General features: G+C 45.7%; 12 protein-coding genes and 4 long non-coding RNA genes across 24 annotated transcripts; 6 read left to right on the plus strand and 10 right to left on the minus strand.

Moving 5' to 3' along the window:
- Positions 1-3,718: 3,718 nt before the first annotated feature.
- Positions 3,719-11,722, minus strand: LOC135401350 (CCAAT/enhancer-binding protein zeta-like). The gene is made up of 17 exons (XM_064633721.1): positions 11,437-11,722; positions 11,265-11,376; positions 10,587-10,778; positions 10,460-10,527; positions 9,988-10,194; positions 8,271-8,468; positions 7,799-8,068; positions 7,523-7,702; positions 7,110-7,277; positions 6,286-6,632; positions 5,564-5,749; positions 4,972-5,137; positions 4,649-4,859; positions 4,386-4,461; positions 4,268-4,304; positions 4,059-4,140; positions 3,719-3,981 (listed from the first exon to the last, which is right to left on the minus strand). The coding sequence occupies exons 1-17, from the start codon at positions 11,632-11,634 to the stop codon at positions 3,842-3,844; spliced, it is 2,838 nt and encodes a 945-aa protein (XP_064489791.1). The 5' UTR covers positions 11,635-11,722; the 3' UTR covers positions 3,719-3,841.
- A 259-nt stretch (positions 11,723-11,981) lies between these two features.
- Positions 11,982-14,324, plus strand: LOC135401353 (copper chaperone for superoxide dismutase-like). Of its 2 annotated transcripts, none has more exons than XM_064633723.1 (6): positions 11,982-12,192; positions 12,323-12,527; positions 12,605-12,788; positions 12,853-12,901; positions 13,006-13,198; positions 14,134-14,324. In XM_064633723.1, the coding sequence occupies exons 1-6, from the start codon at positions 12,157-12,159 to the stop codon at positions 14,298-14,300; spliced, it is 834 nt and encodes a 277-aa protein (XP_064489793.1). In that variant the 5' UTR covers positions 11,982-12,156; the 3' UTR covers positions 14,301-14,324. The 2 variants fall into 2 exon arrangements, with proteins under 2 accessions (XP_064489793.1, XP_064489794.1); XM_064633724.1 differs by having other exon boundaries at positions 11,986-12,192; positions 13,038-13,198.
- Positions 13,960-16,045, minus strand: LOC135401354 (uncharacterized). Its single transcript, XR_010424789.1, has 3 exons — positions 15,941-16,045; positions 15,097-15,339; positions 13,960-14,479 (listed from the first exon to the last, which is right to left on the minus strand). It is a non-coding gene; the product is annotated as an uncharacterized LOC135401354 (long non-coding RNA).
- Positions 16,046-18,553: 2,508 nt separating this feature from the next.
- Positions 18,554-41,189, plus strand: LOC135401351 (MFS-type transporter SLC18B1-like). Its single transcript, XM_064633722.1, has 13 exons — positions 18,554-18,952; positions 25,145-25,240; positions 26,618-26,691; positions 29,939-30,086; positions 30,178-30,246; positions 33,060-33,147; positions 33,262-33,401; positions 34,608-34,706; positions 35,509-35,600; positions 36,388-36,483; positions 38,593-38,667; positions 38,869-38,962; positions 39,044-41,189. Exons 1-13 carry the CDS (start codon positions 18,734-18,736, stop codon positions 39,260-39,262), a joined length of 1,509 nt encoding a protein of 502 aa, XP_064489792.1. The 5' UTR covers positions 18,554-18,733; the 3' UTR covers positions 39,263-41,189.
- A 656-nt stretch (positions 41,190-41,845) lies between these two features.
- LOC135399984 (MFS-type transporter SLC18B1-like) lies at positions 41,846-56,728 on the plus strand. Its single transcript, XM_064631723.1, has 13 exons — positions 41,846-42,128; positions 45,814-45,909; positions 47,550-47,623; positions 48,826-48,973; positions 49,057-49,125; positions 51,127-51,214; positions 51,317-51,456; positions 52,743-52,841; positions 52,996-53,087; positions 53,918-54,013; positions 54,229-54,303; positions 55,950-56,043; positions 56,132-56,728. The coding sequence occupies exons 1-13, from the start codon at positions 41,898-41,900 to the stop codon at positions 56,330-56,332; spliced, it is 1,503 nt and encodes a 500-aa protein (XP_064487793.1). The 5' UTR covers positions 41,846-41,897; the 3' UTR covers positions 56,333-56,728.
- Positions 56,729-59,608: 2,880 nt separating this feature from the next.
- On the plus strand, positions 59,609-68,115 carry LOC135401355 (fibroblast growth factor receptor substrate 3-like). The gene is made up of 3 exons (XM_064633725.1): positions 59,609-59,768; positions 63,630-64,002; positions 64,086-68,115. The coding sequence occupies exons 2-3, from the start codon at positions 63,694-63,696 to the stop codon at positions 64,842-64,844; spliced, it is 1,068 nt and encodes a 355-aa protein (XP_064489795.1). The 5' UTR covers positions 59,609-59,768; positions 63,630-63,693; the 3' UTR covers positions 64,845-68,115.
- Positions 68,116-68,951: 836 nt separating this feature from the next.
- LOC135401356 (small subunit processome component 20 homolog) lies at positions 68,952-94,096 on the minus strand. The gene is made up of 61 exons (XM_064633726.1): positions 93,954-94,096; positions 93,666-93,813; positions 93,538-93,599; positions 93,406-93,476; positions 93,114-93,302; positions 92,868-92,952; positions 91,737-91,796; positions 91,522-91,599; positions 90,950-91,105; positions 90,706-90,855; positions 90,493-90,627; positions 90,305-90,382; positions 89,550-89,707; positions 89,299-89,439; positions 88,465-88,659; positions 88,227-88,377; positions 88,057-88,122; positions 87,777-87,926; positions 87,517-87,667; positions 87,211-87,433; positions 86,789-87,127; positions 86,402-86,492; positions 86,244-86,329; positions 86,037-86,162; positions 85,808-85,977; positions 85,168-85,246; positions 84,886-85,081; positions 84,720-84,797; positions 84,550-84,629; positions 83,881-84,122; positions 83,350-83,479; positions 82,717-82,807; positions 82,530-82,603; positions 82,083-82,206; positions 81,829-81,987; positions 81,591-81,749; positions 81,358-81,495; positions 79,701-79,978; positions 79,474-79,628; positions 78,806-78,918; positions 78,606-78,745; positions 78,328-78,484; positions 77,754-77,852; positions 77,512-77,679; positions 77,222-77,382; positions 76,348-76,498; positions 76,050-76,166; positions 75,672-75,842; positions 75,449-75,580; positions 75,050-75,160; positions 74,822-74,971; positions 74,412-74,531; positions 74,261-74,323; positions 72,614-72,745; positions 71,932-72,064; positions 71,532-71,695; positions 71,065-71,136; positions 70,806-70,967; positions 70,183-70,309; positions 69,256-69,401; positions 68,952-69,180 (listed from the first exon to the last, which is right to left on the minus strand). Exons 1-61 carry the CDS (start codon positions 93,996-93,998, stop codon positions 69,058-69,060), a joined length of 8,199 nt encoding a protein of 2,732 aa, XP_064489796.1. The 5' UTR covers positions 93,999-94,096; the 3' UTR covers positions 68,952-69,057.
- A 217-nt stretch (positions 94,097-94,313) lies between these two features.
- On the minus strand, positions 94,314-97,951 carry LOC135401357 (uncharacterized). Its single transcript, XM_064633727.1, has 7 exons — positions 97,552-97,951; positions 96,462-96,646; positions 96,195-96,374; positions 95,026-95,089; positions 94,842-94,945; positions 94,576-94,670; positions 94,314-94,495 (listed from the first exon to the last, which is right to left on the minus strand). The coding sequence occupies exons 1-7, from the start codon at positions 97,885-97,887 to the stop codon at positions 94,419-94,421; spliced, it is 1,041 nt and encodes a 346-aa protein (XP_064489797.1). The 5' UTR covers positions 97,888-97,951; the 3' UTR covers positions 94,314-94,418.
- Positions 97,952-99,739: 1,788 nt separating this feature from the next.
- LOC135401358 (helix-loop-helix protein 6-like) lies at positions 99,740-103,478 on the plus strand. Its single transcript, XM_064633728.1, has 3 exons — positions 99,740-99,917; positions 100,903-101,128; positions 102,175-103,478. Exons 1-3 carry the CDS (start codon positions 99,856-99,858, stop codon positions 102,466-102,468), a joined length of 582 nt encoding a protein of 193 aa, XP_064489798.1. The 5' UTR covers positions 99,740-99,855; the 3' UTR covers positions 102,469-103,478.
- A 2,015-nt stretch (positions 103,479-105,493) lies between these two features.
- Positions 105,494-108,732, minus strand: LOC135399985 (3-oxoacyl-[acyl-carrier-protein] reductase FabG-like). 3 transcript variants are annotated; one of them, XM_064631725.1, is made up of 10 exons: positions 108,593-108,732; positions 108,027-108,093; positions 107,831-107,970; positions 107,239-107,331; positions 107,006-107,091; positions 106,844-106,937; positions 106,707-106,776; positions 106,569-106,605; positions 105,843-105,906; positions 105,494-105,752 (listed from the first exon to the last, which is right to left on the minus strand). In XM_064631725.1, the coding sequence occupies exons 2-10, from the start codon at positions 108,073-108,075 to the stop codon at positions 105,594-105,596; spliced, it is 792 nt and encodes a 263-aa protein (XP_064487795.1). In that variant the 5' UTR covers positions 108,076-108,093; positions 108,593-108,732; the 3' UTR covers positions 105,494-105,593. The 3 variants fall into 3 exon arrangements, with proteins under 3 accessions (XP_064487795.1, XP_064487794.1, XP_064487796.1); XM_064631724.1 differs by having other exon boundaries at positions 108,521-108,732; XM_064631726.1 differs by lacking the exon at positions 108,593-108,732 and adding an exon at positions 108,239-108,257.
- Positions 108,733-109,174: 442 nt separating this feature from the next.
- On the minus strand, positions 109,175-220,958 carry LOC135401359 (cyclic AMP response element-binding protein A-like). 3 transcript variants are annotated; one of them, XM_064633729.1, is made up of 12 exons: positions 220,713-220,958; positions 165,499-165,618; positions 126,836-127,025; positions 118,417-118,701; positions 117,485-117,813; positions 116,178-116,321; positions 116,026-116,084; positions 115,870-115,938; positions 115,698-115,791; positions 114,702-114,756; positions 114,428-114,603; positions 109,175-112,193 (listed from the first exon to the last, which is right to left on the minus strand). In XM_064633729.1, the coding sequence occupies exons 1-10, from the start codon at positions 220,797-220,799 to the stop codon at positions 114,712-114,714; spliced, it is 1,422 nt and encodes a 473-aa protein (XP_064489799.1). In that variant the 5' UTR covers positions 220,800-220,958; the 3' UTR covers positions 109,175-112,193; positions 114,428-114,603; positions 114,702-114,711. The 3 variants fall into 3 exon arrangements, with proteins under 3 accessions (XP_064489799.1, XP_064489800.1, XP_064489801.1); XM_064633730.1 differs by lacking the exon at positions 165,499-165,618 and having other exon boundaries at positions 220,713-220,955; XM_064633731.1 differs by lacking the exons at positions 165,499-165,618; positions 220,713-220,958 and adding an exon at positions 145,250-145,431.
- On the minus strand, positions 157,093-157,497 carry LOC135401361 (uncharacterized). The gene is made up of 2 exons (XR_010424794.1): positions 157,352-157,497; positions 157,093-157,230 (listed from the first exon to the last, which is right to left on the minus strand). It is a non-coding gene; the product is annotated as an uncharacterized LOC135401361 (long non-coding RNA).
- Positions 163,776-164,440, plus strand: LOC135401360 (uncharacterized). Its single transcript, XR_010424792.1, has 2 exons — positions 163,776-163,944; positions 164,373-164,440. It is a non-coding gene; the product is annotated as an uncharacterized LOC135401360 (long non-coding RNA).
- A 5,813-nt stretch (positions 220,959-226,771) lies between the features above and the next one.
- Positions 226,772-229,554, minus strand: LOC135399987 (tectonic-3-like). Its single transcript, XM_064631727.1, has 2 exons — positions 228,789-229,554; positions 226,772-228,139 (listed from the first exon to the last, which is right to left on the minus strand). The coding sequence occupies exons 1-2, from the start codon at positions 229,450-229,452 to the stop codon at positions 226,965-226,967; spliced, it is 1,839 nt and encodes a 612-aa protein (XP_064487797.1). The 5' UTR covers positions 229,453-229,554; the 3' UTR covers positions 226,772-226,964.
- Positions 229,555-229,560: 6 nt separating this feature from the next.
- Positions 229,561-230,762, minus strand: LOC135399988 (B9 domain-containing protein 2-like). The gene is made up of 3 exons (XM_064631728.1): positions 230,596-230,762; positions 230,133-230,258; positions 229,561-229,901 (listed from the first exon to the last, which is right to left on the minus strand). The coding sequence occupies exons 1-3, from the start codon at positions 230,681-230,683 to the stop codon at positions 229,585-229,587; spliced, it is 531 nt and encodes a 176-aa protein (XP_064487798.1). The 5' UTR covers positions 230,684-230,762; the 3' UTR covers positions 229,561-229,584.
- A 1,202-nt stretch (positions 230,763-231,964) lies between these two features.
- Positions 231,965-257,797, minus strand: LOC135401362 (uncharacterized). Of its 4 annotated transcripts, none has more exons than XR_010424797.1 (5): positions 257,541-257,797; positions 235,990-236,100; positions 234,011-234,130; positions 233,365-233,495; positions 231,965-232,593 (listed from the first exon to the last, which is right to left on the minus strand). It is a non-coding gene; the product is annotated as an uncharacterized LOC135401362 (long non-coding RNA). The 4 variants fall into 4 exon arrangements; XR_010424798.1 differs by having other exon boundaries at positions 236,018-236,100; positions 257,541-257,796; XR_010424796.1 differs by having other exon boundaries at positions 236,013-236,100; positions 257,541-257,796.
- Between the last annotated feature and the right edge of the window lie 4,139 nt (positions 257,798-261,936).

A 261,936-nucleotide genomic window follows, 5' to 3' on the forward strand; every position in this document is an offset into this window, starting at 1 on the left:
TGCGGCATTATTGCACGATGTATGCTTGACGAGTTCCCCTTAAGGATGGACCGAACCAATGGGTGACGACGATGTTCGTTACCAAGCGGTTGTAGTGGCGTAGGGATTCCTGAATCCTAAGTATTGAGAAAGGTGGTTCCCGCGCTTCTACCAAAGCTGTGACATCCGACGTGGCTCGAGGAACACCTAGGCACAATTTCACGCTCATTACTAGGACACTTTGTAGGTCTGACTCAGATGTCGGGTAGGCACCGTTAAGGACAGGCGCATGGTATGCCAACATCTGTCGGACAAGGGAAGAATGTAGACCGGCCACAGATCGGCAAGAACTTCCCCAGCGGGATCCTGAGAGAAACCGCCCGATATTTATGCGTGCTGCTGCGCTCTCTTTGATGTTCAAGCCTTCTGCATTGCAGGTAAGATTACGGTCGAATATGATTCCAAGGAAACGATGGTGAGTAACCCTATGGAGGGGACGTCCGTGCAGGCTGAGCTGAAACTTCGATTATGCTTTCGTGTGAAAGGTAAGGAGACGCTGTGAGGCGCTGTGTGTAAGGAGAGGAGTGAGGAAGTTAACAGTGATGTCGAGGGAGTCCCGCAATCTTCTCTGGAGCGCCGGCCATTGTCTTTCAGAGCACCACAGACATCTGTCGTCAGCATACAAGCTTACGTGCACACCGCGTGGCGACACCGAAGGAAGAGCAACCAAACCTAAATTGAAAAGCATTGGACTGAGCACACTTCCTTGGGGGACACTAGCTGTGAAGTGCGGCCTTGTCGTCCCGTCCTCTATGCGCATGAACACATGAAAGGCTCGACCTTTAACATGGTGCACATAGTTCCTTTTATATGCGCGTTGCTGGCGGTGTCGTATGCTCGTTTTATATCGAGGGACATAGCCACCGTGAGGCGGCCATTCACACATTCCTCTTCTATGGGAGACACCAAGTCAAGCACGCTGTCCATAGTACAACGGAAGGCGCGGAAGCCGGACATTGTTTGTCGTAGAAGGTGGTTGGTCTCGAGGAACCAATTCATGCGCGCTAGAACATGACGCTCCATGACTTTAGTTTACACAAACAGCTTTTCAAACTGATAAGACGAAAAGATTCCAAGGCCCTGGGTGTTTTGCCAGCTTTCAGCACAGGGATGACTCGTGAGACCTTCCAAGGCTCCGGAGCCGACCCACTATTTCAGGAGGAGTTGATTAGCTAAATTAAAACACCCGCCGAAGGGCCCAGGTTTGCGACTGCCTGGTAAGAGATGCCATCAGGTCCCTGAACTGAGTGTCCCCGAGATCAAGATATCGCAGCTGAAAGCTCCTCTGTGGTAAAGTCAGCTTTTATGGGTTCATCGGCTGAGAGTATAAGATCTGTGGAAAAGTCATCAAAAGTTGCTACTGACAGCCGATATGCCTCCGTAGATACGGCTCCTGATGGTCTTGTGAGAAGGCTACAAAAGGCGTTTCCAACAGCAGATTCGCACGTTCCCTGGTGAAGCGACAAGTCCTTAAAAAGGGCTGAAGAGGCTTACTGGAGAGCTTTGGCCTTTCACCACACGCAAAATCGGTCCATTAGGTGTTTGAGGAGAGAGGCTCGCACAAAACGAGCGCCAGCAGTCAGTCATTCCTGACGGCGACGTACGAGGTTTCCACGGTTCATGGGGCGCATTCCTTGCCATTTGGTACCTTCGCGAGTTCGCCTCTGCTCCGCCTTCGAGGCTGTTGAATGGTCAAAGGCGTGTCCATAGTCACGTCGCATATTCGCGGAGTTCGCGTTGACTTCGCAAGGTGAGCGTTAAAGAGGGTTCCCTGCTAGCCTGTGCGCGTGATCGTCGGTGTTGGGGAAGGAGATTGAAGGACGAAACTGCGGCACGCATGGCGCTGAGATACGCGCGCACGGCAACTTGCGAGTCCCAAAACGGCGTTTTTTATTTTTTATTTCTTCTCCGGGTGTTCCGCTGTGGCGCTGGATGCCTTGAGTGATGTTCCAGGGTAACGAACACGCGCTTTCCATTACCGCTGGAAAAACGCGGGGTTGGCTTTGCAAATTAGTGAGATCAATTTAAAAAATTCAATTTATTGCAGTTGAAAATTGCCAACCATGGCACTAGCAGTCAGTTCTACCGTGCTGAAGCGAAGCCACGGGTTGAGAAGTTCCTCAACACATCCGACCCTCCGGGACATCACGGAATCGCCGATCAGTACTCATGTCGAGGAGCACCATCTTCTCTACATTTGGTAAACGGTACACCGAACAACTCCGTCCGATGAACAATTCGGCTCACAACCATCCCACACAAGAACACCTACGAACAGGGGCGGATCTATGGGGGGGGGGGGGGGGGTCAGGACATCCTGACCCCCGCCTCAATCTGAGCCTTCACACAGTGTTTAACTGACCTAGATCGTGTATCTACCATGCTGACAAAGGCTGAACCCCCCTCTCAGAAAAATCCTCGGTCCGCCCCTTGCCTACGAACCACTCCGGAAGCCATCGCTCGATGTACGGCGCCTGTTCCTCCAAGGACTCGCTAAGCGGTGACGCTCCACACTTGATCAACGACCAGTAATTTCACGGCGTCGCTCCCGCCTCACACAATTCGCAACACGCCACGGTCACCTTCTCAGCGTCATGCCGCCTCACCATTCGCGACGGTCCTCCTCAGGCATGCACCAGCGGCACCTCCCTGAGCCGCATGCTCAGGCACCGGTCGCGCTACGCCGCTGTCGGCCGCACCACATTCATCGCAAATGCTGCCGATCCAGGAACTCGGACCACGCTTCCTTCCCACATGGCCTTCCCCATTGGTCCTCATCTTTGGCAAGCCAGTGGTCAACTATTCATTGACAAACACGGGCACCGGGTCCTCTGTCCCATCGGAGATCACAGGGACAACACAGTGAGTTCCGTTCCTGGCCTCCACTTGCTTCGCGAGATGGTTCTCCCCGGCACTTCCTTGGCGACAACCGGAGCTCATGGCTCACGTACCTGTCGCGGTGTTGTCGCACTCTCGCCCACGCCGCTCCAGCACTTCACTGGAACCCACCCGATTAACATCGCCCTCGCCCATGCGATCATGCAGCTGCCATAACCACACGCCGTGCGCCCAGGCGTTCATGTGTCGTCCTCAATCTCCACCTCGCGGTTTCGACACTGGCCTCAACCGCAAGCACCACTCAGAGCCTCGGGAAAGGGGGGGGGGGTGATGTAGCGGCCCGTGGACGACGGCGGCGGCGCGCGCGATGGCACCAGCCAGTCAGTTCTATCTGTGACGTCCTAGAGTAGAGCCACGGGTTGAGCTCCCCAGTGCATCCGTCCCTCCGGGGCATTCCATCACCGTCGACCAGGGCCATCTCCTCTACAAACTTTTAACGAGCCATAAAGTCGGTATGAATTACGCAGCAGCCAGAGGTTGTAGTCAGAGGCGAAGACTCACATTTTTCCCCACATTCATAATCCAAATAGCTAAGGACGCTTTGAGTACCAGCAGCGCATCCGTGAGAGTTTGAAGGGCTGAGATGTGGCAGTCACCAAAAAAGTCAGAGGGCGACAGGAATCAAACTCGCCCAAAACCCAACAAAGCCCAAACCCCAGAACCCAAACCGAACCTTAAAAAAATAACGGTTCCGATACCTGCAAGGGCCTGCTACTACTATGCTGGGAGAAATTTTGTACCTTCTACAGATCTGAAAAAAAATAAAAATCTACAAGTGACAGTACTTGCACAAAAAATTTATAATCACCACGCTCTCAAAAGTAGCACAGGAGATTTTTGCACAAAATGTGCAGAAGCAGATAAGCAAGCAACCGCTGCACTGTTCCCCCGAGAGTATTTATGTTTAACGTTTTTTCCCTCTTGTGCCAAACTTCCCTCTTCTGGATGCTGTTCTGGCCCCACCGTGCTTTCGCTTTCGACTTCTCCAATCTTGTCCACGTACCCATGCATCACGTTCCATCTCCCACTTCAGTTGCTTCACACCTGTTACAATATTACAATGTCCCATTAGTATATCATACATATCATTACCAAGTCGCAGCATTGGTTAAGAGACTCACTGGCATTGTCCTTGTTGGACAAGGCTTTTGTTGAAGTGGTGTCAACACCAGAGGTAGCATTCTCGTCAAGCAAGTGAGAAAACTGAAATACAACGAGGGCAGATTACGCGTATGTCACCATCATGTGCTGTTGAGCAGCACTGTAAAGGATCTCCCCAAGACATTCATTCGAGGTAATTGTAAAAATACCAGTGTTATGACTACTTTACCTGTTCTGCTGAAGCCAGCAGGCCATTCAGACTAAACCTAGGAAGAGCAAGAAAATGTGGTTATTATCAAGCACAGTAACAAAACAAAGACTACTGCACCGTGTCAAAAATCACTTACGAGTTCCCTTTCTTGCCAATACCATAGGAGAGAGCATGCTTCTTCTTGGGTGCTGACATTGGCTCACCAAATTCATCTAAAAATGTATTCAAAGGCAAGAGGAGAATGAAAACATGTTCCACACTGTGTGGTCGCCCCACGTGCACAGATACATCATACACACTAATCGTAGCATTTGTATGTACAGCAAAAAAAAAAAATCAGTGGACATAATAATTATGCATGCTATGAACAGTCACCACGGTACCAACAGCTTTGCTTACCATCGCCAGAAAATTCAATATCCTCTTCCCTGATGCCACCTGTAGTCTTGGCTTCAGCTATATCTCCTTCAAACTCCTTGAAAGCGCCTTGGAATTCCTCATCATTCTGCAAATCACCCAAGTCCACTTCCTCTTCGTCGAGGTCAATGTCTAGGTCATCTTCGGATTCTTCAGAATCATCTGAAGCCTGCTTCGTGGTTCCTTTCTTTTTCTGCAATAAGTGTGTACAAGAATAAGTACGTCTGCCATCAACTTTGTCAGATACAAATCTCTAAGTTCACATATATAGGGGGTTCTATTCTAGATCTGTATGCAAATCTCACATTTCTACTTGCAAAATCACCAGCGAAGTCCAGCTCCTTGTCAAACTCTGGCTCACACAGGTCGAGCAAACGTTCAACGTCGTCACTCGCAACACTGTCGGCGTCATCATCGGCACCTTTGCGCTTCTTTTTCTTTTTGTCCGCGAGGCCTGTTTGATGGAAGTACCTGGAAAAAATTGACATATAAGTGTGTGGTGTATGTATCGCCGCGGTCGCTGGGAGGGGCGGGCGAGATGTCCGCACGTGAAAATGTGGGTGTGCAAATTATGCGATTTTAATTTTCTTGGCATTTTTCGTGCCAAACTAGGGGTGTGCAAATTATGCGATGGCACTAAATACTGCATGTGAGGAAATACGGTAAAAAAAAAGTGAGCACGTATAGGAAGAAGAGCGTGCACACAAACATGCTGCACAACGTGCATACATGAATTAAGCTATGTGCTTTATCTCTTCTAACAACTAAACACTCATTTCGTTTGTGTGTGTGACTTTTTAAGCTTTTCGACCTCAATTTGTTCCAGCATCAACCGCAATACAGTAAGCCACTGAGTTTCTCAGACCACTGCAGGAGAGGCATCAACGGATCACTTACCTGTACAGGAACCTCTCTTCTGGCGGTATATTTCCTGGAGCTAGGTTCATATAGTCCCTGCTCAACACACTGAGCTTGCGTACCCCACTTGGGCGGTAGTGCCTCCTCTTGCCGAAGACTGCATCTGCAGAGTCCTTAGCCTCTTGCTCAGTTGGTACCTGCTTCTTAGGGTTACGGTACACAAACCTGTGCATGACCAACTCCTGATTTAGAACTGCCCTAAGCGCTACGTTCTCTAAGGCAATCACAAATAGTTCCCACACATCTAGGGTTGCCACCAGGCCAGTATTATACCGGCACGGCTGGTTATTTGCGCTCTCTGCCGGTTGCCGGTAGGAAGGTGATACCGGCAGCCTTTTGCCGGTATTTGTGACTCAAGACCTTTTCATAGGGGCTTTTGTGGGGTTTTGCCTTCAACATTCGACTACATCTTGAATAAATCTGGAGCACAGACCCAACTCCGCAGTCACCAGTCGTTTTCTTAACTATTCCTTATTATTATTATTCCTTATTATCATTGTTATTCATTAAGTCTTGTGTTCGGAGGGGACAAGAGCAGTGGTTGTGCAAAGCTGTTGGTGGTTGTGTCGAGCCAGCTGCAACGTTCCTCACCCACTTTCCCTCTCCCACGAGCCTTTCGTCCTTTCCCTCTATTCCACCTCCTCTCCCTCAGCCGGTATTTTTCACTCCGAAAGGTGGCAACCCTACACACATCCTCTCACCTGTCGAGGAAGCGTGCCAAGGTAAAGTCTTGCAGCGGATCCCCTGGGTAAGACAAGGTTGTCCCGTGAAGGATGTGTTTTGCAAACAATGCCACTGATGGATGATGGTGGTGGGCAAGGTGGTTCAGCTCCCATGGCATGCTGTATTCCGCACCGCAGTACAGTGGGTTACGGGCCCAGGGGTCGTAACTTCGCGGGTCTCGTCCAGCTGCTTTCTGGGGGTGGAGATTCACATGAACCCAAGATGGAGTGGCATCCTTCTCTTCTTGCGGAGATACCCCATTCCCTCCTCCAGACTTGCTTTCATTGGATTCTGCAGATTTATCTTCGACATTCTCGTCCTCATCCTTTGTAAGAAAACAGTGTGACGTGAAGGCTCACCTTCCCATTACAGTCATTAAAGAGCAGCGAGTAAGTGACATGGTGACAAACAAGACAATTCTGAAAGTGGAACAAGATACAATGCTTGCAACAGTACCTACAAAATGCTAACTTTTGAGGAGCCAATGCTAGAAGATATGGTACAAGCCTTGGGGAGGTATAAGCATGATATATTTGAAATTATGGTGGAGATTTAAATAGCAAAATTTACAATCACGTGAAGGCTTCAGATTATCATTTTTTTATGTACCTGGGGGAGGCCTAAGATTACAGTATATATAGGCCCTAGTGTATTGTTTTTGTTTTGAATCTAGGGTAATAATCGGGTTCTATCTCAGGAGCTGTAAAACAGAGCAAAAATCAGGTTGTAGAGGTATATATTGGGTGGAAAGCAAATTTTCTAAAGAAACATTCCCAAAGAGGAATGACAATACACAGCTTACGCTATCATTGGGAGCATCCTCATAATGTTCTTCTTCTTCATCCTCCTGCAGTTGACATGCTCCATTATCAAGAAAAGTTGTTTCTAGAACTTTGGGCTTGGCCTTCTGAAGCTCGGAGATAAGAATCATCACTCCACATACGATGTGTGGTGACAGATACATGCACCCCTGAAATGACAATAACAGCAAAGTTTACCTATGTATGCATCACAAGCTCCCTCAAGCCCCTTGCTATTTCGTTTAATGAGCGCACACGTTCATGTGAGCAAGTAAAGTAAAAGTTGTACCCGCACCATATGAGGCGGGTACACCTCTTTTTTCAACTCTTTTGCCAAAGTTTCTACCTGCAGGTCAGAGAGCTGCACCCATGCTCACTCATGCACATTCTAACTTCTCTAGCTGGGAGCACTTACCTGCAGAAGACGTTTAAGGAAGGCCTTGACTCTACGAATCTCTGTGTCACGATTCAGTGACTGATACAGTAAATTGAGGAACATGGCTTGGAAATGAGAGTGCTCAATTGCTGGGTCAAGCAACTTTCTGTACATGGCGTTGTAGAAGCGGTCCGAAAATGAACTCCTAGTGTCCAACACCTGAAGTGCAGAGCAAGCGAGCAAAGTGATCTTTATGGCACCCTTTCACATCCTTAGCAACGGGATACATCCGCGAGAAGAAGAATATTGCGTTACCTGATAGATTAGCATCAGCGACTGCACAGACACGTTGAAGTCAGCCAAATGTACCATACGGAACACAATGTCGAGATGGTCATCCAAGAACGCTCCCGTTCCATCAGGATCGTTTGAACGTGCGTACGGAAATGCCCGGTTAACACCCGTCAGTAATACCCGCAGAGTACGGGAGTCCGCTTCACCGGCGTGGGCACATTTCTTGAAGAAGCCGAAGTAGAGCCGGACTAGCTGGCGTGCCAAGTCTCCTTCGTCGTCTGACAATAATAACTGTTGACATGAAAAAAGATATTACATTCCTGGATAACTCTTGCCCGGAAATTGGTGAATTAAAACTCTGCAGGGTCTCTAACAGCAGCAACTAAACAAACGGTTCTTTCAAAATCGTAAAGAAATAAGGCAACCACATGCTGGAAGGCGTCCAAAAACACAAAAGGGATATTTCAGTTTTCATGTTTAACTCACTACTCACCTGACTAAGAAAACACAGGCCATAGTACTGGGCCTTCGGTGAAATGTTGGGCCGGTACAGCAGACGTTCCACTTCAGCCACAACTGCGGGCTTGATCAGGGGATGTTGGCCCGTCAGCTGAGTGAGGAAATGAGAGGCCCTAGATGCTACAGAGTGCATCCGATCCCCCAACTTGTTCACGAGGTGCTCCAGCAGACGCTGCATGAAATGTCGCGTAGATCAACTTTTTAAAAGGTTTTCTTAATTTCCACTACTCGCATGTCAGAGAAGCCATATGTTCTAATGCACTACAAGAGAAATTGTCGTCATATTAGAAGGCACAGGATACCTATAGCCTTTAAGTTTATCATGCTGCACTTGAGAAGACTACATAGTCATCTTCACCACACGACTGCATTCCTGACGAAACTCGGAACAGGCAATTTTTAGATAGCGGGTGCCATCTGGCAACTGTGCTACATGTAGGAGTGTACACGCTGCACTACACTACACCAAATTCTAATAGAGACAAACGATTGTGGATGCCACAGCTCATAAAATGGAATGACCTCCAAAGATTTATTATTAGTAGTATTAACCCTCTGAAGGGTATGGGCGCACCAGTGTGTCTGAAGCTCTTGGTTTGAATTTTTGCGCCCTCTCTGTATGATGCTGTGGCGCTGCTTTAGGAGCGATCTTTGGCTGCTTGAGGCTTCTCCGAGGGCCTATGGCCCCCACCTGTGGGCTATTTCTAAAAGTATACTGGTAATATTGCTGAAGGGTGAGCATCGCCCGTACTTCATACGGTGGCGAAGTCCATACGGTCCACCATACGAACTTCATACGGTTGCGCTAACACGCAACGCAGCACACTCAGCTACAGAAAGACACAGAATTCCCGTACGTTGAACGCGACGAAGGCCTCTACGTACCGCCGTGCCTTCAACACACTCTCACAAGCCTTTGTTGACAAGTCAAAAAAACAAAACGTGTTCTGTTATACATGACCCAAGTGCAAATGTAAGCAATATGACTATCAAAGGTTTATGGGATATTCATAGCAATACTCGATAAATAAATTTCCAAAATTCATCAGCTTTATTACGTTGTTTATGGAGCCTTAGCGATTTTGGAACACGGCTGCAATTTTTGTCTGCCTTAACTCTGCATTATCTTAACTCTGCATCATTAATTAATTAATTAATTAATTAATTAATGATGCACATTATCCACATAATACTGTACAATGTCAGTTTTCATTTCCAGAACGGAATTGTGTATTCCATATGCACGCTTAGGGCCTTGTGTTTTCGGGTTTTATGTTCGCCTAAAAAAATTGGGGGGGGGGGGGGGGGGGGGGGGGGGGCTAAAAATAAATCTGGTTTTATTTCAGGAGCCATATAACAGGGTAAAATCGGGAGATGACAGGTGGCAAAGCACACCTGGCAAATAAAAAAAATTTGCGCTTAGAGCATTTTAGAGGAACACAACCACGTGCTGAATGTGAAGTACTTCACGTTAGTCAGTGCTGGTATTGGCAGCTCAGTTGGCGCTTTGCCAGGCTAGTTTTCGAGGGGTTTCGGGTTCTACTAGATTTAACCATAAAACACAAGGCAAAATGCATGCTGCATACTTTGTTTTATGTATGGCTTCAACTTTACGCCCTTACAAGTCCTATAATGTATAGTATCCCACTTTACAGAATGAGAAGGCTATGCCAAGCAATGTTTACACGTACCTGCTCCTGTTCAGGGTTGTGAGCCAAAAGATGGTACATACAAGCAACGGCACGCAGTTTCATCTTGTCAACTTGATCAAATGACACCTTCTCTACTGCTTCAAGGAATGTAACATATCTGTTCTTCAGCAGATCTTCAAAGTGCCATAGAAGGAGCTTTTTTGAATCCCCTACGTCCTTGACGGAGTGTACCTCACCTAGGGGTCGCTGCAGAAACAGGAGCATTTACATTTTTCTAAGTATTTTCTAAGTATGTAGAAATATAGCTCTAATAAATACAACAAATTAAATATAAATTTCTATGATGTGTGACATCTTTTTAAAAAATACACGCAAGACAGGCTTGGGGTAAGAGTCATAGAACGCTCATCAGCTTTTTTTCTTTGTGTCTGTCCACAAATTTTGAAGAAAAAACAAAGACCGTAACAAGGGTGGTCCAAGTATGTTTGCTCACAGACAGAATGTACATTACCTGGGAAAAAGCTTTTAATTTTGCATCAGGTTTCAGAAGATCAGAGAGAAACAGGTCCCTCAGGCCATCTGAAAAGTGCATAGCATGTGAGTTTTCATGCAAGTACAATGTGCTTCGGACTACACACCCATTGCCATGAGGCATTCTTTCTTGCCCTTGGGCGAAACCATGCTGATGAGGGTGTCCAAGCTTGAAAGATTATGTACAGGACTATCTTGAATGAGCAGCGTGTGTGCAGCCACTTTGTCTGCCAGTGTGCCCTTCGAAAGCACTGTGTGAACCCACTGCATCTCCGACCGGCGTGAACGTGACTCCGTATCTGCGAGCATTTAAAACGTTGCCGTCACAGTTTTTGCAGCGGACACTCTGATAGGCTACCAATAGTGGGGAATAAAGGTCAAGTAGATGAAAAACAAACTGCAAGTGAAGAAGTTCAACATGGAGTTTTGGTTCCCTGAGGAATGCTGTCAACATGCTGGAATGAATGCATGGTAATACATGTGTTTGTGCTGAGAGTTGAAGCACGGCCTGGAAGATATCTTACGTAAAGTGGCAATAAAAAGGGAATTTTTGAAAGTTGTCTTTGCATCATAACAAGGTTGGCACAAAATGTTACCAAAGACACACACACGGGACGGAACACCTTCTGTACACGGTGCTTATCCTCGTTTCGGGACATCGGATGTAGCAACGACACTGAAATTGTAGTTTTGTTATGAAATGGTGATTATCACAACTTTCTAACTTGAAGAGAAGTGGGGATATGATATGATTGATAGCATATGAAAAAATGAAGACATCTTACGCTTCTTGTAGAGTTCGCCGTCGTGTTGGTGAAGAGCTTGAGCAAGCCTCCGTTTTAGAATTACGTCTTCGGTTTCATTTTGCACTTTTCCTGTGCTTTTGCCTTCTGGTAGCTGCAACATTAACAGCATTGCTAAGAACTATTCACTACACCACAGCACAACAGTACCTACCTGCTCATACCACTTTTTTCCAGGTTTTGCAAGAAGTGTGTTGTGCGTAATTCCGAAGGTACTGCTTGTCGTAGATCCATTCTCGCGTTTGCCAGCAACCATGTTCTTGGTTTCAAAATTCACCTTCTTGGACTGCATCTTTGCTGGAGGTTTGTACCCCTTACTTTCGGGTACTGGGTGTGTGGTTTTGGCCTTCATGTATTACACAAGAAAAACTCCAAGACAAACCATGCGAGATTGCCCACATGGCTTGCAAACTAGTTCGCCACCGTATCCGTCCATCTATCCATAGCATGATCCATAGCCATCCATCCAGCTGTTGTTAATCGGACCCCGATCCCCCGATCCGGAAGCAAGAGTTGCGGTTGCGCCTGCCTGCCCATGAGTGATTGGGTGTGATTTGTTATTACACATTATAATTGCTTTTATTTTTGTTTCATGCTTTTTAATATAGTTCATATATTTGTTTACTTATTTGTGATTTGGTAATCGCAATGACATTTCGGACCTTTCAGATACTACATGAGATACTACGTCTCGGGTTTTGTGGTTTTGTTTTGTTTATGAATTCGAAACCGTCATGGAGGAAAGGCTCAAGCAACGCCGTTATATTGTAAATTGCAGTACCTGACTCTTTTTAGCGCTGACGTGCTGGTGCCCACCCATCAGTTGAAGCGTACTTCTAATGTGTATCACTGCTGTGCATAAAACTAATTAGACATGGCGTCCAACGCCGCCGAGAGCTCGTCCTCAAAGGTATCGTCTGCTCGCAGGCGGCATGTAACGTAGATCGTGACAGTTGAAGAAATTCTTGTCTTGTACTTGCGGGTAGTCCTCCACGTATCTCTCTTTCGTGTATGATATTAGCATGTATCTCTTCCACTAGTTGGAGTTCGACGTCAACATGACATGCAACTCGTGTGCTTCGAAAGTGCAGCAGTCGTTGGAAACCATCGGTGTCAAGAAATTCGACATTGATGTGCAGAACCAAAGCGTAGTTGTTGACACTGATATTCCATTCGCGAAAGTTCTGGGTGCTATACAGGCTACTGGGAAGAAAGCAGTTCTTAAAGGTTACGGCTCACCTCAAGGTAAAACACAACATGGAAACATGTTTCTGATCACCCCAGTGTACTCATGACCTGCCATACGACTTATTTTATCACAGGAACAAGTTCAAAACCATCAGCTGTGGCCGAAATTTTCAGCACATCGGGCATCATGGGTGTAGTTCGATTTTCACAAATTTCTGACAGAGAATGTGTCATAGATGGAACTATAGACGGTCTCAGTGACGGAGTGCACAGGGTCGAGATACACGAGCTCGGCGATCTGTCAAATGGATGCGAAAGGTTATTAACGTTACCTACGTAGCCCATTGTTATCGCTATACATGGTATCTTATCTTTATCGCAGCACTGGAGATGTCTATGAACCTCGGACTGGTGTTGTAGGAAATTCCCAGGTTAGTACCCCTGGATATCTGTTGCAAGGTGTTTTGAAAATTTGCTATTTTGTGTTCATATTCCTTGCCATTGAAGGGTTGCGGCTCTGGTATTCAAATTTCAGTTTCTGAACAGAGATGCCATCATTGCTTTCAGAAGTATGGATGCCTTGGTGAAGTGGAGCCAGACAGTACTGGGAGAAGCGTATTTAGGAAAACGAATGAGCTGGTTAAAGTCAGCGACATTATTGGGAGGTCACTTCTTATATGTTCTGCGAGGTCCCCAACTGCTAGTAAAGGATGTGATATTAATTCAAGGTCTGTATGAAAGGGATCACAAGTTCCCTCAGTACAGCTGTCTGCAACATCAACTTTAACGCGGTGATGGCTGACGGTGCAGTTGGAGGGCCACCCTATCGGCGCGAAGTAGAATCATAGGGAGAGGACGGTGTGGGCTATCCCGTTCATACTTGGAGAGTGTTTATCAAGCGTCAGACTCTCTGTTCCGAATGCGCGGAGAAGGGTTACCGTGAGGGGGATTCTGGACAAACCCCCCCCCCCCAAGCATGAGTGGGATAGCCTCTCTCTCCAACTGCTCCGCCACCCGTCGCTGCGTTTAAGTTAAAGTTGCAGAGAGCTGTAAATATGGCTGGCAAAGCACCTCAAAATTGTACTTGATGCAAAGTTCCAAGCACCTGCTATAGAGTACCATATTACAAATGTAAGGTAAGGTGTGAAGTACTGAACAAAATACTTTAAAGTACCTCTCAAGTATATTGCATGTTTGTATTGCCTCACGTTTTAGTGTTTGACGGTGACAGAAAGTGAGGATAAAAAGCTTTGATTGGCACTGCTCCCTCGTGAACATGGACTGTAACAGATGGCTCAATATGCATAGCAGTCAGCTGTGCGTGTGCAAAATATTATTTCCCAACTCATCCAGCTATCCAGACACGCACACGCAAAAAAAAAACATTTTATATTTTTCAAGTTGTTGCCTACAAGCAGTGTAATTCAGTACATGGCAGGGAACTACAGGAGAAAATTCTAGCACAAAGTACACAATTGTCCTTAAAGTGAAGTACAAGTACTCGTATGTGTATATTTAAGCAGTGCGTGGTGCTTGCAGGTGCTCCTCATTACTGCTCAGTGCATGCCTCCGTTTCGTTTGTACTGTGGACATTCTTTATTGTACAGACGGACATCGACAGGAATGTGTTTGTATCTGCTTGTCTGCTTTTCTTCTCTTTCAGGCTTGCTTGTGGCATTATCGCTAGAGCATCTGGAATATCTCAAAATCCAAAGCGCATTTGCGCGTGTGATGGAGTCAGCATTTGGGACGAAGCTAATGCTCCAACTAAATAGTGATTACAAACAAATAAATAAATTACACGCTGTATTTTTTATACTGAACAAATAAAGGCCTACATCTTTGTAAGTACAAGCCAGTAATGAGAGTAAATATAAGACACCCATAGAAGAGGACACAACTGAAACATTTCGCTTTGGAAGATCAGGAACAGAGAAACCTGTAGAAGGAAGTGCACATGCAGGACTGACGGAACGTGGTGTGCTTCGGACATCGCCATCTTGCCTGAGCTGAAAGTATTTACATAACACTTTTTTTTAGGTGAGTTTCTCACCCTGACATCATGCTCCACGTGACCTTCCGACGCCACTCGCTCAAACGTCGCCCACCTACGCATTGCTGATAAAGGCCCAATAAGGCTGAAACAGCTGTCCAATGCTGGTGTGGCGACGTTTGGGACTTATAAACATATGTTCAACGTGCAGCCAAAGAGCCTCTGCTAATTTTCTTCACTTACATATATGTTTGTAAGTCAAACGTCGCCATGCCAGTACTGGACAGCTGTTTCGGCCTTCTTGGGCCTCATCAGCAGAACGCAGGCAGGCAACGTTTGAGCAGATGGCGTCAGAAGGTCACGTAACACGTGATTCCTCCCGTCAGGGTGAGCCAACTCACCACTGAAAGTCCAGTGCAAAGTCAGTGAAGTATACAAGGGGAAAAATAGCCGGAGGCCTTTGGCTGCACATATAGCATATGTTTGTAAGTCAAACGTCGCCATGCCAGTACTGGACAGCTGTTCCGGCCTTCTTGGGCCTCATCAGCAGAACGCAGGCAGGCAACGTTTGAGCGGATGGCGTCAGAAGGTCACGTAACACGTGATTCCGCCCGTCAGGGTGAGCCAACTTACCACTCAAAGCCCAGTGCAAAGCCAGTGAAGTATACAAGGGGAAAAATATCCGGAGGCCTTTGGCTGCACGTATGCATATGTTTGTAAGTCAAACGTCGCCATGCCAGTACTGGACAGCTGTTCCGGCCTTTGGACTGGAATTTGTGGATTAGGAATGATTCACGCTGTTGCCTGCTACGGTCAGAGGGGAAACCAGATTGTAAGATGTACACGCGGATGTCCTTGGATGAGTGGCCGGTTTGACTGAAATGACATGACACAGGGAGATTTGGTTTCTTTGTATTATCGGATCTGTGATTATTAAAACGAATTCGGAAGATGTTGTAGTTTGGCCAACATATTGTGCTTTGCATGCGTTGCATTCTAATAGACACTGTCAGCGAAGTAAGAATCCATCGCAAGGCATCGCTGCTTATCGAAATGCAGGTATAGCAGATGACAACGGAGGCGCACCGGCCGACGGCCGAGAGAGAGAACCACGAGACACGAACGGAAGAGGACGCGTGGCCGCACGGCGCGTTGTAATTTTATGCTATATCTATTATGCAACCTATCAAATAAAAATCAGTTATCCCGTTACGAATCCACTTTGACTACGGTGCTCACGACTGACAATATACTACGTTGGATGAGTTTGTGCTGCATGGGTGGCAGCCTTCGGTTGTAGGAGGTGGCTTATTGACTTTTGCGCTGACTAAGTGGTCTTGAAGATAATCTTCAAGACCACTTAGTCAACGCAAATGTTAGTTTTTAGATAGTTAGTTAGGGAAGTAGTCGCCTTCAAAGTAGAATATGAATGAAGTAGTCTTTTCTGGGCAATTATAATCTTGATGCAAAGTGGTACCTGAAATGCTAGCGAGAACTGCCTCGGAGACATAGCAGACGAGCCTTGGAAGCATGGAGGAAGGAAAGAGAGGAGGAGCCCTACTGCTCCGAGAAGTGAAGCTGAGATTGCAGGCCACTCCAGTGACGTCACCGCTCGCTCCAACGCATAGTTTCGGAATACTTGGAGAGGTGTTGTTGTGGTAGCGCGCCGAACTGGCCCCGAAAGCGGCTAGAGTCACTGTACTGGGGGAAGAGTATCGCATTCGCTTTCCCCGTGCCGCCGCCTTGCTCATTCGCCGAGGCGCGTCACGTGGTGCGTTTTCCTCCTCTTTGCTTCCAACCTCCCGCCGGGTCTCCGGGGCATGCAATAGCTGGGACGCATGTGCGCGTACGTTCGTGTGGCGCTCTTGGTGTTTTGTACGTGTAATGTATCTCAGAGAGCTGAGGAACTACGAACAACCATGTCTGGATGTTGTGCTGCAACGGGACAGAGTCAGGGAAAGCATTTTTCTGCATTCCGACGGGCAAAAGTGACGAAACGCGTAGATCGGCACAGAACCTGCCGGAAGAACTTCGCGCCTACGAATAACACACGCTTGAGCGAGGTAAATTTCGTGGCGTGTTTATTTTTCATTGCAGAACCTTTGCACACAGTACTGAATAACAGTTCAACTGTGCGAAGAACAGCCGTGCGTATCAAAGTAGTGTTTGTTGGATCTTCCCATTGCGTTCCCTGTCCTGCGGTGCTAACAAAACGTCACTGTCAGGACCACTTCACACGCGACGACTTCGAGGACAAGGAGATTCGAAAGAAGTTGAAGTGGACAGCAGTCCGAAGCAGTTTTGCATACCGGACACCTACGGGGCTGAGGAAGGCTCCTATCCCCCGTTCTTCGCACGCAGAGTTCTCCGAGGAGTCACTAAAAGACTTGCACACTGAAGTTGATGACAACATAGTGTAAGATCAAGGGGCAGTGGAGGATAGTAATGCGTCGAGATATATGTAGATATGCACTATGAAAATTATTGGAACTTATGAAAACCATTCTTAAATATTGAGCTGTAATTGTGAGTGAATCAACTTTGCAGAGGAAGACAACACCGTCACAAACCAGAGCATCGAGGAATATGCACAGGGAAAACTTGCAGACGAGTCATGTGATGGTCCTTCGACGAGGTCGCCGTCTTAAAAGGAACGAGCAAAGGCTGAGACGGAGAGGCTGAGAGAAATTTAATTGCGAAGAGACGAGAATAAAACTGGTGGAGGTTATTTATGTCAACCTGAAGCTCCACACACGAGCACTATAGTTTTATGTCCACAAAACAAGTTAACTAAAAGGGAAAAAAAAACATCTATAGAGCGCAAACGAGACTCGACGATGCCTTTTAGAGGCGAACACGAGCCAACATAATTCGTGTGTTAGCTACAGAATACAACAAACGATACTGTAGTGACGCTTGTGACCTGTTTCATTAAGTATTAGCCGAGTCCCACCACAGGAAGTCACAAAATGTTTGATGCACTGCCGCGAAATCAACGCGTTGTAACACTGACTACAGCTATCCCAACACGCGACCCGCGGCGGCTTGGAAGCAATATGGCTGCCGGAGCAGACGACGCGGAGCGGTTGCGGTACTCTTCCCCCGGTACAGTGACTCTAAAAGCGGCGTGTGCAAAGCGACATCATTGGGCTATTCAGGTAACTTGAACCACATGCTACAGGCTCCAAAGAAGCTACAGCTCATCTCCTATCCTTACGTCACTTGCTCCACCCTTCTCTCTTCTGTCGAAGAACCGTTTGGGCGCCTCCTTTTCTTCTTTCCTCCATGCCTTCCTCCATGCTTGGAAGGTTCTCATTGGCTGAGGTGAAGTTGCGTTTTTATTATACGAAAATTATGACGTCAGCTCTTTGTCGGCGTGTAAAATGCAACAACGTTAATAGGGCGACCCCGCAACGGAATTTTGTGAGGATTGTTTCAATTCGCCGCGACGGAGAAAGAAGGTAATTCCAACTGAATCGGAGATGACAGAGATATAAGGACAGCATAAGGACATGTGATTGCAGATTGGCGGCTGAGGAGATCAGACCGCTTGAAAATTTGGTATAGTAGAAGTCGAGGGGGAAGAGGGGGTCCGGGGGAGGACGACCACAAGGGCTGTAGTTTGTAAGGCAAGGACGTTGGCAATGGTAGTCTCATTCGCAGTGATACCCACATGTCCTGAAACCCATGACACGATAACTTTCTGGCTCCAACGCTTTGTAACACATCTTGAGGTCCCAAATCGCACGTGGACATTTTTCTTCTTCTTCTTCGGCCCCATGCAGAATGGCTGTTAGCAACACCATTATGTCACCACCACACCACTACTTCCGCTTCACCATCGCGACGATGAAAACAAGCAGACGTGACGTGGGAAAACATATTGCCGCACCAGAGTCACAGTAGGAGGGCATGCCGTGAGTTGTTGCGGTATACGTGCAATTACGAAAGGAAACTGCGAAAACACACGCTGCTGCTTCATTCGGCCCGCGGTAAGACGCTTGTGACGCATCCTCGTGTTTCCCCATGTCACGTGGCTCCAAGGCGCTCAAAGGTTCCGCGTGACGTCACCCGCACAAGCCGCATTCATCCGTGCCTGGGATGCAGAAGCACCAGTGACAAGTGACGCTATCTCGATCACTCGAGCGCAATCTGCTCTCGTGTCTCTCTGCAGTTCTACGTGCATTGTCCCTTTCTGCGGGCATTTCCCGCGCGTCCAGTGTCCAAAGAAGCCACACTAAGTGTACACTTTAGCCACACGTGTACAGCCATGCAGACCAGGCCGGAATCCCTCTGGAGCAGCAGCTCCTCTCCCGTCGCATCTCCCAGCATTCAAGAGGAATCCGCGCCCGCTGGAACTCTCTTTACCGAGGCTCTCAAAGTGCGTGCCCAGAAACGGCGACGATGGATGTTAGCGGCCGTTGTCTACGCCGGCAACTTCTGCGCTGCCATGAGCTTCTCCCTGCAGGCACCCTTCTTCCCTAAACAGGTATGATTCGCGGAGGCTCGCTCGTAGAGTCACTTCAGTTGATAGCAGGGAAGAGGGGAGAGATCGGATGTTCGTTTCGTGACCCCATACAGCGTACAAAACAAGGATACGTCTTGTTATTGAATTATGCTTTTGGGCACTATAGATGCACGGCCGTAACCATTAGTCCCTTTGGAAACTAGATGCACGGAAGTTCAGGGGTTATTCGTAGTTCTGGGGAGTAAATTTTACATTCAGCTGACTATAATGGAGAGTAGGTCAAACGTAGGATACTATAGAGGATGCTGCCCAGTTTTCTCGTTTAGTGTGCGTGTGTTTCTAGGGCCTGATAGAACGACGTCCATCCAGGGGTTGACATTCCCGCGTTTTCCTTATAATCAGTTTACCGGCCTCGTTTTTAATCTGATTCGAGTTGCAGAAAAACTATATAAAAAGTGAAAAGGATTGTCAACCAAACACGATGAACGTCAGGAAAAAACGCGACCATGCCTATATGTACTCGAATTATTGTCATTCCATCACATAGTATACGCCCAGAACTCCGGGAAACAACACGAGAAAGGCACGCGACTGAAAAGATAAGAGAGATCCCCCTGTGGCGCATTTAATTCGTCCAGTCTATTTCTAGGCGTGTGGTCATTGCCAACGTGAATCCAGTGGGCTGATAAATCCAGCATTCACATGCTTGCACATCGTACAATGGTAAATCATAGATATATCGGATACCAAACAATACGCAGCGGAAGAAGTTCGATAGGAGGTCGGGAACGTGATGGATCTAATCAATTGTGATTTCGCAGTTCGGCGCCCACATAAACTATAGGCTGACAAATTTCTCCTGCCCTCTTTTCCTCCTCTGCTTCGTGTATTCATATGGGCAGGACATTCTATCAGGTTCACGGTCTGATGAGGGCACTGTAATCGAACACAACTGTTCCCACAAAAAGAATAACAAAGCTTTGTTTTATTGAGAATGAACGGGGAGTTTCATCGGCAGGGGCGATGCTCTCTATGCCCCATTGCTGGTGGTAATGTGGTGAAATGGGATAATGAGGGTCGCCTCACAATGAGAGCCGAAGACCTATACGGTGTCCGAAATGTTTACGAGTGCTTTTAATGCAGAGCTTTGGAGGGCTGCATTTGGCAATGGACCAAGCAATTTTGACACAGTGAGGTAGGGCGAGAGTCCAGCTGATTTACAAATGGTGCAGACCAGGGTGGCGGAGTTGCCACTCCGGAGTTGGAATGATTCCGGAATCATTCCAGATTTAGCGGAGCCCGGAATGAAATTGGAATGGCATGGCGGAAACTGTCCTATAGGAATGGAATGGTCTGGGTGCCCCAGTGGCAGCTTTGGTTTCAACGTGCTGGTTTCTGCCCTCGCACCCTTTGCACTGCACCTGCACACGGTCAGGAGTGGAATAACCTTGTCTTTGTGCTTTTTCCGTGCTTGGTAATGTCAATTTCCTCTAGCACTGCTGGACTTGCCAGTATGGTTGCCGGTCCTTTTCTTTTATTGAGGGAATTAACGGAATGGGAATTGGGTTGCCAAGCCATTCCAGGAGTGGGAACTGACCATCCCTTTTCATTCTGAGGAATTGAAAGGAATGGAATTATCGTAAATCTCCATTCCTCGGAATGGAATTGGAACGGAATGGGAGACCCCATTTCGCAACTCTGGTATAGACATATCGCGACAATTTAACGAGGGACACAACACACAAGAAGAAGTCTCACCTTCTTCGGTGTTGTGCCTACACCATCATGTTAACAACTACCCCATACAGTGGTTTATAAAAGCTGAAAGTGTGGTTCTGAAAGGTTGGTAGCGCGGGCAATGGAGAAGGATGCGCTCTAGCCCAGAAAGGAGTGGGTGTGGTGATGGTGCGAAGAGCTTACCGTTGTTTAGCTTTTTTTTAGTTCCGTGTTAGCACCGCGAATCAACTGTAGCTATGATCGGTGTACAGATGTGCACAGATGGAATGAAGACAGCAGGAAGGAGTGGGGGACAGGGAGGGGGGGTTAGTATGCGTCCTGGACCGACACCTACGGTTGTTGGCATATAGTACGACACACTAATTAAATGGTGCACATAAAGATACACAAGATTCACGTATTTAAGGTTCATGCACCTCACTATTCATCTTGATCTAATCTGCGGAGCATTATGAAAGACTGCGTGTGCTATAGAAAGCGTGAAGAAATGGACGCTGTCGAGGTATATTTTACTCTCCGTCGAGTCCTTCCCAGAAGAAATGCAACACATGTTTGCGGAAAACTGTGTGCCCTAGGAGTCACTCTTCTGATATCAGTGGGGGCCGTATATCGGTTCTCTACTTAGTCGAGTGCGAGATATGGATACGAATTTTTTTTTTTTTTTTTGTTGGCGACATACATTGCACAGCTGGAGAAGGTATCCGATCACATATCCTGTCACGAGCTGACACAAAGTAAAACGTGTGTCATCGATAATGACAATACGATTATTTTGACAATATTGGTCCATTGTGTACAGGCATTGAATATGGCGATTTACATCATACTACACCGCGCGATAATGAGCAGACTTGCGTTGGAGTTTCGTCAACGCGGCCAGTCACTCTCTCACCCACCTCTCCTTTACTGAATAGGTAAGACGCGAGCATATACTGTCCCCCTCTCTCCCATGAGCATGTAATACTCAAGTTTTAATAATAATAATAATAGTTTGTTTCCCACATGTGTGGTAGGAGGCACTGACAACAAAGTGCCACAAAGGCAGCTTGACAAGGACAGGCCCCCTTGATACATTTGACATGCAGCACATACATACAGATATAATACTAATGCAATTGTAATTACAGCGCTAATGCAAGTTAATAGATGTAAAATACCTAAATGTCGTATAAGATCAAAACAAGTTACTATATGATATACATTGCTGATGAAAAACGGAGATATATGCATATGTACAATAAGGTTGAAAATATGAATAAGTTGAGTAATCAATTGATGTAAAGAACTCTTAATGACCGACATGAAAGAAACTCAACTTGGATGTTATTACTAGTGTGCGAATTTATAAGTGCTGGGACTTTGTACGCGAACAGTTGTAGGCAGTAGTCAGTTCTTGGACAGACGAAGTTGTACAATTTACTATGTTTTAAGGAGTAGGAGCTTCTTCAGTGTCAGGCCAGCTAGTTGAAGAAAGATGTGTTTTTTTTTTTTTTCAGTGAAGTACTGTGTATAACGGATAAGCGATAATCGTATAGATCCGTGACTTTAATCATATCGAACTTAGGAAAAATGGATTGGGTGGAGTGTCGATAAGGTACGTTCCCAGCAACATGAGGAATTATCTTCTTGGCAAAGGAGCGATCTGTTAATGTTAGTAAATGTGGTCATACGCCAGACTAAATGGCAGTATGTGAAATGAGGATAAATGAGCGCATATTACGCCATTAGTTTTGCTTTGCACATTCTGTGTTTTTCTGTAGCGGCCTAAAACGCCAATGACTCGAGATATTTTGTTAGTGATGTAACTTACATGTTGGTCCCAGGACATTGTATTAGTAAACCAGACACCAAGCGAATTAACTTTGTCAACACAACTAATTATGTCAGATCCTAGAACAAGGAGTTGCGTACATGTGTTACAAGTTTGTGTTTTGGATGGAATATAATGGCCTTGTTTTGTCTGTATTGATTTTTAAACCATTAATAAAAGAACAGCCGTTACAAATAGCACGTTCATTTTCGTGATTAAATCCGTAATGGATTTGCCCTGTGAAAACAGGCTGGGTGTCATCAGCATATATGTTAGGAATTTGATGTGGTTCGAAAAGGAAAACATCATCATTTATATAATGAAAAGTAGTGGTCCCAGGATGCTCCCGTGTGACGCGCCACTTGCTATATAGCGTGTGTTGAAATAATGACCCTGAATTACAACATACTGTTTTCGATGTTGAAGATAAGCAGATAGTGCCCCTTTAATTTGTGGTGACGCGGTCGCGAGGAGGGGGCGGTCTTTGTCTGAGGCCCCCCAACCTCCTCAGCTGCCCTCCGGGCAGGTTTTCTTCCACTGACCAAGATCGCCGCACGTGCCGTTCTGTCGCTCGGATTGAGGTCAGTGGGAGGTGAGGCGGGAGGGAGCGACGGGGAAAAGGGGACATTCGGGACCGGAGCAGCGCAGGAGGAAGACCTGTTCGAGACGAATAAATGATGTAAGTTGCATTCCAGTCTGGTGTCGGAGTCATTCTTGATTGGCGATAGGGAACGTACTGGTTACTTAGACCACAACCCGGTGGGGAAGGCTACTTGCAGGAGCAAATCCCACAAATTTCAGGGGGATGCCTCTTATATGCCGCAATGTTCGAGCTTTTAAATGAGAACATCGGGATTTAGTAGATCGAATGCCTTGGTATAGTCTATGAAAACGCCTAAGGTAATGAGCTTGGATTCGAAACCAGAGACGATATATTCTTTCTGGGTTAGAAGAGACAGCTCTGCGGAGCGTAGTCTTCTGAAACCGTATTCTTAATCTGACAGTGTCGAGCTTTGCGTGAGAAATGACAGGAACCTATTGTGAATTAGTTTTTCATGGCCTTTCTGAAATTATTGGTAGTATGGATTTCGGCCTGTAATTACGAATATTATTTTGATCACCACCCTCGTGGACAGCAATTACTTTGGCGATTTGCATCCCAGCGGGAAAGTCGCCACTTTCTTGTATTGCGTTGAAAATATCAGTTAGAATGGGCGCAATGATGTCGATGACAAATTTAATAAACCTCTACTCGACAACGTCATCATGACGTTGGTAGACAGACCGAAGCCGAAACAGATCGGAAGGGAAGAGCTGGGTTCCACGAATTTTCAATTGTTCACTGCCTCCTATTGAAAGAAAAGTAGGACCGAAGGTTGCGTACTTTTCAGAGACACGTAACCCCCTCAAGACCGTGGCTTTCGGGCGCGACCTTGTTCGCCACTAGCCTTTAACGTAGTTCAACTCTACGAAATTCGTGGCGCTGTCGAACACTATGACGTCATTTGTTTACAAACAGGTAGAGGTCTATTGGACGAATTTGGAAACAATCTTTGTTGCTGTTTTTTTTTATTTATTTATTTTTTGATGGAAACAACATCCCGGGGACCCGTCGGAAGTAGGAAGAGATCAGAATTAGTTGTCATCTCAGAATGCATTGACAGATTATGTAAGTTATTGGATGCCGATCAATAAGGATTCGAAAAAAAAAATAGGTGAGCATCATACCGAACACGAACCACCCCCTCGATACCGAATACAACATTCGCATTCGTTTCGCGAGAGTAATTAATTCGTAAATGATGACAACAGCAAACAGAAATCAAAATGCGAAGAGCAGAAAACAGAGCTCCATACTATATACTATACGGCGGTTCGTATGCGGCGGAGGATTCCGTGACGTCACCCAGCATTGTCGTCTGCTTCCAAGACTGCATTCTTTCTCCCTTGCCGGATGATGTCAGCAGTGTGCTTCACAGAGGCCAAGTGCTCGCTTCGTAATAATTCGTTTGAGTAAAATCTGCGCAGTTTTGGACCGAGGTATTCCGTACGCATGTTCCTGACATCCCAAAGATTACGGATATAGGGTTTATTTACATGACTGTCAACCGCAGGAGACCGCCACTGTCGCTTGCAGCCAGGGCAGGCAGATGTGCTACATCGGCCACCATATTGTAGGTCCCATCCAAGCCGCTACCGATATCGCACCCACCGTATATTTGCTATTTCTAAGTTATTGTGCAGTGTGATTTGTAGCATATCCAAGCAACTTCCATGTTTTCGACGTTAATAGTCACCCAAAAAGCACATAGCAGCGAACTAATGCGGGAACATAACTTCGAGGGACCTACAGTATGGCGGCGAGGTGACGTCAGTAAATAAACCCTATACCGCAACCACTGTGGTGATTTTGCTGCGGAGTCCCACTTTGAAGTGTATGATATAGATTATGAAGCCTATAGTACGATGCAGACGTAATTAGCGGACGTATTCGTCACTTATAGAGGCTTCGGCGAATAAAAAGGACTAAAATAAAGGTAACAAAGACAGCGCGACATAGAATGTCCAGAATATTCGCACAGTAAAAATGTAATTTCACCCTGAAATCGGGCTTTGAGGATTCGCCCGTCATACCAGCTGACGTTCCACTTTCCGTTCTCTTGCAGGCGGAAGAAAAGGGCGCCACGCCAACAGAATATGGCCTCATCTTCTCCTCTTTCTATTTTACCACTTTTCTCGTCGCACCCCTGTACGGCAAATTGGTAAGAGGCACAGGCTGAGGCAGAGTCATAGCCATTTCTGGTCCTGGTTACTTTAGAGCAGGGGTTCTCAAACCCTGTGGGCCCAGGGAAACCCTGCACATTTGCGGGCACACTGGAGGAACCCCCACCCAACTTGCCAGATCTTGATCTTGAAAGAACGCAAGTGGGATCACCCAAAAGTAATCCTAGAGCACACAGTTACTTTTATTCCACCGAGGAAACAATGAAGTACACCGTAGTAATCGTAGTGGGGTTTAGCCGCTACTGTAACGTCCTAGAACGCGCGTTCCTTATACCATATTTACTCGCGTATAAGATGCCCATTTGTTACCCGAAAACGTCCCGCAGTTGAGGAGGCGCCTTCCGTTTTACTCGGAGATATCCGCGGCGATCTACCCGGTATCGAACTCGCGATTCTACCTCATCGCCGCTATTTATTCCAAGATATCTGCGGCGATCTCCAGGGAATCGAATGTGGCGATTTATTCAGAGATATCCGCAACGATTTCCACGTAACCAAAAGTCACCATTCTACCTAATCATCACGTTTATTCCGGTATATCAGCGGCAATCTCCAGGCAATCGAACATTGCGATTCTGCTTCATCGTCGCGATTTATTCGGAGATATCCGCAGTAATCTCCACGGAATCGAACGTCTACATTCTGCCTCATCGTCGCGATTTATTCCGGGATTATCGCGGCGATCTCCAGGGAATCGAGCGCCGCGATTCTGCCTCATCGTCGCGATTTATTCCGAGATATCTGCGGCAATCTACCCAGAACCGAACGTCGCGATTCTGGCTCATCGTCGCGATTTATTCAGGGATATTCGCGCCGGTCACTTGCGATTTGCAGCAGACGGTGGAGGTTGAATAGTCAGGTCTGTAGCGCGCGCTGCGATCATTGTTGTGCTTCATCAGTAGTTCGAGTCGATCATATGGAGATCATGGCCTTAATATCACAATTGCAATTTGCTCCCTAATGTCAATAATTAAAAAGTTGATTGAAATATATCTGTTAATTAGTCCCCTACTTGGGAAAATAATATGGTTTCTAGTAGCAGCCCCGTCGAGTAATTCAATGGCAAAAATAAAAGCGTCAAAGGCAATTCCTCTTTTCATCAAAATCTGTTGCAGCGAAAAAGAAACACCCTGTGTATGTATGTATGTATGTATGTGTAAGTATATATATATATATATATATAAGTCCCGGAAATGTTGGCGGGTACTGCCACATTTCACTACCATGGGGGCCATTAGATAAACGGGACGTAAATCGGTATACACGCCTTGTCCACCGACTCTTTTATGATGCTTTCGTGGCATATAACAACTTTATTTGAATTTTTGCCCCGTTTCCTGGTATATTTGTTGCAGGTCGGACTTATTTCGCCAAATTACCTGATGGTCGGCGGGCTTTTCTTTAACTGCATCAGCGTTACTTCATTTGGGTAAGTTGAACCGTCGAAGCGGCTAGGTGGTAGTGATATGTTGGCTTAGCCGGACGTCGGAGCGCTACAGCCTATCACGTTCAGTTCAACAAAAAGTTCAGGGATATAAGCCCGAACCTCGTGCTCACGAAAGGAAAACATTCATGGGCGATTCATTGACTTCTCCGACGGAAACGTGTTAGCATTAAAACTTGAAAACCCTTTGGGAATAATTCGCTTTCACAACCCTACGCGACCCTACACACCGCTAACTCAAGACAGCAACTGCAGCCAAACCAGCACAGGGGGGCATCCAATGTATTGCTCCATAGACGAAATCGTGTTGGGCGGACGCAGTGCATTCTGGACAGGTCCTGGTCGCACGTCACAGCAAACGTCGACACACACATGACCTTAAAGATGGCCACGCCCATGATCGACTGTAAAATCGTTTGCAAACAAGGCGTTTACTGTTTCTGTGCACCGTTTCGGGCGTCTTTCGTCCTCGGTAATTATTTTCATCCGATAATCCAATCCGATTTCCAAAGATGCGATGACGATCCTGCATTATGACACACTAAGCCAATGCAATTTACTTAAACTGAGAAGAAATGGGCTACCATGTCGCGCAAGAAGCACCGGACTTACGCTGGCGAAATGCGTTCATCTCTTGGCTTTATGCCGACGGGAAAAATCTCGGCAAGCGTCAGAACGACATGTTAACAGAGTCAGATGACTTCAAAACGACGTTTCCGACGACGTGTGCCCAGGACAAGATGGCAGTTTTGCGAAAAGCATCCGCTTGAGGGTAGCTACAAAAATGGCGGGTTTATATATCACCCCGTGCAAAGCCTTTCGGGATTCCTCCAATTCAGACTAGCGGCGCCGTCTCGCAGCCTCAGCCTTCTTTCGCCGCCGCTCCCCCGCACAGCTTTCATAACCCATGGCGCGCCTACGCAGACACGTCTGAACCCACCGGGGTGACACAAACCCGTTATTGTTGGAACTACCCTCAAGCGCGTGCTTTTCGCATAACTGCCATCTTGTCGTGGTCACACGTCATACGGAACGTCATTTTGAGGCCATGGGACTTTGTTTACATGACCTTCTAACGCTTGCCGACATATTCTCGTTGGCATAACGTCAAGAGATGAAACGTATTTTGCCAGCGTAAACTATACGATGCTTCTTCCGCGACGTGCTATCCCATTTCTCCTTAGTTTAAGTACATCATACTGACTCAGTGTGTCTTAACACGGGGTCATCACATCTTTGGAAGTGGTCAACAGTACGAGCCCTCATATACAAAACTGCGCGTTGCGAGATTATCGGATAAAAATAAGTACCGGGATCGAAAAAGGTCCAACGGCGCACAGAAAGGGCAAACACTTCATTTAGAAACGGTTTGGCCGCCGATCACGGGCGCGGCCTTCTTTAAGGTAACGTGTGCATTGACGTTTGCTGTGACGTGTGACCATGACCTGCAGAGAATGCATTGCGTTCGCCCGGCAGGCTTTCTTCTATAGAGCAGTACATTGGATGTCACCGTGTGTCTGAACATGTAAGCCACCGGCGCGCCGCGTCGCGCTCTCCATGCGCCCTCTCCTTCCCTCTCCACTCACCGCGCATGCGCCCAGCCATGGAGCTAAGAAAGTAAGGAGAGGGAGAGCACGGAGGGCCGTGGGACTCCTCTGGCGGTCGCTCCTGACAATACCACGCCCATCTAGTTGCCCGGTCACGTGATCCCCCATGTTTCGGCTATATGGGGGTCTGCGCGGAGAGGCTTGGAAGTTTAGCAAACCTCTTACCTCATTTGTACTATACTTTGAAGGTTATGAGGTGTATCAAGATTTGCCGCTTGATAAATCACAGCAAAACTTCAGCAAAAGAGAAGAGAAGCCAAGCAATGTCACGATGGCGTACGTACGTCTTCTGGCGATTTTGTGGTCCATTGCTTCCACACACGGCTTGTCTATTTTGTGTTTCAACGGGTATGATCACTTCTAACTCCAAAGATGCTATGAAAGCGGAAGCAAGTTATTCGACCGCAGCTGGTATCCAGGTAAGGTACGCCGTGGGCATGGAGGACGCCATGTTTTATGACGTATATTAGTATATCCGTGACGTTTATGGGTCACGTGTGTGGGCAACTAACCACAATGCCATGCGCGGGCAGAGCACGCCTGCTTTGGGAGAAGCGCTTAGGACATCTCCTTAGTTTCTTACCTCCATGACCCAGCCCCGTCCTCCACTCCCCGTGACCTACTTCAGCACGCGCTCCACCTGTATTCTCCCTCTCAGCAGCGCGCCTCCTCTTCCCAACTCACTCTCATCCTCTCCCCTCAGAGCGCCTCCCTCCGCTTCCGTGGCTACAGAGAGACCACGCCGCGTTTCTTTCGTAGCGAGGAGGACTCTAACGCTAACGTATTAGAAATGATGATACCTCGTGTCGTGACACGGTGTAGTTGGTGCAAGTACATATGGAGATTTTATCAGCCAGAGGGCAGAGCACACAGAAGGACGGAGCGGCTGTTGCTCTCAACTGACGGACTAATACGTACATTGTATAAATATAGTTTCGAATATAGTCCAAAGGTCGGGGGAGGGCGGTTGTCATGTTTATTAATAAATAATAAAATAAAAAATGCACACCGACACACTACAACATTAAAACAACTAAATTAATTGCTAACAAATTAATTTTAGTTAATTAGTCTTAATTAACAAATTGAAAACATCTAGTTGTTCTTAGGTGGTGCTGGTGGAAGGCCTCGCGAAGGCGTCACAGAGGGGGCAACGTAACGAATGACACCCTGGGGGAATCTGCGTCTTGGGCCGACTTCTAAGGGAACTGTGCCGACATATATCTGAAAGCGTCTGAGGAAACCCCAGACAGCACAGCCGGCTAGTTGTTTTTAATGTCGTAGTGCTGGTGTGCGTTTACCAATAAACATAAATATAGTTGCAAGAACGGAAATACTTTCCCACCTTGCAGCTGTATTTATTCAATCTGTTAGTCTGTTAGTTTGCTAGTACACTCGCTGTTCCGCCTTCCTGTGCGCTCTGTGTCCTTCCTGCTAAAATTTTCAGGCCCTGTGAAACTGAATTGCATTAATTTCCAAGACACGTATATCCGAAGCACTTCCATATTTTATCCGTGTGCTTGCCGTTCTAGATCTCCACATATATAGTCGGCAGGTACGGAGCCAACACTTCAGACGTGTCTGTCCTTTGACGTAATTAATACGCTTTCAATCCGTGCCAAAAGGTTTGTGAACCTCGTTCCCGGACGGTACGCCTTCGTGGCGACTGCGTTTATTATTCGAATCACGGAAGGATTGGGTTCTGCGGCGTTTGTGACGGCCAGTTCCACCATAGTGATGACCGAGTTCCCGGACAACCTAGGAACCGTGATGGTAAGAAACGAAAGAAAGAAAGAAAGAAACAAAGGAAAGGGGTTTATGGAACTGGGTTGCTCTAGCAAATGTGTGTACCTCTCTTTTTAAGGCATCCATAAAGACGGCTTCCAGCGTTGGCGTCATCTTCGGACCTAGCATCGGCGGGGTCCTGTTTGATGTAAGGAAGTTCTTTATTTAGAATTTGTGCCGTGCAAGCCAACTCTAAACCGAATGTCCCACCGGACACTGTTCTCGTGACGCACGCGTTCATCTAATTCACCACTCTGAGAGTTGAACAGCATTCAGTACATCACTGTACCTCGTTCTGAAACTGCCATGGACCACGTACGTCAGTGACAAGACATGCTATCAAATGTGTCGCGAACAGAGGTCAATTGGGGGCACCAGCGGGTGGTGATCTGATAAAGAAAAGAAAAAAAATGGGGACGTCAGTCGTGACGAAGTCGAACTGGCTAGCTACCCCAGGACGCTTGCACACAGAAAATACAAACAGACGAACGAACTAAAAAGGTGGACTGTGGTTCAAAAGTTTCAAATACAAAGTGCGTGTACAATGTCTGCACCGCTGGGGGCACGCACAGCACACACTCAGCAAGCCATATAATGTCCATAGGCCCGGTTGTAGCTAGAACAGAGCCGTATATTATAAGGGAGTCTGGCCATTGGGAGGAGTCACAAAAAGAGGCTTGAGCTGTCAATCACAGTTTCGCTCCTCTGATTGGTTTGCTTTTTACCAAGGTGGTCGCCATGACACCATACTGCCACCCAAAATGGCGACGAAAACAAACACAGTGAAGCGGGGATTTCGTGACAAAAATTTTTCACAGACTAACCTGATTTTACGCTGCAAATGTACATCCTAATATAAATTTCAGTTTATATTAGGAATCAGTTTCAACTTATGCCCATCCATCAATATCTAACTGAAAATAATACGTTTTGTCGCCAGTGTTAGGCCTAGTGAACACGGCGATCACAACGAAATCATAACAAAAACGGCGCTGTGCTGTACAATCTTATTTTTAACAGCTGGATTTCATGGATATAAACATTCTTGCCTCTTATATTCCAACTATTCATGTAGATTTGTTTAAAAATCATACCGACAACAGAATGTGTCCCAGCAGGTGGTTCTGCCGGCAGCGGTACAACGACGGAAGCAGACGACAATTCCCGACGTGCCTTACGCTCCCTAGGTGGCGCTTATCCAATTTGCACCAACAATCCAATACTTTTGCAGATTGCGAGGGGTATCCATTTCAATCCCATCCAATCCACTTGCCACCCAAAATGGCGCTGCCCATGTTGGATAGGGGGACAAATAGTGAGGACAGGTTGATTGATAGCGCCCCATATTTCAAGACTTGATTGGTCGGAAAGCTGAAAAAGTGGGTGGAGCTCCAGGTATAGGCATGACCCATTAATGGCCAGACTCCCTTTTAATATACGGCTCTGAGCTAGAACATCTTCTAGCGCCCTCAGCGCAGTGTCAGACGACTGAGGACCTAACACTAGACTAGGCTCGCCTCTAAAACCCTTGAAGCACCAGCAGAGTGCCGCAGCTAGAGGCTGTATTGTTTCACAAGAACCGCGTAAGGCAGAAGAGCCCTTTAGCCATTTAGAAATGAAATTCGGTGTCTGTGAGCAGAAGCATCATCATCACTGCCACTGGCCAATAATCTTCATCATGGCATCTTCCATCCACAAAAGCGATGGCCGCGAGAGAGGCCACGGGAGTTCATCGGCCAGTGTCGACGCATCAACATATGTGAACTCTTTAATTCGGCCCTTTACCAACCTAAAGTCTTAATAAACGTCCATCTTGCCTTTGGTAACTCGTCAACTGTTCCGTACCCTTATTCTTCAACATCTGTCCTGGCCAAATGGGGACGTCATCCGAACCGCCATTTGTCATCACCGGCCGTCACCGACCAGCGGTGCCACGCCGTCTTCTCATTTTGTGCTTGGCATGTCTTTTTTTTTTTTTTTTCGGAATAGCAAGTTGACACTCCGTTTTGTTCATTTTCCCTCCTTTTAATGCGTCACCATCAGAGTCCTCGCTGCGAAAGAATTGCGGCGTGGTCTGTCTGTAGCCACGAAAGTGGAGAGAGACGCTCCGAGGGGAGAGGAGAAAACGTTGGGGAGCGGAGGCGCGCTGCGGAGAGGGAAAGTACAGGTGGAGCGCGTGTGGAAGTAGGCGTGACGGGAGAGGAGGACGGCGAGGCGCGCACCCGCGGTGAGTGGAGAGGGAAGGAGGGGGCTCGTGGAGACATCGATGCGGCTGCGGATGCTATCTTGCGTGAGCGTTTTGTGGGGTCGTGTGAAGAGTTGTGTAGCGTTTGTGACGGGTCGTTGAAGGGTTATGTAGAGTTGTGAAGGGGAGTTCCCAAAGGGTTTTCCGTCGGACCCACCAGTGAATCGACCATGAATTTTGTTTTTTACCCCATTCTGTTCTAATAAATATATCCCCCAATGACAAAAAAAGAAAGAAAGAAAGAAAAATCAGCCTGAACCAACTGAAATGTTCCCTAGACTTCGCCGACGTTCTACTATGGTAACCTAGCCCGCCACAGTTCCACTGCAGACACCTTTTTCTTTTTCTTGTCTCGTTTGTTTGGTGTGGTGGAGCACTACTTGGGCTGCCCTTGTTGTTCATATGGGTGACAAAATAACTGAATTGAACTGAATTGTTCGATATGTCAAGTACCACTTGTTTTAGTGGAACTTCCTCTAGGGTTTACAACGAGGGTGAGTTCTGAATTTACGAGGCTGCTCTGGTGTCAATATGGGCTACGGTTTCATAGAACAAGAAATTTGGACTAGTTCTCCAACACTGAAAACTCTGCTCATAGAGACGCTTTCCGCACAGAGTCGTGGTGCAAAGCAGTAGAGTCACACCATTCTCTATTTCTGCGAAAACGAAACCCAGTTTGAGCTCAGACTGAGTTGAGTGCATGCTTTCTATTCTAGGCGGGAGGCTACTTCCTCCCGTTCGTTGTCTGCGGTGGTTTGACCTTCTTATGTACGATAGCGTCTATCTTCGTCATCCCTAAGAACGGTAAGTCCATGATCAGTACTGCCATTCCATCCCAAGCAGCACATAATATTTTCATGAAGTTCAGGAAACCTATAATGATGTGCTGAAATGTCGTTTCGACAAATTTCTTCGCAGCTGAAAGAGCAACTCAGTCGAGTGGCAATGCCAAACATTTTTGGAGCGGTCCCATGGTGTACCTCTTCGGAGCGGCCATATTCGGGGCTTTCGCCTGCATGGGCTTCAACCAGGCCACACTGGAGCCGCATCTTCGACAGGTTCTTTCGCAATCTTTATGTGTACAAGTTATGTCTGGCACAGACTCTGGCACATACAGAAATCGAATGGTCCAGTAATCTTGAAACTGGACCTTTTTCACAATGGCCTATGCGCATGCGTGTGACCTGGAGGCGCCGGAGAGGATTATCTCCGTCTTCACTAGATGGCGCACTGTGGTTCATTGGAGAGCCGCTAGGATACCACGCGTATGTGAAAAAGGTCCAGAAGCCATTATATGTGGCATAAATCGAGCACGAAAAATCAGACAAAAAAAAAGTGCAAAAATGAATGCAATGCACACACACGCACACACATCGGATGGTGATGAGGTGCTGGGCGATTCGCCGCCGCTGTTGCGGTACACTGCCCTATTGCACATTGGGAACGGATGAGGGGATGATGATGTGGGGAGCACTTCCAGAGATCCGCCGTCAGACCGGTGGAGCGCAAGAACTCCGCAAGAAGGCGAAGGCCTTGCATCTGGTGGGCAGCGTTCGACGACGGTCCGAGAATCTTCGCGAGGCTGAACGGCCATTTGTCAATACGTTTCATAGCAAGTTCCATGAGTACACGCTCTTGGTGATACTGCCCTCGAGCCGGAATGACGTGGCAGATGTCGCCGCGCACTCCACAAGTGGGGCAGAAGGAAGACGAGGTGGAGCCGAGACGGTGTTTAAAGGCAAGTGTAAAGGCAACGTTCAACCTCATGCGGTGGAAGAGTGCAGTAAAAGGGCGCGGTAGTCGCGGATGAATTTTAGGAGAGAGCGTGGATTCCACAGCAGAGAGAAGGGAGTGTTGCCATGTCGTGTTGCCATTCAGCCTGCATCTTGGGGCTGGTGAGTGTCGAAAGGTGGTGTCTATACGGTGTGGGTGTCTAATGCAATGCGAGATGTAGACCGGGTTCAGAGGCGCGGACTTTTCTACTTTCAAACAGTCCTCCGAGGTCCGGAGAGCGGTATTGCCCGCCACCTGGGTCTGTCGGAAACCGTTCTCGCATTGGATGAAATAAATTTTCACGGGTTACGCCGTAGGCGCCACTGACGCTGTTGGGGGTCGTACGAGACGTGCAGATATTTCGTGCCTTAAAGCAGCGCGAGCGGGGCCATGAGGAAACATGGGGGCCATGCACACTATATATTGACGTATAGAGTGTCACAGCATTTGTCTTGTAATTGAAAGAGTTTTCCCTCTCCGCATCTATGCAGTTCGGACTGTCAACGACACTAGTAGGCGTGATATTCATGACGCAAGGCATAATGAACTGCGTGGCCGTACCTGTCTGGGGCTTGCTGTGCGACAGAAAGGTTAGTGTGCCAACATGCTTAAAGGAGTACAGAGGGCCATCCAAAAAAATTTCAGATTAAGACATCTGATGAAAGTGTGTGTGTCATTATACCGAATAGCGCGAAAGGTTTTGATGTGTGCAATTTGTTTCCCAGAAAAAAACTCACATAAACATAGCTCCGCGCCTTCACCCTTAACTCGCCACTCCAGCTATAACGAGGATGAGGAGGTATGATGGCACGTCACCGATGACGGCATAAGGAGACTCGTTCTGGTTTGCCGGTCAGTGGGGGTCAGCGCATTGTCCCTTTGCCGCCGTAAACCTGTTTTGCCAGTTCTCCCGGAGAATCGGGGATAGAAGGAGCGGCCGAAGCATTACCGAGCAAGGAGAAAGGCTTTATCAGAACCCCGAACAGCCGAGTAGCAGACAACATTTCTCTAGACCAATCAGCGAGCGTTCTCCTTATAGCGTCAGCGCGAGGTTCCAGGCAGATCACAGGCTGGTACTGCTCTTCACCACCGTTGCGCATGGTCGCTTTTTGCGGCGTATTTTAAATTCAATTTCTGCGATAATTATGACTCTGTGGTGTAAATTACTTCGTATGGTGCATCTTACTGGCAAACTTAACAGTTTTATAGGAAGAAAACTGGGTGTTAAAAATGACTTCTGTGCTACTTTAATTCTGTCTAAACGAAGATACATTTTTCTTTCCGGCCATCACTTCCACTGATGATTTCCCCATCTCGTAAACGTCTGTTCCCCACAGAGTGCACAACGCTGTGTAACCGTATAGTTCTTTCTTCCTTTCTTTTTCTTTACAGGTTAACACAACACTGCTCTCTGCCATAGGCTGCGTATTCGTCAGCATCTACTTGACGTTTATTGGCCCTGCGCCGTTTCTTCCTATACCAACGTAAGCCTGTGGGGTGCGCGCGGATCAGATGACACCAAACAGAAGCAAACTTCTGGAAACAGCATGGTCGCACCATTTGTGAGAGACGGCGGAAAAGTTACGCTCGTAGTTGTCCTGCCGCTATGTAATCGCCCTGTGGCTGCACCATATACAGAGCCCTGTTCAGTTCAAAAACAGCACCTCGACTGTTGTTGCACTAAAGTGTATGTACGTCGAGCCCATAAACTTTAGACTCTCGTTTGACCAGGCGTATCTGCGAGCAAGCGGCAAGATGATTTACAAGATGCTGCTGAATGCGATCGCTATTCTACGAGAATATAAAAAAAGGATAAAAAAAGGAAAAGCAGGGAACAACGAAAATGGGCATTGCAGCAACAGAGCACTGTTGTGTTCATACAATGCAGCCTTTATGCAGTGCAATTTTCAGTGTTGCGTCGTGCTCGTCCCGTTTTGTTGTCCTCTGCACTAAGGTATCTTTATCGCTCCTATCAACGACTATGCCAAATAGCCCGAATTTTATCCCCTTTTAACTGTGTATCTGTCATTTTACGGCGTACATTCACAGGGGTAGCCTTCGAAAACACACCCGGTAATTCGGAACACCTGTTGACAGTCGCAGAATTCTTAATGTGAAATACCTGTAATGCTGATGCAGAGAGATACAGCATTACTAGCAGTACTAGCATTTCAGTTGAGACCGTTAACCGCAGCGGACACAATTCTGGACACAGTACTTGTAAGAAATTTTCCCTCCTGGTAACCAACTAACCACCATGAATCTGCTCAGGAAGCTGTGGCTGATCATCCCGTCCTTAGCCTGCTTCGGTATCGGACTTGGAGGGGCTTCCATCTGTGCATTCATCGCCACACTTCAGTACACGCTGTAAGTTCTAATTTATACTAAGTGATCATAGCAGAACCGTCAGTCTGCGCAAAGTATACTAGCAGTCCTTGCTGTTGTGTTTAATCTTCCCAAAGAAATACTTAGAGAAGAGAAATGTATTTACATCGGAGAAGAACGCGCACACGAAAAAAGAAAAAGAGGGTGATCATACGTACTACGACAGTCGGTAATGTGAAATTTGAGCGGAGCTGTTCAGGCAGAGTTATACACCGCGGTTTATATTTTCCACACGTAGTAGGTAGCACTCCTGGATCTTAATGGTCATGAACGTGTTTTATTGCGCTTATATATACGCAGAAGTCCGTACAGGGTATGTCTCTTTATCTGCAACAAATTTTCATAGAAAAGGGAGTTGCCTTAGGACGCTCTTACATTTGTCATTGCATTAGTAGACGCGGCTGCTACTAGGAAACCGTGTTTTTTCTCAATCAAGGGACTAATTAACAGAAATATTTTGATCGACTTTTTAATTATTGACTTCAAGTAGCACATTGCAATAGCGATAGTAAAGGCTGATGTCCGCATGATGCGCTCGAACCACTGATGAAGCACAAAAGTAATCACAGCGCGCGCTACGGACCTAAGTACTATTTTACTTCCGTCGTCTGCTGTGAACACCAAGTAATCGGCAAAAGAGCGACAGTACATCGATACCGCCGCCCTCACATTAACGTCACGGCAAGACGTCGCATGCTATTCAGGCAAACCCCTTTTCGCGGTATGTTTCACGATCTTTGGTTTCTTGTTTTATTTCTGTCGTGTACTTTCATCCTTCGCTTCGCTCCGCGTTCGCTCTGCCTGTTACAACGCCAACGCCGCTCAACCCAGGAAAGGGCGCCAAAGCCTGGTCTGCACTATTGCGTTTCAATACGTCTCTCTGTGACGGACGCATGGGTTTCCAATTAAAACATGGTTCACACTAGTGCGCTCTGCTGCGTGCGGGCGCCTGTGTGCGTATACGTGCGTTGTAAGCAATCCGTTCCACTGTTCACATACCTGCGTCCGAATGCGTGCGTCACCAAACCGTAGGCCAATGTGCGCCGAGCGGGATTTCCACTCCGGTGGCCGCCATGTTGAAAACAGTCAGAGAGAAGCCTACTGCGCACGCTCGGAAGGCGGCCTCGCGATTCGTTCTCCGCTTGCGGGTTGCTGCGTGCGTCGGAAAATGTTGAGCTCGGGCGAACTCCCTGCGTTCTGCTCATAGTTCTGCTGCGGGAGGTCGCGCACGTATCTGTTGCCACGGTAACCAGCGCCCGCAGCAGAACGCACTAGTGTGAACCATGCTTTACGTGCGCACTTTTGCGGTGGTGGTGGTGATGGCGAAAGGGCTCGACGTTGTCGGCATCACAGAGGTGGGCAACGTTACTACTGACGCCCTGGGGAATGTGCGTCCTGGACCGACTTCTAAAGGAACTGTGCCGACATATGCATATAAGCGTCTGAGGAAAACCCAGGAAAAACCACAAACAGGCACAGCCGGCACCGGGATTCGAACCCGGGTACCTCCCAGTCTCGACGTGACACTGCAAGCACGCGAGCTGGTAGGCACTTTAGCGACGACACAGTACGAGAAACGGATTATAGCCGACGAGTACCGGGTGTTTTTTATTGTATTTTTTATTTAATTCTTTTTGTCAGTTTGTTTTTTGTTGAGGGAACAGCAAGCCGGAGTGCTGCATGGCTGGCCTTTCCCCTTTTATATATCATTTTTCTGCCAATAAATTCGCCCCCCCCCCCCCGACTCGTAAAGTGAAGTAAAAGAAGATAAGAGCGCGCGGCGGCACGGTTACTGCTCCGTTCAAAAATTGAGCTTTGTGAACCTATGCGTCCGTCGCTTTCGAAGGGGCTTGCGCCGGTTTGCAGACGGACGCATTGAAACGCAATAGTGCGGACCAGAGCTGCGCTCTAAAATATGCGCGAAATGCACGAAACTTTGACAGCTTGGCTCCGTCATGTGCAGTATAACACAATAGAGACGACAGTATATACGCTAGTTTACTCGCAACAGAAGCTTCCCTTGTGTTACCTGACTTTATGCAAATTACCTTGGAGTGAGGACAAACATTCATAAGCCTTTTACGCATGCAGAGGTCGAGGCTTCGAACGTGACGTCGTTACCAATGGCCTTGTATCATCAATGTTTACAATATGGCGGTCAATGGGGTGAGTACTTCATTATAGGTGAGAACGCACTGACAAACCTTTAACACATTTCACGATGTACGTGAAGGGATGTACTTTTTACGAAGATGACCAGCACACTACATATGACAACTATTGTGCCCATTTTGGCTGCTGGCTCTTTGAAGTATATAACAGGTAAATGCACAACATCGTATCTGCTTTTTTTTTTCTTGCTTCCAGTGCGTTCACGGGTCCTGCCTTAGGGGGCGCATTGTTGCAGCACGTTGGCTACAAGTGGGGGACAGTCGTCATTCTAAGTTTTCAAGTCATTCTGGTAACTGCGATACATATCAAATTAGCAACGTCCTACCCTAAGCCCGACGGATAAAGTCGATTTTTTTTTTCTTTCTTACAGGCAACATTATTGATGGCAGTGTACATTCAGAAAAAATGTTCTCCAGGAGAAATTCCTCTGGAACGCTTCGAGAACGTCGTTGAAGATGACTCCACGACGAACGATTCGAATCCTCCTCAGCAGCAGCTGAGCTTCTCTAACCCGTGTAATAGTAGGGAAGTTGGGATACCGAATATGGGTCGTGCGCACTTAACTGAATTGCAGACAGTTTCCACCTAGTCCCAACGGCCTCTACGACAATGGTTCCCGGACTTCCGACCCCCCCCCCTCCCCCCCACACTCCCCGGTTTATCTAATCGCGATGCAGGACGTCTTCCGATCTCAGCGCATGGACATTAAGAGCCAAAAGCACACTGACATTTTATTGGAGCAACATTCAGAGCGGGTGCTCTGGCCAAAAAGTCTTGCACAACTGCATGCTTCGCTCACCAACAACGCACGCGATACGCCGCCTACTACTTTTCTTAGGTTTCGGACGTCCGCTCTAATTCGAGAAGACGCCTCTACGCGGTGCACCGTCAACGCGAGGCGTCCGTGTATGCCGCTATAGACGCAGACGCTGTGGCCTTTAGTAGGAGCGAGTGGATGTATCGCGTGCAAGCGCATTGATGAGAAACCTCCGAGTCTGCTTCCACCAGCTTCATGTTAACGTAGAATAGTGGTAATAGCGTAGAATAACGTAGCTTGGCATTCTTTTTTTTTTTGTTACTTTGTGGGCCACTTCACGACCAGACCAGCCGCTTCACGACTTCAGAACGTGTCGCGACCACCCTAGGTGTCGCGACCCACAGTTTGGGAACCACTGCTCTACGAGAAAAAGGAATTGTTGAAGTGTTCACTACAGACTAAACAAATTATATTTGTTCTATTTCGTATTGGAAATCAACGCGCGCAAAACATAAATGCCGTCAATAGACGCTACGCCGCTTCCAGGTATTTTCGAAAGAACCCGCAAAACAATTCATCGTTTCGAACTCTGCACGGGTATATAGCTGACGTCTACTAGAGCTGTGGCAACGCCACCTGGACACAGAAGGTCTGCTTAATGCCTAATTTCACTCCTTCGTACGTATAGACATATATAATGTATATACATTCGCTTCATCTCTTCTGATTACAGAAGGACTATTTCTGTTAATGATTTGTTGTATAAGTGTGAGCTTGAGACCCTCGCTGTGCGTCGTGGAAGGTCAAGGCTTAAATATTTGTATTTGCTTCTTCATCACAAACTTGAATGCGACATTGTAAACTATTTAACTCTGCGAGTTACAGGATCCAGGAGACTGAATCATGCGATGTCTCTAGAAGTACAGCTCTCAAAAACTGACGCTCACAAGTTTTCATTTTTGCAACGCACAGCGGGGGACTGGAACAGGCTGCCTGAGGAAGCTGTCCTCATTCAAGATTATAATGTTTTTTGTTCGTGGCTTAATAAGAATGTCCACACCTGCTAGGACCCATAACTGGGTCTGCAGTCTGAATGAATAAAATTAAAAAAATAAAGTCCGCCAATCGCAGCAGCCAACCAAGATGGCAGCCAATCGCCGTAGACGATTTTGAAACACGGGCTCTCTATGGCTTCCATACAATGGCTTCCCCTACGACCGATGGTGGCTCGCTTCCATAGCTACGGCCGCTGAAGGCAACGTCACGTTTGGCGGACTCTTAATTGTTACGCTGAAGCGACCGGGCTTTGTGTCTAGGCGCGCGCCTTCCCAGTCTCCGCTCTGCGTCCCACGTTGGAAGACAACCAGCAGCTGCGGTGAGGAGACGGAAATCTGCCTTCCAGGAGCGATTCTGCCAAACGCGTTGTTAATTGCACACGTCATGACGTCATACTCATTAAAGTTATAATTTTATGATACTTTCACGTTGCATATGGGAAGTCAGTATTTCCTATAGGATTGTGAAGACACGAGATTTGGTTCCTAGAGACACATCGTTGAACTCAATCCCTCCTCCGAAACGCAGCACCGTATACGTTGAATGCAACTTGTATGCGAGTGCGCTTTTCTTTTTTTTTTTTCCTCGCTGGTTTGAAAATATTTTGGGCGCGAATATGTTCTAACACTTTCGGGGTGCTAAACGCCTCATGAAAGAGGTCGTGCTGTACCTCAACAACAATAAAAACATGTCACATCTTCTATTTATACTCTTGTTCATTCCTATACCCATATACGAATAAATATGTACCATTAGCATTGCAAGCTGTACCAAGTATAAGTACACCACAATCCGTTCCGCTCTAAAGAGAAAAGAGTCAAAATGACAAGGACAAAAGTGTCTGTAAACAGACTGAGTAGTCATTCGTGCAATTGAAGCAGCATGACTATTTACTGTATGCAATCTGGTGCAGAACTCGGGGGGGGGGGGCAAAAAGGCTGTAGATTGTAAGGCCGCCTTGGCAAGGCGGTCGTCGGCCGTCTCGTTCGTAGCGGTACCCGTATGTCCTGGAACCCACGATACGATAAGTTCCTAGATTCGGCGTTTTGTAACGCATCTTGCGACCCCCATCACGCGTAGACGTTCTTATTCTTCTTCTGTCACATGTAGAATGGCAATTACCCACACCATTATTTCACAGCCGCACCACACCACTACTTCAGCTTCACCATCGCGACGATGAAAACTAGCCGATGAGGTTCTCTCACAATTCATCCGTGCGTGGGACGCACAAGCATGAGGAACGTCACTGGTGGCGAGTGATGCTATCACGCTCTTTCCACATGATATCTCGATAATCACTCGAGCGTACTCTGCTCTTGTATCTCTCTCTCCAGTTCTACGTGCATTGTTATTGTCCGCGGGCATTTTCCGCGTCCGGTGTGTCCACAGAAGCTACACGTATACCGCCATGAAGACCAGGGCGCAATCCCTCTGGAGCAGCAGCTCCTCTTCCATCGCATCTCCCAGCATCCAAGAGAATGCTCTCACGCAATCCGCGCCCGGTGGAACTGTCTTTACCGAATCTCTCAAAGTGCATGCCCAGAAACGGCGACGATGGATGTTAGCGGCCGCTGTCTATGCCGGCAACTTCTGCGCTGCCATGAGCTTCTCCCTGCAGGCACCCTTCTTCCCTAAACAGGTATGATTCGCGGAGGCTCGCTCGTAGAGTCACTTCAGTTGATAGCAGGGAAGAGGGGAGAGATCGGATGTTCGTTACGTGACCCCATACAGCGTACAAAACAAGCATACGCACTGTTATTTAATTATGTGCACTTTCATCGTCTAAGGGGAAATGCTTTCGGGTACTTGATGCACGGCCGTAACCATTACTCCCTTTGGGAGCTAGATGCACGAAAGTTCAGGGACTATTCGCAGTGCTGGGGAGTAAATTTTACGCTCAGAGGACTATAATGGGGAGTTGTTCCAATAGGAGACTAGAAGTTGCTCCCCAATGTTCTCGGTTTGTGTGTGTTCTTACTGGTATACAATACCGATTAACGTCGCTGATGTCCATCCAGGAGTACATATTCCTGCATTTTCCGTTTAATCAGTCTACCGGCCTTGTTTTTAGTCTGGTACAAGTTGCAGAAAGACTATATCCAAAAACGTGAAATGGATTGTCAACCAAACTCGTAGAACGTCAAGAAAAAAAGCGACGATCCCGTGGTGCATTTTAATTAACACAGTTTAATTCTAGGCGTGTTGTCATTGTCAACGTGAATCCTTTGGGGAATCTACTCGGCCATGCCGCTGGTCAACAATAAATAAATAGACATATATACTCGCAAATGACGTAAACAACCAACGCCAACGCTGCTATTTGGCACGGTGGGTGATCATGGTGTGAAGAGCTTACGGTTGTTGGCATGTAGGACGACACACTAGTTAAATAAGTTGTGCACATAGAGATACAGAAGATTCACGTAATTAAGGTTTATACACCTCACCAATCTGCGGAGCATTATGAAAAACTGCATATGCCTATAAAAAGCGTCAAGAAATGGACGCTGGTGATGTCTTCCACTTTGTATCGAGTCTTCCACTGAGGTATTTCATTTTCCATTGAGTCTTTCCCAGAACAAAGGCAACGCTACTGACCGAAAAATGTGTGCCCTGAAGTAACCCTTCTGATATCAGTGTGGGGCGTATATCGGTTCTCTACTTAGTCGATTGTGAGATATTGATACCATATTGTTTTAGTGAGCGACGTAGTTTACACTCCTGGAGATAAGATCCCCGGTCACCTGCAGCTCGTGTCACGAGCAGACACAATGTAAAACGTGTTTGACACCGACAATATTGACAATAATGACATCGACAATATTGTCCACTTGTGTACGGGGAATGATTATGGCGTTCAACTTGCGCGATCTATATCATACTGCAACGCGCGATAATGAGCAGACTTGCGTTGGCCCCATTCAGGACGTTAACTAAGGCCCGGTTTCACCAACGCTCGTTAAATTTGAACCGAGACCAAGGGTTACTAAAACTTGAAGTTAACACTCAATTCTTTTTTACAAACGTTAGTTGGTGACGTGATGAATGTCTCAGTGACAATAAATCCCTTTAGTGAAGCAGAGTTACGGTTAAATTCAACTGAAGGGGCTGTTGATCTCGGTTCAAATGTTAATCGGCGTCGGTGAAACCGGGCCTAAAGCACCTTTTTGGTTGGAGCTTCGTCAACTTCACAGCGCACCGTAGTGTCACTCTCACTCACCCCTCCTTCCAGGTAAACCGCGAGCATATTGTCCTTCTCTCTCCTGTGACAGAATTGAGCAGACAAACCTTTCGTGTAACATCAAGGTACCATTATTATTATTATTGAGCATGTAATACTATCACGTACGTTATCCTTTTCAAGTGGGTTTAACTTTTGCCGTATTCGCCTTAAGAAGGGAAATAAATCTAGTCCGTCAACTACATACGCCGTTGGAGATAAGGAGGCGCAATAGCGCGCCAGGAGAAATATTGCAGCGCCACCTGCGGGGAGCGCACTTTCTGCTGCAGCGCAGTGTCATGCGGCCAGTGTTAACAGCCAATACCGAAGCAGAGTGAGTATGATGGATTACATTATCTGGCGCAGGGATAGAGCGTTACCTCTCTGCGTCCAGAAAGATAAATAAAAAATATAGCAATGTGTTACGTACATTCAATCTGCATTTCGAAAAGCTATCGAACAAGACCCACGTCGTGAAAATCGGTCCAGTATTTAAAGAGAGCCAATGCAAAGTTTGTCCCATATAGACAATACGTGGGCCTCCCAAGTCAAGTTAAAATCACGGACCAATTGGTCCTACCGTGTGATCAGACAGTACGACGTAATACGACAGTACGAAGTACGACAGTACGACCGTAATATTCTGTCGCCTGTGGCAACGTGGCTGCTTCGAGCTCAGCCCCAGTTCTTTCAAGTGCAGTTTTTTTTTTTTTTTTCTGCCTCGTCATCATCTTCGCCAGCACCGTGACAGCGCATGTACTATCTCCCTCTCACCCACCATAATGGAGAAAATAGTACACGCACTGTCATTTGGAGTCAAATCACGAGCTCAATTGCATCTAGACATGTTTTATCTGTATTGTGAATTACGTGTACAACGTAAATAGAAGTGCGCAAATCAAGCTCTCCGTATGACTCAAAAGACGACAGAATTTTCCATGGCGAGGAAACTTTTGAAAGATAGCGAATGTGTCCTTTTGTTTCACCTCCTACTTGACTTCCACGAATCGTATCAGGACGACCCCCTTGTGGCAGTGTCTGGGTGATAGAAAGCTCAAAGCTCAAAATTTCGTCCTCAAAGTCACTTGATGACGAAATTTCTCCGAGCTGGATTGGATTGGGTGAACGGAACAAAAATATGATGATGGTGGCTTCACAGGTGGAGCCGCTGTCACTTTAGACCTCGAAGCACCAGCGATGGTCACTTTCTGCTGAATTTGGCACTCGCACTGCACGTAAATACTGCAGTCAATGCAGTGCAGAAACAACTGTGAAGCTCGTCTAGGGCAGCCTGACTTGCAGTCTAAGAAGAAAATGGAGTAATAACGTTTAAAAGATTCGTAATTTGTAAAAGAGATTTTAAAAAATTAATTTTTTGTTCCTTTGGGGGCTACATGCTCGGAAGTTTACGCGAATTTGAGGGAGTACTTGCAGTGCTGGAGGCGGGGGTGGGTAAATTCAGTGACATGAGACTAAAATAGGGAGTGATTGCAATCTAGGAGACACTAACAACAACAACAAATAAATCGCGACTATGGCCCTAGAGACACTAGAAGTTGCAAATGTTCCGCAATTTACGTCTCACTTAAATAGATAACGAAGTTTATATTACGATGCAGACGTAATAGATCTCTACCCGAGAAACGTCATCATGACGTTGGTAGACAAACTGATACCGAAACAAATCGGAATGGGAGGGCTAGGTTCCACGAATTTTCAATAGTTCACTGCCTCCTATTAAAAGAAAAGTAGGACCGAAGGTCGCGTCCCTTCCGGGGACCATCGTAATCCCCTCAGGGTCGTGGGCTTTCGGACACGACCGTGTTCGCCCATAGCTTCGAGCGTATAGTTCAACTCTACCGAATTGGTGGCGCTGTCGGACACTATGACGTCACTTGTTTACAAACAGGGAGAGGTCCACTGTCGGACATACCCGTCGCCTATAGAGGCTTTGGAGAATAAAATCAACATAAAAACGTAAAATAAACATAGCGCGACATGGAATATCCAGAATACTCACAATGTGTGTAATTTCACCCTGAAAACCGGCTTTGAAGATTCGCGCCTCGTGTCAGCTGACATTCCATATCCCGTTCTCTTACAGGCAGAACAAAAGGGCGCCACGCCAACGGAATATGGTCTCATCTTCTCTTCATTCTATTTCACAATTTTTCTCATCGCACCCCTGTACGGCAAATTGGTAAGAGGCAGGGACGGGTAACGGACGTATTTTCGTTACCCTTTCCATTTTCGTTACTTCTGTATTTTTGGTTTCCGTTATCCGTTTCTGATATCAGCCGTTCAATTTCGTTACCGTTACGTTTCCGCTACTGTTTCCGGTAATGGAAAGGCTGTTACAGAGCTGCGGGAGGACAGCTAGTCCGGCTTTGTCAGCACCCTGTTTTGCCCAAGTGCTGCTTCGGTGTCACGCATACACACTGCACAAGTAATTTTACGTTGTTGGGATGCGCACATCGTGCAAGATTTTTTTTAAATGTAGGAACATGCCTTCGAGCTCCACTCACTCTGAATCCAGCAACTCAAGATGGGTGCAACCTTCATCTAATGTCGCATTTATAAGCGGACGCTCTCAGTAGTAAATAATACTGCCATAACCACGGTGGAAAAAAAAAGTCAAACATAAATAACTAGAAATCGTAAGCAGTCATCCTCGTGCTATGGTGGTTTCTAGTCATGTGTTGATGTCATGGAGTTATGAGGACGAGGACGAGGTAAGCGAGGGATGCACCCTCGAGATCCGATATTACGCTTTGTTTTCCATGCTCACGTGAGAGCACTACAGGGAATGGAGTCGTCAAAATACTGAAATAAAATGAAACGTCACTCAAATGTCATCGCACAACAGAAATAGCCATTACCCGAATTCATTACCGGACGATAATTTTCGTTTCTGTTTCTGGTTCCGGTAATGGAGGACCGTGGTATGCGTTTCCGTTACAGTTACCCTTCCCCAGTAAGAGGCACGGGCTGGCCATTTCTGGCCTTGGTTACTTTATACACTTTGGAGAGGGACAGGGGAACAGCCAGGTTACAAAAGGCGCCAGGAATATTAAAATGGCCTCGTAAAATGCAAGGATGTAAAGGTCGTCAGCATGAGCAACAGCAAAGAGAGCAAGACCCTAACCGTGAGAAGGATGAACGTTTGTAAGGGGTCCACATGCCTTGCTAGTCCGTGTCATTCATTTTCATTCATCCCATGAGCAGAAGAGCAAGAAAATCTAGATACAGTTCGATAGAATGTTCATATAGGTTGGTAGAAAAGGAATGTCACGGATCCCGAATGGAAAGTATTTAGAAACTGAAAGTTGCTACAAAAATGTCACAGTTCGGAATAGTACATTCGAGGAAAGGTGTTGCTCTGCAACTCAAGGAGTGGCACACACTAGCATACACACTTCGAGCACTTTCAGGTACCATAATTACGCTACTTTAGACTAGATATGCAAAAGTTTTGCAGCCAGATATATGTTTATAGTACCGGATAGTGTTTGTTTATATAAGTATAAGTATATATATATAGTGCCGGAAAGTTTGGCGGCAGTGCTGCCAGATCTCACTACTATGGGGGCAGTGGTTTACCCAGAAGTCCTTGGGGGGGAGGGATGAGCTCCGCAAGAAAGTGTATTTACATGCTTTCGATGGAATATTGTGCAATCTTACAAAAGTTTAGGGGGGCCTCCAGATTTGGGCGGGGGGGGGGGGGGTCTGGATAAATCACTGCATGGGGATCATAAGACCAACGGGGCGTGATTCGCTACATGCCTTGTCCACCGACTCCTTTATGTACCTGATGATGCTTTCGTGGTATATTTGTTGCAGGTGGGACTTATTTCTCCAAAGAACATGATGATAGGAGGGCTTTTGGTTACCTGCTTTAGCGTTGCTTCATTTGGGTAAGTTGAGCCGTCGAAGCGGCCGGGTGATGCTGATGTGTGGTGGTGTGTATCGGCTTGCCGGTCGTTGGAGCGACTATACAGCCCATCACGCTGAAAAGTTCGCAAACATAAGCCTGAACATAGTGCTCAAAACGAAAGGAAAAAGTGATGATACATTGTGAAACTCACACGGTGTAGTTGGTACAAATATATCTGAAGATTTTAGCAGCCAGAACACAAGAGCACACAGGAGGATGGAACTAGTGTTAACTCAACTAGCAGGCTTGAAGATCTTCAGACCTTGTGTAACCCAGTTGCATTAGCTTCCAAGAGACACACTAGCACATCCGAAGCACTTTCACAGTGTATCCTGGCGCACTTGCTATTCTAAATGAAACATAGTGAAACATGAAACACGATATCGAAACATGAAACACAAAAGCCGCTACAGGAACACGGACGGGCGACACAGACACCTCCGTGTTCCTGTTGCGTTCGCTCACTACAGTGAACCCTCGTTAATATGACCAGCACCGTTCCCGCAGATATTGGTCATAAAGCGAATTGTCATATTAACGACAAACGCACAATCCGCTGACCTCAGAGACCGCTTCGTTCCGGCCATCCTTAGGTACACAACAGCAGCAGCAGCAGCAGCAGCACAGTGTGACCTGGTCTGGTGGTCACAGCTGTTTTAAGAACTACAGTGCTTTGGCAGCCCGAAAAGTCCTATGATTGATTCCGAGGTCAACATCATCAGGAGTCATCCCAAACCTTTGCGCCCTACTTTACCACGCGTCACCCTCAGCATGAGGTATGTGTGTAGCCTCTCCCTGGGGCTACTCTGCGGGTCACGTGACGTGGTCATAATAACGAGAAGATAATACCTGCGTTTGACCCTACCTGTGACAAAAATCTCAGTCATAGTCGGATAAGCGGATTGTCATACTGACGAGAGGGATTTACATGGCGGCTGAACAGGTCCCAAGAAAAACGGTCATAAAATGTCAAAGTGAGTATTATCGGGGGTCATATTAACGAGGGTTCACTGTATACATGTTCCACCTACAGCAACACGCTCTACTAGTCCTCTCATTACTATCATTCTAAATATATCTACCTTCTGCAGAAGCCTCAGTGGGCCCGTACTGTTCTACGGAGCCAACTCCAGAAGTGACGGTCTTTCACGTAATTAATACGCTTTTAATCCCCCCTAATAGGTTTGTGACCCTCGTTCCTGGACGCTACGCCTTCGTAGCGACTGCGTTTATTATTCGAATCACGGAAGGATTCGGTGCTGCGGCGTATGTGACGGCCAGTTCAACCATAGTGATGACCGAGTTCCCTGACAACCTAGGAACTGTGATGGTAAGAAAAGAATACAGAAAAAAAAAAAAGGTTTACGGAACTCGAGGGTTGCTCTAGCAAATTTACGTTCCTCTCTTTTTAAGTCATCACTAAAGACGGCTTTCAGCGTTGGCGTCATCGTCGGGCCTAGCATCGGCGGGGTCCTGTTTGATGTAAGGAAATTTTTTATTTAGAATTTGAGCTGTGCAAGACAACCCTTGCAGAATGTGCCACTGGACACTGTTCTCGTGATGCACCTCCATCTGATTCACCACTCTGACAGATATCGATCAACAGTATTCCCACTATTTTACGTCATTGTGCTATGCCTCATTCTGAAACTGTCGTGGATCATGTACGTCAGTGACAAGACATGCCACCAAATGTTTTCGCGGATAGGGGTCATTTGGGAGCACCAGCAGATGGTGAGATGATAAAGAAAAAAAAAAGAAAAAGGAGGGATGTGAGTCACGACGAAGTCGAACTATAGCAGCCCCAGGACGCTTACACACAGAAAATACAAACAGATGAACGAATTAGTGATGGAGTGCAACATGTGGTTCAATAGTTTCAAATACTCAGTGCGTGTATAACCTCTGCGCCGCTTGAGGTACACACAGCACATACTCAGCAAGCCATATAATGTCCATATAAGCCCGGTTGTACGTAGATCTTCAAGTGCCCTAGTGCCTTGTCGGACGTCTGAGAACCACCCAAGCAGCACAATGTACTGAAAGCCCACTGCAATAGGGGTGGACGGTATGTGTGTTATCAATGTTCCTTAGCTTCAAGAGTCTGTTCAAAGTCTTCCACCTACCCGTCCACCCCTATTGCGCTCGACTCTCAGTACATTGTGCTGCTTGGGCATACACGACACAGGCTCGCCTCTAAAATCCTCCGAGCACCAGCAGAGTGTCGCAGCTAGTGGCTATACTGTTCCAGAAGAACCGCGTAACGCAGAAGAGCCGTTTAGCCATTTACAGATGGCATTCGGTGTCATTTTTTCTTCTTGCGGAATAGCAAGCCAACACACCGTTTTGCTGACCTTTCCTCCTTTTTTCGTCCCTTTCTGTTCTAATAAATATCCCCCCCCCCCCCAATGGCCAAAAAATTCAGTCAGAACCAACTGAAAAGTACCCTAGTCCTCGCCTACGTTCTACTGCAGATACAATATTAGTATATTCTTAGAGACAAGTTCTAAAATATTATTTGAGTCTATATGATCGCTGAGATATATGCATTGCTTTGTCGTAGGAGAGAACTATGTTGTCGTTCATTCGGTGCGGCGCAGCACTACACAGGCTGTCCTTGTTGTTCATGGGCGGCAAAATAATGTCATTGAATTGTATCGTTCAATATGTCAAGTTGCACTTGTTTTAGTGCAACTCGCTCCAGGTTTTGCAAGGGGTGTGAATTGTGGATTTACGAGGCTGCTCTGGTGTCAATACGGGCTACGGTTTCATTTGAACGAGAAACTTGGACTAGTTCTCTAACACTGAAGACTCTGCCCATAGAAATGCTGTTCTGCATCGTCGTGATGCACTCTAAGAAAAAAAGGAGTAAAATGGGGAGCAATTGCAGCTTCTACTCCCGGGGAGCAATTGCAGCTTCTACTCCCCTAGTCCGCTTTTGGTCCCCTAACCCGACATTTAGTCCCGCCATTTACTCCCCAGGACTGCAAATTGTCACTGAACTTCGCGAATGGTCTCCTGAATGCAACGGTCTACGTCAATATGTGCCCTTGGTCAATTTGAACGGCATAAGGCTGTATAACTCAGCCAACGTAGCAATTTTCCAGCCACACAGAGTAAGAAACAGTTAGCGCATCTTCCTTCGCAAATTGTGCCATATGTATGGCGCAAGATTTTATATCACTCGATATATCACGGTTGACGGTTTGCTTCAAAGTATTTTCATGCATGCACACGAATTATGTACCTGGGACTCTTACAACAGCGCTTGAAATGCAGTCTCCACTCTGTGACATTCATTTACTCCCGTACATTTACTCCCGAAAGGGACTATTTTTTGTGGCAATGCATTTAGTCCCCAAAAGGAGTAAAAGTACTCCTTTTTTTCTTAGAGTGTGCAAAGCAGTGAAGTTACACCAATCTCTGTTTTTGCGAATGAAAACCAGTCTCTGCTCTAACTGAGTTGATTGCTTTCTAATCCAGCTGGGAGGCTTCTGCGTCCCGTTCATTGTCTGCGCTGGTTTGGGCTTCTTATGTATGATAGCGTCTATCTTCGTCATCCCTGAGAACGGTAAGGCCATGATCAGTACTGCCACTCTATCCCGAGCAGCACATAATTTCATGAAGTCTATAATGACGTGTTGAAATGTCGTTTCGGCAAATTTGTTCGCAGGTGAAAAAGCAACTGAGTCGAGTCGCAATGCCAAACATTTTTGGAGCGGTCCCATGGTGTACCTCTTCGGAGCGGCCATATTCGGGGCTTATGTCTGCGTCGGCTTCAACCAGGCCACACTGGAGCCGCATCTTCGACAGGTTCTTTTGCAATCTTCATGTACAAGTTATGTCTCGTACAGACTGTGGCATATACAGAAATTTAAGGGTCCTGCAATCTTCAAAATTATATGTATCACGTAGTATTCTCTCTCACACAGAGGAGAAGTTGTTATCTGTGACATAACTCGAGCAGGCAAAAGTGCGTGTGCGTGCGCGTATGGAAAAATAAATGCAATGCGAGATCTAGTCCAGGTCCAGACCATGCAGGTTCAGGTTTAGAACGGAGACGCAGACTTTTCCACTTTCAAACAGTTCTCCGAGGTCCGAAAATTCGCGGGATTGGGACTACCTTGGAGCTTTAATGGCGGCCACAGCATATGCTTGCATGGCACGGCCGCCATGGAAGCTCCAAGGTCGCGTCGGCAAGATCAAGGGATGTCGCTACTTTTCCCTATAGAGTCACTAAATAAGCTTCGCTTCAGGGTATCGACACTGAAGTCCAAGGGAGAGCAGGAGCGCCATCTTGTTTCCGCACCGCACCGGTACCATATCCCCGGTTGAGGATCAAAGACGGCTAACGTAATGCTCGTTGTGGGATAGAGAAGCGCGTGTGTGATTGTTGCGCGATAATCCATGTATTGTCCACCAGAGCTCCCGAAGATATCAAGGTGAGCTCAAGGCCGTCAACTGCTGCTTGTAAACGAAAGGAACACTTCACCCGCGCACGATAGATGTTATCATGCGCTAACGTGCGCAGTGCGCGTGCGTAGCGTGGCGCGGAAACAGGATGGCGCATGCTCACTCGTGGAACACAGTGTCGATACTCTGAAGCGTAGCTTATTTAGTGACTCTACTTTTCCCAACCCAGGTACTTTATCCGAAAAGCGATTACAGTGAATCCTCGTTAATATGACCCCCGATAATATGACATACGCGCTTTACGACCATACTCCTGGGGAACAAGTTAGTGAAACCCCTGCAAATCCCCCCGTTAATATGACAATTCCGCATTATGACCAAAATTTTCGGGAACGACCATGGTCATAATAACGAGGGTTCACTGTACTGCCACCACCTGGGTCTGCCGTAAGCCGTTCTCGCATTTGGATGAAGTACTGACTTCTCACCCTAAATTTTCACGACCTGCATCGCAGGCGCCACTGACGCTGTTGAGGAGTTATACGAGACACGGATATTTCGTATCCGCGCCAGGAGAGCGCGAGCGGAATCATGAGGGCATTGTACCCCATGTATTGACGTATACTTAGTGTCATAGCATTTGTTTGACAATCGAAAAAGTTTTCCCTCTCCGTATCTATGCGTAGTTCGGGCTGTCAACGTCATTACTAGGCCTGCTGTTTATGACGCAAGGCATAATGAACTGCGTGGCCGTGCCCGTCTGGGGACTGTTGTGCGACAGAAAGGTTAGTGTGTCAAGATACTTCCGTCTAAATGAAGATACATTTTTCTTTCGAACCACCGCTTCCACTAACGATTTCCCCGTTGCCTCGTAAGCGTCTGTTCCCCAGAGCGAACAACGTTAACCATGATTATTTCTTCCTTTCCTTTTCGTTACAGGTTAACACAACACTTCTCTCTGCCATAGGCTGCGTATTCGTCAGCATCTACTTGACGTTTATTGGCCCTGCGCCGTTTCTCCCTATACCAACGTAAGCCTGATGCGTGCCCATCAAATGACACGAAACAGAAGCAAGCTTCCGAAACAGCGTGGTTGCAATATTTGTGAGACACGCCAAGAAAAGATACGCTCGTATAGTTGCTCTGCGGTCACCCTGTGTCTGCACCATACAGAACCCTGTTCAGTTCAAAAACAGCACCTCGGCTGTTGTTGCACTGAACTGTCGATCTCATATATACCTTAGGCTCTCGTTTGACAAGGCGTATCTACGAGCAAGCGACCTCTTCGTCGCTCGTAAGGTTTACAAGATGCTGCTGGATGCGATCGCTGGGCAAGCTACGTATTTGATAAAAGCGGTAGAAATACCCCAGTGCAGGGGACAACAAAAAAGGGACAAACACAACAAAGCACCGTTGTGTTCGCCCTCCCGAGGGACTCTTGGGAGTAAATAAATTGATTGATTGATTGATTGATTGTTCATGCAGTGTAGTTTTCAGTGCTCTGTCGTGCTGGTCCCTTTTTTGTCGTCTCCTGCACTGGGGTGTTTTGATGGCTTTTATCATGGACTACCAAACAGCCCGGTTTTTATCCCCTTTTAACTGTGTATCCGTCATTGAACGGCGTATGTTCACAGGTGCAGCATTCGCAAAACGCACCTGGTTTCGGGCCTCCTGTTGCCCCTCGCAGAAATTTTCACGTGAAATAACCGTAATGGTGCTGAAAGATATTTCAGTTGAGAACTTTAACAGCAACAGACACAATTCAGAACACCGTACTTGTAAGAAATTTTGCTAGGTACTGCAAAATGCAGAGCCTTTCTCGCTCCCTCTTGGTAACCGACTGTCTTTGAATCGCGCTCAGGAAGCTGTGGCTGGTAATCGTGTCCTTAGCCTGCTTCGGTATCGGACTTGGAGGGGCTTCCATCTGTGCATTCATCGCCACCCTCCAGTACACGCTGTAAGTTCGAAGTTAAACTGAGTGATCCTACTGTCAGTTTGCGCTGTTTCTCTCTCTCTCTCTCTCTGTTGTGTTCAATCTTCCCAAGCCCTAAGAAATATTGAGATAAAAGAAATATTTGCGTCCGGGAAGAACGCACGGAAAATATTTATGAGTTATTAGTAGTAAAAAAAAATATATATATATATACATTTATGATCGTTTTATCCATGCAGAAGTCGAGGCTTCGAACGTAACACGGCTACCAATGGCCTTGTATCATCAATGTTTACAATCTGCCAGTCAATGGGGTGAGTGCCTCTTTATATACAGGGTGTTTCACCTAAAGTGATAAAAAATTACTGTAAAAACTGTAAAATGACTGTAAAAATGTAACTGGCGACGTACTCGCTGGAGGATTGTGGCCCTTTCGGCAATTACCTTCTGGAAACTTTGGCACCATTGAAGCAGACTTTGGACAATTTTTAATTGAGGGATATTTATTACTTCTAATTGAATTTTGAAAATTTCCGAGCGAACCTCACTTTTTTTTTTACAGAAATATGAAGTCATCCACAGACAACCACAGTCCCAACAAAAACTATGCACAGTACCGCAACAGAAATACTAGTCGAAAAAAAAAAAAAGCGAAAATTCCGTCTTAGCCCCGCCTGCTTGATTGTCGCAAAGAAGCGCGCGCGAAATGTGCGTCTAGAGGAGGAAGTGTCTCCGCCTTCATTTGTTTCGCATTCTTTGTGGTAAGAGGGTTGTCACTAGCATCAAGGTCAAAGCGGGGGGAAAGAAAGGTAAAACAAGAGGCGGGAAAACTTCCTCCTCTCCTCGCACCTTCCGTGCGCTCTTCTTTGCGACAATCAAGCAGGCGGGGTAAAAAAAAAAAAAAAAGTGAGGTTCGCTTGGCAGTTTCCAAAGTTCAATTGAAAATAAATTTCCCTCAATTAAAAATTGTCCAAAGCCTCCCTCAATAATAATAATTGGGGGTTTACGTCGCGACACAACTGAGATCATGAGCGACGCCACAGCGGTTGGTCTGTGGATTGCTTTTGCCCACCTGAGGGTTCTTTAACGTGCGATGAGAGCGCCTTCCTAAATGGTGGCAAAGGTTTCCACAAGGTAATTGCCGAAAGTCCCACAATCCTCCAGCGAGTGCATCGCCAGTTGGAATTTATCACTTTAGGTGAAACACCCTGTATGTGAGGACGTTTTAACGAACGTATAACACATTCCACGGTGTACTGCTTGCGACACGGTTGTTTGAAATCAGCACCCTGTGGTTTAAACCATCTCAAATCTCCAGGTGTTGCAAGGTCATTTACTTTGTGTAAGAAACACGTGCAGCATATGGTCCGCCTTTGAATAGAATATTGGAACAACACGTTCGAGGGCAATCAAGGAAATAAATATAGGCTGCAGAGCTACTGACAAGCGATTTCAGACAACTGTGTCGCGAGCAGTACGTAAAGGAATGTAAGTTTTACGAAGATGACCAGCACAATATAGTCAAACCTCGCTTTACGAACACCCTTCGTTTCTCAAAAAATCGTTCGTAAATCGAGGTCCGAGGAGTGCAGTGCACAAATACCTCACAAAAACACGGGACCTTCTTCTCACTTCTTGTTCTACGGGAAATTAATTTGAATAAGTTTTATTTTTTAAAATACTGCGTAATTGTGCTTTGCACCATACTTTCTGCAGGGTCTATCCTGTTTAGAAGAGATGACAGAAGTCTGACACTTGACTCATCCACCCGGTCCTCAAAGTACCGTATCGCGCGCGGATGAGACTGTTTCCAGCGGCAAATATTACGCTTGACGACTATTGTACCTATGTTGGCTGCTGGCTCTGTAAATCATATATATAACAGGCGAATGCACGACTGCGTGCTACAACCGGAATGTGTGACAACCAATGTGTATTGACTGCTTTTTTTTCCTCGCAGTGCGTTCACAGGTCCGGCCTTAGGGGGTGCCTTGTTGCAACACGTCGGCTACAAGTGGGGGACAGTAGTTTTTTTAAGTTTTCAAGTCATTCTGGTAACTGCGATACATCAAATTAACAACGTCCTACCTTAAGACCGACGCCTAAGTAGATTTTTTTATCTCTCTCTCTCTCTCTTTACAGGCAACATTATTGATGGCAGTGTACATTCGAAAAGACTGTTCTGGAGGAGAAATCCCTACGAAACGCTTCGAAAACGTCGTCGAAGATGACTGCACGACGAAGGACGATCCCAGATCTCAACAGCAACTGACTTGCTCTTACTCGTGTAAGAGTAGGGAGGTGGAGATATCGCATATATACGGGACTTGCGCACTGAAGTGAAATTGCAGACAATTTCCACGAAGTCCCAATAACCTCTATGAGATGAAGAAGGGACTACACAAATTATATTTATTCTATTTCGTGTTTGAAATGAACGCGCGCAAAACATAAATGCCGTCAGTGGACGCTACGCCGCATCCAGGAATTTTCGGAAGAACCCGCAAAACAATTCATAGTATCGAACTCTCCAATGGTAGCTGACGTCAACTAGAGCTCTGGCAACGCCATCTAGACACAGAAGGCCAGCTTAGTGCCTTCTCTCACTCCTTCGCACATAGACGTATTCAGTCCACCAATCGTAGCAGCCAACCAAGATGTCAGCCAATCACCGCAGAGGATTTTGAAACACGGACTCTATGGTTTCCAGTGACTTCCCATGCGGCTGGCTTCCATAGCTACGGCCGCTGAAGGCAACTCTTACTTGTTACGCTGAAGCGATCGGGCTTTGTGTCTAGGTGGTATTTGCTCTGGTGCCTGTCTCTTAGCAACAGCGCGCGCCTTCCCAGTCTCCGCTCTCCGTCCCACGTTGGAAGACGACATGCAGCTGCGGTGAGGAGACGGAAATCGACCTTCCCGAAGCAATGCTGCCAAACGCCTTGTAGACTACACACGACATGAAGCCATACTCATTAAAATTACAATTTTATGATACTTCCACGTTTCATATGGGGGAGACAATAATTGCTAGGATTGAAGACGCGAGATTTGGTTCCTAGTGGCACTTCGTTGAACTCCCTCCCACTTCCGAAACGCAGCACCGTATGAGTTGAATGCAACAAACCTCTCTCTGTTTGTAAATAAATGACGTCATAGTGTTCAACAGCGCCACCAATTTGGTAGAGTTGAACTATGCTCGAAGCTAGGGGGCGAGCAAGGTCTACTTTCCTTTCAACAGGAGGCAGCAAACAAATGCCAGTTCGTGGAACCCAGCCCTCCCCTTCCGATTTGTTTCGGTTTCAGTCTGTCTGCCAACGTCATCATGATGTCTCTCGGGTAGAAGTCTATTTGTACTATGCGAGTGCGCATTTTTTTTTTTTTTTTTCGCTGGCTTGAAAATATTTCGGCACTAATGTGTTCTGACGCCTCGGGGGTGCTAAACTCCTCATGAATGACGTACTCGAAGCGTGACGTGGCCCCGAACTGCCAGCGGAGAATGAGACTGTATTAAAGGGGCACTGAAGTGAGAAAATTTCTCCTGCCAAAATGAAACATGTCCTTACCTTGACATCAACACGAAAACAGAACGGTACTCATTCGGTTCGGGTCGTTCCTGATTTATGAACGAATGAAGTCGCTTTCCTTCTTCCTCTCGTTTTCAAGAAGGCTGACAGTACGGAACGCGCCCCGATTGGTCAAGCTGCAAACGATTTGTCAAATCATTGCGGAAGATAGTTTAAGGAGACCAATCAAAGGCCACATAGCATTGTCGCGCTTCTTTGAGGAGGGGAGGAAGAGGGAAAGTGTGAATTGCATTTTTTCTACGATCATATATCACGGACGATGCAATGGACGAATCCAGAAGAATCTTTGGAGAACTTTTAGCACTTTCGGTGCTCTTGAAGTGTTGTGAGGCGGTTTATTTATTTTAACTACGTGGTACTTTAAAGGTACTGTAAAGCAGCAGGCAAGCTGTTAATGTTGGCAGCGGCATTTGAAAGCTTATTCGAAAGAAGTCCACACTGCAAATTTTATGTGCGACAGAAAACTTATTTAAACTTAAAAGTTTTATATTTATATTTTTTAATATAATATAAATATAATAATAATAATAAATATAATAAATAATAAAATTCTTTTAAAACGAAAAACATTTTTTTAATCACGACTGAAATTGCGATGAAAAGACGAGGGGCGACGCCTGGTGGGAAACAATCGTCTATTCGTCGGGCAACAGTTACATGTCCCCAACCTTGTATCGGCTAAGTCATGGGCTAAGTAGCCGGATTCATGAACTTTCTTTGAAAAGTTTGTTCAAACGAGATAGTTCCTGACATATGTTATCTCAAAATGCAAGAACATTGGTACATCGTGGAAATGAGTAACAAGCTGTCAGCAGAAACACCATGAAAGTCACCCACGCAAAAATGCACGTCAGGCAAGCCGACGTGGTGATGGTAGCGGTCCACAGATGCCGCTGTACACTCCCATTATTATTGTATTCGCCGCCCTACAAGGGGGACTGCGGAATTCGTGTCGGGTCTTAGAGACAGGGCTGCCCGTAATAGTAAATCTGAATTTTCTAATAACCTACGAGCTGGATGTGAACGAAATTTGGGGCGTTTGTATACTGAGCACCCAGGCTGTCAAATGAGCCAGCAGTATAAAATTGTGTGCCTGCTGCTTTACAGTACCTTTAACTTTCAGTGAGAGCACTCGCAAGAAATAATATCGGTTGCAATAAATACGCAACTAAAAGTGTCGTTCCAATTAATGTATTCGAGCGCATGTACTACACATGTACTGCGTGATTCCTTGCACGGCTGAGACTGCTCCTCCTATATTCTTGAGTGGCCAGGTCTTGGATTGGCTCAGATTGACCAGGTCCTGCTGTAGTACACATTTGCATTATAATTTATAACGCGAATAAACAATTAGCCGCGAGTTTTCAAGATACATTGTTCTGAAAATATTACAGATCCAAGCATGATGTGGTATTGATAAATTATGTATCACAGTCTTGTTGTATCAAGGAGATTGAATCATATATGGACACTTGGTTCAAAGAAGTAGGTATCAACCCGATTTTGTGATTTTTGTGCCTGTTTCGCTACCTTCCCTTTCGATCCAAGCTTCAACCACAGAGACAGCGTTCATGGTAATATTAATTTCCGCTTTTCCGGTGGTCAAGTGAAAAAGATAGTAGGTGCATTGAGGAGCGTGCTTGTACAAATATGTCGTAGAAATTCAACGCGTTTGTTTATACAAGGCGGAATCACACGAGTAATGTTTGCAAAAAGGATTTTCGCACGAAATGTCACGTGTCCTTTGTTGCAACTTACAAAACTGTATCGCTGTCTCGCCGTGGATGCCTTCCCAGTGTTATACTGGGAACATACTCACCACACATTTACTCTCGAAGATCCCATTCGAAAACATATACTAGTATCCTCTCCAAATCAATATTCCACAGTAGATCCCACTCTAAACAGTTTTGTACTACGCGCGTCCAACCAAATGGCCGATCCGATCCGAGCCTCGCATCTAGTCGGCAACTAGGTGCGTATCAATTATCCAAGTCAAGTCTCATTCGGAGCCCGCTCCTGCTGAGCGAGAGAAGCCAGCATAAGCAAATCATGTACCCGCTAGTGCGCTTGTGTGTTGTAGCAGACTCCGCGCTCGTTCGTTTTACAAGAATTAATGCCCGAAACGGATATTCTACACATCGTTGGTTGCCCCGTGACACACAATGAAGTTGCAAGTGCGTGCATGGCCTCGGGTAAGCCACTTTTTCACCTGACCAACGAAATAACCGGCAACGATACCCAAACGAAATCATGAAGGCTTAACCGATCGCTGCTTATGGTTAAGTTTTAATCCCGTTTTGGGGGTTTTTTGTCTTGTGTCATTGGTGTCCACCGTGTACATCAGCGTCTGTCATAAATTACGGGCACTTCTGCTGCGACGCCCGGGATGGCTTAGTTGTAACACGGAGAGACGAAGGCCTAGAACACCTTCGATGAACATAGCCATGGAAATTTTGTATACACTGTAACGTTATAACCACACAATGACGTCATCGGGCTTAACGAATCGGAATGAACCGGACACACGACGCCAATAGGTCCCACTGTCTGGCTTCCAGCTGATTATCTGACTGAAGGGTTGTGGTTGAATAACGCCGCCGATAACAACACAAACGTAAGAAAGAAAAAATAGCGCTCGCGGATCAAACCGTTGACACGGCGAAAAGCTAGACAGCCATTTATGATGTAATCGGAGTTTCTGGCCATTTCTGCACGCCAGGAGTGTTGTGATCGGTGAGGGTATCGTGTAACCTTCGCCGTGGAGCTTATTTTTATATGCTTTCTGCGCGGATACTGCTGTCGCTCTGGACGAAACCATGGCAACTGTTTACAAACTATGACGTCATCGATATGTGGCTTCGCTACATGGGTTATTTGGGCCAGATACATACCCGACGGCACGAATGCATGCTTTATTGTTTGTTTGTGTGTGGAATTGCGGTTTTCACGATTCTCTTATCGCATGCAGAAAGCGCACAGACAGCAAGCCGCGGCTTGGAGCAGCCAGTTGCCTAAAACTGTACCGAGCTGTCGTACCTCCTGTTTGTAAACAGGACACCCGTCAGCAGATTGCAAGGATGTGTATTGTAAAGATGTAAGGGTGTGTTCAATGTCGGCAAACCAGATATAATCAAGGATGTTGTCAGAAAAAGCGATACGTGTCCAGCTTTGTAAAGGAGCGACGTATAAAAGGAAAATGTAATGTGAAAAAGGGATAGCGAGCAGGTGCCCCCCCCCCTCCCCCCAAGAAAGAAAAGAAGAAGAAGAGGAAAAAAAAAGAAAGACTTGCCCCAATGTGGCCCCGATATACAACAGCTGCGTCTCTATCAATGATGACATGTTCCCAAGACGTCGTCCTTTTGTTTTTCGAGAACAGGGGGAGACTGGCTCTTGTTAGTGAAACAGTTTACACATGCCGTGCGTTCCGTTGCAGGGGAATGTCCTTACTCGGTATTCCAACGTATAAAGCATGTTCTTGTCTGTGTGCCTGTGTGTGGAAGTGGTGGTGGGGAGGGGGGGTCTGGAACATTTCTGCGGCCTATAACAAGCTACTGATGTAGCGCAAACGGTCGCTGACAATCGAAAGCACTGCAGATGCCCTTTGGGGCGACGAAGAAAAAAATATCCACGCAGAAATTTGCGCCAGAGACGGGATAGTATATAGCACCGATAAAATCCCACTTTCGGAAGTTGGCTTCTCTGCTGTGTCTCACTTTGCTTGTCTGCGTTATCTGGTACGTGTACGATGGCAGTATCGGCGGTAATGCTTCTATAGAACCCCTCCCGAAATAATATATTTCTGAGTACGCCGCCGCTTTATGAAGATGGATCAACCAGTGTCGTATATAGCATAAGGATAAGGAAAGATGCCGAAGGCTATAATCCCTATACTTGGCGCATATTTTTACGTTTTTGCAAAGTTCCGCGAATTTTCCGGTTACACTTTATGCATAAGTATACGGGCTGTATTCATTCTTTCCCGTTCTTCTAATTTACATAGTAATGCCTTCTGTGTGTGCCGTTGCACGCGGAACGTAAAAGGAAACGAAACCGTGGTTTGCGCCGTGCGAATGACTGGATCGAACTTACTTTTGTACCCAGCGTTTGCTAGACTTTTCGAATTCCACTCCTGGTCTTTTTTTTTTAAAGAGAATATTGTGCTCTTGATAAAATACGAAGTTACTGCAAAGTCATCAATGCGATGCTACCGACCCAGAAGTGGGACATACCCCTTGTAATTATACGATGGGGAGAAAAGTTATGGCGACGGCTTCTGGAAATACACGGCATCCAATACATACAATTTATTTCCTTGCTTCGGCAGATCGCCTCTGCACCAATATCTCGTTAACCGTGGAGGTAGCATGTACTTTGAGCGTAGTGGTATTTTCTTTCGCTGCTCACAACTGCCGTGCTACCTGGACTCCTGGACCACCGCAGTAATAAGCACGTGGCAGCAGCCAACTCACGGGGGGGATAAAGGTTATTGGCATAGCTCTTGCCCAGCCAATCAGATTGGGTCTTTCAAAAGAGAAAGCACCGGCCGGGGCTCAAACGAACGGCTGCATCGATCCGAGGGCTTAACCTTGGCTTTGAGGGGAATATAAATTAGGTGAATAAAACGACCGTCCCTGGCAGCTCAAGAAGCGAGTAAATATTTGAACAAGAGCCTTTGACGTCACAGCGCTTTTTATAGCAGCGAAAAAGAGCAAGTGGAAACGGACGACAACGCGACCGCAGTCGCCCGTGATGCTTTGCATACATGGCACACATTTTCTTTGCGACGAGACTTTTAAAAATTTGACGTTTCGTGGTCCGCCCCGTTCGCTTTCACGCTGGATGCGGCGCTGTATCCAACACCACCTAGATAGATAGATAGAGAAAGCCTGCTTACTCGTCGACGTGACGTAACAACTAAGAGCCAGCCAATCAGGACTGTGTTTTCAACGGCCGTAGCCAATCACGAACGTGCTTTCAGCGGTCGTGGCCATGAAGACGAACCGCCGTCGTCTGCGAGCAGTGATTCAACGTCCCCGCGTACCAAATGGATTTTCTGGAAAGCTCAGAACGGCAAATCGCAGTAGCAGACGAATTCTAATTTTATATGTCCACGTAGCGAAGGAGGGAGAGGAGGCAATAAGCAGGCGTTCTGTATTAGGTGGCGTTGGCTGCACTATGCTATTGAGGATAGAAAGCAGACAATGCGCATGAGTCGACAGGGTTCTGGTTTGCAGTGCGGCTTGGAATGACCGTAGTCACTGCGGCCCATGTGACCGCCTTTTGCGGCGTCTCCCCCAAAATTCGTCTTTGATGGTTTGTCAGGGAACGGAAGTGCTCCACCCAGCGGTGAAAAAAAAAAAAAAAAGAAAGAAAGAAGCGGACAAAGGGGGAGCCGGAAGCGGGGCTCAGGTAGCGAGAAAATAGAAAGCCCAGACGAGAGAACCCCGCCCTATGCGTGCCCACGACAGGTGGTGCTCGACCGTGCACACTCTTCGCATGAGCGCCGAGGGACTTTGAGGCACGTATTATTCCCAACGGAAACGGCTCCAAACCCTTGTGAAGCGAGAATAGCAGAAAGGGAGCCCCATCAGAAGATGGACAGGCCTGGTTGGTACCTGGTACCCTGGTTTGGTGTGTGTCCCGACTTCGGAAAAGGGGTTACGAGATGATTGGGCACGAAAGATTCGCCCGTGGGACGGTTTTCCCGCGAGAGAATTCAGACGAACCAATGCTGTGCCCGCTGTTGCGTCACCGCCACGCGATGCTCCTTTCCGCGAGCCGTGTGCAAGCCATACGTAAAGAGGCCCCCACAGAGCGAGAGGAAAGGCTCGGCGGCGTTTTCAACCGCGTGTGCGGGTTAAAAGACGGCGCGCTTTAACCGGAACACGTTTCTGGGTACGAGTTCGTCGACATGAAAAACAGTTTTCGTAAAAAAAAAAGTCTGCGGTGTGTTGGGAAACCGAACAAGTCCCCATAAGCAGGCGAAGTGGTGGATACAAAAGTACTTTGGTCGCGCAATGACAAGTGCACTGATCACAACCGTTCTCTTGCAGACGCTGGTGGCCTGCCCCGTGGATGTCTCCTGATAGCTTACACCTGAGTTCCTGAACGGTCGACATGGGCAACTGCGTGTCAGCGCGGCACCGCGAAGGTGGAGCCGCGGTCCGACGAGAACGCATGTTCCACGTTTGGAACCTAGACGAACATGGAGTAGAGCTCAGTCCAGGCAAGATGGAGGTCACAGAGACAGATCTAGTACTTCACCAACGGGGAAGACTGCCCGTGCGTTGGCCTTTGCGAGGCCTACGTCGTTACGGTTTCGATGCCCAGCTCTTCTCTTTCGAAAGCGGACGCCGATGTCCGACGGGATCGGGAATTTATGCCTTCAAGTGTCACAGGGCAGAAGGCCTCTTCAACGCGCTCCAAGTAAGCTTGTTCTTTCACCCAGTTTTTCCTGTAAACTTACGCACGACCAGTTCATCTAATCATATAATGGCTCTTTTATGCAGGAATGCATTCAGAATTCTGGAGCGGCAGCAGCTATGACCACTACCATCAGCTCTGTATCTGATCAGCAACAACAGAATGGCCCGAACAACTTTATAAGCAGCAACAACGCACACAGTGTGTTTCCTGTTGCAGGCAACAACGCTGGCCCTACTGTTGATTCTGCAGGCTACCTCGAGCCAATTGCTCTCGGCAACCCTCGTCACGCTGAAGAGGTTGCACGCACGCAACATTCTTACGTGAATTCTTGCACACAGTGTGGCCAACCACATCCTCCTCCGTGTGTGGATGTGAATACTAACTACGCCAAGCTCGACGACCTGCTGAAGCAGGAAGCAGGAGCAAAGAGGAGGGACCAGCAGCACTTCTACGTTAACGTGTTCACTGGTGGCAGCGATGCACAGCAAACTCAGCAGCAACCTCCACAGCACTCTTACGCTAACCTCAGCTGTCCTGCATCGCCTGATCGTGCCACAGTTTCGGAAGAAGATCGCCAGGTGAACTATGTTGTGCTGGATCTTGACCACAGGAGTGACTCCAGCACGAGTGTCGTGTCTCCAGTGACTACGTCTGCGCCAAACGGGGTTCCGGCCACAGCCTCGCAGCCATCTTCGCCATTGTGGGCCCCAGAGGGATATGCCACCATAGACTTTGATCGAACAGCAGCGCTATCCAATTCCGCCAACCCGAGTGCTCTTACACATGACGACAGCATTCGGAAGACAAGGCATAACAGCACTGTGGTGCCTGTCCTGTCCTGAGCCTGAGCTTTAAGATACTTTCAAGTGGTTGTATGTGGTGCTGCTCTTGATGAATGTGAATACGCTATTTTGCTCCACAGGGTTTAGAGGTCACAAGGTATTTTGTGTGGTGAGGGTATTTATGACTTCCTAATGAACAGGAGCAGCCTTGAAATGTGTGAAAAGACTGGAGTCTCAATTGGTGCTGCTGGAGCAGACAAAGGTCTTATATCCCCACCTCTACAGAACCGACAGTGATGTTGTATAGGAGTGCGTACAAGAAGTAATGACCACCAGGAAATGTTGATACTATTTGACATATTTGTTAGAACATGAAGGACTCTAAACAGCTGTGTGCTACTACAAGGGGTGTCATTATAATGATTCAGTATATGATTAGCTGGTCACCAGCACAGCGTGCAACATCCACAGTTTGCCCGAGTACTCCCCACATGCTGCGGTGGTGACATGGCTATATACAATAATGAGGAATGTCATTGTACTAGCATTATTAGGGCATTATATGTGTTTGCCAAAGACGAGAGAGAGAGAGAGAGTATCCACTTTGCCACACTCTCTATGATCCACATGTTCCAGATAAACTCCATTCCTGTTTTTAGTTTACTGTATGGAATACTAAGAGAAAACTGGGTACAAGTGGAACCGGTTGGTGAAGCCTCAGGAAGAGAGCCGTGGATGTTTCGAACAGAGACTGTTGTTCTTCGGGGCGCAATCCACATCATTGGCGGGGTAATTTAAAGGGTTAGGGGTGACACGCTAAATGGGTATTGTAGGTCATCAGCACTGGGAGGTGAAGATTAGCCGATTTGTTGGGGTTAGGAAGGGGGATTACATGAATGAACGCATCTTTACACCAGACCTGGTTAGAAAGATAAGGAAGTTAGTGGTCACATGTGGGGAAACGAAAACTGGGAGAGATATCAATGCAGGGAAATGAGTCTTTGTAGAAAACAAGCTATATATGGAACACTGCTCTTGCCCACCCCTAGGCAGGCATGGCTTCCATAACCAGCTCTGTGGTCCTGCATACCAAAACGATGTATTTCCATCAGCTACACAAAAGTGGTGAATGTGATGTCGCAAGCAAGACGTGCGTACTCTATCGCTTAACACTTCCTAGTGTGCTGCAGCATCAGTGGGAGTCCAGGTTTTTTTAAGTTGGTTCTGTCAGCATATAGAAAACACTCAATGTTAAGGGCCCTGGAAGTTTGTCTCCTCAGTATTTTTTGTTCCTTTTGTGCATGCTAGGAAACTTGTGGTATTCAGTGTATATGTCTGTGTGTAGTTACAACAGCTGTTGATGATAGCTGCAGAACTGAAGTGAAAGAACACAAGGTACCATGAGCAATGTACTGATAGAGCTTTGCATCTTAGGGTTAAACACAGCAAAGCCAGTTCCCCCCCCCCCCCCCCGATTTACAAAAAAGCATAAAACCCGAAAACTCGAAGGCCTATCTATCGATGCCAAAGGAAGTTGTATTTTCATGATTACCCTCGGCACCCTTCATGTAAACCTGTCACAGCTGTGCTCTGAGCTGTACGATCATCATGTACATTTTACTCAAGCATTGTTAAGGCAAAGAAACACCAGAGATGTGATGGAGAGTTTCTTGTTTACATTGTCAATATCCATTGTTTGCATTACTGCTTCTACACAGGCAGTAAGCTGAGTAAGGCACAATGTGCAAAAAGAAGGAAAAAAAAAATGCTGCTCCAAAATGGCAGCATGTACATAGAAGCCTATAAGCGTATTACCACCACTGAAGGGTCGCATGAGTACAGGAGTCTTATACTCCCTGTCCAACAGAGTGCATTGCGCACCTTGTAGTTTGCTCACCCACAAAACCAGAGGATGACTACTCTAGAGCAAAGGTAACAGATTCTGTTGTAACATCAGAAAAAACTTTCAAAGAAATTTGACATCACTTGCGACAGGATTTCCCACAGTGTGCGTAGATTGCACATACAGATGCAACTCGTGGGAGTGTATTGGAAACCTCGTGAAAGAGAACGATAACCAGACCGAAGACAAATGAGATGCCTACTGTCAAGTTCTGGTGAAAGAGGTTGCCCAGACAAGACCCTGCATTTCATGCCCTTCCGACAGGCTGACAGCAGACCCCCCTTGTAGTCATTGTGTTTCGACCGTACCAAAGATTTCGCGGCACTTTACTGCTGCTACAAGCAGTAGCAAATTAAGAAAGTGCCCCGAGCGTTGCTAATATATATATATATTTACATGCTAGTGGTGTACAGTTTTATAGTCGCAGCTCTAAACAGACACGTATTTAAACTATTGTACCTGTCCACATATTATACACTGATATTACTGTCACTGTTCGCAGTTGGCTAGAGCAGCCGTCCATTCTGATGCTGGCTGAAGCATTTCTTTTCAGCTGTGGATAGTATGTAAGTGCTAATTACAGATGCTGTCGCTAGTTACTATTGTTGGCTAAGATGATGACACGGAAAAACTGAGACATGTGGCGCAGTGCAGCTACTTATTATAGCTATGTCCTTATTGTGTCAACAACAGATGGGAATAGCATATCTTAGTTCCTGATTCCAAAGTGAAACCCTGTGCCTAATGACCAATCTGAAGGTGACTGGGCATACTGTTTGCACATGGGCGCAAGGTTCCAGTAATGGTGGCTGTGCCTCAGTGGAGAGGCCATGTTTGTTATCACAATACAGTTACACATTGTAGCAGTAACATGTTTGAATCTATGTTAAACAGCATGCCAAACTACACCGTAGCATGCAACGCAATGTTGGTATTATACGATTGCCGAGGAAAGGTGAAGTCGTCAACGTGGGAAGTCGTCCCAGTTGTCAACATGAGGCATTCAAACAAATATACTGAGGCACCCATTTACATAGTTGTTTGTTACACCGGCTGCAGCTGTTATTAAAGCTGTGTCAACAATGAGACACACAAGGAAAATGACAGGCAATGAAAGTATGCCAACTGTCACTGAAGGATATGACGCTGTCCCCGTCCTTTGTGACACTTCCCCCCCCCCCCCCAAGCTCTGTCTGGCGAAATATTTTCTTACATGTCACCAGTCTCATCACAAGAGGGTTAGAGTATGTCGAGAGAGTAAGTAATTAGGTACTACAGCAAGCTTGTTAAGTTTTTACAGTGGTGCCACGGAGTAAGGTTACTTGCCAAAATTGTATGTGTTTTTGATTGTATGCGCTGGAAAAACAGAGCTTCTATAATGGAACTGCAGATATATTTATAACAATAAACGCTACTGACCACAGACGATGTTGAGTGTCTCCTGTCAACTCTCTGCATGGATTTTCTCCCTCGGTTTAATATAGTCCTGTCGTAGATTTTCTCACATTTAATTAAAATCGCTAACTCATACCAAAGTTTCCCACAATTTGCGCAAGGAGTGTACGTAACACACATCACATTCAGGTTGAACTGGAAAGCATGCAGACAAGCAAAGCTTACCTTAAGCTCGCAATTAAAAATGACTTTCTGCCACAGCATCCCACAGTTGTACTCCTGTGACACAACATATTTTCGGGAAGGGATGCTGTTCAGAGCACTCCAGTAGTACTAAGTAGTACTAAGTACTGCTTAGTAGTACAGTAGAACCTCTTTATAGTAACTCCTCTTGTAGTAAAACTCTGCTTATAGTAAAAGAGAACTGTGGTCCCGATAGAATCCCATACATTCAATGGCACACCTGATATAATAAAACTCCTGATCTAGTAAAATTTCATCATGGTCCCAGAGAGTTTACTACAAAGGGGTTCTACTGTACTTAGTACTGCTAAGTAGTACTAAATAGTACTATGTAGTACTAAGTAGTAGCAGTAGTAAGTAGAAATGCACGAAAGGCGGCATTTCAAAACGTACAGATGTGTTTCAGACAGCTTACCTCACAGTTTGTTTGATTTCAGTGACTGCAGTAATTCACCGTGTCAAGATTGACTGACAGGGTGGCCACATGATATCACCAGCACCATCAGTTTCAGTACCCGCAGATTCAATCCCGTGCGCAAATATTACCCCAGTACTCTGACGTTATAGGTTTCAGGTGTAAGTACGACCCAGGCGAGTTCCCGTTTCCCGAACTATGCGAATGTACGTAATAAAGCAGACTTTATTCTGTACATGTGTACTTATATACATTCCAAGTGCTGTGAGCACCGCAACGCCATTGGCCGAGACACCTCTCGGGATACCCGCCCATAGTTACACTTTTCGTTTCTTTACCTTTTTACCGTGCTTCACTGCAAGCTTACGCTTTTGTGACACCCTCTTCGCTAACTGTCGTTTGATTTTCCTCTTTGCTCCCAGCTCTGGATTCACAACAGCCTAGATGATGAAGCAGATATTTGTAAAATGTTTTACAAGCACGTGTCCAGTAGTGAACGTTAGAAACACTCTCACCTCGAGTGCCCGTTCCCGTTTGCGCTTCAGCTTCCTGCTGCTCAATTCACCTTGCAGCTTCACTAGTGTGTTAGTGAATGCCTCTACGCCAGCAGCCTTTTTCAAAACAGCTGTCACTTCCTGAGCTAAGTTCTTGAGGCTCTCGTCTAGACGCGGAAAGTCAATTGCTGTTAAGCCACGTTTAAAAGAAAGCCCAAACAAAACCTTAATACAAATATGTTTGCCAATTTTCCATTTCATTTAATTACCCTGAAGGGCCTCGTGGGCATTACATGGGGTAGGATTTAGTGGGATATACTATACAATATTGCAGTTGACGGGATATCAATCGAGGATAATTTTCATTGAGTGTCGGAAGAAAAGGGAACCCCCAGAATGCAAAACCTCAACCTGTAGCGAAAACAAGAAAAAGAAAGTACACCTACATAAAGCTGGACAAAAAAAAAGTTAATCGCGTTTCAATCATTCTTTTTGAAGTGTATGTCTCTAAGGTTAATCGTGCATGTGGCAGTACAATGATGAGACTGAAAGAGTGTTTGAAAGCCAATTAAGCTGATGGCAAAGATCTATAATGAAAAGCCCAGGCTAGGGATGACAAGATCGATCGAGATCTTGTTCATGTTTTTTTCCCCCTTTTTTTCTTCTCTTTCCTACTCTCGAGATTTTCATTTAGCATTTGACTTATGCATAACTTTGGGCTAACAGACACCTAGTAGTGAAGCAAAATTAAAATTGTGGCATTTTGCCAATAAGACGTGCATATGTACCTCCTTGTGACAGTGAAAAGCAAAGCAATGAAAATTCATCTATCATAACGTAAGAGATGGAAGACAGCTGGAACAGCAACTAACCAAACACATGACAAGGCAGATTAAAACTAAAGCAAAGAACTCGGTGAAGGGAGTAGAAAACGAAGTGTGTACTGACCCTGATGTGGGGACTTGTCTTCAAGCTCTCGGCATATTGGTCGAAGAATGATGTGTAAATGCTTTAACAGTTCCTCCTTGGACAGGTCTAGTGCTACAGCCGCCATGAACTTGAAGACGTTTGATCTCTAAAGGATAAACAGCAAGTGTATTGCCCTGAATGTTCTTAGTAAAAATCATAAATTTCAAGTTCAAACCCCTCCCCCATACCACCTTCCCCCACTAGAGTCCCTGACTAACAGTCCTTAATGCCTTGCTGGCATATGTGCTGCTTGTGCTATTATCACACTCTCCAGTAATGCAGAGAAAACTGGCCCTAGACTACCTTATGGCTATGAGAAGCAAATAGTATCATGTCACTCAAAAAAGAAATGGAAAGAAAAATTTTTCTTGACTTGCCACAATATTTTGTTCTCTACATGTTATTTGTTCAGGTACTGGCAGTCATTCAATTTGGCTCGCATATAATTCATTGTGTGTCAGCGTTCACACATTCCAAGTCCGTACTTCGTCAAACTTCAACAACTTCACCAACTACTGCCAAACACTGCACTTGGCACATTGAACACACGTGCACTGCTCTCTTTATCAGAGGCATTTAGAGTATGCAATTTTGTGGCACACCTTCAGCACAGCGCCTGTTCCTGTAGACACCTCTTGTCGTGCTTGTTGTTCTGCTCTTTTTAGAATCCAGTCAAGAGTATGGACATCGCCTTTGCCACTATCGCAGCTGTTTTGCATGAATCGCCAAGAAATCTTGGTTGTAAACACCAGGTTCTTCACTGCCTAGGGTAAAAGAATAAAAATATATGGCTTTAAAATGATGCAAAATAAGAATCAACTGCTGTAAGGCAAAATACTTCCACATAGATGCACATCTCACCTGTTCAGCCAGTTCTGCAACTATGTCACCAGTACGCAGCAGGTGGCAAAATTTCTCAGTCAAATCACGTATCTAAGTAAAAAAAAGTGCATCACAGTGAATGCTACAGATTAATTCCACAACATGTAGAACTAGGGTATTCAAACTAACAGAGAATTGCTAAAAAAGGTCAAAACATACAAGGCAGTATTGAAGCGGATTGTGTGTGTGCATGTTATGAACTTTCACATAACATGTAAACATAACAATAACTAAAGATAAGTACTCAAGGTCGGAAAGGTTCTTACGGATCATCGAAATGCTGGTTGAACGCTTGGTTGAATCAAAAGCCTCTGGGTGGAAGCTGCTGCTATTTCAATTTTTCACACGCTTCACATCTTACGACTCACATCTAACAGGCTATGACATTTCCCCTTCTTCAGGTACACAGGAAGTATGAAACTTGGAGATATTAAATAATAGTTCACCTTTTTAGCACAATCCTTGAGGAGGTAGTCCTGCGTATCTGGTTCGCTCTGGCATGCGCTGACAATTTCCTCAACGTCATACGATGTGAACACTGCTCCAAACAGCTGGGATGCAGCAAGTCGCACCCAGACATGAGGATGAAGTAAGAGTGAAGTAGTGTACTCTGTTGGGGAGAACATGAATTATACATGCCATAATGTTCATTATTTAGGGATAAATCTCAAATGAAATATAAATTCAATACTAAAATTATTCACCTCACATTCAACATTCTGCAAAGCTGCACACCACTGATGTAAGCATGGGTAAAATATCTAACTTCTGAGAAAAATTACTGGATCCTATCACGTATCTATCAAACTGGTCTCAAAAGAAGGGACCACAATCAGCGTAACTCACCGAGGATTTTTCCAGTTTGCTCGTAGTATGTTGGATTTCGTATGACGTTACACGCCAGAACAATCTTTGCCAGGGAGACTAACAACTGGTACGCAATGTGATCTTTCGTCTTCTCAATATCTTCGGCGACAAACTAAACAGAACAAAAATGTTTTATATACAGCATACTGGACATAAAGACGCTGTTGTGTGATGAAGAAATGAGTCATCTTTGGGTCCCAGCATTTTGCACCATAACAATGACACCTTTACATCAGTAGTTTAATACAACCCTGAATGCATGCTGTTTGAACGTGGGCTAGGTGGCTCTAACGTGTAATGCCTTGACATCGTTACTTGGAAAGAAGAAAAAGAAAGGTGACTGAAAGAAAAAAAAAACAACTTGTTCTTATCACTACAGCACACATTTAAGTCACATTACACATACTCCCATAACGTGAATTGTTTTCGAGTGTTGAAAGCACCCTCATGCTGTTCATACTGTGAGAGTTCATACTGTGTGCCCACTGGGGCAGGCACCAACTGAAAGCACCCTGATCCCACCCTACTAAGTGGGGCCTTCACAATGTGGGATCTGCTTGTAATACTCCCCCCTACACTGGCACTACTTCTCGCTGCACACCAGCCAAAATAATGCAGATTTCCCGTGAAATGTTGGTGCACGAGTCACTGCACAGCTCACCTCCTCAAATTTCTCTGGATTCAGATGAGCTACCAGAAGAGGCAGGAGGTCCGGCAAGAACCGTTCAAACTTTTCCTTCTCAATTTCGGCGAAGACTCCTATTACTTGAGCTGCCAATCGCAACATGGCGAACTTAGATGGAAGAAGAAAAGAAGGTAAACTTGTAAGATCAACTGGAGCCCAAAATAAAACCGGGCCATTCGATGCAAGGTGATCCAGTCGTGCTGCTCGTTATTGTTCGGTCGCGGAATAAAAGTTCTTATCAGCTCCTTCTGTCCACACGGAGAATTTTGCAGGGCGAATAATGTCGGTTCTACACGCGACAAGTTTTAGGACCTGCAGAAGTCATGGGAGTGCACATCAATCCAGGCAGGATTCCTCTGGGAAAGTTTGATTTGATTTGATTCTCAGTCAATTCAATTAGGTCACTTCACTTAGTCCGGTCACTTGTCCTTTAATCACTTCAGATCCTGTGAGTAAGACTTAAAACTGGACAGATTTGACAGATGTAGCCGGATCTTGAAACCAGGGCAAATAGTAGGCACGTGACACGCTTGAATGATGGGGGAAGAAAAAGGCACCAGCTGCCTTCTGCAAACTGCTGCTATTCAACAGTCATCATTCAATGGAAGTGTGCAACTGGGCACTGTAAAGTTTTATGCAGTGTTTGTCCAGAGTTTAATTGCCGCACCCACAACACCATTCACAGACACAGTGATGAATGAAGCAGGACGCATGTTAGAAGTAATCTGAGCAGCGGAAGGATGATTCTTCCTTAGTAATTGTATTTTTACTGGCTTACAAATGAATATCCACGTCGGAAAGAACTGAGTGAAAAAGAAAACTATACTATACCTCGATCAAGTAAAAAAAGAAAAGGGTCTGCAAGTGTCTTCCAGTTGAGGTTCACTATAACCACACCAAATGTGGTAAAGCAGCCACAATATGTGGTACAAGAGGACAGGCCCTGACAAAAGTGTACAGAACATGCGAGTGGTATATTTTCTCCTCGGTGCGACACTCTAGCGGTAAGCAGAAGCAGGCTTGTTCACTGGTTCAGAGGGGTGAAGGAGTGTGCCGGCAGTGACACCAATTCAAACAACCTTTCGAGCATAGTCAAGCCATGCACTCGCTCACCCCTCTGATTGAGTAAACGAGCCCATTTCCGCTCGCACAGAGAAGAAAATCCACCACTGGCGGGATACGTAAATTTTTGTCGAGACCTGTACAATTCTATAGAGGTGTGGTCGTAACAGTTAAAAAAATTTAATGCGTACAGTAAGCAAGGTTACTGCATGATGTGACAAGTAGACGGCCAAAAGAGAGAAGTACAAAGCAGCACATCACTGGGTCCGGATATATGTACAGAAAAAATGGGAAGTTCTCAATGATGCATGGCAAAGAAATTGCACTGAATCTTCATTTTCTTTTCACTGCTGTCCAATCAAGCAAAAACTCCGGTGCAGTCTCCAAACTCCTGCAAGTCAAACTGCTTGAAACAAGCAAAATGCGTTTGGAGCGGCTTCAGCCGATGCAATAAACAAAATAAAAATGTTGTGCGCAACACGCAACCACCAACACGACTGGATTTATAGGTGCAGAATGTACCAGATAACGCACATAAAACTAATCGAGAATGTTTCTTACCATCTTTGCTTTCATCCACGAGACTACAATGGCAAAGAGGGAGCTTCTGCTGTTGTCGCTGAGCTGTTAGAGCGAATCGGAGAATTTACACATTTGGGCTACTCTGTAGCATGACAACTGTGTCCTACCACAAATAGCTGAGCAGACTCACTTTTCCAAGAAGACTTTTAACTGCTGCCGAGGCCATACGGCGCATGTTGGGAGAATCATCATTGACCAACCGAGCTGCCATGGCAACAAACAGTGTGCCGGCATAATGCTCTAATGTAGCCTAAAAATGAAGTTGGAATACCCATTCATTTAGCTTCTCATATATGAACAACAGAACTGCAACCAAAGCCTACATTAAAGGGCCACAACGGTCACAAATCTATGAAGTCCCGCGCATTCTTTCGAAAATTTGTGGAAGCACATTAACACCCACTGACGCCCTCCATATTTTATGTAACGTGTCTTCGCACGAGGCTGGTTTAGAATTTAAAAAAAATATGAGGGAAAAGAGGATCTATTTTTAATCCAGAGTGGCACTTTAACACTGTGTAGCAAAAATTAGGAACTCACGGGTGGAAAATGGGCGGAATAAGCATTTATCATTTCAAGTGCCGAAGCACGGCCGCTCTCTACGCCATAGCCCAGTTGCGCTACGAAGAAGCCCACAGCCTTTCGCATGCGATGCTTCATCGGGTAGTCCAGTACGTAGTGCAGGTAAACCTATGACAACACAAGTCAAAATGTACTTCATGATGCACATACAGAAAGCTAGCTGTCACTGATATGCAATGGACTCACTTCACGGCATTTACTCCTCACATGCTCCTTCTCATCACTGATGGACATTTGTGCTATTTTCTCCATCAATTCGTGCAGCTGTGGCTTGTCCAATTTGTGCGCCAAGATTGCCTGCATTTTGAGGAGCAACGAAAGAGCAAAGTTCCAAGGTTAGATACACAACACATAAAACGTGGATTGCACAAATAGTTGAAACTCAAATGTTGTAGCAGAACGTGTCACGTTACGCTCGGGGATTCAATCAACTCCTGGTATGAGAGACTGCAGTGAAACTTATTTATTTTTTCTTGCTTATTTCTTTTTTTCTTATGTCTTTTCTTATTACTTATTTCTTATTTCTAAACTTATTTCTGTTGTGACAACACCAGCACCTTGGCAGCTATACAATCTGCTACGTACCTTCAGCAGGGCAAAAGCGGTGCTTTGCCTAGTGTGGTCATAAAGGTCTGTTTCGACGTATCCCAGTAATACGATCAGCTGATTTTCTTCAGTTTTGTACATGTCGGGTTCCCTGACTAGAATAGTCATCACCTGGGGAACAGCAAGTTTCAACTTGTTAGCATAAAACACGGCACAAAGCGCTGGCTAGAAAGCAATGTCTATAAATGCACACTGAAATTACCTTGAAACTAAGGACTACGAGCTCAAAATTTTCTCCTTGTTTCATTCCTGCACCTGCGTACTTGTGTAGAATAACAAACAGTGACCGGGCCAGTTGAGGCATGTTATCTTTAAGAGCAGGAAGCTCCATTTGTAGCAAACGTACGAAGCACCTAAGTGATATTGTCACTACCTGCAACAGAGACAAATATCTCAGGGTATTGTTTTAGAAGTTACAGCTATGAGTATAGCATGCACTTAGGTGAATATCAATGGCCTCCTCTGATTAAGGGTACCAGTGCCTTTTGTGACCCCAATCAAAAAACGGTATCCAAATAACCAAAAAATACTTGAGTTTATAGTTAGAAGTAGATAGTGTTGAAATATATTCCCAACTTACTTTTACGTGTGATGAGTCCACAAGACTGGTTAAAAGAGGCACAAATGGATCTAACATTTCCAAATGCTTCTTCTCGGATGAGTCTAGCTTACTTTGCTTGAACAATGAATGCAGAATCTGCAAAGAATAACTCCATCATTTTCCACATTCCACACATGTGCTAAAAAAAAGTTTAAATGTGCTTCTACGTATATGTGAACTCGGCAAAGCCCGTCACCATGGTTTTCCAGGTCTATGACCAAATAGCATAATGGCACGATAGCACGATATCAGAGCAAGTTAGAAAAAAGGGTGCTACCTTGAGCCCAAACTCCACCAACACATGAGTATTAGTTCGTCGGCTTGTGGTAACAGGAAGTCCATCACGAGATGGTTCTTGAGGAAGAAGAAACACGTCCGATCGCTCTTCTAGTAGCCGTGGCTCTGACACCGGTTTCTTTACCTTCGGACTGCGTGTTCAAATGCAAATTGGGCATTCCACGTCAAATGTCGGGAAGGTGTTGCTTGAACTGCTTAGAAATCTTCATTAAAAATTCAAATCTCAAACTGAATGTCAAGAAAATGCATACGATCTTGGCAGTACTGAAAAAATAAATAAATAAATAAAACCCAAATACGGTCCAGCTTGAATATGGTTCCCAGATAGCATTTTTCAACAGATCAAACGAACAGTTAACAACTTGATGTCTGTACCAAGCAAAACATACTTTGTAAAACATTCAGTTTCTACTAAGGACAGGCTCACATAACATGTGCATTCAAAATAGAGTTTCCTCAAAATTACAGTACCCTCTGCCCACAGTCACAGTCACATCACTTATGTCTTTAATGGCTTGAACACGCTTGAAATTTGCAAAGACTGCTATGTTAACCAAAAGCAGGACGTACTAGTATCAACATATTTCGGTACGAATGTGCAATGCTTAAAATCAATATCTTTTAACGGCTCGTTAGTCATACATGGTACAAAATGCAAGACGATATACAGCTTTTACATGAAATACTCCAGCGGATATTATTCGATGATCGTGACATTATGGCCCGAAAGCGCAATAAGCACGGAATAAAATGTAACAAGGATGACGTTGATAAGTAAATTTAAAGACAACAACGATAATTCTCTTCAATTGGGTAGGTAGCATGCCTAGATGATGTGTGGATAGCATATTTACATTGCATGGAGGTCATCCAAATTTTCTTTAATCATGCTGTAGGAGTAGATCAGCAGCTTCTCAACTGGTAGTGCAGAATTCGCTGCAAGGCCCGACACAATACGATGAAAGCAATCTTCACATTTTTTCACCACTTTGTGGCTCACTGACATTAGAGTGACCTGAAAAAAAAGCAACCATGTTGCAAATTCTAACACTTATCTCCCCATAACAACTTTACAGAAACAGAAATCAAAGGGACAATGAAACCCAGCTCCTGCGACAAAAGCGGGAAAAAATGTGTTTCTTACAGACTTCAGAGGAGCTGTCAATCGTGGAAGTGTCTCTTCTGTTGTCATCATCGCTAAAATTTTGTAGATGTTGTAGCTCTTAGTCGACCTGGCTTCCTTGACCTTTCCAGTGATCTGCGTCACCTCCTTCTCTTCGGATAAGTCGGTGAACAGCTCGTTCTGACACACCTGGAGAGAGGAACAGCGCAATGTGCAAAGAAGGAGTTTTCAAACAGATACTCCATGGCTGGAACGGAACTCACCTCAATCACATCGGTGAAGCAACTGTCCAGGTCACCTGGTTTCATCACCGGTGTAAGTGATTCCAGCACAGCGTGTGCAGTGTACATCATGACGTGAACCTGTACAGAAAAGCGCACAGTAGGCACAAACTCTCGATCATACAAAAGATAATGTATCACACTGAGCAAGCCCCTGCAGCTGCTGCATTGCGTGGGCAAAAATCAGAGCGGTGCGTGCATCCAAGCGCACACGATCGTCACCTCGGCATCAGTTGGTTCCGATACGGTCAGGCTCGATTACTATGATCTTCTGAACAAAAATAACTCCGACATTGCGATCAAACTGCTGGCTCACTTCAGCTCTCTTTGCAAACTTTGTTGCAACAATCAGGAAGAAAGCGCATTCCCACTTGCGCCAATACAAATTATTCAGGGTCAAGGGTAAGACGCGCGAAAATCAAGGAGCAGGATACCACTTTTCATTCGGTGGCCACCAATCGTAGACCACATAACAATTGAATTACTAATCACCAAAACAAGAACCTTTGCAGTGTTGCCTACACTTGTGTTCACTCGTTCAAATAGCACCTCCTACCTGGTATCCTCTCTGCAAGGTGCCCCTCATCTGTTGCAGTAAGTAGCCAAAGTAAGCTGGGCCTAAGGATGACATGATCTTGAGCAACGTCTCTCGAGCTGAATCACGAATGCTCATGAGACGGGACCTCAAGAACTGACAAATCTTGAGAAGGACCCTGGATATAAATAAAATAAAATAAATGAATAAACGTGGCATACCTTTTTCTGTAGGTATGCAAAAAGTGAGAGCCAATATGCTTAAATTGAAGCTGTAAAGTAGGATATATACAATGTTACCCTGGTAAGTGCCTTTGCAACATCCCATGAGGCAGTTGCTGCAGCAGCTTCACTATGGCAACTGCAATGGGTATTCGCAGAACTTCAGAATCTTCAGGATGGCCACTCCTCACAACCTTGTGCTCATCATCTGACTTGGCCTGTTTGAGAGAAGGTTCGTTTAGCCTTTCCTACAGGATGTGAGATGTAAAGGGATTTACCTTGTTTGTTAGAGCTTTGTGTAAATGTGGAAGCAACTTGACCGCAATGGTAGTATGAATGCTGGTGGCTGCATCCTCGTCTAAAGCACCGTCGTCTGGAGCAGGAACAGCCTCTGCAAAACAGCACGCATTTACACCGAGGACAATCTATCGCAGCACGTTTAAAACATTTCGCCATGCTCAAACCACTAAACAGTTTGAACCTGCCACGATAATTACCAAGTTCAAAATGCAAATGTGCAAACATAGGATAACTGTATGATTAGAGCCTGAAGTTTTAGGGTTTTACCCGATTCTTCCCCGAATTGAAGGTGGCCTCTTTAGGGTGAAACCCGATTTTTACCAGGCAAATTGCCCTCTCTGGGATGTCTGTAGGATTGCACCAACTTACTTGTTTGGCAGAAAAATGCAGTTACACCACCGTTTGTACCAAACCGCTACTGTTAGTTTGAATAACTGAGCCCGATTTCTCCCTGATTTTAGCGTAATGGAAGTTTTTTTTTCACCCGAATTCGCACGAATTTAGTGCACATGTTTATTTACCCGATTTTAACCCCCCGAATTTAGAAAAAAATATTTCGCGAAAACTTCAGGCTCGATCAAGACCAGATAAACAACTCAGAAACTAATCAATGCACCAAACAAGATTTTTTAGCGATGCCACGTACCTTTACCTGCGTCGGTATCTTCACCGTCGGAATCGTCAGCCTCCTCTTCCAACATTTCTTCATCCAAAACTGCCGGCTTGGGCTGCACGTCTTTTCCAAAGCCACGAGACTTGCTCAAGTTAAAGTGAAACGAATTCAGAATGCCCACCACAATCCTGCAACGATACAGCGTGCTGCTGATACCAGACGGAACGAAACGAAGGCAACACTGAGAACACAAATTTTACCTCACAACCGTGTTATGATGCTCCACGTCGCGCTGTAGAAGTCGCAGATACCGCCACAAGAGGTGTTCGTACCCGCGCCAAGGCAGGTGCTCCGACACAGCGGAGAGCGTTTCTATCGCTGCCTCCACGAGACCAGCGTGCTTTGCGTAGCTCTCGGAGAACAAAAACGATGAAGCCAAAGGTAGCACAACGTCGGTCAGCCCTTTCTGGTTCAGCTGCAGTTCACCCGACCGCAGCTGTGAGGACAGACGGTTCAAAGCTCGGCACCTTCGGTGTAACTGTAAGAGAAGAACGGCGTCACCAAATCACCGTCTGTTATGGGACACCAGGTAATGTTTGATTAAAGGGGTACTAAAATGCAAAAACAAGTTCAGTTCAAATTATGTTAGACGCTATGTTAATTTTGCACTTGTCATAATTCAATGCTTTGATTCCTCTACAGAGCTACAATCAGAACTGTACCCGACTTTCTCTTGCTCCGACATTGGGTATACATCGGGTATATATTGGGTGATTTTAGTCCATGTGCCACACCATGGAGCAGTTCCGTCAACAAAAATAGTGCGAGTTACGAAGCGGACTGGTGTCACTGTCCGAAGGACGTGAAGATAATTGTGGTCAGTGGAACATTTGTGATAACTCTTGTGGGCTACAATTCAGTAAATCGGTGTTGAAAAATGTAGCAATGCACATCATGCCGTGCATATAGGGAACACTACAACCGGCCCCGTTCCAAATCCACACTCACCCGATAGGCATGCGCCTGTCTGCTGTCTCATTGGACGCCGCCAACCTTTGCTTCCTGAGGACCCCGTTGGACGGCTCTGTTTTTACCGCGTTTTTCTTCAAAACGATAGCGCTGTGTGAACTAATTGATTGCACTATACATATTAATTGAAACACGGACTTTAATTTGAGAACAAGTTGTTTTTGCATTTCAGCGCCCCCACTACAAAAGGTCGTCATACAGCACCTACAGTGGGAAGCTGCACAGAGACTGTAGCTGCCACGTTACACCTAGAAGCCATTCTTACTGCATCTAGGCAGAGCATAAGTAGGCAGCATCATGATTTACGTCGGGCCTTACAGCGCTCTAGCTATGACTCAAGCTAGACCACCAAGATTACCGACGTACAGTTAGAGCCTGAAGTTTTAGGGTTTTACCCGAGTCTTCCCCGAATTTGCACCCCGAATTGAAGGTTCCCTCTTTAGGGTGAAACCCGATTTTTACCCGGCAAATTGCCCTCACTGGGATGTCTGTAGGAATGCACTAACTTACTTGTTTGGCAGGAAAACGCAATTACATCACCGTTTGTACCAAACCGCTACAGTTAGTTTGAATAACTGAGCCTGATTTCTCCCCGAATTTAGCGTACTGGAATTTTTATCACCCGAATTTGCATGAATTTAGTGCACATGTTTATTTACCCAATTTTTACCCCCCGAATGTAGGAAAAATATTTCCCGAAAATTTCAGGCTCTACGTACAGTCTGCTTATGTTTGTACAGACAAAGCTAGATATATAAGGATTTTCGAGAGGATGTCTTGACTGAGACAATAAGCACATTCAATGCGCGTGGGTTCTGCTGTACTGTGCACATACACTCCATCTTGATTACGAGTGACAGCTCGCGACAATTGATTATGTGAGCTTACCTGTATGTGACATATGTTCACCCAGAAGTCCATGTCACTGTCTGTGTTGCACAGTTTCTTGAGGCCAGCCAATGAAGGATGCTCCCCGCAATGTTGAAGCAGCAGCGAAAAGGCGTTCACAAATTCATGTCTATTTGCCTGAGCCAAAGAAGCACAATCCAATCAACATGTAGACTGCTAAAACAGTATGTATCATGAGTCATGAAAATGAAAGCAGCGCACAGCGGCATTACCTCTGTCTTGCAGCAAAGCCCTTTCTTGATCTCCGAGGTAAGTGCTTCAGAAATGCATATCCTGTACACTTCCTTGTGCTCATTAAGCCATGTTGCAAAGATTGGCATTATTTGGCATAGTGCATGTGAAGCAGAATCCCTCAGGGCCAGGTCACTTGCCTAGCGTCAATGAAAGATTGTGAGCAGTCAAGTTCACAACTGCATTTCCCTCAGTAGAGCAAGGATGTTCAAAGCTTACAGTTCGCATGGCATAAGTGCAGTTGTAGATGACTGGCAAGACAACTGCTGTGTCCGGAGGGTCCTGGCAGCCTTCAATCATGGTAACTCCAAGTTTAAATCCATCAAGTCTAGACTCGTAGTTAGGTTCTTCTGCATATCTGGGATGCCATGCATTTACCTGCATTATGTAACAACAATAGGTAACATCAAGCTCCCAAACAAGCTTCAGAAAGCTCTGATGCAGTGACAAATTTCATGACTTGGTTTCCACACCTTGCGGATGAAAGTGGCCAGCTGACGGTACTGTGGAACCTTCGAGGCTACTGCACTGTAGATGTCACACAGTAGCTGCCTTGACTGTCTGTTGCTCAAAGTAGAAAAGTAGCTGGAAAGTCTCCTGAAGAACAAAGAAGAACATGTATGCACGAAAACAATACTTGATCACAATACAACTCCAGATGCTTTGTGGCACTCCAGAATATAGTTGCCAACAGATTTTTCAGACTCCAAAAATTCTAATTTTCATATGTTGGCATCATTAAATGTCCCTGAGCCAATGTATTTCCACAGCCAATGTTTCAGATTTTTTAACTAAAAAACCTAGGGGTCTGAAAAATCAGAGACAACTGTACTTGGTTGATTACTGGAGGTCCACAGCATCAGAAATTTCAGTGCCATTAAGGTTTCTTTGGGTGCTTTTACAGGCAGGAAATGTCTTACCCAACAACTTCTTCTGGACTTTCTGCACATTTCATGAGGTTCAAGATTGTTGAAAGCTTTTGCTGTTCAGCATCCTAAGAGGGACAAAATAGTTATCTCGAGTACTAAGTCTAAATACAGTATTTCAGCAGTGTTTGTTTCATATCACAAATTGTGAAAGAACTTGCAAAAGATCACTTTTACTTACATGGGCAGTGCTTTTTAATTTCTTGAAACCAGCAATGAACAGTCTTGCCAACTCGAGGCACTGTGATGGACTAGTAACATCTTTGCTTATCCTACGTAACAAATGGAGAAAAGTAATCACATGATTAATACGTGGAGCTATTACAGTTTAATACTTCTTATAAAAATGTTTTTGGTGTGTGTGGAGAGGAAATGGTGTGAAGGAAGAGACAACAACAGAAACACATAGGACAAAGAAGGTACTTGTCCTATGCCTCAATGATGTCTTCATATATGAATTAATTAGCCTGTCTAGCTCTGTTTGGCGTGAGTAGCATTGAAAGCCTTTTTAGAGAGTACACCTACTGCAAGACTGCATGGCTAATTTTGCTTGAGATTTTACCCCACTGACTTTCAAGTCATTGCGGCAACAACAAGAACAACAATGTGGTAAATACCACAAACGAACCACAATGAACTCTCCAGCCATAGTGGTTCTTCCAACCATGGCCCAGAGTAAATGATGCTTTACTGTATCTCAACGCACATGCCGCTAAGAACCTGTGACATCATCGTAATACGTACTGATTTGCTTGGTTATCTAAAACACTTGCAATCAACTTGGAACTTTACAGGAGTGCACAACAATACTTACACAGTTAAAATGCCCATTTCGACAGCAGACACAGCCCTCTTTGTCTTTATGGCTGACTCCAACACAAGCTTCAATCTTTTGATGATGTGAGGAACATAAGGCAACAGCAGCATCCTCCCAAGTGTAGCCCCTGGAAAGTTTGCCACACCGTTATTCCGCCAACACCTTACTAAGCTTCGAAGCAAAAGACATTCTGAAGCGTCTCCCACATCAGATTACTAAAGAAAGCCATCACAAAGTGCACAAACAAATATAGATTGCCCGAAGGCTGTCGCTGCCTTAATCTGTCCTGAAGAAGCTATTCTTACGCTCCGCGGATCGCGCGACCAGGCAGCACGTTTATCGACGTCGGCTCTTACAGCGCACTAGCTTCATCTCTCGCTAGTCCACCAAGATTACCGACGATACATATGCTCAGAAAGTTGCACGGCCTAGAAAGCCACGATAGCACTGGCTCAGTTAAAAATTGCTCATCACGTGTGGGAGATGAATGTACCACATCCAGGTGGCAACACTGGTAGATACACTCACCGTCCTGATCCGCACTTCGTAACGTATGGCAGTTGGCCACCTGCAGAGGGGGAGGAGGAGGCAAGGCATTCTCATCGTCACATTCGGCCTTCTCTTCTAAGCTCAGCAGATTGTGTACAATGGAGAGGAGCACGCGAAGCACACCGGAGGACAAGTGCACGTTGTTCAGCAGGGAGATGATTGGCGGCAGGGGTGACTGTATCGGATCGGTGGACTTGTGCTTCGAGAACAGCACAAAGTATCTGAAAGAATAAACTTGTTCTGCCAAAGAGCACAGCGAAATTCGCATCGTGCACAAACCAAAACAGCAATATTACTAGGGTCCGACTTTTTCGGGTGATGTGGCGCTCCCGGACCTCTGGGAGGGGAAATTGGGTTCTAATTTCAACGGTGTAATTTGAGGTGAGATCAGGTGCTATTGGTACATTCAGGTGTTATAGGCTTACTTTTTTCTTTTGTGTTCAGTAGGCGGCCCTTGTTTAAAGGAGTGTAAATTGGGGGAAAAAATAACAAAAAATAACTGCACTCAAGTAATATTTACATCGGAGATGTGTAGAAATTGCTCCCAAATATAGTACGTGATGCAACGTGACGAATTCTGGGAGAAATCAGCTTTAACCCGTAAATGTCAAACCCTAAATAAGACAGTGTAGCAGAACCTGGACATACCGTGGATTGCGACTGATGTTTGCAAAGAACCGCAAAAGGGGTGAAGGCTTGTGCTTATTGCCGCTTTCAAGGACAGGTAGCTAAAGAAGTCACGTAAGTAACTAACATGCAATTAATTTCACTGGAGACACGCAAAGAAAAGTACATGGCATACTGGCACGCATACATACCAATGGCCATACTGCAGCTTCAAATATGGCATCAATTTCATCGCTTGTGAAGCCATATCTATCAAATTTCAGAAAGAACTGCAAGAGCAAAAGACAACGTGGCTAAACATGCAGGAAAAAAACTCTCCTAAAAACAAAAAAATCACGGCACTTTTAGCCAACCCACCCAACCAAGAAGGCGAATCCCTTGTGACCTGAGCACCCTGGTCGTCCCCAAGATCGAGCGGACCACTTTGTCTTTGTTACAAAGTAAAGTGTCCGCGTACACCACCGCTGCTACTATCAGCCTGAGAAGCAGGGGTACAAGGTTGGGTACCAGACCTCCCAGGTACTTCAGCATCGTTTCTACAGTGGTGAGCATGCTGCAGGAAAAGTAGTTTGCAGATCCTCAATGAAGAACATGTAAAAGTATGACTCTGGAGCTGCAGAGAGAAAGGCAAAGCCATACCCGTGCAAACGGCGTATTGGGATGATTTTGGTCACGTCCAATAACGTCCGAATCTTTTGAACCATCTCCAGCAGGCTCTCTGGAATATATTGAGGGCAAGAAAAGAAAACCAGACGTCAACATTTTAAAGGTAAGGTATGTTTCTAGGCATGTTGCCAACAGGTATAGTGAAGTTGGCGATATGTTTATGTATCATCAGTAATGAGCAACTATCGTGGGACGAGCACCTCAAGTATCCTTAGAGCCAATAATGTAAGTATTCAAAATTAACTGTAGAATATTATGTCATTCAAGAAGAAGAAAAAAACACCGAGCGTGAGCTATTTTATTTGTCAGAAAACTGGATTAAAGGTTTTGCATTTGAGAAGAGAAATGTCAAATTGCCATTCTCTAGAAATTGGTTTGATGATGGCTTGATGTTAGTGACGGTGCTGAAATTCACACTCATCAGCCACAATATCTAAGAACACTACAAAGCTCCCAGAACCAGAAAAATCCTCCTAAGACGCCAAAATTTGTCATGAAAGCGAAGTTGAGTTTTCGTGTTCAAGGCAAACCTCGAGCGTGTGCCACATTTGGCACCAGTCTCAGAGCAGGAGGGAAAAAGCACAGCTCATTTTCTAGTGCAAGACAAGCTCACCCGACTGCTGGTAATCCTTCAGCGCTGCCAATTCGAGATCAATAAAGCTTCGTATTTCTTCTTCCTTGCAGCTGGCCAGGAAGCGCAACACAATGGACTGCTTGTTGACAAACCTGTGCTTGCCACCAGTCTTTGAACCAGAACGCGAGTGCATTTTTCCATGTAGAACTCTGCATAAAAATGAATTGAGCATATTTCTCACGACCAAATGACCACTGGACACCTTCACCTCATCAGCACTGGCAAAAGCTCTTTTCTGTGGTCTTCCTGAACAACTCCTGACTCTGAATCCACGCTGAATAAAACTATTTCAGACTTGAATGTCTTGTCATCAAGCAGCTTCTGGAAATTTTCCCTGAAAGCATGCAATGTTGCATTCATTATGCTACGGCAATGTGTAGGATGGACAGCGAACATGCACAAAAGGAATACAGACTTGTATGGTTCCAGAAACTTGTGCTTGTACGTCAGGAGACAGTCGAAAGCCAGCTTCTGCACGTCGGTTTCTCGGAATGTAAGGAGCTGTGAGCAAGAGATTCACATAACCCGATATGTTTCACTGCAAAGACGTTTTGTATTCTGAATTGCACGTACATCGAGGTACAGTTGGTGAAGTTCTTGGCTATGAGATATTGCCTTTGGGTTAACAAACTTTGCAAACACACCTAGATGATCACACAAGCTCCTGAAAGAAACACGTCAAGCTAAGAACAGTGGTGTAAAACAGCAGGCAATGCAACCATTCAATTTAAAACATTTTGTCTATCCAATTTAATTTGAACAGTCTGTACGGAAGCATATCCAAGTGCTAAAAATTTTCAATAAGCAAGAGCAGAAAACTAGCATGCATATATAGTGAAAACAAACATGCGCATTTTGTGCACACTAGGGATAACTGTGCAATATCCCAAATGAACTCCGGAACTCAAGATTTGTAGATATGAGAGAGAGTGAGAGACAAATCAGTACAAAGCTCCTCACCTGGTCAATCTGCACCTTGCTCTTGGAGCTAAAGTACTTGGCCCTTCATTCTCAATCAGGTCTGGAAAGCTTCTGCGACCACGCTTATCCCTTGGTTCCTGTTCTACTTCGTCATCAACTCCACTCCCATCCATTTCATCATCATCATCATCATCATCGGCGGCGGCGGCAGCACCATCATCCACATCATCAGCATTCTCAGGTTCAAGCAGAATCACACTTGGGTCATTTGGTACCAGTGGTGCAGCTGCTTCTGGCTCTTCTGGCAGTTCATGGTCATTTTCGGCCCTTTGCACGTTGTGGTAAGGTGCTACTATGGTGTTGGGCCAGAATTCCTTCCTGGTGTGCGAAACACTGGTATTAGGTGCGTGCTCACAACAACACTATGCGGTAAAACAACAAGCGTGCTTGAGATTACTCACTCGAGGAAGCTGTAAAACAGAGCAACGATGTCTTTATTTCGACGCTCGGCTGTTCTGGTCTGCTCAACGGCTTTCCACAAAAGGTGCCTGTGATTGACATAGTCTGGTTTTTCTTTCAGGTCTGACGTTGTCTGCAGCGCTTCCGAGAAGGCCTGAATGACGGGACTCTCCCCGTCACAGTCGGGGAGCTCAAAGACAAGTTCCTGCGGTGGCTTGTAGTCCACTGAACGAAAAGAAAGTTCTGTAGAGAGCACGTCAAAGTTGTCCCTCTGGAACAACACATCATCAACAGGATGATAAACTTACAAATTGTAGCATTGACAAGCCTCAGATGCTCAAACAAGAGCAGCCAGAACTTGTCATCAGTCCCTGCATGGGTTGCAAGGATTTCTTGGACAGGCTTCCACAGGAGGGAGAAATTTATGAACAGGGTTCCAAGCAGGTACCTTACAGGAGCCTAGGAAATCACAAACGGCACTCCATAAAAGGATTCTACATAAAAGGATTCTATCACATAAGTCACTCGTGGTAAAAACAATGTATCGCAGGACCACGTTTTTGCATACCATTTCAAAGGGTCCAATTGGAATGCACATTTTAACTGCATCAGCACTCAGTCCCTGTAGCAGCTTCAACCTTTCTCTGTAGTGCTGAACAGTGTTGGGGACCTTTTCTGCTTTTAAGCAGGTTTCAAACACAGGTATCTGCACAACGGCCTACATGAAAACAGAAATGGAACGCTATTGAAACTTCCAACGCAAAACTGTAGCTGCCTAAATCAATGACAGTTCAATTCACAATGGATACAACAAATATCACTGAGAAGCGGGCCGGAGTTTTACTTACATCGTCTTCGATGCTCGGAAGGGGAAGATCAAAGTAAAAGAAAATTCCTAAGCATGCCTGCCGCACCTGTGTCAAAAGTGAGTGAAAACTATTTCATTTCTCAACATAAGTATTGCATTCTCGGTTTCAATGTGCAAACAACAACAACAACAACAACATTCCACACATACCAAGCTGTATGGTGATGCTAAGCTGCTTTCAAGAACCTGGTACATTTCTTGAAGTAAGTCAACTGTCAAAGTTTCCCTTTCATCAGTTCTTGACAGGTATGCCAGATAACACTCTGTTGACCTCAAGAGGTGCAAGTCTTGAGGGTATATCCTAAAGTAATCAACACAGAACTAAGAATCCTAAAAAAATAATGTTCCACCCACTGAACCAGAATGTGAAAGAAAAAAAAATTCTGACCTGAGCAGCTCTATGAAGCTCTTGCATGTTACAAGTGCTAGTACCTCAGTGAGCCCACAAAGCACACTTGTAACCACAGTTTGAAAGAGCAAGAAGGAATACACCGACTGATGTTCAGTTTCTGAATTCAAGCACTGACACAGGGATGTAATCAGCATTGAAACGGACTCCTTAACCTCTGCTGTTCTTAGTGCTCTGAAAAAAAAAAAAAAAAAAAGAACTGTAGGAATCAATCACCCACTCCAAATATGTGCCTGTACGATACGAATAAAAAGTACAAAGCCGCACTGACAGGGACTGCAACAAGCAAAGAGACACACAACTAAAGGGACTGTTTACACTAAAAGCAGTTTACACTATTTCCAACTCCTCACAAAACTTTCTGCAGAAACAACTTTTTGGAAGCTTTTGGAAACCACTTTAATTATACTGTATTGCACTACACTTGATTGCACAGTTCCCTGACGAAAACACCATACATGTGCGGCATAACTCCAGCAACATGACCCCTGTCGTCCGCAGTCACCACAAAGCTCTTAAAATGGCACATAAATGAAAAGCCTCAATGGAAAGCACTATCAAAAACTGCTACTTTAGAATCTGGTGTCACATTTCCATTTGCTCTGCTCCATGTGTACCGAAACTAGTTTAAGCACCTTTATTCCTGATGACTGTGACAGGGTCCTCATGTCAGCGAGTCAAATGTAAAATATGTTACGTATGCTGCTCCTACAGAAGCTTTTAACATACTCGAAAATGTAACACAACCAGCAAAGAGCTTGCGTTTCTTGCCATGTTCACAGGTACTATTTGTGCAGTACTACTGGAACAAACCTGAAATGAGGCAGGCAACTCAGCGCCGCCCACAGCAAAGGAAGTGAAGGAGGATCTCCAATGTCACGGGACAGGAAGGAGGCCACGTCATTTGCCAAGATGGAAACTGCCTCCTGCTGGTCAGCAGGAGTCTTCACGAGACTAGGTAAATCATAGGCGGTCACAATCTGAATTCACCACAATCAACCATACGTAAGAAGGAGAATGTAAGCATCACCACAGGAGCACAACACACTCATAGGACAATATACCTTGAAGCTGCATCTAGGTAAAGAGGTGACCAATGTTTCAGTTCATCTCCAGATAGGGGTATCGGATTTCTTCTTAGCATCACTTCAGCCAAAAGTGCAATAGCATCAGGCTTGGCTTCCAGTTTGCTACAGTACACCAGTAGTCGGGGAAGCACAGACTAGAATAAATGTAAAAAAAAATTGAAGGTCATGACCTACAAAATGTTGAATACAGCAGACCTTCAATGGCACATTTAAAAAAGTGTTCTATCACACGGGGAACTTGTCACCCAAACCATAATCCTCAAAGACGAATACAGTCGAACCTAGATATAACGAAACTGACGGGGAACACAATTTCTTTCGTTGTACCAAACCTGATGAAATATGGCAGTAAATTGTGGCAGTAAATTGTGGCAGGGAAGACAAATTATTTCATTGTATACGTATTTCATTCTACAGCATTTCATTATATCGAGGTATGACAGTATTGCTATATTGAAAGTTTAACGGCTTTAAAGGGGCAAGCAATATCCATCCAGCATATGCCTTTTCTGGTACGATAGTAAAGTCTCCAATGTGCCGGCAGTATTTTTGAGCATGTCAGCCAAGAAAAGTACATATTGTCTGGATAAGTCACACACTGTCATGTGGAAATTTGAGAACACCCATGAAAAACATCCTACGTTAATGTGTCACTGACAGGCATCATTTATCAATCAGTCAATCTTTTATTGTATGAGAAACAAGCAGACTGGCAAGGAATTGTAGATTACCTTTTCAAACATCGGCAGGTCAACCGCACATTGCGAGAAACTGAAGACAGAACTGGTTGCATAGCTCCCATTATACAGCTAAAAGAAAATGTGCAAACCTCCATTTAATACACACGCTGCAATTTAATCCTCCATTTAATCCTGCACGCACAGGAGGCTGCAAGCTGTTACTATACAAGACTCCGTACCTGTGTCACAAACTGATCGGTGGTCTCGGGGGACAGAAAGCGTGACTGTGTTTCTAGAAACTGGCAGACGGTCTCCAGAAGCTTCTCCGTCCAAGAAGGTGTAAATTCAGGGAGGCAAACTATAGGCAGCAATGTCTAAACAAGAGGATCGGAGCACTTTAAGACTACCGTAACGGTCAGTAACATCAAAACCGCGCTCTTAACTGTACCCACTTGTGCAACAGCTTCAGGGTCATTAATGAGAACACCACTCTTGTAGGTCACCCAGACGTTTAGAAGACAGAGCACATTCTCCAAATGCATAGCCTTCTTATTCTCTGCTTCATTGGTATCCAATGTTGCAACAATATTTCCAACAGCTTGCTAGCAAGGTAAGAATTACAAGACACATCAGAACTCTTTCCATATCACTTTTTCAATAACGTGATTGAAAGAACTGTCAAGGAATAAAAACAACCTGCAAGGATTTCCAAACTACGACTGTAGTGTCCCGTGCATCCTTGTTTCCGACGTGGGCAGCCAACCCCATAAAAGTGATGTGGAGAGCTTGACGATTGAGATCAGCACAACCCATGGAACCGTTCAAGCCCTCTTGTAAGAGCAATGGCAGGACCTTCGAAAAAGTAGTTACAGGGAGATAAAAAAATTTGAAAAACCAAAGACATCACTGCTCTCTCAAGCTAGAGATTCAACTGCATTGTACTGCCAGAGCCTGTGTGTGTGTCCAATTTGAAATCTTTTACGTAAATTGCAATGTTTCCATTAATTTTTCTAGAATTCATTCTCAAGACTGCAAGATCCCTTCAGGATTTCAAACTTCACTGCTGCAGCCTGCACTCATTTTTAGACTTCCTTTTCGTGTGTTTGTGTTCAGAAGTTCAAGACCAATATTTAACGCGGTCTCATGCTAGTATTGTCCATGTATCTGGAACTCAGTTACTTTACTTGCATGGAGTTGGAAATTACACATTTCAAACACTTGCATTACATACTTGCATGATTACGATCATACGAAAGATGCACACATACCATTTCTGCACAACTGTGGAGTCGTCCTTTCACGCCTTTTAACATTTCAAAGAACAGATTGCCAATACCATCAGTGTACTGCAAAGAAAGAGAAATTTACAAATGTTACACACATTTGTTTTAAGCCACATTCGCAAGGCACAGAATCACAACAGACTGATGACGTTGGTTCGGCTTCAGAGTAAGGAAACAAAACGTGCGTGGTAATCACTCACTTTGGGGTTGGTTTCCAAATGTCCGAAAATGAGACTGAGAAGTTCCTGCTTATCTGGTACCTGAAAATAACATGAAGCAGAGATGCGATTTGTTGAATCAAAGCAATAAACCAAAGACTATGTTTCCTAGCATACCACACAGATCTAGAATTTTGCTGGCGTTTAGACTATGGAAAGCCGGCCCAGTCAACATATTGTAAAGAGCCAGTACACCACGAAATGACTGACAAGTTTCTTCTGCACAAAAACAACTGCAGCCAAGCATGCCAGGAAACCTTATACTGATATTGAGGACATTGAGCTGCAAAAGCAGCTCACATGTGTGCTAGTCATGTAAATTTCACGCCCCACTCACTATGAATCCACAGTACTGTTCTGTTGTAACACACTGTATTATGTAGGAATAATGACTAACACTGGGACATTACATTTAAAATATTGAGTTCATTCAATTAACGCATGCTGTATAATTGTCCTACAGCCACGATTTTACACACTAGTCAGTTTCCTAGCGCGATTAGTGTAATTAATCCCAATGCCATGAACAGCAGCACTGTATCTGAGCTAGTGGCAGATCGGTTGACCCAAAAATTATCAGGTTAAACATTACGTTTCCCCCTCTCCCCTTTGACGAACAAACCACAAAGTGAGAGTCTGCCCCTGATCTAGGCTCCACCTACCTGTGCCTGCTATTTTCATTCTAATGTGTGGGGGAAACTCTCCCGGACACAAGTAAGTAACCTCCCCCATACAGCTACACTGCTCATACTGACTTTTTTTTTCACTGTATGTCATAATCCCCACTGCATTTTACCATGACTTGTGACATGCTTAGCAACCAGCTGGTACAGTGCTGGACAAAAGTTATACGGAACACGGCTCCGGCGCATTCCTTCCTCAAAGTGATACGCTAGCAGCAAATGGCACCGTACAGACTTGGAAACAGGTGGCTGGGTTACCTAAGCACATGTCTGGAAATCTGTACAGTCCCATTCTCTACTAGTGCGTCACCGTGAGGAAGGAATGTGCCGGAGCACGTTCCGTAAACTGTTGACCAGCACTGTACATAACGTACATTATCATGGGAAAAAACAGCACCTCATGTAAAAGTTGCTCCTCAATGATACATACCTTCCTCATAATGAAGGCAAAGCTTTCTGCAGCAAACGCTCGCACATAGTCTTTCTGCTGGTCACTCAGCAGAGGTATGTAAAGCCTACAAAAATGCATACATAAAGAGATTCATGTACATTAAGAACCAAAAACTGACAAATTTGACTCTGTTTCCTGGTTCTGAAGAGCCTTCAGAACTTTCAGCAGACCTTCAGCAACAGCCATTGCTACAATATCAATACGCCAGAACAAGTGCTCGATTACCTGAAAATTTGATCAATATCCTTGATCATATATCTCCAAAGAAACTTGTACAAGCAGGCGAGACACATGAAAATCCTTTCAAGAATTTCTGTGTCTTGAGTGTTCAAGTGTCCACATATGAGCCGGAAAAATTCCGGGAAACTCGGATAAAAATAATGTTGCAAGTCCCTTGCCAGGGCAACAACCATTCTGAAAGAGAATACGGAACATGGCGGGATATGTAATGGTGGTCACAGAGGCACACAAAGCAAAAAGGAAAGTTTGCCTCGCGACAGTTTTCAAAGGCACCTACTCCAGCACAGCGTCGAGGGCTTTGTTGTCCTTTTTGGCGAGCTGATTCTGAAGTGCCTCGATGACTGCATCCTGAATGACGAAATCACATTTCGAAAAAACTGATGGACGGTCGGACGATACAAAAACATACCTTTCGTAGAACTAGCTGCGGAAGCGTTTCTACCTCCGCACCAACTTCTTTCTTCAGTGAATCTACGGAGAGATATTACATCAAAAGCTGAACGTAGCAAGCCGTTAATGTGTTCGAGCTTGGCTCACCGAAGTCTTCTGTACAATTCAATTCTGCCCATTTATTTACAGCTTCCTGTACGAATGTTTCGGCTTCAAACGGTGTACTTTTGTGCAGCCCAACTTTGTGGATTACATCGACGTTCACATTCGACAACCTCTCAGAAAACGTTTGGAACTGAAAATAGGGAGAAGAGCGAAAATGTTTAGAGCGCGTTCGTCGCCGAAACGCTCCAGGCCGGGAGCTTTCGCGTTCGCGAATGAAAATATGCCACTTCATGAACCTATTCTACTGCAGACAAATCTCAGAAACCTTACCCGAAACGTATTTTCAGTCTTGTGCTTCACCGGCTTATTCTTCATTGTGAGGTTGTTGCAGAATCATTACATCGATGAAACACGACAGAACAGCGAGAACACACGTGCACCCAAACAATGGAAGGTCTTGACTGGGATTGGCTGGGTTTGACTTGTGCTATTTGCGGTGTTGATAGCGATAGGCGATAGCGACGGATAGCAGAAAATAGCCGTGTACCCTTGCCGAAATCGAAACTGCTTTTTGTCTTATCCGTCTGGGCCACTTTCGGGTACGGCATGACGTCATTATCAGTTCACCCTGCAATCAGTGCATTCAACGAAGGTTAGAGTTGCGAACAATGTTCAATTATTATTCGCTCAACAGCCTTATATAAATTACTTTTATTTTTTGCGCCCATCGGCAAAAAAAGAAAAAATCAACACTTGAAGTACAACAGGCAAAATTTGGAACCAAAATAGAAATCATTAGTGCTTCCGATAGTTCACTAGAATGGGATAAATATTGTCGAATGCTCTGTACAGATCTTGTCGGATCTTTGCACCTGGAAAATGGAATGAACAAGGATGTATGGACTTGGCAGATCAAAGCAGTAGAGTGGTTTAATTATATGGGACAGCTTACCTGTAAGCACCACTTTACCAGATACGAAGATCAACAATATAGTTCGTGGTTGAACCATGCTGTAAACGAGCCCGGGGAACAGTTCAGGTTCATATCTTGAGAAGGAAACGTTGTACGTAACGTTAGAAGAAAAGGAAAGAAAGGCTACGCATAGGAAATCCTCCCGCTCTATCAAAAGTATGCTATCTTGAACTACGGGGTAAGAAGCTAGCGATTTCGCTAAGAAACCTAAACAAAAGTTACTACAAATGGGATAACATTTGTACCTGCAAAACTGAGCATGGTTCAATGCCAAGCTTTCCAATCGTATGCCAAATCCGACATCACAGCTCGCGACTATATTCTGGACTTTGAAGTCTGAAAAGCTTGCCTGGAAGGAAAACATTTTTTTTTTAATGCGAATGATCTGTGGAGTATATTGACTTGCAAATCGTGTTTGTTTTGACTTACGTCGAAGCCGAGTTTTTGCGCAATTCTCGCAAATTTTCTAGCAGCGATTCGGGAGTTTGCTTCACTGTGAAAAAAAGGAATGCATTTCCCATCAAATAATGTCACACGCGAATGTTTTGATACACAATAATGATATACATTGCGTGACCTCCAGACTGCGAACTGAAGACCGGTGATATGACGATAAGGATAGTGCTTCTTGTAACTTTATGATCGGGCTTTTGTGTTACTAGCATGTCAGTTTGTCTACAATAATAAAGTTTATCAATGAGGTGATGCAATTTCCAAGAAAAAATCCATTAGCCAACTTTAGCAGATGCGAAGGTGTTCGCGAGAAGGGTTCTGAAACCATATAAGCCAATCCTAATAACATTTGAAATGGCTGACGTCACGTTGCTTAATTGAATTTTATTGAACTTCGAAGCACAATTTGAAGCGCACTATACTTCGTCCTGTTTACCGCCCCAGCGATTGCCCGGTACAAGCATAGGTACACTAACATGCTCTGTGCCAAAAGTAGTCACAACACTTGAGGTCTTTCTACAAAGGCCTTCAGCCACTGCAAGCGAAGAGCTGTAAACGCACTACGTCACAGACTACTTTCGCGAGCAGGAATCTTCACTAAAAAATGTTTGGGCGACGGAGGTATTAAAGTGCCACCACGGACTAAAAAAATATTTAGTTTATTTCGTATTATACATCAACCTCGCTCAAAGTGTCAGCACACAGAATATAAGTGCCGTCACGAGTAGCTGTGACGACGCCAAGAGCTCTGGCGTTTGTCCCCTAGGAAAACAGCGCGGGTCTCCGCTCCCCGCCTCACGTTGGAAGACTGCCAGCGGCAGTCGCGGCAAGCGAGACGGAAATCGGTCTTCCCAAGGAGCACTGTTGCCGTACGCGTGACATATTGGACATGACGTCATGCTTTTGAGCAGTAGAAATTAATTTTATGCTATCTCTACCGCTCATATTGATCGAGAAACAATATTTTGGGTGAATACACCCAGACCGCAATGACACAAATTCGGTAGGATTCCGAACAGCGGATATCTTGTCCGTACGTAGTGGCACTTTAAATGTTAGTTGTGAGGAAAAGTCATCACCATTGTGTGTAAATTAATTTTTCTTCCCCCCCTTTTTTTTTTCTTTTCATGCATGAAAGTTCTTGCCTCTTTGCTCCTGTACACACTATCTTCCCAGATCCGAAAAACAGTGCAGTGGTTCTGGGCTCGCGGATACGCATGATAGCAGCCGCAAAGCGTCTTGGGTTGTACTCGGCATTCCTGGCTTGCAGAGCAATCTTCTTCAAGTCCAACCGGCAGCATAGGTTGGCGGTCGCAACGATGTTTCTGAAGCGGTACATGGGTTAACATGCCGTTAACGAAGTCTGTCTAGCACTAGTAGTAATCGCTAGGGCAACACGTTCATAACTCAACTGTAACTGCGGGACTATCCCCGGATTCGAGGTGCTCCTGGTACTCGCGGGCGAAGGGCAGGTACTCGCAGGTGAAGCAAGGTTGAACAGAGACGCGTAAGACGATGGGCTTTCCCCTCCACATCGTTGCACAGGTGGAGGTGGCCGCAGACAGGGTGACGTCAGCAAGACCGTTGCCGTAGAGCGCTGCATGTTCAAAGTCGATTAGTATTATACTCCACCTTGCAATGTTGAAGCAAGAGGCCAGAGGGGACATCGTTCATACTCCGAGGAGGTCGAATGGAATCTCCCTCCTCAATTATACTATGGTGAAGTTCGGCCGCAGTAGTATAGAGGCACGCGGAGCCCCTGGTATATTTATCTCCATCCCCCCTACCCGACGGTCTCTCGCAGAGCATGTCACTATATAGTATAGCTATATGCAGCGGCATGGCCCAGCGGGTTAAGGCGTCCTGCTCGTTGATAGCCAACCAAGGTCATGCTGAAGACTGGGAGGTGGTGGTTTCGAATCCTACCACCGGCTGTGCTGTCTGAAGTATTACCTGGTTTTTCCAAAGAACTTTCGAGACGAATGTCAGCGCAGTTCCCCCTGAAGTCGACCCAGGACGCATACTAACCCCCTGTCCCCCACTCCTTCCTGCTGTCCTCCCTCCATCTGTCCACATCTGTACGTCACTCATAGCCACAGTTGCTTCGCGGTTCTAACACGGAATAAAAAAAAACTTCTCTTGACACTCCCGAAGAGAGGGAGAGAAAAAAAGCCGAAATACTATAGCAGTGGTGTTCTTGTCACCAGATCTCATCTGGACAGTCTCGGCCACAACATGGAGATGTCGGAAGAAACTTCGATGTTGATGCGACCATAAACGTGGTCTAAACGCCCTCCAGAAAACGAACGTACACTCTGCACACTAAAGTGCCGCGAAGTTAGCGGCACGTTTCGTTTGTCAAAGTCATATAAAGCCAGAGCACTAAAAAAAAGGGGGGTGCCGCAAAAAACATAGTGTAGACATACAAATAACAGTCTGTCAAACACAGTGGCAGAAACAGCAAGAACAAAAGAATATCCCGCGGAAGGGATAGTTCAGTACCTGTGGTTCTTCTACACTCTTCTTCTCCACCTTTTGCTCTTCCGCTGTTGGAAGTTCGTTCTCGCACTGCCCGGTCACAGTTTCACTGTCGACTGACCGCACAGAGGAGCCTCCTGTGGAGCCAACAACGGGGCTCCCGAAAGGCGTTCGCTGAAAATGCAGCTCCAATTCCTTGAGGTGTTCCTCTTCAGCTACGTCTCGACCCCGGGGCGTGAGCCCTCCAAGGAGGACGTCTTCCATGGCAAAGACGCGATTATAGTAATCGCGACTTTGGAGATGAACGAGTGTTCTTGAAACGCTCAGTGCGTTACAACTGCTTGCACGGGATATAGGCATACGTACTGCAAGACTACCCTTATCAGCACGGTAACAACAAGGTTCAGGAACAAGGAAAAGGTTGATCTAATATTACGTTGATAACAAGTGATGCCTGCTGTTTCTTATCGGTATTAGTAGCAGTTTTGGGAGCGCTGTAGTTTGGGGACACTGTGGGAGGACACCCACGTCCTTCTTGCTGTTTATTTTAGTTTAAGACTCTGTATCTAAGCGACTTGAACCCGGCTATACCGAGTTGTTGGCGTCATCGGACGGACTCGAACCTGCAACCTTGAGATCGACTCGAACCTGCAACCTTGAGATCAGTAGGCGGACACAAAATCGTATTGCACTGAACATAGCTGTATGTATCGAAAAGCTTGCAACGTTAGTTTGCATAATCAATGCGACATGCTCTAACATGTTACGAAGGACTCGAAGGAAAGGCGCATACGTTCAGAATAGGCTGCTTTTATTCTTTAGCCGATTTCATGCGAATGATACAGAGAGTACTGTGTTCCCAAACGCCTCGAAAAATGTCTAATGTACTCTGTGTTGAGGGAAATATAATTTTATTATTTGAGAAAATAATTTGCAATGGGATGACACGAAAATTCTCACGACTGCAGAGTGTACACATCGCATGCGGTGTTTCCAACATTCCGTACAAGGCCAGGATGACACATCATGAATTGTCACGCAATTACAGAAAGAGACGAGCGCACGAACTGTCACAAGGCTAAATCGCACTTTTTCAGCGCTTTTCCCACGACGATAGCAGACGACGGTATAGCAGACGACAGGTTCCGTATCCGCGACGGAAGCGATCCATACTGGCGTGGGTGAATGCCTGAACGCCGCGCCGTGTTAGTGAATAAATAAAAAGGGCCATTGGATCAGGTGCCATTGTGGGACAGCTGCAAGACACTCTTGCCCACCCGGATTGGGTTTTGAAAGCTTCGTTCAAAGAAGGGGAGCGTATAAAAGCGTGGAAACGGATAGAAGATCGTGTAACGGGAAATAGCAATGCAATGATGGTTATATATGCGCCTATGGAGCGACCACGTTTTCTGGGTGGCGGGTTCTTTACGTAGATTAATTAGTCGTATTTGAAATAAGTTCTGATTGTCTTTGGTGCCTATTTAATAGCGATAGTGGCGCTGTCGTTTGGCAGGAAATAGATATACTCTACAAATTTTATGTGAACTTTGCACAACACGCCTTGTTTGAATTAACGAATGAACGTGATACAAGCACTTTGAGGAACGGTAGGAGCAGAGCCACCGATACTGGTTGCCTGTATCTGTTCCTGTGTGTGTTTACCATCTTTTGGTGCCCCTAGCACTTGAGTGGTTTTGTCGTCTTTTATTAATGTCCATGATATGTCGATTGCGTGAATCAATAAGGGTCGATATTACGAGACGAATTTCGTCCAGTTCAACGAGGAAGTTGGGGGAAAAAATGAAAATGCGAGCCTACGCCGCAAAAAAGTCGCACTTGAAGTTTTTACGTTTTTGAATTTTCTGTATTTTTATTCACACTTCACGTACACGCGTTTTGATAACACTGATATTGATATTAATTGCGTTTTGATAACACTGATAGCGCTGAAGTGTCCCTGCCGCTCCGTATGCTTGGTATGGTGAACACCTCCCCGCACACGCAAAAAAGAAAAAAGAAAAGAGGAAGCAGAGACAAATAGACTTTCATGAATGGCCAGGTACGCGCACCACTCGCCCCCAATCACACCTCTCCTATCATTTCGCTACTTTCAGCGGCGAGCCGAAACCAGAACGCGGATTGGTTGGTGCGAAGTGACGTCACTCGATTTGGCTTTCAAGTAATCGCTTCTGAAGGAAAGCAAAGGGGAACATGTACCCAGCATCGTGTGCTTCTGTGGAGCACCTGAACACACGGTGCTCCATTTATTATTGCTGTTCTCGGTGCCGGTGCAGGACATCGAAGTTTGCTTAATGAACAGGTGACACAATGGCTGCTGCAGTGGCGTTCATTCCCAGAACGGCTTCAGCGTACGGTGTGCGTACAGAAAGGTAAGAGATCATGCCGATGCATTTTTCTGCCAAGCATAAACGTAAGATATTGTAAGCACTTATTTAAGAATCGCGTCATATGACGTTGACAGATTATATATGAAATTGTGTCACTGGAACGATACTGGTAAGGTATCAGTGACAAAGCAAAAGTGCCTGCATTGAGAAAATACGGGTGAAAAGTCCATGGTTGTGCCTCCTTGGGTAACCATCCTGCAATCCGTGAACTTGTGTCATTTTGATCGGTAAATGCGCCGAGTTTTGAAGTTCTATTATGTACTGCTTGTGCAGGCCATTATGGAAGTCGGCCGACAGTTATGTGGTTACAGTGCTAATTGCATTATAGGCATGGGTAAGAGCGCAGGGTTACTTCCAATGCTTCTAGTGCCACTTTTCATCCAGTTTGTTCTGCTTGTTAATTTCTTTGATATACTTGATGACGCAATGTGAAAGCAGACACTGGCCCAGGGCCTGTTTACACGAACGTTGAGGAAACTCCCTACTCCCCAGTAGCTTTGGCAGTGCTCTATGCACGAACAGGTTTGAGGACTGCAGCGCATGCACGTAGCAGTACCGAAGCGACTGAGGACAGCGCTGTGGAAGCTCCTCAACATTAGTGCGAGCGGGCCGAGGTCTTGGTACTAGCACAGTGACATCAAAGCAGTCATCATTGGCACGTTACTGTTTCCGATCACATTCGGCTCCGGATTGGAGCCTTGCACGCAAAACGCATCATTGTAGGGCTTCAACCCAACGTACGGGTGTAAACCTTCGACGTATTCCTAGGTATAGACTTGTCTTGTTTATCAGATGTTTGGCTGATCTCTTCAGCAGCACCTTATAAAAAAATGTCACGCAACGCGCTTTGTAACGTGTTTGTTTTTTATTTGGTATGGGTTAGGAGTGGTCAGCCGAAGAAAACCTGGTTTGCTATACTCTATAATACATGTGTTATCCCTAAATATACTTGTGTCGGTTTCTATAGGTACTTAATGGACGGTAACGGCGAAGAAGAATCTCCAGCTGCCAATTACGCTACTCTAACCCCTATGGTTGCCCTGCCCACCATATTTCCGAACTACTTGGCCACATGTGCACCCGACTTTGAACTACAGGACGGCGGCGACTCCTTCGGTGGCTCGAACGACGCCCCAGGAACGGACGACTGCAACTCGACGGCATCAGAATCGGAGGAATCTTCAGAGAATAAGGTATAGGTTCGCCGATGTCGGCCTCACGGTGCGTCCGGGGCCGACTTCTAGAGGAGCATACCTGAGCCGACATATGTCTGACAGCGTCTGAGGAAAACGCAGAAAAACCTCAGCCGGCACCGGAATTCCACCACCGGTAATAACGGACTGGGAGGTACGTTATTACCGGTACATCAACATTTATTAAAGCGATAGCTTTATAGGGGCCAATCACCGCCTAGGTACGTCCCAAGCTTTATAGGACCACCGGAAGCTATGAGCCTTACAAATCAAACGCTTTTGGCACAATGGCCAAAGATGTAGTCGATTTTTATTTTTTGTATTGCTGTCCTGCCAGTGCTATATATTTATCCTTTTGATGTCTGCGCGTTCGAGCACGCCTGCAGAATATGGTCGCACTGGCCAGTTATCTCATGCATATCCCCTTACTGGTCTCAAAGAGATATGATGAACATATCGCCCCCCCCCCCCCCCTAAATCACGTGGTAAGACGTTGACGATGACACGGTGCCTATGTACTCGCCCTTAGGTCACCACATGTAAGGCTGTCATTTGATCATTCGATACAGATACCACGTAACTCCTTCAAAAGGGTTTGTGGTAGTCTGATATACATGTGGTTCATTACAGCGTGCACGAGTTACACTGTACCGCGGAATACTGAGGGGAAACTTAATTTTTGATTCTTTTTTTTTTTTTCTACGTGGTGTAATAAGCAGGAAACAACGGGATGTTTGTCCAATCACAAAGCAGCAATAAGTGGGTACGGTTCTGTTCGGGTTCGGTTCGACACCCTGATTTAAACTGTTAAATAAGCGATTCAATCGCTAGTGTCCTCTGCAATGCCTTAGGGATGTTGGTCTCCGCTGAGGAACGTGCTTTTCAGAGCTGAAATCACCCCTGATTCCCAGTAAAAGTATCGGTAGCATCCCCAATGCCACACGTACCATCCGTAGTTGCCTTCCAGAGTGCAACGAGAGTTATTTCATACTCGGTGAATTACTGTCCCGATCGTACCTACAAACGTTGCTTTTTGTTGTCTACAGTGTCGAGCAGATCCGTTCGCGCCCCACTGCAAGATTCCTTTGCCGACTCCCTTCTCTCCGTACGACTACTGGGCTGAACCGACGTTCATTCGACGACGCAACGAGCGTGAGCGTCAACGGGTACGTCACGTCAACGATGGCTTCGAGAGGCTTCGCAACCATCTCCCCCTGGCGCCGCACGACAGAGATAAAAGGCTCAGCAAAGTCGACACGCTCCGATACGCCATCAAGTACATCAGGCATCTGCAGAGCCTCTTGGGAGATAAGGCTGAGAGTGATGAAGATTCCCAATAGAAGCATATTGAATGTACAGACAGAGAAATTCATATTTTGTCAATAGGTGGTGTGCATGTTCCACTATTGATCTAGTTCATTTCGCGCATCCAGTCTAGTCTCTGCAGCTTTCTATACTGTTGTGCTCATGTGCAGACCAGGAGGCTACAGCAGGAGCGGTTCCACAATTTTTCTGAAGGCGTCCGCGGTCTAAGGCAGCGTGCTACCCCCACACACTGCCTAACATCAATAGAAGCACCTGATGACCACAGAAACTGAGGGTCTGGACATCCTGGCCCCCCTTGCTAGATCCGCCCCTGGCTGAAGGGGAGATGGCTGTATACAGCTACTGTGCAGTAGATTGCAGTGCACCTGGAGTACCTCCCGTATCGTTTCTGTTGTACAAGTTGACCTGACCCCGATTGTACAAGTTGCTCTTTATGCACAAGTTCCTGATACGGGAAATGAAAAGGATGAACCGTTCTAGTCGTAAAACAATCATGAGCCCCTGCACCCCACACCTAAGAACCTGCATCTTTCTTTATCGGCCCACGTCGTGGACAAAAACTTGACACCGTGATGGCGTATCTAGCTCAACAATATTTTGCTATGTTCGTGTGTTCATTTTGTTTTTGCATCGCGCAGAAATTTCTATGTATAATCATGCACATGTGAAGTACCACACCCAGTTCCACTGACACGCGACACCCTGTCATTTTCTCAACATCTGCGATATTCTGTGCGCCTTATGATGTGATATGTCATCCCCACGAAAGCTTCCATGATGCTCGTATAACATCATCGCATTCGTTTGCGTCTGTGCTAGTTAATTTTTATGTCAGCACGGGGCGATGGCGCCTATCGTTCACAAATGTCTGCTCGCCTAGCACCAATTCAGAGAACTAACTTTTGAAGCAAAAAGGTAACCCTGCTGAAATTGGGGTTGAACTGTGCAATATGAACCACCAGTCTACTACATGCCCCACGGACGTGTCACTGAGCTGTAACGAGCATTCAATAAACTTTATCGGTAGTTTGTTTTGACGTTGTGAATGCGACATGACAAGAGCTCACAAAAGGGAAGACATGGAACCCAAATGCATAATCAAAACTAAGTAAACGCCAAGGTAAGTGGCCCAAATAATGCATGGACTGGAGGCATCCAGATCTGCCATTGCACTTGTGTTCAGACGTGTTTAGCCAAGCACAGTCGTCCTTCTCATGTGGTGCACAAGTTATTACCAGGGCCGGTGAGAGGGATCAGTCGGAGATGGAGCCCCGGTTCCCGGGCCTCTTCAGGGGCCCGCTTAACCCAAGACAGGAGGTTCCTAGCACCAGGGACTAAGCCGCCACATTCGGTTTACCGTGACTTGATGGACACGTCTGGAGCAGGGGCAGACACACGTAATCATATAAACAAGAAATACTTAGATTATGTTATCGACACGTGAGGAGGAGGCCCGGGCAGGACTCATCCCCGGGGGCTATAATTTCTCTAACCGGCCCTCCTGCCTTACTGCCGCGGGCTCCTCCGTCGTTCGCGGCACGAGCAGACACCGCCTAAGAAGTTGGGAAGAGAATGGATGGCTGGGCACACTGCTTGTGCTTATGCAGTGGTTGCAGCACGATCTACTATGCATAGATACTATACTAGGTCGACCATAATAGGTATCTAGTGTATAGTACCAGGTCGTGAGGTGTAGCAGCAGCAGGATGGAATGGGCAAGTGCTATACGAGCTGGGCGGGTACCAGTCAAGAAATGAAACGGCGTGGGGTTCAGGGCGTGTGGGACAGTACCGTAACCGGTACGTAAGCGCCGAGCGAGTGGTGTGACCAGAGAGGTGCCGGGGAGGACCATCGCCAAGCAGGCAGGGGGCATGGATCCGAGCAAACTGTTGTCCTGCCGCGCATCTCTCGCGGAACAGTAGCAAAAAGTCGAATTTGGAAGGAGGATGGATGCGAGACTTGAGACGCGACGAAAATTCGCAGTTCATCTGCTCCACAGTTCATCTGCTCCACACTGCTGTTTGAAACAGGGTCAACGCTTTTGCAGAGCAAAGTCAGCGGCGTCAGCAGGTGTGGGCACTCCTCATGAGCTAAGCCGAGGAGCACGTCCCCTTTCGTGCACGAATACGGGAGGGGTATCTTCTATTTCACGCATATTTTGCACGTCCATTTGCATGACGGTTTCTCAACAGAGATGCAAGGTCGAAGGTGGTCGTCTGACACTCCAAGCCTCAGCTACGTCGTTTCCATAATATTAGCTCATGCAACAGGAAGCCGATGAGAATTTTTTTCGTACAATTATCTTCCATCCAAAATATGACAAAAAGTGCCAGTCTTTCTTTCCTCCCCATGCCGTCGCATGACAATAAGCTGTCTTGTGCAACAGAACATAGAAATGATTGCATCACTGATTGCTGCTCTTCAGTGAGAGTCCCATGACTCCCTTTTGCAGTAGAAAAAAAAAACAAAAAAAAAAAACGGAGTTATACTCCATGAGCCAACCCAGAACCTAGAGCCACGTGGTCTGAAACGGTGCCGCGAGTCGCGCCTGCAGTGAGCGCACCAGTGCGTCCGCAAGCTGCACCACGCGCCGACGATCTGCGCATAAGCTGCTCCAGTGCGGTACCCGTGGCGCGATCTATCGCTGCTCAGCTCCACTAGCGAGTTTTCGCTCACATATCGCACAGAAAACCCTGGGTGGAACCATAAGGTAGTACCATAACCATCCTGGTACCATAAGAATGCTGTCGCATTAAAATGGACGATCGAGGCGACGACCTTCAAAACAAAATACAAGAGATCCTGACATTATGTGCGGTGTCCTTCCTGCAAACTCGATTTGTCTTGCACAAGAGGCCGAGCACGCGTTCCCGCCAAACAAAACTGGTCTGGTATACATCGCTCCTTCGATGCGTTACTGCATGTTGCGATGCGGTCAATTCAAATGAACGTATGACACACACACACCTTTTTCCAAAACTCATGTATGTTTGGATGTACATCTGCCTCATTTAAAAAAAACTTCAAAGAACACACAAAGAACAAAATACAGCCTATTCAGGAATGCTCAAACCAATTCAGGACTAGCAAAGTGTACCAGTGTAGCTATCCCTCGAATTGTTAAGTAACACTGCAAAAATCATCTGGCGCAAGTGGCATGCCTGCCACCATCTACGGGCAGGGTGGCTCCTGTGATGAATGACGCTGCATCAGATGCCAAAAATGCTATAGTTGCGGCCACTTCATCAGGATCGCCTACCCGTCCAATGGGGTGGGTCGTTTTGCTGTGCTCCAGGAACTGTATGGCAGACAATAAAAAATATGTCAAACGAAAGAGAGCACCGTCCTTGTAGGTGCAGATGGGCACAAAAGAACTGGCAATGCTTACAGCTGCATACTGTTCATCTGACATCCCACCACGTTTCTGCAGTTCCGTTAAAATCACACCGGGACTGCAAGAAAAATATCAGTCAGTTCAGAACAGTTCCAAATGTGGTGTAGTCAGATGAGTTAGATTAGAGATGGGACAAATCCAAAATTTTTTCAAACCCGAATCCAAGGAAGGTTCGGCGATTCCACGAATCCCATATCTTTCGAATCCTTTCTTAACAAACGAGTTTAAAAAGCAAGGGGAGAAAAAAAACATATATGTTCATACGTGTGCAAGTTCGTTGCTGGTACCACGAATGGCAGAAAACTGTCATACTGTAGCACAGTTTTATATCAGTATGAGTGTCTAGGTTTGGTGGTATTTTTTAAATTTTATGTGTCTGAAATAAGGTTTTCAATGTCTATGAATTAGAGAGGCCTCATTGAACCCCACTCCAGTCCCTACATGATTCTGTACGTCCCACATATAAATTAAGTTACATTTGCTTTCACACTCCATGGCATCAAATCACTTTTCTTGTCAATTACACTTTTCTCTCTTCAAAGCTGGTGATCACCTACAAGCACAAATATGTTGAGCAGCTTTTCCAAATTTTAGATACACACTACACAGATACATTTATAATGTGAAGATGCAGATATGCTCCTAGTCTCAAGAACGTTAAAAAAAACTCCCATAAAATACAAACAGAAGCTGAGAAGAATGAGGAAGAGCAGGACTTACTTGACTGCATTTACCCTAACTTGTTTGCTTGCTAGTTCTGAAATCGAAGTTTTCAGGCACAACCCATGCCACAGAGCATATTTGAACTTGGAAAACAGTATGCTTGACAATAAAATAAATGTAATTTTTGTTAGTTACCTAATGCTGTGCACCTTGTCATCTGGTCGATGGCGCTTTTCGACATGCAGTAAGCTAAGATGTTTGGGAACTAGAAGATCACATGTGATAAATCAACCAATGCAGATTTGCAGCTTGGTAACTTCAACGTGTCTTACCGATCGTATCCCTGTGACACTTGAAACATTCACAATGTTACCTTTGCTCATAATCAAATGTGGTACGGCAAGCATCGTAATGTAATACACAGACCTGCAAATTTAATTTTGTTTAAATTTCATCTGGCCGAAACAACGTGCAGCAATGCTACTGCAACATACCGGACATTTATGTTAAACATGGCGTCGTACTGCTCCAGAGAAGTGGATTCTATTGTTCCTGTTCCTATGATACCAGCACTATTTACCTATAACCAATTTTATCGTAAATAACTGAAAGGTTTTACATCCTCCATGCCAGACCTCAAAGGAGCACTCAAGCAAGGCAGAAACTATCACTCTTTCAATGCAATCCTTGATACATGCCAAAAAAAGAGTGACATACAAGTACTCACCAGAATATCTATCTTCCCAAATTTCTTGCTAGTAGATGCAATGATTGACTCTACAAACTCTGGTGATGTCAAATCACCAGTATGGACTAGCACCTGTATGAAAAAAACAAAAGCACCTGCATTTTGTTCGTACAAAAGAACTACCCACATCATGCGAATGGACGATTTGAAGACGATCATATACTCGTATTATAATTAGCGATCTTGTGAATGGTTTGCAGTGTTGGAGTTCTGGGAAGGGGAGGGGGTGACACACATAACTGATGGTATTCTTGCAGGTACTTCTTCTTTGGGGGGTGGGGGGTGAGATGATTGGGGAAGGGGCTGTTAGGACGTATGTGGGTGCTAGGTAATCCCCGGCACTACCGGTGACGGAAATGTTACAGTAATGACTAATTATGATCAAGCAAGTGAACATGACAAGTCTTAGGAGAGTATACATTAAGATAAGTAAGACTCCGTCCCAAAGCTTGTTTTTTAGTAAAATAAATTCTTTGAATGTTTCAATCCCTTTAAACATTTCCCTTTCACTTGCGAGTGCTAGACTTTTCCCATTTTTGCTTATTAGAGTATACATTCTACAAAGTTGTACCTTCGAGTTTGCCGGCGAGTTTTCTTGACAGGTTTTTGCTACAGATTGCAGCTTCTGTGCATTCCTTCCAGTGACAGAAAGCTGGGCTCCTAATTGGGCAAACAACTTGGCCGTGGCTGATCCGATCCCGGATGATGCTCCTACAGTTAGTATCACACGAATTAAATCGTGACTCGAATTTGTTCGCGTTTTGTACCAGTTATGACGGCTACTTTCCCGGCCAGCTTGATCATGCCCCCTGGCATGGTGGCAGGAACTGATGTCTGAAAAGAACGATAAACCTGTTGGTAGTGGACGCAGCAAATTGGATGGCTTTTGTACAACGAAAACACAATCTGTGGCATATCAAAGAAACAGAGTATAGAAGACACGGTTTTAGGCTTAAAAATGTCAGGTGCAGTGCTGGACCTGTTCCCAGAAGTTTGTGGAAGTGGGACAGTAAAGAGTTCGGATTCCCCAGGAAGAAATGAACAGCTTCTCATATGGTCCAGCAAACCATTCGAAAGTATCCACAGCAGCTTCGGCAGCCAGCACCACAATTTGCAGCCCCCTGTTGCTCACAAACACATGTGTTTGCGAAAAACGAAAGCAATAATTCTTACAGACTGCTCTTTCTTATTAACTTTAGCGTGTAGACAGTACCGTTTAAATGAATGAATTTGTGCCCTGCGAGAGTGTCCCGTTACTTACACTGATTTCTCAGTCCCGACAGCAAGATAAGTACGCAAGCACAAGAACTGCACTTATGGCGTGCAGTCTTACACAGTGATCGAGCACGAAATCTGAAACGTCAGTGGTGCACAGACGCTCAAATCGCTCAACGTGTAGTTCGTGTGGATGACTCGAGCACACCGGCAATGGATAGCGGTATACATAGCACGCAAGTACGAATCGCGGTTAAAATTACAAAGACGAGACACGCGCCGCCAGTGTTGCTAACTTTCTTCCAAGCCGATTCGTTTTGCACTGCAAGGAGTTTTTACTTATTTCAGCCAATACTTGCTAATGGTAAAGTCTAAACGTGTCTATATAACCTAAAGGTAGGAATAAGTCGGCGCAGTTGTTACGTATACTTTGTGACGAAAGGAAGCATAACCTTCACATTCATATGAAATCGAAACCAGAACTATTTGTACCACATGAGTGCGAATTTACTCGTTGAGACAATCAAGCGAGCAAAACAGAAGAACCCACCCGCTTACGCCTGCGGTAGTTTATAGATTTGTCTTAGTCGTATTGCAGCTGGCTCAGGAACTTACCTGCAACCTTCATTCCAAAGGGGTATACTTTTAAGCATTGCTTGGTTATGCATTGCTCACAAGTGATGCACAAACAAAAGCGGTATAGAGGTTGCAAAAGTTTTAATCAATAAAATTTATATCTTCATGAAATAAAGGACAAAATATGAAATCATCCCCACTTTAAAAGTGCACATAAACTCTTGAAAATGTACAAATGAGTTTGCTATTGCAAACAAACTCCCATGATACACCAGCTGGTCCGAAACAACAAAAGGCAGGGGGCAAGCATTGATCCCTTAGTTAAGGACCCCGCAGCAACAATGGGCAGATGATTTTTTTTTCTCTCACAATCTCAAAAATGAGCAAGTGCTTTGAAAGAATGATTTAGAATGACAGAATAAATAGCTCTTTCCATCTTCCTACAGCTGAAGCCTCTATAAAACCATTATGTACAAATGCTGACTCATTCCTGATAGCTTTTATCCTCTCTCATTCTGATGTTCTTTAAAGGGCTACCTCTTCTGGCAATAAATAACATCTATATAAAAACAGCAAGTCATAATCTTGTCCTTCTCTGTTGTTAAGAATACACTATGCCCTTTTGCAGTCTAGAAGCTGTAGAGAAAAAAAATCTTGGTATATTTATGCATGTACGATATAGCTCGGGAATGTATATATGTTTTGTAACATAAACCGGACCCACCTAAAATACAGAAGCACATTGAGAACACGATTACTGATGCAATCAAGAAACTCTTTTTGCACACCATATACATATATATTTATATATATAAATATATATCAAATCTGTATATGTACACTTTGCGCTATTGGAATTATTCACCTTCAAGAAGAAGCTTCCAGAATTCTTCCCAAACAAGATAAATCATCAACGCAACACGACATGCAGTGAACATAAATGCAGTGCAGCTAAAACAGCAGTTTATGTGTTGTCCAGTCCTAATAAGTAAAAAAAAAGTGGTTCGTGTAACTGAAATGAGAAATAGGAACTTTGCCAACACTCGTCAACTTCACCTTACATTTTATGCATTACAAGCTTTGTACTGACGCTGGTTGTGTAAAACCTTTAGAACCTGAGCTTCTTTGTGTGTTAACCAACAATGGATTGATGAAATTTTAGGTTAGATAATTGTTAATGCGCTACAGGTAAACATAGATCTGAGATTCTATGATCTTTTTTTTTTTTTTATTACGGGACTTTTGACCTCCTTGCAGGAAGATAGAAATAAATAACGTAGATCACAATGAGTGGGCTGCCTCACCACAGCAATTTGTGTGGCCCTGCCACAGAAGGCTGGATATGTTGCGACAGTAAAATGTGTGTGTATATATGGCTTTGCTTGATTTTTAATATAAATGTCTGAAAATAAATCTCTTCAAGTACATTCTGCTACTTCAATAACGAATAGTAGAGAAGGCACATGCATATAAACAACTGCTGAGAAGCCATGTTTTGAGAAGTGTGCCTACAAACAAGTGATTGACGACGTCTGTAGTATGGATGATGTTTCAACTATGCTAATGTCATAGACAAGGCACTTTGCCGGAAGCTACTTCTACGTGACAATGCTAGCTCAAGGAGACATTAGCATTTCCTTGCACCCTTCCATAGCATTTACACTTCATTCATCTGCATACAACAATTATTTTCACATATTCATTGCACTAATGTTTGCCGTTGCATGACAATAAGCTGTCTCGTGCAACAGAACATAGAAATGATTGCATCACTGAAGATCACCACGTGGAAATGTAGACATAGCAGCCATGATGATACCTAATAGCACGTCTAATTTTGCATGACACATTTGGTGGTCAAGTTGTACTTAAAGTTAGTTTAATCCAACACTGCAACAGCAATGCTCAACCAGTCCTATTACAACACTTACTTAATTGACTTATTCTTCATGACTTGACTTAGTTGAGGGCATTTTTGAGTAGAAGTTCAAGGGCTAACCAGTGACTGCTTTATCTCCAAAATCTGAGCTTAGGCAAAACAATCATCTTGGGTACAGCAGTTCACTTATACAGGCAATGTCGAAAGGTTATAATCATGGCTGCGGTAGATCAGTAAAACTTCATTGCACGTCAATAAGTAATTATGTACATTGAAAGCTGTCTTCAAGGTTAAAGAACAACAGATACAAAATGATTTCTTCGTTATGTTGCTGTACAGTACGTTAGCTTCAAAACCACATCTATTTTCTCGCATGAAATGAAATGTGGTCATTAAAACAAGTGTTTGCAACAGATCACACTAAGGAGCAACACAATACTATCCCCTAACCAACAATGTGAACCAGAAAAAAAAGTACAATAGGCCCTCAAATATCAAAACCAAGCCTCATCGACAATGAACAGGCAATAAAAAAAAAAAAAGAAGAAAGAAACAAAATGCTCCTGCAAGCCAGGCGCAGTGAGCAAACATTATGGCCATGCAGGAAAAGAATAGGGAGCTATGACACATGTTTAGGGAAAAAAAAAAAAAAAAGCACACATCATGTGCAAGACTAGTAGCAATTGTGTGGAAACACCCAGAAAAGGGGGGGGGGGAGCGCACTTCAAACCCTAGTACCACAGTTGTCAATGATAAGGTACGTTAAAAAAAGGAAAAGTAATGGTAACGACAAGGTTCGTTGCTTGGGGGCACAGACACTCCAATGCTGCAAGAGACGTACTTTGGTGGCGTTTGTCCAGTTTAGTGGATACAATGGTGTCACACGTGCGCAATATTTACAGGTGATGCTCACAGCTTGAAATGAACTGGAGTTTTCCAAGCCCCTTCCTTTAGTGTTTGAAACATGTACCCAAAGCAACATGGCAAAGTAAGTACCCAGAAGAAACACAAAGTGGCTAGAACAAACTGTCTCTGTTTTGCATTATCTTGCTGCAGTGGTGATGAGATGGCTTACGTCTCTGTGTGGCTCGCTGTCTCCAGTTTCACAGTGCAAACCTGCTTCACATTTGGCACTCAATACATAGATGTCCCGCTCTAGATGCATGCTGTAAGGGCACTTGTGGTCTCGTTTTCTTTTTTTTTTTTTTTCAGATGCTGGATGACGAGCAAGTTTTTCCCAGAGGTTGACTACGAAGGTTGAATACTGCAATGACAGATACGAGAGCATGTGAGCAACACACTGCCGGTGGCTTTCGGAACATAGATACAGAGCAGCTATTTATAACATGAGTAATGATTCTTGAACTACACAAATCAATCTGTGAAGTATAGCAGGCTCTAGAACAGCATGTCAGATTTGTTGGCTTCATCTTATGCACATATACAGTGGACTCGCGTTAATTCAAACCCCAATATTTCGTACATGCGGTTAATGCAAACACATCTCGAATATTTGTTTGGCCCGCTATGTTTTCAAATGTTCGATCTTTTCGTTCCCTCATGAAGTGTTTCTGCTCGAAACGAAGCCCACGAAGTGCGAAGCGGCTCCTGTTTTCGATTGGTTACGCCATTTCATGTCACGCCGTATGATACAGTCGCCGACCGATAAGTCGGACTATCCAATTTTTCGGTCAAAACTTTCGGCACCATCAAACGTGCCCCGCAGGACCAATGTATTTCCGCGTCCAATAATTCGAACCGTTTCTCATTTCGCTTCAAACCTGCATGCTTTTCGGGGGTCACCGAGCGCCCGACTTACGCGATACGACGCATGCGCATGCTGCCAGCGCGCGTGCAGAAAGGCGGAGCTTATTTGCGCGTCACCGAAACCATTTCGAACGTTCCGCTTCAGACTAGCTTTGAGTATCGGAAATAATGAAATGTCCTCAACTTCAAGCGAAGATATCATGATACTGCAACAGACGTTTAGTAGAGGAAACAATGACAGACATGTTTTATACAGGGTGTTTATTTTTATCCTTCAGATTTTTTTTTTATAAAAACGCTTTGAGAACAGCATAGATGTCATTTTTGCAGTTGAGCTAGATCTTCCCGAAGAAAGTGTGCAGCTACAAGATTACTAATTACGTAAAATTCGTGAATTAACTCTCGAATTAGGAGATTTCAGGCAAAAGCGAAACAGCAGAATGAGTAGAGCATGAAGTTTCAGGGTGTAACCCGATTCTTCCCCGAATTTTCACCCCGAATTGAAGGTTGCTGCTTTAGGGTGAAACCAGATTTTTACCCGGCAAAAATTGCCCTCACTGAGACATCTGTAGGAATGCACACTAACTTATTTGGCAGCAAACGCAGTTACATCACCATTTGTACCAAACCAGTTCAATTAGTTTGAGTAACTGAGCCAGATTTCTCCCCGAATTTAGCGTACTGGATGTTTTTCCACCCGAATTTGCATGAATTTAGAGCACATGTTTATTTACTAGATTTCTAGTCCCCGAATTTGAAAAAAAAAAAAAAAGAAAGAAACACCCGAAAACTTCAGGGTCTAGAGGGACTACCCTCATTGGAAGCCATTCCACGTTTAAAAACTCCTGAAACACGCACGTGCTTTAAAATATACATCCCCGAATTTTGATATGCAAATGAGCCGAAACCGCGGGGACCGGGAATGCAGGAGTACGTCAGAGGGTCACGTGATTCGGAGCGATTGAGATGATTGGACTAGGTGTATGCCGATCTGCTGCCAGATATAAAACCGCTTCCCGGCCCAGATAAGCCTTCGTCGGCGATGGTAATGCAATCGTGAAGCATGATTTTTCGGTTTCGGCTCATTTGCATATCAAAATTCGGAGATGGATATTTTAACGCGCATGCGCGTTTCAGGGTCTTTAAACGTCGAATGGCTTTCAATGTGGATAAACCTTCAGTCTGCAATTTCGCTTTTGCTTGAAATCTCCTAATTAAAGGGTTAATTAATGAATATTAGGTAATTAGCCATCTTATAGTCACACTTTGTTCAAAAGGATATCCACCTGGCCGTATAACTCAAACTGCAGAAACGACATCCATGCTGTTCTCATAGCTTTTTTATAGAAAAATTTGTGAACGATAAAAATAAATACCCTGTACGTGCAGATACATACATAAGGAACCATAACTTTATCATGCAGCATATATGTAGGCAAAATATTGCTAATCCAAACATTCAATAATTCAAACAAAAATCGTGTTCCCCGGGTGTTTGAATTAATGAGTCTATTGTACCAACTAAAGGTTGTTCCCCTACTGCATACTTTTAATGTTTCCCTTTGTGATGATCTACACTGGCATGCTGAACTGTAATTGTTGGAACTGGTCCCCACCGTACCGTATATAGCACACAACATATGGAACAAAACTAGACAATACTCTAATATCTACATCACATTTACGTGCATACAGTGCCAATCAACAAGTTGTGGTCTCTAAGCCTCTCACCTCTTCTTTTCTGCAGAGCACTGTAGCCATATCAGTCAAATCAGACAACAGACAGAACCAGAAGAATTGAACAAGATCAGCAGTAGATGATGCAGATCAAAGCGATAAACAGATATGGAATAGAATGGACACGTGGTGAATGGGTGTTGCCCCACTGTGAGTTTGAAGAGTGGTACCTGGTGAGAAAAAGAATAAAGCCCTTGCGTCAGACCTGCTGGCTACGCGACATGGCATATCACTACACAGTGCTACCAAGCAAAGAAACATTCCTTACATTGTGCACTTTAAATTACGTCTACAGGTTCATCATCTGTTTCCAAGTCCATGTGCTGAAACAATACAAAGCATTTCACGTGGATATATTGGCAATCTTTGTTTCATACTAATGCAAGATCGTATGAAAACAATGCTGAACATCATAATGTTGAGCCACATTCCAACTTGTTCCTTGCACGTGATCTCGCCTGATGGACGTGAGCATACGACCACAATATTTTTTAGGACCCTATATCACTTTTGTAGTTGTTCTCTTGAGCTATAGCCTTCTTATGCACACAAGTGCAAATGTGAGTTCATCAACGACTGTATCAAATAACCAGTTTGATTATCCTCTGTCTGGTTCCAATATGATTACTTACATACACTGCCATGTGGTACTAATCGACATGTTGAAATTCGATTTCGTTTCGTGCCAACATACTAACAGCTGTTGCATGGACAATCCAATAACCTGTCAGTCTAGTTCATCAATCATTCATTCAGCATTTGTTACAATAAGACCACTGCATGCTACAGGGTGTTATTTTATGCTTTATGGATTATTTTATTAAAAACCATGACAGCAGCATAGATGATGTCTTCTGCAGTTGAGTTATACAGCCAGGCTGACATCATCTTGAAGAGACTATGTAACTACAAAATGACTAATTACCTATCATTAATCAACTAACTATTTAATTAGGCAGTTTGGGGCAAAACCACGAAAGCAGAATGGGAGACAATCCTTGTTGAAAGTCATTCTAGCTTTTAAAAAAACCTGAAGAGTGCGTCCATGAAATATTATATATTAAATTATATATTAAAGAGTTAATTATTGGTATTTTAAAGTAAGTAGTCATCTTGTAGTTATATACTCTTGATAACGATAAAAACAATATCTACGCTGCCCTCGTAACTTTTTATAAAAAGTAACAAAAAACCACCACCACCACCATAACAAGTTATATATAAAGGGGAATAACTTTAGGGAAAAGGGGAAGAAAATGCTTACCACTGTTGTGGACTGTGTTGGCACAGAGTGATTTCCCTTACTCGGAGCTTCCCCAAGCAGCACCTGCAGCCTTTGCAGCTGTGACATTAATGTCCTAGACAGATCAGAGACAGAGTTACAAATTGCTCTCCATGATAAGCAATACCTTTCACTTCATCAACAGTGAAATTACCTATTGTTATTCTCCAGCAGCTCCAGCCTCTTCTTGTATTCTTGATTCTCACTCGTTAATGTCTCAACCCTAATACAGACAAAACAAGGCCAGCTGTATTCACCAACCTCCCCTGGCGCGCATGCACCTGAACAGTGCGACGGGATTAAACCTCACTTTTTTTCTAAGGAATCCATGTATTCCTTCTTCTTTCGTCGGCTCTCCTGAGCAGATATCTATAAGTGGGAGCAGAATGTGAAACAGCAACTCCGGATGGACGCTGTGGTCTTGGCAATGAGCAAAACACAGCAGGACACTGTGACACATACTTTGTTTTTAATTTTTCGACGAATCTTCTTGAGTGACCGTTCCTCAGCTTTGGTTAATGGTAATCGCTGCGGAATGGGGTATCCTTCTGCCAGCAGTGTCCTCTTCTCTTCTTCCGTCAAGAGTAATACACCAGTGGCACCCTTCTGCAATAGATATTGAACTCCTCATGAATTGACTATTTCACAACCACTGTCGTAACCTGATGTTGGCACACAGAAGCTACCAAGCGTTCAATACACGGTACAGAGCTTACCATGCGGCACAAAACACTTCGCAGGAATGTACGCCAGCACAATATAGCCGTTGCATGTCACTAGCAAAATTTTGAACATGCAAGAAATGTGTAGTTGTTCTGTGTTGATAACATAAGCGGAAAATCTCGATAAGGAGAAAAGAGCGTAAAAAAATGGCGTAGACGCATTGGTTGGTCAGTCACAGAATGATCACACGTGTGACGCGTATTGGCGACAAATATTAATCAGTTACGATGAATGACAAATTATATCTCAAGAACCACCTCGATTAATTCACTTAATCAAATCATATGCAGCTAAAAAACACATTTTCTGTGAGATGTCCAGTTGCACCACACCTCTAGAGCACCCTCCCGCGAGGGTCGAAGAAATAGACGAGAAGAAGAAGAAAAGACGAAGAAGAAGAAAAGACGAAGTAGTAAGAAGAGAATGAGAAAGATGAAGGAGAAGGAAGGAGAAGAAAGAAGATGAAGGAGAAGGAAGGAGAAAGATGAAGGTGAAACGAAGAAGATGAAGGTAAGAAGAAGCTATAAGAAGAAAAAGTGAAGAAGACAAGAAGAAGAAGGTGAGAAGAAGAAGGTAAGAAAAAGAAGGTAAGAAAAAGAAGGTAAGAAAAAGAAGGTAAGAAAAAGAAGGAAGGAAGGAAGGAAGAAAAAGAAGAGAAAGAAAGGAAAGGAAAAGAAGGAAAAGAAGAAGCGGAGGAAGAAGTAGAAGTCCGCATTTTGTGGGGCAATGCGTTGACACAGTCGCAGTTCGCGCATTTCCAATCGCTCTCGCGTGACATCGGTAAGCGCAGGGAAGTAGAAAGGTCCGCAAATTTCCGTAACGAAGCACAAGGTCACGAACATTAATGTGCTAGCGCAGCTGTTTACTCCCCTTTCCTGGGACACTAGCTCGTAAAAGCGCACTAGGCTGTAGTAACGTCCTCGCCCCTACGGTTATATACACTTGGAACCTCTCCTCTTTCATTCATACAAATGCAGCGCTAAACACTGGTGCAGTATGCTGATGGTGCTTGCTGGATGAAACTGTGATACCATTGTCCGACTTACCGCTTGGTTACTGATGAGCTGTGATCCCCCATTTCCCGTGGATCCCCGCGACGATGATGAAGATGACGATGACGTGACGGCGACGCGTGAGTGTGACTGGCTGCGTCGGCTCATCGACGATGACGTTGACGATGAGTGGTGGTGGGAGGTCGACCCGCTTGATGACGTAGATGAAGACTGTTGTGAAAAGGTCGACCCATGGCCTGAAGACGTCGATGGTGTGTCGGCGAAGGATGTGGGAGATGGATTGCTGTGCACGGGAGAGAGGCTGCCGTCTGAGTCGCTGCCGTGGCTCGACGGTGGCGTCGGCGGCAGCACGAATCCTGAGGCTGCAAACACGTATTGGGAGGAAGGAGCATGTATAGAATGAACATCACACCACAAAAGAAAAGGCGAAACAGAGTGAGAGAGAAACAAAGAACACTCTAAGTCAATGTGTACGCCGGCCTGACAGCCTGATATAGATAATCCTGGTAATGCCAACACTCTTTAAAAAAAAGGGTGTAGTTTAACTCCTTTTCCTTGCCACATATATCGCTCCCTTTTGGAGAGTACAATTACTCTCAAAAAGGAGTCTCCTCACTCCCACAAGGGAGTAACATTACTCCCTACCGGAGAGAAATATGACTCTCCTGCAGGGAGTTAGGGCGTAACCCGACTCCATAAAGGGAATGAGGAGACTCCTTTTTGAGAGTAATTGTACTCTCCAAAAGGGAGTGATTTATGTGGCAAGAAAAAGGAGTTAAGGTACACCTTTTTTTTTTAAGAGTGAAGGGCCCATATACGAATCCATGAACATATATATGGGGTCCATAAGGATAAGGAATCTTGCGGCCCCCCAAAGTGTCCTTATGTACTCGTAGACTATTGTGGAATAAGTACAAATGGAAATTACATATACAAATAATGGGTAATGATTTTCGCACACTCACATGGCTCTACCTTGATGTTGACCTTTGGAAGCAGAAGATGGCGCTCAGGCCTGGCTGCCAACACGATGGTGGGCTGTTTGAGCAGACTCTGTTGATGCTGGGCCACTGCTGATGCCAGCAACTTTGCCTTACGAGGCGGAGGTGACTGTGCTGCCAGAGGAGGGCTCAGTGGACGAGATGCTGGAGGGGGCGATAAGGGTTCCTGTTTCACCACTACATTGGCCAGGTCGGACTGACCCGTCGCTGTGGACACGGGGACAGCGGGAAAGCACTCAGACTCCATGTCTGCAGAGACACAAGAACATTCTTTATGAAGACACTCAAGGTTCATACTCAAAGTCGTACAAAAGATCTACGTGGAATCAGAGCGATTCTGAGAAAAGGAATTCGACTTCGGGTGTCCAACAGAGACCCCAACGATCGGCGCTCGTAAGATCAGATCAACGGTCGGTAGGCGAACATGGCTCGCAGTAGATAGGGTCACGCGACAATGTCTATTACGCGGTTGCATTTTATTGATCGTACAGGACAATCAACTGCCACTCCTTCCGCATCCCGAAATAGTGCTGCGTGCAAGGAAAAAGAACCCTCACTCCTTGTACCTTCAATGTTCCTTTGGCGTTTCTGTCGAGAAACCTAGCGGCAAACAAATGACATCGGAGGGTGTATCAAAATTACATGGGAATAGTTAATGAGTGCAGAGTCCGTGAAAAGTACAACTTAGATGTTAGACGAGCCACGGGTTTAACAAAATAAATTAAATATAACCAGTATAAGTTAAATAGAAATCATATAAGTTAGTTACAACCAAGGTCGAGAGGAACAGCTACGGCCCTAAGGAATGCACTTCAGAAGAGCGTTAGTGCACGCCAGGGGCGGATCCGGGGGGGGGGGGGGGCTGTATAGTCGACGAACAACATGTTAAACAAATTACATTTAAGAAGAACTATATAAGTATATTTTCTCCTGAAACTAAATCATTATTTAAGTTGTTTTTCATTAAACGAAGGTATTATATTCCGCTTCAAAACATTTTTCACTAGAAGCGTTTCTTTTTCCAGGCTTTTTCAACTCATTTTAAAGAAAGGATTCGAAAGATTCGAGCTTCGTAAGATTTGTGGATTCGTAGAACCTTCGCCAGATTCGGATTCGGATTCGCATACGGATACGGATCCGAAATGGATTCGTCCCAACTCTTAATTTTAAGTCTTCATTTCTCGCCGCAACGGCGCTGCAAGCGACGGGCGCAAGCCAAGCAGCCTTACGTTTCACACAAACTCTATTCTAAAACTCCCTAATCTGGAATACCCCCCCCCCCCCCCCCCCCCCAATGTTTCCATCCTTCAGAAAAAAACGCGCTGCGTCCACGACGCGTTTTCCCCCTGCGTGTGTCCACGCATGGCCGCCGGGTTCGGAATAATTTATGGAGATGAGGCCTACCCATTCAACACTCCGTTGCCCACCCGAGTCACTGTACTACCGGAGCTCGTACAGGTAGTAATTTCACTCCCATAACCGTTTCTCAAGGCAACGCCGCTCTCTTCCGCCCTCGAGGTATATACGCGGAGCCTAATAAATACGGTTTTAGGCCTCGCCGTCTTTTTGCGGGATCATCGACTGCAAGCGAAAAGTGTACAGAGTTCCAAATTTCGAAAGAGATGCGTGAACTTTCCTCCCTGCAAGGGCACTTGTTCGGCGAGCTTACTCGAAAGTTTCACATAGCGCTATATTCCTTTTCCTTATCGTGGATAATAGATCAGGGTGAGTGATAAAGGTAGCAAACGTGTACCCGCGTATACCTTCTTCGACCGACACAGTTCGCCCGAAACGTTACGTCTACAGTCCTGCGCACAGGTCGGAATTATTTGACCTGCATCCGACCCGTACCCGCAGGTGCAAGACCCGCATCCGACTCGCGACCCGCACTTTTTTTTTCTTTTTTTTTTTTTCAAAATCTCATCGGCACCAGGCAAGTCACCCGTGACGAGAACAAACACGGGCATGAGCTGTGAGCGCCTCAAGGCTGTCCCTGATGGGCAACGTGCCTAGAAGGTTCGTTGTACTCGTTGAAGAAGCGTGAACGACTCATTCAACATTTTCTGTTTTTCGGAAAACGTGTTAACCGCGTCCAACCTACTACCCCGTGCTGGTGTCAAAAATGGCAATCCGCATCCGACCCGCTACCCGCACCAAATTGCAGATCGAGACTCGCGCCGGAAGGAAAGTGTCATGTCATCCGCGGGCAAGCGTGGTTCACGTAATGTTCTGGTTATGTCTCCAGCTTCCATTATTCCACCTCAACAGTTTCGAGCTCTCAATTACAACTAGGGGCCCGTCGTGACATCCCCCCTCCCTACACACCCAACATTTCAGACGCCTCCTCTCCTTGCAGACAGGGTTTCTGTCCTGCGGAGGCTGAGAGCCACCGGCAAGACAAGACCCATCGTTTACTTCCAAGACTATACTCCGCGTCCGTGACTCACGTGCGCCCTCCAGACAAAAGTAAAGTTGGGAACGCCCTAGCAAAGTTCTCTGTTCCAAAAAAGCATCCCTCCCGGCTGGATGCCCAAAGTTTGTTTACATCCTGCCCGCCCAGCAGCCGTGAACCAGCAGAGCGCAGCGTCTTCCTGTCAAGGTCGACCCCTCCGATGAGTCCCCTCGCCTGGAAAAAGCCATCGGCCGGGGTCTGATACGTCATACTGACGTCACACGTGCTCGTGCCCCGCCTACACGTGCCGGCTTGCTGCCCGCAAGGCTGTGCGGTGCCAATGAACGACAAGCGTCAGTTGAAATATCTGGCCCATTGCTATGCAAGGATTGCTATTGCCCTTGCTTTGAGGTTCGGCAAGGTGCTGTCGAGCTGCTTTGAGAGCGTGCTTCGAACAACGTTGCCATACTTTGACAAGGATGCGCTCAGGGATCGAGGTGCGCAGGGTTTTCTTCTCGGGGGGAGTTAAGGGGGTACGTAACACCAGTATGTGCTGGCTATTTTGAGGCAGTTTGTTCTTTGTTGTGGGGGGGGGGGGGGAAAGTGGGGAATGCTGAAAAAATCCATGAGCGCGCTCTTTCACGTGAAATAACAAGCAGACTAGACACGGGCGAAAGCCATAGAACCTCAATTTCAAATATATTAATTCCAAAAGATATTCGTTGAGCTTCAGTTATCGATGAGGAACACAGCTCAGTACAAAGTGAAGCGTTTAGAAAGGAGGGATTAGAAACCATTGAGGTTCTGGCTTGTGCGCACACAGAAAAGATGCACGGAAAGAAATATTTGCAACACTCTTGCGTTACGCTTGCCCAACGCTTACACTGCAAAGATACATTTAAAAAAAAAACACGGCTAACAAAAGGATCAACATTTACGAGAATTCTTGTTCGACGCACGTGCAAGACCTCGTTTCCAGTACCGTATAATACGCCGCACAATTCCACGTTATGATGCTAGTTCCTTTTTCTGCTTTTTTTTAAACAACGGATCTACACTCGTGCGATAATAAGTAACATTCCCAGAAACGCATCATTACCAGACCCGGATACAGCGAGTACCCTTGAAAGCGTGAAATGACGGCAGTGTAGTAATTACGGTACCAGTGAACGCAGCAGGCCGAGAAATCGATGCAGGTACCACAACAGCGGAGTACTCGCCCGATACCAGCGCTAGCGCTACCATCCGAGGAGTAAATGAGATGACAACTTGAATGGTGGTTCTTTCTCGTCTTCACCTTTCTACTCGTCTTCGTCCCATTACCACCTCAGATTCAAGAGAATGCTCCTTTCGCCATTTGGAAGTCGACAATGACGTTCGAAAAAGTTTGTCCCCCCTATCCCCCACTCCTTTCCTGCTGTCCTCTCTCCATCTGTCCACGTCTGTACGCCGCTCATAGCCACAGTTGCTTCGCGGCGCTAACAGAGAATAAAAAAAAAATCTTGTCCCCCTACGGTCGATACTTTTAAAAAGCCCGCTTCATACGAGCATAACGCAGCTCTTTCGTTCCGCCTCAAATGCGCATTTTCCCTGTGGGGGGTACTAGGGGGTACGACCTGTCCCGTCACTATGTAGCTGTCTTCCACTTTGTGTAGGAGTTTCTAACGGTGCGAATCATTCGAATGAGTGGAGGTGCGGCCTTTGCACTACAAAGTGCCGCGGGAGTACAACGCGAGTTCTGGAAAATGCTGCTCCGAGGTCCGTGCAACGTTCCGTGCACTGTGGGGGCAGACGACGTGAACAGGGTTGATTGCTGGCGGTGTCTTATCATCGATAACTGATTAGACACCGATATCTGGATAAGATTATACAGGCATAATGGCAATCAATTTTGCTAAGGTGGGGCTGTGTTTCCTCCTCGAGTCAATGAATGCGACAAGAATCGCACAAAAAGTTCCGATGCACCGCTGGCGTCTCTGAGAAACGGTTTTAGGCTTACACTTTTTTTTATTTGATTGGGTCCTAGTGTACTTTGCACGACGGCAGCAAACGATATCTCGCGCCTCTCTCCTCAAATGTTACTTGGCATAACTTACTCTCTATACCCTGATCCTTTTGCATGTTCTTTTCGCCTCGCTCTTTTACATTACCTTATCAGCATCTACATACTTTTCTGGCTTTCATTCACTCGTACATTGCATCGAGACAACATGCTGCATTTGCACGAGTATTCCAAGCACGGAAACGTCTGTCAGAGAATGGATGATGTACGGCTGTTTGACGATGTAACCCGGTGAATTTCGCGCTTAACGTGCACACCTGACGAAATACAAAGCACGCAAAGTCGGAAATCGCGTCTTGCTGCTCACGCAGAAGGTGTGACCTTGCTCGCATGCACAGCAGATGCACAAACATGATGGACGTGGGGAAGAGGGTGTCACAGTGGTCTTTGTGAGCCACTGCTATATCTCCTTGTGTTTCTTTCTAAATCGGACGGCAAAAATCTGGTTTTACCGGATGGACGAGCACATTATCGGATGAAACAGAGAAAAAACAAACGCGCTTATCGAATTTCAGATGAACACGACATGCGGAGCGGCTCTGATGAATACGCGGTGCTTAGCGTTCTCCAGTGCTCGCAGAGATGGCTAAATTAGCGCTTTTGCAAGTTAGTTCGTTTTCGGGGTTTTTCGGATTTTATCGAAAAATGACGATGCAAATCGGGGAGGTAAAAACAGGTTTCACCGAGTTTAATGCTACAACGCAAGGCTGTAATTATGGCATGCTTTATTTTTGTTGTTTTCTTATGGCACAAGGACAACTATTGGCCAAAGAGTACCATCGCACATGTCCATTTATTTCCATTGTTTACATCTACTATCATTGTGTATGTATGTCCTTGTGTGTTTGCTAATTATGGCGTGTGGTGAATTTAGGAACATAACGGCTGAACTTATGAGCATACAGTGTTCTGCTACACCGCATATGCTGACCCCTTATGTTATTTCTCTGTGTCAGCACATCAACTCTGTTTCCGGACGGGTATTGCGCCACAGAGTGGAGTGTTAACGTTGACAGAATAGAAACATCACTGGGTAATATATATATTGTATGCACTTCTTCAATATAAACACTTTTTTTTTAAATTCCGTGTTAACACCACGAAGCAACTGTGGCTATGAGCGGCGCACAGATGTAGAACAGATGGAGAGAGGACAGCAGGGAGGAGTGGGGGGTAGTGTGCGTTCCGGGCCGACTTCAGGGGGAACGGTGCCGACATCCGCTCGGCCACATCGCTGGTCAATATAAATACTGCACGCGCTTATATTATTTATGACTTATACGAAGTCCAAGAGCCACACGGGCCACGGATTGTTTTTATCCGTGGCGAAACATTGAGTATTCTCATCACACAACATCATCCAGGCACTCGTACGACTAGGTGAGGAATCAAAGCTCGTACGGAGGGATTATCGGCCATCGCCAGATACCAAAGAGCAAGAAACTTCGTTGGCAAGAAACGAACTGGTTGCCAGCAGTAAGTAACAGCTTCGCAGCGTTTAAAGAGATAGGAGAAAGAAGAAGAAAAAAAGAAAGCCCCTTTCTGTCTATGGATAGAAGCAAGAAGAAATCACGAAAGGCTCCGAATTATGAAATAAGCACAGAGCAAAAAAAGCCTGACCTGTAACTAGGCGGACTGGATTCCATCAAGGCCGTTCCACTCTCACCCTCCTCTCTCGTGCCTTCTCGCATTCATAGGATTGTGTGTGTGTGTGTGATGTGATCTCGCGTAGTATAGTAGTGACAACGTTCCTGTCAGTTTAGGGAGTTATGTGTGCCGAAGGGGTGTAGCTCAGGGGTGTAGAATGGAGAGTTTTAGTGCATCGTACGCTACCGCCTTTGCGTATACGTGAGGGATAGCGTTGGTGGTTATACGCAAGCGCAAAACAAAGAGAGCTTCGCGCATTGTGCAGATGTTACCTTTACGACTTTTTAGTTTCGTCATCTCTTTCTTTTTATTGATCTATTGGTAATGTTAATTCGTGGCTCTAAGTCCCGAGATACTAGCTATTTGTGAGCATCAGTATAGACCGTTGAAAACATGGCTTCCGAAGTACCATATCTACCGCATCCAATAAACGGATAAATATCCGTTATTCTTATGCATGACCTTGTTCTCAACTTGGCAGTGAGTTTTACGTTCTGCATGCAGCAGGACAAAGAAAATAAAGAGAAAATAAAAGGTAACAGTACAGCGTACAGTATGCATGCTGCAGTGTTTGTTAACGGTCAAGCGTGTTTGTATTTCATATTGCATTGCGAACCGCCTTAAACATTCCTGGCGGGTGACTAAGCGAGCGTGAGCCTTATAATCATCACCCACATCGGGCGTCCTTCACAAGGTTTTTTGCTTCGCTCGAGAGGACATTCCTTCCTTGGCATCGGTGGGTGTGGTGCAGGTTTACCAGTACGAAAACGCTGGTCAAAATCTGCATGAAGAAATAAACCGTGGGGTTTATCACGTGCGCGCTAATGGCACAACCAGCGCGTGACTTCGAAACGACCTTCGGTATTAGTTCCAAGCGACACAACCTTCGTGGCCTGCAGACTTGCTGCTGTAGTAATTTGGGAATACGTTTATCGTATACAATAATGTACCGGTTAGTTACGGAAGTAGTAAATCGGCATGTTGTACGACACATACGAGATAACACGTCGCGATTAATATGGAAGTGGGAGCAGATAACGCGCAGATGAGACATGTAATGAACATCGAGTGTGCGGCATCTGCGACGTTGCGGATCGGTTGTTAAGGTAACGCATTAACGGGCAGTTTTTATTAGACCGTTTGGTAGCGTCTTCGTGAGTCGTACCTACCGGAACCAATGGCAGCGCGAGTGATTCAGGGACTGGACTGGGTGCGGTACACAAGGTACTTCGAAGGACGCGTTATCAAAGGTGTATACTAGCAACGTTCCTCTTGTCTCGTTGAGAAGACCATGAAACAAAGTAAGAGAAGAGAAGAAAAGCTAGCTGGTTCATATGTGAGAAAGACAACATTTCCTTGTATTTGGGGAGACACAGAAGGGCAGAGATGAAACAATGTGAGTCTCTGAGCCTACGTCGTCCTGTCTCTGTCCTCAGTGTTGCCCTCATCAGGATATCCGTTTTGAAATGCGAGAACTTATACTCTTTGTAATTAACAATGTATAATAAATAATATAATAACAAAGTGATTAATACGTCGAAAAGGGGGAAAAAAAAAAGAGAAACACTGTCAAGGAGCCCGCGAAGAGGGAAATCACACACGTAACACGAAAAACGGTTAGGAGCAACTAAGATTTATTTGAACAAGAACTTTCGTGCAAGAGACTGCACTTCTTCAGGTAGGCACTGCACTTCTTCCACCTGAAGAAGTGCAGTCTCTTTTTCATGTTTTCATCTTTTTTTTCATGTTACGAAAGTGATCAATAGTGTCATAATGTAGCGCTTTCATTCCCGAGGATGTATTCCATTTAAAACAGTTTTACCTTTTTCAGACTGCTATTGCACATTTCAGTTGAGCCTAGGAAATATATATATATATATATATATATATACATATATGTTCAACGTGCAGCCACGGAGCTTCGGCTATTTTCCTTTGTATATATATATATATAAAGGCGGAGGGGTACTACAGAAATACCCCTTTTGCACGGGGTACATGTAGTGAGTAAAACAATTTATTGCATTACAATGCTGAGAGGCCAAAGTGGGTGGCGGCTCCCCTGCACAGTTCTTGGCTACAACCTGTTCTCCTAACAGAAATTATATTAATACGCAAATTATATGATACACATTATATCGGCTCCGTTTCGCGCTTTGATACTGAAGTGCGTTACGAACACGACCAAATACGCAGCGGTGCCCGCCAGGTGCGCCGTCCTTTAGTTTGGAATATACGGGACATCTTCCTGTCTCGGCGGGATACCAGAAGGATATGCTCACCTTCGATTTTGATGTGTGGTGTGATGGAGAGTGGAGAGTCGGGACCTTCGTCGCTAGACGTCAGGGAATAAGAGTGTTCTGACTGGATGCGCGGCGACTGGACTGCGTCCGACATCATGCGATCGTGGAGAATGATGGGATTGTCCAAGATGTGAGACCAGTCCGACTCCGAGCTCATGTCCACCATGGGCTGAAAAACACGAGAAAAAACACTCGGTAAACCACTGGCCGCGACATGCATTGCCCACGTCGTCAGTCACTTGATCGTGTTCGAAAAGATTGTTCAAGACGCAATTACTGAACGCGTCTGACACGTGTGACAATCGCTGATTGAATGTGCGGAGAAGCATCGCGAAGTGATCTGGGATATGTCAGCGGGTGATGTCTCGCATGTGCGCTAATTTCTATTGTTGCGGGCAAGTGGAGCTTACAATATATTAATGGTCCGCAACTTCAGCATTCAGTGTTAACCCTGAACAACAGTATGTGTGTAAATGGAGGAATAAATATCGAAGCGTATTGTAAGATAGCTGCCATCATTATTTCACACCGCACATCAATTTGTTCGAGAGAAGAAGAATAAGTAATTTTGGGGAGCGAATGTACTGCGACAACCGTTAGTCCCTTCCGGGACTAAACGCACGGGGACTCATGCAAAGTTTAGGGACTATTTGCTGTGCTGGGGAATAAATATAAGTGTTAAAGGGGTACTAAATGGGGACGAGAAGCTGTAACTGCTCCCTAATTTACTTCTTATTTGTTTATTTTTTGGGTAAGTTTTGTTCGATAGAAGGGACGCGTACTAACTGGCGCACAACTGGGGTTCTACGTTTGCGGTATCTGGCGAAAGACGCCCGCCGAATATTTTTCTGGAAATTCGGTATGTTCCGAAAAACTCCGAATTATACTCTTGCATATGGTGCAACATGCCGAAAATGCCGGTACCCGATCGCATTTTTTGCTCCTTTCCTTCATTTGCATTTTTCCTTCACCTCGTTTTCAGGTGGAGTGTAGGGGATACCCGCCTGCGGCGCTTTCCCCTTCTCCAAACCTTCCCCTGTAACACTTCTATGCTATGCCAGAACTAACCGTATTTGACAAAACATATAAATGACCAAAACGCGGACCCTACTAAGGAACAGAAATCGAGAAACGTGAGACGAGGAGACAAACACGACAAAATTACTAGAACTTATCATATTTGTCTCTTCGGTGTCGGTCACTGGGTTCTTGTTCCTTATACTCAAGTATGTTCCCGGATACAAGCAATATTAGGTATTATAGTATTTAGGCTGTGAAACGCAGTGCTCGGCCCTCTTTCCCCAATCTTCGTTGAATGACAAAAAGAAAAAGAAAAACAAAGAATGAAGAAAACCAACAATCTGTTGCTGGCTAAAAAGAAAGAGAGAGAGAGAGCAAGAGAGGGGGGAGAGAGGAAGGAAGCTGGACATGAATGAAGCGCCTATGCTCCCTATGAGGATGCTGCTACCACGCGCGTACATAATTATCTAAAACTAGTTACAGAAAGTACCAGCCGTCAAAACCAGCCGTGCATTCAGCCCGATGAGACGTACGTTGACCAACCAAAAAAATTCACGTCCGTTCCAACGTTACACGCGTATCTCAAAGATACCCACGTTGCCATCGGAAGATAATGGTGATGGATAAAAACAAAACAAGTGGAGCAATGCACGACGATCCTTCACAGCAGAATCCCGTCGGGCTATTTTCGGTTCACTCGACAGTTTTTTTTTTTTCTCCCTTTCCTGGTGTTTCGTGTAGCCCTAGGAAAGGCAGGAGCGGCGACTTCACAGAATAATAAGAGCCCAATAATTGCCCGCCTTTGTGTATTCTCTTAGACGTGACGGCACGTACGGTTGTCTACCGTTTGTCTACACTGTTCCGTTTTAGGCCTGCAGATTGTACCAGGCTATCCTTATCGCTCTGGTGGACTGGCAAACGTACTCAGAACCAATTCTTTCCCAAGATCTTCATGAAGACGTTGAATGAAACAAAATGGTGGGACGTGATGTCAAGGGACGTCCTGGTATGTGGCCGTATCATGGTCACAGCAGACAGCAGAGCCGTGTATAGGGTTAGGGATATACACGGCTCTGGGTCACACTCACAGTGGGATCTGTCTCGTGTCTTCTATAATTTGACAGCGATACCAGGAAGGGTAGGTGTCCTTGTATTGTATTGTGTCCTTGTATGTACAAATAAAGGAGGATACGAATGGAGCATCGTCCACAAAATGTTGGCTGGACGATCGGAAGCAATGATGCCGGGACCTATCAGGAGGAGGTGGTAGTGGATGTGGTGGTGATGGTGGTGGTGGAGGTGGTGGTGATGACGTTCGCATGGTCGTCGATTGGTTTTCTCGCTCAACAAAATGGAGTCATTAAATTAATCAAACGAATTTTCTCTCGAGATAAGCTTTGTTCTTTTCGAACACTTGAACATCTCAGGTTATGTTTGCTTGGTTGGTTTACCTCCGAGCCTCGACTTTCACACTCTACAGGAGTAACTTGGAGAGTAAGGGGGGGGGGGGGGGGGATATGTTTATTAGACCAAAGAACAAAAAAAAAAAAACGGGGGGAAAGGTACTTGGAGAGTAATTAGAGCCGATAGTCCCCTGGAGTACAATTCCATTTCAGGCCCACGTACTATCCTGAAATTTACTCCCAAATACTGCAAATAGTCCCGAAAGGGACTCATGGTAATCTAGTCCACCCTAAAGACTAAAATTAGCCCTCTCTCTCTCTTAGGGTACACCAGGACACACTGTTTTCTTTTTGACCAGAAAAGAAGCAGAGGGGGGGAAGCAACAATAGATTTTGATTTGAAATTTACTACTGAGCTTTCTTGTCTTCTGTAAGGTAATTACAGAAACATCCTGATGCCGTGCTCGGGATAAAAAGGATCAAGAATAATACTGCTACATGTTGCAGAATAACCAGCAGCAAATACCAGTATGCCTCCTTTGTTTTTGTCTGTTGCCACCTGTGTGATACTGGTGGCTGATGAGTCGTTATTTTTTGTTGTTTTTTTCCTCTTTAATGGATAGCCTCAGGGTATTCATTTATAAAGCAACAAAATAGCTGTGTGAGAAAAATTATACGTAGAAGTACAGCAATGCACACAGTTGCAACGTATATAGCGACCTTGTTGCAGACACCCCCATCGGCTCATCCTATATACACACATGTACTATGTGCGTGGCGTTTTGCACGCGTTAACCACACATCGGTATACATGTGCATTCTAAGAAAAAGAAAAAAAGTAAGCCCAAGTAATGTTAGTCCAACCATTAGTCTCTTTCGGGACTAAATGCAGGGAATTTGCGAGCTTTGGGGAGTATTTCCAGTACTGTGGGGAGATGGGAAATAACTGCAATCTGTACTCAACTCAAGAGCAGCCGGCACAAGGGTGTATCTCTCCGCCAGAGGAGAATGTCTTCCGTACACTGAGAATGGGGCATACAATCCTGACTGATAATGTGTTGTTTGCTTTAAAAGCATGCAAATGTGCTGTAACTATGCCGTACCCGGTATCTTCGCAGCGGGACCAGGGTAAAGGCAACACTGAGACATATCCGGCGGCTGTGATTGGACTGCTTGACGTTCAGGACTAATCGCAAGAAAGGGTGGGGAATCGTGCGTCCTGGACCGACTTCACAACAACTTTATTTAAACACCCAGACGGCGCCCGGAGTTGAACCTGGGCCACCTCCCATGCATGCGGGCGCACTGCGTTGCGACTCGGAGGCGTTATGCGCGCGTCTAAGCCAATCACAAACGCCGTTGACTTGTACCGAAGCTGTAATTGGTCCCTTATTTTCTTTCTTTTTTCTTTCGCAGAGTGTAATATCTACCGGACTCCGTTCTCTCCGCCCTGTCTCTATAATGTGGCACAACAAAAACATTCAGCGAAGCACAGCATGTCACAAAAAGAATCACATAGTGCACTAAACACGGACTGGAGTCGGAAACGATACAAAGTATACAAGCCGCCTTTAGATCCCAGCCGTCGGGGCGCCAATGCCGTGCAGTAGCCTTTTTGCCTTCCTTATTCCCGCAACAGGTCTAGACGCTGCGTCTAGACCAGCGGTCGCGGCTGCAGCTAAACTCATTACGCGCTATATTCCCACTGTTGCCAGCCGACTCACGCATGGTTGGTAGACGTAGAACTGAAATGCCCCTTATATGGCGGACGTATATTTAGTAACTGGATGTGGAGCAACGGCCAGTCCAGTGAATATTCCCTTAACGAAGTCCCATCAAAAGGGGTAAATCAAGGCCTCTTCAATCTTCATTGAGCAGTCCCGAAATGCATCATATTCTTGAGTAAAAAGATTTTTCCGCGTGTCATTTAGCGCTGTTTTACTCTCAATGCTTTGCGTATGTAACCATGGCAGAGCCTGGCGACAAATAGAAGTTGTCTGATGGCCCTGATGGGTTAACGGCTTCGTTGCCATAGAAACGTTTACAGTATGTTTTGGAATATTTACGGCGCAGCAAAAGAAGGTGCCACTGCGACTGTAGTGTCCGAAGCAACGCGCATTTGCAGAAAATAAACAGCTTTTACTGGGATTTCTGCGCCGATATTGTTCAGCATGTCCCGTACAATACAATTTGACGGTCTTCGTAAAATAGAAACCCAAAATTGGAGGGCTGCGACATGCTCCTATTCCAATTATAGTTTATTGAGGTTCCCTACGTTTATTAGAGCTCCGGTTCTTACACTTGATGTTATAGAAATTAACTTAAACAGACTGGAGGTTTTTGCCTCTTTCTTTTGGGGTCACTTGTTTAGCTCGAATATTGTGAATGGAGGAAGTGACTGAAAATGTTAGACAGTTGTAGGACTCGAACCCACATCTTCTGGACTGCCGGTCCAGGGCCTTATCAACATCAATTTTCACGAATATTGTGTACGAATGGCCCTCCCACAGTTGCCCAAGTTTCGCCCTAGCATTTGAAATTTCATTATATATATATATATATATATTTTCTACGTACGATGAGCAAATATCAGCAACTGAATTCAAATGTAACGCGGAATTAGAAAAAAAAAAAAACGTAGAAAGATACGGCTAAGAATGTTTCGCACAATATATAGTGGTCACTCTGGTACTGGTGCAGAATGTTATGCGACACTGAAATTACGGGGAATATACCATTGAAGTCGGTCCATCGCTGTACACGCTAAACCCTTCCCAGAGCAGAATCAATGCTTTAAATTTCCGTTTCTTTGTAAGAACGCTAGTGGAACGGAACGGCCTATGCCTGCTAATGTAAACTAATTCGGAGCGCAAAACTGTATGGACACAGGACGGAAAGACAGGCATACACAGGTACTTACTGCTGCCTGCTAACGTACTCGATCAAACACATGATGTTCTATTTCAACGACAGCGCGGAAAGAGGTGACGTGAACGTGTGTGAGAAGAGATACTTGCATTGTGTGATGTGCATATGATCCATCCCCTGTTACAGCCCGACAGGGCTTACAGTACTGTTGGTCCTCGACTGTCGCGAGACTTGGGGGGAGATACCACCGCGAAATTCAAACCCGCGAAGGTCAACGGTCGACTGCATTACTAAATAAATAAAAATAATGGGCGCATTTTCAACTTTAATAAACAGTGGGGAAAACGCGAGAAATGTGTCCGCATACATTTACGAGCACTTGCGAATGCAAAGCCAATCATATATACGTATACGGGCCCTGGGTTCCGACATACGTTTCTTCTCCATAACTCATTCTCCCTCATGACGGGCATTAACGCGCTGTATATCTGTGCCAGTTGGTTTGTCACGTTACGGAGCTGTATGGTTTTTCCTCCCCCCCTCCCCCCAGCACATGTGTACAGCCCACGGAGAGCGGCGTCGCCCTTTAATGAGCAGTCTGCGAGAACGCGCAGCAGGCGCCTGGGCACAGGTTGCAGCACCTCGAGTAACATTTTATTACGGCAGCAGCCGACCTTCGCTTGACGCAGCCAGCCTGTTAACTCTTCCTCAGACGTGCCTCAGTTCACAATGAGAACTGACAAAACACTTCATGTCTTCAAGCCCACGCACCAGCTGAATGCGCAGACAGCTTCGCTCGCTGGAAAGAAAACGTCCAAATCGCAGGATTTCATCCGAAAGAGGACGGGCTGAACACTTTCCGGCATTGCACGAATATATAGGATTAGTGATGTAAAATATTTGAAAGTAATTTTCTGTACTACTTCAACGGAAAGGGGAAAAGGTAAAACAGATCGACGGCAAACGAGTTCTACAGGAAAACAAGCAGCTGCTCGTCAAACATCCATACTCTTCAACAAAAAAAAAAAAAAAAAGAAAGAAGAACGAAGGGAGGGCCTTTGTCATAAATGCATCGTCTTTTTGGAGGTAACCAAGGTAGTGCTGAAGACTGGGAGGTGGTGGGTTCGAATCCCACCACACTTATAACACGGACTTATCAGACGAATGTCGGCACAGTTCCCCCTGAAGTCGGCCCACGACGCATACAAGCCCCCCCCCCCATCCCTGTCCACCACTCCTTCATGCTGTCCTCTCTCCATATATCAACGTCTGTACGTCGCTCTTAGCCACAGCTGTAAATGACATGTAAATGTCCCAGCGCCACATCTTCCATCATCCCACAAATATTGTGTGTATAGTTAACACATAGCGCGCGAATTTGAGACGGAACTGGAGCAATGAACGAAAACGCAAAAATGTTAGCGCATGAGCCCGTCTATAAGGTTTACCCACATGACGTCATCCGCGGGAGAGCGCCCCTGTCGCTAGCAGATTTGCCGCAACAATGTAGGTCCTTAGTTTCTGACAGTCCAGACATTCGTCCACATCGCATTCACCGTATATTTGGTGTTTCAAATTCACTGTGTACTATATGTGAATATTATTTGTACCGCAATAAGTAATTTCCATGTTTTTTTTTCTTCTTTAATAACCTTCTAAATAGCACGTGACAGGAAACAAAAACCGAAACCAAATATCGAGACACCTACATTATGGCGTCGATTCCGCCTTTTCGAAGCTAGCCAAGCCACTGAACAGGCTCCAACGTCGACGTCACATCAGTTCCGCTAAAGCTGAGCTGCGATAATTTTACGGCGGAAGGATGAGATTTGTTGCCTAATTTCGTGGCCGGGAAGAGGAACGAACAGGGGAACACACTTTTGCTCGCTTTGAAGTGAACCGACGAAGCACCGGAATAAGATATTTCTTATCCGCATGCGCGCCGCCCCTTCAACACGTGTGGCTTCAATACAAATGATTGGGAGAAAATCTGAAGGTGACTAACAATGTTTTCCCTTCTCGTATTTTGTATAGTTATCCAGTAGGAAAAGAGAACGCTGTATGTTCCTGGTCATTCTGTTAAACCAGCACAGGTGCGCGAAAGACATCGGGACAAAAATACAAGCAGAGAGAGGCAGAGGCGTCGTCTGCGCAATTTATTGTCACGTGTTGCGGGAAGGACTAGTTCGTATCATAGCTATAACGCGCGGCTACGAAGGAGAACAAGCATTAGGGACTCTACATTTGCATTCTCCTCCTTCGTGCTCCATTCATTACGCATCTATTAACTTACTGATACTGTTAGTTTGGAAATAGGCAGGGTTGCGTGTGAGAGTTTTCAATCAAGAAATAGATTCGTCGCCGGAAGGAATGCGCCATATATCAGGCGGCGATGACGGAGACGATTTAGCTTACCTTTTATTATAAACGCAGCTAATTATTGCATCCAATGTATAATATTTTGCCCAAAAGCCGCTGCTAGATCCACTTCTGTTCACTAAGGTTAAGCAACCATGAATTTCCTTGCAGTGTTAGCGCACATTCCAGATAAGGCCCCAACACCACCGAATCCCCTCTGGATGTACGAATAGTGTCCCAACAGATTCGTACATACAGAGGATATTCGGTGTTGTTGGGGGGTGCTCTGGACATCGTCGTCATCTGGATCTCACATTTCCCTGTCATACCGTCGCTGGTCGTCCGAAGGTTTCTTAATGCTAGGCCTCTTCGTATACGATCCTATTTTAACCAGGGTAGATGAAAGTTCACGGCAGCAAGTAAGAATACAATCTCGCACCGCCGCCTGATCCGGTTCAGAGTTGGAGGGAGCTTCTCTTCTCGCTAATTTTCCCCAGTAGCAACAGCGGGGCTTCTGAAAATGAGCTTCCGTTCACACATCCGTTCAAGACGGCGCAGTTACGCAACGTCCGGTCAGAAATCTCCACTAAAAGTCAAGGTCGCTAAATACGAACAAGTGTAACCGGCGGTCTGGATATCCGTTCTTCATTGATATAAGAAAGTGCCAGCCACTAATTGTCTAGCAAGCACTGCAGCTCCAATTCAAAGCTTCCTCCACGATCACGCGACAGCACGACATGAGATATCAGTTCAAAAAGAAGAAGAAGAAAAAAAAAGAAAGAAAGAACGCTAATTCACTATAAAGCGCAACCCAAAACCAGCATGTAGCTCTATACGGTCGAACGCTTTCATAACCGGATCTCACCGAATGCCGACAGGTACCCGTTTCGACCGGTAGGTACCCTCCTCCTGACCTAGACTCGCTCATCAATGTACAACGCCAAAAGAATACCCTTTAACGCCCCCTATATAACTACACTGTCGTCCGCATATCTTTTGATTCATGCCCATCTCCCCGGCTCCTTTGTGCACACTAAAGCAAAGATTAATGTTCCCAATGGAAGGTTATTTGACCCGTTAGGTGACGTAGTTGTGACGTACGGTGACGACACGAAGGCACGACTGGCCATTGTTTTCTCAGCCGGGTTCTCAGACGACGATGAGGAGGAGAAGGTGCCGAAACTTCCATTGAGGTCGACACACGGGGAAGATCGAGATCAGCTGAAGGAATGTGAGGACGGTTGTTATCCCGACCAGGAACTAAGCCTTTATAGTGGTGCGACCGACCTGCGTTCGCGTAATGGGGTTACGCTGACTAGACGTATTGTGACGCTGGTAGCAAAGTCACAGACACAGGCAGTCTATATACGCAATACCGAATGGTACGAGGGACTCAAGACACGGGGTCGTAGGGGGTTATAGTAGGGGACGATACCAGGAATTCAGTGCGTCCTGGGCTGACTTCAGCGGAAAGTGTTCCCATATCTGACTGGAATATCTGCCGAGAAATCCAAGCCTGAAACAGCCTGCAGTGGGATTTGATCCCACCACCTGTCCGTCTTCGGCATGTATTGGAATTAACACAAATTACCACAAGCGATCGGACGTCGTATCTAGACGCGGCTACCCCGACGGTCTCAGTCCTCCCAGTTCTGTACAGGTGATATCACGTAGGGCCGATTTAGTATCACTGCTGTTACGAATAACGTCTTCCAAGATAATCATTCACCGCCGCCCAGACATCCTTTGATTCCCAACACAATAAAATCCTATAGCGCTCTTTAAACCTGAAAGTAATGGCTCAAAGGTTTTCACAGCGTGTGCCAACAACTGGGCTCTCGAACCGTGAAGAGATTGCCTTGACCTTAGCAGCTCCCGACGATAAAAATCCCTACCATGCCTGCTGCTTCGCTGATCCGGATATATCGTCGTAGCTCTGCACTGTGCAGTGTCATGTTCATGTCATCGTCCGTGTGTCTGTTCCACTCCAAGTCATTTAAAATCAGACCCAGTTATAGTTTCGCAGTGTCCGTATCCCAATATTTGTCTACAACCGTCATCATCATCATCATCATCATTTATTTGATCCTTCCCTCGGGGCAACGTGAAAGCCGCATACCGCACTGCATCCAACATTCTCCACACAGTGTCATCCGTCAATTAGAACGAAATGTTGCAGTCAAAGCAACACCACCAAAGAACATGACAGAGACACGTGACGTCTCAACCGGCAGACGACACTTTCGCGACGGAAGGATATTCTTGGCTCTTTTGCATCGGCGAACAAGGGGAAAGCATAAACACTCCACACTTCGGCAGCGCTTCACTTTTTTTATGCTGAGCACTCGTTGCTGACGGTTAGCAGTTATAGGAGCTCCAGATGAGCTCTTTTCTGATATTGCGTCGTCGTATCACCAAGAAAGGGAATCGCAGCTGCGCGTGGCAAGCACGCCAGGGATAGTTAACGATAACGTTTCAGCCCCACTGCAAAATAGAATCTCGTACCCCATGCTGTCTCCGCTTGAACGTTGCTCTCGAGAGATTCGGAGGCTAAAGAGCAAAGCGACAAAACGTAGGCAGAATATCGTTCATACACCACACGAACACGTGGAATAAAGGCTAATACGTCGGCAAGGTGGTTGTCTTATACAAAAAGAGTCTAGTACAACTGGCGTTTGGAATAAACGAATACGTGTATCGGTCGTGAAACCCGCTACCGTTGCTGGACCATTCGCCAAAAGGAAAGCAACAATATGACGAGGTCTGTGTACGCGAAGGGATGTTGGAAATGAGCTCCGAACCGTTCAACAGGAATAGACCTCTACCCGAGAAACATAATCAGACGTTGGTAGACAGAGTGAAACCGAAACAAATCGGAAGGGGAGGCCTGGGTTCCACGAATGGACACTTGTTCGCTTCCTCCTATTGAAAGACAAGCAAGGACCGAAGGTCGCGTCCCTTTTAGGGACCATCGTAATCCCCTCAAGACCATCTTTCGGGCGCGCGACCTTGGAGCGTAGTTCAAGTCTACCAAATTGGTGGCGCTGTCGAACACTATGACGTCATTTGTTTAGAAACAGGGAGAGGTCTATTGTATAGGAAACTATAGTTTCATGGCCTGAAGTCTCTGAAAGGACAGCTATTTTTCTTAGGTTTCATGTACACTGCATGCCTGCTCATCAGCAAGTGCATAACCATTATCCACCGGCTTCCGTGGTATTATAGCGGTTAGGACGATCGCTTTCCTCGCCGAGACTGGGAGGTGACGCGGGTTGGAATCCCCTGCGCTGTCTGAGGTTTTCCCTGGGTTTTCCGGTAGACTTTCCAGACGAATGTCGTTACAATTCCCCCTGAAGTCGGCCCAGGACGCATACTAACCCCCCATGTCCCCCACTCCTTCCTGCTGTCCCGTCTCCACCTGTCCACGCCTGTACATCGCTTACAGCCACAGTTGCTTCGCGCCGCTAACACCGAATAAAAAAAAAGATAAAAAAACACCATTATCTGAAAGTATAACCCGTGCACTTCACTTCGTTTCAGGAGATATGTAGAAAGAGCAGAAGAAAACGTGCAGCAACAGATGAACAAGGCGATAAGCAGTAACAGACAGACAGACAGACAGACAGACAGACAGACAGACAGACAGAAATAGCGCCCGTCTCAAGAGAAGCCTTCAAAGTTTTGTGGTTTCAGACTAAATTAAAAGAATCTGTTACAATTATTGTTTTCACTCAGGCTATGTCAAGACGTCGGTTAAAAATAATACATCGGAGCATATAGAAAGCGGAGCCCCATACAACACATATCTACAGTCGGAACCGCTTATAAAAATAAAGGATACCCTTCTTGGTTTCACAGCGACGCAGAGTGCCTTCCCTGAGGCATCACGCACGACGGTCGGGCGTTTCCGCGAGAATGGCCTTGCCCTCGTTCATTCAACCTTCCGACACAAACCAGAGATCACTCCACATACGCTCCTGCAGCGGAGACTCTTTCGTCCTCCGCGAAAGCGACAGACATATCGCATGTGCCAACAGCTGATAATAGCGCAAGATGAACCGATAGATGGAGATTATTACCAGAGTAGCTTGGCACAGAAGAGAAGGGAGTGCAAATAAATTGCGTTCATAACTGGTTTATTTTGGAGGCGGCTCGATATCCTCACATAGCCTAACCATGGCAGGACCAGCTCTGGCTGTTTTACGGACGACGACGTCAAAAAAGGGAAGCCAAATCTTGTTTTCTGCTTTGAAAGTTCTTGAGTGGAAGCGCGACATCCTGGAGTTCGAGGACATGCATCAAGACAACGCCAGGGCTGGATAGACCGCAGAAACAGTTGAAGCGCGGATTAGGCCGGTCCTTGTCGATTTTAGGAGAAGAAATCAGTTCCCTAGTACTACACATACGCTACAGATGGACCATCACAAGGTACATAAGCATTGTCACAGAATAGGATGCGATGCAGCAACAGCTGAAAGCTATTTCGGAGAGGCCACATACTAACACACAAATTGGTAAAGTCGAAAACGCTGTCCAGATACCATTTTACACCAAGTACACCGAACGTCCAGTAACTCGTTGCATTGCTATCATTCAGACTGTCCATTACCAAACAACTTGGCATGTCCGTGAATACGAAATATTATGTAGGTGACAGCACTGCGTCAAATTCACTTCTGCGGATACATCGAAAGCTTTAAAAAAAGTTAATATCGACGAGAGATTATCGAAAAGAAAAAGTCCTTCCTGCAAACGAGGACTACAATTCGCAAATAAATATTCAAAGCCTCCGGTAGTACCGCGTCCTTGGCCGAACAAAATCGATGACCCCAACTGAGTCCTCCCGATGCGCCTCGACAACAAATCTGTCGAAGGGAATCTCGCTTTCCGACCGCGTCCGTGCGAGTTAGCCAAGCAGGACTGCAAGCGGAGGTATACCACGGCAGAAAACACATGGGATTCTCCGCGGGAATAATAGCGGCTTCCAACATACATAACCGCTCCAACGACCACCAAGGATATCTCTTTTGCGCAGTCCGTTGATGAATGCAGCAGAAAATACGCCGGTGTAGGTTCGTCCAGCCCCGCAGGATTTCGTATGGTGGGCACGTGTACCACGTTCGTATACTGGTGCACTTTAGGACATGTCCTACAAAGCAGCCCACGAATCGGGTTATTTCCGAAATGACTTCGCTGGTTTCGCCGATGTCCAAAAAGTGTGGTGAGACGTTGTTAGGAATATGGAACGAACATACAGAAGCAAACCACCAATCAGAGCCCCTTCGATCGCCGTGGTACTTATTATTACTTGAGAGCCACCTCCATAGTTTTAAGAACAGCACGTTTAATACACGGTTGCTCCTATTGGCTGCAATAGCTCATTACTCTACGCTGCGGCAAGTACCTCGCCAGCACCGAAAGCTACACTCCAAGAAAAAAAGAAAAGAGTAAACTGAGAAGCAATTACAGCTTCTGGTGTAGCAGAGTTACTCCCCATGCTGCTCCCATAACCCTGAAATGTACTCCCTAGTACTGTAAATAGTCCCTAGACTTCGCATAAACTTCCCCGTCCGAACTAACGGTTGTGGCAGTGCATATAGTCCCGCAAATGACTAAAGTTGCTATTTTTCTTAGAGTGTATAGGAGCTGTATATAGGAGGCACCAGGTGGCGCCGTATAACTGGTCCTCATTTTTCCGGCGGAGTAACTCGATTAGGGCTCAAGGACTACATTTCGTGTCGTTCTTAGGTTGAACGAGGGTATACAGGTTCTAACAAGTAACAGCTGACGCCGCCAAGAGCTCTTGGCGCACCCTGACTGACACGTAAATTACTGATCATAATAGAACGGCTTCGTTGGAACACTCGTCGTAACATTAACACCAAATTCTTCTTCTCTCTCCTTCTGTGCATCTCGCACTGCTTCCCCACCGCCTTGCCCGATTACGTTCCTGGAATATTTGCAGTTCAAGTTAAACAAAGGGCTAGGAATGACGCGCAACAGAGAAGACAAAGGAGAATTTGCAGGCATCAGGAAGCACCTGACGGCATGGCAAGTAAATAAACGAAGCTACAAAAGTGGAAGCCTTGTTGCACGCATGTCAACCACTCCGTATTTCGCCCACCCGACAGACGAAGAGAGACAACGTTTCCCCCTTCCGCACTCTTTCTTTTCTTATTGTCGTGCCATCTTCAATTTGAAATCGCTTTCATGTTCCCTGGGAATGTGAGGCCCTATGAAAAGGGGGAGACCTAATAGGCTGCCCGTGCGCCTGGATGCATGAAAGCAACGCTGCCCGACATATCGTGTCACAGTTCTGATAAAGCATTCTTCTTTTCCTTTTTTTTTTTTTTCAAGGAGAAAAAACAAGGAAAAGACTCTCTGTATGCTAAGGAAAGATAGCTCATTTTGTAACGTCGTGTTATGAAATCTGTAGTGATAATGCAGTCTCTTGGAAGACGTGTTTGTCACTGAGAGAAGCCCCTGGACACTATCCTTCAGACAATATTAGTCAACATCCCCAACATCTCATTCACCTTATGCTTACGTTAATCTAACATTGTACGTCCGGCGCACGCGCAGTTTATTATAAGAGATTGTCAAAGGTAGTTCAGGGGCATATGAGAATTCAATGTTCCAGCACCCACTTGCTTTATCCAACTAGCAGATGCACTTCTGCATGTCAGTGCATAATGCTGTCAAATAGAATGGAAACAACAACAACGTCGTCGCAACGCTGCCTATCTATCTATGCTTTTGGGTTGCGACGGACCAGCACTCAGAAAAGAGTAATAAAAAAGTAAAGCAGAAAGTAAAGTAAAGTAGAAAAGGAGTGATTTTAGTCATTTTAGGGACTGTATGCATTACCGCAACCATTGGTCCTTTACAAGAGCATATGAACGAACGTTTATGCGAAGTTTAGGGACTATTTGCAGTGCTGGGGGGAAATTCGTGGTTATATTTGAATAAAACTGGGAGTATAATTGTAATCTAGGGGGATTAGAAGCTGAAATTACTGCCCAGTTTACTCATTATTATTTTTTTAGTGTGGTACACCACGAGGCTCTGTCTCTCAAATGTTTATTTGTTCCATGCCCGTTCAGCTCAGCACACAAGTTACACGAGCTGCCCGTATACTATAAGATGCGTACAAATGCCAGGACATCCTACTTGAATCTCGCAAATGTATCCATGAACAAATTTACATACAGGGTGTTCAAAATTAAGCTTTCACTAGCACTTTATAAATAGGCGAACAAAACAAAAATTACTGCTATTTTTCTGTTCCTTGAGTAAGAAACAGGTGCTGCATAATTAGCAGCACCAGTTTCTTATACAAGTAGCGTAAAGTTATCATCCGGTTTCCTGTCATCGCTGTGTTTGCGTAGCGCTCGTGAAAGCTTAATTTTGAACACCCTGTATATACTATATATAACTACCGAAATCGCAAAAACCAGAGAGATGCAAATGTATCCATGAACAAATTTACATACAGGGTGTTCAAAACTAAGCTTTCACTAGCACTTTATAAATAGGCGAACAAAAGAAAACTGGCTGCTATTTTTCTGTTCATTGAGTAAGAAACAGGTGCTACATAATTAGCAGCACCTGTTTCTTATACAAGTAGCGTAAATTTATCATCCGGTTTCCTGTCATCGCTGTGTTTGCGTAGCGCTCGTGAAAGCTTAACTTCGAACACCCTGTATATACTACATATAACTACCGAAATCGCAAAAAACCGCTTGCATCTTTCACGTCGCTCTGGAGCACCTGCTTTCATGGGCGGTTCATTGCTCTGTCCTTATATTGTTATATGAAGTCAAGTGACCGCGCCTGCTTTGAAGAACAGCGCGCGTTGCACGCCCTCAATGAGTAATGGAAACCCGTAGCTTCTGTTCTTGCCCGCATTGTGAGACCGTTACATTGCGGGCTAAGCATTAACAGACGCGCAAGACTGGGTCGTTGGACTCACAGCACTGCTGAACGTGCAATAAATCACGCGCATTCATCAGTCCTCGTCCCATCTGCACACACAGAGGGGGATATAGTAAGTGTGCAAGCTTGTAATTCTAACGCCATATACGCACTCGGCACATTCAGCACACACTAACGGCTTTATGGTAGCTGTATATAAATGCTTCATTTACGATAAGCGCTCGCATATTACGGTACAAATTCAGGGGTCTATGCAACGCTGGAACAATGTGTGTGTACACCTTTCGGGTGCAAATGTCTCGTTTTATGGCACACACCTTTGTGATGAAAGTTTCACACCCTGTGGAAGGGTGCTTTGCAAAGCAATCTTCTAAAGGGTGTATCCTACAAAAAGCTCCATTTCAAAGGGCATATATTCTACAGGAACCATCGTCTTAGAGAGGCGTGTTCTGTTTACAACACGCTGTTTCAGATGGGTGTTTTGCAAACACCATTTTCAACGCTGTTACTTATTACACCTTCCAGCCGAGCCTGTCGAATCAAAAAGGGTGTCTAACGTCCGCATCACCCGGCCAAAACGTAATGGCATTATATTACTCATTATTCCTCAACAAAATGCATGACATGTGATACTGTAAAAGTATTCGCGATGTATTAATTTTCGCCAGTCGCACAATCTGTCATTTGCGAAGTTATTCGCGAGTATTTCATTTCGCGATTCCGGGGCTCTTTCCTCCCGCGGGATAAACGTCAAGCTGTATTCGAGTCTACAATTTTTCGCGATTTCACAGCGGTCGCGAAACCTGCGAAAATTAATACCTCGCGAAATAGAAATACGTTTATAGTATACAGGGTGTTCAAAATTAAGCTTTCACGAGCGCTACGCAAACACAGCGATGACAGGAAACCGGATGATAACTTTACGCTACTTGTGTAAGAAACAGGTGCTGCTAATTATGTAGCACCTGTTTCTTACTCAAGGAACGGAAAAAAGGAGCACCAGTTTTCTTTTGTTCGCCTATTTATAAAGTGCTAGTGAAAGCTTAATTTTGAACACCCTGTATTACTTCGTAACGCATTGCCTCCAACGCTTCCCCAAGCAGCACAATGTACTGAAAGTCGAGTGCGATAGGGGTGCACGGTATGTGTCTTATCGGTGTTCTGTAGTTTCACGAATCTGTTCAAGGCCTTTCACCTACCCGTCCACCCCTATAGCACTCGACTTTCAGTGCATTTTGCTGCTTGGGTCCATGCGTGCTTCTTATACCCATACATTTCCCCCTCTCTCTCTTACATCCCAAGTCGCTGACTCGTATCAGGTTCTTTTTTATCGCCTCTCGAAAGCGGCTGAACTCGTCGATCGCTTTGCTGATCTCGCGTCTTGCCTTCCACGCTCTCGATTGCCCCAATCTGTGCGCCTCTGCAAGGCCTCGCACTGTATAGCAGCTACACAGTCAGCAGAAGAAAAAGGAGGATCGGTTTACATAGAGAGTATCATAGGCTAACTAGAATTCATTCTTACAGGCTGCGTTCACACGGGGCAACTCGAACCAACGTCTAACGACCAACCTATAGAGACGACCGGTGCAACATCCGAGTTCACAGGTATAGCAACAAGGTAGCTTCACCCACAAACAACCTTACGGCAATCGGAGGGTGCGGGATAGAATGCAACTGATGGCCTATTGGAATCAAACAGAAAGGCCTATGCCTGCAGCATTCTCAGCTATACGCCTGCAGGATTTGAACCCATGTCAGGTAGCATAGGGCACGAACGAAATCGCAGCACCATCGCGGGTCACGTGGCAATGCTCCTCTCGCTGATTGGCCGGTGGTCGTCGACCGATTCAGCTCGAAAATTGCTCATAGTTGGTGGGAAACGTTGCCCCGTGTGAACGCTCAGTCTTATGGCCAGGTTGTTGCAGCGTTGCCTTGAACTCCAGTGCTGGTAGGTCAGTTAGGGGTAGCGAATTATATGCTTCCAGAAGCTGGTGGTGGTGGTGGTCGTTGATAAAATTTAATGGTTCCAAATATTTGTGGTTTATCACGTGTATGTCGGCTGGGAAAAGGACAGAAAGGTGCTTCTCCGTGAAGCGAGAAAAGGTACACAACATTCCAAGAGAAAACGAAAGATAAAAGAGGCAAGACGTGAAAGAAGGAGAAGCAGCAGCTACCACTACGCTCTGTAGCACCAGTAGCACTTTCTTCTTCCCCCATGTCATTCATTTGTTTGCTTTAAGTTGCTTTATTTTTCGGTAGTCCAATATTCGTATCCCTTTCCGAGACACACAAAGCAAGCGGGGCAATTTCGCTAAATGTTTTCAACAATGAGGAATTTTCGAGCTCACCTCTAAAAAAAATGGAGCTAAATCATCGAAATCGAGAAGATCGCTCAACCAAAGCCGTATATGTAATTAGGTAGCAACAAACGTTATACAGAGTCGGTTCCCGTCCTTGCACATTTTTGTGCAAAATTTTTTACGAGGATTTCTCAACAGGTATCAACACCATACGTTCGTGGCAGAAATAAAATGATGGGAAACGCCGAAACAGAGAAGCACAGAAAGGTATCGCGGGGTTAAAGCTACCAGCGCATGCGATTCCCGACTTTACGATATAATGCGTTGAAGTTAGTTAGAAGTTAGTAGTTAAAGGGCGACGCCCTTTAACTAAATTTCCCCGGTCGTGGAAATATAGCGTACCGCGGCGTGTCGTGAACACATGCATAACAACAGCTTCCGCGGTCGTTTGAGCTAGAAAATTACGGCAAGCCACGAAAGACGTGTACCTGGAAGAGCGTTATTCTTACCTCTTCGAAGACATCCATTTTCAAATCCATAACGCGAAGAGTCCGCACAACTTGACAATAGAAAGACTAGACGAAACTTCCACTGAATGAAAAATAAAAATGTCTAGCCGTAAACAGAAGTTCAACATGAACACAGAAAGAACAGAGAAGAGAACGCTCCCGGGCACAAGCCTTGCACCTCCTCGCAAAAAAAAATTCTTCGTTGTCGTTTCTTCGTAGAGAACTGGTAGCTAAAAAAGGTCTCGTGAACAAAACGACCAACGTTTCTGTAAATAAATTACACGTACATCGTCCGACAGAAATTGAGAAAGCGTTAAAAAAAGCCTACAGAAATCAATCACCACGAAGAGTGCGCGTACAGATTTCAGAACTTGCATACAAACGTTTCTACCAAATATTTAAGAAATATAAAAAAAAAATATACCTAAGTTACGCACATCTTTAGTGGTCTGTATATTTCCACGTTACGTACAAAATAAAACCGTAAAAATCGGAACAGAAAACAGGGCTGTACAAAGCCTGCTGTACTTACAGGCGATGGTGCGAGGCCAATTATTAAATAAACCCAAAATGGCCTCTTGTCAGACCACTCCCCTGCATTGTTGCCTCGTGACAGATTATCATGGGTTGCATCACCACCCCGATGCCATTCAATTTCACTTATAAGTACGTACACACCAACAGATGCCGAATTTTCAACCGTGCCACCAAACCGTTTGAGATCTCCTCTGTACCCCTTTTTGCGTTACAAATACGACGTGCACTAATTGCTAAACCACTCCTGTCAACGAAAAATACTGCGAATGGAAAACAAACGCGCCCAAAAGGATATTTGTGTGGAAATTTTTGTTCCGCGGAAAGTTCGTCAGACGTCTGGCGTCAGATTACGTAGCTACCCACGTCATTTTGAAAAGGCTTCACGCTCGACACACAACAGTGCAGTTACGTAATTGGAAACACAATAGCCGACTTACACTGAGTGGTTGTCGGTTTCCATGTACTTTGTAGAAGTACCAACGAGTGCGCGTGTGGCACTGTTACCTCGCGTGGGTGAACAAGAAAAACAAGCTAATTTATTTCTGCACTTGCTTGTCCTTCCTGCAACACTGTTTCAGCTTAAAAGTATACGTGTTTCCTGATGCTCTATATGTGCGCGCGAGCTCCATGGTGGTTAAAAATACGGAATATTGTAGAACTACTCCCAGTTCAGCTTTGATATTATTTTCTGCAACGCAAGACATTTCGGTTGGGAACAATGACTCGACGCTTACGCTTTCCCCCTGGGCAGGGTCCTATAACAGCGTAACCTAAGAACGGCAAAAAATGTAGTCAGTCAGCAGAAATTATACATCGAGACGGGACGAATCCAAGGAAGGTTCTGCGAATCGACGAATGTAATAATAATTGGGGGTTTACGTCGCGAGACACTGAGATCTCCACGAATCACACGAATCTCGAATCATTTTATAAAAAGGAGGTTGAAAAACCAGAAAGAAAACAAAAAGGAAAACACTTCTACTGAAAAGTGTTTCGAAGCAGAATTTGATATCTTCGTTTAATCAAAAACAAATTAAATAATAGATTTCCCTGTTTTTGCGCATTGGTACTCGGGTTCCCGAATCTCGAATCCCTGCCTAGGATTCGAGGATTCGGTTGGCCACCAGATGTCGCTCATAAATGGGCTCCTATAGTTTCGGTTTTTAGTAAGTTCGGATGGAAGTGCCGGCGCACTACATTCCTGCGAGCAAACAAAATGAGGGGCAGAGTTTGAGGGGCCGATACATTCCTACAACCATTCGGGAAGTGCTGAGGAGCAAACTCCAGTTTCAGGGGATTAAATGGGTAGTAATTTAAACCATAGCAGCTGCAGCCGCAGCCTACAAGCTGCAATTGGTCACCAATTTACAGTTTTTTTTTTTTTAAATATATGTCGCGACGCAGGGGGATGAGGCTATTGCAGCCAATAGGAGCAAGCGCAGCCTAAACGTGCCATTCTCAGGTTGAACACACTGTCTTTTCGACATCTGTTATCCACTTCTGATGGCAAACTCCCCTGCTGGTCGTTTCTGTGCTGCGCAGTGCAGGGTGCCGACGCGGGTTCAGTAGAAACGAACGTGGAGCGAACGCACGCTGCACTGAAGCAAACGGGATGCTTTCCTGCACTACAACGACCAGTGGAATGTCAGTAATACATTTTATTTCATAGACGTCGGTGCCTCCTAAAGGCATCCGTCAGTTCCTCGTGCTACGCAGATAATACTGACCGCTACTACAACAAAGGGACAATTGCCTGCCGCGAATCATTCTACCGCAGTTTCTGATTTGAAAGCTCACTATCGCACTATAGAAGCCAACAACCAGATGTCATAGCGTGCACGTGGGCTTGCATAATGCGCACACGCACCGGCCACTCAATGTGACGATAGGTTTTCTTATCACCATCCATGAAGAATATCTGCGCAGCACGCATATGGAGCCTAAAGGGTTTCCTCGCCACTTACGCAGTGCATAGCACAGCTGATAGCAAAGGGGTCAAGAGCAGAAACTTCCACGATATGGGTCCGCCTGATGACGCGGTCTGTCTGCAACGTTAGGGTCAATACAACTACGATAGCGCTTTGTCTGTCGGGAACGGCCGTTGAGGAGCAGTATGTTTGAAAACCAGTACGAGGTCACCGCTCTGCTCGTCATCTCGATAAATTTAGTGTCGTATATTCAGTATCACTGGAAGTCAGTACCGGAGGACCACGGCTCCGCGCAGTAATTATTTTTTTACAACCTTCGTTGTAAATATATTGTCCTATGGCACACATCCCTGTGGTGGAAGCTTTACAGCATAGAGAACGATGTTTTTGTAAAACACCGTGAAAAAAAAAACTTTACAAAGTGCACCATTTCAAAGGGCGTATCCGACAGAAAAGGCGGCGTATTCCATCTAAATTACTGTTTTAGATGGACGTTTTTGAAATAGCATTTCAACCCAATTTTCAATTACTCTTTCCACCGGCTGCATGGTCGGGCTCGTTGGTGGGAGCCAGGGTCGTGCCGAAGACTCGGAGGTGGTGTGTTCGAATCCTACCCCCGGCTGTGCTGTCTGAGGTTTTCCCCGGGTTGTTCGAAGACGTTCCGGACGAATGTCGGCACGGTTCCCACTGAAATCGGCCAAGGACCCTTCTATACCCCACACTCCTTCCTGCTGTCCTCTCTCCATCTGTCCACATCCGTACGCTGCTCATAGTCACAGTTGCTTCGCAGCGCAAACACGGAATTAAAAAAAAAAACATCACTCTTTCAAATCGAGCCTGTGTCATAAACATGTCTGTTCGTTTATAAGAACACCCCTCTCACATGCAGAAAGGCGACAAAAAAAAATACTGAGTAGATAGATATCGCATTAATACATATCGTCCAGCTTATCCAGAAGTCAGGCAACCGGAAAACTCATACCGTTAAAAAAAAAAAAGAATAATAATAAATAAACAAATAAATAAAACAGAAAGAGAAAAACTCGAAACAGTCGGCTGCGTTCAGCTATCTGGAATTCGCTATAAACAAACTGCTCTGCGGGAACCAAAGGAGTCGCACGGAAACTACGGAACCACAAATTTACAGACCGCAACCGTCAAACAGGAACACATGACGCAAAATCCCCAGCCCGCAGGAGCCGTTTGCGTCAGCCCTTCGTAACAAAGGGACATTCCCGCGTTTAAAGCCCATCGTATGTGCATTCACCTCACAAACGCACACACTACTCCCTCGGCTGAAAGCAGACTATAGCTGGAGTCGTATAAAACGAGCTCATAAACAACAGGTTTTTCGTTTTTTAGAAATCAATCAATCAACAACACGTGAACGCGAGAGAGGCCCGCGGCGATGACTTTATCGCGTGTCCGAGGAAACCGTGTTTACAAACGCCAAAAATACAAAACTCATTTTCGAGAGAGAAAGTTTCGTCGACGGGTCCTCGAACGCTGCGGCGCCGTCATCCCACAAGTCAAGTTCAAGGCCAGTCGGTCCACCTCTTGCCAAGGTGCCCTTATTCCGAAGTATTGCCACCCATTCCTCTGAGCGGGGCAAGAGACGGCGGGGGTACTTTCCACTCTGCCCATTCCTTTCGTCCTGTATAACTACCGAGAAGGCGGGTATACCTTGAACGTTCCTCGAAACGAATGACGCGGTGGGATTTCCTTACGGAAATCAGGTGGGAGAAATCGTGTGTCTGAGAATGATTCACGTCATGTATATATGGAATGGACGGATGGTTTGGCTGGTCCCTCCAGACTTGCTATTCCTGCGCGAAAACGCGCGCGCACGTGTACGTGCGAAATGCTTGGCTGATGCAGGGCAATTTAATGCTAACAGAAGAAAACAAAAAAGGCGGCTTGTAGGCATTGTGCCAAGCGCGCTTGAATGCGGTAGCCTTATATAGTGTCATCGTTGGCGGTAAATTCGTTTGGTCACGTGGTCACTGTCACGTGCTCATGTAAAGCTACGGACGGACGTACACGGTGGTTTACCCCTGTGAGACTATGGCTTTAAAAAAACATACTGGAAGTGCGTCAATACCAGGAAGATGGAGAAAAAATAGTCCGTCGTACCTACGCGCAATGAGGGATAGAACCGGCAAATAGAGTTTACTGCAAATACAGTGAACAGGGCAGGGCGGTAAGGCTAAATGCTTTTCCTGGAACGGTGGGCGGGGGGCTTCACCATAAATTTCGCTGGTGTGATCAGGGGAAATAAGCACACGTTATGACCTCTCTGCATACGAAGTCTCCCCTCTGTCCCGTGGTCGATCTATAGTCGTGTTCAACTTAAGAAGGACAAGAAATGTAGTCCGTCAGCGCTAAAAATATTACTCCGCTCTAGAGAAGGATGGCTGGACATGGAGAGGTCACGCTCGCTCCTCCGCGAGACAATGTAATCCATCGCACTCACTCCGCTTCCGTACTGGCTGCTAAGACTGGTCACATGACACTACGCTGCGTGGTGGCGCTGCAGTATTTCTCTTGGCGCGCTATAGCGTCTCCTTATCCCCAACAGCGTATATGTAGTTGACGGACTAGATTTCTTTTCCTTCTTAACTTGAACACAACTACAGTGAGCAATTATATGCAGGGGAGCAACACGTGCACCGCAGGACAGAGCTGTCACCTAGACCGGAACCACACATCGGATAGGGAAGTCACGGCGACACCGACGCAATGGGCATGTTTAATGTTGCCAGGCAGCCCTCGACATCAGGATTCTTTTGATAGAGTCGAGCGGAGTGTGGCCGCGTCCGTGCGTGCTTCAGTAGTCGAGGGAAAGACGGCGAAACGATATACAGTCCGAGAGCGTTTCTCAGAAATCTCGTATTTTTATTTTTCCTTCCTCTTCGGGATGGAAGCGTAACGCTGGAGAGGAGGAATACACGTGCGGTGACTTCTCCAATCTATCTGTACCGTGAAAGAACTTACGATGTAAGAGTCGGATATCGCAATAACGAGCCTCTGCGCAATTGCAAGGATGGAAGACGAGCAGATGCACAATCACGCTAGTACTACGCATACGCTTGCCTGCATGACGTCAGCTTACATGGCATCTTTTGTTTGTAATTGAATCCTGCGTTGTCTTAATGTACTGCGCAATGAAGTTCCCGCTATATTGTTTTGCATAAAATGCCACGCAGAATGAGAAGAATGAGACTGAAATGAAGTTAATCAGAGTTTTAAAAAATATCGTAAAGTCTAGTGGTCCGGAGAAAGTTATCCATTTCAAAATTTTCAAGAGTTTCAAAATTCTGTACCAGTACGCATATTCGCTGCTTTCTGCACACGTGAAGAATTGCGCTGCTCTCGACAACTGCGTGTCATGCAATAGAGTCAATTGTTCCACAAATATAGGCACATAATTCGAGATATTCCAACGTCGCAAATATCCTAATCGTCACACTTTTCGAAAATTACGCGCTGTTCATTTCCGATTCATTTCCAATACTAACACATCCGTAATGTTCGTATAGTACACGAACGTTCAAATAATGGACACGAATGTCGTCCTTGTCTTCTCTGCACTCTGTATTGATTGGTATGTCCGTGATCAGCATAACGCTTCTAGTCGGCAAACACAAAGGAATGAGATTAATCTCCTTATGTGTATATATAGTTACACTTGCAGTATTTTTGTACCGCTATATTATTCCTTCGGGACATTCGGGAGAGTTTCGCACTAAGAGCTCTAGTTGTCCAGCCAGTGCGCAACTGCTGGGCATCTCATCAAAATGACGAAATATCACTCAGACGACAAAGACAAACGCACCCTATCTCAGGACGCGATATGATACCGTGTCTTTTGCCCCCATCGCCACTGACATTCCTCCCCACACACTCGAAGCTACCTTTGGGTTAACTTGCATTGTTTTACGCGTGTTACACCCTGTTTCACCGCTATTATCGCATTTGACTGGCAGAGCGCCAGAGTGCCCAAGATGTGCGATATGGCTGTCAAATGCTTGGCTGCGTCTGACGCAAAGCCTCCACTGCAAGGCGCGTACACTCCACGGCAGTGCCTGCACTGAGAGCAGTAAGTACTAATTCAGAGGTAACACACGCAAACCTAGGAGAAAGACAAACTAAAGTGGCAGAACAACCAACCAAAACACACACACACAAAAAAAGAGAGACAGACAGGGAGAGAGAAGAAGAAGAAGAAAGGGAAAAGGGTCCATCTTTGTGCATTGTACCAAACTGGACTAATGAACTGCAGCCTTTGGGGGTGCTTTGGGGTAAATTTTGGGTCCCGTGGTCACTGTCACGTGGTCTTGTCTACGGACGGACCTACACCGTGGTTTGCCCTACAAAGCTGTTGCATAGAAATAGACACATCAAGTTGTTCCAAAGCTGTCCATATAGTGGAAGCAGAGTCCGATGTTAGTTTTTTTTTTTTCCCCTAACATGCAATCTGTCATGGTTTTCTGCGTGAACACGGAGAAATTTTTACTTGTAAACCATAGTGAATTCCCACTGCAGCGTTTTCGGCATTCTCCACAAGCCATTTTATTTTTCTTGCTGGGCGTGCTGGAGTGGTTCGTATCTTCCATATGCCTATACACTTCGACAGCTTTCCCGATCCCCATCCACTAACTTCCTAGCATATTCTCCATTTAGCCTTTTGTGGTCCGCATATCTCAGTATGCCCGCTTATCACCCGGATAAAATATCCGCCAAAGGATTGACGTAAAAGAGCTCGTATCATTCCCCTCGAACCGCCCTCGTCAATGGACTCTGGCTCTATCAGCCATTGAAGTGTATCCTGCTATTATTTTCTTTCTGTCGACCTGGATTAATCACGGCTACCGAAAAGAAGGAAGTAAATATAAAAGCAAACGTCGAAGTAGGCCAGTGCAACAACGAGGAAAGGAAGTCCATTGTTGATACGAGCTACAGGTGGCTGCTGCTGCTGCTGCTGCGTCGCTGCGACGACGGCACCACTGGCGTATAGAATGTCATGTATTTAGGCTCGGATTATCTTTTGGTTTCAATGCTCGGAAAATTCGAGAGCAAAAACTGAGTGTTATTGGGCTGACCAGGATCGCCCCCACTCACATTACATGCATGGAGATTGATCCCTGGTAGTGTAGAAGGACGGCTGTCGTCGAAAACGTCGGATTGCGACAGGAATCCGGCAGCGCACCTCTTGATTACTGTTCAAACGCACTAAGCATTACGTTCCACTGGCTTGCCGGTGAATTGACTGGTTAATGAAAACGTGCGAGTTCGATCTGTCATATTGTTTCAATCTTATTCTTAGGTTCCTTGAAGTTGGTTTTGTGTTTGTCAGTCTGTGCGGTCCCCGCCTCAGAACAGTTTACTTGCCATCATGCATGGCGCGCGTATCCTTGTATTACTCGCACTCGTTCTATACCGTTTAACTACGCCCCCGACAGACATTGAAAATCTATGAGACGTCTATTTCTGCAGAGCAGATAGGGAAAGACAGTAAAGTACACTGCGTGTAGCTCACTTCTATTACGCCCTTGGTACAGAAAGTCTCTAATACAAGAACGCGTTTCAAACTTCATCTTCACTAGTTTATCAGTCTTGGCTTTCACGCTATAGGATTCCAGTTAGGTGTGGTCACATTGACTTCCATTAGACCTACGCTGCTAGACAAATAAAAATAAAATAAAAGAAAACAAGAAACAAGAAGACGAAAGGAGAAGACTAGAAGAAAGGTAGGAAGAAAAAAAAACGAAAAGAAAAGAAACATGTCGCGCGGCTCAGTGATCTGCCCACATTTTCAACAAGTTTCCGCAACTTTCCATGCAGAGAGGCTACCTGAAATGCTAGTCTCGTTTCACATTAGCATATCGACTTCTAGCTAATTAACCTAGCAATGACCCCAGCCAGGCAGACGACGGCACGAGCCCATGTTCATCCGACCGTGTACTTTCAAGTTCCGGTTTTCAATGTTAGACCCCAAACAAAAATTTACGACACAGACGTAAACAAGAATAACAAGAAGAAATTGGTAAAAGCGAAAGCGAACCGTGTTCGCTCATTCCATTAATCTTTCTCTTCCTTTACCTGTCACCGGAAAAGCTACTAATGAATCCAGTTGATCCTCCTACACAATCGCAGACGACGATTACGCACGCAGACGACACTGCTCACGCGAACATAGCGCACACAACGGCAGCACGCAGAACTATGCCATTGCATCTACTCCCATCCCAGGGCGTCATCCATTCATTGAACTGCCTTCATTTTCGATGCAACTAGTCCACCTCTGGTTGTGCGACACTGTTATGCCAACACAGACGGATGGCTGATTGAAAGGGTTCTGGTAAGAAAAGGAAGAGATCGGGCAAACAAAAGGGGCCAGAAAGCGACGTCGGGGGCCGTGGTGAGGCGTCGCGGCTGAGTGCGACTTCCGGGGGCCAGCGGCAGTCATTCAACCCAGCCGCTCTCGGCAATGGCGGAATGTTGATGGACCACACGCGCCGCACGATGGTATTCACCGTGGATACGCCATATACTTGAGCGTCAACAAAGTGTCAAACGTCCAACGTGGTACATGTCGCGCTGATGCTCCAATTTGGCCAGCGGAGTACCGGCTGCCAGTGGACCCCAGACGCTGCGAATGAATTAGATAGAAGGCTAAGAAACCGTATTCAAACCACGACCTACTAGGTTATAACGACTCTGTCATAATCGCCAACCCCTGAGAGGAGCCCGTCCGCACGATCCGCTAGGAGCGCTACACATCGGCCCGCGAGATCCACATCATGATTGGACAATGGAAATTTGAATTTTGAACGCGCAGAAGCGGATGTACGTCTACCGTAGCAGACGACAGCAACAGCTCCTACGAAAACGCTTACAATGATGATGATAATCAACTTTAGAAAAAAGCAGCTCTCTTGGGACATCCACCGCTTGTACAAAAATATTAAGGTAAATTGGAGCACAAAGTATAAATTGAAGAAGCAATAACCCTGCCGATGAGTAGTGCCCCCGCTAGTCTCCAAATGCGGCGCTGGGAAGGGTGTGCCTATGACATGGTCGTTATAGTAGGTCGTGATTCAAACAAAACCTTTGGCTAACAGTGTAGGCATTAGTGCTCGGTGGAGGGGTGGCAAGCAGGAAAACGTCAAAGATGAAGGTCACGTCCCTTACAAACAGGAGTAAAACAGTTTAAAACGTATATTGCGAGCACTTCATCTGCAATTAAGTCAGGATTATGAGAGTATAGTCCACTTCCCGCGATTAAAAAGTAATCGCAATGCCGCTAAGTATGGAACCCACTCTTTACAGAGACCTGTAGACCGGAAAGGGTGCCTTTATTTAGACTACTATCCATGTATAGTTCATCTCATTTCACGTAAGCACGTTCGGATACGTCGAATACCTCGCGAATTAATGCGCTAGTGGATTGTTGCGCGCGTCCTCTTTTCTCCACGATTACTCGCATATGACATCGCACGCTTTCGTGCTGCTTAAACACACATGTACGCAGCTAATGGGCTCATCCTATAGAGCGTCTTGTCCGAGCGAACAGGAATCAAAGAAATGAAGAGCTGTCCAGTGTAATTGATATTCACGATGCAGGTGCGCTCACTTGCGCACACGCAGAGAGGCCGTTATATGCCTGCTCTCCCGACACGCGTGGTCAAATACTCGCGTACAAACACGGACATAGCGCAGTGACGGAAAATGCTGCTCGTACCCTTTCATTACAGAGCCTTAGCAAATCGGGCTTTTGGGCCAACGCGGACGAACAAAAAAAAAAAAAAAAAAAAACCCCTTATAAGCGTTCTTGGCATGCGCAGAAGCTTTATTAGGCTTAGCGCACTTGACGTCCGGTGTAATAAATATCGTATCAGGCGTGACGAGGATGAAGCAATGCAGCAGCGATAAGTGCAGGCACGAAATACCAGTACAGAGAAACGGAATTTTGTTTTTCATCTTGCTGCTATATACGGTCCGAATGGTTTGTTGCTGTTAGGTTGATTGCGGAGACCTGAACGTCCAGGGCCGACATCGTATACGGATCTGCGCTGACAGTTTGGTCGTGAGCGTCCGAAGAAAATCCGAGTAAGACACCTGTTGCCATAAGTCTCTGCGTCGAATCCGAACGGCGCTCGCGGTACGAGTTGTTGTGGTAGCCAAGGTCGTGTTGAAGACTGGGCCAGGTGATGGGTTCGAATCCTACCCCCGGCTGTGCTGTCTGAGGTTTTCCCCTGGGTTTCTCGAAGACTTTCCAGACGAATGTCAGCACAGTTCCCCCAGAAATCGGCCCAGGCCGCGTACTAATCCTTCTGTCCCCCACTTCTTTCTCTTGTCCTCTCTCTCTCTATCTGTCCACAATCTGTACGCCTCTCATAGCCTCAGTTGCTTCGCGGCGCTAACACGAAATTAAAAAAGAAGATTAGACATTTCATAAGTCACACAGGACGTAGAAATCTTTCACGCAGTAACACTGAAAGAGAGAAAGAGAGAGAGAGAACGGGCTGTATCTTCGGACCATCGTTAGAGGTAAATTTTGGTCACGTTGTCATAATGACGTGGTTCTATAGAGCTATGGACGGACCTACATATGAAACAAAATGAAACATTTATGCATATAGGGCACACGTGCACCGCGCGCACTGACCTTGCAATAAGATTTTCGCGAGATTTTGCCGAATTTTTTTTTTCGCCAACATCCACATCGCGAGACTCGTCCCAGACAATCGCAACCACAAAACATTTCCGCCGTGTTAGGTAATAAAACAAAACGAGATAATTAAACAGGAACACAGCGTTCCCTGCAGGCTATATGCACACGCAGAAAGCGATAAGGAACCGGCGAAGCAAATCGGGCGGTTTGCCGCGCGCAAATTGCCTCCCCATGGCGAATGAAGCCAACGAAAACCTCCAGATGACCCAGAAATCTTCCTTCTTTCCGCAACAGAAAAAAAAAAAAAAGCATGGCATCCGATTGGTTCATCTCGTGATGTGTGAAAAGCGGCATGCTTACGCAATAACCTGAAGAGGTATAAAAAAAACAAGAAAAAGAACATGACAACACGGTAGACTGTGCATGGTCTATCTATTTATATCTACCGGGTGAGACAAACAATAAAGATAACAAAAGAAGAGAGATTTGTTTGTATAATGTCCAATAAAACGCACCAATATAAATATATAAATAGATGAGACCACGTGTTGTCCAATTTGCTATAAAGGGAAGTGCATAACACCGAAAATGGATTGTGTCTGGAGGTGCCATAGTACCACAGCAGGAAAAGGAGGGGAAACCGTGACATGAACGGAAGGATGGCGTTACATAAAAGCTCGAAAGGAAGTATTCCGCAGTGATGCGATTAACAACATTTTCTTCGTTTCCAGGGAATTGGACAATTCCAGCTTCTTGCGATACAGGCTACTGTATTCCACGAACTCTCGAGGAAGTATTGCAAGCGTCTGATCTCCCGAATGGGATTTCCATTGTCATGTCTGAAACGTCACACTATACATCAATGGTGAGCCGCTGAGTACTGAGTACTGAACCGCTAGGCAAAATAAGGAAATACATGTACAATCCCTGACAGCGACCCAAACACTTGTACAAACATACCATCATCTGGTGGTCTCACTCGTCTCTTTTCCATCCGTTTCGAGTTTCTCAGCCCATTCATAGAGACGCGTGTGTACGATACATGGATACTGGATAGACTGAGCGAGGGGGTCGCGCCATATATGCTGTGCTACTTTTCCAAAGAAATCCGCTAACGCACACAGTGCGCCACGACGACTTCCACCGGATACTCTTGCCTGATCCGCGTCCGTCTCGCTGCTACAAGATTCCGGAAGCCATAACTATATATATAGCGATAACCGCAAAACGGGCCAGTCAACGGAGCCGTCTCAAACGAAGGACAAACATCACCACGAGACAGCTGGTCCATGTAGAAAGATTAAATATGGGTTGGAACCACCGCCCACACTTGCTTCTTGCGCTTCCCAAATATGGAGGCCACACCAAGATGGCTTCAGCATGGTCCGCTATGTGCCATCGTTTGTTTTCGTAGAGAGATGGTGGGTTCCTGCTATGGCTGGGTGGGCTGCGTTCGTTCGCGGAGGGCGAGAGAGAAAGGATGGAATTATAACGAATTGTTCCGTATATTTTGGGCCCTCGCGCGAGAATATTATTTTTCTTGGCTGTTTTCAAGGAACGAAACCACGTCTTTCCCGGAGAAGGTTTTTCTCTCGACGGTTCTTCCTTCCGATTGGCTCACATTTCGTTGACACAATGGCGATTGTGTCAGTTTTCAGGTCGTGCTGAAGACTGGGAGGTGGTGGGTTCGAATCCTACCGCCGGCTGTGCTGTCTGAGGTTTTCCCTGGGTTTTCCGAAGACTTTCCAGACGAATGTCGGCACAGTTCCCCCTGAAGTCGGCACAGGACGCATACTAACCCCACTGTCCCCCACTCCTTCCTGCTATCCTCTCTCTGTCTGTCCACATCTGTACGTCGCTCATAGCCACAGTTGCTTCGCGGCGCTAACACCCAATCAAAAAAAGAAAAAAGGTGTCAGTTTTCGTCGATTGGAACTCGCGAGCTCTATAACGAAAGTTGAGCGAAGCACTGTCATATCGGAGGGCGAAATGACTTTTTACTACATACACTCTAGGGAAAAATGAGGAGTAAATCCGGTGTTTAGTCCCCCTGGTTTGCGATTACTCCCCATCTTAGTCCCCGGAGTCTGAAATTTACTCCCCAACACTGCAAGTAGTACCTAAACTTCGCATAAACACCCGGACATTTCGTCCCGAAAAGAACCAGTGGCTGTGGCAGACTTGCAATGCATCCATAGTCCCCCAAGTGACTAATATAAAGAATGGTTAAATAAAAAAAAAGGACGGTTAAGTAGCAAGCGAGCTGGTGATAAGTACCCGTGATCATTTACCTACTACTATTATCCATGACTAAAATTACTCATTTGTTTTTCTTTTTTGTTTTTCTACTCAGACCGAAACTTCCTTCGAAAGAACTCCAAAAACACAGGTATACGGACAGCTCTGCCATGACATACGATCATACCGACGGCACACGGCAGTATTAAGTCCTGCCGTTCGGCGCCCTCTCTGGCGTGGGCGACCGGGCCTCGGGGCGGCTGCCCCTATCGCCCCCCCCCCCCCCCCATCTGAACGGCTCTTGCACCTTGTAAAGGTCATGAGGATGACTGAGCACAGCGCGAGCCCAGTGAAACAAAGGAATACTGCATACGAAAGCGATAATGGCCTGCGGAGCTGGTGCTGAATGAAAGCCACATACGGAATCCATCCTTCAAACACGTCCCCAGCTCTTCGAATCACTAGCCAGAAATTATTTTTACACGCATTCCCACAAGAAAAAAAAAAAAAAAAAAAGGAAATCGGAGAGACAGAGGTGGCCTGGTTCAGACACAAAGGTATTTCAGCGTAAAATACGGCCTCGCGCGATCATTTACTATGGCACGTGAAGCTACCACAGACGACGTGCGTGATGAAAAATACTGCGAATCGACTAACAGCTTCCTGCATTTGACGTAATACTACGCCCACACATACTATAGCAATTACGACTTGGAACTACCGTTTGCCAAGTTCCATTTCGTGGAAGTCTTGTACCGCGTATGTAGCCCTTCCGCTGGTAACAGGTTTTTTGAATTTGTTTTATACTTCAATGAAGGAGTGTAAAGCCACTATTCTCGCTCGAAAAGGACCAGCGGGGAGCCGGACTTTGGAATAGAACTTTATGCACCGGCACGATAGAACTACGTATACAGTCAACCCTCGATTTATGAACACCCTCGGTTCCCCGAAAAATCGTTCATAAATCGAGGGATTCATAAATCGAAAATTCCGTTAAGTGAGTACTATCGAGCAAATGGAACAGTATTTCAGAGTTGATATTGTGTTTATAATGAAATATATTGTGTAATTTTGCTTTGGACCATGCCTTCTGCTGTATCAGTCTCACAAAACACAGATGTTAGCGCATTCCCACTCTGTTTATTATGCAATACTAAATAGTTTAATTTTGCTTTGGACCATGTCTTCCGCTGTGTCAATTGAGTTCAGGAACACTTCTGCAAAAACCCGTTTGTTGTTCGGATTTCGAGGGGTTAAGAACCGAGGGTGCAATACCGGTAACATCTCATTACGGCCCGAGTCTCATTACGGCCGAAGTCTCATTACGGCCGAAAGTCTCATTACGGCCGAAAATCCTTTAATCCCCAAGTGTCTCGTTACGGCCAAAGTCTCAATACGGCCGAAGGTAGTCTCATTACGGCCAAAGATGTCTCATAACGGCCAAAAAGAAAAAAGAAGCATCCACCATAGTAGCTCTGTATATACTGCGTTTTATGCTTCCCAAAATGTGTCCGAGGCGGTGTGCCCCCAGGGCTTGTGTCACACACAATGGTTCATGCACACAATATTGCGACAGTGTTTCATGCATCCCTCGTGAAAAATGTTTTTATTGTCATATGTGTCACACGATATTTGTATGTGTTACGCCATTTTCTCTCAGTATTCAAGCAACATCCTACTCGTTGGTTCTGTGAGCAAACTGTGTGTGTGTGTGTGTTCTGAAAAGTACTCCACAAGGGAACCCACTGGGAGCTCCAGGAGTCACATGACCTATGACCATGATCTTCTCCCCCACTAGCTGCCTTCTACAATTTACGTCCACCTGAAATTTACAAAAAAGTACATAAGCCACTGAACAAAATGACATATGCTCTTGTTTGATGATGACTATAAGACATATGCTGTCAAGCAGACTTTTTTTTTCATATATTCGAAACATATTCAAGAATTATGGACAACAATGACAATTACGTCATAACAATGCAGCTGCATAGCCAGGAAACTATTTCAGGAGGTGTTTTATGAGGCTTGACATGGGGTGGAGGAGTCCCCCTCGTCAGTGCTTTATCCAGACCCCCCCTAACTTTTTTGCCTGTGCACCCCCTACAGGGGGTGCCCTTGCGATTTCAGCTTCAGATATGTCTGTAATGATATGTTAAGCTGTAATGACGTAACTATTCCAACAATTTTTTCCAACACCCTTCTCGTGCTTGGGATTCTGGATAAACCACTACCCCTTGTTCATTTTCGTGGGGCACTACATTAGAGCTTATGCCATTGCACTGATGTCACAATGTTAAAAGTGTGTGTCACTCTGGGCATTCGGAATTCTTCTAAGCTACAATATGTAAATTCAGAATATCCGAAGGGTAAACATCAGATGTTACCTGCAGGCTTCATGCTGAAACGCGTGTACGCAAAACACTTCCGCCGTGGTGGGCGACGCCGTTAGTGTAATCATACACGCAAGACAATTGCGGGCACATGGAGTAGTGGCAGCAACCTGAAAACGATACATTTTCTTGTTACATATGAGTAATCAAAAATATACATTCCCACACAGAGGCGGAGAGTTTTCATTTTCCCAGGGGGGGCAAGGGCGCACCGCGGGCGGGGGGGGGGGGGATATGTTTATTAAGAAAAAAAAAGAAAGGAAAAGAAAGCCAGATGGGATGTCGGCTTGTTATTCCAACAAAAAAGTGAAAGGGGGAAGAAAAAGGCAAAGAAAAGAAGAAAGGCAAAAGAAAACAAAACGAAGGAAAAAAGAGAAATGAACAACACAAAACTAAAGTTGAAGAATCACACACTCCGACGAGATCCTATGATGTATGCAGAACTGGTATAGAAATAAGAGGAAGGAACAACAGAAAAAACAAAAGAAAAAGAAAAAAACAGAACGTAAACAGTGAACATGTGCACAACTGAAGGCATTACGCCTTTGAGAACTGAGTGCAAAAGGAACAAAATGCATTGAATCCTCGGTGTTTGACCCGAAATGCGCGCAATATATGGTCAATGAAATGGAGCAGCGGGAGTTGAACCCGCTCCCAACGGATATGCGTTCCGAAGATCCTACCGTTACACCTCGCAGCTGCTGGTACCTTTTCGACTGCTTCGTTTCATTGATCTGATTGCTTTGGGCGAAATTCAGTCTATGTGTTGTGTCATCCTCTGTGTTTCTTCGCCTCACCGTCTACTGTGATAATGAGTATGGTGGGCGGATACATATTTTACAAATTGCAAGATGCATTTTTGGGGTTGGTGCCTCTTCGCTCTTTTGACCCGGGCGCGCCGAGCCCCAAAGGTTGGTGTCAGTCTCTTAGCGGGACTTCCCGGGGGAGGCGGCGCCCCCCCTAGTTCATGTTCCGGGGGGGCAAGGGCCCCCGCGCCCCCCCGCAGTCGGCGCCTATGTTCCCACATGTTTCGTTTTGTTGTTTGTAGGAAGCGCTAGTAAGGGAACAGCACTTGGTTGGTCACATGCAAGCCACAATGCGAGAGGTGCCGATATTTCGATTACGCGATCAAAAATTAAAAGTCTAGAACCATGCACACTTCCCCTTGCAACTACTTCCCCAGCATCGTGAGACATGACACCCATGACATGACACCATGTATTCACGCATAGTGTAATGATATGCAGGAATGAAAAAGATGCCAACATACCTGTAATCCAGTGTCCCATAAGTTTGATTCGATTTTTTCGCAGCTACCATGAAGAGCAAATGCACGATTCACAAGTTTCGTTTCGCCATTTTCATTGTTGATTTCACAAGCGTCGGGCAATCCCACGTGACCTCCTTTGGATCAGTGAAAAGTGAAATTTACTCGCGCCATGAACATATATGTTCATCTCAGCGCAAATCACGTTTTGCATGCTATAGAAGGAGGGGGGATCAATACTCTTCCTTTCGTGTTTTGATATCTTGTTGTTTTGCTACTCTCACTTCGGAGTTCGGATGGTGTCTAGCAACGTTGGGTACCTCGTTTCTTGTGTGTGTGAGCGAGTGGTTGACTTGCTGTTTACGATGTGTTCATATATCGCTTTGTAGTGCTGTAATGTGCAAATTAGCGGACTTTATAGCGGCTCTCTATTTTCCGTCGTTGTCTTTCGAGCAGCGCCTGTTGTTCCGGTAAAAATCGAGTTGAATGAATCGCCACAGCCCCAACGTATATCGCGCAGTGTTGACCAAGACCAAGTCAAGCAGGAATTCTGGTGAGTAATGCTTTCGTAGATTGCCTGTCTTAGTAGTGTGCTGTCCACACATAGTTGGATTCTCATAAGAGTAATTTAAATTAATCAAAACAGCTGAAGTGCCTGTAATAGATGTAACTCGGTATCCGTTCGTAGGTTTGCGCCGTTTCTAGTTGGTTGCGCGTTTAGCCGGCGTTCACACGGGGCAACTTTTCCCAGCAACTCGAAGCAACTCAAACCAACGTCTTTTGAGCAATTTCGAGTCCGCGTTCACACGCAGCAACTCGGTAGCTCCACCCACAAGCAACCTTATGGCGACCGGACAATGTGGGTTCGAATCGAACTGGTGGAATCTTTTCTTTAGCTGCTGTTTATCAACTTTCTCTCAGTTTTATTGCTCCAATAGATCATTATTGCCGTCCAGAAGTGGGAACTGATATGTTTCCGCGAAGTTCGTAAAAAAGAAAAAGTTATTTTTTAGCTGCACCTCCAGGATTTGAACCTATGAACCCACGAACGAAATCCACAACGCCATCGGGAGTCACGTGGCAATGCTTCCCTCTCTGATTGGCCGATGCACGAGCAACTTCTCAAGTTTTCGGTCCGGGAGCGATTCGCAGCAACTCGGAGCAACTCGAGTTGCTGGAGGTTGCCGGCTGACAGCAACTCCAAAGTTGCTCATAGTTGCTGCAAAAAGTTGCCCCGTGTGAACGCTGCCTTAGGAACAACAAATTTATTCGAAGACGATAAGATACCGATAATGCATCACCGTACAGCAGCATTTACTCGTATCATTGTGAGCCATATTTCATTTGTTAAAATTTGTCGTCGTATTTCTTCAAAAATAAAAGCGCAAGTCGGCGTACTTGAATTGATCCCCAAGAACTGCTTACGTCGAACGTCTGCAAATGTTGTACTTATGTGCCTTCGCGCACGCACCATAGTAGGCACAAAGCATATCTGATTAGAATAAATACTTCAAGAGGAAGTCATTCAAATACACTGTTATTTATAGCTGGTTTTCCATTCCAGGCATGGTATGTGGCTGCACGAAAGATTCCGAAAAAGAAAAACAACAACATGGCTAACAGGATGTTGCTGCCCAGGGAGTCCTGGCGAAGAGGTGAGCTGTTAAGATCATCATAAGGTTCTGTTGTGAAGTGAGAAATTTTGTAGTAGTGCACGAATGTTAATTCGTGCACTACTTTTATAAAAAAGAAACCAGAAATGGAAAGTTATGCATGCATCATTTCATGAATTGTAATGTATTACTATTTGATATTCACATGTTTCCATTAAGGGAATGAACTACTGAACCTATATTCATATCATGGTCATGCTCTGTGTTTACCTGGAAGTCACATTTTTAAGGCTTGTCATTCTTTTGTCTAAATGAATATTTATGTTAACCTTGTATGAAATAGCAGACGCGTATCAACACATGTGCAGCTTGTGCACATTAAAACGAGCCATGTAGAGACAAATGCTTGTTGTTGTTGTTTTTTTTTTAAATATTCTAGCCTATTCATGGTTGCTCATCGCTTCTTGCAGGTTTACTCATTCCAGAAGCAAGAATTGTATCATTGTAAGGCGAATGGAAATAAACTGACATCGACTGAGATAGGTGCTCTGTCATGGCCAATGACTGTAGGATGGCTCCAAAAGCGTCACAACAAAGCCAATATTCATCTAGCTCTCTACAAGTAGCTAACTCCACATAGTAGCCTGCTTCACAGCCTACACTACCTTGTGGGAGTACACATTACACAATATGTTGCATTGTGCTGTGGTATGATAACATACCTTTTGTCTCGCAATATGTGTATATAAATATGATAAGGGCCCTAAGGGCACAGTGCATGGCTTATACCCTGCTGAATATATATCCATACCTGGCTGCGACATTGCATATCAATGCAGGTTACAATACACATTTTGACATTTGGCCGTTATGAGACATCTTCGGCCGTAATGAGACTGCCTTCGGCCGTATTGAGACTTTGGCCGTAATGAGACACTTGGGGATTAAAGGATTATCGGCCGTATTGAGACTTTCGGCCGTATTGAGACATCGGCCGTAATGAGACTTCGGCCGTAATGAGATACAATCGCAATACCTGGAAAACGTTTTGTCTGTTCAGACGTCATTCATAAGACCACGAATAATCCCTTTGAAGGTTTTTGTTGGCCTCAGAACGATCCGTTCAAAAATTGAGGGCAAAAACGCTGGGCAACTCCTAGTTGGTTCCCAGAAATTCCATTCATTATTCGAATATCGAGGTTCATAAAACGAGAGAAAACTGCATGTAAAAAGTTTGGTTCCTCGTGCTAGTGTTCATAAAACGAGGGAATTCATAAATCGAAGGTTCATAAATCGAGGGTTGACTGTATTTGAAATTAGCGCTTTCTTTTGTTTTAAGTGAACATTTCAAGTTCATTTTAAGTGAACGCTCAGATTGACACGAGGATGCAAGCTGGTGCTACTCACCGACTGTGTGCTTCGTGGAGAAAACAGATATGAAGGGTTGCGGTAAACGGATCTCCTTATTCATAACGACAAGATGATATATAATCACGTACACAGGACGGCGAGCTAATATTACGAGGGGAAAAAGTGTGATATTACTAAACAACACTGCGTAGGTCCTCGTTCGTCGTCTTCTTACAAAGATCTTACCGTCCAAGATTGCAGAGATAATTTGTGCGCGTACTGCTGATCGCTCAACCGACGCAGGGTTGCCATTCCGAAATCCTCCATAAATCCCGCACAGAGATATGTCACATTGGGTAAGCTTACCTGCAAGAGAAAAATACACACGCATGAGGACAATGCTCAAACGAATAACGCGCACAAATATCGTTGTAACCTCATTACGAATTCATTATCTCACAAGCACCCCCCCAACACAAGCCCATAAGTTCGATCCAACGCAACGACCAACATCCAACGGAGCGCCAAAGCGCTCCTACTGTATAAGACAGGACAGCTGAAAATAGGAATTTTCGGAGCTCCCCTCCCCCTATCTAACACCGCGGAAAAAAAAAAAGAAAGAAAAGAAACAGAAAATAGTATAACAATCCCCCTCCACCCAAATATATGCAAATAAGTCCAAGAAATCTCGAAAAGCTAGCAGATACAGGCGTCACACCCCCTGCGGGAATGCAGCAACCTCCCATGAGATAAAAATCTTGCACGAGACTGTTTAAAAGCCGCTGCTTATCAAAAACTTTATTTCAGAATTCACCCTCCTGATTCCAAGGCGACAAACACACAGGATACAAACGCCGCTTGGGAGAGGGAGGAGGGGAAAGGGGGCTGCACCGATAACCCACAGGTGTATAGCAGCCTGCTCCAAACGACAGCAAGGCGCGCACGGGACTATACATATTCCTTCCTAAAGAATGACCGTCCCTAATTTAACGTGGCGCCAAAAAGAACTCTTATCCTCCCCGTCCGTCGTTACATGTCCAGACGGAGAGGCAAAACATCTTACGGTAACTATCCTCCGTTGTTAAGTGTCCGTAACGCTCAAAGTGCTTGCAGACGACACCCGAGCGAGGTCGAGACTGGAACTCAACACGTCTATACGGCTGCGAGACGTCCTGGGAAACGGCGCGACGTGATGTGGTCATTTTCAAGGTACACAGAGAGCGCGCCTTTCATCGTGGCCACCACGGTAACGCGTAGGTCAAGTAAAAAAGCATAGGCGAAGACAGACCTAAAATACACCAGCACCACGAACGAAACATGTGTCCATAAAGAGATACTGATCGAGTTCCGCGTGCGGGGCATTGCACTAGAGATGGGAGTGACGGCCTTGAGACCACAGCTCGACGACACTCACTCATGCTCAATGTAGCGAATGAGCTGAGCAGGAGGCGAGTGAGCGTGGGTGAGCAAACGAAGAGACGAGCGAGCGGGAATCACAAGTGCCTATAGCTCTACTTGCAACGATCCGCAGGACGTTTAACCAGATATACTAATAGCCAAAAGGGTTATTTCGTGGCCATGACAACATATATGCGGAGAGCTTGTAAGCATGCTCTAATGAAACTTTTCTTTGATATGTGTTGTATATACGGTGATGATTACATCCGTTGGAATAATATAATTAAAAACGGTCATCTAAAGGTCTTGCGAAAGACCTGGGGAGCGCATAATACAATTAGCAACGAACCTTGTAGGTATCATTTCCTTGAGCAAACAAAAGATGAGCATACCATTCGAAGCGTATTCCTTTAAGCTTCACTGACCTTATGGCATTCGAGAAGTATATAGTACAACAGCGTGGTTTCGCTTTCGATGTGAAGTCAAATCCCGTCCTTGGTATAGGAGCTCAGCTACAGGACACAGCGTTAGTATATAGACCATCGAAGTACCGCATCTACCGGAGCCAATCAGCGGATAAGATTCTGAGTCACGCGCGCCGCGATTGGTCCCAGTAGGTATACGGCAACTTCACGGTGATGTTACCAGCGGTCTATCCTAAAACTCAAACAGGGGTCCAACAGGTTCATTCGAGTAGACAGAGCGCTGACTCACACCTTCTCTCGCTGTGCCACATAAGCTATGATCTCAGAGTGCGTCGTACTTCTGTGCCGCCCATTGCTGGGTGGGACGTTATGAGGGACCTCACATCTTGTGCATGCATCAACACGTAAAGTCGATGGCCGGGGTTCCATACTGGTGCCTCAGCACGGTCTTTCTAAAGCGTCATTAGCGTTTTAGAAGAGTCATGCAAATTTAGAAAAGTTATTTGAAATAGACGTTCACGTTTTCTTTTTTTCTTTTCCTTGCGTCGAGAGGCGTCGAGTATCTTATAGTTGAAACAGCTTTTAGCTAAGCCTAATTCCTAGAGGTATTTGGTTTCTGAATTTAGGCTCCTCGTAAGCGACTTTCTATGTAGACTCGAAAACTGGAACGGATTTTTTAATGTAAACACGCAATTCGAGTAAGTAAGGTGTCATATTTATTGCTCCCGTACGTACGTACACCGGCTTCGCACCTGTCATCCACGGCTAGTTTATTTCCAACTTAGACGTAGAGGCGAGCGATGGATATCTTTTTCTTTTTTTCTACTTCAACGCGAGCCCGTTAAAAGTATCTTATAACGGCTTCCTGTCAAGGGGTAACTCCATGAGTTATATGCACAACTTGACTGATTACGTTGGAATCAAGAAGGAGGAGTAACGCGAACATGCTCAACATGATAGAAAGCAAGGTTCCGTCTGGCTGTGCCACATTTCAGTCTTTCATGCTCAACATCAAAAGGCATGACACAAATTCGAAAGCACGCGATGTAAAACTGTGTCTAAACGCAGTAATGAGAACAGGATCCAAAAGAGAATGCCAAGAAGGTTCAACCTCTAGCTCACAGAAATTAATAGCCCTTTTTACTCAACTCTTCCCCTGCCTGACGACGTCCGAATTTATCTTCATGCCACCGAAAGGGTCAAACATAGAAAACTACTCTCTCTCTCTCTCTCCACTGAATTCCACTTCCAAAAGCGTTTCTGACACTTCTCTAGAACGCCGCTATCAAGTCCTCCTTATCTAAGATCGGGCGTCCGCCATTGCAGGCTGCGCTCGTGATCTGCATGCGAGCTGGCGCAAAACTTTCCACGCGCCATGCGAGAGCTTGATGTTGGAACGTCTGTGGCAGTAAAATTTATCGAGTCCAGCCAACGTCTGATCCGAACTGTACCAGACAGTGAATGTCGTCCTTGAGACACGCCCCGGGCAGGTCTTTTCGACCCCTGCAGTGTGGCTTCGAATGTGTACCCGCTCTATGATTTGTGAACTGGCGTAGAAATTGAGCAGGTTGGGAGAAAAACTGCGCATTTCTCACTGCTCATGTATAACCTTGACGTTCATTGTCAAGGACGAACCGCGGTAGGCCGGCTGTGAATGTTGGCACGCATTTTCATCCGCAACATGCATTCTGGATATGCGACTACCACTAATTTTCCAGAGGTCGTCTGATTGCGCATGCTAGATAGTTTCTTTATTTCTACAACTTTTATCTGTACAATCGTGCAGCGATATCAGACTCAGGCGTGGACTATAATATACTCATATTTTGTATTATAGTATAAAGCATAATGCCTGCCAGAAGTCAGTATTAAATTACCTAAAAGCAACACTTCGATTCTGAGGTATCATAATACCATACTTCCGTGCATTACGGAAGTAATACTATAAAAAATTGGTACCCAACCCTGTGAGTTATTAAAAATAGTCATAATTTGTGTACTACTTGGGACTATTATTCTCCAACCACGTTTCATTTTAGGTTAGCAGTTAGTTCCTTGTTTGTGACCAAACCTTTGTGGGACACAGGCATATTGGAAGTGGCAGGAATCCCGGGCATTTTTTTTTCCTTTTTCTTTTGCAGTCCCCTGATTTCGGGATTTGGAAGAATCTCGGGACGGGATTTCAGGATTGAGATAAACCCGAGACAGCGCCCATACACAGCCTTTGAATATTAACGGATTAATCCTGCGTGTGTCCCTCCTATAGCCGCTCTATCTCTATACGTGTCGATCAAAACGTTCCTCATAGATTAATGGTTTCCATTATACTTTTAATACACGACGCCTTTTATCGAAAAAGGTGACTTTTTCACGTTCTCGCTTCAAATAATGGGCTTAATTTTATTCGCAGTCCCTTCACATAAAGCGCCCACCGATTCGTTTCAGACTGGCACCAAAGACGAAACCAAGCTCCGACTTCCAAAACTGAAGGACTGACGTATAAAAGGTAAGTAACGAGAAGACAATGCGCACGGATCTCAATGTTGAGGAAAAAAGCTATAGCTTTCGAAACTCCAGATGGTTTATTTGCCAAGCCAGATGTTTTCAAGGAGATCGTTTGACCTATAGATAGTTTGATAGTTAGGGGACCTTTCGTTGAGCGTCTCAAACAGTTCAGTAGCATGACACGCCCCCTCAACTCAATGTCCAAGTCCATGTTTAGTACGCGTGACGTATATAACCATACGCTGCTGGAATCGCCTGACTTCCGAGTTCGATGACGCCAATACCGCTCGAAAGGGCAAAGCAATGCACGGAGCTCCAGCGAGTGTGTCACAGACGTCAACAATCAGAGCCCGCTCGCCGGCACCGCGCAAGGAATGAAATACGCACACGCTATTATGGTGCTTGAGAGGCAGCAGAGGAGCAACCATAACAAACAAACAATAAGGATAAAGAATTGAAATTGAGAACGTGGGCTTCAAAATAAACAAGTCATAGTTGCACACTTCTGCGTCGAGACTGCACCAACAGTATGCCTGTATAGGTTTGCAGTATTCTCTTCAAGTCCCGAATCCCCGAGATTCTTTCGAGAAAATCACGGAATTTCCGGACGTGAAAAACAGCTGGGATCCCGCGATTTCGGGATATCCCGGATCCCAACACTACTTGTGGCCTTTCAGTAAGTAGTACCTCGTACCAGTAAGTAGTACCTAGTAAGTAGTATAAAAGATTATAATACACGGAACACTTCAAGTTATAATGCAGATATGTACAAATACGCTGTGAGAATGGATGTTATAATAGGAATTATGATTAAAAGCGTTAAAATCCCAGTGCCGGGGAGCTAAAAAGACAGACACAAACACTGCACTCCAGTGCATGTGTTTGTGTCTGTCTCTTTAGCTCCCCTGCACTGGGGTTTTAACGCTTTTAATCATGACTCGAGAAAAACGAACATCCAAATTTTTAACCCTTTTTATTATAATAGATAACACAAATGCTCAAAAGTATTACAGAAATACACGGTATTATAATACGAAGCATCAGAATATTAATAGTATAAGTATCCAATAGTACAGTAATAGTATCAGTACGTCACGATATTTTATTTTCAAAGAACGCACAACTTCATGCATCCAATTCAGCGTTGGACAATTTACTTCCAAAGTCGGTAACGGAATTTAATGTTTCAGCTTTATAATAGCTCATTCCGAGAAGCAATTACTGTGTAACAGTTTTGACAACAATTGCTCATTGATTCAAGAGGAAGTCTACTATTTCCGCTGCCATTCAGAAATCAACCAATTCTTCTGCCTACGTCATGGTCGGTTGATCCGCTTTCTTTCTCTTTCTCTCTCTCTCTCTTTTTTTTTTTTTTCATACTGTGACGAGTGGTTAGCCTTTTTAGATGTCTTTCGTCGACTCCTGACGCCAATATAATACCAGATATAATCTATAACCTCCGTGGCTTCATATAATTAATAACTTACTCGTTAGAAACTCTGCTATTGTCTCCCAACACTTCGCTCACACATCACCACAATGCCTTGTTATGTTACCTTCTGTCATCGACGTGCACTGTCCATACGGGTGCACCTTTGGTATTATCACGGTTGACGTAAGGCGAAACGATTTACGAAGTTACATTGCTGAAATGCCACGCTGGCATTTAGTCGAAGTTACAACCCACGTTAAATATATGCCGCTCCGTCCACGAACTTAATCCTAGCAATTCCTAAGCTGGTTTTGAATCTTGCATAGGGGCACATAGCCAAGTGTTCCTCGATTATCCGTCCTTCCAAGTTTGTTGCACTGGCGCGCCAGGTTAGACCGATACCATGAAGGATGTGTCTTCCTCAAGAAGAGACAGATTAACCCACATTCGTTGTTGCCAACTCTTGATATATCGCGCGAGCCACGCGACCCACTTCCAATAGGAGTTCTGCACACGCCCGTAACAGTGCGTTTTCTAGCACAATCGTTTTATATAGGCTTAAAAAGAGCATTGTTTTGGGGCGGCTCCTGTTGCTATGGACGACCAAGGCCTTTAAATTTTACTGTCTGTCAACAGGAGGAAGTAAGACTCCCGCAGTATGAAAACGGTTCTTCCTGAATCTGCGCCGGCGTGGTTGTACATTCAGAGTGCGTATTTCGCATCTCAGAACACATTTTTTTTGCACCACCTTACTAGGGCGACGCACGTACAGCAGTATATACAACGTTACTTTAGCGTTGTAAGCATTTTAACGACATATCTAAAAAAAGGTTATTAGAAACTGCAAGGTAAAGTAAATAATAATGACTGCGACATTTAAATAAATAAATAAATGTACGAAACGTATCGCTACTACGCCACATTCAGAGCGGGACTTGTAAAAGTTTACGCTCTTTGAATACGGCAGGGACGGCTCAGCTTTTCCCGTCACCGGGCTTATCCGCCTTCTCTGTCATTTTACGTGTGTACATACTTGTCCCACTCACACTGCCACCTTTCGTCTTGTGTATTCATGCGTGCATAACAAAGAAGCGTAGATGTACACGCAAAGAGAGTCTGCCCATATCAGTGGGTGACATGGCTAGAAGCCCTTCGAGATGCGCTACGTGAAAATGCACCATTCTGATCCTGCATGCAAGCGATACGAGACAAATCGGACAAGGCAGGACTGGTCGGAGCTGCACGCACAAGGACGTCAGCCGGTCCCTGACCTCTGACTTTTGTCGGAAGCCGGTCACGGACGTTCCCAAAGATCGCTCCAAACAACCCAAGATCATCACAGGCAAGATATGTTGTGCTCTTTCTTTCGTGCGGGGTTGAGCAGGATTCTTCGCGACCAGTATTGATTCCTTTCTTTCGAGGAAGGTAACGTGAACTGACCGTGTATTGAAATAAATGGATTTGTGTATACGGTACCATACGTTGCAAGCCGTTATTCGTAATGTGAACAATAGTTTTAGTTGAAGTGCCTTTATGCCAATGAAGTTGTATATTAAGTTTCTTCACGAAATCAATGAGACGTATTGGCTGCAGTATCAGAGGTTCCAAAAATCTAATGGCGTCAGCGATTGGCTTGGACGCGTGCGCGCATGACGCCTCCGACTTACAATGTAGTGCGCGAGCATGTGCTTCAAGCTCTTGCTCGCACACTGATCATGTTGCGAAAGCAGGCGTCAGAGTCGACGTGCGCTGAGCACGTTTGCATGCTTTTAAGGCAAACACGTAAAATATTCGCTTCAACAAAACACGTGGATCAATTTCCCAGTCTGCATGGCACCCACCATCTTTGCGCACGTTCCCCCGATGTGGGACTACATTATCCACCGGCGGAGATATACCTCTGTGGCTGCAGCTCTTAAGACACGTTGTCTTGGAGTACAGTCACTGACGAAATCAAAATGACAAGAAAATGAGTGTGCAGAGAGCTATAGGCCCTTCCATCTCGGAAAGGACAAGATTAGTATCTAGGAACGGTACAAAACAGCTCGCTTTCACATTAGTTAGTAGCTTCCGAAGTACGGTGTCTTATACCGTACCGTACCGTACCGCACCCAATCAACTGATGAGATTTTGAGTCATGCACGCTACCATTGGTTACGGTAGGTGACGTCATGAACTGTCTTCCACTCCCTGTTGCTTTGATTTTTGTCATCGGTTGCCCTCTCCCATACCGCAGCCAATCAAACATTCTTCATCTCCTGCGCTTACGTCTAATCACTTTCTTGCAATGTTCTCCGCTCCGCGTCTCGGCTCAGCACACCCACAGAAGACAACCGACCAGACATAAAGCATCCACGACAGAAAGCTTTCAAATATTATTATTATCGTCAGCCATGTGCAACACGTGATCAGCCTGTGAGACAAATCCTGCGCCAGGATACCACCTCGCAGTGACACCGACGGTTCACCGATACGACGCTATTTCGTTAAAGCGTGTCGCCATCTATAAATGTAAAGCGGGGTGCGTGACCGGAATGCGTGTTTAAAAATGCACGCAGCCTCGTTTTTCAAGTTCAAGGCTACTGCACTCCCAGCGCGCCGTACCGTACCCATTCTGTCGAGTCCAAAGTGGCTGCGCGGGTGTTCATGTAGTAGCGGGCCTCACAAACGACAACCGGATTGGCTTGTGTGTCATGTCAGATATCAAGGGGGAAAAGGAATTGGGGGCCGTCGTAATAATACGTCCGCCGAGCGAATGATGATGGGCCCAAAAGTGTGTTGGGAATGCGGCTGCCGCTATGTCATTACCCCGTTATGGCTCACATTTTGTCTACGAGTTATGAGAGCTCATGGCGCAGGGAAGAGGACATGATAACCAACAGCTGGGGGATATCCCGAAACGCTACCGTTAAGAATCTACCGTTTAAAATCCCGTATGTTCAAAATCCCAAACGGCGCTCGCAGCGTTGCGCGCGTGCCCAGCTGTGGGGAGTCCTTCAAACGTGTGGTGAACTGTAAAAAGAAAGAAAAAAGAAGAAGAAAAAAACCCCTAAACTAACCTACCCTCTGAAAACTAACCTAACTAAAGCAAATTCTGACCGTTTCTGCTGATCTGATGTGGCCGCCATGCTAAGCCTAACGGTCGCAAAAAAAGAAAAAGAAAAAAACTTTCGTCGTTTCTGTCGTTTATTCACGACAATGACTTCTACAGACGTCAGAATCACGCAATACTACGAGGCTTGTCAGTAATATGTATTATTCGGCACTATCATTGCGCCATTCTTCATATTAAAGCTTTCATTTAGAAATCTGAGATTATAAGCGTCGATTTTTGTAACGGTGGGATCAGTGGTTTACCCAGAATTTCGTCCTTGAGGGGGTGTTGTGCTCCGCAAGGGGGTGTATTTACATACTTTTGATAAAATATTGTGCAAGTTTTGGGCGGCCTCCTCCAGATTTTTTTTTTGGGGGGGGAGGGATGTTAGGGGGTGTAGGGGGACAGTCTGGATAAATCACTGGGTGGGATAACGTCTCATCCCCCTGTAGCTGTTGTGCGATGTTCCCCACCCGCCTTTCTTGGAAAACTTACGCAAGTAATTTGTGCACCTGCTTTTCAAACCACCAGCTTCGGCGGATCAATTGGTGGCATGTCTTCACACTGATCTCAAGGTGCAGGGTTCGAACCTGCCGAAGACACCAGTAACGTGGTGTCAGCGTACAAGTTGCTCAGATCGCCTTCCGCGAGGTACGGTGCGTCGAGATTCCGACATTAAAAACGAACAGTCGTGTGGGCAAAAATTAATCCGCAGACCGACCAGCGTGACGTCGTTCATGATCTCAGTTGTCTCGCGACGTAAGGCCAACGATTACCGATTATCAGCATTTCAAGCCGTCACTCGCCAACCACTCACGAACCAAATACCCCAAGGTCTCGTTCCGCTTGCGAATGCGGAACACAAGTGAGGCTAGCAGGGACGAATTACCATAAGCCGCATCTTCCATAGAACACGGCGGAATCGCCAGACTTGCTTCGATGGGGTGGTGGCGCAATCTCCTCGTTCGATACCGCAATGACGGTCTCTCTCTATGTCCCGGTCGACCTTTCAAGCCTTCATTGTTATCTCTCTGCGTTCTCTAACTGTTCTTAAACTAATGAAGGTGCTTATCGTAATTGTGGCCCGATATCTCGCCAAGGTGTGATTGGAATCTAATTCTCCTGCTTTGCAAAATGTGGCCCACATTCACGCCCTATACCACAGGCATGCTGAAGACAGAGAGAAACAGGCTCGAATCCTCTTACCGGCTGCGCGGTGTCAGGGTTTAAATGATGGCAGCTGAGAAAAAAAAAGAAAAAGGCGCCAGCACTGGGGTTCGAACCCACGCTGACCCTCAATCAGAGGGTGTGGGTTCGAATCCCACCTCTGGTCCCTTTTCTTCAACTGCTGAGGTTTATGTCGTGTTTGTCCTCCTATGTTTAATTGCCTCAGTAACTACAACGTTACATGTCTCAGGTTTTCCCCGTGAGTTCCGGCCGACTTTTCAGACAGACATGTCGCAAGATTACCCCTGAAGTCGGCCCAGGATGCGCACCCCCCCCCCCCCCACTCCTTCCTGCTGTCCTTCCTCCACCCGTCCACCACATTTAACCACAGCTGATTCGCGGTGCAAACACGGAAGTAAAAAATAAAGCATTCACGGCCCGTTGTCTCCCCCGTTCACCCAGCCGCGTAAAAGCTATCACGGGACGTCGTTGACTATAAGCAGAGAGAATCGGGCCACCAACGTCCCAACAATTTCCAGCTAAAACTTCTGCGTTAGCCTTATCCCGGCCGTTTCTATAAATAGTAGCACATGTAGCACTGCATGGAAAAGGAAGCCAGATCTAGAGCTACCCAAGATAAGCTGCTTTGACACTTCTCGATGTCAACAACGTTATGGGCAAGGGATGCCATGCTTGCGTCGTGCCTGCGTCGCGATCCGCGTGAGGAGCCCTGTGAGGATGCGCGACCCAAGCAGCACAATGTACTGAAAGTCGAGTGCAATAGGGGTGGACGGGTAGGTGTAAGGCCTTGAACAGACTCGTGATTGACAAGACACGTACCGTCCACCCCTATTGCACGCGATTTTCGGCACATTGTGCTGCTTGGGGATATACGTATAAATTTCATCCAAGATATGTGTTTGAATCCAGTTTGTGTGCCTTTTACCGCGTGTAAGGCGCACATCTATGATACCTGATATTACATCTGGTTTATCTTAGCTGCCAATAACCGTGATACGCGAACACACGAACTGCGCAGCAAGTCCGCTTGTACGCAACGGAGCACGGTTGACGACAAATCACTGCGTCACATTATTGTTCGTGTATAAGATACCATACATAACTCCTTCTCTCAGCTGTGCCCAAGTGACAGACAGAACGGAATCCGCTATCTAGCGTCTTATCTTGCTTGTGTTTGTCCAGTAAAGAGAGCAGTCAGATAAGATATACACTGACCTCCCCTCGTGTCAGATGTAAGCGAGTTGCTTACGCAGGACTGAGTTTATCACGTCAGATGTAACTGTAAGGGTTATCTAATATGAGGTTATGTTAAGTTAACCTTTTGTCCTAGCTGTGGCAAACTAATTTGGAAGTTCATCACGCAAGATGTAACCAGTGCTGTTTATTATGAGGTTACGCCAACTTAACCTGTGGGGTACTGCCAAGCCCATGGGATTTGGAAGTTTATCACGTCAGACGTAACCAGGGTTCTTTATTATGAGGTTACGTCCAGTTAACCTGTGCCAAACCTGTGCAGTACTAATTTGGAAGTTTATCACGTTAGCTGTAACCAGGACTGTTTATTATGAGGTTACGCGCAGCGAGCCTGTTGTCAAACCCGTGGCAAACTAATCAGAGAGGGCAGTATTAATTAATTACAGAGACACGCGCTGAATACATTGCAAGGTACAAGAAGGTGACCAGCCCAATGCACTCGATTAGTATGCAATTGTGCCACATTTGGCCTACATCAGCTAACACTGTCGCGGCGCCTGCCTTTGGCCAGCAGCTTTCTCTGTGTGTACAATGTACAGAGAGGGCGACACACCACAGCGTGGTGCGGGGTTCCTTATTGATTAATGCGTATGCCGATTGCAAACGACCTTTCTATGTAACACTTTTGTTCATCTGCATTTTCTTTTTGTCTGCACAGGAATGTGGCCGAAAAGAAGTGGCGATATGCTGTTGCAGTGGGAGATTCGTTCCAAATTTCCAACAACTTCAGTCAAAAGTGCTCGAAGCAAGCCGCATCCTGCAGGGTTGGCCACACACATAATTATACTGCTACCTATACTGTGGTGAAGTATACCTACACATGTGCCCGCGCAATAGTGCCACTGGGGGCATGAGCTGTATCTTCAGCGTGAACTGACAATGTACCCGGATATGACTTATCCGTTGCAGTCCTGGAGAGGTGACGGGGCAACCACGTCGTTCACACACTGAAGCACAACGCGAAGCCATCATTGTGTGCGCCATCGTGTGGAGAAGAAGTGTAACCATTAGCTTTGCTTAGAAGATCGTTATAGTCGTTTCTGTTCTCGCTGTCAGTAGTTCAAACCGCAACAGGTAAAAAGAACACCGTTCTCTGAACGAACGAACAAACCGACAACAACATGATGATGGACTCTAACCCCACTGCTGGTGGTGATGTGAGGAATGAAGTTAATGAGCCCCTTCACAATCGAAGTCCTATGGTGTCCAAAAAGGTCGAAAGAGCTTTGACGGCAGAACGTTCGTGGGCTTGATTTGGCCAGGTACGAAGCAATTTTGAAAGCAGCATCTTCACAGCAAACTGCAACCAACACGCAGAACGTAACAATAACAAAGGAAGGAAAAAGAAGCCATCACTGCCTCGCTATTCTACAATACGCCCGTCACAATCAACGTTAGTGCCTGCTCCAAAACTCTTGGGTTTCTGACTCTCGACGAGCAACCGTAGCCCTTCCGACACCTCAAAAACGCCGCCGCGAACGACAAGAAGGCAAAAGAACGCGCGCGTACGAGCACGCACGCAAGCATGCAGGCAGAAGGTCAGTGGCACGGCAATGAAACCGAGGAGCTGCTTTCCCCCTCCGCGGCGGAGCAACGGCCAACCGGTCTTTGGACCAAGAATGCTGATGGAATCCTCCGAGAGACCTAAGAAATATTCGCCACTTCTCGCACACACAGCTCGGGAAGAGAGAGAGAGAGAGAGCATTGCTCCACCATCATTAAAAGAGCCACTATACTACTTCCTTTTCCGTTCGCTTGGCCGGTGTTCCGGGGCACCGCCAGGGGAAACTGTCTATGATTGGAAATATTTTGCACTTGAGGGATATGCAAAAGGAGAGGTTTGTCGCAGCTGTGAGGAACAGGACCAGCTTGCACGAACACTGCGTAAATTCCTTAATGGTGAAAGATGAAAGTCACTGAAAAGGTTAGCCAGCTGTAGGACTCCAACCCACATCTTCTAGATTACCAGCTAACACGCCTTCCCAGCGATGTGGGTTGCAGAAGATGTGGGTTCGAGTCCTACAGCTGGCTATCCTTTTGAGTGACTTTCATCTTTCATCGTTAATTTCTTAGGCAATTTGAGGCTTTGTATGTATTTGTCCCTTCTATGTTGTTCCAGCCTCAGAACATCAGTTCTCTCGTCCTTAATGGTGTCCTCAGTGTAGCTTCAGTAGTGCTATGGGCACACGCTACATGCCTCAACGCTTCTCTTTCGTAAAGCACTGGCAAAGCCAATGAGGACGGCACCGAGGAATTTCCTCAATGTTCGCGCAAGCTGGCGGTGGGCTCTGATATTCTGCATTGGTGTGTTGCTGCAGGCAGGAGCACCTGCACCTGACACCAGTTTTCTTGAAAGCGCATACGGTGTTTTGTTTTCTTTAGCACAAATTATGTTACAAACATGTATTACTACACGTACTGGGTGACTGGCACTGCCGCCTATCGGCAAGCGCTGTTTCACTGTGTGGTCTCCTTCCACAGGACCATCGTGGAATGCACATCCTTCTAGAAACCTTGGAGCGGAACACGCTACACTGGCGTGCTGTAGTAGCCGGTCCAATTGAGCTAACCTCTACTTTCTCCTTTTTTTTTCTTTTTCTTTTTGAAGTTGGATCAATTACACACAACTGAATTCGATATCAGTCTGGCTCTTTCCGGCTAATTTCGCCAAAAGGATTTTCGATTACGTTGGTGCCTTGAACGGCGTAAACCAATCTGTTCGTGCCGTAAAGAATTGTAAGCATGCACGCAGTTGTGCAACTTTGGAAATGGTGTAACTTTTCCGACATCCTCTGAACTTTCTCTCAGCTACTGATCTAAGGGCAGGGTCCATTGTGCACTGTGCATTAAGGCCCGTTGCTGTACTTGATCTACGGACATTTGAACTAAAGTCTCATTAATTATAATTATTTTTTTATTATTTAATTATAATTATAATATTTTTGTAACGTCTGTTGGAGATTATGGGTTGCATTTATTTCGCGATTCCCATTGGGTTTTCGCGTTGTCCTTCATTTGATTTGATTTGGGAGTTTCTGGCGCAAAGATATATATATCTGGGATCACACTGCGCCGGACCAAATAGCGCGTTGTCCTTTTACGTTCTCTTCTATTTGTGTGTTCTGGAGTATCCTACCCCGACTTTGCCGGGACTCACATCTTCATATATATATATTCTTTAAATCAATCAGTCAATTTATTTCGCACGAGAAGAATGATGATTTGTTGGCGCAGCAACACTAAATATTCTGAGAACGTGTTCTTATGTTTCGCAGTCTTGCAGATCCACACGTTGACCACTGCTGCACCAAAACGTATCCCCATTAAAAATTTCAACCCACTTGAACTGTCCCTATTCTTAGCCGGCACAGTTCTGCCGCGGAACATTCTTCAACGAACACAGACTCAGAGATTGTTTTGGCACCATGCTGTCCAATTATCAGCCGCGCTCGCTCTGCCTCGTTTGACTGCTGGACGCCTCTATATACGATAACCTTTCGTGTCGCATCATCGTGCGAAGTCGTGGCCTGTGTTTTGTCGACGTCTGTTGCCGCATAGACAAGTGTGGAAAGACGCGTTACGAATTCAAAACGATGGTCGCACGGTGACACACTGGACCGGACTGGACCCACTGCAATTGACGTCGGCCTAGATTGAGAAGGGGGTCAGGTTTCAGAATGGCGCAGTAGGGAGACTGACTCACACAAGGTTGTGTGCTCACCTGCTGAGTCGGGTAAATGTGCACTCGTGCATTAGACTCGCCAAATATTCGCAGCGAACGAACGCTATGGCGCTGGAGTGAGGGGATAGGTTACTCGGTCACGGGAGCTAAATTTCATGAACTTGGGATGGATGAAGTATTGGGGAGGAGTATTTTATATAGGCTTTGATATAATAGGTGGGTCATTTCACGGCAGATGATCCAATCCGTCGACCATCTCGGACAGCCCAATGGGTATCGTGAGCTGAGAAAAGTGACATGACACACAGACATCATATATTGCGTTATACACTTCATGCAGTGATATGTTAAACACCGACAAAACGCTGCACAACGTCGTTTGTGTAACAGGTAAAGTGCGCTTCGCGGTGTACCTCATCAAAGGAAATGATCGAGCACATGACATCTACATGGACCCGTCCGTCACACTCCTTAATCGTCTCCAATGAATAGCACAACGATGTGCAACCTACTCTTATACGTGTTCTCTCACGATTCCTGTAAAGAGAAAGGCAAACGAAAGACACACAAATTATTACGTGCACATAAACGTAAATTCATAAAAAGGTAAAGAAAAACCCCATCAAGGTGTCACGTCTTCGTTCTGTAACATTGAGGCAAGAACAGAATACCGCACGAAATGCGTCGGAGTTGAGAGAAGGATGATGTTGATGATGATGATGATAATGTTTGGAGTTTCGCAATTTGACAAATCATATGAGACTTATATGAGATATATCATGGCACTTGCTATACAAAACCGCACCGTGTAAGGTTACGAGTATCAAATTTGTCTTGGCCATTCAAGATGACAGATAGAAGGTCACAAGGCGCGGATGCGCGCTGACGGAGGCCACGGTTGACATTCGCAAGCACCTGCTGTCTGGCAGTTCATATTTGATACGACAAACGGTCACGTTTCTAAAGCTGTACACACTAGTTTATTGAACGCTTGCTTCGAAGCTATAGTTATTGACAGCTGTTTGAACGCCGAAGGTTTCTCATGTGTGCTTGGAGACGCCTAGCTAAAACTGAAATGAAAAAAGAAAAAAAAAATACGACGGAGAGAGATGAACACAGAGAAGAAGTGCGATGAAAAAAGAGTCAGGTAGCACCTGCTGAAGCTTCTTTTCAGCGTTTCTGTGACAGGTAAATGCCATACAAATGAGAAGACAGACAATATAGATGCCGCATTTGGACATGAAAACGAGTGCTCGACAACGGGCATACAAGGAGAAGAACATGGAATACGAAAGGGGCTGCAGAGGCGAACAGGCGTAGCATTCGTTCTTGACATTTTTTAAAGACGTCATTCGTCATTTCTAACGGCACTTCGTCTTAATGCACCCCTGGCCTCACGTGTCGTTTCATAACCACGTAGCAAATAGAAGCCTAATAAGAGCCCGTGCACCGAAGGCCGACTCTCCCGATCAACCCCTCAAGTTAGGGTGGTGGCCAGCGAGCAACCGGCCGCCGACAGAAATACCTCCGCCGCCACTCGTCACGACAAAAACTGACTCGCCCTCAACCTCGTTCATCGCATTTTAGAAAAATTCCTTCGGGTGGCTCAGGACTTGTTCTTGGAAGGTCTTCGCCGTGCGGCCGGCCCGCGTCTCCGCCCGGCGCCTTCAGCGTTTCGCTTACTCGACGTCGTCGAAGACCGCTAACCATGACACACAGCGGCCGCTCAAGGATCTGGGTCAGCGTGAAAATGCTCGGAATATTTTTTTCTCTGTTGCTCCGCTAACACGACAGACGCTTAATTCCACAAATCAAGGCCGGTGGGTAAGCGAAAAAAAAGAAAAAAAGGAAAGATCGTCCGAGTGTCGGACCTCTCACACCAGCAATGGGCACTGGTCCAAGAGCTATAGGTGTCGGCTACATGATGGAGAGATGATCTCGTCTGATAACCCCGGGCGCTTTGTGGAGATAGAAGTAACGGGATTCCCGGATGCCCTTCTTCCGTATAGTCCGACAAGGAATTCTTTTTTTTTTTTTTTTGTCGACTGGTAGCACAATTTTTTTTTTTTTACCAGGCGGGGTAAGGCACGTGATCACCATGCGGAGCACGGGGAGACTGGATGAGGTGATGGTGTCTGCAGACAGCCCTGGCTGCTGCGATGCATACTTAAGATATTGGTGGCTTGATCGAGACGCCTTAGTCTATTTTACGAGCTTCGTTGCCTGGGTGTGTTGCAGTACGGCGAAGCGAAAGTCTGTGGCAACAGACAACTGGGGCTGTCTGCCAGGATGTATATCGCTCGGAGAAAGTTTTCTTCTTGTTTTCGAAATTGGAGACTGCACGTACGAATGTGACAGCACGTTGGATGCCAAAGGGGCAAGGTATTTTACATTTAAGACAAAATTCCATGTCAGGCCTTGACGCTTGGGTCCTTATATGTTCAAGGTCCAGACCATACTGATACCATCATCTTGTCTCATACTTGCGTATATTGGTTTCTGATTAGTATTCGGTAGCACTTGGTAATGCGTTCGTACAGCACTGTGATATGTGCCCTTTTGTACCCCTCTGTACCCCTGTACAGCGCTGCGATGTGATAGGAAGAGCCGGAGGGAATGCCACCTCGTGGAGGAGGACGTGGTGTTAATATGAAAGACGTCTCGAGAAGTCCGCATTCCTTCGTAAACTTCGTTGGAATATCAGGTATACAAGGTTTAATCCAGATTGTGTATACCATAGCAGATTAAATGACTGGGAGTTAAGCTCTTACACGTCTGAAGACGTTCAATGCAGAAACCCCACTGAGCCCTATATCGCTCCCCGTGGAAAAACCACAACTCCGATACCATCACGAGGCCATCGACAACTGTAACAAAACCGAGATATCCCACGCTGACAACGAAAACCAAAAGGGACACCATGGCTGTTACCCCATCCCTTTCCTGTTGCATACTGCGGACGTGCAGTGTAGAATGTAGCCACAGTAATGCAAGGCATGCTTGAAAGCCAAGCAGGAAGCTGAAAAGCAATACGACAGGTAGGCAATGACGCAATCTTGCGTCATCGACGCTGTAGGCCACATGTAGGTCAAGCCACCGGACAACGCCTTCGAGCCAACCACTTTTTCCCAGAGCCGAATCAGCAGTCGACAGTAATGGATGTCCTGCTGAGACTTCTCCCGTAACTTCTAAGAGATCGTTGGATCTCTACGTGACTGCTTCGCGAGATCTCTATTACTTTCCTCCTTCCTCATTTTAAACTATCGTTTGCCTTGGGTGGTGCTTCTAGGAACTGTTAATGGTAATGCTTTCAATGTGTCACTGTAGTGTGCTATCTGCTGCCGGTTCTGTTTGCCCGTACGTTACCTCTCACCCCATAGCGACAGACTGTACCACAATGAACAGAGCACTGAGGGCACATTACCGTCTTAAGTGCGTTCACTTCTATGTTTTTCTTGCTTAGGGACGTATAATGACGAAAATGCGAAACTAGTGCGGAGCAACTACAAGTGACTCCATTTTGCAGCTACAGAAATCGTCTGCAGAAACGCATTACAACGTGGGGGCACAAACGGACCGAAAGCGTAGCGTTGAAATGCTAGAACGCAAATGTACGTGCACTTGTGAACTATGAAATGAACGTAAAAATGTGAACGTAATAAACGATCCTTGTAATGTATGTAGTCCATTCGCTTACGTGCGAATAGTATGAAACAGAGGAATGTCGATGTTAGCCTGGTCAGCAAACCACAAAGGGGCCTCACAGGATATCTGGAACATCTGCACCATTGCACCAGATTGCCAGTGCATTACCCACTGGGTTCGAACCCTCGACCTCAACCAGTGTATACGCTCGCCATCGCTCTCATACACGTATGACAATGTCGACGTGATTGTATATGACCTGTTCGCCATGGAGTCCCCAAGGCCGGCCGAGTCGTACTGTTATGCATGAAGGATGTTGGGTGTGCACACGCACTCCTAAGCCAAATATATCCGCGATATCAGACCATCTTCGCACACACAGGCCAACGACTCTCCACTATTAAGCATCCCACACGCCCCGAGTGCAACTGCAAGCAAAACAAAGCGAGTAACAAACAGGCGCAGGTCCAATGCAAGACCACGTGCTATACGGCCCGGCAGGTTCGTGCGAAAGGGAGCCTGGCAAAGGTTAGCCCATTGTTAGACCACAGCGAGCCTCTTTTTTGCAAGCTTCAATGGGTAACTACGTCGAAACGAGGTCGAGTTCGACAATGTAATCGAGACGAGAAAAAAACAAAACAAGATGGTGGCGTCGCTGGAAGAAGAGCTGGTGGCGTGAGAAGAAGGTGGCCAGTCACGGTCCGGCTGCGTTCCTTCGGCGTCAAAGAAAAGTCAACTGGTTCCTTCGCAGCCCGTCCTTCTCTTACCGGTGACTCCTTATCATCACAACATTCCGTCTTCCCGGCGCTTATCGATGCGTCGGAGGCAACCCTTCGAGGTTAGCATAGCAGACCTCCTTCGGCGTCCTCTCTGCAAGGCACCGTCTGGTGAAAGAATGCGCTCTTTCATGGTTGCGGTTTCTATTTATTATTATGATTATTATTATTATTATTTGTCACGAGACTAATGACCGTCCATTTATTTGCTTGCAGGTAGGTAGGTAGGTAGGTTAAAAAAAAAAACATGATATGCAGATGTTGGCCCAACTCTACATTGGGCCGGCTACTCCACTACGCTTATGGTAGGGAGGTCTGGCTACCAAGGAGTCTAAAAGGAGGTTTGATATACAAAAGTCCTAAGGAAGGACATCACAGAGCGCGAGACATATCGACGTGCTGCTGGCCAGTCACCGAGCATCTTCTTGAGGTCAAGGGACCTCACCGTTGTCCACAAGGGACCGTTGTCCTGTCTGGCCGACGCATCACAGAGAACTTCACGACTAGCTGCGGATCGCTCGCAGTATGTGTTCAGTGTCCTCTTGCACTCGGCATTGGATGAACGGAGCGAAACCGATGCGGTGTATAGAAACACGTGGAAGAAAACAGCCTAGACTCCATGGCACAGCTATGCACGCCAGGTTTATAGTGAGTAAGCGATTAAAAAAAAGAAAAGTGCGATACAAGTGTTATAGGTGCGATACAGGTCTTCATTCCCTTCCTCACCACCTTTTCAGAAAACGATATCTTAAAGCGCTGACGTTACGGGGTCCACCAACGTCGACTATGGAACATAAACGGGTGCAGGCGCCCAGAGATCAGTATCGGAACATAGCCCCCATATTATAGGGTCAAACGCCTTCGCTTTAAAAGCAACAGTGTTTAATACCCCTGGTCACACGTACGGACCCATTTAGTGTAATTTTTGTGAAGTACACTCCTCTCAAGCGAATGTCGCTTTCAACTAGATGCTTGCGATACGGCTTAGTGTTACAAAACAATGATGGCAATGGGGACAGATGAGAACAAATGCCGGCAAAAATTTTTGGTGCGCGCCACAAGTCGGTTGTATATGAATGTTTCTCTTCGGTTTAGAAACACTTCCCATAAGTCTTCTAAACACATTGGCCACTGTGACGGGCTGCTACAAGCCAGGGCGAGTAAGAAGCCGATCCAAAATCTGGTACTCCACACGACTGGAACAAATATGGCAGCGGACAGATCGCCAGACGGCGAAGTGTGCACAGGCTGCAAAGGAGAGTAATTGCATGTTCTTTCGGCACAACGTTAAATCAAATCGTTATAAAAATCAGAAATAGAAAATAAAAATAAAAACGTTAAATCAAATAAGAACGCCGTTGAAAATACTTGTTTCAAAAATATTGTGGTTATCATGGCTTTTTGCTTCGCAATATTTTTTCCGGTACCTCAAAGCCTGCTCACGAGGCTACGCGCTCGGTGCGCCGAAGTGAAGTGAAGTCAATTTCGGGGAGCTGATTAAATCGTTAGTACGCTTTCTGCCCAATGCAGTGTCACTAAAAGATGACGTGTGACAGCACACGAATGACACTAAGTGCAAGTGTTACTCGTTCGAAGTGAAACTAAATTAATCCGTGTGATGCAGGGGTATTAATCGCGTCTGGCAGGATGCCCATGGATGCAGGCTTTTCTTTCTTTTTTTTGGGTGTGCTACAGAACGACGACAATAATTATGACCGACGATAACGACGACAATGAATAATTTCTTCCTGGAACGAGTATCGGTCAGATAAAGAAGAGCGCCCCCATAGCCAAACATAGAAATCTTCGAACCTACCGCATGAACGGACGTAAACGCAGTGTATACCGTTCTTGTTGTTTCATGCACGGAAAGCAGTGACCACGAGCTCTCACGTCTAAACTATTTTGACGTCAGATGTGTATATAACCTGCGTCATTCCAATACGCAATCACACTTTCTCTCCCAACATATCTGCTGCGTGAAACACATCAAGAACGGCCTTTCAGGTGGAAGGAAGGTGAAATGATTACTCAGGGGAGCCAAGCCGTTGATGCCCAGCGCCGTCAGCGAAAGCATTTTCAAAGGCAGCCGCCGTCAACGCGTCAATCAGGTTCGCCCGTAGACATTGACGAGACCCACTTCGAGATTGAAACAAAAGGCAGGAACACACCCACCGCTGGAGAGACGGAAAGGAAAAAGGGCAGTCAAAAACCGCCACATTCTATGTTGCGACATTTTAATAACGGTATATACTTCACCGGGATCGATTGCTTGCCTGCAGTGTTGCTGACCAGGAATGTCGCGGGCTTTAAAACTTTGACGAATCAAGAAGTGTGGCAGCGTATATGTCACAGTTATTAATAGCGAGGAAAATGTGTGTAGCGAACGCAAAGCCAATACAGGAGGTCGAATTCGTTGTTCAGGATCCTACCCTGAACAGTGAAGTTATTCACCGTTGGTGAATTGGCGATAGTGAACGTTAGTGTCGGCTCTGCCAGCTGCCTGGCTTCATATTCACAGTGGACCGTCGTTGGTTTGCACACGAGATGGCATTGTGCGCTTTCTGATTACTTTGCTTTTTTTAAATAAAAAATTTAGAATTGAATTATTACTTTATATTGAAGAATTATTTTCTATCTAAGCCTTAGCTTTTATACACGACCACAACAATGACAAAATGTAAGTGAGGAAGTAAGAGGGATGTTTTACCAAAGTTCATTCGCTTCATGATGCATCCCACACAATGCCAACCGCATGTGCCAGCGAACTCATTCAAGTGCATAAACATAAACATGTTATCGTACAGCAGGCCCCAGATGTCGCTATAGCACGTCCCAAATGACGGTTCATGGACCGATAGGCCTTTCCCGTCTACACCTGTGACATAATTCCTATAGCTGCGCATGCAACTGCCACCGTGCCACAGTGTACAGCAGGAGCATATCCGGATGCTGACTGCAAATAAGCAGCTGCGTTCGAAAAGTACTACTTTCTGTACCGAGTGAAACCTAGAGGAGACGTTGCCATTGAGGAGTGAAATCATACAAAACTTAAGTCCAAACCAGAACCAGTGAGGAAAGGACAAAAAATAAATATATAAATGCGCCCCAAACAGAAATGAATGCCTTTAAAAAATGCGAAGCCAAATTTCGTTCCAAAACATTTAATGTTTTTCAGTCGCAAACTATCAACAGGAAACGGGGAACATTACACTTCACGAGATATGTAAATCACGGCAGACATAGTGACCTTGTTTTGTAACTTCATCTTCATTGCCAAGGTCGTGATCATTTTCTGCCTTCCCAAGTCCATTTCACCCCTCGTACACACAAAGAGTATTATGATAACACCGTCTGGGCCTGCTGCACGCATAATCAGCAATTTCGACAGGATTCAAAGCGCTCACAACTTGGAAAGTGTTTGCATGTATTAATAATGTAACCCATGTATATATATATATATTTATATATATAAATAAACAACAAAAGCTTTCAGTTACTTTTTTTTTTCACCCGCGTGTCCCAGGTTGAGAACGGAAGCACATGGACGGTGTCTCATAAAAGCATCAATTGCACGTCAGGCTTCTATCGTGGAGACAACTCGCTATCATTTTTCTAGCCGCGCATGCAAAGCGATACATCATCACAGTCTGCAACGTTCTCACGCTAACAACGGTCAGAAGCTCACGTAACATCGTAGACATCACCGGCTCGTCGACTATAAAGGGGGGGGGGGGTGAGAACGTCATACCAGGAAATTCTTTCGGTATGTCTGGAAAGAAAGAATTCGAGGCTTGCTGCCGCTTGAACGCCAAATGACGTTTTTATAGCAACCAGGCAAGCGCAACGGTATACTGCTGTAACCGGAACAACGCCGTCGATGGTTGTGAAAGGCTGTGAAAAAAAGCTTAAAATAGCATCACGCATGGATTTGATAGCGGCACACTATATACGCAGTGATCACGAGGCACGCAGCTTCCGAGCGGTTTTTGTTCGTATGGGACAGGTGTCGAATGGCACGCAAGGAGCGCAAATCGGATCTAGCTACTCCATCACATTTTACCGGCTTGCGTAGCAAGGGCCCTTTAACGCGTCAGAGCAATTTGTTTATATTGCTCTCTTGGCACGAAAGAGAAATAGATTCCTACAATAATGCATCCTATCCTGGTGATCGGTCACCGGTATACTGCCATAGGTATACTTGCTTTTCAGCAAGATGTTCGAAAACCTAAAAATTATACAATGTATAAAAGCCGAACTATAGAATGCTTGATGCATCTAATGCTTGTTATATAAAAAAAAGAAAAAGAAAAAAACAATGAATACAGAAGGTTGTAACTCAATAGAAGAAAAGTCGTGGTACGGTACAGCTATACAGACACAATGAAAAGGATGCGGATGTAATCACGTTCTTTATCGGAAGAATACAGCTCTAGTGTCATAACAACATAATAAAGGGCGAGGATAAGGTCAGCTTTCTCACGCCCGCTTGTGTCATTACGTAATCGAGCCACTCTGTCTACTTGTCACTGGTGGACGATATTGACACAGACTGTCGTCGTTGCATCATGAGACCGTGCAGTGAGAAAATTGCAGGGGGCTAGAAAGTCCCCTATAGACTGCAGTTACTCATTACCCATTTTAGTCCCTTAACCCCGAAATTTACTCCCCGGGACTGCAAATAGTCACTAACTTCGCAAATGGTCCCCTGAATGCAACAGTCTACATAAGTATGCGTTCTTCGTGAATTTGATGGAATAACTGCGAACTTAGCAGTTTTCTACCCGCGGACAGAGGGAAAAATAGAGGGCTTTCTGGCGACATTGTGCCCTATATGCATGCTGCAAGACTTTAAATCACTCGACATATCACGGTTGAAGGTTTAATTCCAAGTGTTCTCAGTCATATGCACACGAATTGTGTACCTGGGACACTTAGAACAGAGCGTGCAATGCAGACCCCACACACACTGTGACACTCATTTAGTCGCGTGCATTTACTCCCTAAAGGAACAAATTTTTGTGGCAATGCATTTACTCCCCAAAAGGTGTAAAATTACTCCTTTTCTTGTTCTTAGAGTGTCCGTATTGGGCGGCGAATTTTCGTAACGGACGATCACGAAGCGTACCTACGTCACGCGCTATAATTCTATATACGCGCGTACATATGTAAGTACTAATTCCAACGTACGTTGTGTGAACAGCCGACTTGTACGACCTTGATCCGATCTACGCAGACACTCGTGACGATATATGTAATAGAACGCGCATAAAAGCGCGCGATTTAAAATATAGCGCGCGTGTCCCAGTGGCCTACTGGGCGCATTCTCCGCAAGCGCGCCGCGTGACATTTATTGTCTTACATATACGCGATCACGGTGCGCGGACACTGTCAAGCAACGCAGCGAAAGAATTGCTCTTTAAAACGGCGTCGTACGAGCAGGCGCGACACGCAACTCGCACGCTAAACACGCCAGCGACTAAGCCAGTGTAACCCTTTAGCTCAAGCAGGCCATCATCATCAATGCCGTTTCGGAAGACAAAAGACGACAAAAAAGAAGTAGTGCTTCTATATACGGTGCACTACTTGAGCCACGCGCACGCACGCACAGCCAGACGGTCCACAAATAGCGTCTAACGGGTCAACTTGCCTTCCTCTCGTACCGTCCTCATTGTCGTAGCTGCACTGATAAGTCGGACCATCGTTTCCGGAGGACAAGACACTGACCGAGCGGCAGGGGGCAACTTCCCTCTTGCTGGGAAACAACATCGGAGGAAGAAACCCTGCCAATGGTCAATGCTCTCCGCGCATCCCCAAAGCATCATCTCCACGGCGTTTACACCGCCGGCGGTATGTGCTGCAAGGATGCCCGCGTGCAGCTTTTTTATCGATTTATTATTATTTTTTTCTGTACTCCGCTGGTATTCCTCTCCGCAAGCGGTTTTCTCATCCGCTATATATACGCATGTACGATGGTGGTCGTTCAATACCTCCTCAAATTACTCAACGAGCGACCATACGAGGTATATTATACCAGAGGAGGAAGTTTCTCATTTTGCTCCGGGCTGAGAATGTTTTCGTAGGCATCCGCTATGCGTAACATCGTCGAAGCCGGGATGAAGTAATCTTGCCAACGTTCTTGCCGTGAAACACGGCGACGATAAGCCTTTAAAAGGGCACTGAGAGCTCGGGACACGAATCATATCCTTTACCGGAAGAAGAGATATCTGGAGAGACAGATAGAACACTATGAATTCGCTTATTCATACGCAGGGTTCTATCCTTGGAACTATAGAAGGCGGACGCGGTGGTCACTGTGCCACTGAAGCCTCCATATACGCAGGAAGTGGACGTTGATGTGTATACGTACTCAGGACGACGGTTTATAAACAGAATGGAAAGTATATTCCTGGGCTCTTCTCTCCATGCAAGGGAACGTAAGAAGAACAACAAGCAATTTGAAAGAAGGAAGTCACTGAAAAGGTTAGCCAGCTGTAGGACTCGAACCCACATCTTCTGGATTGCCGGTCCACGGCTTGTTAGCCTGGCTCGATTGGCAGAGCCCTGGACCGACGATCCAGAAGATCCAGGTTCGAGTCCTACAGCTGGCTAACCTTTTCAGTGACTTCCTTCATTCATTGTTCTTAGGCACTTGAGGCTTGCGTGTTGTCCTTTCTTCTGTGTTCCAGCCTCAGAACATTAACAAGAAATATCTCTCTTGAGGGCTGGAACCGGAGAACTGTCTCCGGCCCTCAAGTATGCACCAGCTCTCAAGCAGCACAACATCTTGGCCCGATATTGGACCAATACTGGGCCAGCACTGCCAATACTGGGCCAAGATGTTGTGCTGCTTGGGCTTATCCGCGCTCCAATATTGGGCCAGTATTGGGCCAAGATGTTGTGGTGCTTGGGCTTGTCCGCGGTTCAATATTGGGCCAGTATTGCCAATATTGGGCCAAGATGTTGTGCTGCCTGGCTTATCCGCGCCCCAATATTGGTCCAATATTGGGCAAAGATGTGCTGCTTGGGCTTATCCGCGCTCCAATATTGGGCCAGTATTGGGCCAAGATGTTGTGCTGCTTGGGCTTGTCCGCGCTCCAATATTGGGCCAGTATTGCCAATATTGGGCCAAGATGTTGTGCTGCCTGGCTTATCCGCGCTCCAATATTGGGCCAAGATGTTGTGCTGCTTGGCTTATCCACGCTCCAATATTGGTCCAAGACGTTGTGCGGCTTGGGCTTATCCGCGCTCCAATATTGGGCCAGTATTGCCAATATTGGGCGAAGATGGGACTGCTTGGGCTTGTCCGCGCTCTTTCACTTCCGTGCAGTGAAGGCACATGGTTTAGTAAGAGTAAGTGAGGACCGAAGCCTTGCAGTTCTGGAATCTGTAGGACTTCGGACTTCATAGTGAACCTCATCGTTTTGTCTTCACCAAATTACCACGAGGAGTATCGCCCACTGACGACGACACAGTCCACTCGTTAGCACCAAAATAAAGTTGCTGTTGTTTTTTGAAACTTGCAAACGTTCTACGATCCGTTTCGCTTCTTGTCATTTTTTTCCGTTCTTACAAGATGCCACCCTAGGCCCAGATTTCTTCCTTCGTACAGGCACTCAGCAGCAACACATTCTTCCCACCGGGCTCGCCCTCACCACAACCTTACCGACTCTCATCGCACAAAAGACCACGAACGCAATCAATCGGACAACCACCTCCCCTTTCCGCAGTCACTCTCACGCACATTTCCTCCCTTCAAACAGGTTTCCTCCTCCCCACACAAAAAAAGAAGAAGAAGAAGAAAAAAAATACATATCCACATAGTACGGACCGAATCAATCCAGCGAAAGTGACCCTGCCACATAACCTACCACACATGATCGGAACAACTCCCGAACACGCTCAATCGAAGGCTTCGCGAAAGAAAAAAAGACAAAGAAAGGAACATTCCGATGGCGGCGCATTTTGAAAGTTGTAAACTAAAATAATATATAGGTAAGAAAAAAAAAAGTTGGACGATGTGTTGGTGTGGCAGCTCTAGGTGGAAGGGGGAACCTCCCAAGCCCGAAGCCATGTCGAGCCTTCCTTGGCCTCTCCGCTGGTTCTGCTCCACATCCTGACAGAATATGTGTGCAGCTCAAATGAAACGCCCGGCCTTCAAGAACAAAAGGGCCCCGCCAGACGGAAGCCGGTTTCCCGTGACGTCACGGGTCGTGCTCTTGCCGAACGCAGGTATATATTTGCAGATACCGGAAGGATTCCACAGGGCCGCTTTGTGAAAGGCCGCCCAACAAAGAGGAATGCTGTCAGGAATTCGGGAGTTTCTTCAGAGATCTAATTTCCCTCGCATTTGATCTAAGATGGTCTTTTATGCGAAGGCCCATGAGTCTTCTCCGGCCGCCGTAAAACTGTGCGGGTGAAACATCCAACATCCAACAAAAGCGGTATCTATACCGCTGCTCAACCTGAGAAGGGCAGGAAATGTAGTCCGTCAACGGTTAGAGTTACTCCGCCGAATAAATTATACTGCAGCGCCACCAGGTTCCGCCTGCAATGCTCCTATAGTTTCGGCGTCGGCGCACTACTTGTTGCGACGTGTAGAGTGATGCGGCCAGTCATGGCAGCCAATGAGAACATGCGTAGAGCGCGGCTTAAACGTGCCGTTCTTAGGTTTAACGCGACTACAGCGAGCTAGACATCCCAACACTGTAGTTCTACCAGCCTTGAATCGATGTTGAGTGAAGCAGTGACGAAGAGCAGACAGAGTCTGCTAAGGTCAGTCATAAACGATAACAGTAGGAAAATGTGCACTTGTTCCAAACGTACAGTTTATTCCAACTGGTCACAACTCACAAGCGGTGTCCGCCCATTTCATCGAACGCCGTTTCATCGAACGCCATTTCGTCGACGCCTGACGAAAGTCAGGTCAGAGAGCCTTTTACGTATTTCACACGTTGCCGCAAGAAAAAGTGGCGGCGGCCACCGATTCGACGAAACGGCGTTCGATGAAACGTCCATTTTAGACGAAATGGTGTTCGATGAAATGTCACGGAACCCTCACAAGCATACTTGCTGTGGCATTTACAGTTACATCTCGGTCGACAATGCGACGTTGTGGCCGAGACCTCTGCCCGTTTCTCTCGCATCCACGGGGTATTTAATGGTGATTGTTCCTCTTTGATGTCATATTTTCTCCATTCTTGCGTTTGCTTTAAGCATAGCACAATAGGCTACAGCAGGGGTGCAACAATTTCGTAACTCACAGCACATGCTTGATCAACCACTTTGTGTCAACAACTACGTCGACCGTTGCTGCTCGCGCGGAACTACAATGCGCAAACAACAAGCACAGGTGCCCGAGAAAGGGTCGACTCGTAGCAACGCCACAATCGAAAGGGATGTTCTACAGAGTCCAGAGAAGGCAAAACTGGTGAAGGTCAATGTGTGGAACAGTGCAGACAACCGACGCAAGACGCTCGTGATTCTCCAACCACACTGTGAGCAACACACTACGACGTTACACTGGAAGTCTAAAGCGTGTCTATACAATAGACCTCTACCCGAGAAATGTCATCATGACGTTGGTAGACAGACTGAAACCGAAACAACTCGGAAGGGGAGGGCTGGGTTCCACGAATGGGCACTTGTTCGTTGCCTCCTATTGAAAGAGAAGTAGGACCGAAAGTCGCGTCCCTTTCAGGAATCCCCCCCTCCCCCCCCACACCCAAGATCGTGGATTTTGGGCGCGACCTTGTTCGCACCCCTATATAGCTTCGAGCGTCGTTGAACTCTACCAATTTGACGCTATGACGTCATTTGTTTACAAACAGAGAGAGAGGTCTATTATCTCAAAGGTTGCCCTTTCTAGAGTGGGGCCATACACGACAATCCTCCAAAGTTCAGAGGACGGAACAAGCATAAGGGAAGTGCTTCAGGACAAGAACCGCCAAAATTTCGAACAGAGGCGGATACGGTCTGCCCGAATTAGGACAGTTGTCGAACTTAAACCAGAACTGTTCTGTGAGAAGGTCCAATTTTTCACCCCCCCCCCCCACCTATCCCTTTCCTCCATGAATGAACCCTTTCCCGTCCCCAGCGACAAGAATGTCTTTTTTTTTTTTTTTTCACCAGGCATCACGACAGTCCTCAAGTTCACACGGGTACAACTACACCATCACGCGAGAACATAGTATTCGTAGCCCATACAGGTAACAATACTCACCGGCTAAACTTATACCCACATCATCACCATCCATTCATCTATGTTGTTGTTGTTGTTGTTATACCCACACAAAGCGGTTCCACAAAAGCCGCTTCGTCACACAAGAACCGCATATAGCGGAAGCAGAGGAAGAAACTATGTATCCATCGATTCTCACGGAACTCGTTACAACAAGCACGGAGAGACACAATCATATTTCTTGTTCCGTATTTCCGCATTCCGTACACAGTATTTTTTTTTTTTTTACACCTTTCGAGTGTAACTGTCTTGTCCAATGGCACACACCTTTCAGGTGCCACTTTCGGTATCATGCGGAGTGGTGTCTCGTAAAACGACCTCCCAAATGCACCACTCTGGAAGGAATATTGTACGGAAAACACCACCTCAGGAAGTCGTGCTCCAATATAAACATTTCAGACGGGAGCTTTGTAGACACCTTTTTGAAAGCGGTTATTACACAGTCTTTCAGTTGAGCCTGCGGAATAAAAAAAAAAGATAAAAAAAGGTTGTGTACATAGTATTCTCGTAATTTTCGTCACGCATATATGCAACATATATGGTGTATGATATTAAATGTCGTTGCGAGCGGTTCAATGCACGACGGCATGGCCCGCCCAACCTCGACCTAGTGACTCCCTTTTGTAATGGTTATCGATAGCACCGCTCACATTTAATGAGAGCGAATGTTCAATAAATGAAAATAGGCAATCTAGAGTGCGGAAGCATGGAAGGGTTAATCGTAAGCCCCCTTCTTGGGCGGACACTTACCTACATAAATTATGACAACACTCAGCTGAGTGCACACACAGGTACCATCAATTGGCGTAGAGCGCTGCTCAAACAAGGCTGTGCACTGCGTGAAGTGCAACGTCGAAGTGGTTACATATCGATTGGACGCGGTATGATCCTCCTTTTGAAGTTTCGATTGAAGCTATTAATAAGCTCAAGAGGACAGTATTTTCTTGCCGGTTACGTCGAGCGCGATGTGTAGTGTGTCCTGTACGCATGACCCTTGCCCGCGACTCTTACAGTATAGAATCAGAAGGTGGCGCTGCTGCATGATGAAATATTCTGCAGGCGGAACCCTCGATGACGAGAAAAAAATATCGCGGTCAATATTCTGAGCTCGTGAGGTGCTGCGTCTGCACGCCAGAACTAACAGAGGAAAGAATGGAATGCCCACCAGAGAGCGCCAGCTTCGGAAACGCAAGAGTCAAGACCGCCGCCGTGATCTAGGACCGGCAATGCTCGGTTTCGGTTTTCCCATTGGCTGCCGTGTGTTATTTGCGACACTATTAACGTTAGAAACACGAAGATTGCTGGGATGTGGTACAAATAATATTCACGTAGTAAAAGAACTTGCAAACACCCAGTGAACGGTGCATATACGATGACCTCAAGACCTACATCATGGCGGCAAGTCCCCCTAGAGACTGTCGCGCTCCCTTGAGAGCGATGTCATGTGAATAAACCCTTATGGGGTTTAATAAACCCCCTTAACTACAGGTTCAGCATGATAGACAAATTTGCCAGGGCCACTATATTATCAGAACTGCAAAGCGATCCACGAGAAAAGGGGAACATACCAGGATGACCACAACGTCCCTCGTCGTCCTTGCCACTTTTTCTCGACACTCACCTATTAAACGGCCCCCACGCCGTTACGGTATAATCGCCCAGGGGGGAGGCGTCGAGGGGGACCTTTGGATCTCATCGGTGTCTGTCGCATATACAACATTCCGTTATTTTTATCTTCGAGGATCCATTCCTCTTGTTTTCTTTGGACACTATATAGTTCCGGAAGGCTTCCAAGGCTGGGGAATTATCTCGCCTTGCGCAAGGGCCGGTAGCGGACAGGCCAACCGGCCGGCCGGCGAAACCAATAACATGCCGGGGCGGCAGACTCCATCCGATTTCCCTGCTGCATCCTTGAGCCACTGCCTTGAGCAGCTCCGGTAGCGTCCTTGCGGTCGAGCATCGACAGCCGCCGCTTCCGGACGTACAACAGACGGGAGCCAGACGATTATGTGGAAGAACGCGACGGCGGACAACGGCCTATGTGCGCACTCTTCTCGCTCTCTGTGAGATGCTGCGTGATTTGCACATGCCGAAAGGAATCTCAAATCGTTTTAACATTATGTCTATAGGGTTCCGCGTTTTCAGAATTTGCCGAAAAATGCCGAAAAACACTCGTCGAATATTTTCCTTGAAATTGGGCACGTTCCGAAAACTTTCGAATTCCAATCTTGCATATGGTTCCACACGCCGAAAGGGTGTACGCTCGAAATAAAGTGATCGAAATCCCCGTTGCAAAATAGACTACTGTAAATAAATGTTACCCGACTATAAAATGCACAGTCGCGCGCAGGAAACTACCAGCGGCGAAATGAGACTAACCTGGACACACAAATGCAAACACCGAACTTGCTGCGCTCCGCTCCGACGTGTCCACCCTGCTAAGCCTAACGGCCGCTAAAATGTGGCCCTCGCTCGCTAATACGACCTGGACAGACATCGAAAACACATGAATCTGAGTGGTTAAATATATAGTGATGTCGTGTTTTTGAAACACGGCATATCATCTTACGAAACAATCGAGCATTCTCCTCGATTTTCCTAGTTTCGAGCGAATTTTGAGATCGGAGATTTCGCGACTGGGAATATCGAGGTCCTCCCTGCAGAAAATACCGGTACCCGATTGCTTTTTACGGTGCGCAACTTGTAGGTGGTAGGACAGATACTTGTAATAAAGGAAGTTATTCGATTTGTGCACCCGTTAACCCGTGGATTTAACTGAAACGCCCTGCCTACGTAGACCCAATATTTTCCTGGGAATGTAGCGGAAGTGAAAGATGGATTTCACCCCATTCTCTGCCACTAAAACAATAGGCACTTCTTGGAGTCAACTGCTGGGGAGATGCATCATCCAGGTTCTGTTTGAACAGTAGCAACCGCGAATGATATCGTGCGAGAGAGAAAAAATGTGAGAAGTTACTTTGCCGAATAATACTGTGAACTTGCACTGTCGATATTTCGTTTCTCCACAAAATGACCCAATTAATTTTCCGTTCGTCTTTGAGAGATATGCGCTTACTAATTAACACGAAAGTTAATCCTTACGGGCTCCGTACCACCTGTTTGGCTGTTCAGGTCCATCAGACATAATTGAACATGTGCAGACAGCCATATTCTGTTCAAGCGTGCGGACAATATAACTCTGCTTCGAACGAAACGAAAAGGGCAATCCGACACATCAATCTTAGTACACCAGTTCGATTAAGGGATTGTACCATGTTTGAATTAATGTAAGTGCGCGATACATAAGGAGGGAGGAGAAGCAATGTGGCATACAGCCTACATGTGTTCCCGCGTATAAACCTGCTATAATCTTGCTTCGTTCAGCTTATGCGTGGGCAGTAATTATTATACTAGCATTTCTGTAATGCTTTTTGGAGTGTTTGTATTACAGTAGTCATTCTGTGTCCGAAGCACCTGTCCCACAAGCGTCCCTTTGCAAACAATTAAGACACGTATATATATTCGTCGAAAATGAAACGTGATTGGAGAATGGCTGTTCTGTTCTACAAACTGTGTATATTTCTGCTTCTTTCTGTCTTGAGTGGATTAAGTACCAGTGTATCATCAATATTATTCGCGTAATACACATACGTATTAGTGTTATGCATCTAGTATGATACATGCGAATCAAAGTATTACTTTGGTTACTTGGGTAACAGTCGCTGTTCTAAATACATACCTTTTGCTGTCTGAAGCCCATTACTTGATAGTGATATAATACTAATTTCTCACATGTATCATGTATTATAATCGTCCTTTTGGGCCTGTGAGGTATTAAAATAAATGAATATAAATATATAATAATAATTAATATAATAAATATATAATAAATGTAAATATAACACAATATGTGGCCAAGCATTATTGTCCACCTCTGATTGTGAGGCATGTATGTATGTAACGCAAGCGCTTTGGTCGCCTGCGCACGCGGGCGAATCCGGAGGTCCCTGTACTCCTTGGCGCTGTGGAAAGGGGAAGGGGAAGGGTTCGGGTGCGCGCGTACTGGGCACGTAAGCGTACCGGAGATATCTCCGGTACGTTTAAAAGGTCACGAAGGGAAGCCAGCACAGTTCTGTGCTATTCGCAGTGGTAATGACTTCCTTCCCTTCGGGTTATCAAACGGAAGCAGCCGGTCTCCGTATTGAGCCTGTGTATATCACATGCTATATCCATCGCAGTAGTATATAGACTTGACATCCAGTTGCTAAGCTTGGCTGAATGTCTCATCGGAACTCAAATTGTGTTTCTTGTTTTGTGCACAACATAATCGAGCGTCACAATGAATGGTTCGGAATTGAAAAAAATCAAAATAAAAAACATAGCGGACGCCTCTTAACTCTACGTGAATGAATTCGCTTCCCTCATATAGTTGTATTTCGAGAAATTGCGAAGGATAATAACGCAGGTTATCGTGGGACGGCAGACATAATGGTTTTGTAGCAAATGCTGCAACAAACACTCAATCTTCAGCGTCTAAAATCACAACGAGTGATGCAACAGGGAGTAGAGAATAAGCGGGAAAGGTCAGCGGGACAGACATTTTAGCACTGCAGAGCTGGAGTCAGGCGATATTTTGCGGAGATCAACCGTGTCTGTTTGGATAGGTCAACATAACTCGATTAATGGCCCAGTTTCACCAACGCCGATTAACACTTGAAGCGAGATCAACGGTCCCTTAACTTGAATTTAACGCTTAACTGCGCTTCACAAAAGAGAGTTATTGTTACTGAAACATTCATCGCGTCACCAACAAACGTTTACAAAAAAGAATTGAGCGTTAACTTCAAGTTTTAGCAACGTTCGATCTCGGATCAAAGTTAACCAGCGTTGGTGAAACCACGGGCCTTGGAGATGTAAGAAATACATAAACGTATTGAATTGAACATCGACTGAACTGAACTGAACTGAACTGACACGAGCAGAGCGCAGTCGTACAGGTTCACATGTCACGTCGCTCACAGTTAACTTCCACGAACGACGTATATTTCGCAATGAACAATGGATTGATCCCACCTTTCCACAGCGCAACATCGAAATCGCAAACAATCAACAACGCCTTTTGATCTTCCTGTATAACGCGAAATATCGTAAATACCGTAACTACTCGATTCGGAAAAAGACATGCCTGCATGCACGCCTTGTGCATGAACTATACACGCGGACATACTGCCTAGTTGAAGGCACGTATATTCAAGAACTCACCCGTCTAAAAATAACATCTACGTTCTTCGCAATGAAACACGGTATCGCCCGTCCGCAAACGACAGATTTAGGTCAATGAGACAGTACAAGACCATATTTTTTCGCGGTCATTGGGTATAACAGTTTTTCGTAGTTGTTTTTCAATCTGCAATATTTCTTGCAGATTTTTTTTTTAATTCCACGTTAGCGCATCGAAGCAACTGTGGCTACGAGTGGTCTACAGACGTGGACAGGTGGAGAGGGGGACAGGGGGGTTAGTATGCGTCCTGGGCAAACTTCAGGGGGAACTGTGCCGACACTCGTCATGAAAAGCCTTCGCAAAAAACCAGCGAAAACCTCAGACAGCACTGCCGGTGGTAGGAATTTCTTGTGCAGTTGTATTCTTTGCCGAGCAAACAAAGATGTCGGTTACACCTCGCGTATATACATCTGTTTCCCATCAAGCTCGAAAGGACGGAAGAACTGACACAGGTGTTCCGAAACAGCCCCCAACGAAGGAAAAGCAAAATATACGCGAGGCGCTCAGACGTCGTTGTCGCAATGCACTGAAGCCGACACAAAGCCTTCGAATTTGCCCAATAACCGGCTCGCGGATAATATGACAGGCACAGAGAAGCAACGTGTCACGTGGGCAAGAATGTAACATGAACGCAGTGTTGCATGTGGTGGCAGGCAGCGACTATTTCCGGGGTCAACGCAAAGAAAATGTGCGGAAAGTCTTGGGGGAGGGGGGCAAGAGAGAGAAAAAGAAAAGCTGCCACTAAAAGTCATGCCGCAATGAAGGATCGAAGAGCAGCGGTAATTTGTGTTGGGATTCCTGGGAAAAAGATAGCTTCATCTTGAATTATGTGTCGTAGAATTACAGCTGCAAAATGATCGAGCAAGGTCGTTAGCGTAACGTATGCCGCCAGACGATTAACCGCAGAAAATTGAAATTTTATGCAAATACCCTGTCGGCGACTGTCCCAATACTCGAGAGACTGCACACACGACATCCCCGGAGGAACGTAACATTCCGACGATTGTATTCTCAAGTGCCCTTGCCCTCAGAGGCTACATCTTACCATATTTACACGTTGCGTGTCTGTCGCGAACAAAGGCGAGTCTACGCACTGCAAACAGCGACTAGATTGCTTTGTCACACTATTCGTCAAGTTCAACGACGACACAAAAAGTGCTCTCCGATAATCACGTCCCGACAATCACCCTCTAATTGCACGCGCACATCGCAACACAGTTTCCCCTCTTGCAGGTCCCCCGTGTCAAACGCCTTTCAATGCAACAGAGTCGCAGTGTTGCGCCAACGTCGCTATCGGAAGACGAAGGAATCCCCCTTTCCCCCTCAAAGACAAGAAGCGTCTCTGCTCTCATGTGGGGGCCTCATCTTGCGAGAAATCTCGCTCCCAATGCTTTCATTAGGTGGCTGCTCCTCTTCCGCATGTCACAACCACATAGGCGATAGATGATTTCCGAACAAAGTACGGGAGCAATTGCTGAGAATGTCGACAGCACAAAGCCCATTTCAAGAAGTGGCTGATTGGTCTTCAAAAGCAGCTGGTATTTGAGGTATTTGGGGACCTGGCGAGGTAGTATGTATACGCGGGTGGTGACGACTGACATTCGAATGATGTGGATCGGTGATGGAAACAAACATTCCAATTGAGATATGGCAGGCGTGGAAAAAGCCAGACAGCGGCGGAATTTGAACCCATCTCAGAGCAATTATATACTTTCCAAACGTTTCAAATCGTTTTATGTAAGCGGCTTCTGCAGCCAAGAAGTAAATGCACTGCACGTTCGTGCGCGAATGCAAAATATGCCGTTTCAAAATTTGACTGTACAAAAAAAAAAAAAAGAAAAAGTAATCGCAAACATAAATTATGCAGCAGAATCAGGGTGTCGAACCGAAATTTTCCGTTTCGGTAAAAGGAAAAGAAAAAGAAAAGAACGGTGCAGTTCCGATTCAGCTCCGGAATTATAAAAGAAACGGTTCGAACAGCTTCAGTTTCACATAGTGTAAGGACAATTGACCGCAGCGAAAATAAAATAATAATAATAATAAAAATAATAAAGCGGTTAGAAGGTCTTACCATGTGAATTATAGACAAAAACAAGGAGCCCGTCTTGCGCTCTGGCACATTGTTGTAATGTGTGGTTTCTGAAGTTTCCTACCCAGACCCCGGTGGATGCCGTGTACTGTGCACAAAATTTTGTGCTCAAACTTTGGTTGTGCTCAAACTGTGTTTCGCTTTTCGTTCCGTTCACGTTCGACCAAAAATAACGTTTTCGGTTCGCTCCGGAACCCTGAGCACAATATAAGCAACGGGCAGAACAAAAACAAAAAGAAACAATGGAAGTATACCTTGGATAGGAAGAAGATTACGCAGGTGCTCGACTAAGAGAGAAAACAGTTAGTTCACGAGAAATGCTCGATACAGACAGGCAGGCATGTAACACCAGGAAGTGATCCATAGACTCCTCACGTTATGACAAGGGAGAGATACAATGTTGCATTTCGAGAACCCACCTTAGTGGCCGTCCAAGTATTGGGTCCTGTACTCCTGTTCCGACAAGTTGCACGTAGACAGGTGCCAATCAGGCGAACCATGCACTGTTGGTGTCTTTCTCTTCGGAGCTGTTAGTGACCCATTATGATGGCGGAAGTACGCACCGTATTTGGTTAATCGATTCTAATGTGGTCGGGCGATTGATGAGATGAGGTGTCGTTATGTCGTTTGGCGTAGCGGAAACTTTTATCGCGTCTTTCTTATTTTTATTTTTTTCATAATACTTTCTGGTTCAAATTGTACCCTTGAGAAAAAAAACCGGAAACATGCTTACCTTATAAAGGAAAGAGCCACAAGAGCGGAATTATGTGACAAACAAGATTTGCATTTGTAATCATTGAGCACCCACAGAATCCGCCTTTCGTTATTCCGGGTGTGCCTCAATATCGAAAAACTAAATTTTCGCCAGAAATTTGACTTCGTGGCTTCACGGCTCTACCCATGCGTTCATTTTCATAATCAAGTGACCAAAGTTGACATGAGAGGTGTCTTTTTTTTTATTTCCGTGTTGGAGCCGCGAAGCAACTGTAGCTATGAGCAGCGTCCAGACATGGACAAATGGAGAGAGGACTGCAGAAAGGAGTGGGGGGGGGGGGGCATAATACGCGTCCTGGGCAGACTTCATGGCAACTCTGCCGCCAATATTCTGGAAAGTTTGTCGGGAAACCCAGTAAAAACATCAGGCAGCACAATCTCGACGTCGAGAGAGAGAGAGAGAGAGAGAGAGTAGAAGTAGTAGTGCGTGAAAGGCGATCATTCCAACAACCACGCCACGCGAGCAGGTACAAAGGTGCTGCAGCGTGCACTTGACAAACTTTCATTGCCGAACAGATCAAGGACAGCGGAGAAAGCGTGGGAATAGTCGCCAGAGAAGGCCCAACATCTTCTTCAAAGCGTATATAGAAACAAAAGCGCGCAATCCTGAACAAAATTCCGGATGAGCACATGCAAGCTCCCCTCCTCCTCCTCGCCTGTAACGTAAGACATCTTCATTCTCCATTATAAGCTGCCATCCTCCTCCCACAAGCGCACCGGTTGAGAAACAAAGGCAGCATGACCACGCTTATCGAAGCCGCTATCATCACGAATCTTATTAAGGTCATCCGAGCCTGCCGTCACCGCACGATGCCGACGAAACCTTGTACCGACCGCGGAAAAGATACACTATAGCGCGCGCGCGAAATATCCAGACGCGCCGACTTCCTGTATTCTTAGCGCAAGAAGCGTTTGCGCGGAAAAAAAAAAAAAAATATCCCGAGATGTTTGAGGTAGCTGCATTCTGCGCAGAAGTGCCGGAGGACCTCATCGTCGCATTTTATGCATTTTCGAGAGAGATGCGTTGACTGCGATTGCATATCACTTCGGCTATTGAAACCTTCCTATACACTCTAAGAAAAAAGAAAAGAGTAAAATGGGGAGTAATTCCAGCTTCTAGTCCCCTAGACTGCGATGACTCTCCATTTACTCCCCACGACCGAAAGTTTTCACTGAACATCGCAAATGGCCTTCCGAATGCATCAGTCTACGTAAATATGTGCTCTTGGTCAATTTGGTAGCATAAGGTTGTATAACTCAGCCAGCCTAGCAATTTTCCACCCGCACAGAGTAAGAAACAGTTAGCGCTTCTTTCCATGCAAATGGTTCCCTATGTATACCGCAAGATTTTATATCACTCGATAAATCACGGCTGACAGTTTGATTCAAAGCATTTTCATGCATGCACATCAATTATGTACCTGGGGCTCTTAGAACAGAGCGTGAAATGCTGTCTCCACTCTGTGACATTCATTTACTCCCGAATGGGGCTATTTTTTGTAGCAATGCATTTAGTCCCCAAAAGTGGTAAAATTACTCTTCTTTTTTTTCTTAGAGTGTAGAGGGTTCAGACAGTTTTAGTTTGCGCGCAAGGCAATCACATTTGCGTACGCAAGGAAACAGCACGTGCGCATCGAGCACGCGTTAAACGCAAAGCCACGTTTGGCGCGTGTGCAGTAGTGTACACCAGATGTTTCCTTGTATATGCAAAGCGAATTGCTGCCGCAGTAATAAAACCCTATTTTGTTACCACAAAACAGCTCTGTACATGCAAGCTCGATATGCAAGCAGGCATGAAACAGGAAATAAAACACTTGGCGTACATACGACGGATATTTAACAACGAGCGTGAGCCTTGAGACCCTCATTAAAGCACTTGAGACTTTTCTAATATACAGTGCCCTTAAGCGAAGGCAGGGGTTCTTTGAATATCCCCCAAGCTCCAAGTTTGCCTCCACTTCGCACGAACTCCGTAACAGAGATTTCCTCGAAAGATGACAGAGAACCTAACACAGGTGCAAAAACAAAGGACACCGTATTCACCCGAGCAGACGATCCATCTAGTGCGTTGCTTGGTATCATCGCTTACTGCCTTTCTTTCCATATCTCTTCTGTTAGCACTGTGTCTCGATCCTGGAACACCGTTATCAGGCCTTCGTTATATGTCACATTTGCATGCCCATGTTCACGCATATTTGCATCTCACGGAGTAAATCTCTATCAGGGGCAGCAAAATCGAATGTAATCGCAATTTCCCCCCTTTCTTCCCCCTCTTCGTCTTACAGTGAAGAAAAATAAAGTACGCAACAGCCGTCCAGCGTCATCAGACTTCTAAGAAACGCCCTTTAATTACGTACGCCATAGCAAGACTTGTTTTTAGACGGCATAACGGACAAACAACTCCGGGAATGCAAGAGTACACCAATATACGAAGCACATAAAGTATATACACTACGAAATAACGGAGGGTGTCCACTGAATGAGGAAGTCATCAAAAAATGTAGAAAGAAGAGAAAACAGCGTAACTTCTTGCAACGGCAGAAAACTTGGTAGCAGGAAGTCTGTCCAGACGTGGAGGAAATATCCAGAAGTGTGATCCTTTGAAAGGAGACACGCCACATTACGAGATTGCGTCGCGGAATCTCAAAGAAGAACAGCGTGCCTTGTGACGCACAGGAATGACGTGAGAAAGCACTGCTCTGTGAGAAACAAGCGAAGAAGAAGAAAAAAGAAAAAGCAAGCAAAAGAAAGGTTATATACTCTGCCGTCACGGCCAGTTGTATGCGTGCACTGCAGTGACATGTGGCGCAACACGTTAGCGGCGTATTATATTCAAACGAGCAATTGCAAAACATTCCGCGATGCATTCGTTCCCAACAGATGCTCTCATATAGCATTGACGATATACAGTAGGTGTCAACAGCAATCGTATATAAGGCCTTCTATGCCTGGTCGCTTCTGGACCATTATAGGTTAGGCTACAATTCTAGGCTATTCTATACGCTCACAACGATCAGGCGCGGATCCTGAATTGTTATGCTGCAGTTTTGGACAGCAATCCATGCTGACTAAAATAATAAACACTCAGCGACGAATGGAATTGAGATGGGGGCGTCAGAGACATCCCGGACCAGCCCTTACCCCATAGATCAGCGCTTGCCTACCATAAGATGGCATACGGGAATATCTAGTGAACATTCCTCAGGCACAAACCAAAACACAATAACGCGAACATGGTGCGTCATATACTAAACGAAAATTGGTATCCATCAGAAGTTGTTCCAGGCAAAAATATGTTTACAGAGGGCCTACAAACACTATACAGACTGCTCGAACAGCGCAACATAAAAAAAACGCGACGAATGATCGGCGGCTGTCTTTCCCTGTCTGGCTCACTGCCATGGGGCCTCTGTTCTTCCGCACCTGATGTCTACATAATAGGCTTAATAGCACACACGCTCCATGAATTAACGTGCCAGTCCCCGTATTAAGATTCTTCGTGCACACAGATCACACGTTTTCCCACTTGAGACTTACAAGCTTTACGTGCGGCCGGAAGACGAAGAACGTGTCCCCGTGGTCGAGACGAATGTATATACCTATCGAACAGCAATCGCTGCGAAAGGCTCTGAAAGGGGGGCAACCGTTCCAAACAAAGCGACGTTTTTAGCCTTTCAGTATAACTCGCTTCCGCCATCGGCCAAGTCGGCTAAATTGACGCTATTTTAGGATGAATGCCTCCGCGCCGTTGTTCCAGAAGGTATTGACGAAAACAATGCGTTGGCACAAAACCACACAGAAGAGATTTTTTTTTTTTCAATATCTTTTTCGAAGCAGCAGCAACAGACCTGTCACACGCTCTGGAAAAAGGCTGAACATGATGAACAGTTAATCACATGAACAGAGGATTATCCACGTGCAGGGTTATGGGGGCACCGGGAACGATTCTAAAGAAATCTACATGTTGGAAACAGTTCGTATCTATAGAAGGACAATCCATTCGGTGATAGAAGCCACGGACATAACACGCGGCTTAGTGCCAAACCATACATATAAACGTGTTTACGGCTAACGCATGCTATTTGTGTGTGTGTGAAAATGGGACATGTGCAGTGAAACATTAGAGTATTCAATGCAATGATCAGCTGAGGGTTACGAAGACGGGAAGAACTGCTCCGTACACGCTAAAAGGATTATGGCTTCGTTTGCCGAGTGGTTTGCCTTTCCTGCAATGTCTCGTCGAATCATACTCGGCAACCTGTAGCTGCACAGATATATGGATATCGGGTAGCCGCTGTGTAAACGCATTTCTTTAATAATATTTTCTGTCTCGTACAAGTCACACAACGTGATATTAATTTCTCCATACGTTTACAAATAATCAGAACGCACTTATTCCGTGCCCAGCTACACGCTCTACGAGCTGCAAAACGACAGCCTATATATCGGCAGCAGGAGGACGCAGTTCAAAGACCGCCGCATCCTCGTTTCTGGGTACAAATGGGAAACTTATATAGCGCTCGCTGCGCTACGATATAAAGTGGTGATCAGCTGCGGCCGCAAAGCAGGTGCGTCGCCACGGTTCGTACGCACACACCAGTTTTCCGAAACCCGCTATCTGTGCTGATGGGGGTTTTGCTTCCGGCCCAGCCTCCCACCCTCGCAACGTATACTCATAGTACAGCAGAACACCCACTCGCATAGGCGCACGTTACCTGCACCTGGGCCCGGGGTACATTGAGAGCACGCGAGTATAGACGGTTGGGTTTACAAGGCGACGAAGTAATACGGTGTGCGTGTGGAAATGAAGCACGCAAAGTTGGAGACAGCTCTTTTTTTTTTCTTTTGCTGGTACGCGGTACAAGGACACGTTGCTGTCTTGAGGACAAAACTTTACTTTAATTCGTGACTTCAGCAGCCACGGTCGTGCTGAAGAGAGGTGGTGGGTTCGAGTCCTGCCACTGGCTGTGCTGTCTGAGGTTTTCCGAATACTTTCCAGACGAATGTCGGCAGAGTTATCCATGAAGTCGGCCCAGGACGCATACTAACCCCCCAGCGCTCCCTCCTGCTGTCCTCTCTCCATCTGTCCACATCTGTACGCCGCTCATAGCCACAGCTGCTTCGCGGCGCTAACACGCAATAATAATAATAATAAAAATAATAATAATAAATCGTGGCTTCACGTCGCGCGACAACTATGAGCGACGTATACGCCACATAGTGGTCGGTTTGTGAATTAATTTTTGCCCCTTCTGGAGCACAGAAATCTCTGAGCATGGCACGCCGTACTTACCGTATCCCTCACAGCAGAAGGCGTGCCTAAACAACTTGTGCCCCGCCACCAAGTTGGTGGCGTCCTCGGTCGGGTTCGAACCCGCTACCTTGGGATCCTTCTAGCACAGAAGTACGAGAGGCTATGGCGTCAGCGACTCAGGCACGCTCAGGCACGCCATTCTCCGCGAGGGACGGTAAGTGGGGGACACTGTTTGACTGAAATTTCAGCGCATGTTAAGACAAACTGGAGTTTGTAAAATTAATGCACAGACTGACCACTGTGGCGTCGTTCATGATCATTCGTTTTTTCTTTTCCTGTTTTTTTTTTTTTTTTATCACGACGTAAAGTCACTAATTAGCATTGTCTCAAAAACCCAGACCGAAATTAAACAGCGTATATGGATCACGCTTTAATGTAGCGAAAGCTAAAGGAATGTTAGATAGGTATACGACTACCACCGGTACATGACGTGACGGTATTGTTCTCCGCAATCGGCATAACCACTCTGTATAACGCCACAGTCCTTTCTCCCCCTGTGCCGAAGAGCGCAGCCAGTTATCTCAGTTCAGCCAAAGCAACGAAGCACGGCTCGTGTATGCTTATCGAGAGCCATAGTCTAACCACGTTAATCGCCTAGTAGAAAGTATTCAGTAACGAGAGCGTGATATTTTACTTTTTAACGTTGTTCCGCCTTGAACAAACAGCATTTCACCCTCAGGCAATCACGTGGGCACATTCCCTATTTCGCTTAACCTTCACAACCCATCGTAAAACTTGTTTAGCTTGACTTTAGCAGCATTGTGTATCGAATAACATCTTAATTGTAGCGCGAGATGCTAATCAATAAACTAAAAGGCCACCTATTTGCGTTCCCGGCATATCTATTACACCCACTTCCTTTCAAGTTGATGCGTTTAATACAAAAAGAAAAAAAAAACAAGAAAACGAAGCGGCTATGAAAGCGCAACGCGCCATTCACCCGTATACGTACCCTCAGGAGATTTGCACGGAATTCCCAATGCAGTCGCTTTTCAAACTTTCCATACCACAGTGCACAAGTTATGAGACACCATGCAGTGCGTTTCAAGTACGAGAATAGTTAATAACCATAGATCGTACACAGTGGCGATCAACAGTCATCTAGTTGGTTCCGTTTTGTCGAAAACGAAGAATGAATGACGATATACAAAGTATAACGTATAGTTGAAGAACGAAATGTGTTGCCTCTTATTTCGCCACTGTGTCGAACGCGTACCTTTGTAGCACAATGGCTAGCAGTATATTTTCGGCGAAACTCTTTTTGAAATGCCATTTAATTTAAAAGACTTAATGGTTTATGAAATCTTTTTTTTTTTTTTGCAACGTTATTGTGGTGGTTACTCAATTTCAGCGTACCACACGATGGTCGCACGTGACAGGTCACGTGCTTCTATGAAGCTACGAACGGAAGTCCACGGTAGTCGCTGTTATAACGCTACCGCGTCAATATACCCAGTACAAGCTGAAGCCGAGAAGGTCCCCAAATATCTCCGAACGGGCACCTCAATTCGCACCAGCTCCCGTGGCATAGTGGTTAGGGTGGCCGCTTTCCACGGGGCACGGGTTCGAATCCTGTCACCGGCTGTGCTGTCTGAGGTTTTCCCTGGGTTTTCCAAAGACTTTGCAGACGAATGCCGACACAGTTCCCCTTGAAGTCGGCCCAGGACACATACTAACCCCTCTGTACCCCCACTCCTTCCTGCTGTCTTCTCTCCATTTGTCCACGTCTGTACGCCGCTCATACCCACAGTTGCTTCGCGGCGCTGACACGAAAAAAAAAAAAAAAAAAATCTCAATTCACGCGGACCGTGAAAACCCAGTAACGCTGGATGCTTCTCGCGTTTCCAGTGGCATACTCAACGAAAGAACAAAACAAGACAACCGCGCTAAAACGGTTTATACCCGATAACAGTAGAAACCGGACAAACCTGCTATGTAGCTATACGAGAGACACCGCACATCGAAAGCATGCGGTCTACGCACGTTCATATATGTGGATCAGCTAAGCGTATAACCAGTTTTACGCCAATTTTTAGCAAATGGGGAAGAAAAGACGGACATCGAACGGGGCAGAAGGAATGCACGTCTTTATCATCAGTAATCGTTCCACAGATGAGGATATGCAAAACAGACAGCAATCACGAAGTGCCAGGCGTCGCGGGGCAACAGCCTATTTTGGCTTACTTTCCTGGATTCAAGAGGATGTTTGCGGAGAAAAAGACATCGCTTAGCCAATTGTAGCCCTCGCCGCGAACTGTGCTCCGGTTATTCAACGCGCCTTTGAGTTGTTGTTGTTGCTTATATTTGCACTGGTTTCACTTCACCTTTCGGTGCTATTTCTGAGCTTTGGTGACTAAGGTTGATCGGTATGCAGCTCAGCATCCCACTTTATGACCGTATCCTCGTATCTATTTCCCGCTAACATTTATCTCATATAGATACGTTCTATGACAGCACTGTGGTGGTGTCTCCCGATACGCTATATAGTCGCCATGGGAACAATAGTTGATGTAGTCATTAGTTCTTGTTGGATGCGGAATGTCAGTAGGCAACAAATTAGTGTAACTATAGATATCCGTTGAAACATTTTTTTTTTCTTTGGACAAGTAAACATTATCCCACTAAATGAAATAAATGTATTGAGGGATTCACGTAAAGTCCACGCAGTGTTTACCTTAGGATAATGCAGCCACCTATAACTTGTTGATTTTTGCATCTTCCCTCTTGCAGGTCGGCTATCTATCACCTGCGAAAACATCAACACAAACTTCATACCTCCGACGACACACACAAGGCCTCCCCACCACCCTCTCCCTCATACGATGTATACAACACCTACCAACCATATAATTACCGCCTCTTCAAGTTCAGCCATCCCCGTATCTTTCATCCTCGTCACTTATACAGAGAAAAGGCTCCAGTGACGTAAACATCGTCATTGTGACGTAAACATCTGCACTTCCCACGCAGAGGGTATTTCTTCCGAACACTGTCTGCATGGCGCTTTGACATTTCCCCCGCTCACTGCACTGCTGCACACCCCCACCATATAGCCAAATCTCGGGGGCGGATGGAGGATTACCTCGAAAATGGTCCCAAAAAAAAAAAAAAAAAAAACACACGCTGCGTTAATCAAGCGCGTTGGCGGTGGGTGATGCCCGTCGGCGTCGATGCAGTGGACGGGCACAGAATCGATTTATTTGCAGAGGATGCTGTTCAGTGAAATGTATCCGCGTGCCCTCGTCCAAACCGCCCCCGCAGGGAATCAGGGTTAATTCACTACGTGATAATGCTCGGGCTATTTTTGAGCGTGTACTATATGGAGATATACTTCGTGCGTAGAGCTCGGCGTGTGTTACTAAATTTATCCGTCGGGATAACTTGCGAGAGATTGTAGGCATGAGCAGGCAGATTTACGGATAACGCTTACATGCACTATCGCGCGGCGCTCTTTTGTCATACGAAACGAACGAGTTGTACGCCGGGTGATACAGTACATACGCGGCGAACATATAGACGAAACGCATGACAGCTATGTCACGTCTATACCGCAATGCGCCGATGCACGCGGCTGAAAAACGAACGCATGTGTTTCAGCAACGGGGGATGCCCGCCGGAAACAGCCGCGGTTTCCCTAGAAGCTCGGAAGATAACATCACTGGTAGAAACCTTGCGAAATCCTAAGCTAATTACTCTTGGAGAACTTGGTATTGTTACTAAATACTTGCCAAAGCCTTTTTCTGTGACAGTGGTAATACGTATTATCCATAAAAAGAAGAAAAAAGAAGGAAGAAGTTTCCTTCACACAATTGTTTAGTACACTCTAGGATCATCACAGAGTAATAATAACAACTAAATTAGAAAGTGTTCCAATAAAGTTTTCGATTTTCAATAAGTATATCATGCTCCCCCCACTCTCTCTGACATCAAATGCCTGTTCACGTACAATTTGCAAAAAGCTACTGTGCGAACTAACGCATTATCTCGATCAGTGGTAATATTGGTTTCTTCCCAAAAGAGAACCGTCCGGTTGTGTTCCTGTCTCAGACATTATGGATTCATATTTCATAATGCCATCGAATAAAATCACCCTGAACGTGTTTCGTACAATCTCTACCGACTATAGACGTAGCTGAATTACCTCCCACTGATTTTTTACGTTTATACTAGCCCGCTTTATATTGCCCCCTATACAGCTGTGGTTTCAAGCCCGTAAGAAAAACAATTATTGAGAAAAAAATAAAGAAGAGAAAAAAATAAACAAGAGAAAAACAAACCATTTTGAAACAGAAGTCAAAGCCACCTCTATATAGCATTCGGCAATATACCGTTTTTATATAGGACCCGAAAGAGTCTTTAGAATAAGCACGATAAGGACATATAAATTCCGCGCCTCCGAAGCTGGACATTACCCGCATCACAGCAAGAGGCGGAACCCTCCCAAAGATTTTCCCCCGATACATCCGGATTGGCACACTGCTCAACTCCTGTTTTTTCAAGGCAAGCATGTTCAAAGGAACATCACGACCGGCACGGACACCTCTGCCTTTTAATCTTTCGCTCTTCACCGGTTTTGTATACCCAACCCTCTACAATATACTCTTTGCAACGACAACGTGTACCCGTCGTGCAGTGTACCCGTCGTGCGTGCCCCGAGTAATAAACCAAGTGTGCCGATGCGCGTTACAGTTTGATCGAAATTAACGAAGGTAAGTATGCAATGCAAGGTTCAAGTATGCAATGAGGTACAGTGCTGAAGGCATAATGATATTTTGTGAACTCTCGACGCGAGACAACTATATGATCGTGACGGACGCCACAGGGTTCGATCTAGTTGATTAATTCTTAATTAATTCTATTGACTGCGGATTTGAATTAATTTTCTACGGCTTAATTTTGTACCCTGCCACCGAGTTACTGGAGTCCTCAGACGGAATCGAACCCGTAACCTTGGCAGTAAGCTGACACGCTACGAACTGATGCCGGCCGCGGTGTGATACCGAGGCCGGCGCTCGATGATGGATAAAGGGGGGCGAAATACGCAGGCAAAAATAACATCTTCGAGATCCATGCCACACTGCGCTTGCGTAAAGCATGTAAAGCTACAAAGTAAAGCTCATCGTAAAGCCACACAGTTATAGCGAAAGATGTGTCTAATTCACAGATGATTTTGCGCAGCGCCGTTCAAAATCTTCCAGGTAACATCTCATTACGGCCGATGTCTCATTACGACCAATAATCGTTTAAACCCCAAGTGTCTCGTTACGGTTAAAATTTCAGATCGGCCAAAGGTAGTCTGACTTCGGCAAAAAAAAAAAAAAAAATGCAATACAATCAGTTATCCGACCTGACAAAGCGAGAAGGTCGCGGTGATCTGTCATGACGCGACGATTGAGGAAAGAGTGTCAGACGAAAAATACTTCGCCGTCGTTGTGCAACGTGGACGAAAGGTTTACTAATGCCAGAGAATTCCAGAGATCAATGTCACAATCAGCAAGTCACGACGGGATAATGGTAAGTAATTTTGTTCTAAAATAAAAACTGAGAACCAAAACGCCGCGGGCTTCCTTAGGAGATTGGTATTTACCGGACGACGCAGACCGCTGCCCTTGAAATAAGCGAATTGCATAGATTGTGGATGCACATTCCGATGTCCAGATACGTGTACGTTCTCAGCCAGCCCGATCCTCTCGTCTGTCATCTCGCTTTCATCCTTGTCCGTGGTGATTCCTCTGTCGATGCAAAGGGTCTTCTGCTTCAGGCAAGACGCTTGGAGGTAGCCGAACCGGAAGCGGTAACGGATTTGTAAGATGACGACACGCTAATGGAGCGGGAGACGTTATTTTTGATAACGGAAAACGATTTTCCCTCTACGGCGATGCATTTACGAAGCAACGCTTTGCGCAGGTGTCAGCCTTAAAGGAGTTGTGGCATATTCCGCCCCAAGTAATACTGGATTTTAAAAAGATTATAAAAAATAAATAAAAGTGATGTTACTTGCTGCTGCTGCTGCTGCTGCTGTGTGATGTGTCTGAATGGTCACGCTGAATATCGAAATAACGAAACTCATTCAACTCCGACATCACGGCATGCAGCTCCGCCATTTGGGGCAGCCGCGTGCGAGATCACGTGCTTTCGACAACCAATACGAATGACGGGGGCTTTCGGTCCTCCGACGTCAGAGCTCGACGCTGAATTTTCTTCCCAGGTTTTTATAAGGAAAATTACAACACGTAGAAAGATTCATCCTGCCTCAATAATCTGGCGTGCAGTAGAATGTGTGCACAACGTAATGACCAACTATTATCATATCACAATCTCTAGAATGTGCTCAGCGAGAATTTGTTACTTTTCTGTACTTTCCATCTACTGTAACCCATCCCAACAAGCTGCATACACGCTGATATACATATCCGCAATACATTCTACTACATCCCCAAGTATTTGCGTGTGCTGTCAAGTATACTTTACGCTTTGGTATTTCGTATGGTACTTCCAAGTTTTTTGTTCTTCCGTCTTATAATGCAAATATGATGATATGTCACAAAAATTGAGGACATATTTGTAACCATCACGACAACGAAGAAAATCCGGTCTCGCCTGTTGGCATTCCTTGTCCGCAGTGAGTTCCGTGAGTACGCAGCGTGTCTTTGCGGAGAAGAAGGTTTGCAGGAGGGGGCCGCCATCAGAAATGCGAGGCTGCCGTAATGAGAGCAGGTGCGAAATTGAATAATGGCTCTGCCGATCGTAAATGCCGACCATTTGGCGCTCAGGCGCGAGGACTCGACAATATGCTTCCGCGAATCCCGTCCGATACACTGTGTGCTTAGGTTCGGGTTCTGGTAGATTTCGGCTCGATTTTGCGGGGTTATCTTACTGCATCTTCACATATATTGAGATCGTACTGCCATAACGTTTTGTCGTTTCTAATCTATGCGTGTCGAGGTTCAACGGTCTTCCAGCCCGATGTCGTAGCTGCTTTTTCCCACTTTTTCTCGTGTGAGGAAAAGCATAAAGCAGAAATTCAGCTGTGATAATGAACTACTCCTCCTTGTCTGTAGTTGTCACCTGTGTGACGAAAGGAGCACACAGATAACATTGCTTCCTCGGAATAACCTGGGACTATCGCTCTGAAAACCCAGTGCGCGTGGTCGGATTGTGTAACCATGCAGCTGATAAGATTCTGGAGTGTTTCGTCGGTAACATATGGGAGGCACAGAACGTACAAGATAATAGCGAGTTTTAGTACATTGGAAGAACTTTAGGAAAACGATACGATAAAACAAGATATCAAATCCAAACTTAGCAATGTGATGTCACTCCCTCCAAAGAAAGAGGGTGATCGGCTTATCATGTTTTCTGAACTGTTATCGCGAACACTTTCCGGTGTACTCAAGCTCCCTATTGTTCGTGGCGTCTTGGAATAGGTCTGGCAGAATTGCTTTATCATTTCTTAGAAAAAAGATTCGTTTTTTTTTTTATTTTTCACGACCTAACGGTCAACGTGCATTTGAGTGTAAATGTATTCAAGCACCAAACCCGTGTCTTGAAATTTATTTTTTATTTTACCTGAGTAAGATATATGTTCTGGATCGCCGGTGAAAACAGAAAATTCCTGAACGGTGCGACATAGAAGGAACGGTTAGCTCGAGGTGCAACACAGTGTCTCAACAGCGTACGTTTGCAATACTCTATGGAGCAGAACACGAGACATTGAAGGAAACAATCAGAAACCGGCATGACCACGCGATACGAGCCAAACCGGCAGACGCCCTCGAGAAAAACCTACGCCAGTGATGCATAACTATATGCGTAACCTCTACAACCGTCTACTGACCAGCCCCCCCCCCCCCCCAACTCCCCCTCACCTATTCTGCGCAAACAATCCTTGGGAACAAAACCTCATTTCTATGAGCCGCGTCTTTCCCAAGGCAGGCGGTGGAAATGACGCCCTCCCTCCAACTATATGCTTGCTTTCTCGTGGGTCTGCTTTTGTACACAGTTGAAGGCGGCCACCGCGATCATTAAACCGGTCAACGACGCGTCGCTAAAAAAATCTTTAAACACATTTGTCTCCGTTAATTTGTACCCGTCCGTCTCGTTCACGCCCAGTTTCGGACTTTGTTTACAAACAAAAGTGTGTCCCGCATTATTTATAAACATGTCCAATATGACAGCGCCCTCGGACATCTCCTGTCGGTCTCCAACAACGACAACAACAACATAGCATGAAAATGTGTGTGTCATTCAATGGAGTATACGCTCTAAAAATAGCACTTAAAGACGTAATACGCTCGCAGCCAATTGCCATTCAGAACCCTGATATGGCTGGTATAGTCATCTTGCCTCATTTGCTGAAAATTGGAGGTGTAGGCCTTTATGAGTCCATTTGGATATACGTACGTCAATTGATATAAAAAAATCGTACGCTTCCGATTTTTTTCAACATATTAGATAATACAATGGTATTATTTCGCACAGCGGTTTGTTCTCACCGTGTTATTTTATTTATTTTTAGTTATTTATTTTTTTATGCAGCGGAGTTCTGTTTTTTACGAGTATTATATACGATTGCAGTTCGAATGTGTTATTTAAAGAGAAGGAAAGATATGCTTTAGGACGATGGCATTCCCACTCTGCACGGAAATGTTCTCTCAAAATAAGAAAAAAGCACTTGAACAGCGTGTCTGTTATTCTTTGTGTGTGTTTTTTTTCTTTCTCTTCTTCCTTGCCTCTACATCCTATGCATTTTATTTCTTATTTCGGGACTTAACATGGGAAGACGATGAGGAAATGTACAAAAAATGATATTCCACGCATGCAAGAGATAAAGCTGGATTAATGTTTAAAAACGGGACCTCTGATAATGAAATCAAGATCCAATAAAAAATACCAATACGATACCAATAAAAATACAATGCTTACGCTTAAGCCCTGTAAAACGAAACGACAAAAAAAGAAAAAAAGAAGAAAGAAACACGAGAACGATAACTGGCAAAAAGGAACCTCATCGTTCGATGACATCTTCAACTGGTTCAACATTACGATAATAGAAACCGGCTCCTCATCCACTTACACACCCTCAAGCGCGGCAGCTCAGCTCAGCAAGTTTCGCTGATTTCCCCGCCAGATTACATTCATTCTCGAACCAGGCAACGGCAGCCCAGTTTAAGACCAGAAACGGGAAAGAAGAGTGGAACGCACTGAATAGAAAGTCGCACTACGGGACAATGCCAACGAGACAATAAGCGCGATATTACAATAATCATCGAAGCATTCGTTGCCCGCGTAAGGGATCCGTTTTTGGATGAGACGATTGGGAACACGCCGCCAGAGGGGGGTAGTGACCCGCTCACGCCGCACGTGGTGGACCTCATCCCCATCAATAATGATGGGAGAGAATGACTATGTGGAGCGAAGCATGTTAGGCGCACGTGCGCTCAGGTTACTTCATTATAAATTAGAAGGGATGCCTTTTAGAAACACCTGACGTGAAACGTTAGTGCGCTCTTTTCTGAATACTCCGAAGACGGAGAGCTTTCAGCACTTCGCCTCTGTCCCCATTCTCTTATTCTTGCAGCACAGCATAACACAACAACATCACCTTTTAGGGCTGTGCCTGTGCGAATAGAAATTTTTTTCTTAATTCGAAGCGGATAGTTTACGGCCGAACGCAACACACAGACAGCATATGTACGGATGTACGACATACGGGCACACATTGTGTATGCATAGGAATCTTCGTGTCAAGTAACACTCAGCTGGCTTTATACAATCTCTTGTGGCATGTTTGTATTTACGAGGAACTTAGGAACTATTATAGCATATATCTGGTTTGGAAGACACATCGCTTTGATTCGAAATTCAAATCGAATATACATATATGTATATATATATAAGCAGGAATATATATATTCAATTATTCACTTCGGCACCGGAAATTCCGAATATTCACACATCCCTAATAATATAGTGGTGATAACGAATCAGCTGTTTCATAGCTAGATGCGATAAGCACTCTATCCTGTAACGTGCAACGCAAAGTTATATACTCCAAGTAACTTTTAGAGTACAGTGCGCATACTTTTTGCGTCCCTGTCACTTTTAATCTAGAAATTGCTGACTCTACCGCATGTATCATGGATCAATAGCTGACTGAGCGCATTTCAAAATGAAAACTAAAAAGACTGTTATGAGCATTTATCTATTTATTAATGACAAGACTTTCGTGCAGTCTTATTGTCATGGATAGATGCTCTGAACAGTCTTTTTCTTTTCGGGTTACTATCTTGTCAGCAACTTGACATTGTTTTTTCATCTTTTGCAAACGAGTACTTCGCGAAGAATTTCTACAGGACATGAGGGCAGCTTTGAGAAACGTTTTCCGCGTCTCACAAAAACCTCCAAGACCAAGATAAGGCGAGGACGACGACTACGGCATTTAGGAAGCCTTTGTGAAGACGCTGTGCACGAAAACAATGAGGAAAACGTGAGACCGTTCCGTCTCTCTGACGCGGTTTCCTTTAGCGTTTGAACAGCAGGTACCTCTGTCACGAATGCAAGGCATAAAGTAAAAATTCCCCGAGCGCATGGCCGTTCTCGCAACTCAGCAGAAGAAGAAGAAAAAAAAATCTAATAGCTGAGGCGAACTCTGGTTATAGAAGTAATACATTGGAACAAACGCAGCAACTTGTTCTCAACATGCAGACCGTGATATCGACGTCAAGATGCTCGAAACACCAGGGCAGATTGAAATATATGGCAGACGTCGACATGCTCTATCGGGGTACGTTGAGGCTTGTGTTGTGCTTGTCTGTGTGTCGGGCTTGTCAGTCTGTGTTCCAGCCTCAGAACAGTTACTTCCCATCATGTTCGAGACTCCAGACATGGTGTTCTCGAAAGCGATCGTCAAATTTACGAATCATAAACCGAACCGAAACGTCGAATCTCCAGCCAGGACCCGAAAAATGCTCTCCGCGCGTCGCCGGTCAACGGAATCACAAGGTCGAGGTACGAATAGTACACTCCGCGAGTTCATCCAGCTTGCGACGACTGCCACATCGTTGCGTCCATCAGGAACGAACGTATTGCGACCACGATATATGTTTCTCGGCTACACGTTGTTCTCGCGAGGTCGCATCCGCTATAGGACTGCCACATCGTTGCGGTCATTAGGTACGAAGGAATTGACGCCCCGAGATATTTCTCGACTATGTCGTCGTCGTGATGGTTCCCGCCTACGTTGAAGCCAACAACGTCAAAGGACGACACCAGAATTCCGGACCTGCTAATTGTCGAATGAGGCTGGCCTCAACACTTCCGCTCCGCCGCACGCCGTTCTGAACGCAACTTCGTGAGGTCGCCGTACGGAATGTCAAAGAGAGGATGGATATATAGATGCCAAAGGACTAAACGAAGGACAACAGTGTGATTTCCTATCTCAGTCTCCATATTCTGGGAAGAACTCGTTATGCGTACAGCTCGCCGCGGAATAAACTACGCCTTCTGTTACTCACACATATAGACAACGTTCACCATATCTCAAATCTGATAGGAATACACGCCTCGGCTCTCAGAATGAATCACTCAGACGGTAACATGTGACAAACTGCAACGATTGCAGGCGGATTCATTGAACGAATTGCTGTGCCCCCCCCCCTCCCCCCGCCCGCAATGTGAGCGAAAGCATATGGCTCCGCTTCTCAAACACAACCGATAAAAATAACAAAAACGGAAGAATGAATAAAGCGATAAGGGCGAACTGGGCTTCAGTCATCACGAAGACGCTCTAGCTCCGACAATTTTCTTTTTCTCTTTGCGCGAACAAATAAACGTATACACATACAAAAAGGAGAAAAAATAAAGAGAAAAAGTAAAGACGCCGCTGGCGTTCATTCACCGAATTGCCTGCCAAGCAGAACGTTGGCCGGGAGGAGACATACATGCTGATAGGGGAAGTTGAGACGAGACTTTTTTTTCTTTTTCTATTTTCCTTCCGGGAGGAACCAATTGCTCCACTGAATCATCAGGTGTCCTATCCAAGCGAAAAATTTTTGTCCACGAAAAAAAAAGAAGAAAAGAAAGACTCAAGAGAAAACAACACACTAGTTCCTTCAAATTCTTTACCACTTGCTGACGGATTAAGTGATCCGATTCTGTCGATGCGGGTGAACCGGCAAAATTTGACGGAGCGCACAGGCTTTTACACTTTGCGATCACTTCGCAACACAAAGTCCAACACGTGAAGTAAACGACGTCAAAGACGACAAGAAGTGATTGGAACACAATTGTTGTGCAACATGTGGCTCAAGTGTCTGCATGAAGTCGTACTGTGAGGTGAATTGTACGAGTAAACGCACTTACCGTTTCGAATGAATCGGACGCCCATAGATCCTTTAAATCACTCTCGCCGATGTCGTAGAGAGACCGATCGACTTCTAAGCCTTCCATAGTCGTGAAGAATTAAGTCCGTGTTCGTTCCGAGTCGAAAGCGGGTCCGCAGATATGTGCCTAGAAGGCTCTCCGGGAACACCAACGAGTTGCACACACCACCTAACCAATATTCCCCGTAAGTGAGCGGCCCTTCCTCCCGACAAGTTCGAGGGAGCGCCGGAGAGAGCGGAAACGGAAACGAGCCTCGGCACGCAGTACTACTCCGCGGAACGAAAGAGAGAAGAAAATGCAGCGGCGTTCAAATCACTGGTTCAAATGGTGTTCAACGCAGCAGGAGCGTTGTATTTTGTGTCACTTGAGATAAACCATACTGCTTTAAGTCAGAAACTTGGTTTGAATTATTTTTTAATGGAATAGCTGGCAATTTCAAGCGCGGCTGTAGCAGACGCCGACACGCAACAGTCGCTCATTGGTTGTGAAGGGGGCGGGACCAGGCAGCGTGCAGACGGATGAGGATGAGCGGTCTTCGCACCTTTGGACAAAGCGACCGACGCCCAACAGCAGATACATTCCTGCTATTTTATGTGATTTCATACCTGTGTGCCACACTTTCTTTTAAGTGTGAGCGTGTACTTCATCTTTTACGGATGTTCTTTGCGTGCCCTATTAAGCGCACGAGGAGCCGAGGACATCTGTTGACAGCGCGCATGTATTTCAGGATATCAGAGCGCCGTGCGCGGGAACTTTCAAATTTCACTTGTGGCGCAGTAGAATTTGTTCGTTCATTTCATTACGATGTATATTACGTACAGCTCTTGACGAGGTTGGAAGGAAATGAGAAAGAACTTGCAAAGAAGACGGCGGGCAAACAAGAGATAAAATAACCCATACCAGAAGGACCACTGACTTGTGTTATTCGTATTAAATGCGCCATTAATTTAAGAATTAAAAATTCATGCTAAGCTTTCTCTGTAATATAGGCTGAAACAAAAAATGGGTTTCGCGGATTGCCAATCCGCTTGTATGTGCTGTACAAGCGGCTCTCCAAGAAATTCTGTAAATAGCACTGATACGTATTAACAGGTTCTGTCAGGCGTGCACGTGTCTTATGTCTGCGTTTTTGCTCCAGTATACTGAACTGCTTAAAATGTAAACAAAATGTGAAAAACACTAGCTCTGCCATGCTGTTGTTGTCGTCGTTAATTCTGTTCTGCTAAAAGTTACGGCTATACCATCAGAATCAGGCAGGTTAGTTTGGATCACGACCTACTGGACTATAGCGACCATGTCATAATCGGCTAACCCAATGAGAAGCCCGTCCGCACGATCCGCTAGGGGCACTACGTACTCATCGGCCCGTGAGATCTGCATCATGATTGGACGATGGAAATGTGAATTCCGAACGCGCAGAAGCGGACGCCCGATTACCGTAGCAGACGACAACAACAGTTCCTATGAGAACGCGTAGAATAATGATGATTACCAACTTCAGAAGGAAGCATCATCGCTTGTACAAAAATACTAAGGTAAGCTAAAGTACAGAGTACTGCAGAAAATGAGGAAACAATGACCGGGCCGATGAGTAGCGTCACCGCTAGCCTCCAAATGCGGCGCTGGGAAGGGGTCCGTATGACATGGTCGCTATAATCTAGTAGGTCGTGGCTTGGATATACGTATGTTACTTGTCACAAAAGAAGATACGCCTCATATTTTCCACAAATCAGAAAACCAAACGATATGTCAACCTGTCCGGCAGTTTGTTTGAGCGTGTTATGTGATGAAGTTCTGTTTTTAGAAAGCAGGGAAAGAGCGGCACCTTACTTTATTGCATCTCAACTTGACAATGCGTTATTTGTCAAGTGCGACATCTGTTTCTATCTTCGGGTTACACACGCGCAATGTGTCGCGGACAAACGGGAACAAACGAAAGGATGCTCGTGAACATCTGTTGTGGCATCTATTTGTTATAATCACAACTTTTATTTGTGAGAGACGTAACTAAGAGGCACGAAGACACTGCATGCCATGCACTCCTAAAACTAGTGGTGCATTCTAAAAAAAAAAAGGAGTACTTTTACCCCTTTTGGGGACTAAATGCATTGCCACAAAAAAATAGTCCCTTTGGGGACCAAATGCGCGGGAGTAAATGAATGTCACAGAGTGTAGACTGCATTTCTCGCGCTGTTACAAGAGTCCCAAGTACATGATTCGTGTGCATGCATGAAAATACTTTGAAGCAAACCGTCAACCGTGATATATCGAGTGATATAAAATCTTGCGCCATACATAGTGCACAATTTGCGAGGAAAGATGCGCTGACTGTTTCTTACTCGGTGCGGATGGAAAATTGCTACGTTGGCTGGGTTATACAGCCTTATGTCTTTCAAATTGACCAAGGGCACATGTTTACGTAGGCTGTTGCATTCAGGAGACCATTTGCGAAGTTCAGTGACAATTTGCAGCCCTGGGGAGTAAACGTCGGGTTAGGGGACTAAAACGGGGAGTAATTGCAGACTTGGGGAGTAGAAGCTGCAATTCCTCCCCGTTTTACTCCTTTTTTTCTTAGAGTGTGGTTGTGGCAGTGCTGAAAGGGCTCGTCGTTGTCGGACTCACAGAGGTGGCCAACGTTACGACTAACGCTCTTGGGGGGGGGGGGGGGGGGGTGATGGGTGTTCTGAAACAGAACTTCGTCACATGACACGTTGAAGGCCAATCACTGAACAGAATGACAGCGTTATCACTCCTGATTTGGGGAAAGCTCAGGGCGTACGCCTTGTTGTGACAATTATAACTTAAATGCATATCCGGGTGTTCACACGGACGACATTAGGAGAATACTCCAGCGGAGGATGCGCAAAACGTGATAGGTTTCTGCTGCGGCTTAGCCACAAGTTATTTCGTAGCAGACGGCAGGGCGATCGTGTCGTCTGCTATGCGCGCACTCCCGATATTCCTGCCCCACGGCTTAGAGCCCTGCACGGGCCGACTTTTCCGGGCCCGATGGCCCAGTGAATAGAGCTCGGCCCGGCCCGGTGACTCAGAGCGTAGATCCCGGCCTAGTATTTCCAGACGTGACATAAGCGTTTCTAGAGCTTATCATAAAACATTATAAGTAAATTTATAAGAAGAGAAGACACGGCCGCACACATACAAGAACTGTCGGTTTGACACCACAACAGCACGAGACCAAATTAAATCCAGGACGCACGCGGGCAAGCGCGTTACCGTTACACTGCCAAGTTTTTGTAGATGTACAGGATGCCGTCGACAAACTCCTCCCAGTCCTTACCCCTCTCACCAAGCTTTGCGAACTGTTTGTGAAATACGTGAGGAGTCAGGGGCAATGTAAAGTGGCTTTGAGAATGTTATAAAGGGTCGAATCATACGCATAATGCAGCGTCACTTGCTTGTTTTTGCAAATACTATGCAGAAGAATGACGTAAGCACGTGATGATATGAAATAATAGTCCTCCAATGCGTGGAATTAGCTGCGTGACCCGGTCGAGCCTTACTCTCGGAAACAGGTTTGTCGGCCCGGGCCCGGCACGGCCCGCGGTGTTGGCGTATTTTGTCGGCCCGGGCACGGCCCGGAGCACACAGCCAATAACAAGCCCGGCCCAGCACGCGGGCCGGGTCGGGGGCCCGGGCCCGTGCACGGCTATACCGCGGCTCACGGTAATGCACGGCGGAACTTCTCCCCTGTAAGACGTGTTTTGCGTTTTCTTCCACTAGAATATTCCGTGGGAATGTCGATTGTGTGACTACACCGTAAGTGTCACAAAGTGGCACATACGGCTCCATTCTCACCAAGTTAGATGAAGAAACGATGTCATTCGAGTGATGGCTGGCTAGGAGCGTCTTATGCCATGAAGTGAGTGTGGCATCTGCCCTCACAACTATAGCATAAAGGAACAGAGAAAGGATGTGAAACAAAATGCTAGACGCACCTAATTCCTTTATAAACACGGGTACAAGACGTTTACACAACTGATTACAACGCCACTTTGCTGCAGTACACGTTGTCCTTAAAAAGAAACATGCGAACGGCCACTTATTAAAATGACGTTTCCTGCGCAGAAATGTGTGATGAAGGATGTTTGATGCAGAAAGGTTTTTGTCGCCCATAGTGGCGTGGTTCTACATAATGTACAGATACTTTGGCGATTCCTTAGCCCAGAGCTAGAGAATTTGGCTAACGGATTTTGGCTGATTTTTCTTGAGAAAAATTGCTCAGGAGGCTTGTATACCCGGAGTTGTCCATTGCTGGAAGAGTACCATCGAGTTGCCAAGATTATCCTGCTCACGCCTAAAAAATGCTTGGACGCTTAAACTGTGACCGCTATCTTCCTAAGCAGAAGTTGGCAATATGTAACGCTCCCTTTGTTGGTCACGTGATGCCTATAGCACCTGGCGCGTATATATTGCAGACGGACGACAAGATACGAGCTAGTACATAGCTAGTGAACGATGTTATAAACCTTAGTTATTGTCTCGCGGTTGAGCAATTTTCGTGGTACATCTGGTTATTACGCAGCATAATTACGATTACAGGAGCAGCAGTGTGACTTCCAATCATCATTCAAGAAGGCGATCGCTACCAAAGCGCATAACTGTCACTATAAACTCAGAGTGAAGAGTGACCGTCCCCGATTTTCGAAAAAAACAAACAAACAAAATCAAGTCCAAAAAGAATGAAGATTCATCGAGAGAGAGAACCTCCACTTGTGGATCTTGTTTTCCCTGTGGATGTTTTCGCCGCATGGAACTACCTTCTTGCTTTGATCCTCTTTCCCGGTTGGATCGACTTTTCCCAGTCACGTGGCATCAGTGGGTCTCCGTTATCGTTGGACCTTTTATCACTTTGATTATTTCTTCCATGAGCGGTCACCGATGCCCCACTTGCGCGAGAGATGACCTTTCTCTCATATCCCTGACGTAGGAGGTGCCCGGATGCGCGTTCTATTGTGTTTACTTCTTTCGTCATGAAGTGATATACGCACTAGTGACCTGTGACGTATGCTCTACGAAAAGAGGAAACTAAAGACGCGTGTGGGGAGAAAACGTCTGCAAATGCGGTACGCTCGAACATTTTTCGCGCAAAAACATCAAGTCGTGGCAAAACATTCCAGTATACACAATCAAGAACCTCGTTTCAAGCAGTTTGGACGAAGATGTCCAGTATGAAATTTGCCGTCGATATTGCATGCCTAGGCAATCCTTCAATCCTTCCAAATATTGAATGTACCTAATCCTGGACGGGTGCATTTCCTAATGTAGTCTTATCTTCCGAGTTCTCTAAGAATGCATCATAACCACAATTTCTTTTTTTTCTACCTTTTTTTTTTTTGTTTATCTTTTTCCCTCTCGCCATGTACTGTTCAAATGGGACCTTCCTTGCATATATTTTTGCAACTTGCGAATATTAAAGAAGGCTTCACTGGTGGATTTCCTGCGTATCATTACTGCTCTGTTTTCTTAGCCTCCTCCTGCTGTTCTCTAAGAACGGGAAAACACCTGGGCTAGAAGCAAATGTCGGCAAGTTCACTCGTGTTGGCTCACTCATATGGGTCACCGTTCACCATCACATCATTGAGAGTGGCGTGATGTTGAAGATGATGTTGAGTGATGGATGATATATGACGTGATACTCAAGTCGAATGACGGGCTACGTCGTTAATGTGACATGATGGGAAGTGAGTAAGGCCAATGGTACAGGTTGGGACAAAAGTTTACGGAACACGCGAGCGGTGTACTTTTTCTTTGGTGCGACACCCTAGCGGCTGCAGGAAGCGGGTGAGTTCACTGTTTCGGAGGGGTGGAAGGGTACGCTGTTAGCGACACACAGCGGTAGCTTCCACTTCCCAAACACAACCAGGCGATACCGGAACTACCGCTGTGTCTCTGGCATCGCACGCTTGCACCCCTCCGAAGCAGTGAACTCACCCCCTTCCTCCAGCCGCTAGGGTGTCGTACCGACGAAAAAATACGCCGCTCGCGAGTTCCGTAAACTTTTGTCCCAACCTGAACGGCCCACTGTGATGTGGACGCCGAATGAATTTCTCGGAAAGTACCGAACTTTGGCAGCCGAAGTGCAGGTCGCTTCCAGTTTCTTCATAATTTATATGGGGTAAGGAAACTCAAGAGACGCGGTCTCGCAGTTCCTTTGGCATGCTGAACAACGCGCATATATACATCACAGAATTGGCCACGAATATCGAAGTGTCACAGAAGGATGTGCATTAATAGAGCGAACAGGAAGAGGATTGCGCACATTCTCGAACAGCACATTGCACTCGACTCGAGAAAGAAAGGGTAGAAAAAGTCGTACGGTAGGCGCACATCTATGGTCGGCGGCGGTGCAAACATTGTGACGCGCGGTCTGGACACGTCATTGAAAGTCGCACTGAAGCTCAGTTCCAGAAGCGCTGGCTTCAAGATCGCAACCGCTTTTGGGTTCACATACCGGTACAAAATACCGATTATTTTATTCTGCGGGTCAGTTCCGGACTCGGTCCTCGCGAAGAGGACGTGAACATCGATTCCCGTCGCCCCCAAATGGCACGAGTTGTCTTCCTCGTCGAAATCCACCAGCTTCGGATCTGGTTTCTGCTCTTCCAGCATCGCTGTCCAGTCTTCAGGCTGCGAACGATTTGCGTTACCTGTCATCGCCACGTGGGTCAGATTTGCATCGTCGCCGAGTAATGAATGCAATACCGCTCGCTGCAATGTAGCGCAGGTGGTGAGGCTAGCCACGGAGAGGAGACATCCTGTTCTCACATTAATTCCGAACTTGAGTGGAAATCGTCTCGAAGAAGGAGAACAGAGCCCGTCCTCTGGTGCAGGGGCTGTCAGTCGTGTTTGTGTGTTACTCTCACAGTTGACGTTGTCGCTTTCAAAACACTCAGCCAGAATGGGGAGTCCAACAATGTATCCCGGACGGCCACTATATACCCCGTATACCCCTTCTTCAGCCTCGTTGTACCAGGAGTAAACTGTGCTGAAGCTCTGTTTGAAACTTACAGCATCGTCTTCGATGGAATCCATTTCGTACTCTGCTGTTACGTTATGAATGCCACGAATTCCATCATGAACGATCTTGTAGCTCACTGCTCGAACTGCCATATGGCAACGGCCATTCGAGTAATAGGGTAGGTGGAAGGAACTGTTGAAGTCAACGCAAGTTTTGTTACAGACAAGAGGTTTGATCGGGACGTATACTCCTTCTTTTGCCAAGACAGAGAAGCCGTGATGATAGGTGGTTCCCCTCAAGTAGGAGTTTGTGGAACATTCGTTCTTGGTAGATGAAATTTGGCGCATGCATTCGAACTCTTGGTTCTGTAGGTAAGTGACAGCTTCTGTTGCTTCACAAGCAGAAGTGAAAAGCTGCACTGGCAACCCTATAGATGGACAAAAACGTATTTTTCAAATCTACACCATCTGGACCAGAAAAATACAAACGGACATGATAGAAACACAACAACGGCAGCTACATGCATGACAATGGAAACACATGAGGAGAAGCAGTATAGAGCTAAAGCTGGCAATGATGGGAACATACACGGCGATCATAGTCACATAACAATTGCTATTTAGGACACAAATGAAAACGAATAACACTATTACTCAGTAGCGTGAGTTTAACAAAAAGGTAACTAGTACAGCAGTGACGGAAGTCCATGTGCTGCTATCACAGCCTGAAGACTAAATTTAGTGTTTTTTTTTTTGGCTATGCAGATGGAAGTTTTCTACATGTTATCCGTTATTGATATTTTGACGAAAGGCCCATATTAACCTAGAAAATTACTGCCCTGCAACAAGATTTGTTCAAAATATAGGCAGCTTCAGGCTCCAATCGAAGACCTTAGCCTCAGCGTATATGAGCAGTACTTAATGTGCGGAACGCATATAATCAGTATATAGTTGATAGTCCGTTGTAGGAGGAAATCATATTGAGTGATTATTTGAGTCACACTACACTAGCAAGGTTTACAGCAGTGTCTTTTCAAAGAAAACGGTCTACAATGGCAGCATACAACAGGCACTTACTCCATTCCAGCTTGCTTCCATCCTCCTTGAACAAAAATAAGGAGTCTCCAACTTTAAACCTCACGATCGGCAGTTTATGGCTGGTGAGCGAAGTCACCTGCCACCCGTAAGTCTGGTCCCTGATCAGTTCATGAACATCTTCGACGGATGACACGTTTGGTGGATTCTCGTAAACATCCTCCTTCGCGGCGTTATCTACAAAGATACAGAAGAGGTCCCCTACGGGCCGTTTTTCAAATAATGTTCTGTTTGCAAAGAAGATGTCTCTCTTGGTGCAGTATCTCAAATCTGGTTCCGCGGGGGCTAGGTCGGCACACCCGCTAAATGCCCTCGATTGCTCTTCTGTGCAGTCATCGTCGCAGCAACAGTTGATGTCGCATATTTTAGGCGACAAATTACAGTGACAGGCGTCGGCTGCTCGAAGGATTGCCGCGTTTGGCGTTTCTGTTGTGCTTGACGGAGGAATTATCGTTGTTGTGACCTGTGGAAGGCTGGAAGTACTTGGCGACGTTATGTGTGATTCATTGTCTGCGCTTTCTTCTGGCCTTGTGGTGTCAAGCCCGGTTGCGCTCGTGCTCTGGACCGAAGTTAATTCTTGTAAGCTGTAGCTGGATAACAGAACCAGCATAAACCCATACAAGTATTGACGATGCAATGGAATCATCTTGGCACTCGGAAGACCATTAATTTTGACCTCAGACGTTCATGATTTCTCGTAAAATATAGGCACCGAAGACGTTTTTAGGCATGAATTCTAGCAAGCGTACTCAGCTGCAGCTTTTCGGATAGATCCCATTCACGTTTCAATCCCGTACTTCTGGAAGTTTCTTTGTATAACGTAGAGTTCCAGATGTATCTTGCCCATACCAGTTGTCCTTAAACGAAAGCGATCCAGTCCACCTCCGCAGGTGGATTCTGGCTCTTGCAAATGCAAACTGCCGCCCAGGAAATGTCTGGCTATTTCGTCGGAAAGGGAGCCCAGGGGTCTCCAGATATGGCAGTCAAGCGAATGAAATCCGGGTGTGCTTGGAACGAAGCAGATGCCGTAGCCGCAAAGGTCGTTCCTGCCGTAGTGATCTTGGTGCCATACTTGGAAATACAGCTTAGGCCAACCTATGGTGAGAAGACGAGTAACTTTTTAAGGAACCTGGAATCGGCATTTAGCAACAGATACTATATCAGGCTTTCTTTTACGTGGTTTGTGTATCTCAGTGGAACCCTAGATGCTGGGCGAGAACCATTTTTAAGAGACGGCAAATCTCAAATTATGAAAGTGTATCAATATGACTCAAGAGATGAGGATAAATAGGTTTTCGCATGAATGTTCCGAGTGAAATTACTTACACTGAATCCCTTGTGTGCTCAGGTGGATGTCGACTGGATGGCACCATGTGGATATTTCTTCGTAGTGATGAAAATTTACGTGTGTCTGCCCTTCTCTAAGCCCTTCGAGCACGGTCCACCCGTCACCTGAAAAAAAAAAAAAAAAAAGAGGGTGAGAGAGAATGGAGATGGTGTCTCGATCACGGACCTCCCACGGACGTTTCCGAGCACGTGCACTAACTACCAACGTACACGTACGCAGGATATCTGACAAGATATCATAGGAACTAGTTTTCAGCACCTCATTGTACAGCCCATATACGTTCAAGGAGTCCTTGAAAGTTTCCTGACCTCCTCTGAACGTTTGAACCCTGCGGACCTCCGCAGGACGTCCAGGGGCAATATTCGGCTGATTGCGTATTTCACGCTTGGTACAGCAAATTTGCGAAACCAAATATAAAAAATATGGGATACTATGACTTACCGACTATTAAGCACCACTTGCAAAGTAGGTTTCGAGTCGCAAACTCACTTGCACCAGTGATCTGTCCGAACACGTGAAGCTCAGCCATTAAACTTGGCCATACGGACTTTTCTTCTTTGCACGGTCACCAAAAGGCGCACGAGCTCGCTCTGTTTGTAAAACGCAGGTTTTAGGTGATGATAATATTCACGCTGCGGAGTGTTTTCAATTCAGGTAACCATGGCAACCCATTTAACTTCGCACTAGCCAAGCCAACGAGCTGAAATGACGAATCGCAAGAGCGTACCGCCATCTGCCGGTGTCACTAGGAAAGCGAAAATCGCGGAAGCAGTCCTTCTCTCCTCTCTCTCTCTCTCTTTTTATCACCTCCCATCGGTTACCCCACTCATCCGCTGCGATTAGGGTGCATGTATATGCGCTTCTCCTCCTCCTTCGTCGTTGAGACACATCGAGGCGCACTAGCTGTGATGAAGTTGACAAAGTTGGAAAGCTTCTAGTCAACTTCAATGAAAGCGCGGTTATTCGCTGGCCTGGCCACGATGACGGCATTTTACTACAACTCCAGGTTTATCGCGTGATCCACTTACGCTTTACTGGGCCCACGGATTATAAATCCAATGAGTTGTAGCGCATTGACAATCGTGGTTTATTTTTACATAACCTGGAGGACAAACAATTAACAGCACTTCCGTTAGGTCAAAGAAATATTCAAATTACGACGACATTACTCTATGCGACTTTACCACCTCCGTTCCCTAATTTCTGACACAAAGGGACCTAACAGTGGTTCCCTGGCCGCCATAGTCGTATTCTTCCATTCCATCTGTGCAGATACTTCATTTCCTTCCAATTATACCTCAGGGGTTATTCGTTCAGCACGAAGTAAGGGAGGTTAGGAGCACCTGTTCTCTACAAAGATTTCGTGAAGCTGCGTGATCTCTGAACGTTCATCATTATTCACCATATATTCTCCCCCTCAAGCAATGGGATAGGGTGTCGCCTCAGCGGCGAAACATACCACTACATCATCATATCACTTATTTGTTGTTGTTGTTTCGTGCACGAGACTGTACTTCTTCAGGAGGTGGCATTCCCTAGTTCCTATTTAGGAACTAACTAAGGGTATCATACAAGCGAGAACATCCAATAAGGTAGTCTGTGCTGGAGACTTCCTGCACTGCTATCAGGAGTAGTGTTTACTTGGAAGCAGACAATACTGGTTTGTAGCCCGCGGTTGCTCATAATTGTCTATTTTTAAGCATTAGATTCCTCATTCCTTAGGTACACCCTGTATATTGAGCTCATATTGCTTGTTATGTCAAGCACACATTCTTAACAAAGCAGGAAATAACGTGGACTGACACTTAGCAATGGTGGAGAACTATAAATTGTATTCGACGGCCATGTACATTTCCCGATAATACAGCGCTCGATATTACACGGTTTGACTTTCCTTAATACATATGCTACAACACGGACAGACAATAATACAGCGTACAGGAAAGAACAAATAAACCGTTGATGCAAGGATCACCTATAGGAGCAGGATATACATAGTGTCTCAAGACGCCTAAGATCACGTAAAAGTCACAGCGATGTGTCCGTGCACCCTTGACCAGGAATCAGAGATATCTGGTTTCGAATTACGTGGCCGACACACTTTTCATTTTTCCTAGGTTACATGGAAGTCTGTAGTATACATGGATGTCGTTGTGCGTGGCTGGGAGTTGTGCTGAGGACAACCCTCCAGGTTGGGACACCCGTCAGATGCGTCAGATGCCGAAAGGACCATTCCTGTTTGTCGTCCACTCATCGAAGATCACCATTTTAGAGTCACGCAAGAGGAATCATACTCAAAGGTACAAACTGTAGCATGTTCAGCTGCAGCAATGATTGCTATGAGAGACCTGTAGCAGGTGGACTGCCTCACTTTGCCGTGTCCTGTCGCTTCTTGTCACTCGATCCTACTACCAGGTGGCAACCTCGAGATGGGAACTCCTGAACGACAGACCAGAAAAGCAGATACGTTAGCCACGTGACAATCTGTTAGTACAGTCCGCGTCTTATATTCGCCAATAATTTAACGACGTGACACGTAAGGACAAATTAAAAGGATTTCATTATGATTATAATCATGTACAGACGTCCGCTCTAATAGAGTCTGCTCCAAAACGAACATGCTCCCGAAAGAAGGAATTAATGATGAAAGGAGGATGTCACTGAAAAGGTTAGCCAGCTGCTCACAATTGCCTATTTTTAGATTCTATGTGTTCCAGCCTCAGAACATCAATTCCCTTCATGTTCCTGAAGTCGTATATGGGACACGGTTCGTAGGTGGCCAATTACCCATTTGGCATAATGGGGATCATGCCAACACCACCTAGAAACAAAGCTGGATCCCTCATACGACGTGACGTAGTCACTGAGAGTCCGCCAATCACAATCGCGCCTCGACGGTCGTAGCGCCATAGCTATATAGAAACGAGCCGGCGTGATCCGCCATGAGCCGCAGGTGCAGCCACTTGTACTCACAGAAAGCGTGTGCTTGATGTCGTCTGCGGAAGATTGTCTGAAGCAGACGACAACTCTATTATTTTCGTGAAGGGGGGTGGCGTTGGTAGTGCGCAGACTGAAGCTTACAGTTCTTCATGTTATAGTCAGCAATTGCGGCACATTACTTGCATTGCACTTCGTTTCTACTCAAGTCCCTTCCCGAAACATAGCACTACCGGCCTGACTATGATCTTGGTGGTAATAAAAATGACTTACCGAAAGGTGTCCGCAGCAGGCACTGGCACGTATAACTCCAGGTAAGCCAACGATAGAAGCATCGACAGGCCCCTTCGCAGCAGGCGACAGAACGGTTGCATTTCCCACCACGGAATGAACAAGCGTGTTTCCTGCGCCATTGGAATTTTCTTATTACTTATATTCAGCAATTACATGACCCAGGTGCGTAGCGTAAGAGGAGGGGTGCTTTGGGACATAAAACGTTTTCTTCTGGGCCTGTCGTTCTTGCATATGATATCTGCCGGCGATGACCTTGTATATCGAAATACACTCAAATGCACTGTCTGAGCATCTTCTTGTGGTGCTGTTTGAGCGTCTTTAGCAAAGTCCATAACGCTTTATCAGCGTGTAGTGCTAATTCCTTAGTAAGTGTCACGTAGCATTCACGACGACGAAGCCTCAGGTTGGGCACAGCAACTACAGAGACGTAACGTAGCAACACAACAGAGGAAGAACAAAACAACACAACAACATAATATACAAGCTCTGGTGTTTTTATTACGCTATGTCCCCGTAGTTGTTGCGCCCAAGCTCATCATCGATTTTATGCACCACCTTGCCTGCGTGTACGCTATTTTATCTCATGTAATATTTCAGGAGGGCTTCATGCACAGTATTTACTCACGGTATGTCGTTCTGGGATACCAGCAGGTTGGACTCATTCGCTGTTGCCAGGGCTACAATAACTGTTGTCAAGAAGCTCAGCAGAAGGATGGAAGCAAGATTCATTCCCATGGCAGTCTCACTGACAAGAAGAAATGGAAAATACGGAGAAGAAAAAATGTAAAAGCACGGCAATATATTTTAGACAATAGAACGGGGCAGAGGAGTGTGCCAAAGCGCGGAAGACGTCATAGATGTACACCGAATTTTATTCTTCTAAGAACGCTTAGCATCAGAAGCCGCGTATTTAGAAAACTGCAATTAGACTTGAACATCCGGAGACGTCATGTTTCATTCTGCATCACATGCATAGGGGAAGGATGGTAAGTTTACAGAGTTGAAAGCTCAAGCGAGGCATGAGGGTCCTGGCACCTGCTCGGAACAAGAAGACATAGAACGTTGTTTGAATAGGAACCCATGGCACTCCACTTCTTTTACGATATGCGCAAATTCCGCAACAGCCCACAATAAGAGAAAACGAAACCACACGCAGCAGGCTGCAAAAGAAAAGCATGCAGACGACCGCGACAGTGTCTGCACCTGTTGGAAGCGCACTCAACTACGTGTGACAGAAACAGACCTCGCCCAACGCGGTAAGTGTTTGAACGTGGTTATCACGTTCAAAATACATACCAGGTAAAAAAAATTCACACAGACAGACAGACACACACACACAAAGCTTTTCTTTCCTTTTGCACTAAATTTCGAAGCAGACGATCGTTGTTCAAGCAGACGAAGAAAGGTAGAGCAGAAGTGCCAGAAAGCGTTTAGAATTTAAAACAAAACCTGCAAATACAAACGTAGTAGCTCAAATTTCTTAATTATTTGAGTCATGGGTTCAATCTGTGTATTCTCCCCTTTAATTGAACCATAAATAGCAATACAGAGGAATATAATACTCAACCTGTCGGAAATGACCGCAAATTTTGACCACATCGAAATCTGTCACCGCAACTAACCAGTTACAACTGTGAGATGAAATAGAAAGTGTCTGAATCTCCCGCATTTCATGACAAAATATTAGGACAGACAAGTAAGTGTCGAATGCTTTCTACACAAAGTGTGTGTGTGTGTGTGTGTGTGTCGTATTATCAACCAAGGGCCCTACCAAATTCCTACATTCGTTTTCATGCACTGAATTAGCGACACAAAATTAAGTCACTCAGGGGCAGATTTCAGTAAACTGCGCCGTGTTTTCAGTACTTATTACAAAGAGTCCTTTATTTGTTTTGCGTTCAACCGAGCGTAGCTTATGTGTTCGAATTCAACGAGTACTATATGTGAAAAATTGCGTGCAATTATTACGTCTATATTGTTGCGCAAAACATGGTTGATGCAACCGTTTCATGAAAGGGTGATACGCCTTGTGAGGTAGAACTGCACTGTTTACGGAACGCGCTAATTCGGCCGCGTATCTAATAACACGAAACAACGACGGTGACACTTTGCCTCAGAAAAATATGCAGACGACAACACCGCATCCGGTTACGGCGCGCTGCAACAGTGTCTACACCTGCTGGAAGCGAGGTCAACTACACTTCGCAGAAATAGACGCGCTTGACTGCGGTAATATTCTTTCATAATATCATACTCACCACAAAATTCGTGAAAAGCAAAAAAGACAAATGTTATCACAGTAAAAAGAAAACAACACACATTTCCCTTTTCTTTCCTTCTGCATTAAAGTTCGAAGCAGACAATCGGCGGAAAAGCAGACGACAGCAGTCAGAGCAGAAGTGCCACAAAAGGTTTGCAATTCCAAACAAAGCCTAAAAATACCGAATTAGTATCTGTAATTTCTGAAAGACGTACGCCTAACTGGTCCATTTTCTTCTGCGGGTGGGGTGTGAATACCGACACAAGGATAACGGGTCAAACCAGCCAAACTGACAGCAAATCTTGCTCAGGCCAAATCTCACCAAAGCAATGAACCGGAATTACAAGATAGAAATGCAGGAGTGTACCAAACCCGTAGATTCCGTGAAAATTTATCAGGCGAACGTAAGTGTTGGTAGCAATCTGCGCAAACGTATGCTGTACAGGTGGTAACACCTGAAAAAGGAAACAGAGGGAAGTTCTCATATTCGCTTTCATACACTGAATTAGTAACCTAGTAGCATGTACAATTAAGTCATCTACAGGGGGATATTTCTGCAAGTACTTCCTTGTTTTCAGCCTGTTGCAAAGTCAGTTAAACCAGTTTTGCAATAATTCTACTACGCGGTCGATACTATCTTCCTACACTTTCTTTTTTCAAAGTCTAGCCAGCTAGAGAAAGGGTGTTTTCTGCTAATGCCTGAACGAGTGGTGCAATAGGACTGGAATACATTCGCTCATACACTCTATTGCCTTTGTGCATCACACAAGAAAAGGATGGTTCGCCTAAAGAAGTGACAACTGCAGTGTGACACAGGAGATAAACAGGAGACACGACGACCAAGACGTTCCCATTCTACCCAAGGAACGTGGAGATACCATAGATGGAAGACACGGATGATTCTGGGAAGTATACCTCTTCTACTACTTCTTAAAAAAAAAAAAGACCAGCCAGCCAGAGAAATGAGTTCTATGTTGATGCCCGAACGAGTGGTGTAGTATGATAGAGATACATTCGCTCGTACTATTCATTGTCTTTGAGCATCACACAGGAAAAGGATGCTTCGCCTCTAGAATTAACAGCTGGAGTCTCACACGGGAGGTAAAGGGACACGACGTGCAAGGCGCCTCCATTCTACTCAGGAAAAAGGGGGATACCATGGATAGAAGACACGGATGATTCTGGGAAGTATACTTCTCCCACTTTTTTAAAAAAAGACCAGCCAGCCAGAGAACAGTGTTCTATGCTGATGTCTGAACGAGTGGTGTAGTATGATAGAGATACATTCGCTCGTACTATTCATTGTCTTTGAGCATCACACAGGAAAAGGATGCTTCGCCTCTAGAATTAACAGCTGGAGTCTCACATGGGAGGTAAAGGGACACGACGTGCAAGGCGCCTCCATTCTGCTCAGGAAACAGGGAGATACCATGGATAGAAGACACGGATGATTCTGGGAAGTATACTTCTCCTACTTTTATAAAAAAAGACCAGCCAGCCAGAGAACAGTGTTCTATGCTGATGTCTGAACGAGTGGTGTAGTATGATAGAGATACATTCGCTCGTACTATTCATTGTCTTTGAGCATCACACAGGAAAAGGATGCTTCGCCTCTAGAATTAACAGCTGGAGTCTCACATGGGAGGTAAAGGGACACGACGTGCAAGGCGCCTCCATTCTGCTCAGGAAACAGGGAGATACCATGGATAGAAGACACGGATGATTCTGGGAAGTATACTTCTCCTACTTTTATAAAAAAAGACCAGCCAGCCAGAGAACAGTGTTCTATGCTGATGTCTGAACGAGTGGTGTAGTATGATAGAGATACATTCGCTCGTACTATTCATTGTCTTTGAGCATCACACAGGAAAAGGATGCTTCGCCTCTAGAATTAACAGCTGGAGTCTCACACGGGAGGTAAAGGGACACGACGTGCAAGGCGCCTCCATTCTACTCAGGAAAAAGGGGGATACCATGGATAGAAGACACGGATGATTCTGGGAAGTATACTTCTCCCACTTTTTTAAAAAAAGACCAGCCAGCCAGAGAACAGTGTTCTATGCTGATGTCTGAACGAGTGGTGTAGTATGATAGAGATACATTCGCTCGTACTATTCATTGTCTTTGAGCATCACACAGGAAAAGGATGCTTCGCCTCTAGAATTAACAGCTGGAGTCTCACATGGGAGGTAAAGGGACACGACGTGCAAGGCGCCTCCATTCTGCTCAGGAAACAGGGAGATACCATGGATAGAAGACACGGATGATTCTGGGAAGTATACTTCTCCTACTTTTATAAAAAAAAGACCAGCCAGCCAGAGAACAGTGTTCTATGCTGATGTCTGAACGAGTGGTGTAGTATGATAGAGATACATTCGCTCGTACTATTCATTGTCTTTGAGCATCACACAGGAAAAGGATGCTTCGCCTCTAGAATTAACAGCTGGAGTCTCACATGGGAGGTAAAGGGACACGACGTGCAAGGCGCCTCCATTCTGCTCAGGAAACAGGGAGATACCATGGATAGAAGACACGGATGATTCTGGGAAGTATACTTCTCCTACTTTTATAAAAAAAGACCAGCCAGCCAGAGAACAGTGTTCTATGCTGATGTCTGAACGAGTGGTGTAGTATGATAGAGATACATTCGCTCGTACTATTCATTGTCTTTGAGCATCACACAGGAAAAGGATGCTTCGCCTCTAGAATTAACAGCTGGAGTCTCACATGGGAGGTAAAGGGACACGACGTGCAAGGCGCCTCCATTCTGCTCAGGAAACAGGGAGATACCATGGATAGAAGACACGGATGATTCTGGGAAGTATACTTCTCCTACTTTTATAAAAAAAGACCAGCCAGCCAGAGAACAGTGTTCAATGCTGATGTCTGAACGAGTGGTGTAGTATGATAGAGATACATTCGCTCGTACTATTCATTGTCTTTGAGCATCACACAGGAAAAGGATGCTTCGCCTCTAGAATTAACAGCTGGAGTCTCACATGCGAGGTAAAGGGACACGACGTGCAAGGCGCCTCCATTCTACTCAGGAAACAGGGGGATACCATGGATAGAAGATACGGATGATTCTGGGAAGTATACTTCTCCTACTTTTATAAAAAAGACCAGCCAGCCAGAGAACAGTGTTCTATGCTGATGTCTGAACGAGTGGTGTAGTATGATAGAGATACATTCGCTCGTACTATTCATTGTCTTTGAGCATCACACAGGAAAAGGATGCTTCGCCTCTAGAATTAACAGCTGGAGTCTCACATGGGAGGTAAAGGGACACGACGTGCAAGGCGCCTCCATTCTGCTCAGGAAACAGGGAGATACCATGGGTAGAAGACACGGATGATTCTGGGAAGTGTACTTCTCCTACTTTTATAAAAAAAGACCAGCCAGCCAGAGAACAGTGTTCTATGCTGATGTCTGAACGAGTGGTGTAGTATGATAGAGATACATTCGCTCGTACTATTCATTGTCTTTGAGCATCACACAGGAAAAGGATGCTTCGCCTCTAGAATTAACAGCTGGAGTCTCACATGGGAGGTAAAGGGACACGACGTGCAAGGCGCCTCCATTCTGCTCAGGAAACAGGGAGATACCATGGATAGAAGACACGGATGATTCTGGGAAGTATACTTCTCCTACTTTTATAAAAAAAGACCAGCCAGCCAGAGAACAGTGTTCTATGCTGATGTCTGAACGAGTGGTGTAGTATGATAGAGATACATTCGCTCGTACTATTCATTGTCTTTGAGCATCACACAGGAAAAGGATGCTTCGCCTCTAGAATTAACAGCTGGAGTCTCACATGGGAGGTAAAGGGACACGACGTGCAAGGCGCCTCCATTCTGCTCAGGAAACAGGGAGATACCATGGATAGAAGACACGGATGATTCTGGGAAGTATACTTCTCCTACTTTTATAAAAAAAGACCAGCCAGCCAGAGAACAGTGTTCTATGCTGATGTCTGAACGAGTGGTGTAGTATGATAGAGATACATTCGCTCGTACTATTCATTGTCTTTGAGCATCACACAGGAAAAGGATGCTTCGCCTCTAGAATTAACAGCTGGAGTCTCACATGGGAGGTAAAGGGACACGACGTGCAAGGCGCCTCCATTCTGCTCAGGAAACAGGGAGATACCATGGATAGAAGACACGGATGATTCTGGGAAGTATACTTCTCCTACTTTTATAAAAAAAGACCAGCCAGCCAGAGAACAGTGTTCTATGCTGATGTCTGAACGAGTGGTGTAGTATGATAGAGATACATTCGCTCGTACTATTCATTGTCTTTGAGCATCACACAGGAAAAGGATGCTTCGCCTCTAGAATTAACAGCTGGAGTCTCACATGGGAGGTAAAGGGACACGACGTGCAAGGCGCCTCCATTCTGCTCAGGAAACAGGGAGATACCATGGATAGAAGACACGGATGATTCTGGGAAGTATACTTCTCCTACTTTTATAAAAAAAGACCAGCCAGCCAGAGAACAGTGTTCTATGCTGATGTCTGAACGAGTGGTGTAGTATGATAGAGATACATTCGCTCGTACTATTCATTGTCTTTGAGCATCACACAGGAAAAGGATGCTTCGCCTCTAGAATTAACAGCTGGAGTCTCACATGGGAGGTAAAGGGACACGACGTGCAAGGCGCCTCCATTCTGCTCAGGAAACAGGGAGATACCATGGATAGAAGACACGGATGATTCTGGGAAGTATACTTCTCCTACTTTTATAAAAAAAGACCAGCCAGCCAGAGAACAGTGTTCTATGCTGATGTCTGAACGAGTGGTGTAGTATGATAGAGATACATTCGCTCGTACTATTCATTGTCTTTGAGCATCACACAGGAAAAGGATGCTTCGCCTCTAGAATTAACAGCTGGAGTCTCACATGGGAGGTAAAGGGACACGACGTGCAAGGCGCCTCCATTCTGCTCAGGAAACAGGGAGATACCATGGATAGAAGACACGGATGATTCTGGGAAGTATACTTCTCCTACTTTTATAAAAAAAGACCAGCCAGCCAGAGAACAGTGTTCTATGCTGATGTCTGAACGAGTGGTGTAGTATGATAGAGATACATTCGCTCGTACTATTCATTGTCTTTGAGCATCACACAGGAAAAGGATGCTTCGCCTCTAGAATTAACAGCTGGAGTCTCACATGGGAGGTAAAGGGACACGACGTGCAAGGCGCCTCCATTCTGCTCAGGAAACAGGGAGATACCATGGATAGAAGACACGGATGATTCTGGGAAGTATACTTCTCCTACTTTTATAAAAAAAGACCAGCCAGCCAGAGAACAGTGTTCTATGCTGATGTCTGAACGAGTGGTGTAGTATGATAGAGATACATTCGCTCGTACTATTCATTGTCTTTGAGCATCACACAGGAAAAGGATGCTTCGCCTCTAGAATTAACAGCTGGAGTCTCACATGGGAGGTAAAGGGACACGACGTGCAAGGCGCCTCCATTCTGCTCAGGAAACAGGGAGATACCATGGATAGAAGACACGGATGATTCTGGGAAGTATACTTCTCCTACTTTTATAAAAAAAGACCAGCCAGCCAGAGAACAGTGTTCTATGCTGATGTCTGAACGAGTGGTGTAGTATGATAGAGATACATTCGCTCGTACTATTCATTGTCTTTGAGCATCACACAGGAAAAGGATGCTTCGCCTCTAGAATTAACAGCTGGAGTCTCACATGGGAGGTAAAGGGACACGACGTGCAAGGCGCCTCCATTCTGCTCAGGAAACAGGGAGATACCATGGATAGAAGACACGGATGATTCTGGGAAGTATACTTCTCCTACTTTTATAAAAAAAGACCAGCCAGCCAGAGAACAGTGTTCTATGCTGATGTCTGAACGAGTGGTGTAGTATGATAGAGATACATTCGCTCGTACTATTCATTGTCTTTGAGCATCACACAGGAAAAGGATGCTTCGCCTCTAGAATTAACAGCTGGAGTCTCACATGGGAGGTAAAGGGACACGACGTGCAAGGCGCCTCCATTCTGCTCAGGAAACAGGGAGATACCATGGATAGAAGACACGGATGATTCTGGGAAGTATACTTCTCCTACTTTTATAAAAAAAGACCAGCCAGCCAGAGAACAGTGTTCTATGCTGATGTCTGAACGAGTGGTGTAGTATGATAGAGATACATTCGCTCGTACTATTCATTGTCTTTGAGCATCACACAGGAAAAGGATGCTTCGCCTCTAGAATTAACAGCTGGAGTCTCACATGGGAGGTAAAGGGACACGACGTGCAAGGCGCCTCCATTCTGCTCAGGAAACAGGGAGATACCATGGATAGAAGACACGGATGATTCTGGGAAGTATACTTCTCCTACTTTTATAAAAAAAGACCAGCCAGCCAGAGAACAGTGTTCTATGCTGATGTCTGAACGAGTGGTGTAGTATGATAGAGATACATTCGCTCGTACTATTCATTGTCTTTGAGCATCACACAGGAAAAGGATGCTTCGCCTCTAGAATTAACAGCTGGAGTCTCACATGGGAGGTAAAGGGACACGACGTGCAAGGCGCCTCCATTCTGCTCAGGAAACAGGGAGATACCATGGATAGAAGACACGGATGATTCTGGGAAGTATACTTCTCCTACTTTTATAAAAAAAGACCAGCCAGCCAGAGAACAGTGTTCTATGCTGATGTCTGAACGAGTGGTGTAGTATGATAGAGATACATTCGCTCGTACTATTCATTGTCTTTGAGCATCACACAGGAAAAGGATGCTTCGCCTCTAGAATTAACAGCTGGAGTCTCACATGGGAGGTAAAGGGACACGACGTGCAAGGCGCCTCCATTCTGCTCAGGAAACAGGGAGATACCATGGATAGAAGACACGGATGATTCTGGGAAGTATACTTCTCCTACTTTTATAAAAAAAGACCAGCCAGCCAGAGAACAGTGTTCTATGCTGATGTCTGAACGAGTGGTGTAGTATGATAGAGATACATTCGCTCGTACTATTCATTGTCTTTGAGCATCACACAGGAAAAGGATGCTTCGCCTCTAGAATTAACAGCTGGAGTCTCACATGGGAGGTAAAGGGACACGACGTGCAAGGCGCCTCCATTCTGCTCAGGAAACAGGGAGATACCATGGATAGAAGACACGGATGATTCTGGGAAGTATACTTCTCCTACTTTTATAAAAAAAGACCAGCCAGCCAGAGAACAGTGTTCTATGCTGATGTCTGAACGAGTGGTGTAGTATGATAGAGATACATTCGGTCGTACTATTCATTGTCTTTGAGCATCACACAGGAAAAGGATGCTTCGCCTCTAGAATTAACAGCTGGAGTCTCACATGCGAGGTAAAGGGACACGACGTGCAAGGCGCCTCCATTCTACTCAGGAAACAGGGGGATACCATGGATAGAAGATACGGATGATTCTGGGAAGTATACTTCTCCTACTTTTATAAAAAAGACCAGCCAGCCAGAGAACAGTGTTCTATGCTGATGTCTGAACGAGTGGTGTAGTATGATAGAGATACATTCGCTCGTACTATTCATTGTCTTTGAGCATCACACAGGAAAAGGATGCTTCGCCTCTAGAATTAACAGCTGGAGTCTCACATGGGAGGTAAAGGGACACGACGTGCAAGGCGCCTCCATTCTGCTCAGGAAACAGGGAGATACCATGGATAGAAGACACGGATGATTCTGGGAAGTATACTTCTCCTACTTTTATAAAAAAAGACCAGCCAGCCAGAGAACAGTGTTCTATGCTGATGTCTGAACGAGTGGTGTAGTATGATAGAGATACATTCGCTCGTACTATTCATTGTCTTTGAGCATCACACAGGAAAAGGATGCTTCGCCTCTAGAATTAACAGCTGGAGTCTCACATGGGAGGTAAAGGGACACGACGTGCAAGGCGCCTCCATTCTGCTCAGGAAACAGGGAGATACCATGGATAGAAGACACGGATGATTCTGGGAAGTATACTTCTCCTACTTTTATAAAAAAAGACCAGCCAGCCAGAGAACAGTGTTCTATGCTGATGTCTGAACGAGTGGTGTAGTATGATAGAGATACATTCGCTCGTACTATTCATTGTCTTTGAGCATCACACAGGAAAAGGATGCTTCGCCTCTAGAATTAACAGCTGGAGTCTCACATGGGAGGTAAAGGGACACGACGTGCAAGGCGCCTCCATTCTGCTCAGGAAACAGGGAGATACCATGGATAGAAGACACGGATGATTCTGGGAAGTATACTTCTCCTACTTTTATAAAAAAAGACCAGCCAGCCAGAGAACAGTGTTCTATGCTGATGTCTGAACGAGTGGTGTAGTATGATAGAGATACATTCGCTCGTACTATTCATTGTCTTTGAGCATCACACAGGAAAAGGATGCTTCGCCTCTAGAATTAACAGCTGGAGTCTCACATGGGAGGTAAAGGGACACGACGTGCAAGGCGCCTCCATTCTGCTCAGGAAACAGGGAGATACCATGGATAGAAGACACGGATGATTCTGGGAAGTATACTTCTCCTACTTTTATAAAAAAAGACCAGCCAGCCAGAGAACAGTGTTCTATGCTGATGTCTGAACGAGTGGTGTAGTATGATAGAGATACATTCGCTCGTACTATTCATTGTCTTTGAGCATCACACAGGAAAAGGATGCTTCGCCTCTAGAATTAACAGCTGGAGTCTCACATGCGAGGTAAAGGGACACGACGTGCAAGGCGCCTCCATTCTACTCAGGAAACAGGGGGATACCATGGATAGAAGATACGGATGATTCTGGGAAGTATACTTCTCCTACTTTTATAAAAAAGACCAGCCAGCCAGAGAACAGTGTTCTATGCTGATGTCTGAACGAGTGGTGTAGTATGATAGAGATACATTCGCTCGTACTATTCATTGTCTTTGAGCATCACACAGGAAAAGGATGCTTCGCCTCTAGAATTAACAGCTGGAGTCTCACATGGGAGGTAAAGGGACACGACGTGCAAGGCGCCTCCATTCTGCTCAGGAAACAGGGAGATACCATGGATAGAAGACACGGATGATTCTGGGAAGTATACTTCTCCTACTTTTATAAAAAAAGACCAGCCAGCCAGAGAACAGTGTTCTATGCTGATGTCTGAACGAGTGGTGTAGTATGATAGAGATACATTCGCTCGTACTATTCATTGTCTTTGAGCATCACACAGGAAAAGGATGCTTCGCCTCTAGAATTAACAGCTGGAGTCTCACATGGGAGGTAAAGGGACACGACGTGCAAGGCGCCTCCATTCTACTCAGGAAACAGGGGGATACCATGGATAGAAGATACGGATGATTCTGGGAAGTATACTTCTCCTACTTTTATAAAAAAGACCAGCCAGCCAGAGAACAGTGTTCTATGCTGATGTCTGAACGAGTGGTGTAGTATGATAGAGATACATTCGCTCGTACTATTCATTGTCTTTGAGCATCACAAAGGAAAAGGATGCTTCGCCTCTAGAATTAACAGCTGGAGTCTCACATGGGAGGTAAAGGGACACGACGTGCAAGGCGCCTCCATTCTACTCAGGAAACAGGGGGATACCATGGATAGAAGACACGGATGATTCTGGGAAGTATACTTCTCCTACTTTTATAAAAAAAGACCAGCCAGCCAGAGAACAGTGTTCTATGCTGATGTCTGAACGAGTGGTGTAGTATGATAGAGATACATTCGCTCGTACTATTCATTGTCTTTGAGCATCACACAGGAAAAGGATGCTTCGCCTCTAGAATTAACAGCTGGAGTCTCACATGGGAGGTAAAGGGACACGACGTGCAAGGCGCCTCCATTCTACTCAGGAAACAGGGGGATACCATGGATAGAAGACACGGATGATTCTGGGAAGTATACTTCTCCTACTTTTATAAAAAAAGACCAGCCAGCCAGAGAACAGTGTTCTATGCTGATGTCTGAACGAGTGGTGTAGTATGATAGAGATACATTCGCTCGTACTATTCATTGTCTTTGAGCATCACACAGGAAAAGGATGCTTCGCCTCTAGAATTAACAGCTGGAGTCTCACATGGGAGGTAAAGGGACACGACGTGCAAGGCGCCTCCATTCTACTCAGGAAACAGGGGGATACCATGGATAGAAGACACGGATGATTCTGGGAAGTATACTTCCCCTACTTTTATAAAAAAAGACCAGCCAGCCAGAGAACAGTGTTCTATGCTGATGTCTGAACGAGTGGTGTAGTATGATAGAGCTACATTCGCTCGTACTATTCATTGTCTTTGAGCATCACACCGTAAAAGGATGCTTCGCCTCTAGAATTAACAGCTGGAGTCTCACATGGGAGGTAAAGGGACACGACGTGCAAGGCGCCTCCATTCTACTCAGGAAACACGGGGATACCATGGATGGAAGATACGGATGATTCTGGGAAGTATACTTCTCCAACTTTAAAAAAAAAAAGACCAGCCAGAGAACAGGGTTCTATGTTGATGTCTGAACGAGTGGTGTAGTATCATAGGGATACATTCGCTCATACTACCCATTGTCTTTTAGTATCACACAGGAAAAGGATGCTTCGCCTCTAGAATTAACAGCTGGAGTCTCAGACGGGAGGTAAAGGGACACGACGTGCAAGGCGCCTCCATTCTACTCAGGAAACAGGGGGATACCATGGATAGAAGATACGGATGATTCTGGGAAGTATACTTCTCCAACTTTTTTAAAAAAAGACCAGCCAGCCAGAGAACAGTGTTCTATGTTGATGTCTGAACGAGTGGTGTAGTATGATAGGGATACATTCGCTCATACTACCCATTGTCTTTTAGTATCACACAGGAAAAGGATGCTTCGCCTCTAGAATTAACAGCTGGAGTCTCAGACGGGAGGTAAAGGGACACGACGTGCAAGGCGCCTCCATTCTACTCAGGAAACAGGGGGATACCATGGATAGAAGATACGGATGATTCTGGGAAGTATACTTCTCCAACTTTTAAAAAAAAAGACCAGCCAGAGAACAGGGTTCTATGTTGTCGTCTGAACGAGTGGTGTAGTATGATAGGGATACATTCGCTCATACTACCCATTGTCCTTTAGTATCACACAGGAAAAGGATGCTTCGCCTCTAGAATTAACAGCTGGAGTCTCAGACGGGAGGTAAAGGGACACGACGTGCAAGGCGCCTCCATTCTACTCAGGAAACAGGGGGATACCATGGATAGAAGATACGGATGATTCTGGGAAGTATACTTCTCCAACTTTTTTAAAAAAAGACCAGCCAGCCAGAGAACAGTGTTCTATGTTGATGTCTGAACGAGTGGTGTAGTATGATAGGGATACATTCGCTCATACTACCCATTGTCCTTTAGTATCACACAGGAAAAGGATGCTTCGCCTCTACAATTAACAGCTGGAGTCTCACATGGGAGGTAAAGGGACACGACGTGCAAGGCGCCTCCATTCTACTCAGGAAACAGGGGGATACCATGGATAGAAGATACGGATGATTCTGGGAAGTATACTTCTCCAACTTTTTTAAAAAAAGACCAGCCAGCCAGAGAACAGTGTTCTATGTTGATGTCTGAACGAGTGGTGTAGTATGATAGGGATACATTCGCTCATACTACCCATTGTCCTTTAGTATCACACAGGAAAAGGATGCTTCGCCTCTAGAATTAACAGCTGGAGTCTCAGACGGGAGGTAAAGGGACACGACGTGCAAGGCGCCTCCATTCTACTCAGGAAACAGGGGGATACCATGGATAGAAGATACGGATGATTCTGGGAAGTATACTTCTCCAACTTTTTTAAAAAAAGACCAGCCAGCCAGAGAACAGTGTTCTATGTTGATGTCTGAACGAGTGGTGTAGTATGATAGGGATACATTCGCTCATACTACCCATTGTCCTTTAGTATCACACAGGAAAAGGATGCTTCGCCTCTAGAATTAACAGCTGGAGTCTCAGACGGGAGGTAAAGGGACACGACGTGCAAGGCGCCTCCATTCTACTCAGGAAACAGGGGGATACCATGGATAGAAGATACGGATGATTCTGGGAAGTATACTTCTCCAACTTTTTTAAAAAAAGACCAGCCAGCCAGAGAACAGTGTTCTATGTTGATGTCTGAACGAGTGGTGTAGTATGATAGGGATACATTCGCTCATACTACCCATTGTCCTTTAGTATCACACAGGAAAAGGATGCTTCGCCTCTAGAATTAACAGCTGGAGTCTCAGACGGGAGGTAAAGGGACACGACGTGCAAGGCGCCTCCATTCTACTCAGGAAACAGGGGGATACCATGGATAGAAGATACGGATGATTCTGGGAAGTATACTTCTCCAACTTTTTTAAAAAAAGACCAGCCAGCCAGAGAACAGTGTTCTATGTTGATGTCTGAACGAGTGGTGTAGTATGATAGGGATACATTCGCTCATACTACCCATTGTCCTTTAGTATCACACAGGAAAAGGATGCTTCGCCTCTAGAATTAACAGCTGGAGTCTCAGACGGGAGGTAAAGGGACACGACGTGCAAGGCGCCTCCATTCTACTCAGGAAACAGGGGGATACCATGGATAGAAGATACGGATGATTCTGGGAAGTATACTTCTCCAACTTTTTTAAAAAAAGACCAGCCAGCCAGAGAACAGTGTTCTATGTTGATGTCTGAACGAGTGGTGTAGTATGATAGGGATACATTCGCTCATACTACCCATTGTCCTTTAGTATCACACAGGAAAAGGATGCTTCGCCTCTAGAATTAACAGCTGGAGTCTCAGACGGGAGGTAAAGGGACACGACGTGCAAGGCGCCTCCATTCTACTCAGGAAACAGGGGGATACCATGGATAGAAGATACGGATGATTCTGGGAAGTATACTTCTCCAACTTTTTTAAAAAAAGACCAGCCAGCCAGAGAACAGTGTTCTATGTTGATGTCTGAACGAGTGGTGTAGTATGATAGGGATACATTCGCTCATACTACCCATGGTCCTTTAGTATCACACAGGAAAAGGATGCTTCGCCTCTACAATTAACAGTTGGAGTCTCAGACGGGAGGTAAAGGGACACGACGTGCAAGGCGCCTCCATTCTACTCAGGAAACAGGGGGATACCATGGATAGAAGATACGGATGATTCTGGGAAGTATACTTCTCCAACTTTGTAAAAAAAAGACCAGCCAGCCAGAGAACAGTGTTCTATGTTGATGTCTGAACGAGTGGTGTAGTATGATAGGGATACATTCGCTCATACTACCCATTGTCCTTTAGTATCACACAGGAAAAGGATGCTTCGCCTCTACAATTAACAGTTGGAGTCTCAGACGGGAGGTAAAGGGACACGACGTGCAAGGCGCCTCCATTCTACTCAGGAAACAGGGGGATACCATGGATAGAAGATACGGATGATTCTGGGAAGTATACTTCTCCAACTTTGTAAAAAAAAGACCAGCCAGCCAGAGAACAGTGTTCTATGTTGATGTCTGAACGAGTGGTGTAGTATGATAGGGATACATTCGCTCATACTACCCATTGTCCTTTAGTATCACACAGGAAAAGGATGCTTCGCCTCTAGAATTAACAGCTGGAGTCTCACACGGGAGGTAAAGGGACACGACGTGCAAGGCGCCTCCATTCTACTCAGGAAACAGGGGGATACCATGGATAGAAGATACGGATGATTCTGGGAAGTATACTTCTCCAACTTTGTAAAAAAAAGACCAGCCAGCCAGAGAACAGTGTTCTATGTTGATGTCTGAACGAGTGGTGTAGTATGATAGGGATACATTCGCTCATACTACCCATTGCATGTCCTTTAGTATCACACAGGAAAAGGATGCTTCGCCTCTAGAATTAACAGCTGGAGTCTCAGACGGGAGGTAAAGGGACACGACGTGCAAGGCGCCTCCATTCTACTCAGGAAACAGGGGGATACCATGGATAGAAGATACGGATGATTCTGGGAAGTATACTTCTCCAACTTTGTAAAAAAAAGACCAGCCAGCCAGAGAACAGTGTTCTATGTTGATGTTTGAACGAGTGGTGTAGTATGATAGGGATACATTCGCTCATACTACCCATTGTCCTTTAGTATCACACAGGAAAAGGATGCTTCGCCTCTAGAATTAACAGCTGGAGTCTCAGACGGGAGGTAAAGGGACACGACGTGCAAGGCGCCTCCATTCTACTCAGGAAACAGGGGGATACCATGGATAGAAGATACGGATGATTCTGGGAAGTATACTTCTCCAACTTTGTAAAAAAAAGACCAGCCAGCCAGAGAACAGTGTTCTATGTTGATGTTTGAACGAGTGGTGTAGTATGATAGGGATACATTCGCTCATACTACCCATTGTCCTTTAGTATCACACAGGAAAAGGATGCTTCGCCTCTAGAATTAACAGCTGGAGTCTCAGACGGGAGGTAAAGGGACACGACGTGCAAGGCGCCTCCATTCTACTCAGGAAACAGGGGGATACCATGGATAGAAGATACGGATGATTCTGGGAAGTATACTTCTCCAACTTTGTAAAAAAAAGACCAGCCAGCCAGAGAACAGTGTTCTATGTTGATGTTTGAACGAGTGGTGTAGTATGATAGGGATACATTCGCTCATACTACCCATTGTCCTTTAGTATCACACAGGAAAAGGATGCTTCGCCTCTAGAATTAACAGCTGGAGTCTCAGACGGGAGGTAAAGGGACACGACGTGCAAGGCGCCTCCATTCTACTCAGGAAACAGGGGGATACCATGGATAGAAGATACGGATGATTCTGGGAAGTATACTTCTCCAACTTTGTAAAAAAAAGACCAGCCAGCCAGAGAACAGTGTTCTATGTTGATGTTTGAACGAGTGGTGTAGTATGATAGGGATACATTCGCTCATACTACCCATTGTCCTTTAGTATCACACAGGAAAAGGATGCTTCGCCTCTAGAATTAACAGCTGGAGTCTCAGACGGGAGGTAAAGGGACACGACGTGCAAGGCGCCTCCATTCTACTCATAAAACAGGGGAATACCGTAGATAGAAGATACGGATGATTCTGGGAAGTATACTTCTCCAACTTTGTAAAAAAAAGACCAGCCAGCCAGAGAACAGTGTTCTATGTTGATGTTTGAACGAGTGGTGTGGTATGATAGAGATACATTCGCCCATACTATTCATTGTCTTTGAGCATCACACAGGAAAAGTATGCTTCGCCTCTAGGATTAACAGCTGGAGTCTCACACGGGAGGTAAAGGGACACGACGGGCAAGGCGCCTCCATTCTACTCATAAAACAGGGGAATACCGTAGATAGAAGACACGGATGATTCTGGGAAGTGTACTTCTACTACTTTAAAAAAAAGACCAGCCAGCCAGAGAACAGTGTTCTATGTTGATGTCTGAACGAGTGGTGTAGTATGATAGGGATGCATTCGCTCATACTATTCATTGTCTTTGAGCATCACACAGGAAAAGTATGCTTCGCCTCTAGGATTAACAGCTGGAGTCTCACACGGGAGGTAAAGGGACACGACGGGCAAGGCGCCTCCATTCTACTCATAAAACAGGGGAATACCGTAGATAGAAGACACGGATGATTCTGGGAAGTGTACTTCTACTACTTTAAAAAAAAGACCAGCCAGCCAGAGAACAGTGTTCTATGTTGATGTCTGAACGAGTGGTGTAGTATGATAGGGATGCATTCGCTCATACTATTCATTGTCTTTGAGCATCACACAGGAAAAGGATGCTTCGCCTCTAGGATTAACAGCTGGAGTCTCACACGGGAGGTAAAGGGACACGACGGGCAAGGCGCCTCCATTCTACTCAGGAAACAGGGGAATACCATAGATAGAAGACACGGATGATTCTGGGAAGTGTACTTCTACTACTTTTTTTTAAAAAAAAGACCGGCCAGCCAGAGAACAGTGTTCTATGTTGATGTCAGAACGAGTGGTGTAGTATGATAGGGATGCATTCGCTCATACTATTCATTGTCTTTGAGCATCACACAGGAAAAGGACGCTTCGCCTCTAGAATTAACAGCTGGAGCCTCACACGGGAGGTAAAGGGACACGACGGGCAAGGCGCCTGCACTGTACTCAGGAAACAGGGAATACCATAGATAGAAGACACGGATGATTCTGGGAAGTATACTTCTACTACTTTTTTAAAGAAAAGACCAGCCAGCCAGAGAACAGTGTTCTATGTTGATGTCTGAACGAGTGGTGTAGTACGATAGGGATGCATTCGCTCATACTATCCATTGTCTTTGAGCATCACACAGGAAAAGGATGCTTCGCCTCTAGAATTAACAGCTGGAGTCTCAGACGGGAGGTAAAGGGACACGACGGGCAAGGCGCCTCCATTCTACTCAGGAAACAGGAGAATACCATAGATAGAAGACACCGATGATTCTGGGAAGTATAGTTCTACTACTTTTTTTTTAAAAAAGACCAGCCAGCCAGAGAACAGTGTTTTATGTTTATGTCTGAAGGAGTGGTGTAGTATGATAGGGATGCATTCGCTCATACTATCCATTGTCTTTGAGCATCACACAGGAAAAGGATGCTTCGCCTCTAGAATTAACAGCTGGATTCACACACGGAGGTAAAGGGACACGACGGGCAAGGCGCCTCCAGTCTACTCAGGAAACAGGAGAATACCATAGATAGAAGACACCGATGATTCTGGGAAGTATAGTTCTACTACTTTTTTTAAGAAAAGACCAGCCAGCCAGAGAACAGTGTTTAATGTTTATGTCTGAAGGAGTGGTGTAGTATGATAGGGATGCATTCGCTCATACTATCCATTGTCTTTGAGCATCACACAGGAAAAGGATGCTTCGCTTCTAGAATTAACAGCTGGATTCACACAGGGAGGTAAAGGGACACGACGGGCAAGGCGCCTCCAGTCTACTCAGGAAACAGGGGAATACCATAGATAGAAGACACCGATGATTCTGGGAAGTATAGTTCTACTACTTTTCTTAAAAAAAGACGAGCCAGCCAGAGAACAGTGTTTTATGTTTATGTCTGAAGGAGTGGTGTAGTATGATAGGGATGCATTCGCTCATACTATCCATTGTCTTTGAGCATCACACAGGAAAAGGATGCTTCGCCTCTAGAATTAATAGCTGGAGTCTCACACGGGAGGTAAAGGGACACGACGGGCAAGGCGCCTGCACTGTACTCAGGAAACAGGGGAATACCATAGATAGAAGACACGGATGATTCTGGGAAGTATACTTCTACTACTTTTTTAAAGAAAAGACAAGCCAGCCAGAGAACAGTGTTCTATGTTGATGTCTGAACGAGTGGTGTAGTACGATAGGGATGCATTCGCTCATACTATCCATTGTCTTTGAGCATCACACAGGAAAAGGATGCTTCGCCTCTAGAATTAACAGCTGGAGTCTCACACGGAGGTAAAGGGACACGAAGGGCAAGGCGCCTCCAGTCTACTCAGGAAACAGGGGAATACCATAGATAGAAGAGACACCGATGATTCTGGGAAGTATAGTTCCACTACTTTTTTTAAAAAAAGACCAGCCAGCCAGAGAACAGTGTTTTATGTTTATGTCTGAAGGAGTGGTGTAGTATGATAGGGATGCATTCGCTCATACTATCCATTGTCTTTGAGCATCACACAGGAAAAGGATGCTTCGCCTCTAGAATTAACAACTGGATTCACACACGGAGGTAAAGGGACACGACGGGCAAGGCGCCTCCAGTCTACTCAGGAAACAGGGGAATACCATAGAAAGAAGACACCGATGATTCTGGGAAGTATAGTTCTACTACTTTTTTTAAAAAAAGACCAGCCAGCCAGAGAACAGTGTTTTATGTTTATGTCTGAAGGAGTGGTGTAGTATGATAGGGATGCATTCGCTCATACTATCCATTGTCTTTGAGCATCACACAGGAAAAGGATGCTTCGCCTCTAGAATTAACAGCTGGATTCACACACGGAGGTAAAGGGACACGACGGGCAAGGCGCCTCCAGTCTACTCAGGAAACAGGGGAATACCATAGATAGAAGACACCGATGATTCTGGGAAGTATAGTTCTACTACTTTTTTTAAAAAAAGACCAGCCAGCCAGAGAACAGTGTTTTATGTTTATGTCTGAAGGAGTGGTGTAGTATGATAGGGATGCATTCGCTCATACTATCCATTGTCTTTGAGCATCACACAGGAAAAGGATGCTTCGCCTCTAGAATTAACAGCTGGATTCACACACGGAGGTAAAGGGACACGACGGGCAAGGCGCCTCCAGTCTACTCAGGAAACAGGGGAATACCATAGATAGAAGACACCGATGATTCTGGGAAGTATAGTTCTACTACTTTTTTAAAAAAAAGACCAGCCAGCCAGAGAACAGTGTTTTATGTTTATGTCTGAAGGAGTGGTGTAGTATGATAGGGATGCATTCGCTCATACTATCCATTGTCTTTGAGCATCACACAGGAAAAGGATGCTTCGCCTCTAGAATTAACAGCTGGATTCACACACGGAGGTAAAGGGACACGACGGGCAAGGCGCCTCCAGTCTACTCAGGAAACAGGGGAATACCATAGAAAGAAGACACCGATCATTCTGGGAAGTATAGTTCTACTACTTTTTTTAAAAAAAGACCAGCCAGCCAGAGAACAGTGTTTTATGTTTATGTCTGAAGGAGTGGTGGTAGTATGATAGGGATGCATTCGCTCATACTATCCATTGTCTTTGAGCATCACACAGGAAAAGGATGCTTCGCTTCTAGAATTAACAGCTGGATTCACACACGGAGGTAAAGGGACACGACGGGCAAGGCGCCTCCAGTCTACTCAGGAAACAGGGGAATACCATAGATAGAAGACACCGATGATTCTGGGAAGTATAGTTCTACTACTTTTTTTAAAAAAAGACCAGCCAGCCAGAGAACAGTGTTTTATGTTTATGTCTGAAGGAGTGGTGTAGTATGATAGGGATGCATTCGCTCATACTATCCATTGTCTTTGAGCATCACACAGGAAAAGGATGCTTCGCCTCTAGAATTAACAGCTGGATTCACACACGGAGGTAAAGGGACACGACGGGCAAGGCGCCTCCAGTCTACTCAGGAAACAGGGGAATACCATAGAAAGAAGACACCGATCATTCTGGGAAGTATAGTTCTACTACTTTTTTTAAAAAAAGACCAGCCAGCCAGAGAACAGTGTTTTATGTTTATGTCTGAAGGAGTGGTGGTAGTATGATAGGGATGCATTCGCTCATACTATCCATTGTCTTTGAGCGTCACACAGGAAAAGGATGCTTCGCCTCTAGAATTAACAGCTGGATTCACACACGGAGGTAAAGGGACACGACGGGCAAGGCGCCTCCAGTCTACTCAGGAAACAGGGGAATACCATAGAAAGAAGACACCGATCATTCTGGGAAGTATAGTTCTACTACTTTTTTTAAAAAAAGACCAGCCAGCCAGAGAACAGTGTTTTATGTTTATGTCTGAAGGAGTGGTGGTAGTATGATAGGGATGCATTCGCTCATACTATCCATTGTCTTTGAGCATCACACAGGAAAAGGATGCTTCGCCTCTAGAATTAACAGCTGGATTCACACACGGAGGTAAAGGGACACGACGGGCAAGGCGCCTCCAGTCTACTCAGGAAACAGGGGAATACCATAGAAAGAAGACACCGATCATTCTGGGAAGTATAGTTCTACTACTTTTTTTAAAAAAAGACCAGCCAGCCAGAGAACAGTGTTTTATGTTTATGTCTGAAGGAGTGGTGGTAGTATGATAGGGATGCATTCGCTCATACTATCCATTGTCTTTGAGCATCACACAGGAAAAGGATGCTTCGCCTCTAGAATTAACAGCTGGATTCACACACGGAGGTAAAGGGACACGACGGGCAAGGCGCCTCCAGTCTACTCAGGAAACAGGGGAATACCATAGAAAGAAGACACCGATCATTCTGGGAAGTATAGTTCTACTACTTTTTTTAAAAAAAGACCAGCCAGCCAGAGAACAGTGTTTTATGTTTATGTCTGAAGGAGTGGTGGTAGTATGATAGGGATGCATTCGCTCATACTATCCATTGTCTTTGAGCATCACACAGGAAAAGGATGCTTCGCCTCTAGAATTAACAGCTGGATTCACACACGGAGGTAAAGGGACACGACGGGCAAGGCGCCTCCAGTCTACTCAGGAAACAGGGGAATACCATAGATAGAAGACACCGATGATTCTGGGAAGTATAGTTCTACTACTTCTTAAAAAAAAAAAAAGACCAGCCAGCCAGAGAAGAGTGTTCTATGTTGATGTCTGAACGAGTGGTGTAGTATGATAGGGATGCATCCGCTCATACTATCCATTGTCTTTGAGCATTACACAGGAAAAGGATGCTTCGCCTCTAGAATTAACAGCTGGAGTCTCACACGGGAGGTAAACGGACACGACGGGCAAAACGCTTCCCTTCTCTCCGATGAGATACCATAAGACGGATGTTTTTGGAAGGTAGACTTTTCTGTGTATTACAGATCTCTACTGTTACAATTTCATAAAGACCCTGACCATAGGATACAAGAACGCAAAAGGTGCTAACTCTGGAATAACAGTATACAATGTTTATCATCATTACAGACAGTTGACAATTTTACATGAACGGATGAAGGGATCACAAGGAATTCCATTACAGGAGGACTGTCACAGCCTTGTCATCCGCATAAGAACATACTGTATTTCCACCTGTCTTTGCATTTTTCTCCCCGGCTTCCCTGCGCTTATTCAACACGTCTCTCTGGAACTCGTCTTCTTACACTAAGAGCCTCATACTTTGATACCAAAAATTGATTATCATGATTATGATATTGATATAATTATTGTAATTTCCGAATTATATCGCCGTTGCTACGCATGTTCAAGCCCATGGTGATAATTTCGGGGAACTTTGAGACAAGGCATAGTCCCAACCATCGATCCTCAACTTGTTGATCCGATCTCCAACTTGTGGTTATCCCATAATGCACGTTAAATGCATCACCTCGGACGGCGATTCGCATCGACCTCTTGCGGGGGTCTACGAAAACTATTTTGGTGCGCGCGATAACGATCGCAATGTGGGACTTCGAGATCGGGGCCACTCAGGGTACGCAGCCAAAGATGGACGAAAAAGCGGCACAGGGTACTCCACATCTCACACATACAAAACGTATAACTTGGGGTTTGTGGTTTTTGGCATGTTCTTTCAACCTGATTCGGGGGGTGTTTATCGGCATTTATATGGTTCAGTAAAAATGGGATTCTTTCGGCAACTATATCCCGATCCGAAATTAAATGCCCGAAAGCGGACATTGTTGAATTCCACACGAAGGTGTTGCTGGCTTTATCTTGTTTTACCGGGCCTCAGAAACGGCAACAAGGGTGGGTACAGGGCGTTATTGGACGACCTCCAACACTATCCTTTATGCGCCCAATGGCGATCAGGTACGATGCAATAAAACTCTGTAATGCGAATTGCACCTACGGTCCGCAAGTGGAGCCTTTCAAACGGGGATTACCCCTTTCCCATTCAAAGGATGGCAGCTGGCATGGTACTACATATTCGGATTTTTTCGGAATATTTCGAAGTAGTCCGGGGGTAGTTTTCGGCATTCTTCGGCAGAAGCAGAAAACCACAAACCCTACCGTATAAGGAAGAAGTCCGTAGTGCTGTGTCATGTCTTCTTGAGTTCGTACTGGCAAGCAAACTTCGAAGTAATTGGCCCATTGAATGTGAGCGGTTCATGTTTGTCGCATAACACAGCTTACAGAACGTGAAATTTCAAAAACCGCCAGAGCAGAAGAAAAATCGAAAACTTTTGGCGTTGACGAATAAATGTAACGGCATATAGCAATTCAAACACGGAAAATATACTCACCAGCAACCGTAATGCCCTAATCAGTAACAGGTGTTTTCGTATGTGATGATGGTCTGCGTTTCCGGTTGGAGCTCCACTCTTTTTATGGTACAACGAGCGTCCTCGTTTGCCCGTTATGGTCCTGTTCCGTTGTCGAACACGTTGACAAAGATTCACGATTGAGTCATCGTATAATGTGCCACTTATCGCTATTTCCACGGAAACGCTGCGATAATTGAGCTACCCTTGTGAAGAGGGGAACTCGCTAACCTAAATACCGTCATTCAGCCTCATGCGCAACGTGTTCTATAGGGTGTTTTCACATGACGTCACACGCACCTGTTTGACCGCCATTGTGGTGGTACCCTTCTTTTATCCCGAATACACTTCGTCATCGTCATTCTCACATTTTCTTTCATGAAAAGTATGGTTGTCGCATTGAAAAATAGCGCAGCTTATCATCTTGCAATGCCGCTAGCATGAAAAGTGACTACCAGTGGGAGGAGCTTACCAACATGCCGCGTCACTGCCTAGTCACAAAGTGACGTAGGTGAAAACTCCCTGTAGCGACAAAGGTCGCTAGAACCTCTTTTATTATTCTCACTGGAGAGTTTTCGCTGGAGCGTACGCAAGGAAGTGACTTGTTCACATTTGAGCTCGCGCACTTTCTCACGTTCGGAGCGCGTGCGGAGTTTGCTGCCGCAAATGGGTTTATTCACATGACGTCATCCGCAGGAGACCGCCACTGTCGCTATAGCACGCAGATAACGCAGATGTGCTGCATTCGGACGCCATGTTGTAGGTCCCATCCAAGCCTTTACCCATATCGTACTCACCGTATATTTTGTGTTTCAAAGTTACTGTGCTGTGTGATTCATAACATATCCAAGCAATTTCTATGTTTCCGACGTTAATAGTCATCCAAAAAGCATATATGGCAGCGGACGAAGGCGGAAACAGAGGGACCTACAGTATAGCGGCGAGGTGACGTCAGTGAATAAACCCTATATTCCCTTGCGTGCGCGACGCGGTTGCGTATGCAGTACTATACTCTCTGATGAGGAACAGACGATACATTGCATTACGATCGTCTGCGTACGATGTTTTTGCGGTTGAAATTTCGAATCCATGTAGCATATTGCGTTTCCTGACTGAAATAGAGGTGAGCATGCAGCTAACAGAGCACATGACATGAATGTAGGCGAGCTTGTGGGGGAACCTTATACTGAAAAAGCATGGGTCAGGTCACAAGAAAATCAATGACAGGCCACAGTCGCTTGTGTCTTGCGCCGAGGCTCAGCCTGTTTTTTTTCAGTGTCGTGTTTAGTTAGGCGTCTTATATGCCACCAGACACCGTTTCGTACAGCATACTGGATCAGGTGGATTCAATATAGAGGAGAAGAAAAGTGAGCAAGCTAGCTGGTGTAATGACAAGGAGAACATTTCCTTGAATTTGGGGAGCAACTAAAAAGGACGACAGGTACACGAACGAACCCAGAGAAGCAAATAAACTTCAATAACAGAAGGATCGTGGGGAAAGGAGAGCAATAATGGGGGTGGGAAGTTCAACATTAAAGCGCGAAGTGGTACACCACAAGACGGACAGAGACCAACACGAGACAAGCGCTACTTCCAACAGTTTACTAGTGAAAAGGCTTTCCAGTTATATAAATAGACGTGACACAGCCATCATGTTCTGAAAAATTCCACCGCCTTATCGGACAAAGACGCAGAGAGCGTGCTACTGCCGACGCCCGCGGATACTCATATCGCAGTCCTCGCTGCCTCATTTCTCGAGTCAATCTGTTTCTGTTCTTTTCCTATCTGATAGAACGACTTTGGAACGCTGGCTTACAGTCACACGAGCTGCAATGTTGAGCTAGCCATCCCGCTCTCCCGTTCTTTACGCTGGCATGTTCTCTCACCTTGTCATTCACGCACCGACTGGTTCGGTCCACATGAGGGGTGGGAATATATAATATTGTCAATACAGTGTACAGATTATATAGACGCATATAGACGCAAAATTTGCGCGATACCCTACCTACACAGGATTTCGCACAACCAGAAGAAAATAGGGGGAAGGGCTGATGTGAATGTTGTTTTCAGCGTCCCATACAAGTTGTTGAATCTATGCAGATCTACCAACCCTGACTGGACCACGGCGGTGCAAGGTAAAACACACACACACACAAAATGTGCCGTGTAGGTAGTAGTCGGTTTACTACAGCTAGCTTTTTTCGTGAATACGTATCGCAAGGGAGACTGAAATGACAGATGAGTCCTGGACTTTACTACAGATCACGTCAAATTGTAGCCTGTAGTGCTGTGCACATTTGGCAACCAAAACGAGACAGCTGCGCTCAGAACCGTACATCACGACGACAGAGTGAATCATATCCTTTAACACCAACGTGGAGGTCGATAGAGGCCGGTTTCGTTATAGCTTTAAACCTTACAGATACCAGAGACTACGAGGTCAAGGAGAACTCAGGCGTTCTCGGGAACAGCAGCCACTGCCGTTCTACTGAGTATGGCGTAGCCATGTTGGGGCGCACGTTCCATCTCAAAACGCAGGAACTGAGCCTGCGATTTGCACGAGTAACGGGACGTAGAACCAAATAGTGCACTCAAAAAGCAGCAGATTAATTAAAGTCACCCCCTTCTCCTATTCCTGGCAAAGTCGGAACGGCCCCCACATTGGGCTCCATTTGTGGGAAGACTCCCCCACTGTAAGGAAAGTTCCGAACCCTATTTCAGACAGCCAAGGGCAAGACACAACAAGCATAATCCCAAAGCGCTGGTTTAATACCTGGCAATGATAACAAGTGTTCAATGTACAGAATATTACATTTCACCTCATTACCGCCAGAAATCGGGTAGGGCATCGCCCCTGGTGATGAAACTCCCCCACTCATTATCATATAAATAAAATTGTTGTTGTTCAGTCGTTCCCCAGAGTCCGAAACGCTCGCCCAGAGCAGAATCCCGAGATGGCCGCGTTCGTTGTTCTGCACGTGAGCCAAGTTCGTAACTGCGACCTTCTACTACTTCTACCATACGGTGCCAAACAAAAGCACCACACTGCCCTTTTGGGTGCGATTTCTTACTCAACCCGAGTAGCCAGGAGTTGGGTAACGACGTCAGAGCCTTTATCATCACGTGACTCCAGAGCAGCCACCTTTGACCGTAATTTTCGAACGGCTAGAGTTACTCTGCGCTCAAAATGGCGGACTGGCATGACGGGCGAGAGTGGAAGTGGTGGCATACTGTCTCTTTAACAACTTACCGCAGATGCGTGCACTTCGGCAGATTATGAAAATGCTCGACAGTTTTTAACCAGTCCCACATTTCGAAATTGAACACCACCCATATTGTCTGTCAACAGGACGGTTGGTAGCAGAAGACACATCGTCGTCTGCTAGCTTGTGTGTGACGTCAGAACGACGGTTACCCTTCTTTAGAGCAGAGTAAAGTAACAGATATTCTAATACGAGATTCTAATGAAGGCTTCTGAGGGATCTCAGGCGGTTGCTATTTTGTGGTCTATTTTTAAAGCGTGATGTGGGCAAGCTAACACTTATCCCATCCTACAGTTAGCGATACAAAGTAACGCAGAGTAAAGTAAAGGGAGACAATGTAGTGCATGCCTGCTCTTCGTTTTTAGGGCGAGGGCAGTACTATTTTTGAACCGTGATGTGGGCAAGCTTACGCTTGTCCCACCCCACAGTTGGCAATACAAAACGCTTACGCTTGCTAACGCTTGTCCCATCCTACAGTTGGCGATACAACGCTTACGCTTGTCCCATCCTACAACTGGCAATACAAAAAAAAAAGAAAAAATGTAGAGTTGTCACTCCCTGGCTACTCTGGCTAATTTTCGCCCCAGAGTTATGACGTCATTTCCGCTACTCTGGCTATTTTTCGCCGGCTGAGAGTAACTCGGAGTTGCCAGAGTTGAATAAGAAAACGCACCCTTTGTCGTGAGCTCAGGCTAACCGTTCTTGCCACTTCGTTTTCCTCCTCCTCTGCTTTGAGCCTTCCTCGTCGTTGTCATTGCCACAAGGAGTCGGGCCCGGTTCGGGGCCCGGTTCGGTGCCCGGCCCCCCTGCTGGCCTATACTCTCTGATTGACGGTTTGAGTGACCGAATGCCACAGTTTTCGTATCGCCCGGATTTCCAGGATGCCACCATATTGCCGATTTTACAATTCTCTACAGTGTGTTGACAATCTTATATATTCCATTCCTCTCTCCTACAGGAAACAATATGTGGTCCAAACCAGTCGGTGCATGAATGACAGGTTAAGAGACGGGCCCGGTGCTGAACTGAACACACCGTTCGTTATCGTTAATATTTGAAATTGGCGCGCTCCAAACGTCACGTGACGGCACGTGGAAACCGTTCCGGTAGGCTGA

The sequence above is a fragment of the Ornithodoros turicata genome, chromosome 7, assembly GCF_037126465.1.
Source record: "Ornithodoros turicata isolate Travis chromosome 7, ASM3712646v1, whole genome shotgun sequence".
NCBI lineage: Eukaryota > Metazoa > Arthropoda > Arachnida > Ixodida > Argasidae > Ornithodoros > Ornithodoros turicata.

What these genes read in the sequence shown, in the direction of transcription:
- LOC135401351 (XM_064633722.1), top strand. Translation starts at nt 18,734, where the DNA reads ATGCAGACCAGGCCGGAATCCCTCTGGAGCAGCAGCTCCTCTCCCGTC. An exon ending in CACCCTTCTTCCCTAAACAG is followed by an intron (nt 18,953 to 25,144) that starts GTATGATTCGCG and finishes GTTCTCTTGCAG; the next exon opens with GCGGAAGAAAAGGGCGCCAC. An exon ending in ACAACCTAGGAACCGTGATG is followed by an intron (nt 30,087 to 30,177) that starts GTAAGAAACGAA and finishes TCTCTTTTTAAG; the next exon opens with GCATCCATAAAGACGGCTTC.
- LOC135401359 (XM_064633729.1), bottom strand. Translation starts at nt 220,799, where the DNA reads ATGGAAGGCTTAGAAGTCGATCGGTCTCTCTACGACATCGGCGAGAGT. An exon ending in CAACATCAAGGTAGAGCCAT is followed by an intron (nt 117,814 to 118,416) that starts GTGAGTGTGCGA and finishes ACGTGTTTGCAG; the next exon opens with CCTCAGGATTCGTGCTGCCG. An exon ending in AGCTCATCAGTAACCAAGCG is followed by an intron (nt 116,322 to 117,484) that starts GTAAGTCGGACA and finishes TATCTATTGCAG; the next exon opens with AAGGGTGCCACTGGTGTATT.
- LOC135399988 (XM_064631728.1), bottom strand. Translation starts at nt 230,683, where the DNA reads ATGGCTGAGCTTCACGTGTTCGGACAGATCACTGGTGCAAGTGAGTTT. An exon ending in CAAGTGGTGCTTAATAGTCG is followed by an intron (nt 230,259 to 230,595) that starts GTAAGTCATAGT and finishes TTTTTTTTTCAG; the next exon opens with GTGACGGGTGGACCGTGCTC. An exon ending in GAGCACACAAGGGATTCAGT is followed by an intron (nt 229,902 to 230,132) that starts GTAAGTAATTTC and finishes TTCTCACCATAG; the next exon opens with GTTGGCCTAAGCTGTATTTC.
- LOC135399987 (XM_064631727.1), bottom strand. Translation starts at nt 229,452, where the DNA reads ATGATTCCATTGCATCGTCAATACTTGTATGGGTTTATGCTGGTTCTG. An exon ending in TGGAAGCAAGCTGGAATGGA is followed by an intron (nt 228,140 to 228,788) that starts GTAAGTGCCTGT and finishes GTCCATCTATAG; the next exon opens with GGTTGCCAGTGCAGCTTTTC.
- LOC135399985 (XM_064631725.1), bottom strand. Translation starts at nt 108,075, where the DNA reads ATGCCAGGGGGCATGATCAAGCTGGCCGGGAAAGTAGCCGTCATAACT. An exon ending in ACTCGCCGGCAAACTCGAAG is followed by an intron (nt 107,332 to 107,830) that starts GTACAACTTTGT and finishes TTTTTCATACAG; the next exon opens with GTGCTAGTCCATACTGGTGA. An exon ending in GTTAGGGTAAATGCAGTCAA is followed by an intron (nt 105,907 to 106,568) that starts GTAAGTCCTGCT and finishes TTTTTCTTGCAG; the next exon opens with TCCCGGTGTGATTTTAACGG.
- LOC135399984 (XM_064631723.1), top strand. Translation starts at nt 41,898, where the DNA reads ATGAAGACCAGGGCGCAATCCCTCTGGAGCAGCAGCTCCTCTTCCATC. An exon ending in CACCCTTCTTCCCTAAACAG is followed by an intron (nt 42,129 to 45,813) that starts GTATGATTCGCG and finishes GTTCTCTTACAG; the next exon opens with GCAGAACAAAAGGGCGCCAC. An exon ending in CACCCCTGTACGGCAAATTG is followed by an intron (nt 45,910 to 47,549) that starts GTAAGAGGCAGG and finishes TATTTGTTGCAG; the next exon opens with GTGGGACTTATTTCTCCAAA.
- LOC135401357 (XM_064633727.1), bottom strand. Translation starts at nt 97,887, where the DNA reads ATGCCTATATCCCGTGCAAGCAGTTGTAACGCACTGAGCGTTTCAAGA. An exon ending in GGGATAGTCCCGCAGTTACA is followed by an intron (nt 96,375 to 96,461) that starts GTTGAGTTATGA and finishes GTACCGCTTCAG; the next exon opens with AAACATCGTTGCGACCGCCA. An exon ending in AACCATGCTCAGTTTTGCAG is followed by an intron (nt 94,671 to 94,841) that starts GTACAAATGTTA and finishes TTCCTTCTCAAG; the next exon opens with ATATGAACCTGAACTGTTCC.
- LOC135401353 (XM_064633723.1), top strand. Translation starts at nt 12,157, where the DNA reads ATGGCGTCCAACGCCGCCGAGAGCTCGTCCTCAAAG. An exon ending in CTGTCAAATGGATGCGAAAG is followed by an intron (nt 12,789 to 12,852) that starts GTTATTAACGTT and finishes TCTTTATCGCAG; the next exon opens with CACTGGAGATGTCTATGAAC. An exon ending in GTGTTGTAGGAAATTCCCAG is followed by an intron (nt 12,902 to 13,005) that starts GTTAGTACCCCT and finishes TTCAAATTTCAG; the next exon opens with TTTCTGAACAGAGATGCCAT.
- LOC135401358 (XM_064633728.1), top strand. Translation starts at nt 99,856, where the DNA reads ATGGCTGCTGCAGTGGCGTTCATTCCCAGAACGGCTTCAGCGTACGGT. An exon ending in TACGGTGTGCGTACAGAAAG is followed by an intron (nt 99,918 to 100,902) that starts GTAAGAGATCAT and finishes CGGTTTCTATAG; the next exon opens with GTACTTAATGGACGGTAACG. An exon ending in AGGAATCTTCAGAGAATAAG is followed by an intron (nt 101,129 to 102,174) that starts GTATAGGTTCGC and finishes TGTTGTCTACAG; the next exon opens with TGTCGAGCAGATCCGTTCGC.
- LOC135401355 (XM_064633725.1), top strand. Translation starts at nt 63,694, where the DNA reads ATGGGCAACTGCGTGTCAGCGCGGCACCGCGAAGGTGGAGCCGCGGTC. An exon ending in GCCTCTTCAACGCGCTCCAA is followed by an intron (nt 64,003 to 64,085) that starts GTAAGCTTGTTC and finishes TCTTTTATGCAG; the next exon opens with GAATGCATTCAGAATTCTGG.
- LOC135401350 (XM_064633721.1), bottom strand. Translation starts at nt 11,634, where the DNA reads ATGAAGGCCAAAACCACACACCCAGTACCCGAAAGTAAGGGGTACAAA. An exon ending in TCCTTAAACGTCTTCTGCAG is followed by an intron (nt 7,278 to 7,522) that starts GTAAGTGCTCCC and finishes TTGTCATTTCAG; the next exon opens with GGGTGCATGTATCTGTCACC. An exon ending in TTGGCACGCTTCCTCGACAG is followed by an intron (nt 5,750 to 6,285) that starts GTGAGAGGATGT and finishes GGTCATGCACAG; the next exon opens with GTTTGTGTACCGTAACCCTA.
- LOC135401356 (XM_064633726.1), bottom strand. Translation starts at nt 93,998, where the DNA reads ATGAAGAATAAGCCGGTGAAGCACAAGACTGAAAATACGTTTCGG. An exon ending in CGCAGCTAGTTCTACGAAAG is followed by an intron (nt 93,477 to 93,537) that starts GTATGTTTTTGT and finishes TTCGTCATTCAG; the next exon opens with GATGCAGTCATCGAGGCACT. An exon ending in AGACAAGTCCCCACATCAGG is followed by an intron (nt 69,402 to 70,182) that starts GTCAGTACACAC and finishes TTCCGCGTCTAG; the next exon opens with ACGAGAGCCTCAAGAACTTA.